The sequence below is a fragment of the Natator depressus genome, chromosome 1 (genome assembly GCF_965152275.1).
Source record: "Natator depressus isolate rNatDep1 chromosome 1, rNatDep2.hap1, whole genome shotgun sequence".
NCBI classification, from domain to species: domain Eukaryota; kingdom Metazoa; phylum Chordata; order Testudines; family Cheloniidae; genus Natator; species Natator depressus.
In genome coordinates, this window is record NC_134234.1 from 85,554,557 (window position 1) to 85,842,914 (window position 288,358).

General features: G+C 40.4%; 1 protein-coding gene and 2 long non-coding RNA genes across 3 annotated transcripts; 1 reads left to right on the forward strand and 2 right to left on the reverse strand.

The window, feature by feature from the left end:
• Positions 1-54,873: 54,873 nt before the first annotated feature.
• On the reverse strand, positions 54,874-149,786 carry LOC141993142 (uncharacterized). Its single transcript, XR_012640790.1, has 3 exons — positions 149,458-149,786; positions 65,989-66,112; positions 54,874-54,956 (listed from the first exon to the last, which is right to left on the reverse strand). It is a non-coding gene; the product is annotated as an uncharacterized LOC141993142 (long non-coding RNA).
• On the reverse strand, positions 144,665-148,381 carry SLITRK1 (SLIT and NTRK like family member 1). The gene has a single exon (XM_074962453.1). It carries the CDS (start codon positions 147,865-147,867, stop codon positions 145,789-145,791), a length of 2,079 nt encoding a protein of 692 aa, XP_074818554.1. The 5' UTR covers positions 147,868-148,381; the 3' UTR covers positions 144,665-145,788.
• On the forward strand, positions 149,290-191,014 carry LOC141993139 (uncharacterized). Its single transcript, XR_012640789.1, has 8 exons — positions 149,290-149,765; positions 153,116-153,270; positions 172,880-173,049; positions 179,431-179,562; positions 180,641-180,764; positions 183,865-183,933; positions 186,837-186,950; positions 190,857-191,014. It is a non-coding gene; the product is annotated as an uncharacterized LOC141993139 (long non-coding RNA).
• Positions 191,015-288,358: the final 97,344 nt, after the last annotated feature.

The window sequence follows — 288,358 nt, forward strand, 5'->3', positions numbered from 1 at the left end:
AAACTGATGTTGTTCATATTATGTTGTCAGCAGAGGTGAAAGTAAGCTGGTACAGGCTGGTACAGTGTACCAGTAAGATATTGGCTGTGGGTACGGGCCAGTACACAGCCGATATTAAAGCACTGCCGCGGCAGCGCTTTAAGCAACGTACAGGCAGGGCCGCTGACGGGGGGCAAAAGGGGCAGCTGCCCTGGGGTCCAGCGATTTAAAAGGGCCTGGGGCTCCCAGCAGTGGCCAGAGCCCCGGGCCCTTTAAATCGCCACCGGAGCCACGGGCGGCATGGGCCAGGCAGCTCTGAAGGGCTGGCTGGGGGAGTCTGGCCCCAGCCCCACCTCTTCCGCCTGAGGTCCCACCCCTTCCAGGGACCCAGAGCCCCCCCATCCTCCGGCACCTTGCCCAGGGTCCCGGCCATCCTGCATACCAGTAAGTCCTTTAAATTACTTTCACCCCTGGTTGTCAGTCAATATTATTTAAAATGAGAACACTTTAATTTCAGGTGTCCTTAGTTACTGATGCCATCTTTCTCTATTCCAAGTTCATGTTCACATATTCTGTGGAGATAAAAGGTTGTGGAGATGTCCACTTAAAAGCCTGAGCATTCTCCTGCTTAGCTGAAGCTTATCATTCCAGTCTGTTAATATTACAGTATGTAGGTGGAAACTTTGTAGTCCACAGACAGGAGGATGTCAAGATCTGAACATTCTCAAGTCTTGCATGTGTGCTCTGTGGTGAAGTTGAATGCTAAGCACATTGTTTCAATTCTCTGAGGTACTCTTCTCTATGCATTGCAAGATGTGAACTGTTTTGCTCGTTCAACTATTACTAAACTTCTCACCATGTCTGAGATCTATGGCAGTTCTGCTTTACTGAGGTGGTGCTTGTTATCATTTCAATACTTGCTCTCCCTCTTTCATATCAGTGTAGGGAATGTCTTTATTTCTAGTTTTTGATGTAACAGACAATGCTGATGCTGATGTTACTATTCTGTAACTAGCAGCAAAACATTTCTTGTGCCCTATAAGGTCAACTTAAGTTTATAATTATTAGCCTATAATTAAGGCCAGGAAAGAACATTAAATATTTATCATTAGCACATTAATAATGATGTAATCCTGGTTTATTCAAAATTACTTATGTTCATAGATTTATTGTAATTAGTGGATTCTTACTCCAAAAATTATCCAGTTGAATCATTGAATAGTATTTCTATCTGATACATTTGCTTACTTTACCAAACACCTTGGCCAAAACAAATTCTATTGTGTGTATGTGGTATATGTGTGTGTGTATATACTTCAGTTACCTTGTATTTAACATTACAAAATGAAATCTTGTTTTCCTTTTAATTTATGAGACCATACTTTCTGTCTTTTTTTGAGGGGCTTGCTTTTCTGATTTCAGGTATTCACCTCCAGAACTGATTGAGAAGTGTAATGTCTTAATATGGTATAACCCATCAGCATGAAATCATTCAAGTTATGCTTTTGAGTCACCACTTAGGTTTCTTTCTTTCTTTCTTTCTTTCTTTCTTTCTTTCTTTCTTTCTTTCTTTCTTTCTTTCTTCAAGGCCAAATTTTCAAAGAGCCATGAATGTGCGTGCTACAAATTGTTCATGCTTGTCTGATAACATGCAAGAACCCAACAATTGTATAGACAAGTCAGGTTTGGAATTACATACCTGGAAGTCAGGTATGAAATTACACCCAATTTCCATTTGTAAATACCTTTTTACATGGGCAGGCAGGTATTTCAATAATTAAGTAGCTGAGCCTCTGCTCCCTCTGAAGTCAATGATAAAACTTAAGTGAACTGACCCATTCAGTAGAACTAGATTTCTGTTCTTAATGACCAGCTTTGAGTTCCCACATGTGGTTTTTGTTTTGTTTGTGCACAAAAGGTCCCAATCTATTAGGTGCTGAACCACTTCAGTGATATGCTAACCATCCTCTACTTTACATGAAATGGGGAAGCTCAACATTCAACTACAGTGCAATGAGATTTAGGATTGGTCTCAGATTTACTATGTGCATGAATTGGAGTCACTTTGTAAATTTGTCACCAGTGGTCTAAAAATCAGCAATTTCTGCTCTTCCCTCATTTAGTTCCTAACTCTTAAGTTAAAAATTGCTGCATCATTCTATATGATCCTTCACAGAGTCTGTTAATTATTTCAAGATGATTACCTTAAAAAAAATCTGTCACTTCTCACTAGCTTTTAGGGACAGACAAATCACTTTTACGTGGCACAATTTTTTTTTATTCCCTATTTCTTTGGTTTGTGCTTTTATTTGTATTTGTGTAACCCCTTTGTAGTGCTCCCTTCCTCCTTTTTATGTCTTTATGTAGACAATTGATCATTCCTTTTGTGCACAAAGAATTGCTTTTGCCTTTTTTCGTCTTTATCAATCTGATATCTACATCCAGCTTTTCAAATTAAACTTTAGCCGGATGTCTACATGTTTCTGTGGAGTCTTCCAATATTTGTTGGAACTGCTCGTCCATTATCATTGTTGCTCTTTATGGCCTCTGTGTTTTCCTCTTTCTCTTTTACAGGAATAAAATTGCTGCTGAATTGTCCATTACATTTTCTCAGCTATTGAGCTTCCTTAAAAAGTCTCTACTTGCTTAAGGCACTATAAAAGAAGGAGCTGGTGGATGAGTTCAGCACTTCTTACACAACAAAAGGGAATAAAAATCTTTAAGCTACAGAAAAAAGTATCAAACAATACCACAACTTGACCTATTGGGACAATATATCCTCTCGAAGGATGGTTCTGAAAACAAATAGTGGGATATTCAGATACATTTTTTTCTCATGATAAATCCTATTGCTTTTATATTATTATATGGTGTGTGTGTGCGTATATGTATGTTTGTGTGTACATATGAAAGTGAGAGTTAGTGGGAGGGAATAAATAGAAAAATAATACTGAAGCACAGGAAATTTGTCATCACTTTACTTGTTCTCTGATGATCAGTGTTATCCAGGGAGAGATAATGGAGGAAATCTTGCATTCACTTGAAGCAGTAAATTGATCTGGTAGAAAATCTGTACACAACTGTAAAAGCAAAACACTAGGGAGAAAAAAAAAACAATGCTAGGGTCATTCTCACATAAGGCAAATACAGTATAGCCAAATATGTAGATGATTCAACTTTTAAAGGAAGAAGAAAAAAATCAAGCATCAGTTGGCACTTTTTCTGTGAGGGAAACCTATACTCAACATCTGGAGTATTGCATCCAGTTTCACCGCCCCCCCCCCCCCGGCGCGCGCGTCCTCCCCCACTACAGAAAGGGTGTGGACAAATTGGGCAGCGTCCAGCAGAGGGCAATGAAAATGATTAGGGTGCTGGGGCACATGAGTTATGAGGAGAAGCTGAGGGAACTGGGCTTATTTAGTCTGTAGAAGAGATGAGTGAGGGGGGATTTGATAGCAGCCTTCAACTACCTGAAGGAGGGTTCCAAAGAGGATGGAGCTCGGCTATTCTGAGTGGTGGCAGATGACAGAACAAGGAGCAATGGTCTCAAGTTGCAGTGGGGGAGGGCTAGGTTGGATATTAAGAAAAACAATTTCAGTAGAGGGTGGTGAAGCACTGGAATGGGTTACCTAGGGAGGTGGTGGAATCTCCATCCTTAGAGGTTTTTAAGGCCCGGCTTGACAAAGCCCTGGCTGGGATGATTTAGCTGGGGTTGGTCCTGCTTTGAGCAGGGGGTTGGAGTAGATGATTTCCTGAGGTCTCTTCCAACCCTAATCTTCTATGAGTCTATGAAACAGAGAAATCAAATGGTAAATAGAGGAAGGACACCATGGTCTGCTAATAGATATGAAAAACAGAAGACTATTTTTTATCAATTTTGTATGTTAGTCACAACTATTTAATGAAACTGAAAATATTTTTATCTTAACTGTAGTCTTGATAAAAAAAATATCCCCAATAACCTAGTATATGTTTTGCTAGTAACTAACAAAGGCCCAACTGACCTTTTTATTTCAATGTCTTGGGCCCTGGATGTTTTAGAAAGATAATCAACAAGAGGAATTCAACGCTATTTGGATTGGGACACAGAAAAAAAATATGAAAATAATTTGTACTTGTAGCATCTTTTTTCTGAGGATCTCAAAGTGCTTTTCATAGTGAAAATTAACATTTGCAAGGTACAGAAGAAGACTATAAAGTAGGTGCAAAATAATAGATGAGGCACAGAGTATTTAAGAGACTTGTGCAGTATCATATGCCAAGTCAGTAATACAACCAAGGATCCCAGTCTCTTGCTCTAATCTTGACTCTTCAGGGTTAAACTCCAGACTTTTCTCATGTATCAATATCATAAGGGCTAAGAAGTTAGTTGCTTTTATGCTTTTCTTCAAATCAGTTTTATTCCTCCACTATTTAAGTATGAACTGAATATTTTTTCACTTTCATTTCTCATAAGAGCAGGCTGAGAAAACACTTTGTAGCAGGATATGGGCTTTGTGACTACCAGATTGTTTATTTTATTATATTTGTCAGAAGTACAGTACTTTCTGTATGGATTCCTATTTAAATAGTTATTTGGAATATTAAATAGTATGTACCTGTTAAATACTCCAACAACTGGGGTTATGAGGTGATATTCTTTTCTCTCAATATATCATATTCATTTAGGAAGCTATGAAGAAGTTGAATTCTGTGGACCAAATTAATTAATGCTGATGCAGGGGAGGTAAAATTTATGCCACACTGAGTTTGTTGGGCCACTGAGTCCATGTGAGATTTAATTGCTAGGAAAAACATGTAATGTCACTCATCTTGAGGCTTTAGGTAGGGGACGGATGTTTCTACCCAGAGTTCTAAAGGAGTCTGACCTGTAGAGAAATCTCTGCAGAGCTATGAAAAAAATGGAAAGGGAATTCAATGAATAATTTTGGAATGTTGAAGTTGTTTCCATTTTAGCTGAGCTCAGAATGGAAAAATCTTTCAATTTTTTTCATGAAAACCTTTTTTTGTTGTTGTTTTTGAAATTCTCCCCTCGCCCCCTTTCTTTTTTTGACATTGAAGACAATAGCACGGATGTTGATTAGGGTCATCTCTCCATGCCTCAGTTCCTCCCCACACACAATTTATTTTTTTCCTTTCACTACTCTGTAACTTTTTCAAAGCTGAGTAAGGTTTGGAAACTAAGAGTGGAAAAAAGAAAACAAAAAAAAAAAAAAAAAAAGTGTGTGAGATGAAACAACCCCCAAACTTAGACATTCTTCATTCTTTTCCATTGAGGGGTAAAAAGGATACAAAGGGAAGAAAAAATTTAAAAAAACAAATTCAAAAATTTTAAAGTTTTAAAATCTTTAGTTTCTATGCAAAATTGAATTTTGAAAAACCAAAAGCAGGTCTACTGATTGCCTAATCAGTACATTTTCTAGCCACCTGTCCATTCCCACTTGCCAAACAGGGCCACTCCACTTATATTATAGATGGTCTCTTTCTTGATGGGCTTGGTGATGATGAGGACAAGGTGAGAAAGATTAAATATAGGAATTTTAGCAGCAAGAATGTCAGGAGAAATGGTGACAGAGGTAGAGACGAGGGAAGGAAAGAATATGGAGGCGAAAAGGGCATAACGATGAAAGTGAGCAGGGAAGTGGGAGGTATGGCAGCAAAGGAACTGGAAAGTGACAACAAGGTTTGGGAACTATTAGTGTGAAACCAGAGGTTAGCAGCAAATTTAGCAGAGTCCAAGGCGAGAGATGTCAAAGTGGTTAGTATAAATCCATATACAGAAAAAATCCTTTATATTGGGTGTCATATAACAAAATATGACTTTCCGTAACTCTAATAGCCATAGCTCAGTTTCATTAAAAGTGAAAGAGGAACATATTTTTAGCCCTAGGACTATCTGCAGAAAAAAATCTGAATGCAAATAATATTGACAAGTTCATATCCCTTAATATTGCTAAAGAAACAGAGCTTTCTCTCTGCTTTTCTCCTACAATTGCAGTAACAGACAATGAATTGTATATATTGACAGTTGGAGTTAAATTTGTTGAAAGGCAGAGGATTGAATGACGCAGAAGTTCTTAGTTATAAGATGACAGTCTTGTACACAATATTGATTTATTTTTGTAAGCTTAAATGTGGATGAGTTGTTCACTGAGACATCCTGAACAGGGGGATAATCCAGGGAAGTGTGTTTTGTTTTGATGCAGTTTCTTACTTCAAAAGCTTTGATGTTAGTCGAATATGTCCAAACCTTCTATAAACTCCTTTAGACATTATTCTGTAACTGCCTACTGAAGCATTGCCTGCATCTTCTTTGTAAGTATCTGGCACTGGTCATTTTCAGAGACAAGATATTGTACTAGACAGAAAACGTGATACTGGATCAGAAAAATAGTCTAATTTGGCTCTTTACCCTTTCTCCTTGTTTCTCTCTCTCTCTTTCTCTCTCTGACCAGAGCTCAGAAACCTCTGTAATTTTCATGAGAGAGACGGTACTGCTTCTCCATCACCATCATCACTTCAGAAATCCCCATAGCACCAAATTCAAAAATGGCCACTGAGAGTGGAGGATGCAGTATTGTGTTAGAAGCAGCAATAAAGGCAGCTTTAAGAAGGCTTGCAACAGAGTTCCCTACTTGAAAAAGGGCTGGGGGCGGGGAAGGGGTTGACAGCTGGGTGATTCTGTAGGGATACTTGGCTGGGATAATTTATTGTTATAGTTCACTCATCTGCAGTATTGTTTACTGGGAACCTGTGCACTTACCTACTGCAATCTAAATATTAAGTTATGGAGTCCTAAAATATTTTTTCTCCAGTATATTTCTTTCTATTGTGGCTAATTAGCTGGATTTCATATTCTTTTCCTCTGACCTTGATATTGTTTCACTTCCCACATAATCCTCCTTGGTGTTTGTCATAGTCAGAGACTGATCTCTTGATGTCTGTGATTTATTTTTGAAGTTTTTCAAGTCATTTACTGTTAACCTTGTGTATGTGTGTGTGTGTTTTCTCAAAGAGAGAGACAAACAACTTAATTCCTGACCATTTGCCTTTATACTGGGAACCAGATCAGTGTGGCTGATGTCTTTTTCAGTTGCCTGAAAACTGATTATTTTTTTCTGCGTTATTAGGACTTGGGAAAGATGATTCTAGAAAAACAAGTCCCTGACACTTAGAGCCACTGCTCACATCTTAAACTGATCTTAAACCTAAATCAAGCCCCAAACCTTTCTAAAGGTTCTGAAATATTTGGATATCTTTTATTTTTTCCCCAAGTCTTTCTATTTTAGAAGAGGAAGTGACAACATACTATATAAGAACATTTTTCTGGGTTTTTTGAGCAAGACATGAAACAGAATTGCTAGGAATTGCAATAAAGAGAGTCTGTTCTTGCAAACTTTATATTCCAGTTAGCCCTCCTTGTGCTCTGTGCTGCACCAGTGGTGCAAAGGAGAAAGAAAGTTGGCATAACTGGCTATCTGGGGATTCCCAGTTTGTCAGGTAAATCTTAGAGCCAGCATAACTGTCACCCTTTGCAAACACTGTGGTGGGAGCAAAGTGAAAAGAGGGTATGGACAGAACTATGTTCCAGAGGATGGGCTCTATCTAAGGTATTTATAGAGCCCCAGTTACTATAAAATCTAAGTTTCTCACAGTCTTTAATATATTTATCCATGCAACACATCCTGGAGGTAGGGAAGTGCTATTTTCCCCATTTTATAGATGGGGAACTGAGGCACAGAGAGCCCATATGACTTTCCCAAGGTCACAGAGGAAGTTGGTAGCAGGGCAGGAAATGAAATCCATGACATCCAAGTCCCAGTCTAGTACCTAAGCAGTGGATCATTCTTTCTATCTGTCCATTCATCCATCCATGCAAGAGATGGTTCCTTGAAGGCCTTTGCAACCAGAAGCAACTTAGAGCAGCCCTAGGGCTGTTCTAATTTTTGCCAGGGGCTGAACTATCCCTTGACACGCCTCAGGAATAGGAGCTGCAAAGTCGGGTCAAAGCCATTTTGCCCCCAACCTGCAATGGTACAAACATTTGTCTAGTTCATATAATCTTTGGGTAAACTTTTGGATATTTACTGGAACCACACCTGAACATTGCACTTCTTAGCCCTAATTTGTATATCATTGTGTGACAAATAGCCTGTGAAAACAGCAAAGCAAAAATGTTCCCAAATTACTGTACAAATTGGCTACCTGAACTACAAAAGCAGCTGCTGAACTCATATTTAATTTATTTAAGGAGAAAATAGATTGTAGACAAAGCTACAATGAGAAGATTGTATTTATTTTATTCCCTTTCCTTAAAAATAGATATGACTGTCATATTTCTGGCTCATGATTATAATTGTTCCAGTTCAAATCAATTTCTGTCCTTGCATTTCAGCACACTCTTTTCCTCTGATAACTGTACCCTTGGAAAAGGTACTCTCATGTTCTCTATATATTGTTAGAATCAGCTTTACTGAAACACCTATTTCTTCAGACAAAACCTTTAAAAACTATCACTGAAGAAAATTGTATTGCACAATTAGGTGCAGTGCACTGCATATGAACAGGCAAGCTAATTTTCTTCTTATTCTGTTGAGAATATGAAAAATAACAAGTGGATTCAATATTACAGTACTTACATTATCTGGAAGATGTGAAAATTAAAGCTGTATTTTTAAAAAGTGTAAAATGTTTTTTACTTGCTGTGATACAACTTTAAGGCTCTGCCCCGCCCTGCATCCCTTCCATACTCATTCATGAACACATACAAACTCTATGTGGTTCATGATGTTGCCTACAAAAATTAGGGCAGATCCACAACTTTTTAAATCAGCTTAATTCCATTGCTTTCAGTGACACTATTCCAGTTAACAGCAGCTGAAGGGCTGGCCTATATATTTTTGCAAACCCTGAAAGAATCTGAGTTCTGGGGAGGACAAGTTTAATCTATCTTAATGATAATAGGTAAGATTTTGAAAATAACTTCTGTCCCATTTTTAAAAGTGACTTAGTGGCATAAGTCCTAATAACTTCAATGAGATTTAGGCACCTATGGGCCAGATTTTCAAAGATATTTAGGTGCCTAAAGATGCAGTAACACATAAACTGCTTAGGTATATTTGAAAGTTGCAGTAGGAGCCTAACTCTGATTGATTTAAGAAAATCAATGGAAGTTAGCTACCTAACCTGCTAAGGTATTTTGAAAATCCCACTAAGCTAAGGTGCATCTTTAGGTACCTAAATACTTTTGAAAATCTGCTCCTCAGTCAGTTTTGCAAATGTTTCCCATGGTCAGCAAAGGAAGTTGAGCCATCTATTGGGTAGAGGGAGCTTAATCCATTCTTTGGCCCACCAGAGCCACTAACAATAGGGATAAGAAGTCTAGGCAAACTCTTTTCAGTGTAAGGTGCCTAGAGTTGGCTGAAGCACTATGAAAACAGATCCAATCAGAGCATCAGCTCATGCAAGGATGAGTTCAGGCTGATGAAACACATCCAATAAATGTGTCACTTGAAGAATATCATACAATATTATCAACAGTTTATGACACAGCTTGCCAAATCCTTTTGCCTTCCCCCGACAAACATCCTTACACTGTTACCGCTCTTCAATTTCCCATTTATTTCACTAGGAGGGTGGTGAAGCACTGGAATGGGTTACCTAGGGAGGTGGTGGAATCTCCATCCTTAGAGGTTTTTAAGGCCCGGCTTGACAAAGCCTTGGCTGGGATGATTTAGTTGGTGTTGTTCCTGCTTTGAGCAGGGGATTTGACTAGATGACCTCCTGAGGTCTCCTCCAACCCTGATATTCTATGATTCTATGTCCTAAAGCACAGATCCTCTGTCTCCTTCCAGTTACCCAAACCCTTCTTCTCTTCCACTGTCAAGTGTTCATTCCTAATGGTAAAACCCAGTGCCCCTTCAGTGACAAGCATCTTTGACTCACTTCCTATTTGCCCAAACCCTCCTGTGTTCTTTATTACTCCACTACCATGATACACGTTCCTGTCATGACCATCAACATTACCATAAAAATGGTTATTTGGGCCCAGATATTCAAAGGTAATTAGGTGCTTAACACCCACTGATTTCAAAATCAGTGATGGCAGTGGCCTTGGCCATTTGTCTTTGACGGTGTTGCTTGTCTTTGGTAAATTAATATTTCCACTGGCACATATTTCACATTATTATTGGTCAAAAATAGCTAAAATTTTTCATGGCATTTTTTTGTGTAAATTCTGAGAACATTTGACCAGCTTTAGTTCATATATTCCAAGCTTGGTTATCTGAACTTCAATTACCTGTTATCTAATAACTTGAAACTCCATGTTATCAAAAGATGGGTTGTGGCTCCTGCTGTCTTTTAACTATGCTGAAAATTCTTTCATTTATTCAAAATCTTGAATCATATTCAATATTCCAGTGACATCAAGATAATCAGGATTCTGTCATCTGTCACCATTCTTATACTTTACCCATTGCTATGATACCTGAACACTTATTTAATTTAATAATTTCAGAAAACTGTGTATACCTTATTGAAAAAAAGTACTAGAGTCTGATAGAATAATAATACTATAGACTGGGCAAGAGCTGTAGAATATTATAGGGTTGTTTATAAGAGAAATTATTGAAGTTTTTAATAACAAAACATCTTATGATTTTGCTTCTGTAATTCAACTCACTTACAAATAGGAATGTGTCAGAAAAGGAATAGATTGTACTGACATCATTCTGAAAACCCATACTATGCAAGTACAAATATTTAAATATTATGACAAATCAAAACAAGTGACTCACAACTTTTTAATTACTTTTTTTTTCTAAAGTGAATATAGTGCTACTGAGAAGTGCTTGATTGACAGCACAAAAAGTAAGTGCTCTGTTTTATCTACACACAGCAGGTGTATATATTTTCTGTATTGCCCCACATATATGACCCCAACTTGTCCTGTTGAGACCATCTTTAAAATCTAGAGGACAATGCAGCTTTCAGGCTCATACATCCTATGGTCTCTCTGCTGCACCGTCCCCCAAGGATGCCAAATATGATGCGGACACTTGCTCACCAGGAAATGGACTCAGATTACAAACCCATTTCACAGAGGCTAAAAAACAGTCGTTGCATGATAATAACTATTACTAGTAATCTGAAATAGATTTCCAACCAGTGTCCAGGGTCTAACTCCTCCCTAGTGGCTGTAGCTGGGTGGAAGCAGCTGCTAGTGACAGATTCTTTAAATTGGGATTGGATGGTAGAAGCAAGAAATTTTAGAATCTGATATGTGTAATGCTCCTAATCCTCCCCTTCACCCTGGACAACCTTAGGCAGGTGGTGAAAGAGCTTTAAAATTCCCACATACAAATCTTTTAAGGATATGATAACAAGCAACCTTTATTTCCAGATTTTGACACTGACAAATCTGTTGAGTTGTTGCATAGTAACTTATACATACTCAGTAAAGATAATGAAAAAAAAAAGTCAAGTCCTTTTCTTCATTGTGCTGGTGTAACTCTGTGATATGGAGTGGTCTCAATAAAACACATAGGAAAATTTGGCCCCAAGAGCTTTAATGTGGCCTCTGTGACATTATGAAGAACTTGAGGTTGCAAAGGTCATTGAATACTTTAAATAGCCCTTGGTATAAACTGGGGAAGGGAAGATAAAAGCTCTAGTCCTCTTGCAGCTTCCGTGCACCCACAATATAAGCTGCACCCAAGTGAGTCATCAAAATGAGATGCTGCTCAAACATTCAAATTAGGATGGTGAACATTTTCTGAGTTCCACTGGGCTTCCCCTTGATTGGGCTTCAATATGCCTATGGGCTCTAAAAGATTCTTTGGGCTTGGTGGCTCCTTGCTGATTAGGGAAGAAAAATAAGTGGTGGTATCTCTCAAATGCCACCCACTTGTGGCACTAAAATGAGACATCATGTGACCCTCCTTCTCCTTTCCTATACTAGGAAAAAATAGTTAACGAAGTTGACATCTAAATGATCATCATTGGACATCTGATTTAACCCCTTATTGATGTGAATGGGTCAGCCCATACCTCTCAGAGCTATTGTTCTAGGCTCTCTGCAGACTCCCACAGATATCTCTGTGGTTACACTAGATATTTTTTTAAAGTCCGTTGCCTAGTTAAGGCATCTTTCTAGGCCCTTTGAATCTCTGGAGCAGTGCAACATGTCGAGTGTAGAGAGCAGCATCTGGCTCTCTGTTTGCTAAAGAGCATCTAATGTCAATTAAAAAATAACCTGTTTCCTGATGAGTCTGGCGGAGAAGAAATGTTATTAGCAGATATAATTGTGCTAGCACCAAAAGGCCAGGTAGGTTGGAACCCTATTTTGCTAGGTGCTGCACAAATAGGTAGTCAATGACAGTCTATGCCCCCAACAAGTTTATAATATAAGGCTTTATCTGCACTATGATTTCCCTTGCTCGTGTACGCATACTCAGGCAATTATGTACTTGACGTAGCTAAGCTGTGCTCTCGCTGATGCTACCTGTGCTACCATGGCTACACTGCTATTTATACTCATAGCAGCTCAATGAGAGCTAGTGAGATTATGTGTACACAATCAAAGGAATCATTCCTCTAGCTCAGTGTTTCCCAAACTTGAGACGCCGCTGGTTCCAGGAAAGCCCCTGGTGGGCCGGGCTGGTTTGTTTACCTGCCGTGTTCTCAGGTTCGGCTGATCGCGGCTCCCACTGTCCGTGGTTCGCTGTGCCCGGCCAATGGGGGCTGCAGGAAGCGGCGCAGGCCAAGGGACATACTGGCCGCCACTTCCCGCAGCCCCCATTGGCCAGGCACAGCAAACTGTGGCCAGTGGGAGCCGTGATCGGCTGAACCTGCGAACGCAGCAGGTAAACAAATCGGCCGGGCCTGCCAGGGGCTTTCCCGGAACACGCAGCATCCCCAGTTTGGGAAACACTGCTCTTGCTCATAGTGTAGACAAAGTCTAAAAAGCAAGACATAACAGGTGGATGAGACAAACAGGCTGGGGTGTAAGATTTAAATGCAGACTTAGCATAGATTTTAACAGGTCCTATTTTAAAAGAAATTCATATTGAAGTTTTCAAGCAGCTTTTTTGTTTTGAGATGGAAAACAAGTTGTGAACTCTCACACACTAACCTTCACCAAGGAACAGATTCCTGTGTGTGTGTGTGTGTGTGTGTGTGTGTGTGAAGGAACAAGTCTGACAGCAATCATATATAGATATTTTTATAGAGATAAATTTCAATTTATTTTAAGAACCAGATAAAGGATGCATGGGAGAGGTGTAAGTGAATTGTTATTAGGCAATTTTTTTATGGGTTTGTTGTAACCTACAGTGGATCCTTAAACCATGTGTTATAATCTGTCTATTAATTCCAGAGGCATAGTCTGGGGTACCTACCCTAGTCTTGCCTCATGGTTTCTTCCCTTCTTTTGATACTTTTGTAGCCCACCTCAGCTGTGGTTACAGCAAAAGGCATTTAAAGGATATTGATGGCTAAAAGGGGACTTTGCAAAATAACCACAGTCCAGAGGTTGGTCACTTCTATCAGATTGGATCACATAGTTTCATGTTTGATTTGTTCAGAGACCCCTCACAGGAAGTACCCTGTGGTGGGGACAAACTAGAATTACAATTATAAATGCCAGGTGAATGAAGAAGGCTGGTATTCTTTCCAAACCAACAAGACACCACATGGACCTGACATCCATATATTCCCAGTATGGATATCTGAGGAAGGGGAGGTGAGGACCATTGCTGCGAGCCATCCCAGCATAACCAGTCTATCCTAAAGATGTTACTAGTAAAAGGTACCTTCGAGCTGCATCATTGCCTGGTCCTTCAGCTACAGTTACAGCTCTTTATACAACACAAGTCTGAAGACTACAAGTTCAAATGTCTTTTTATCTTAAGTATCTCTTAATTCTTTCCCTGCTTTTGTGTTTTGTTTTTGGAAACTGCAAGATGTCCCTGTTTATTATTATTTAATTTTAGGGTGTGAATGTGTGGTGAGTGCATGTGTGTGAGTAATGGTACCTGTAGAAGGCTACACGGGGAAGGTGCCAAAGAATTAATCCTGATGTGTAATTAACCTAAAAATTCTGTCTCATAAAAATCACTGAGGTGGTTTTTGTTCCTAGTTCTGGTAAAAATATCCAAAAGCTGCCAGCTGTAACCTACATATCAGAAGAGTGTCATTCAAGTCTGTGCAGGGAGGTGAGGAAACAAATCAGGCACTGTATGTAGTAGTGAAATCTAATGAGGGAGTTTCAGTTGTCCCTGATTATATGACTTAAAGGTGACAATATAATTTCTTGTTTACATTTAATATATTGGTATACATAGCTACGTAGGTCAGGGGTGTGAAAAATCCATACACCTGACTGACCAATGTAGCTAAGACAACCTAATGTCCAGTGTAGACACAGCTAGGCCAACAGAAGACTTTGTCAGTTAATGTAGCTACCATCATGTAGGGGTGGTATTCCTACCCCAATGGAAAATCCACTCCCATCAGTGTAGCCTGTGTCTACACTACGGGGTTATGTTGGCATAGCTACAGTGATATAACTATGTAAGAACAGTCTACAGAGTATAGACATATATCTGGGTATTCAAACAGCTAAATTGACTACACTTCTTTGGGAAAATCTTCACTGGAATTTATAACCAATGAAGAACGTCCTCTTTGGATTTCCTATTTTGGGATTTATAAAAAAAAGAATATGTATTAATTTGATTATTTGAATAATTAATGATTTAGTTCTAATCTGATTATATTAACTTTTTGGTGACTTTATTTTAATTTGAAATTAATTTGACAATTGTATTGCTTAATGCTTAGCTTAGTAGAGTTTGGAATAGTTTTAGTGATATGTTTTCTTAATTTTATTATTGATTGATTGTTAGCCTTAATGAAATTTATAAAATGTACATGAATCACATTTTTAATAAGCAGCCTGGGTCAGAACCATTGAGAATCTGAGTGGATCAGTTGTTCCACCTAGGAGCCTCCATAGATTCCTTTAAATGAAAACTTTGGTTCTCACAGTGGTGAGGCTTGGATTCGATGGGGTAACAAAAATAATATAATTTGACCAATTATTAGCCAATCAGGAAAAGTCATCACAATTTAACCTGAAAAAACTTTTTATTAATTAAGAAATCAATTGTTATTTTTATTTTAATCTTTATGTTAGAATTGGAGATGAAGGTGCTATGTTTGAGTTAGAAAATCTTCATGAAATTTGATATATTGATATTTTACTTGACTTTGAAGCTAAGAAAATGTTTTATTTTAAAGCCTTTGCTTTACTATAGGTACAGGAGGCAGGAAAAGAGCTGACCTTTCTAAAGAGTTGTTGTAGCCATGTTGGTCCCAGGATATTGGAGAGACAAGACAGGTGAGGTAAAATCTTTTATAGGACCAAATTCTGTTGGTGTAGCTTGAAAGCTTCTCTTTTTCTCCAACAAGTCCAAACAAGATATTATCTTACCCACCTTATCTCTTAAGTGAGGGCATTATTTAAAGTTCCTACCCTTCACAGTTCCAAGTTTGTGTAGGGGATAGGGCTCCTTAATGGTGATTTTTATAGAACAATATTGATTACACTTTGCATTTTCTTAAGTTTTTGTGATATTTACAATGGAAATATTGTTTGCTTCATGAACCATTTTCATGATACTCCCTTATGGAAAGAGCAAATCAATAAATTAACTAAAGTTGTAGCTGGTGACACAGCATGGCATTTCATATATTTAAAATTTTAAGGACTATATCCTCAGCTGATATAAACAGGATCTGTGCTTTTGTTTTCCTTCTTCTACCCACCACTAACCAGCATCCACCAGTAAAGGGCTAGATCATCAATGTGCAATCTAGCCCATAACAATGGACAGCACATTGCTGCCCCTTTAGTAGCCCAGAAGGGAGATGTAAACTGTGCAAGATCTATATACCTGCCACAGCATACACTCCCTGATGTGTCAGTATATCTTCATTGCCATGCATGTTGGGGAGTGGGGCAAAGGCAAGGCTCTGTCCACTCTCTACCCCTTTTCACGCCACCTGCACAAAGGCAGGACATAATGGCTCTGTGGAACCTACTCCCCCTCCACACCATGCACAGGAAGCTATGGTAAAAGACAGCAGTACCACACAGGTAAGGGCCTTGTCTCTACTCCTTTGAATCAGCTTGCAGGAGTGGTCATGATCTAGCCTATAGTAATCATGTGTCTGCATACTCTTCATTAATTTGCTAAGAACTTCTTAGGTTTATAAGACTTTATTAGTAGTATATAGTCTATTAAATGTATAAACTAATAACAAAAGTCAACGTTCTTAAGCCAATATTCTTTTACCCTTCCATATACTTGAACTCTTCCACATTTTTTTAAGGAGGACTGGACCCTCCCTAGTACTGCATAGCATAATCACGATTTTTTGGGGGGGAGGGGGGAGATTAATCTTAATTCAATGTCCTCTACTATTTTTATGTTTTGTCATTCCCTCCCCACACAAAACTCAAATATATTTTTTGTTACCTGAGAACTTAGCATTACTTCTGATTCTGAGTAGAACAATAATACTTGAGTCTTACAATTCTCCTTGTCCTGCAGGGTCTTTCCTGCCCTGACTGTGGTATTGGGGACTGTACCTTTAAGGACTGAGTTTCCCAAACAGAGAGTCTGGGAGAGGATCTGAAGCTCTTGTTATGAACAGCCAACTGGAACCAGATACAGAATAAACCAGATCTTTTGCACTGAAGATCACAAAGAAGAATTCAATTGAACAACATTTAGGGCATGGTTACACTTGCGAGTTAGAGCGCATTAAAGCAGCCCCGTGTGCTCTAACTTCTGGTGTGTCCACACTGGCAAGACACGTAGAGCTCCTGGACCCTGCAGCTAGAGCACTCCTGGTAATACACCTCAGCGAGTGGAATAACATTCTGTGCTCCCCAGCTGGAGTGCCGCGGCGCCAGAGTGGACAGCCTGGTCTGTTAGCGTGCTCTGATCGGCCTCCAGACGTGTCCCACAGTGCCTGTTCTAGCCACTCTGGTCATCACTTTGAACTCTACTGCCCTGTCCTCAGGTGACCAACCATGAGACCCGCTCTTTAAATTCTCAGAATTTTGAAAATCCCCTTCCTGTTTGCTTAGCCAGGCGAGGAGTATTCTCAGCTAATCTTTCCAGGTGACCATGCCTCCACGTGCCAGGTGATCCCCAGTATGGAGCAATGGTGAGGTGCTGGACCTCATCAATGTTTGGGGGAGGAAGCTGTCTGATTCCAGCTGCGCTCCAGCCATAGGAATTACAGTACCTTGGTGCAGATATCAAGGGACATGATGGAAAGGGGCCATGACCGGGATGCAGTGCAGTGCAGGGTTAGTGAAGGAGCTGTGGAATGCCTACCGCAAAGCCCACAAGGCAAACCGCCACTCCAGTGCTGCCCCCACGACCTGCCATTTCTACAAAGACCTGGATGCAATACTGGGGAGTAATCCCACCTCCATTCCGAGTATCACCATGGACATTTCAGAGCCCAGTTGTGCCCCCATGTCACCTCCAACCCACTTTCCCCAACATGCGGGTTCTTATCGTCACCAGCTTCCCCCAACACCTGTAGCTTCACCACCCAGCCCTGAAAACTACAACCCTTGCCCACTGCACTCAACCCCCATCACCATTCATTATAGCCATCCTGAAGTGCACTGTTCCCTCTAAGATGTACCTGTGTGCGCACGCACACAGATATTAAACCCCGCGCACACAGTGAAACACTGCGTGCACTCTGGCTTTGGCGCCGTTTTTTTTTTGTTTTGCACTTTGGTGGCAGCACAGAAGAAATTTTTTGTGCACACGGCCTGTTAAAAATGAGAGGGAACATTGCTGACGTGCAGCACTCATTGCACAGCACTCCAGACAGGAAGGCTGAGTATGATAACAGAATATAAGCAAATCTGTGTTTGTACTGTTCCTCACCCCACCCCCTTGCCCTTTCTGTTTCCCAAGCAGTTGTGTTTCTTTTCAATAAATGCATTTTCTTTTCAATAAATGGATTTTTTGGCTTTGAAAACATTCTTTATTATTGCATAAAGTAAAAGATACCTTAAGCCCAGGAAATAAACAGGCACTGCAACTCAGCGTAGCAAGCACAGATTCCTACTAACATTGGAACCACTGCACTTCACTCCTGTGCAGGGCACCAGACATTACTGGTGGCTTTCAGCCTCAAATTGCTCCCTCAAGGCATCCCTAATCCTTGCTGCCCTGCGCTGGGCCCCTCTAATAGCCCTGCTCTCTGGCTGTTCAAATTCAGCCTCCAGGAGTTGAACCTCCGAGTTCCATGCCTGAGTGCACCTTTCACCCTTCCCTTCACAAATGTTATGGAGGGTACAGCACGTGGATTTAACTGTGGGGATGGTGTCATCAGCCAGGTCCAGCTTCCCATACAGAGAGCACCAGCGTCCCTTTGAATGGCCAAAAGTACACTCCACAGTCATTCTGCACTGGTTCAGCCTGTTGTTGGACCCCTCCTTGCTGCTGTCAAGGCTCCCTGTATAGAGTTTCATGAGCCGCTGTATTAAAGGGTAAGAAGAGTCTCCAAGGATCACAATGGGCATTTCCACTTTCCCTATGGTGATCTTCTGGTCTGGGAAAAAAGTCCCGGCTTGCAGCTTCCTAAACAGGCCAGGGTTCCGAAAGATGCGTGCGTCATGCACCTTGCCTGGCCAGCCTGCGTTAATGTCAATGAAACACCCACGCTGATCCACAAGTGCCTGGAGAACCATAGAGAAATACCCCTTCCGATTAAAGTATGCGGAGACTAGGTGGGCTGGTGCCAGAATTGGCATGTGTGTCCCATCTATCACCCCTCCACAGTTAGGGAAACCCATTTGTGCAAAGCCAGCCACAATGTCACCCACGTTACCCAGAGTCATGGTTCTTCTGAGCAGGATGCAATTAATGGCCCTGCAAACTTGCATCATCACAATTCAAACAGTCGATTTTCCCACTCCAAACTGGTTAGTGACTGATTGGTAGCTGTCTGGAGTTGCCAGCTTCCAGATTGCAATAGCCACCTGCTTCTCCACCATCAGGGCAGCTCTCAATTTTGTGGCCTTGAGCCGCAGGGTGGGGGAGAGCTCATCACATAGTCCCATGAAAGTGGCTTTTCTCATCCAAAAGTTCTGCAGCCACTGCTCGTCATCCCAGACTTGCATGACAATGTGATCCCAGCACTCAGTGCTTGTTTCCCGAGCCCAGAAGCGGCGATCCATGGTGGTGAGCATGTCCATGAATGCCACACGCAATCTTGTGTCGTATGCATTACTCGAGTCGATATCATCTTCAGAATCCTCACTGTCAGTTTGGATCTTAAGGAGTAACTTGACTGCCAAATGTGACGTGCTGGCGAGACTCATCAGCTATTCTTCAGCTGTTCGGGCTCCATTCCCGCAGATCAAAAGGGAAGACAGAGCGCGCAGTACAAAAAATGTGGATGGAAGCACAGGGATTGCTGGGATATGAACCAATGCATGACAGGGAGTTGGGACAGGACCCAGAATGCCTCTCACCCCCCACCCCCTTCCCACAAGCCACTGTGCCAGAATGGGAAGAGGTGCTCTGTGGGACAGCTGCCCATAATGCACCGCTCCCAATGCTGCCACAAATGCCTCAAATGTGGCCTCGCCAGTGCACTTGCCGCTGTCAGTGTGGACAGACTGCAGCACTTTCCCTACTGCGCTCTCCGAAGGCTGGTTTAATTCAAAGCGCTCTACATCTGCAAGTTTAGCCATGCCCTAAGACTGTAACTTGTCAAAAATATATATGCTAAAGCATGCATGCACTTTTTGCATGCCTGTACATGCAACATTTACTGTATGTGCTGAAGTTGGGGTTACAATCATACCTATGTGGGCTGAGAGCTGTAACTTGCCTTTACTCACTGAGCAAGTTGGGAACATACAAAACAGCATGCACACTTCTAAAAATGTCCTCACCGTTCAAGAAAAATGGATCAACCTTCTTTCTAGAGATTGTTAAAAAATATCTTAAATGAAAAAAACCCTCTTCAAAAACCAAGCACAGCACTAATTAAGCACATTCATTTAAATTAAGCCTTTGCTTTACTTTAACTTAAATTTATGTGTCACGTTGTCATCTGCTCAGATAAGTCATTAGTTTTTGCCAGTGTTGATTTATGGTGCTTTTTTTAGACCTTATGTTCTTTGGGGGCTTCAAAAATATTTTAAAACACATGACATCTGATGAACTAGTCTAGAGAAAGCAAAAGGAGTACCAGTTCTGTCATTCATTTTTTTTTCAATGTTTTTGATTGCTAGCTTACTTAAGAGAAAAGGTTTTATTGTTGACCATTAATTTTTTGTAGACTTAAATATTATCTGACTTATTAAAATTCATTATTATCCTCTCATGTAGAGGCAGAATCTTTGGTTCAAACCTTCATCACATCAAGTATTTACTATTGTAAATGAGACCTTTTTTTTAATCAGCCCTTCCAAGACTTCAGGCAATACAAAAATTCAGTTGCTTGAAATTAGACTGACACAGGATTAAAATAGAGCAAGATTAAATCTCAGTGGTATGGTTTTGTCTGATCTCCATGACCACCTATCAAGTAGACATTAAACTTTTCCTACAAAAATGTAAAGCTCTCTGTGGACTGCAATCTCAATATTAAGGTGGCAAAACATGAGAAATATGTAACGCTGTCTGAATTTATTTTAGATAGTCAGCACACAGGAGTGTGTGACTGTTTATGATGATTGGTGCAGAAATACTGCTGTCTATTGTGCTACATTACCCATTGCTGAAGTTAATTATTTCACAAAGTTCTTGCTTATTGCCTCATTCAATCAATTTTTTTAAATTAAGCGTATGTTCATTTTTTCCCTGCATTTCTCAAAGTACTGTACCTGCATGAGTTCATGGCCACACAGGATTAAACAACAATTCTTCACCGTAGACAGCAATATTTAGCAAAGCACATGCTTATAAACAGTATTTAAATACTGTTTGATGGAAATTCTTGCTTTGTCTTGAACCATATAGGAAGATATATAAGACTCACAGAATATGGTTTAATTAGGCTGAAACTTTATTAACTTAAAACATAAGGGAAACTATCTAGCAATAACTTGTCCAGTGAAGGTCAATCTTTCTTCTGTAATCGGTACCACTGGGGTGGAGGCTGACAAGTCCCCCTCCAAGCATTTAACCTGGTCCCTGCACTATTGCTGGGAGCCATTGTCCCTCCCCTCAGACAAGGTGTGAGGGTTTGAGAGAAAGAAGGTTCTCTAATTAACAAACAGAGGAAAGAGAGGAAAGAGTCTGGTTCGTGTGTAAAACTGGCTGGTTTTCCAAGTTTAAACAAATATTTATTATAAAAGTCCTTAATTTTGGTGGGATTTGAAGAGCAAATTTAGAATAATCCCAAAGCAGATAGGTTTAAATACTACAATCAATCAATCAAATGCATCAGTGCGTTTATCCCCTTTCATCACAAATGTGGTGCTTGCCCCTTCTTTTATAGTACTATCCCCCCTTTAACAAGCATTTCCAGCTGGGAGCAAGCGACTGGCAGACTGTGTTTGGAAGGAAACTCCATGCTGTTTCTTTGCTAAGATGTAGTTTTTTGCCCTGCCCCCTTTCCTGCCAAATAATGGCCACTCAACAGGCAATGGTCCATGTCGAGGACTCGAACCCCAGAAGGCATGGTTCGTTGTCTGACCGGAGAGAGACAGGCAACACCATCAAGGTCCGAACACAAAGCTCTTTACTGAAGAGTGAACACAACAATAGGGAACAGCCCGTCTCCAAAGAGAACCAGCAGCCTCTAAGTAAAACTAATAGGTTTTTATAGACAGTTCCATCGCGTCACAGATTTATTCATAAAGCAGCCCACCCCTCCCCTATGTTAGTTAAAATCCTCTTTCTATATTATGCATGCACTTCTACCCCCTTATTGTAGATAAGTTTTAGCAAATCATAATGCTTCACTAACTTTCTTATCGGTATGGGTGTCAACCAGGAGAGGAGGAGTTAAGAACAGACATAACACAAAAACAAGGAGTGGAAAACAGCGCCTCCGTATCTCAACAAGACAGTTCCCAGAACATCTGGTACAAAAATGCAGGAATGCAGGCCTCCCCTTTTTTTCTTACTCCCTGCAATTTAAACAAGTATTCTTTTATTTTATTTATCTCATTCAGGGACTTTCCCAGCAACCTTTATTGGCCTGACTTTGGTTCGGTTGGCATAACTGTTTCATATTTAATTTTTCTCACCTAACAGTCCATAATCCTTGTTTACACCTGGCTGATGCATCTGTTTGCCCTTTGTGTCTGAGGAACTAGACTGGCCACTCCCCAAACTTATCTAGAAAACATACTTTTAATCACAATCTCAGTTTATGTTTATAACTTAACATATAATACTGCTACTTGTATTTTGCCATGATATTATTAATCAGCAAATTAGGAGTTTTTAAATGATACCTCATTTGTTGCAATAGTGTGTATAGTGTGAACATAGGGGTATATTCTGTCACTGCATGATGAAAACTTTTTTAGCCTTTACCACAGCTACTCAGATAGACTGCAGTACCAGTCCTTTTCTGGTCCATCATGCTTTGAGTGCAATAAGAAGCATTGCCATTCTATTCTTTGTGCCAGTTCCTTTACACAACCAAGGTGATCTGATGGGATAAAATGAAAGATGGATAAATCCAAGAGTCATCCTTAAAAAGAAAAAAGAGGCCATCACAACTTTCAATTGGGCAATCAGTAAAGAAGTCCAACAGATGAACAAACTAATCCCACAGACCATCAGTCTCTGAAGGTGGACCAGTCAAATCAATCCTTTGCCACATGAGAGAAAAGGCAAATTCTAACCTCCACCTAAGAAAGATAGAGCTACAAGCATAATAAGCCTGTAATCACTACCTCACTTCCTCATGCATACTTTTGGTCCTCCAGCACTTCTAGAACCCGGCATATTATTTGATATTGCGATAGGATTTTTCATCTTGCAGACTCTACACAGCTGGTGAAGTAGAATGCAGCTATGATATTATCAATGTCTCTCTGTTCCTATTGTCTGCATGAGTTAATAGAGATAAAAATGAGAATGGCCCTGCAAATATTGGAAGAATGTTGTGTCAAAAGAAAATAAGGATAAAGAGGACACAGTACGTGTGCAAGAGAAAGCTCTGAGGCTCTTATGATCCAGAGCATTTTCTGTGTGCTGCCCGCAGATCAGAAAGCTTTAGCCTCCCTGGTTTAAAATACAAATTAAACTTTCGCTTGAGTCTGTGCCCTTCCTAAGGTCACAGGTACTTTTTCATGGAATCTTGCACTGGAAACCATAGCTTGCAGATGAGTTAACTCTGAGGAAAACATTTACATGACTGAGTTAATCCATCAATAACACTGTCATTTTATGTGTCAACAACACTATATTTTTAACTATGAAATTAAATGAATGTAATTTATGCAGCTATATAAAACGATATAGCAGATTTATAGGAAGACATTCTGAAACTAATCAGAAAGAAATAAGAATACTGAGCTTGGGAGACGAGATAGAGGCAACTTGTTTGGGACATTCATAATTTTGAAGGGCATAATAGAAAAACTGATCACGTTTAATTCATGTCTACAGCACAGGGCAAAAGTCTTAATGAAATTAAAGGTAAGTAAATTTAGGAAAAAAGAAATAAAATACTAGAAATCAGAATGTTGTGCACTGTAAACTTTAATCTTTGAAATTCACTGTCACCAGAATTCAATAAATCTAACACTGTTGCTGGATTGTAAAGGGACTAGCTAATCCAAATCTGTTATGGGTTTGGGAATCTTCATTTGCTGAAACATTAGGTACTGCTCGCTGTCCAAAGCAAGAGGAAACACTAAGTGGACCTAAAGTCTGATTCCATATGACAAATATTGTGTTCCTATGTGTTGTAGTAGCCAGGCAAGGTACTAACAAACTTCAACAGGACTTGATTTTTTAAAGTGGAAACCTCTTTTCCAAGCTGCTGCTGCACCCTCTGTAGCTCTCCCTCAGCCTCTTCAACTTCTCCCCCCTCCTTCCTGTTTCCTGTCGTTTCAGACTCCCAACAGCCAGTGCTCCCAATACTAATAATTACAAGCAGCATCTAAACTCCACATTCCCTCCTCTCTTAAGAAACTCTCCCAATTACAATAAACATTGTCGTTCTAAGCACAGGAACAAATAGGAAACAAGACACTATACTCTTGACAGAATTATTACACTAAAAACACTGTAGATACTACATAACATAGTCTCTAGTCCAGACAGGTGGTCGTCTGGGTCTGACAGGCCGTCTCTCAAGCCCTGGTTTCAGTGCAATGTCTTGTTGTGTTGATACTATGGTGAAGTCATCCAATGCAGACTGGGTGTTGGCATAATCTCCTCTTGGTGCATAGGCAGGTGCAAGATAAGAAGCATTCCATACCCGCCCATCAGAAAGTCGATAGGTGCAAGGTCCCTTCTTCTCTATGATTTTAAGAAGAGCTGTGAATTTTTGGTCCCCTTTGATAAAATTCCAGGTTTCCGTATTCTAACAAAGGAACCACACTGAAACTTTGGTTCCTTAGCACCCCGCCGCTTGTCTGTGAAAGCCTTATACTTTGCTTGGTTCTGTTCAACTGTTTTTCTCACATCATCCTCGGTTGGGGCCTCAGGTCATGCCTTTAACAATCCAACAATGTTCAGTTTAATATTCATCTGTTTCCCATGCAGTAACTCTGCGGGTGATCTTTGCATTGTGGCATGTCGTGTAGCCCAGTATGCTTGCAAGAAATCAGTAGTGAAGGTTATCCACAATCGCCCTTCCAGTTTAGCCATTTGCAAACTCTCTTTCAAACTTCTGTTAAACCGTTCGATTTCCCCGTTGGCTTGAGGGTAGTATAGGGATGACCTTCTGTGTAAAATGTTCCTCTCTGCTTGAAAAGTTTCAAACTCCAGGGAAGTAAATTGACTACCATTATCTGAAACCAGTTCTTTGGGGTTACCTTCCCTGGTAAAAACTGAAGAGAGGAGCTTAATTACTGTAGCAGAAGAGATTTGCGATGTAAACACTACCTCACGCCATTTATTGAATCATAGAATCATAGAATCTCAGGGTTGGAAGGGACCTCAGGAGGTCATCTAGTCCAACCCCCTGCTCAAAGCAGGACCAATCCCCAATTAAATCATCCCAGCCAGGGCTTTGTCAAGCCTGACCTTAAAAACTTCTAAGGAAGGAGATTCTACCACCTCCCTAGGTAACGCATTCCAGTGTTTCACCACCCTCCTAGTGAAAAAGTTTTTCCTAATATCCAACCTAAACCTCCCCCACTGCAACTTGAGACCATTACTCCTTGTCCTGTCATCTTCTACCACTGAGAATAGTCTAGAGCCATCCTCTTTGGAACCACCTCTCAGGTAGTTGAAAGCAGCTATCAAATCCCCCCTCATTCTTCTCTTCTGCAGACTAAACAATCCCAGTTCCCTCAGCCTCTCCTCATAAGTCATGTGTTCCAGACCCCTAATCATTTTTGTTGCCCTTCGCTGGACTCTCTCCAATTTACCCACATCCTTCTTGTAGTGTGGGGCCCAAAACTGGACACAGTACTCCAGATGAGGCCTCACCAATGTCGAATAGAGGGGAACGATCACGTCCCTTGATCTGCTCGCTATGCCCCTACTTATACATCCCAAAATGCCATTGGCCTTCTTGGCAATAAGGGCACACTGCTGACTCATATCTAGCTTCTCGTCCACTGTAACCCCTAGGTCCTTTTCCGCAGAACTGCTGCCTAGCCATTCGGTCCCTAGTCTGTAGCTGTGCATTGGGTTCTTCCGTCCTAAGTGCAGGACCCTGCACTTGTCCTTATTGAACCTCATCAGGTTTCTTTTGGCCCAATCCTCCAATTTGTCTAGGTCCCTCTGTATCCTATCTCTGCCCTCCAACGTATCTACCACTCCTCCCAGTTTAGTATCATCCACAAATTTGCTGAGAGTGCAATCCACACCATCCTCCAGATCATTTATGAAGATATTGAACAAAACCGGCCCCAGGACCGACCCCTGGGGCACTCCACTTGACACCGGCTGCCAACTAGACATGGAGCCATTGATCACTACCCGTTGAGCCCGACAATCTAGCCAACTTTCTACCCACCTTATAGTACATTCATCCAGCCCATACTTCTTTAACTTGCTGACAAGAATACTGTGGGAGACAGTGTCAAAAGCTTTGCTAAAGTCAAGAAACAATACATCCACTGCTTTCCCTTCATCCACAGAATCAGTAATCTCATCATAGAAGGCGATTAGATTAGTCAGGCATGACCTTCCCTTGGTGAATCCATGCTGACTGTTCCTGATCACTTTACTCTCATCTAAGTGCTTCAGGATTGATTCCTTGAGGACCTGCTCCATGATTTTTCTGGGGACTGAGGTGAGGCTGACCGGCCTGTAGTTCCCAGGATCCTCCTTCTTCCTTTTTTTAAAGATTGGCACTACATTAGCCTTTTTCCAGTCATCTGGGACTTCCCCCGTTCGCCACGAGTTTTCAAAGATAATGGCCAATGGCTCTGCAATCACATCCGCCAATTCCTTTAGCACTCTCGGATGCAACTCGTCCGGCCCCATGGACTTGTGCACGTCCAGCTTTTCTAAATAGTCCCTAACCACCTCTTTCTCCACAGAGAAATAGTCTATTAAGGTGATGGCATAACGACAGTCAATTGGAGCAGTATCAAAGGGTCCTACTATGTCAATTGCCACTTTTTCCCATGCAGATTCAGGAAGAGGGACAGGCTGTAATGGGGGGTACATGTCACTGCTGTCTTATCATGCATTTGGCAAGTGACACAAGATTTTATGAGTGCTTCAGTTTGACAGTCCATCCCTGACCACCAATACAGATCCCGTAGTCATTGTTTGGTTCTGACAATTCCTTGATCAGTATCGTGTGCCAGGTGTATGAGTTTTGAGTGTAATTCTTCTGGCACAAGTAGCCAGTGTGTACCTCCTAGCACACAGCCTTCGAGCAAAGAACGTTCATCCCGAACTCTAAAATAAGGCAGCAAAACTGGGTCAAGGTTTTTGGGGTTACTAGGCCATCTCTTTGTCAGAAATTCCTGTAGTTTTTTGTTGAATTGGACACGCTGAACAAGCAGCTTGAAATTGTTCTCTTGTAACTGCAGTAAGAGTGCTTGTAATAAGCACAACTACTACCTCCTCATCCTTCGAGTGGACCATCTGGTGAAGGCAAAGGCAGGTGAGAAAGGCAATCAGCTACCACGTTTTCAGCTGTGCATGAGTGAAACTCCAGTTATTATTTTTAAAATGTTCTTATTTTATGTGTCCTTTAAGATCACTGTAAAATATTTTAGTATGACATTATTATGTAACGATGACATAGGCTAAATAAAAAACCCTGTAGCTTTTAATTGGGCCTGGTGACACATTCATTTATTGACGAGATTAATTTTTCCTAGTTGTTGAAACCTTAAGTGTTTTCTTTAAATTTAGCACATGAAATATATTTCTCCCTACCTAATATGTCAGCTTTTGAGTACCACATTTGCCATTTTAGGAAAGAGGAGAAGGAAAATGCCTTAAAAAGAATTTTCCTCATTTCAACTTTTCTCGAGGGCAAAGGGCCTTACTTACCTCTTTCACTCGTATTATCCATTAACAAGATGTACCTCTTGCTTTGCACTTTGTTTACCTCATAACTTTACCTCTTTGTTACACAGACACTTTTTTTTCCAGGGCTTCAGTTAGAAATAAAAAAAATTTTACTTGTACACTGAGCACATTTGATCTGCAAATCTTTGAGAGAAAGTAAATATGGGGCTCCACAATGTCTTTATACAATATAATTTTCAGAGTAAATCTGCAATTTAATTTTGAACTTTCTGCCTATTGGACATTAATGTGTTTTACAACTTCAGCATTCAGAGTTCATTTTCTTTTCATTATCTATATTGTGACAAAGTTCCTCCTCTGCCTTGGTGGGTCCTGCGCTTATGGGCGGATTTGCTCGCCTCAGAGATTCTCGGCCGCCCTCAGTTTGGCCACTTTTGCTAGTGGCTCAAACCTGCCGTTCACTCAGCTAACCTCATCACTTGCCAGCATGGGGAAAGGGAGGAGAACAATCCCTGCAGTCTCTGCTGACTCACCTAGTGGGTCGGGGGATAGGCCAGGGACCTTCCCCTCTGGTGGGACCCACAGTCCAGGTCACCTCCTCTTGTCTCAAATAGGGAGTTGAGGGGGAATGGGGGGAACCCGGGCCCACGCTCTACTCCGGGTTCCAGCCCAGGGCCCTGTGGATTGCAACTGTCTACAGTGTCTCTTGTCACAACTGCATGACAGCTACAACTTCCTGGGCTACTTCCCCATGGCCTCCTCCCAACACCTTCTTTACCCTCACCGCAGGATCTTCCTGCTGAAGCCTGATCACGCTTGTACTCCTCACTCCCTGCTCCTTACATGCCCTTCACTAACAGATGGGAGGTCCTTTTTAAACCAGGTGTCCTGATTAGTCTGTCTGCCATAATTGATTCTAGTATGTTCTTAATTGGCTCCAGGTGTCTTAATTAGCTTGCCTGTCTTAATTGGTTCTAGCAGGTTCTTGATTGCTCTAGGGCAGCCCCTGATCTGGTCACTCAGGGAACAGAAAACTGTTCATCCAGTGGCCAGTATATTTGCCTTCTACCAGCCTCCTGTACCCCACTGGTCTCGGTCTGTCACAATATGTATTTACAATCTTAAATTCCAGTTTAGAAGAATCCAGGGGTATTTTTAGCCTTGAAATACCTATGTAACTGTCTTTTTTTTTCTTTTCTTTTTTCAGATTTTACCAGCCAAGAATAGGCATATGGCTAATGATGCCCAAGTTCTGAGTCAGTGCTCAGAACACTTTGATTAATTTTATTCTGTAACCATATAAAAAACTAGTTGAATCCAAAGGGGGGGGGGAGAGAGAGAGAGAGAGAGAGATTCAATTATATTCAAGCTTTCTGCAGCTTGGACTGCAAAACAAAGGGAAAATAATGCTTCTGCAACCCGGCTGTGTCTGTAAATGGTGATGGTGTATGGTGATGGCTGTATTCGGCTACTCAGTTGTTTGTTACTGGGTAAGAGTAAAGAAGAAAACCTATGAAACTAAATTAATAAATACCTACTAAGAGATTAAAACTCCCAGTATAACTAATGGAGGACAAAGACCAGGAACAGGTTAGCCAGGGTGGGAACTACACGATTTGCTACACTGAGTATATGATACATTGCTACCTGCCTTTGGGTGTATGTATGCACCTGGTGCAACAGCTCTTAACCCTCAGAGGCCCAGTACAGCATCCTCAGGCCAGAGTTGCTGAACTAGAGGAGAGATGGGACAATTGAGAACTGGCTGCTCCAGTGCTCTGGTTGACGAGGTCAATCTCATGAGGGGAGAAAACCAAAATGCAGCAGAGGGATAAACTCCCATAGGATATGTCTATATTACAAAAGTACATCATGTTAGAATATAAGGTAAATACTTGGTGCAGGCAGAGATGTGTGGTGTTTAACATCATGTCAGCTGGTCATGGTTAAAATTAGGGCAGTGGACCTTAGAGCTAATCACAACAAGCTAACATGATGTTAAACACTGAAGTCCCTATCTATACTGAATGGAAAGTCCTGTTTTACGTCATGTTAATTAACACATTCTGCAATTTCTTGTTGTTTTCCAGTCTAGACATGGCCTCAGCTGGGATCTACCTTCCTACCGCTGATATACTAGGGGTAACTCCAGAAGCTGAGGTAATGATTGGGAGACAGACAGGCTGTGGTGGCAACAAATCTGATCATTAGAAACGTCAATAGCTAGATATGTCATCAGTGTGATAACTCTTGAGTGACTTGCCTCACAGGATCAAAAGTCGCAGATCTCATGAGACATCCACATAAACTTCATGTGGATTTCATCAAAAGCTTCAAATTTTATGCCCACACTTCAGAGAGCACTTCAGGGTCTCAGTTCCAGGATCAGAAGGTAATTAGAAGCAAAAATAAATAAATAAAAGTTTAAAAATGTTTGCTGAGATTTTGGGACACAATTTTGCAGCAAGGGAAAACTTCCAAGGCAAATTCATTTGATGTAGGATCATGGAATTCACAGCACCCTTCAATAAATTTCCAAGTGCATAATATATTTAAAGTGTCTCAAAGATGGGCAGCAAAAATGATTAGATACAAGTATGAAAAAATTTTGCATGAGGAGAGATTGAAAAGGTAAGTCTGTTACCTTTAAGAAGGACATAAATAAGACATGATAGAGGAACATCATGGACAGAGAGGGTACATGCTTATAAAATATTGAACGGGGAGAAGATGAGTTGAGCAGTCCTATATATGCATTCTCAGAATACAAGGCCCAGGGGATGCTTTTCCCATCATAGCCCAATTATACAGGAGAGAAATTGCCTTTTCATGGCTGGTCTAATAACATGTACAGTTATCTTAAATAGGATGAAATATATACAGAAAAGGTAAACCCAAATGTTTTGAGCCATAACTCAACCACTAGCTGACTATATTAGGAAGATTATTCCATCTGTCTCTGGTACTGACCATAGTCGAAGAAAAGATAGAGGCCAAATGGATTACCAATCAGATTGGTTGTGGAAATTCCTATGTTCCTATTTGAAAGGCCTTGGGTTTACATTTGATCTGCGATATGGCATATTCAACAACAGTGCCTCTCAGCACCTTATTTGGATGTTAGCTCAATACTAATGCAGATGGAGGAGTTCCTTCCAGTGTATCACAAACTCTTCTTCTTTCAACACTCTGGCATTTCCTGGTGGAGATCTAGCTTGGCAGGTCTCTCTTGCCTAGATGGTGAGATCTGAGAAGCATGCCTACCAAAGAGAAGAGTTTCATGAGAGAAGCTCCTTGCAAAATGCAATCCTTCACCCAATTCTCAAGATGCCAACACTTGACCCTGAAGATCTCTGCAACTACCATCCTGACTATAACCTTACATTCTTGGACAAAATAATGGAGAAAGTACTAATCATAAAGCTTCAGCAACATATGGCATTAGACAACATCTTGAAAGTGTGCATCTCTAGCTCAAGAAAAGTTTTGAGCCCACAAAGGAAAAAGTGCTAGAGACTCCCTGCAATCAGCTAAGGACTTCACTATGGATATTGATTTTACGGGGAAAGCACTCAGATACTGCAATGATGGGTGATATAAAAGCTAACAAAAATAGATAAATACAAGACCACAGACTAAAGTGGTGAAGTTTCAGTTTATTACCATGAAGACTAATTACACAGACCCTCTCTATAATTTTCTGGAGTATCTCTTTAAATCGTTAGATAACTAGAACCGTAAAAAATGTTTGCTGCCATTCATAGCATATTTAACAGTACTTCTGCTAGCTGCCTCATTTGTCAAAATATAATCATATTTCTATACAAATGTTTGTAGTTTTGAACATGGGCTTACATGAACACAGATAGTCACACACCATCAACTTGTCACTGACAGAGCAGGTAGTGCCATTTTCTGAACCTAAATTAGTGAACATCTAATTGAGTGAATGCATATAGTAATTTCAATGTGTCAGACGGTAGGGGGGAAGAGTGTGTTGTTGCCTTGCTTCACAATATGGTCGAAAGGTTTTGAAAGATTTCTGAAACTTTGCGGGAAAAAAACGACATTTCAGATAGATGTTGGATAATTGCATGAATCCATGCTGCACATCTATGTCAGGAGATGTGGCTGTTCTTTGGTTAAAAGAGTATTTTTGCTAAAATGGAGTTTGGAAAGCTGGGACTGTCTGTATTTAAGAAATGAACAAATGCTTTTTGAGATGACTGTATTGTGAATGTAAAACTGTCACAAAATTCTTCACTAGCAGATTGTTACTTGTTCCTATATTGTGTATGCCATATTGTGCCAATTACTATATATTTAGGTATTTATATAGCCCCCATCTCTATGGTATTTGAACACTTCCCATATATTTAAAAATAGAAATAGCAGTAAACATATTTCATCCTTCCCAGTTTATAGGAGAAATTGATGGATTTACAGGGGATATTTTTGTGAGTGAGTTTGTTTTTGTTGTGCATATGTGTGCACATGTGAACAGGGCTTTGGAGCGGAGCCTGGAGCTGGAGCGCAGAGCAGCTCCGAAGTAGTGGAGCTGCAGGTTTTTGCCTGGAGCTGGAGCGGAGCTGGAGCACAGCTCCAAAGCCCTGCATGTGAATGTGTCTATTATGGTTCTGTTTGAAGAAATTATTAAGAGATAGCTAAATAAAATGAAATAGTTATGAAAACATGTCATTCCATGGTCATTCTTGTGGGAGCAAGTTCCTTAGTTTAGGAATGGTTCTGTCTGCCTTTTCCAGTGTTCTTCCTCCTATCATGGACAGTTGCATTATTCGAAAGGAACATGACTGATATGTGAGGTTGAGGTCTCAAAGGAAAAGATGATCTCCAGTTAAGGAGTTTTTTGAATATCAGGACAAAGGGCTGGCATGATATTCTATGGTCTATGGAGAACCACTGCAGAAAATGTAGCATCTGAACTTCTTAAGCACTCAACTAGTTAGTTCACTCTTTTGTAGTATGCAAGATTCACAGATTCAAAGGCAGCCTTATATCTTTGTTCTCTCGTATGAATTGTTCTCCCATCTCCATATAGCTGCTTTGTCTTCTTATAAATATCTTGACGACAGCTTTAAATATTATAAATTGAGAACATTGAAAAGTTTCAAAATGCAGTCATTATAAGTAAAGAAAAAGAAGTATTTTAAAAGGCATTATCATTCCTAGGTTCACACAGTGGTTTTATATACCATCACAAAAACATTCAATGACAACTGAAAAATGGGAGCATTAATTCATTTTTACAGCCATTTCAATGGTTAAGATGCACTGGTTAAAATCAAATCGATAAATGGCCCTCAGATTAACACTTTTACCATTATGGTTGAATATTGACTTAAAACACAAGAATGGTGACTGACTCAAAGCTCTTAATTTGATTAAAATTTTCCAAAGTTGAGGTTTTCAATACTTGATCAAAAATTCAATGTTCAGTGGGGAAACACCCCTTCCCCTACTCCCAACAATTTTTAACAAGGAAAAAATATGGATTTTTTAACCAACTTTACTCTTAATGTTTTCCTTAAGACTGACTAAAATGTATACCATTATAACAATATGTTCTTTTAAAGAAATAACATGTTGATGCTAAATAGTCTCTGGAGTGAACTTAACTAGTTTGTTGAATACTGATCTGGTGGCTGGAATACTTGGACCCATTCTGTAGCACATTTCCACAAGTAAGGGTCTGATCATTTAAATAGGATTATATTGTAATGCATATGTGGAAGGGATAGAGTTAAACCATTATGTAATCTTAATGACAGCAGTGTCTCTTGCTCTAATACTTTAGCTATATTAGCAATCTGTTTTAATTACTGGAATGTTTTCAATAGGCTACAAAACCCTGCATACTGATCATGTCTAGACAGGTGTGGTCTGTTCCAAAACCCATTGAAGTCAATGAAAGTCTTTCCATTGACTGCAGTAGTCTTGGATCAAACCCATAACTATTTCTCTTCTCCTCACTCCCTACTTCTACGCATCATTTAAAAACAAATAACCAACTACATCACCACCACATATAACGAACAAAGCTATACCAATTCTTCAGCATGCTCATTTGTTTCTACGTGTATCCCCGTTCCCTACCCTTCATCTGTTTGTGTCTTTCAGATTGTAAAAACTCTTTGGAAGGGAATTGTCTTTTTTTCCCTATACTTGTACAGAACTTGGCACATTGGGGCCCCAGTATGCCATTACGATTTTCCAGTGTTATCATAAGATAAATATTTACTATAAATAATAATAGGTCAGTTAGATGAACATATGCACATTTCAGGAATATACACAGTAGGGAAAGATTTATATCGACCAGCTGTAGGATTTGTGTCTTTTTCTACTGTCTAATTTTTTGTAGAAATGAAGGAGCAGTACATGTACCATAAGCTTGTTCTATCAAGTATGATTTCAGACTTTAAGAAGTATCTTTTTTTTCTTTTTTGGTGTCATAATGTTTTAATCTGCCTAAAATATACTGATAACTTTTAGAAGCTGACTTTATTATGATGGTACTGATTGCTGAATATAAATGACTTGCCCGCTCTCCCTGTTCAAATACAAATAAGTAAACAACCAAAAAACAATGACCTCTAAAAGCCATTAAACTTCCTACATTTACACAATGGTTGTATATGCCATCACAAAAACATGGCCCTCAAAACTGATGTTTTAAAGATCTATATACATACTTTAGGTGCAGAGTAATTATATTAATTATAAAAACACAGTGCAACTATTATTTTATCACTTCTTACCAGTTATTGTCATGTACCTATTGAGCCACAAGTGCTCATTTTCCAGTTTTGAATTATCCTTGTAGCACTACACCTTTTTATGTAATATTCTGGGACTGATTTATCTATCACTTAAGCTTTTGGAGGAGGTAAAAGCGTATCATCATTTGTCTTCTTAAAAGCATTAGATTTATGTTTTCTATATTTTCTATTTCTCCTGGGTCTTTGTAGGTGGTGTTCCTGGATAAAGGCAATGAATTACCTGACAGAGGATTCACCTGCACTTTCAAACTTCCTCCTGGAGATAAAAGAATCACATGCTTCCAGTTTTTATGCCACTCATAACAGATGCTGGCAGGCAACCTTTGCAGACTGGCACCGGACACCAACTTTATATCAGAATGCACAAAGGAGCTAGTGAACCCTGGAAAAGATTTTTAGTGAACCAGAAAACCTCTAGTTCACTCCATTTATAGCTGACTCAAAGACTTACATATGGGGTTTTTATTCAACTTTTAAATGTGCCTACACGGTTGAGAGATTTTTAGGGAGTCAACACAAGGGAAAGGAGGGGTATGAGGGCAAATGTACAAAGAAAAAAAGAGTACTGGGAAATGATGTTCTGCAACATTAAGACAGTGAAAGCATAAAAGGGACTCATCTATTGATCTGTGGAAAGTAGTGATGGCTTTAGATTCCTAGCAGGTCTTTAGAACACCTTGACTAAAGGACAGATAACATTACAATACTCCTCATTGTTTTTGCTGATACAGACTACCATGGCTACCATTCTGATTACTATAAGTGTGGACTTCAAAAGAGGCCTTTCAGTCCATTAGTGCCAGTGGGAAATTCAGGAATTTTTGTGCATTAAACATTTTAAAATAATATATGTAGGGGAACAGAGTGTAGCATTTCCTAGGATACTGTACATAACTATGAGTTCCGAAAGCCTGATATATTCAACTTCCTTTCTTCAATATGCATTAGTTGACAACTTTGGGTTATACACACACACACACACACACACACACACACACACACACACACACACACACAAATGCTAAAATAATTATTAATGTTGCAGGAACAGCAAAATGCACCTCCTTGATGCAAAGGCCACCCTCAGATAAATATCCATATCCTTGTTCCAGAGGATAGGGTTGCTAGAGCTTGTCATAGCAAAGTTTGCCAATTAAAAAAAATTGTAAAGCAACATTTTTCCCTAGACTCATTATCAGAAACGGCTGAACCATGCTAGCTGAAATTTTCCAAAAACATTCAGCCATTTCAATTCAAATGGTTAAATTTTGGCAAAGTTATAAGCAACTCAAAACAGGGACTTATAATGAGAAGTGTTGGGAACTCAATAATTGGCAGGACTACCAACCCTGCTTATAATATGTCCCAAAACATCAGACAAGCCTTCCTGTGAAAAAGCAATACAGGAGGGTGAAATTGAATAGAATCTAACTCTCTAGGACAGAGGTGGGCAAACTATGGCCCGCGGGCCACATCCAGCCCACGGGACCGTCCTGCCGGCCCTTGAGCTCCTGGCCGGGGTGGCTAGCCCTCCCCTGCTGTCCCCACTCCCCCACAGCCTCAGCTCGCAGCGCCGCCAGCACTCTGGATGGTGGGGCTGTGAGCTCCTGCCAGGCAGCATGGCTGCAGGAGCCGCTGGCCTGCCCCAGTGCTCTAGACTGCACAGCAGCAGGGCAGGCTCTGGCCGGGCGGCGTGGCTGCCAGTCCTGGTGCTCTGAGTGGCATGGTAAGGAGGTGGGGAGTGGGAGGTTGGATAAGGGGGGCAGTCAGGGGACAGGGAGCAGGGGGCAGTTGGATAGGCCTGGGAGTCCTGGGGGGCCTGTTAGCGGGCTGTGGTGTGGATAGGGGTCGGGGCAATCAGGGGACAAGGAGCAGTCAGGGTTGGATAGGAGGTGGGGTCCTAGGGGGGGTTCGGGGCGGGGGGTCCCAGGAAGGGAGCGGTCAGGGGACAAGGAGCAGGGGAAGTTGGATGGGTTGGGAGTTCTGAGGGGGGCAAGTCAGGGGGTGGGAAGTGGGAGGGGCAGATAGAGGGTGGGGGCCAGGCTGTTTGGGGAGGCACAGCCTTCTCTGCCCAGTCCTCCATACAGTTTCGGAACTGCGATGTGGCCCTCAGGCAAAAAAGTTTGCCCATCCCTGCTCTAGGATAACATTCAACTGCCTTAAGACTGCCTTGAGACTAACATTTCTCTTTCTGCTGTCCCCTGCTTCATTCACTACATACCTTCCAGCTTCTGCACTAAAGGAAGCAGAGGTTCTATAGACAATAGAATCCTTTTGTTACACATCCCTGATTCATCCTCAGAGCACAAGTTATCCTGTGCACTGACTGAGGGACAGAGCTGCCCTCCCCTCCCAATCTCCAAGGTATGAAAAGTACCTAGACAGGTAGACTTCAGAATCTTAACATTTCTTTGTAGCCCTATATGACTCCTCAGTAGAAATAAATTATTTATCTTAGATTAACTTGGTTTGCTTTAATTTAAATGTATGTAGGTACATACCTAGTGTTGTGATTACCAGGCTAGCTGCACTTTTGTCACTTTTATGATGTCTCTGAGTGCACCCTTTCTAGTGTTAGTCCTCAGGCATTTACCTATCCCGAGTGGAATTTCACTCTTAGACAGGGCCTTGGGCTACAACAGGTCTTACCTGGTATATTTGACTGAGCTTGTGCACCTGTGGTTCTTCCCTTCAGGAATCTGTTACCAGTGATCAGATAGTCTTCTTAGAAGCAAAGCATTGTATATTTTGCAGTAGGAATAAATTTTTCAGAGAAAAAAAGGACTTTAAAACAACAGTCTACATGTATGTCTGTTTTATGTAGAGCCCTACCATCCTCTGATGGTGACTTTGGCAAGCCTACTTTCTTCAGACACCGCCAGCAGTCCTGTCTCTCATCTGGTTCCACCAGGACAACCGTTTTATGCCCTGATATGGTTCTTTTGTTTTTCTTCATTTCTGGACTTTGGGCCTTTTAGTAAAAAGCAGTCCTGTAAGCTCAGCCGGTGACAGAACCAGAGTCCTCAGACCCAATAGGTCTTAACAAATGGCCTTTAACAATTCTCAAGTGTTTGCTGAGGAGTGACTTATTACGACCTATATTTTTTTCCTTCCTGTTTTCCCAGACAGCCCACAGTTGAGTTAACACAATACATTCATACAGTAAACTTCCCAATAACCAGGCCAATGTACAGTACTCACAAATTATTACAGAGAAACTCCAAATCCATCACACACAGTACACTGCTTTAAAACAATCTGATGTTACACTAAGGCTCACTCAGCTGCTATAAATTATTAACTGAAAAAAGAGGCAGAGAGTTAAAAATCTTTCAAAATGATGAAATAACCCACCAATCAAGTGATGTACAACCACTTTGTTAATTTTGGGGGGTGTCCCACAAAATTTCCGCCTTTGCCTGCAATAAACCCCATGCACTAAGAGGGTGAGTATTTTCAGGGGAAAGTGGGCAGGGGGAAGGGGGGAGGTGGCACTGGAGATATTACTTTGCCCTCTAATTTAAACTAAAATGTTTTAGCGTAGCCATAATCAATGACTAATTCTTTCAATTATTCCTGATGTGAGTAACCATTGTTCATCTGAGGAGTCTCACTGGGAGCCAGTGCAACTGCTCAGTTGAGTGAGGACTATCTGCGTGAACAAGTGTTGCAGGATAAAAGGTTAAGAAAGGAGGCAAAAGAATTTGATAATTACATGTAACAAAAATTAGAATTGTACTGTAAATACACTATGTGCAGTGTAACTGTAGTTAAAGTACCTGCATCAAGAAATGTATTCCAAATAATATTAAGGGCATTTGTTGGAAATGTTTACCATTTGTTCCTAAAAAAGGGAAAAAATGTATAAAAGTGTTTTGAAAGTGTAACTTGAAAGTGTCCATCTGGCATCATTGGAAATGGGAATGGGAAGACTGAGATGTGGAAGATTTGGAGTTAACCTCTTTCTCCTGACTTTTATTTTACTAATACCTGAAAGTTGATGCATTCTGAAAGGCAAGGCAATTCTTTTTGCAAGTATGTTTATGAATTCCTTCAGTCCTACAGGAAGAATTATTTGACAGGAAGCTGGGGAATCTCCTTCAAAATATCATTGGAATTTTCAGAGGAGTCGTCCAAGAATCACATCCAGCATATTATATGGCCTCCCAGGGAAAGACACCAAACAAAATACATTGTGATGGGAGTAACACATCTACATAGCAAAGTGTAACTCCCCTTGCAAGATTGCGGGTAGTCAACATTAACTTGTGGTAAAATGCAGCAATGAAGGATGTGTTGTTAGCTAAAAATTGTTAATAATTCCTGTAGAAGTAACCAGTGGCAGCAGATTAAAAAAAAATACAAATTGTAACTTTTTTTATAAAACCCCTCTTATTTTCCCTATGGTAATTTAAAAACTCATAAAATTAAATGGTGGAAATGAGTCTGGGGGTGTATTGCTCGTGAGCATGTGGGGATACATATCACATCATACCATGGGAAATCAGTTGCATGTTATATTATATGCCATTTGAGTTTATGTCCCATATAATATCTCATAACATCGTAAAAGATCCTCTTAGGCTGTAAAACAGTTACTTGGAATATCTGTCAGACCTTTTCAGATATTTCTATATCCTATATCATCAAAACAAATTATGTGCCTCCATTGAGCCTATTAAATACACACATGCTTTCCATCCAAATACACTCGGTGAGTTTGTCCCTGACTTTCTCATGCCTGTCTAGCAAGAGTAGAAGTTATTGCTAGCTGCTCTTTTATATGGAATCAGCAATCTATTGTACAGAAGCTCTTTTTTTCTGCTGAAATGTATAAAAAAAGGCTTTGCTAACCATTCACCAGCACATGCAAAGCTCACATTTGTGTATCACAATCAGTGTACAAAGTACTGCTTAATCCTGAAAATAATAGCTAACTTTTTAGCAAAATTCAAGCTTTTCTCCTCCAAGTGATACTTCACCAATTTAGCAGGATCAAAACAAACTTCAATGCAAATAAAGCAGCAAAATATTTTTGTTCTCTGTTTAGGAAAAGAAGAGGCATATTGTCTAAGGGTTATTAAATATAATCCTTCCCATAATATTTGAATATTTATGTGACTGGATTTTTTTTCTGTAGAAAATTGTGAATTGGCTAATTAAAGATTAGTTAAAGATCATTTCAATTGCATTGCTTGATAAGAAAATTAAGACAAATGTATTGCCCAGCAGTCTCAAGACAACAAATATTGTAAATGTGGTGTAAAATGATAGAATGTAATAAACTCTGAACTCTTACATTTAATTAATCTTAATATTATTGAAATTAATATTCTGTAATCTCACTTTTGGGGAAAGTGCTAATTTTTAAACAAGCCATTGTGAAATCATCTGTATAATCAGACACATGATCATTTATTTTCCATGACCTCCATATTGTTATAACATCAACCTTTATGTCAGGAGACATTCACATAATGGGTTGGATTTAAAAAAAAAACAAAAATAGTGACCCAAATTGAAGCTCCTAAATCCATAATCATGTGCCTAAATACGTGACCTGATTATCAGAAATTCTCAGCACAAAGTAGCTCATATTGGCCTCAGTGATAGCTGCTCATTGCTCAGCATTTTTGAAGGACAGGCCATTTATTTATGGATTTAAAAGCCTAATTCTAGGTACTCATTTTTAAAAAAATCTTGGGCAACAGACACTTGAATATCATGTTTTGGTATTAACAGTCTCCTTTTTATTTTTATTTTTTTTACCTGAAATATCCACTAAAAAAGAAAACTGTTGGAAAGTAATTGATTTGGGATTCTCATGTTACCATGTTTCCTGTTCTTTCTTATTCTAGGTAATTTCATAATGTAACTGAAGGAGTTGAATTACGCTCATAACAATAAACAGTTGCCTAATTATGGACACAGTTCTGCAAGACATGTCAAAGAGAACTAAAGGTAATCAGCAGCTTGTAGAAAGTGCTCAGCACTTTGTAGGATCAGGCCTTAGTTATGTTGTATTAGAAAAGCAAAGAACAAATAGGAGCTGGAGCTAATTATAATTGCTCTGAACATTGGCATTTTTTAACCTTGAGGCTCACAAAGTCTAATTAGTCAGAAGTGTCCATACTTAAAATGGCATAATGCTCACATATTACTAAGCAAATTAAGTGATGAGCAAGTTGATTTAGTTGGGGATTGGTCCTGTTTTGAGCAGGGGGTTGGCCTAGATGACCTCCTGAGGTCCCTTCCAACCCTGATATTCTATGGTTCTATGATTCTATGTGCTGATATTTTTTAAAAAGCGTCAAAACTTCAGCTGGTGTAAATCAATGTAGCTTCACTGACCTCAGTGGAATTACATTAATTTGCAGAAGCTGAGGATCTGTCTCAAAATGTATATTCATCTGACAAATCAGAAAGAAGTGGTCATTTCATTCCCTCTGGAGCTACCCTGACATTCCATGACTGCTATTTCAACACTTTAGTTCATATATCATCACAAAGGGACATGGAATGAGCCTCTTTGTTGCTCAGAGCAAATTCACCTGCCATTGAGTTTAGTGTTTCTAGATTAGGTTTGGGATGAATTATAGAGGTTAGGACACAAGCCTTTAATTTGGGAGACCCAAGTTCAATTCCCTTTTCCATTCTAGACTTCTCGTGTGACCTTGGGAAAGTAATTCTGACCCAGATCCACAGATCAGTCCCATTTTAGGCTCCATTGTGATCCACAATACACCCATTCAGCTGTCACTTAACCTGTAAACACATAAACTCACTTGGCACCTAGTTTCTGTCTGTGGACATGTGCACAGCATCCTCACTCTAGGTGTCCAGATGCCTATGTCCTGCCTAATCCCCATTGAAATCCACAAACTAGGGGAAGATAGGCATCCGCCTGCCTATCTTGCCTGTGGGGCCCAATCCAGTAGGTATTCTTAGAGGCTGCCTACCTCCACAAAAAATGGCTGAAGGGGAATACATGTCCCACCCCATAACCTTTCGCCCAATGGCTGGGTTACTTACCTGGAATGTGGGAGGCCTCCCCAGTTCAATTCTCCCGTCTGCCTGATGAGAAGAAAGGATTTGAACAGGGCTTTGCTACTTCTCATGTGAGTGTTCTCATCACTGGTATGCTCTTATATAGGGCTCACTCAGTCTCTCCTACAGAAATCGTTCCACTTTAATTAAATAATTGAATGATTAAATATTAATTGGGTCAGCAAAAGAGTTAGAAGCACTTTATAGTCCACTGGTTCAGGCACTCCCCTGAGAGGTGGCAGATCCCTGTTCAAATTCCTTCTCAAGTAGAGGGGGAATTGAATCGGATTCTCCCACATTCTGAGTTCAAGATGCTAAAAGGGCACTTTCTCTTTTCCGCATCTCTCCTGCCCCTGACAATTTTGTGTGGAGTGAGACAGGTGCATAACTTGTTCTCACAAGAAGTGACTTAGGCACTTTAGCCATCAGACTCTGGGAGAGGGGATCACAGGAAGAGATACGCAGGCTCTGTGAGAGAGGCAGGGCTTAGAATTCACTTCACTCATTGGCATCTGCCACTGGCTAACTTAATTACCGTAGGTCCCTACCTAGTATGCTGGTCTCTATGGATCATATTCTAAGGTGCCTATCTCTCCATTCATTGTGTAGGGAGCCTAGGCACCTAACTCAGGCTTTGTGGATCACTTTGGTGTTCCAGTAATTTTCTAGGCACCTAAAAGTTAGACATTGGGATGCTTAGTGTCATAATGCCTAAGTCTCTGTGGATCTGTGCCTTAGACTCTGTATTCCTCAGTTTCAACCTGTAAAATGGTGATAAGAATACTTCCATATCTCATAGGAATCTTGTAAGGCTAAATACATTAAAGATTGTGAAACACTTTGAGATCTAATAATGGAAAGCTCCATGTAAGAGTTAGATATTATTTATTATAGAAACCTGCCCAGCCTTGGTTTCTAGTAGTAGCAGAAAGCCAATTCTATTGCTGAACATAGACCTCAGTGAGCAATTAAGTACTTTATTTTTTCTTTTTATATTAGTCTTGGTTTTACTGCCAATGATCTCTTTCTTCACATCACTTCAAGTCAGTACCTTTCTATTTTTTCCCCTAGAATAGTCATGTCTTAGTGTTTAAATGATAATCTGGTCTTTTTTTAAAATCTCCTTTACATCATTTTTTCTGTATTGCACTGAATGGGACTTTCCTAGGAAATTTCAGAAACTGTCTTGTCTTTTGAAATTAGAAGCATTTACTAATGTAGAAAATAATTTTGCTCTGTAGTTTCACCTTTCAGAAATTGTGCTCAGATTTTTTAGCTGGTGAACACAAAAATTGCAATCTCTGTTGGTACTCACTATTCAATCACTTCCACAGAGTTATTGTATCATAGAACGGTATTCCTTTTTCCTTCACTGATGGCTAACATCCAACTCAGCATTGCAGCAAACCAAAGCAAAACCTCCTCCAACCTTCCACCCCAGTTCTCCAGACTTAATAAAGTCAATATCTAATATCTTGCTCATCCGAGCTTTATTATGCATTTTACTCTGTTTTCCATTAAGGGATTTCTGTGTATGCAGAAATAGGACATGTCTTTTGATATATCTAGACAACTCTAATTATTTTCTCCTATACTGAAAATGTGCTACATAATATTCAAATATAGACCAAAATATGATGGATGGGAAAGGAGGAGCGACCCAAATCATAACAGAGACGGTCATATTTCTCAGAAAGTCACCCTCCAATGTATCCCTCTGGATACCAACTGTAATGTAAGTTAATGAAGCAATAGCAGTCTGTGGTATGTGTGTGTGAAGGTGGTGGTGGAAGGAAGGCTTCTCACAAAGTCTGTCAAGTATAGAGAAGTGAGTGGAAAAACAAAGAAAAACTATGAAACTAAAGCTGCCCCATGGTGCAGAGTCCTACTGAGAAAACACATGCAGCCGCAGGAGAAGGATTTTGAAGTTCAAATCACTTAACACACCTGATCAAGAATTGGCTCTGAGGAACTCTGAAAGGAATCCTTTCCATTCAGTTTGGATGCTCTTACACTGAGATTTAGGAATGGGTTTGAAGTTAGAAAGAAGGATGTGGAAACCACAGGAGTATAAAAAAATGTGGTCTTTAAATCCATAATAGTAGTGTAATAATTTAATAGCTGCTGAAACAATACCAGGGAAGGAACATAGTCTGGAGCTAATCTATGGGCTAGATAGACTCAGAGGTAGCCCTTGATGCAGAGACAAGCCACAGTTATGGAGGGCTAATTCAGGACATAAATTTGTCTACGTATAAACCAAATCAAGAACAGTGAAATGAGGATTATCACAGGAGGATTTCCCACATATAATCCAGATGTCCTATTTACATAAAGTTTGTACCAAACCTCTGCCTAGGAGATAGCCACCAGAGTAGCATCACAGTAGATAAGCTTCAGAAAATCCATATGACCTACAATCTAACTTTATTTTTAGGAGAAAAGCATGAAAAGGTGTGGAGAATAATGGAGAATGACAGGAACATGGATGTGGAGAGGTGATTTTTTGGAGACTGACATCACTTTTTCTTCCTTCATTTAATGCCTCCTTATATCTGTAACATGAGTTATTAATATGATTATTAGTAGAAAACCTGGACACTGTAGCTCATTTTCACTTATAATTTCCATTTTTACCTTAAAGTTGTGTGTCTAACACGAACTGTACTGTAATTTCCGCAAAAGCTAGGGTCAATATTGAAATAACTATGTACTTGACTCATGACACTTCTTTATGCCTGCATGTACTCTGCTAATATGAATTTGCACCTTGTGGAGGTCATAAGACACAGTGTCAATTTCTGATACTACTTTCTATGCACTGACTGCATAGGAGCAAGATAAATGATCTACTTTATTAGCACTCGTACCTTCATCTATCTGCCTCACAATCAAGGCCATTATCAGTTTAAGGGAATAGGAACATAGTTTGGTTTTGCTCCACAGGAAAGAACACCACACACAATAATCACATGAGGCCACAACTTTTGATTGCCAGCTAGGAGGGACCAGGGAATAGCATTTATATGAAGTTTAGCTAAACACCCTTCTGTGTGCATCATTTTGTTCTTTGGTGACCTTAGTGACCAGAGGGGGAGCAGACTTACCTTCAGTGACCTTCTTTTGACACTTTAAGAAGCCTGCATATATTTCACAGGCATTTAATGCAATGCCAGCATCTTTACAAGAAGCTGGAAAGGTTTGTGAATTCCTTAGGCCAAATTCAGAAGTGCATCTAGGTTGGTAGAATTAAATCTTCTTCTGAGTTTCCAAATGTGTGTGTTACAACAGCATAATTAAATCCTGGTTACTTTGAAGTCAATGGATTTCACCTCTAGACCTCCACTCAATGTTTGTACAGCTTACAGCTCCCCCCGCCCCCCATACACACACATCATGTCTGAATTTGGCCCCACATATTTCTTTTCTAAAATTTTTAAGTATTTTTCTCTCTGGCCATAAATATGATCAGATGTGAGGGAAACACCCTCTCACTAGGAAGCCAATTTTTGTTTTTGTTTTTTGTAATTTAGTTCATTTTTCCTTGTGTCTTAATATCATTATACAAATAAGATTTAAATAATATTTAAAGTTGTAATAACTCTGGAGTTTTAACACCATACCAAGAAAAGCTTTTCCTTCTTATGTACCCACACTCCACCATGATGCCTTGTGTCATGCTGCATCAAAAGTGAGTCACCAAAAATGCTGTGTTCAGATCATTTTGTAAATTAACCCATTCTGTGATGTAGCCCAGTCCTCTTCTCTGGGCGGACACCGGTCTCTTGTGAATGGACTCAACTGCTGGATCCCACATGCTCCTAAACCAGTTAGGACTAGGTCAAACTGGGTCACTGCTCTGAGCTAGGGGTCTCTGAGGTACAGTCCCAGGTGCAGATGTCATGTCTGTACCCATTCCTTGAGACATGGGGTTCTGCAGACCAGCCATCTTATCCTGGAACAAATGCCTCAGTCCTCCTGGGCTTCCAGTTGCTTGTACATGCTGTCTCAGATCTCCACCTCCCCATGAGCTCTCTCACCTTCAGGGAATACGTGGCAAGCAAGCACAGCAAAGGAATTTCTTAACCACAAAGTCACTTTTACTTTTGAAAGTGCTAGAGTTACAAATATTTGAAAAAACAACAAACATTCCTAACATAACTCCCCCTACATCTGATTTGACCCCTTCTGTGTGTCTGGTGTCCCATCAGTGTTTCAGGTAAGGCAGACCACTCCTGCCCTCTCTCTTTCTTCTGGTATCTGGCAGTGGATGCCTTCCCCTCCCCACAACATTTTCACAGAGAACATTCCCCCTTAAATATAGCTTCTAATTCATTTGGTCATGTGCCCAGGTTGAGGAACTCTAGTCCCTTCCACCAGACAGGCTTTGTGTAGACAGTTAATTTTTCTAGTGGATGGGCTGGTAGCTGAGAGACAATCAGAGTTCATGGCCCTTGGTAGCTCTCTCATTGAAAATCTTTTCCACGGTGTCTCACACTTCTTCTGAACAGGACAATGTCTGGAATCGACTGGCCTTGTCAATGCCAGGCTTGTTTTACCACACAAGAACACAATCTGGCAGTTATTACACAAAATGGAAGACACAAAACAAAAATGGAGTTCACAAACCAAGATGGAGTTCAGAATTTGATACAGACATATTCCCCCTCTGTCACAAAAACATAAAAACCTTGATAAATATCAGAAATAGGCCTACAAAGTGGAAAACATTATTTAAAAAAAAAAAGAAATAAAAAATAACAAGTCTGGGAGTCTAACAGAAAATTTATATTAAAAATACTCTAATTACCTCCATACACATAGTATTGCAGCTCTGAAATATTGTGTATGTTTTAAGGAAATAATTATTTTTTAATTTGTACTTTAGCACATGGTTGTAAAATATACTTTGGGCTATTAAAAGTCAAATAAAAATGTAATAAAACGCTCTTTTGTTTCTCCTTGATGTTTAAAAATCGTTTCTGGACAAGGTAAATGGTGGAGAGAGAATGAGTTTTACTGTTTTTTATCCATCTGTTGTGACATTATTAACAACATTATGATAGCACCTGTATGTCTTGCATAAGATTGAACTAGGCACTATTTAACACTTTGATATGTAATGCACTTTTAGTATATTCTAGGATAGTAACACTGTATTTACTTAGTTATTTATTTTTTGCTTTGTATTTGTGGGTAACGTCTGAGACATTTTGCTGTATCTGCATTTATTACAACACAAATGAGTAGATTTACTTCTTCTCATAATAGGGACTTGGACAGAAGTGGTGGGAAAGGAAGGTGTCATCTTCTTTGGTAAAAGATGAGAGAAAGGAGGGGCAAACACCAGAGAATGAATCTCTTGCAGACAGAAAGCTGTGGCCAGTTTCCTGGATTCAGCAGCTAACTATTTGCATTATTTCTTTTCAGCTTGCCAAAGCCAGATACCATTGAGATGGATTGGCATAATTCAATACACAACGTTAGGAATGAGGCTACGATCCCTATGGAGGAATTAATTAAAGCTATGGATCCAATGTGACTGTAGCACTTTGCAAGAGATTTATCTACATGTATAAATGGTTGCAAGTGGAGATAACGGGGGGGGGGGCAAGGAGGTGGAGCAGCAACTACAATGTTAGTAAAGTCTACCAACTTTGTAGCAGTCTAATTATTTTACATATTTGGTTTTCAGTAACATTTACTGTACCGTGTGTGTTATTTCTGAATTCTTAGAAATGCTGCTTACTGCATTTAAAACATCCTTTTTATTCATGCATTTGGTAAAATACAGCTGCACTCTTCTTCTTTTTCAGAAAAAAAATCATGGATAAGAAACTCCAAAAATACTTATATCAATAACAATGCCAGCTTCAACAGGGATTTTGAATGCATTGGCAACAAGCTTTTGTATCCCTTTGATGTTTCTGAAAAATGTAAATGATGGAGAGAGAATGAGTCTTCCACATTTTTTTCCTTCTGTTGTTATATTATCAATAAAATTATGAAAACATCAAGAGGCCTCAAACAAGATTGGACTAGGAGGCACTTAAGTAATGAACTTTCCATGTCTCATGGCAAAGTGCAATCCTGCAGGACTGTAGAGCAATAGAATACAGATTAATATTGCACCAGAATGTGTTTACAGAAACACTTGATTGTGGTTACAGCAATTCCAAAGTGGTGTGAACAGTGAAATTATGAACAACTATATGTGTTCTGCCATGACTCCAGATAATGATGAGGTCATTTGAAATAGTCTCTGAGTAGTAATATTATAATTCTGGAGAAATACTTACTAAACATAATACTGTACTTCATGAGTACTCTAGTTATCTGCTAGATAACTAGATAGTTATCTGCTGTTATCTGAAGAATAGATTAAAATTTATTACATTTTATAGTTTTAACCTCATTTTATGATATTCTGTTTTAAACATCTATTTAATGCATGCATTCTTAAAAAGAAGAAAGCATATCCAACTTCAGTCTAGGAGTCATTAAGAACATATCTTTATCTCTAAGTGAGGAAGATTATTCTCTCATATTTCTATTTCCAGTGGCATTGATGTGTTCCCTAAGTTAGTGCTTGTTTAGGAATATCATTCCGTCCTGCTTTTGTTGTTGTTGCTGAATAAAATGAGGTTAATCCCTTCTGATTACCAGTCCTGAGGTCATGCTGGCCAGGCAGTTGCAAGTGGAGCCCTCCAAACCAGTCATGTGATCAATATAACACATATTAAATGGATTAAAAACTGGTTAACTGATAGATCTCAAAACATAATTGTTAATAGGAAATTGTAATCCAATGGGAATGTCTCTAGTAGAGTCCTGCAAGAAATTGTTTTTGAATGTTATTCAATATTTTTATCAATGATCTGGAAGGAATGTACAATCATTTTTGGTAAAGTTTTCAAATGATGCAAAGATTGGGGGAGTGGTCAGTAATGATGAGGATAGGTTACTTACATAGAGAACTGGATTACTGGGTAATATGAGTGCATGCATACAACATTTGGATGGGTTAAAATACAGTTCAAATTATACTTTTCTCTATTAGTTATTATCTTTAATCAGGTTTTTTAAATACATAATAGGGATAGATTTAAGTATGTGCTTAAATCCTTTTCTGAACTGCAGCCTAAATACATCCCATCAATATTCAATCAGTGAGCCTCTGGACTGCTGAGTCCTGAAGGTATGATCCATTGCCATCAGTGGATGTCAGATCAGGCCCTTAAATGGCTTGATATGCATACAATCCCAGTAGACTCTGCTAGAGTTAAACTGTATACTCACACATTTGTATACTCACTTGTTGTCATAAATATAAAGGGAAGGGTAAACCCCTTTAAGATACACAGACAGAAATAGTTATTCTATTCAGCACAATTCTTTTCTCAGCCATTTAAAGAAATCATAATCTAACACGTACCTAGCTAGATTACTTACTAAAATTTCTAAGGCTTCATTCCTGGTCTATCCCCGGAAAAGACAAAATATAGACAGACACACATACCCCTTTGTTTCTCTCCCTCCTCCCAGGTTTTGAAAGTATCTTGTCTCCTCATTGGTCATTTTGGTCAGGTGCCAGTGAGGTTACCTTTAGCTTCTTAACCCTTTACAGGTGAGAGGAGATTTCCTCTGGCCAGGAGGGATTTTAAAGGGGTTTACCCTTCCCTTTATATTTATGACACTTGTATACTCACTTATATACTGTATACTGATGCTGGTTCTTTTTGGTATAATGTAATGATATGTTCTTTGGCCCCAAACTTACAAAGACTTAAATATCTGATTAGCTGTAAACTCATGAGTAGCTCTGTTCACTCAATGGGTCCATGTACATGTATGAAGTTTAAAACATGCATAAATGTTGACAGGATCGGGGCTATAGCTTGCAAAATAATAGTCACAGGGACTATGTGTTCCTGTAGACACTACTGGATTACAAATAGTTACTAATAAAGATAGTCTAAGGGTTTTTTCCCCTTTTATCCTAATTGAAAATGAAAATTTTATTAACAAATAATTTTGCTCCTAATTTTAGTATTGTCAAGGTTCCTTCCCCACTCTGAACTCTAGGGTACAGATGTGGGGACCTGCATGAAAGACCCCCTAAGCTTATTCTTACCAGCTTAGGTTAAAAACTTCCTCAAGGTACAAACCTATGCTGCCACCACCAAGCATGTTAAACAAAGAACAGGGAAAGAGCCCACTTGGAGACGTCTTCCCCCCCAAAATATCCCCCCAAGCCCTACACCCCCTTTCTTGGGGAAGGCTTGATAAAAATCCTCACCAATTTGTATAGGTGAACACAGACCCAAACCCTTGGATCTTAAGAACAATGAAAAAGCAATCAGGATCTTACAAGAAGAATTTTAATTAAAGAAAAAGTAAAAGAATCACCTCTGTAAAATCAGGATGGTAAATACCTTACAGGGTAATCAGATTCAAAACATAGAGAATCCCTCTAGGCAAAACCTTAAGTTACAAAAAGACACAAAAACAGGAATATGCATTCTATTCAGCACAACCTATTTTACCAGCCATTTAACAAAAGGAAATCTAACGCATTTCTAGCTAGATTGCTTACTAACTTTTTACAGGAGTTCTGAAGAGCATTCCTGACCTGGTCCCAGCAAAAGCATCACACAGACAGACAGACATTTTGTTACTCCCCCATCCCCCCACTCCAGCTTTGAAAGTAACTTGCCTCCTCATTGGTCATTTTGGTCAGGTGTCAGCGACGTTATCCTAGCTTCTTAACCCTTTACAAGTGAAAGGGTTTTGCCTCTGGCCAGGAGGGATTTTATAGTTCTGTATACAGAAAGGTGGTTACCCTTCCCTTTATATTTATGACAAGTATGCCACACTATCAAAATAGCATCTGTTACAGACACCTTTTTCTGAATGGCTCCTTAAGAATAATCCCAAATATCTGGGAAATGATGGGTGGTACTTGCTCTTTGTTTCACTACATTCAAGCAAGATACTTCATAACTCATTAAAAAAAGAATAAAACACAACACACACATCTCAGTGCATTGCACTGTAACTCACAAAGGAAATCAGAGAATATCTTTTTGGTGAAGGATGAATGAAGAGTTTACAAGGTGACTAGATCTCTGAGGAAAAATAATAAAAGACAGAGGTTAAATATCTAGAATACAGGGACCTGCAATTAAATATTTCAGATTCTGATTGAATAGCATTTGCTCCACATCTCTTGTAAGACAGGAGTTTCAACCAAAATTACTTTTTAGATTATACTGTACTCCTAGTAAATTAAACAAAATTAACTATATCCTGTCTTCTGAGTGCTGAAAGAACTGTATTGCATAGGCTTCTTCATTACATCTTTATTAGTCTTACCCTTATATTTCCAATATTTGATGATTGGTCAAGACCAGAATTTTTCAAATAACTGGATTCAATCTTCCACTCAAACCAGCTATATTACTTGTGGGTATTTCCCTTAACACTGATTTAATGAACTTCTGCAAAGATTAATGAAGTTGCTTGTTTCTTGCTGCCAAGTCATCACACAGTCATGGAATCAGGGGAATCCAAGCAAATCAAAAGAATGTTCATGTTAATGCTGTATACAAATTGTCACTTGCTACTTATTGTTACAAGAATCTATTTTACAGTTATATACATAAGAAATTTCCTTAATTGCAGCAGGCCCATTTTTTTTAAATAAAATACTCTTTCCATGTAGTATGTAATTGCCAATATTTGCCACTTAGCAGTGATTCATGTTTCATGAAAGGTGACAAAATGAATCACTAAGCAAGGCCCAACATTGCTTCCTTTCACAGACTCTCCTTATGAAATTATTTCTTCTTCTTACTTGATTGTGTGATATTTTGTCTGTGGCTGGACAACTATATCTGTTTTCACATTCTTTATTCCTATGATTGTTCTTGTTTTCCATTATCATTTTATGGGCACTCTTGAATTATTTGTTTTTTGTTGGCCTTTAGGTTAATAAGAAAATGTTAGGTAGTTAATGAATTTGGATGGGGGTTGCTTCATGACTGCATCATCCTATAGCCTCCTTAGTAAGGAAACTTTCCTACTTCCAATACAAACATTTTTGATTATTTTTAATTGCTTTTTAAAAAACTAGCAGTACTCTTTTTAAGAGACTTTCACTCTGTCTGCTACAGAGACTCATAACACTGACCCTAACCCTTCAATGTTTAGTGCATGGATGGACTGTTGCATCCATGTAGTTCTCCTGTTAAGCCAACAAATCTTCATGAAGACTCAGTAGACTGTAAATCTCTACTTATTGGAGGATCTGCACTATAATGACGTAAAGGTAATGATTAGGGCCTCTCTCTAAAAAGTGCATTAAATGATATTGTGTGTAACCAAGGGAAAAAACATTTAATATTTTGTTGTATATTATTTCCTGGTGCATTGTGTTAATTGGACTTTCCTATATATTACAGGCTTGATGCAGGGTCTTTATTATACAATTGTATAAAAGGGTATGTGCAAATCCTGCCAGCCCTTCAACAGTCATACTATCTGTCACCTGTACAAGAATGATGAGGTAAAATAAGAACTAACTACAATATATATTATTTTACAGTAACAGTGTAATAAAACCTTGCTCACAGGACTGTAAAGCAGAAAGTAGGAGATATCTAAAAACGGCAAAAGAAAAAAAAATAACAAAGATTAGGATTGATTGTGGTCATTCTGCCTTCCAACATATCTGTGGACCAGCTCGAACATTCCCTTTTACTTCCTGTGTTATATTCTTCCAACCATGTATTTTTTCATAACATTGTTGAATGATGGCTTTGTTATATTCATAGAGGGCCAGATTGCTCCCTCACTGTAAGGAAAACTCTGTGACACGCTGTCATAAATATAAAGGGAAGGGTAACCACCTTTCTGTATACAGAACTATAAAATCCCTCCTGGCCAGAGGAAAAAACCCTTTCACCTGTAAAGGGTTAAGAATCTAGGATAACCTCGCTGGCACCTTACCAAAATGACCAATAAGGAGACAAGTTACTTTCAAAGCTGTGGGGCAGGGGTGGGGGGACAAAGGGTCTGTCTGTCTGTGTGATGCTTTTGCCGGGACCAGGTCAGCAACTGGCCAGGTCAGCTCTTCAGAACTCCTGTAAAAAGTTAGTAAGCAATCTAGCTAGAAATGCATTAGATTTCCTTTTGTTAAATGGCTGGTAAAATAGGTTGTGCTGGATGAAATGTATATTCCTGTTTTTGTGTCTTTTTGTAACTTAAGGTTTTGCCTAGAGGGATTCTCTATGTTTTGAATCTGATTACCCTGTAAGGTATTTACCACCCTGATTTTACAGAGGTGATTCTTTTACTTTTTCTTTAATTAAAATTCTTCTTGTAAGATCCTGATTGCTTTTTCATTGTTCTTAAGATCCAAGGGTTTGGGTCTGTGTTCACCTATGCAAATTGGTCAAGGTTCCTTCCCCACTCTGAACTCTAGGGTACAGATGTGGGGACCTGCATGAAAGACCCCCTAAGCTTATTCTTACCAGCTTAGGTTAAAAACTTCCTCAAGATACAAACTTTGCCTTATCCTTGAATCCTATGCTGCCACCACCAAGCGTGTTAAACAAAGAACAGGGAAAGAGCCCACTTGGAGACGTCTTCCCCCCAAAATATCCCCCCAAGCCCTACACCCCATTTCCTGGGGAAACTTGATAAAAATCCTCACCAATTTGTATAGGTGAACACAGACCCAAACCCTTGGATCTTAAGAACAATGAAAAAGCAATCAGGATCTTACAAGAAGAATTTTAATTAAAGAAAAAGTAAAAGAATCTTTTGCCTCTGACCAGGAGGGATTTTATAGTTCCTGTATAGTTTTATAGTTCTGTATACAGAAAGGGGGTTACCCTTCCCTTTATATTTATGACACACTCCTTTGCAGAGTTTTCCCCAGATCTTCTGGCACAGTCAGCAGCTTTGCACTCCATCCTCTCTGGATCTCTTGAAATCTGCACATATTTTGAGGAATTTGCTTGAGACCCATCCTGGTGGAAGCCATTCAGGTGCCATGCCATATTTTATAAATTTTTGTCAGCATTCTGGGGCTTCCCTCCCCTTCTGGCTACAGCCCCAGGATCCCTCCTGAGAGACCTAGGCTACACAGGCACCAGCTTTCCTTGGCGTCGGTGGATGCTTGTGCCCTCCCACCCCCGGCCCTGCCCCAACTCCACCTCCTCCCTGCCCCTATTGGACCCCTTCCCAAATGCCCACCCCAACCCCACCTCTTCCCCAAGCATACCGCGTTCCTCATCTTTCCCCGTCCCTCCCAGTACTTGCCACGCGAAACAGCTGTTTCATGGCGCAAGAGATGGGAGGGAGGGGGAAGAAGCAGGATGTGGCGCGGCACTCAGGGGAGGGAGAGGAGGTGGATGTGGGCTGGGACAGGTCGGGGAACTGATGGTCGGTGCAGAGCACTCACCAATTTTTTCCCGTGGGTGCTCCAGCCCCAGAGCACCCATGGAGTCGACACCTATGCTAGGCTATATTAAATTATCCTTGACTTCCCAATGTGTTGGTAAGGGGTTCATGTAATAGGACCTGGTAGTGTCTGCTGAATATTCCCCAACATATACACATCCCAGACTCAGCCTGGAGCAATCCACATAGTACTGTGAGCTGGAAGATGATGATGTGAAGGTGAGCAACCCCTCTCTTTTCTGTGTTGAAATAGGAAGATCCATGCAATTCACAGCATATCTCTTCTGTGCGTGCATCCTCATAGTGTGACCTAACCCACGTAATTCAATATGTTTATTCTTCTTCAGCTCTGCAACAAAAACCCTGGTGGAATCAGGGGAGAGTTTTGAAATTCAAATGCTTCTGTTATTATTGTTGGTTTAATTTTATAGAATTGCTTTTGGTATGGAAAGCTGCAAAAATTAAATCAACTAAGAGACCTAGGGTCATTTTTTATTCAAATTTTAATCATATACCAGAAAAAATATTCTGCTTCTGATGTAACCATGTTACCAAGTAGGATACATGCAACATGCAGGAGTGGTTGCTTTAAATAGTTATTTTTATTGATAATATTATGCAAACACTTTTGAATAGGCCCCAATTCAATAAGGTAGTAAAGCACGTGGCTAATGTTAAGCATTTGCGCGGTCAAAGAGGTTACCCATGCACTTAAAGTTAGACATTTGCTTCATTACGTTGAGTTAGGGCCTTATTTTCTATTTCACTATTAGAAATTTTTAGAACAGTTTGGGACTGCACAGCTCATAAGATTGCTGCAGTGGTTGGACATAAAGCTGCTTATTTACTGCTTCATTCAGCATTCTGACGGTTTCTCTTCCAGTTCTTTTCCCAGATTAGATAGTAGTCATAGAATGAGCTGAGGAATAAGATGATCACAGTGGACTGGGACTCAGATGAGTGACTGAGGCTGTGGAAGATAGGGGAAAGTGTATAGATTTGTTGCATGTCTGATTTTATAGTAAATAAACTGTTTTCAAATGGTTACAGTCCAAGCTTTAAAAACTTCTATTCTAAAAGTAGGAATAATAAACTTGTATGTGTAAATAAATAAATAAATAAAAATAGGCACACCAGAGAAAACAGAATTCTGTAAATTCTGTAAAGCTGTCAACATAAGCCCAAAAGAAAAAACCCTTCAGGTACATAAAGATGCTAATACAGCCTTCAGAGATTTCTCTCATTTTGGATTCTGCCTAGTAAGAGCCTGTGGTCCACATGGCAAACACCCACACAATTAATAGGATATTCTGTTCCTCTACATGCACTAGAGATATGATCAGTCAGGAGAAAAAAGAGCCATATCTGCTCTCAAGGTAAAAATATAAAATTATGCATTGCCTATTGTAAACTCTGACAATGAAGTGTTGCTTAATTTTTACTGGTCACTATGTGAGTCTTTAAAAGGTAGGAAAAGACCAGTTTTGTAAACAGAGCACTGTATCCATGGCAATGTTCAATTACACTTTTAACTTATCTACTGTGATGGTACACAAAACTCATACTGGGCAACATAGAGTTAATGATTGACTGTGCGTTCAGGTGGTTCTGATCTGCTGCACCTGTGGGAAATGTCAGAATAGGAGGGAGAAAATAGAGGAACCCAGCTCAGTTGGTGTCAGACCAGCAACAAGAACAGATCTCCTGTCCTTAGCTCCTGGAGCAAGGCCTGGCTAAAGACACGGGCTCAGCTGACTGCTCCCTGATGACCTGTTGTGGATCCACTTATGATGGGACTATTCTTTTGACACTAGCCAGTTAGCCCAGTTGGGGCCTCCAATTTTACAGAAGCCCTTTAAGTATGATGCCCAATCCATGGGAAATTACATTTCTAACTACTTCATTTGTGTATATTGACAAACAAGAGTGGACTATCCGGGGTTCAGATGGAGGGCTGAAACCTGTTAAAATTGGACTGAAGCATCCAGACACCACGAAGCAGATGTGTGGGTGAGTCCTGGGGCCTGGCATGGGAACTCTGGTGCCAATATGGTGATGAATTCAGGCAACCTTCCCACCCTGGAGAAGGAGAGGACTGACTAACCCAGATGATCAAACACTCTTGATCGAAGGCTGTGGCACTCTGGACCTAAGGGACAGTGACAATATATATCTAGAGCATCTAATGAAGTAGATGACTGAGAACCAGCAGCATGAACAGGGAGCCCCGCAGCGTTTGCAACTCCTGCAGCAAATGGCTGCCCAATAGCAAGAGCTGGTTCAGGATTTAGGGGTGCAGTAGCAGAAACAGCAGCAAATGTTGGTCCAAAAGGTAATGGCCTTATTGCAGCCTCAAGGATCCCTCAGTGCTTCCCTCCTGGAGTTGTAGGCCCTGTCTGAGACATGTGACTATGCCAGTGAAACTCACAAAAATGACCCCCAAGGATGACCAGAGGCTTTCCTGGTAATGTTCAAGTGAGTGATGATGACAGCCCAATGGCCACCTGAGTAATGGACCATCCTATTACCACTTTACCTGACTGGACCAGCACAGGCTGTGTCCCCCTCATTGAAAGTTGTGGCTTCCCAAATCTTCCACAGACAAAAGTGACTACACTCAACTAGCTTGACATCATTGAGGTGACTTTCTGACAGAAGTTCCATGAAGAAAAATACCCCTGTCCATGAAGTGGCCCAGAAATTGATAGGCCTGTGTTGGAAGTGGTTTAACCTTGACATTGGGACTGGAGTTGGGGCAAATTAGCTCACTGTGGAGGAGCAGTTTGCCCTCATACCCCAGCTGGGGGTAGGAACTAGTTGCTCAAACACTGACCTGAGGCCAATGAGGCCCCTCTACTCAAAGGAGAACCTAGCCAGGAGAATCAGCGGTCTGAGAGCCTGGTGTTGGACTGGCCATTCTCCAAGGAGTAAGCATATCACAATACCCAGGACTGGCCTTCTTTGGTAAACCCCGGCACTCTAGACTGAAGCCCAGACAAGGGCCATTGGGACTGCAACAATCTCCTCTGCAGGGAATCCAGGGGTCAGAGAAGATGAACCTCAAAGAGAGGGGCTTCCTCAAACATTAGGCTCAGGGTCAAAACCCATCCAGCTAGCAGTGGGGGTTTTCTTTTCGTGTGGGTGCCCAGGTCACCTGTATCATGATTGTCCCTATATGATTATGGACAGGTGTGGTTGGTGGAAAGCCAAGCCCATGAGTGGACCCGAGCTAAACTAATTGTCCCTGTTTGGGTAAACTGGACATAGGTGACAGGCCTGGTGGATTCCAGGATTTGGCCAGACCCTGCTCCAGGACAACCACGTCCCAAACCCTCAGGCCCCCGACAGAGTCTATCTTTCTTCAATATATTTATGGGGTGGTAAAACAGTTTCCCACTGTATGCATGCAATTGACTGTAGGGGAAAACACAACCTTGTAGTGAGGATGGCCTACCCCCATTCTTTAGGGTGGGCTTGAGAGCATGTCTCAGGGGTACTGGGAGATGCTAAGACAGCCTCACAGCTCCCAGAGGAGTTAACTCAGGGAATCCTGGGAGAAGGGGTCTCAATACGTGGGATGTTGGCAGGTATAGGCAAGGAGCTGGACCTTGAAGTGTGGGTGTCTAGTCATGGGATGTTCCCTCAGAAGGTCCACCAAATGATAAAAAGATGAGTATAGGATAAGGATAGATTTTGTCAGACCCTTAAATATAGTGCAGCTGGGTATAAACATGTATTTTTTATAGTTGATTATGCCACCCAAATATGGAAGCAATCCCAACGGGAGCCCCCAGTGCAAGGTCTACGGCAATGGAACTGCTAAATGTCTTTGTCATAGTTGGGTTACCTAAGAAGACCCTCACTGATGAAGGCGCCAACCTTATGATTCAGCTGTTGAAGTAGGTATGTGATCTATTGGGGGAAAAAAAGACCCTGTGTATGTCTATCTATCTTCCACACATTGATTGTCTGAATAGTTCAACTAGAGCTTGGAAAACATGTTGAAAAAGTTTATTGCTATGGACTCCCACCATTAGGATCAGCTCCTCTTTTATTTGCTACTGGAGAGGTTCCCTTCCCCCCTCCGCCCCCTGCCCTCTGCCCATCCACTGGTTCTCTCTGTTCTAACTCTTGCTGCATGAGAGCTTGTTTGTTGCTCCTTAATCCCCTCAGCCAGAGCTGGGGCCCCAAACATCCTCTTCCTCTGACCATGATTCAATAAAGTCCAGTATAGATGCGGGTGAATGTTGGCCTGGAACAGATTGCCCAACTAAGACACCTTCTGAACACCTTCCCGATGGTGCTCTGGCCCAGACAAACACACCTTATTCAACATCATGTCCAAGGAGAGCAAAGAAAACACATCTGACAGAACCCTCTGCCACATCCCCAAAAATGTGGGTTGCTGTTATAAAAAGGACTTCTGCACCATGCTGGAGCAAGGAGTCATTGAAAATACAACAATGACTGGTGAATGTTATTGTATTTGTCCCTAAACCAGGTGGCACTACGTGGTTCTGTATACACTTTGGAAAAGTTAATTCTGTCTCCAAATTTGATGGCTACCCCATGCCCTGGGTGGACAAATTGCTAACCCAGCTGGATGAGGCCCACTCTATCACAATATTAGACCTAACCAAGCGATTTTGGCAGATTCAGCTTATGCCAGAATCATATGAGAAAACTGCTTCTGCCACCTTGTTGGGTCTTTGTGATATTAAGATTACCTCCTTTGGCCTCCATGGTGACCCAGTGATGCTCCAACAGCTCATGTACCTAGTCCTCCAGCCAATGGTACATATGCTGCAGCTTATTTAGACCAATGTGGTTATGTGTAACCAAGACTGGGAAACCCACCTTGAACAGGTCACCACCATCCTCCTGTCCCGATGGGAGGCTGGCCTAACTGCAAATCCAGTGAAATGTAAAGTCAGAAAAAGTTGAGACCTGGGCTATACTGAAGGAAAAGGCCAGGTCGGGCCTGACGTAGACAAAGTCTAAGCCTTGAAAGACCACCCAACCCCCAAAACAGCAACAACAACCCAGATCGAGAGGTTTTTAGGGCTCAACAGTTATTACAGCCAAACTCTGCCAATGTTATCTATGGTAGCTGCACCCCTCACAGACCTGATTAAGGACAGCAGTCCCAGGAAAGTTTGATGGTCTGAGGTCTGTGAAAGAGCTTTTCAGACACTCTGAAAGACCTCCTGTGTAAAGAGCCTGTCCTATTCAACCCAAACTTTTTGAAATAATTCATTTTGCAAACTGACATCTTGGAAGTGGGACTAGGGGCTGTGTTGTCCCAGAAAATATATTGAAAATAGTGGAAGTTAGGAGCCTAAAAATCTTTGAGGATCTGGGTCTAAATGGCGGGAAATGACCTCTCCCCATCAGTCATTACTTCATCATAAATTAATAATTTTATTATTCAAACATTTACCTTAGATCTCTGCAGTATGTGCTTAGTTACTGGGTCTAAATAATCTTAAAAACAATATCATCAGCATGCATGCATTACTTCCTGTTGCTGCTCCCACTGTAATCCTTTGTACCATACATCAATCAATCAATCCGATTAGCTGTGCCAAATTTTTCTAAGCAAGAAGAAATAAAAGGCGGAAATAAGGACAGAGCTGTCTGGTGCAGCTTTGCAGATCAAATGATTTTGAGATCATTCCATTCGTGATGAGTGCAGCCTTAGGCAATTTTTTTTAAAAAAGGTGTCCTTGAAGCTAAATTTTGCTCACGCTTTGAAGAAATATATTCCATTTGGCTTAATGTCCTTTTTTTCTGAAGCAAGTGAAATAGTTACTGATGAGCTACAGATCTTCAATTTGTTAGCAATGCTTATTCAATTAAAAGTTTAGATCTGGAATAATAATTTTACATGAAAATGCCTGCAGCCCAACAGCCAAAACTTCTGCTATGATCTTGAAATCATAGTTGATTAGCCATAATTGGCCTATAACTTTAGCAACAAAAGAGATCGTTCTCTGAATCATAGAGATACTAAACAATTTGCATAAAGATGGAAAAATGTTCATGAACCTAATGAATAATTTTAATAAAGCCAACTTAGTTTTTTCTAATATTGTAAATTTGTTGTGTTTTTATTTTCCATATTTTCCCCTCTGAATACAAAGTATTTTTTTCCCTTGTGTGAGTAATAAGAAGTCAATTATATCACAGAGCAGTAAAATGGGAAGTCTGAACCAAAGGCATGTAAATGGTGAATGTGTGTTTTAAACAATGTGATTTATCCATGTGCATGGCAGCATGAAGGTGAGCCAAATATAGCTAAGGTCTTCTGAGCAAAATGAGGCTCTTAAGGGTATGTCTACACTGCAATAAAAGCATGTGGGGCACCAAGTCGCAGAGCCCAGGTCAACTGACTTGGGCTCATGGGGCTTGCACTGTGGGGCTAAAAATTGCTTTGTAGACATTCAGGCTTGGGCTAGAGCCCTTGCTCTGATACCCACTCTCCTCACCCAAACATCTGCACTTCAATGTTTAGCCCTGCAGCACAAGCCCCATAAACCTGAGTCAGCTGAGTCCGGGCCATTACACGGGTCTTTTATTGCAATGTAGATGTATCCATAAGACCGGTACTGGGTCTAGAGCAGGATAATAAGTTCAGAAGAATGACTGACTTGTAGTGTAAACTCAAAAACCAAAATAAAATGTTCTCATCAAAACTGAACTGCAGAAAAACTTGGAAGGATGAGAATGACTGTAAATGAGTGCTCTATCCCGAGCTTCACTGCTCCCTATTCTATAGTTCAATCTATGTCACCACTCTTGAAAGCTTAGCCACAGAAGTTATTTCAGTTCTGTGTGGACCTGTATGTTGGAAACAGATATTGCCTGACCTATAAGACATATTTCTTTGCTTTTCCATTGAGTACATTTTGTACATTTTTGTCGGTTCCTGTTCCTGAAAGATTGACAGGGCTGGAGAATGAAATCCTCTGTTGTCCCCATACATGCATAACACATGCCGTTACAGTGAAATTTTTCCCACACTCCCTCAGCAATGTGCTGAAAGTCCAATGTGAAGAACTATAACTATCTGTAGCAGGCTAGCTTTGTCTGAATGCCTATTCATTACTCTGCTTCTTTGCTGAGCCTGTCAAGAAGAGCGTCATTTGTGTTGGTGGAATTATTTTGTGGATACTTTTTTACACGGAATTGGACTTAGACAAGCAATATGTAAGCCATCAAATGCTAATGTCTTTCAGCTGTAACTGACCTGAAATGGGTTTGAACCAGAGCCCTAAAGCTGAAACATACTATACTAATCCTGATTAATCATTTTCCCTTTCCTTTTCAACCTTAAAAATTGTGAGTACTTTTCGTCTGAACACCAAATAGCTTCTTTCTATGTAGAGTCTTGAAATCTCAGAGTTGAATTCCTGAACTGGGAATTTAGACTGTAATATTTGGGCCATCTGAACACTGATTAATAAGGGGCTTAAATTTAAACTGTGTGTGTGTGTGTGTGTGTGTGTGTGTGTGTGTGTGTGTGTGTGTGTGTGTGTGTGTGTGTGTGTGTAATCCCAAAAAAGCTGTGTATATAGCAGATGCACATTTTGGCTCAGATTCTTGGCAACTGCTAAGGAGAGCACTATACAGCTTAGGAGGTGAAGTGTAAAGGTGGCCTTTGTGTTCTGATCTGTACCAGGCCAGTCACCACCCAGCATAACTTAGAGCAGCATGAAGGTTGCAATGCTGCAAGTAGGAATTGCCAGGATAGAGAGAACTTGCTCATGCTCTCTTTGCCCGAACCACGCAGCAGGGATGAGGGGGAGGGATGTTGTTACACTAGCTCTATATACTACTGAGCTTACTATGCCCTCATACTTAGGTAAAGCTCTTACGACTGGCTCGGCTTGCTTTCGGGCCAGAATCCACCAGTCGTCCAAACCTAAGTGGCCACATTACACTCAACGATCTTGGCGGGAAGCGGTGTGGGCTGAGGAATGTGCCGGCCGCCCTTCCTGCAGCCCCCATTGGCCTGGAGCAGCGAACTGTAGCCAGTGGGAGCCACGATTGGCCGAACCTATGGACGCAGCAGGTAAACAAACTGGCCTGGCCCACCAGGGGCTTTCCCTGAACAAGTGGAGGCCCTAGTTTGAGACGCACCGCTGTACAGTAACTCAATGAAAAACTTATTTTATATATATGTAAAACCACTGCAGGACTACTTTCTCTCCCTGATTGTTATTCTTCTGCTATTAGAATAAATGTTATTGTTGTGGAAACAAAGCATTTGTTTCAGCAGTAGGCATTGACTGTACTATTGATCAAGAAAGCTATTACTAGACAAGTTCTTCTCAGTAGGGATTGCATTCCCATGCAATAGCAAAGCAAGAGTAAGTTGGCTGGTGATATTAAAACTGTGCTATCCTCCAGCTGAAAATGACTTCTGAGATGTACTCACAGCTGATTAACATCACTTCTGCCTCCCAGTTGTGGGTTGAAAATCTTTGGGGGTTTTCAGAAGAAGGGAGGAAAGGAGGTTTGGGATTCACCTATGGAAGAGTCCCATCTCACTTTGACTTAACCCACAATGTCTCTCACATTCATTGACTTCCCATATTAGCAATCTTTAGCCTTCCTCTAAAACATCAGCAAACAACCTAATTATAAATTGTTTTTTTGTGAAGCATGTGGAAGATGCCTGTAATATTTTATAAATACAATATGTACAGTTATGTGAGTACCAAGGGTTAGATTTCAACAAGAACTGTCTTGCAGGCAAGGAGACAATAAAGTACTATTCACCATACTTAATGGGACAATATAGGTGTGAGTCCCTTTGAAGTTGAACTCAGCAGAGGTAAATACCCTGGGCTTGGTCTAGGGGAGAAAAATGGACAAAAATGATATGCAACTATCTACAAATACTGGAGAAGCAATGGAAGGGAAGGAATTATTGACCTGGACATGCAGGGGAATGAAAGAGACACAGGGATGGATTTAACAGCAAAAGACATCAACTTTATTAACTTTAACAGGGGGTGGCCAGCCCTCCTTCACTAAATACCAGGCATTAATTTGGGTCCTATGCAGTGTTAAATGTCCTCCATGCCAAATAACCAGCATTCAGAGTTGGTTCTTCTCACCTATATCCTAAGATTCAGCGAGCGGGGAATGAGAGAAGACTTTAAGCATCCCTCAGTCTTCAAAGATTTACCCCTAGGTTAATAAGGACCCTGAGTAATCTCCTGAGATTCAGGTTTACCTTTGAGAGCTGGTCCCTTTGAGCCTGTCAGGCATACTAAATATTGACTAAAAGTTATGACAATATTACAAACTCACTTATAAATGTACAGCTTTTAATTTCCATCCTTTCCCCTTACTTACCTTAAGTCAGGACCCCCACTTGCTGCAAGGAAGGCAAAGAGTCCAGCGAACCCCTTCTGAATCATGCCCCATGGGAACAATTCCTTTCTGATCAGGGTGACCATACTTTCTGTTTTGGCCGGGACAGTCCTCTTTTTAGGTCCTGTCCTGGATATCCCAACTTTTTTTTGGCATTTGTTCCATTTGCTCTTGTCTGATCATTGGTTGGCAAGAGCAACCAGGAGCAATGTCCAGTTTTGCAAAAGAAAATGAAGTGTGCCCCCTAACGGGGCACAGAGGAACATTTGGGGGGCAGCAGTGATGCCAGCCCTGCCCACTTACATTCTGAGACATGTGTCCACCCTATTTCTAATTAAAAAAACTGATGATTGATCATCCCCACAGCATACAGTGTATATCTGCATTGTCAGGTGGGGGAGCAACTGCAGCAGAATGGCAGCTGCATGTCCTGAGGTCTTCATATAAAAGAAGAGGATCAGCATACAACACAATCAAGTCTCCCTTCTCCTCACAGCACAGCCAACGGTAATGGGAGAAGTGGAGAAATCTCTTTCCATCTCTTCCCCGAGGAACAGTCTTTGAGTGAGTTCTGAAGAAAAGGAAGCTAACTTGAGCCTGCCCCTTCCTTTCTCTCCCTCCTCTCAGGACCCACAGGGTTGTCTTTCCCTCTGCTGGTTTGATCAAAAATCCCTCACACTGAGTTGACAGGGTGGGGGTAGACATTTACGGTGTGAGAATACAGCATAATAGAGAGAAAGTGCTTTACATTAGAGATGGGGGAAAATAAGATATAAAAATTATAGGGCAGAGGGAGCCTGGGGATGAGTCAAGTTGACTTTCTTTAGGCAAAAGTTCTAATTCCTTCTCATTGACTCATTCCTGGCAGTATTGCCTGGATGTGGGCTTCAACATAATGAAATAACGTATATAGGATGGCCACTAAGATGCCATCACTGAAGTACTGAAGAAAAATTTATACAAAATACTTGAGGATCTCAGCAAAGAAATAAACCCCAAGCCTGCTTCAGACAGGTAATTGGACTGGAAACCAGGTTATTTCCAAGCCTATGATCTGTGGCCAAGGTTTTTTTAAAAAATGGGTGCGTAAAGCTAGGCTACCAGATTCATATTTAAGCACTTGAATAATAAATGACCTGATTTTCAAAATTACTGAGTGTGGCACTGGCAGACCAGATGCCAGTTCTTGCTAAGGCTTTAGGCTTCAGCCTAACCCTTACAAATTCATTGCTGGAAACCAATCTGTTTCACCTGTGGGTCAGTAAGATTAAGATGGGTACTGGACTTATACCAATGTGTTTAGTGTTTAAACTTTAAGAAATGTTTGCAGTGCCGAGTTTACAATGGCTCCAGTGGCTCGATGGAGCCGGGCCCATGCTCAGAGGGGGCCCTGAGCTTGCTCCGCTTGCACTGCACCCCAAGACCCCACTGGCTCCCCCTGCCCACCACTTGCTCCTCTCGGCCTGCCTGCCGGCTACCCGAGGGCATCTCTCCACCCCCTGATCCCACCCCCTCCTCCTCTCAGTCTCCTGGCCAGACCCCAGTGCACCTCCAGCTTTGGGCAGTCTCTGCTTCCCACCACCTGTGGAGCCCCACCTGTCTCCCTGGAGTTGAGCCGCTTGGGACTGGTGCAGAGGCCTGGCCAATCTCAGCCAGGTGTGTGTGTGGGGTTGAGGGTGGGAGGGGGGGAACAGTGTGAAGGGCTTGGCTGGGACCCTGCAGGCAAGTGCGTCTTGAGGGACCCCGGCTGGGGTAGGTCCCGGTCTGGCTGATCGCGCCACTCCGGAGGGGCCGGAGCGATTCCCAGCCCTGGGACCAGCCCTGGCTGCGCTGCTGGCTCAGCCCAGCAGACACAGTCGCCTCCCAGCAGGGCCAGTGAGTGCAGCTGGGAGGCAGGGCTTGGGAGAGTGGGTCTGTGGGGGGTATGCGGGGGGGTGCTGGGCTGTGAAGGGGTGGGAGGATCTATGTGTGTTGGGACACTAGGGAGTGGGGGTTCTTTGGGGGGTGCTGGGCAATTGTGGTGGGGCTGTGGGCAGGGGTGGTGTTTTGCACGGTGCTGCGCATTTGTGGGTGGGATGGGGGAGCGCTGGGCATAGTGGTTCCAAGGGGCCTCTGGCCATAGGGAGTCAGGGGGTGTTGGGCAGGGCGACTGTGTGGTGTGGCATGGGCCTTCCCCTGAGGGGAAGGGGAATGCCGGCAGCACAAGGCCGGGCAGGCCACAGTGCATCTGGCAACTTCTGGTTTGTAAATAGTGCCCTCGCACTGGGCGGAGCAGGGCTGCCCCTGTCATGCCATGCCCATTGCCTCTGGCTGGCCCCTGGCAATGCTGCATTGCCTCCATGGTGGCCCACAAATATGTTTGGCGCCGGGCCCACAAAAGTTTAATCCAGCCCTGACTGTTTGTAAATTGCTGCATGCATTAATCTCCCTTATCTTTATGGTAATATTTAATAAGGTAATATTTAAGTTTTTGCTTTGTAATTGTACAAAATGTTTGCTCTGAAACTGTGAACTTGTCAGGAGGGATCATCTCCTGCCCATCAAGAAGGGCTATCTAAACTAAATGGGCCATTGCGAAACATCAGAATACAAAGTTTTTGTTAATTGCCTCTTCATACCCATGCAGAGGATACTTGCAGATGGACTCTTCCCAAGAGCTTGAATTCTGGAAGAAGAAAATAAAAATAACTGACTGGAGAATTTTTCATCTGTATTGCTGTTTGGACTCTCACTGGGCCGGAGCTACAAAACAGAAGTGGAGATTCCAGGGTCAACCTGGGTTAGCCCTAAAAGCCATTCAAAGCTTATTACAACTCTGTCATCTTTTGAAACCATACAGCATAATTCATTTGTATATATATATATATATATATATATATATATATATATATATATATATATTTGCCTGCTTTCAACTTGTAATAACTCTCTCATTTATTTTATTAGTTAATAAATCTTTAGATAGTTTACTATAGGATTGTCTATAAGCGTTGTCTTTGGTGTGAGATCTAAGGTATATATTTAACTGCGGTAAGTGACTGGTCCGTTGGGACTGGGAGTATCCTGAATCTTTTATGATCTTTGGTGTATAAGAACCATCTGTCACTAATTCCAGCTTGACTTGGTGGCAAGTTAGACTGGAATGCTCAAGGGGACTGTCTCTGACTCCTTGGTAAGACTGTTATAGTGCTTTAGGAGTTCACAACTGTTACCTGATTGGTGAAATCTAATTATAGAACATACAACCAGTTTGGGGTCTCTGCCCTGCTTCTTGACAGTCTGCTCTGAGGTAGGCACTCACTGTCATGAACCACTGTAGACAGACTGACACTGAGAACCCACAGCTCTCATGGATTTCAAAGTGGATGGTTGAGTATTCAACCATTGAAAATAGGACCATTTATTTAGATGCCTAAATATGGTCTGAGGAGCCTAAATTTAGGCTTCTATTTTTAGCATTTTGCCATATTATTAATACATGGTTCATTTTCTACGCCTGTTCAGTTCTTAATTTCACTGTAGAGATTGTTAAGAGGTCAATGTACACATTAACTGAAAATAAATAAAAGCAAGTATTAAACTTTGAAGTTAGTGAAACCTGGCCTAGGTGTCCACTCAAGAAATTGACATAAATCAACTGCTCTTAATAAAGGAGGGACAGCCATGTTATCTACACATTTGTGGATATGTTGTAGTGGTTTCTTCAGACATGTGACTGCCTAGGAAGCATGCTAAGGGTCAATTCAGAGCTTGTGGAAGGAAGGGCAACATCATGGCCCATGAGACAAACAGGTATCGCAGCCTCTCTGCTAGCCAAGCTGCTGGAAGAACAGTCCCTCTGGGGTTAAGGAGACACCATGCCTGCAGGTTGTGGGGAGGATTCCATTCCACAGCTCCCATACATTTTGCTGCAGAAAAGTTGTTCTCTTGGGGGACAGAGGTGAATTTCATCCTCAGGGAAAACTACTGGCAACATAAGTCCAGCAAGACCTGTTACATGCTTTGGTATGCTGCATACCATGCCTTTATCATTGCTGTCAGTAACATATTAAAATGACAACCCTTTTAGAGCAATATATCTATTATTTTCTCCAAGTGCACAAATAATAATAATTTAAAAACTGCATAGAGTAATCATTCAGCACAATATCAATAACACTAAAATAATTCCCTGGACTGCAAATATTACAAGATGTCCCTTATTTAAGTCACCCTCTTAGGAAAAGCATGAGTGAATAGACAGGACTTGCAGTGTATTGTGAAAGGCAACAGCCTTAGGCTTTATTAGATCAAGGGGGGAAGCAAATCCCAGAATCAAGGACACTCCACTAATAAACAGCCTGTCTCTTGGGCCCAGACCTTCAAGTCTAGGGACAGTTATTTTAAATGTCCCAGCTGATTTCAACTGCCAGGTTGGAATATGAAGAGAGAGGTGATCTCTAAGATGAACAGGCCTCAAACCAGAAAGCCTTTTATAGCTCAAAACAATTATTTGTTGAATAAAGTATATGACAACATTTGATACTATTAATCAAATAAATTGTTCAAGCTGGCCCAACAATGTAAAAATGAATATTTGTTATCAATAATAGCAAAATTAACAAAATAGCATGGTCAAATATATTATCTGACCAGCTCTAATCCAATCAACATTGTGCATACACCTTTTTTCATATGTGTAAATCTGAGATGTTAAAACACCCATCTGTGTTAATTTATTCTAACTAATTTTCTGTTTTTCCTTTTTTACACTGTGGATAAGGGACTCATTTGCGTCCAACAAAAATAATGATAAATGTGATAAAACTAGGGATATATTTATGAAAAATTTAATGAACACATATTTATTTATTTAGTATGTGTATTGTGGTAGCACCCCAGTGAATACAATGCTTGAGCTGAATTTTGATGCTATATCATAATTAATCAAAAAACAGTTCAGGTTGCACAAAGGGGCTGAGTTTGGAGCTATCTGCCCAGATGACAGACCTCTCTCCTGGTTTAATACGGGTATGGCTGAATCCTATAGTATCTGTTTCCCCCACCAATGAAGGTAGCTTTTCTGGCATGAGAAGGTCTCTTGCAAAGGAAGAGACAGCAAAGGAAGGGTCAGAATGCAGCTGTATTCTGTCAATCTGCTACTGGGCATGTTGTCTCTTAGAAAAGCACAGACAGCTAATGAAAGAGAGTACTGCTCATAGGCAGCACTAACTTACATCTGGGCTGAAGCTAGATTAGATCTAGCTTGTAGAGGGAGTTCTAACCAGTTGCCAATGCCCTTTTTCCCATCCCTTTGTGCAAAGCAAATGTTGGCGCAGGAGAGATTCTGGGTCCAAATTTGTAATTTCTCCTTTAGTGAATAAATGGGTTATGCAACAACTTCCAGTTACCAGCCCAACAGTCTTTTTTCCATATATGTTGAATTGTCTTTCTTCCTCTGATAACATATTCCATTTGACTGTATATTTCAAGAGCTTTGCATGCACCATGTGAGATTTATATAGATGTGGAGCAACTTGAGATATAAAGCTCTGTTTGTCCTTTTTCTCATCTTCCTTGAAAATGAAAGGTAAACAATGTAGATTACAGCTAAAAAAATTAGAGCCAATCTTAAAACAAAACAACTGAACAATATTACTGTCTTCTTTACCATTCTAATATACAAGTAACACTGCAACAAAAAGTTCTATTTATGAACTTTTCTCCATTTTCATATCTGTCCTTATATTTGTAATAAATCTCTGATCTCATGATATTTCATTCAAGAGTCACCAATGTCTCTCATTTGTCAATCAACCACAATTTCAATTATTTTTAGTGAGAAATATAAATACAAGGAGCTAGAAAGTGCCATATGGAAAGAAGCTACATAATTCCTGAAAGACTTAAGATAATATTATACTGAAAAGATAATATAAACCTTTGATAGTAAAGAGCCCTTTCAGCACAATACTTCAGTATATTGTATTTCAAAACTTTTGTATGCACTATTACTTATTATGAATGTATTTGTATATCATTAGCTCCCACAATGTGCTAAGCATTCTCCAAAAATACAGGAAGACACAATCCTTTCCCAAAGAGGTTAAAATCTAAGTCCATGGGCCTGATTCTTGGTTTCCCTTCATCTTGTCTAGTTATGTTTACACCTGCATAAAGTAAGTACAATGTGAATGTAAAAATGCTATCATTTTGATTTGCACAAAATTACATATTGGACCAAATCCATGCTCAAGCATCATTTGTTATAGGCAGTGCTGCAGGTGACATCTATAGTTAAGGTCACCTAATATTTTCTGTTATTAGACCCTGTTTTCAGCTGGTTATCATTTTGCCAAACAGAAGTCATTTGGGTGGAGATTTTTCTACACTAGATATCTGTCTCAGGCTAATTTAAAAAAAAAATCAGCAAAAATGACTCAGCAGTTGCATAGAACAAGTTTAGGACAAAATAAATTGTTTTGTCCAGGGTAAGAATTTCTTACAAGAATTTCGCTGAGAAGCTCTAATGTTGCCTTTCTATGGGGCACAGACATGAAAGTTGGCATTGGGATAACCCTGTGTAAGGGATGTTTCTTTTGCTATCTCCATGAAAATCACCCAAATTTGGCCAAGTTATAAATCTCTTTAAAAGTTACAGTTCACACATGCTTAGGAGAAGATGGTTCGTGTTTGGCAGCAGTATCCTCTGAAGATTCTATCAGCACTGAGTATGCTGCATCACTTCACACTGACCAACCTGGATATGGACCATCGCCACTGAGGGACTGAGCATGCTCCATCTGGAGCTGAGTGGGACTTTCCTTGCAATCACTCCTTCCACCAGGAGCCAGTCTGGCCCCAGGCAACAGAAATGAGACCAGATAAAGACACTTCTGTGCTTTCAGTAACCCCTACAAATGGCCAGGCAACATGGAGAAGAAGGCTTGACTTGAATGCAGAAGGGTTAGGAAAAGGATAGGAATAGGATGGGAGTGACAGGAGAAAGGGGATGGGGCTAGGAGCCAAGAAGGGAGGAACAACAGCCAAAGTGAGCAAGTGAATTGCAAATGAAGGTACTGTGCTTTGAATATGTTTAGGGCTATAAAATGTTAAATACTGTGCAAACCCCAGACAGAGGAACCTCAAGTTGGGCACCCAAATTAGAGGGCACTTGAAAATTTAGCCTTAATCTCGGTATCTCAGATCCCCATCCATTAAATTGAGATAATAACTCCATTATACTTCACAGGGATGTTATGAAGATAAATTCATTGCTGTTTGTGAACCACTCAGATACTCTGGTGATGAGCCCCACAGAAAAGCTTATAAGTAAATTAATTATTCTGTATTTAGTGCAGGCTTTGAATGGTATATGGTAAATAAGGCCTGAGGCAACACACTGAATGTTAAAGATAAAAAGAAACACTGAACTCATTCAGTGAGCACCATCCCTCTTGTGCACTGTATGGGACAGAGGTTCTGTGGGAAAAAAATATATAATAGTGTAATTTAAGATTGTGTCATAATCCAAGGGGAGGCGGAGATGTCAGGTTGCATGGGCAGTCTAGTTCTGTTATTTTCTAACTTTGCTTGACTTGACTTTGCAGCCTTAATATATTTTCATTCTCCCCCCTCCCCCTGCTCCCCCGGCCCCATGTAATATTGCAGATCTTTTAGCAGTTTCACAAATGGTTGGGCTGTAGATCTGACAAAACTTTAAAAGGGACATACCATTACTGACGGCAGCTTTGTAACAGTTACACAGCCACACGGCACCCTTCCCTGAGGAGGGGTGGTCATGTCTGTTGCCCAGCTGAACACCTTGGTACTCAGGAATTTAGAGGTGATGATAGGGAGAATTCCTGCATCTGTCACAGCTCCAACAGGAAGGAATGCCTGGGACTTATACGGCCGCATAGCCATCTGGATTGCAGATTCAGCAGAGAGAAAGAGAGGGATTGATCTGTGTGTGTGTTGTTAAGGTAAGAAAATTACTTACTCTGGGCCCAATTCTAGCGAGTAGCATTTATGCTAGATAGTATCCATATTATCAGTGGGACTACTTGAGTAAGTCCTTAGTGTAAGCAAAGGTTGAAAAATATCAGGGACTCAGTGGCAACAATGTTCGCAATCTGATCACTGGGGTAATATCGTCCAGTTAAACAGAAATAAAAATGGATATATTCATTCAATTGTAAGCTCTTCAGAGCAAGAGGTGTGTCTTTTATGTGTTTATACTGCATTGAGCACAGTGGAGCCTCAGTTGTTCTTTGGGGCTTTTGAGAATAACTGCTACTGATTATATTGCTGGCATTTGATTATCTTCTGGGGCTTTGTTGAACTTACTGCTCAAAATGTAAAGCTGACCAGAACTCAGCTTAAAGAACAAAAGTGTCTTTATGCTTGGATGAGCCTTTTAAACTGTCTTTATCTAGTTCACATGGTTGTAATTATTTTGAGTTTTTTGAGAATTGCACCACATTTATACTGTGCTTACCAGTCAGGGAAACAATGATGCACTAATTAGCCCTTTGTCCCAGCGCTTTGTCGAACGCATTCCAAATGCAAGGTGAAGGGTGGCAGCATTACTGTGCTGACAAATAGCAGATTTTAACTCAAAAAGTTGATATGAGCTTCTCAGGATGCATTGTGGGGCAGCCCAAAGTTGAAGCAGTCAGTGAAAATGATGTGTTCAGGAATTTTAAAGGAAAAAATAGGAAGGAGAGGGGGGAATAACAGACTGCTCCTCCGTGAAAGAAGTGTTTTGTCCAGCCTGCTAAAATGAGCTAATTGTTGGTGTGTGGAGCTGGCACAAGTCCAGAGTTTTCAGACCTCACATTTTCTTAGCTTTTCTTTGTTTGATATACTTTACAGTATTTCTAACTGGTATAAAGATTTCTAACATCCTTCTTGTGTCGAAAAGGACAATAATGTTATTATTTTCGTTATGAAGTGAGAATAGTATTTTGTGACTCATTTTCAAAGAACAAGGGAAGGTTCCACATACTTCAGCACATGTGGTGATATAGTAGATGCTGGATTAGAATCAACAGACTTTTGGCCTGAATTTAAGAGATCTTTGGTCTCCTTGTGTTTTTAAAATTAAAATTTACATTCAGTGCTCCTCCCTTTTTTCCTGCTGAGACTTCTCTCTCTCACTTTCTCTCTCCTTCATAGTGAGTCACAATCATGCATACCCTGTTAGGACTATTGTAGATTCTTTCTTGCTTTCTTGTTATTATTTTTATTTTCATTTCAGTAGCACCCAGCACCCCAGTCAGGTAGAGGACCTAATTGACTAGCCACTTGTAAAACACTACTGAAAAAAAGTATTTATAAACATTTATTTTGACAAAAGCCCAAAATAAATTTCAGTGGTATTCATGACCCTTTTTATTAATTTTCCAGGGACATTCCTTGGAATAACTTTGTACATGAGGATTTGTGCAAAGCAAAAGTCTTCGGATTCTTCAAGCAAATATGATTTCATATGCTGGTTCATGTCATAAGTGTTCACAAAACCATCTTGGAATCCCTTTTAATTTTCCTCCTCCTGTTTATAAAAGTTTCTGTCATCCAGTTAGGCAGAAGAGACAACTGAAACTTTGTGATACACTAGGAAGAATAATGTATATGAAATATTGAAGATGTAATCAAAGTAAATAGTTCAAGGGCAACCCTGAGGCTGAAATATGTTCCCACAGAATATTTATTGAAATATTGTGAATAGCCATAACATTTGAAATAATCCAAAGCCTGTTCTGACTAATTCAGAAACAGAAAACGGCAAAACACACAGAGGTTAAGATTTGCAAAAGAGCTCAGCATTTGCCTAACTCCATTTTCATTTGAAGGCAATGGGTGTTTCAGTAGGAAACTTGAAAATCTCAAACTGAACAAGTTATTTGCTAAATACAATTCACTCAGCTGTATTTTTAACATTCAGGGATTTGATGAGTAATCAGTTACTGTCCAGATCAGTTACTGTCCAGTTGCTGTCCAAATCCCACTGAATAAAAAAAATCTTGTTCACTGAAACATGTGAATTGACAGAGTGTCTTAATACAGTTATAATGTGTATCTTCAAGTTTAAATGCCATTGCATTATGAGAGGGGATGTTTTAATAGTTCATTAATACATTCCTTGAGTGTGCATAAGTGTCTTCAAACACTGAAGCATGTATTCATAAACCTTATAATTTGTATAATCTTGAAAGAATTCTGTTACATCTTCAACTGTAAATTTAATTTGTTTTCTCAACAAATTTTTACAAATCTTAAGAAAGGGTGCTTTGTATACTATCCTGCTGGTGTGGAAAATCATTCCTACTATAAAGATAAGATAAAATAGTGAGGAAAAGTTATACAGTCAATCCTGTTCTCTACTAGTTTGAATGAAGTACATAACCCCCAGGACTCCTTTTACTTCTCATACCTCCGTTACTGTACATGCTACTTGACAGTCAATAGGTATTTTTCTCTTTCACTTTTTATTAGAAAACAGTTCATGTTTGTAGGTTTTGCAGTGGGGAAAAAAGTTGAAAGTGGCTGGTGAACAAATAGGGGCTGGTGATAGACCAACTAGGTACTGTACAAGTAAGATGGGACAGGAGCTGTGTCCCAAGAAGCCAAAAAGAAAGTGAGCTATTTTAACTTAAAAAAAAAATAGTAGAACAAGCTAGAATTAATTAATTATTATTATTATATGTTGGGCCATATTTTTTTGGTCCACTGACACATGCATTGGTATGTTGCAAGTCTACACATCTTCAATCATTAAGGCATGGCTCTGAATCCCTGTAGTTCTCTTATCATATCTTATTCTCATTAGGAAGGAGAGACCACATTTTGGCAAACTGAAATCTCACTTGAAGATTGAGCATTCTAGTTTACAACTGAACTTGAAACTGTTGAGTTTCATGTCCTGCTTTTGACAAGATTGTTGTATTTTTAAAATGTTTATTTTATTTCCCCAGTGGTCTTTAAACCTGTTTTCAAAGCCATTTAGTCAGGATATGTTTTTAAACATATTGTCTCTTGCAACAACAGTTTCAAAGGGGGAAAATGTTTCTTGAAACTCAAAAGATTTTTATTAAACCCCAAACCAAATAACTCCCCAAATGTTCTCAACGTTTCACAACTCCCCCCTTAACAGCACTTAATTCTGCTGTCCCATATTATATGCACTTCCTTTCATTTCAGAATATATATTGCATGCTATAGCTTCCAGGCCCGACTGAGGACTTACCAACTGAAGCCTGCTCTTTTGCCATTCACCTGCGCTAATGGAGGAAGAAACCATAGGGAACATCATCCCATACCTTCCCACACCATAGTTGTACCGGATTATAATTCAAAACCAAGAGAGCTCCAGGTTGGGGGACCAGCTACTACCCAGGCACAGTGGTGCCAAGGGACTTATTAGAAGCATGATCACAGCTTAGGGTATGCTCAGAACTTTGATACTCTGATGATGCAAGCAGTAGAACAACCTAACATTGATCAAACACATACTTCCCCCAGTCATCGCTGTACAGCCAGCACCAGGCAAAGCACTATGTTTCTCCTTTCCAAAGAAGCATTTCCATTCAACTGTCCTGAAAACTGTGCCAGCAAATACTTTTTTGCTGTATAACTGCATCTACATTCAAACTTTTGCAGGTACAAAAATGTCATAAAAAATCACCCCTGGCAAAATTTCTAGTGTAGACCTGGCATCATTATTTATTTTAAAAGCTAAGACAGGAGAACACTTGAGAAGCCTTTCTGCGTCCCTTTACCTGGCCATTTGCATCCCTCCATGACAATGTGTCCCACACTTTGAGAAACACTGCTAAAGTAAGTTTACATTCATAGAAGACAAATCTTTTTTTGTTGTTGAATTTCTTAAGCATATAATGGCCCACATTCTGATCCCCTTAGTCCCAATGCATGGAGTAGTACCATTGGGGTCTTTAGGAATACATGAGAGAAGTAAGTTGCTATTCAACTTAAATGAGGGTGGCAGAATCTGGCCCAATATGAAGCTGAGGGAGAATTATATGAATGTAGTATCCATGACAATCAACCCACGACAATACCTTTCTACGCTGCACACACTAGAACAGTTGGATAGAGCTGGGTGCAAAAAGGGGAAAAAATAACTAAACCCATTTTGATGTTTTTATATTGTGGAAAGATAAGACCAGCTCTATAACTGATCACAAATAGGAAATGTTTCATTAAAATTTCATTGGGAAGTTTTCCTGATTTTTATTTTAATTTAATTTTATTTTATTTTAAAGTTTTACTGAAATTTCTCAAAAACCTCAAAAAAAAAAAAGACCAACTCTATTTAATATGTTGCATTAGTAGCAGTTTTCCTGCATAAGGTTTAAGACATTAAAATAAATTAAAATTTTCAAAACAGAGGGATGGGTTACAATTGAATTAAATTACCAGCTAAAATCCAGATTAAACCACCCTCACTTGCCTTGAGTGACACCTTACTATTCTTTTGCAATGGGACTACTAGTGAAGGAAGGCACTACTCAAAGTAATGGCACTAGAACCTGGTTCTACAGGACAGAAAACAAAATAAATTTAAACCCCTTCAAAACAAATGGCAATCCCCTTATTTTCATTGGCTAGAAGTTATTCACACAAGTAATACCTCTGAATGGATGTGCTTATTTGAGAAAGTGCTCATTTTTTTAAGTTTTTGAGAAAGGGAGTTACAGTCTGGCCCTTAATGTATAATGTGCTATGACAGCCTATGAACCTGTTAGGCTTTTTACATACACTTTATAAAAAGGGGTTCTCATTCTCTGCTGCTACATAGTGCAATGATAATCACCTTCATTTCCTTCATAGTACTGTGGGGTGATTCTGTGCAATATCCTCTAAAGTGTAGCAAAATGAAATGTTGAATAATTATTTGTATAAAGATACAATATTTCATAACGGTACTGGGAATGTTTAAAACACTAGGGAAATGTATAGGGCTCAGAATGCTTTGTTTAATAATTGGAAAAAAGGAAGGGGAAGTTCTTATTTATTTATTTAGGGAAATGAATATGCATTTTGACAAAGAGATTTCATGCCTCATGTCTCATCACTATCTTTTCCTCTATAGAGAGTATTTATTTAATTATAAATGAACTACTTGAGCCAAAGGATTTATTAAAAACAAACAAACAAACAAACAAAAAACCCTAACACCAATTATTTGGGAGTGTTCTTTAACTATTTACAATGAGTTAAAACTGTAGGTAGTTCATCTAATTGATGAATACCTAACTGGGTCCTAGGAGACAATTAGGTCTACCTGAACCTCATGAGAGAACAATTAACTTCTAAAGAAGGCTGTAGAAGCAGAGGCCTGGCAAACCATCAGGTGTTTTAAAATGCAGGCTAATAAAGCACCTACATAATTATAAATAAAGAGAAGTCTTTGCAGAGGACTGAAATCAAAGTGTACACTAATTTAACATTGGCACTTTAAGGTTATATTAAACAGATGCAAGAGACATCTATGTGAATGCACCTTCGGCCTGTTAGAATCACAGACTCATAGAATATTAGGGTTGGAAAAAACCTCAGGAGTCATCTAGTCCAACCCCTGCTCAAACAGGACCAACTCCAACTAAATCATCCCAGCCAAGGCTTTGTCAAGCTGGGCCTTAAAAACCTTGAAGGATGGAGATTCCACCACCTCCCTAGGTAACCCATTCCAGTGCTTCAGCACCCTCCTAGTGAAATCATGTTTCCTAATATCCAACCTAGACCTCCCCCACTGCAACTTGAGACCATTGCTTCTTGTTCTGTCATCTGCCACCACTGAGAATAGCCTAGCTCCATCCCCTTTGGAACCCCCCCTTCAGGTAATTGAAGGCTACCAATAAATCCCCCCTCACTCTTCTCTTCTGCAGACTAAATAACCCCAGTTCCCTCAGCCTCTCCTCATAAGTCATGTGCCCCAGCCCCCTAATATTTTTTTTTGCCCTCTGCTGGACTCTCTCCAATTTGTCCACATCCCTTCTGTAGTGGAAGGACCAAAACTGGACACAATACTCCAGGTGTGGCCTCACCAGTGCCGAATAGAGGGGAATAATCACTTCCCTCGATCTGCTGGCAATGCTCAGACTCATACAGCCCAATATGCCATTGGCCTTCTTGACAACAAGGGCACACTGCTGACTCATATCCAACTTCTCATCCACTGTAATCCCCAGGTCCTTTTCGGTCCTTTTCTGCAGAACTGCTGCTTAGCCAGCCGATCCCAGCCTGTAGCAGTGCATGGAATTCTTCCTTCCTAAGTGCAGAACTCTTCACTTGTCCTTGTTGAACCTCATCAGATTTCTTTTGGCCCAATCCTCCAATTTTTCTAGGTCACTCTGGACACTATCCCTACCCTTCATCGTATCTACCTCTCCCCCCAGCTTAGTGTCATCTGCGAACTTGCTGACGGTGCAATTAATCCCATTATCCAGATCATTAATAAAGATGTTGAACAAAAGCGGCTCCAAGATTGACTCCTGGAGCACTCCACTTGATACCTGCTGCCAACTAGACATCGAGCCATTGATCACTACCCATTGAGTCTGATAATCTAGCCAGCTTTCTATCCACCTTATAGCCATTCATCCAATCCATACTTTTTTAACTTGCTAGCTAGAATACTGTGGGAGACCGTAGCAAAAGCTTTGCTAAAGTCAAGATATATTACATCCACCACTTTCCTCATAACCACAGAGCCAGTTATCTCATCATAGAAGACAATCAGTTTGGTCAGGCATGACTTGCCCTTGGTGAATCCATGTTGACTGTTCCTGATCGCCTTCCTCTCCTCCAAGTGCCCCTCGTCCTTCTACTGGGTGATGCCCAAGCCACCTGGTATCACTGCTCCCCCCCCATGTTATTCAAGGCTCCCTTGAAAACTCTGTTCTAGCTAAAAAGGGAGTGTGAATGTAAAAGCGTGTGATGATAGGTTGCAGTCTGGAGGAGGAACAGTGATGTTAGAATTGGCAGCACAACAATATCACGTATTACGTAGTAATATAGTTCAATATTTTCAAACTTGAGCACTGAAACTTGAACTATCAACATCTATATATAGGCACTACAATATAACCAGCCTCAATTTAGAAGTGCTGAGCCCTCACAGCTCCCATTGAAGCCAATGGTAATATAGGATCCTGTGAAAATGTGTATCACCCCTTGAAGCGTCAACTTGGAGTTCACAAACAGAACAGAGTTAAGGAGATTTCATGCTCTACCCTAGTGACCTATGTCAACAGGAAAAGGATATTTTGATGGCTGGTGGGCAGGCAGCAGGTGGGCTGACCTGACCAGACATAAATAGTTTGCTTGAACTTTTAGTTTGGAGATGTGACCCTGAGTCCTGAGGTAAGAGCCTTTGATCTATTGTCCCATGTCCTCCTTCCCTAGAGCGTCATTAAAGGATATATACTTCTTTTGATTAGTTTGTTTTGTCTTCTCATTGCCCTGATCTGTACAAGTGGGTTGGCTGATTGATAGTTGGGGGAAGGTAAAGTAGGACTCACTGACAGTACCATACTGGGCCAAAAAGGGGTCTCATGGGGTGGCCCATCCCTTTACAAATATTAACAACTTATGACCCCGATGTCTTCACTAGGTTTGTCTTTTTAGTAGCCATAAGACATATTTTATGCAGATGCTGACATTTACTCTGGGTAAGTAAGGTTAAGGTGATTTCTCCACAGTAGCCATATTGGGCTCTGGGGAAGAGAAAAGAACCATTTTTTCAGTGCAGTGACTAAACATATTACTCCTGACAACTGCACATACCAGTGAAGGCAGGGGAGGGGAAAGGAGGAGTGCACATGATGATACACTGGAGAAAAGAGATATGTACACATAACAGAATCAAGCTGTGAGCACTGGATTAGATTAAATCTCTCTTTTTCTTTTCCCCTTCTCCCCTACCTCCAATTAGGGGGAAAGGCTCATCTACTGCTGTGCTCCTCTCTCTGCATCTTTTTTCATGGCTCTTTGTTAGCTTCTCTCCAGGAAGCAGCATGAAACTGATATGAGAAGCCTCAGAGCAGCAACAATACCTCCTGGAAATTAAATAACAACAAAAAAGCTCAGAAAACTTTGTTTAATAGAATTCAATAAAGATACTGAAAAGTGCCTGCTGCAGGGATTTTTTTTTCCTCTTGGCCTCTTTTAGTTGATGGTGCTGCCAAAAATGGAATACCCTAAATATGATGTACAACCTCATTTATATTTTTACGCTGCAACTTTTTACTTTTTTCCCAATCTGACACAGCACTATTTCAGAATATATATAGATATATATGTACATCAGTTGCAAACTTGAGCACACTGATTCAGCAGTGCTACAGTACTAGACCTGTTATATAAGCCAACAGTGCTTGAGGTCTCATCTAGATGGATTGCAGAATGGAAGAGGTGGGTTCCATTGAGGTGCTCAATAGGGCTGTCAAGTCTGTTTGAAATGCTGCTGAAGGATGGAAAGGAACATGAGGTAGGCATGGAGTCTCCCAAGATTGGTGTCTTGGTGTCCCTAGCCTCTGTCAGAGGGTGGAGATGGATGGCAGGAGAGAGATCACTTGATCATTACCTGTAAGGTTCACTCCATCTGGGATACCTGGCATTGGCCACTGTCGGTAGACAGGATACTGGGCTGGATGGACCTTTGGTCTGACCCAGTATGGCCATTCTTATGTTCTTAAGATTCCCTGCACACAAATACTTTTCTTCAAATTGTTTTGAAACTTGCCTTATGAGACCACAGTCTGCCTGGCAAAAGGGACCCTTGAGCCCCTTTTAGTGGCAAAAGATGGGCTGTAGTTGTTTGTCCCTACCTCACAGCTGATGTGGTCTCCTATTACAGGGTCCTGGCAGGAGTTTAAAAGTGAGTCATCCTACCACAGTTCTAGCCTGACATTTTTTTCATATGAATGAGGCAAATCCCTCCATTCATCCTGTCCCCAGTGAAAATCCTGTTCATCTTGTTGATTTAATTCAAGTTTTTCTCCAAGGATAAAACGGACCAGACATGATCTGGTACAGAATGCCAGTCTTCACTTGTCTATACCATAACTAAAAATATTTATATGAAGGTTGCTACTGTGGAGGTACCACAAGTTAATTCAAGGGGGAAATGCCAGTTTTTGGAAGGAGAGGAAGATGGGAAACCACTGCTATGTAAGTGTAAACCCCTTCAATGTTCTGATGACGTTCCACTCTATTCTGCTGACTCCTGGATTTAATGAAGTCAATTAAAATTGATGCTCTACTACATGTACCTTGCTGTCAAAGCCAATGAGTTAAGGACCCACAACCCAGGACAGAACTTCAAAAGACCACAGCTTCTATTAAAGCATCTAAAGCAGAGGTGGCCAACCTGTGGCTCCGGGACCACATGCAGCTCTTCAGAAGTTAATATGAGTCTCCTTGTATAGGCACCGACTCCAGGGCTGGAGCTACAGGCACCAACTTTCCAATGTGCCGGGGGGTGCTCACTGCTCAACCCCTGGCTCTGCCACAGGCCCTGCCCCCACTCCACCCCTTCCCGACCCCTCCCCTGAGCCTGCCGTGCCCTTGCTCCTTCCCTCTCCCCCCCAGAGCCTCCTGCATTCCATGAAACAGCTGACCGGGAGGTGCGGGGAAGAAGTGGAAGGGGCTGATTGGTGGGGCTGCTGGTGGTTGGAAGATGCTGGGAGCGGGTGATGGGAACTGCTGGGGGGCTGCTGACATATTACTGTGGCTCTTTGGCAATGTACATTGGTAAATTCTGACTCTTTCTCAGGCTCAGATTGGCCACCCCGATCTAAACAGGATACCCAAAACTGAGTTGCCAATATGAACTTTATTTTATTTCATGTTTGTTGGTTTTCTGCTTGGACACAGCAGATAAAGTAGTTTCTGAGAAAACATTGATAGCCTGGCTTTATAGTCAACATTCACTTTTTGTGATGTGAACAAAGAAACGTGATATCAGACTAAAGAAACCTCCAAAATTATTCAAATTGTAATCCATAATCTGCAGCTAATACCCTACCTAACTACCCCCATTATGAAGACTACAAGGGTGAATTTATTTAATCATTTATACTGATATTGGTACATTTTCTAATCAAATTAAATAGCCAGAAGTAGGACTAATAAATCTTCCCCTATAAGTGTGTTCACTATGGTCCATGACCGGAACACACACACACATTAAAAAACAAAAATCTTCTCTATCTAGCCGCTTTATTCTTGGCTGTGCTGATCTGTTTTAAGCAATAAGAAAATAAAATCTCAAATACATAATGCAATTTCAGAAGTTGTTTATTCTGGGCAAACAATCAGAAATATTGTGTCTGACATTGTTGAAAGTCCCCATTGAAATATTAAGGCTAGAAAGGGACAAGGTGGGTGAGGCAATATCTTCTATTGTATCAACTTCTGTTGGTGAAAGGGACAAGCTTTTGAGCTTCACTGAGCTTTTCTTCAGGTTTCTGCAAACAATAATGCAAACATGGATAGAAAGGGCGGTTCTATTAATATGCACCATACACCACATAGAAAGGAAATATCCTTGATTACTGGAAACAGATACTATGTGATGTCTAGGTGGTCTATACAGTTGAATAATTGATAAAGAAAAAATCAATTTGCCTCATTAAAAATCAATAAAAAACATATTTTAAGCTACCTTTGTCAGTGCTGAGTAGTTTATTTACAACAATTGCAAATTTAATTTTTTTCTACTTGTGATTTTTTTTTCTTTTCATGAAAAATTTCTCTTTTTAATACCTGCTTGTGAGCTCACGAAGTCCACATTTGGATCGTGATATTTTTGTTTTGGCTTAATTTAAAATGCTTCACAACATATTTTGTGTCACGGCAGTTCTATAACCATCTGTCAATGCAGGGTATTTTGAGAGTATCTTAAGGTAGTAAAGGAGGTATGTGAAGGCGTAACAATCAAGAAAACACAGCAACATATATATATATATATATATATATATATATATAGACTCTATTCTCACTTAATAGATTTGCAAATATTCATTACTCCACTTTTCTATGTGTTCACTGCCTGTTCCTATGCCCACTGAAGTCAGTGGAAGTATTCCCATTGACTTCAGTGGACTTGGTAGCAGCCTCTGAGATAGATAATGTTGACTGTGTCCTACTGAAATAAAAGTGTACGTCCCTGCACTACAGTCTATCTGAACACTGGCTAAACTGATATCGTAGCATGGAATGCAAAGATGGACAGTCATATTCATCTGTAAAGGGTAACTCCACAGAGCCTAATGAAGATCAAAGACCTAAGTCAGTATTCAGCAATAAGCAGGCAAATACCTTCATTTCACTACTTGGCTTCATATAATAAAGTATAAGAGCTGCCTCAGGACAAGCTGTACTTAATGTTCCTTATACTGCCATTCTCAGTACTTAGAACAAAAGAGGCCTTATTTCTTCTTTTGTTAGCGCTGATGTTTTGGAATCCTTGGAAAGGGAACAATCATCTTCATATGGTTTGGTCAGGACAGTGAAATTCAAAGCCTAACAGAAGGAATTACTTGCACAGAAGTTAGTTAAATAGTGTGAGTTGCTAATTGCACTGAGCTCTTGTTGTGGAAATGCTGAACAATTGAAAGTTTAGAAAAGTATCCCTTATTCCATGAACGCTATGACATATTGGAACTCCAGTCAACACAAAATGAAGCTACTCAGATCATTTTCCTTCCTTTTGATCAGTTAACTCATCCCCTCTTTGAATCCCTTCACTGGTTCCTTCTTTTCCCACTGCATCAAGTTCTAGGTCCTTTTCCTTTTTTTTAAGACCTCTTCCTGACTCTGAGTGTAGAGGCCTTTTTTCTGACTGACACAGACTTAGGCCCCACACCTACAAAGGGACTACTTGCGTGATTCAAGTCATTTTCATGTGTAAACATTTGCAGTATCAGACTCTTAATGAGTGACCTAGCTCATGTCACTCATTGTCTCTGACTCTCAGTTTCCTCATCTGTAAATTGAGCACTTAATTGTCCAGTCTTCCTGTTATTTTAACTAATGATGAGCCACAGTGGAGTCATCCTTCCCATTGCCACTGGTAATGTTATAACTTAAATAGATGCTCTGATAAATAAAGGAACACATCACCTAAAGGTCAGGAAGAAACTCAATTTTATTGTATTTGTTGTTGTTCCTGCAGAGCAATAATAAATATAATAAATAATAAATATAAGATGGCTCTTGCCACCCCATATTTTTGATGGTATTTTATTAAGGGTTTCTATTTATTCTGTGTAAATCCATATGCAAAGTCAAAAATACATAGCATGTCAAAAGATGTCTTGCCTTCAAGTTTATCTAAATCTCACCTCCAAGCTTTGGCACTGTGTCCTTTAATATCTTTGGTTGGCTTAAAAACATCTCTGGCTGTTTCTTCTACTCATTTATATTATTTGCTTCACTGACCTGACTTGGCACTTTAGTCCATATTTACTTCTACTTCAGTAGATTAGTCTCTGTCTGAATTTCCTTCTTTTTTTGATTGTCCCATATATTTCTAGCAGTGCTTCAGTCTGAACAGTTTCTTATCTTACTTTATCAAAACTTCATAACTGTGAATGCCTCTATTTAAGTCATCCAAAGAGAATAAACTCAACATCGTTACCATTCCCTCATAATATTGCTGAAATATATTACTATTGGTTTATTTTGTATGCCATCCAATGTCCTTATAAAACGGTGACTAGAAGGAACTAAGTGTATTATTCTAAATAAGCGCTAAACATAACACGTATCTATAATAGTAGCAATAACCCTCTGCTTACCCATCCTTGTGGTCCTGTTTACCTTTTTAACTATAGCAGGGATCAGCAACCTTTGGCCCGCGGCCTGCCAGGGGAAGCCCCCTGGCGGGCTGGGCCAATTTGTTTACCAGCTGCGTCCGCAGATTCGGCTGATCACAGCTCCCACTGTCTGCGGTTTGCTGTTCCAGGCCAATGGGGGCTGCGGGAAACGGCGGCCAACACATCCCTCGGCCCACGCCCGGGCCATGTTCCAAAGGTTGTCGATCCCTGAACTATAGTATAAAGTGGATTAATGATTTCTATAATTTTTCTACAATAACTCGTATATGCATTTTCTGGCATAATATGCTGCATACCTGTTCCATTTAATGGACACACACACACACACACACACACTTACCCTTCTCCCCAGACTTAATTTGTCTGTATTAGACTGTATGCAGCACATATGGCACAATCATCCCAAAGTCCCAAATCTTGACTATGTCTGTCTCATTCCTCATCTTGATAGATCTTCCAGGTTCAGTTTGATTAATATATTCTATCATCTTTGTCTCTCCCCTTTCAAATTGGAAATTCCATCTGGTCAAGTGATTACACCAGAAGCTGGAAGGCTCTTTGGTTGAAAACAAGGGACTGACCCTCTGTCTCATTATACTACCTTGGGCAAAAATTACTGGATGTTGCTACATCCAGTCACAAAAACTGGGTACTGGAAAAAAGCAGGAATTCACAAAAAATAACTAATATCCTGGACCTTCCTTAGTTAAACGCTTACATTATACAGACAGCACTCTGAGTACATACATAATAAAGCACAAAAACAATTCCTAAATTATGCTACTTGGTAATCTTTCTAGCAAATTGATATCCCTTTGTAGAATGACACACTCTTTCCCATTACCTGTTTTCCACAGATTCCATTGTCTTGCCCCTCTGCATCTTGATGTCACCTAACCAATAATTCTTAAGGTTCCAAATGATTATTGTCTTTGAAAAAAATATAAGTGATACATCATCCATTTAATTTATTTCTCTTGCTTACATATATACTAATAACTTAGATCTTCAAAAATTCAGAACTTGTACACCCATGCTGGATCCCTATAAAAAAAAAAGTTTTTCTTCAAGATGTTCCTTCTCCAAGGAACCAGTTGTCCCCTCTGTGTCTGCATGTGAATGGAAGATAGACTAGGAGTTGGGTCATCATCCCTCTTTTCCCTCAGCACATTTCCCAAGATACCCTCAGCACACACTTAAAGGTATCATACACAGAAATGTTTGATTTTATATAATATATTACTACCAATTATTCTTTAAACTATTAATAAAACTCAAAGTTATTTTGTCTTCTTTGTTTTTGTTCTTGCTCAAACAATCTCATTCTTCATTTGACTTTCCTGTCTTTTCCTAAATTTTCTTTATGTCAGTTCCCTTTCACAAAGCTTTCAAAAACTACTCTTTCTATCTCTCTCAACCTTTTTCCTCATTGTCCTCTAGTCCTATCAGTCCATTCTCAGCTTCCATTGTCCCAATAGGCCATCCAGAATATGCCTGACCTCCCAATTCCCTCAACCCAACTCTTAATCTCCAAAATCAATAATTGGCCAACATTTCTTTCTCTTTACCCTGGCCTCCCACACAGAATCTCAGGTACTTGAATACATGTTCTACCTTCTCGGGTTTCTATTCATTTCCTCCCAGTCCCTCCTGAGCCCTCCTATTCAGCCTCCAGTGAAACTCCTCAGGCACTTGGTATACCCCAATCCTTCTTCTGGCCACCAATCAGCCTACCCTCCAGGCACTTCCTGCAGCAAATAATCTCTCCCTCTCCCATCTCCGCCAAGAAAATCAATCTTTCAATAATGCCATAATTCTCAATATTACCTGTCTCTGTGTGTGTCTCTGTGTGTCTCTGCACATGCTATGTCACATTGTTATATAAAATGCAATTATTTTAATCACTAGAGCCAATTTGCTCATGAGTGTCAATCAGATTTAATTTATGCAGTTTATCTCACTTCCTGTGGTTAGAGCCTAAAAGGTTAGACCACGGCATTAATCCTGAAGTCTGTAGAAGGTAATGGGAGGATTGTGTGCACACAGAATTCCTGGTCAGGACTATAGATTGTTCATAGGGCATAGTAGAAAACTTATTCTCGAGTAGCCCAACTTTGCATTTACTTCTCTTTGGGAAATCAACATGTGTAAAAAAGAGAATTTAGCACTAAAACCAGCAGTCTATATTTACTAATTTTATAAATCTGTCTTTTTTGTTTTCTGCATGGTTATGCCAACAATTAACCACAGAGATACACACAAATGTCCTTGCCTTCTTGCAAGCCTCTCAAAGCTGTAAAAAATATTTCCAAATTTACTGTCTCTAAGAGCCTGGAGCTCTCTTGAAACATCCAGGAATTGCCTGAACTCCTTTTATTATCTGTAGCTTCACTCTAAAATGCCTTTGCTTTGTCAGCCAAAATATTTTTATCATTTTTCTTTGCCAACTCAATATTATCCCAAAACAATCTTGCCACTCCTTTTCCTGATGTGTTTTGCCTCACTTCTGTAAAAACTCCATCCTTTATTTTAAATCCCTAAGCATTTTCCTGATACATCCATATTTCTGCAATTCCAATAATATCAAACAGTGCTTATACAACAGCTGAACAGAATAAAATTTGGGTTCAGCAATCTTATTATAGAAACTATTCTATGAACATTGGTACCAAATGTATTTAAGTGTTTCCTGCTTCACTTTTTCTTCCTGTCATTTCCTACAATGGTAACCAGAAGATATGGTACATGATCTGGGATCTAGACAAAGAGAGAAAAAAGAGAAAATTGGTTCAATATTGCAATGGCAAGGTTGCACTGGTGGCTTTTGTGATGCAATGTAATGAAATCCTTGCTCAGAGAATATAGTATCAAACACTTTTATTGAAAGAGCAAGAAAAGACCACATTTGCTAGACTTCTTGTATGTTGCTATTCTTCTTCTCTCTCTCTCTCTCTCTCTCTCTCTCTCTCTTTCTCTCTCTCACACACACACACAAATTGGTTGAGAGCAAACAGAAATATATAAATCTGAATTTTGGGAATCATTGTGTAACACCGACAGACCCCCATTACCTGCATCGAATCTGGGACCTCTAGAGCTTAGTGTATGAGCCTCTACTGCATGAGCTAAAAGCCACGTGGCCCTTAGCTAAGGTTGTAGCAGACTCATTAATCTCTAAGTGGTCTTGGTGCCACTGTAGGGGACAGAGCACCACACCCAGTAGTTTACAATTGCAGCCTGTGATACAATACAGTGAGATTGCTGCCCAGAAAACAAAAGCAGTGTTAAGACAGGAGACCTGTTAAAACATGGGGAGGGATGCACAGAAAGGGAAGCTTATCATTATATATCCCAAGCAATGAAAATCTTGATAGACTTCTTTTTAGACATGAACAGAACACATGTGTGCATACATACAGACATAGGTTGTTCTTCAAATCAACATTTGAAAACAGTTGCCATACTGTGAAATCTGAGAGATCAGTTTTCTTTTATAACAGCTGTAGGAAGTAACAGACTTATTTCAGATTCTACTGTATGTTAACTGTTTAATGGCTCCCAGTGTATTTTCTGAGAGAGAGAGAAAGAGAGAGAGAGAGAGAGAGAGTCAAAGGAAAACTTATCATTACATATCCTTAGAGAAAATCTCCATCCAAAGATTCTTCTATGCTGTTGTTATCCCTAGCTAGGGATTTCTGGTCAGTCTCCACTCCCATTGCATCACCCAAGCAGTACAAAGGGAGGGGACTGGAGCAGAGAATCGGCCCCTGTATGTTCTAACAAGCCAAAATATTCAAAATGCGTGGTTTAGCGTTAGCAGTAACAGCTTGCATCAAGCAAAGTACTGTCCACTGACTGCAACTCTAGCAAATGAAGATCCCTGTAATGGAATACTCTGCCCATACTCAATATTCTGAAAGGAACAACATATTAAGTCAGATTCTTTTTTTCCATCCACTTGCTAAAGAACTTAACATTCCTGAATAAAACATTCTTATTAAGGCCTTTCAACATGCTATTTCCCCTTTAGAACTGGAACATTAGTACTTCTGCCATACCATAAAATTCTAGCACTAGATTGGAAAAAGATTATTTGACTGGTAAAAAAATTAAATGTATATTGATATTCCAAGATAATCAGTATTCTTTGGTGTTGCTATTGTTTTCATAAGAATACATTTTTGGACACTGTGTATTAATCTGCATTCTGAAAGCTTAAAAAAAGTAAATTAATCACCTTTCCCATGTATTTATGAAAGTAACATCAAGCAACACTGAATTCCAGGGCTCATTTTCAGATTAACTTTTCCATGAATATCACCCCCAACATGTTTCATTTCAGACTTGCTCAAATGAAATGAACAGATTTAAAGCTAAATTGAAGCATTCCCATAGGCCCTAAAGCATAAAATGCTGCTTCCTTATGCTTGCTTGCTTACTGCATTTATGAGGTACAAATTAAAAGTACTGACTGCCAACGAATGCTCAGTACAGCATACCTTTGCATTTTTTGCATGCTGCCTCTTTGCATCAGATATTAAAAGTCAGACACAAAGTGCCTCTATTTTCTGAATTTAATTGCCTTGAAGTTTGTCCCTTCAGTATGCAGGACCTTTCTGGAATAATGGATCTTCTACAGGGTAGGCACTGTCAAATCTGTGGCCATGCCTGAATACACTTTGGTAATTTATTTCCTGCTTTCTTTGTGCTAATGTAATGAGCTACATCATAGCTGAGGTTCAGGAAGCTGTAGAAGCTGTCGTTTTTATCAGCACAGCATGTGCCAGTATTGAATGAGTAAATAATTTCTAAAGGTAAAAATTAAGAAAAAAAATCAAAGCTGTAACCGTATTGTTTGTTATACTCTATAACATGCAAATGAATAGGAAATCAGAAATATCTATACCAAGACCAGTATCTCCACTATCTGTTTTACAGATGGTTTGCAATCTTTGTTGAATTTAATTAGTTAGCAGAAACAAGGACTATAATAAAAAGTACATTTTATTAAAAAAAACTCTTAAAATAGGTTATGTTAGTCTTTTTCTTTTCTACTTTATGGAGATAAACAGGTGTTGCTTTACTGACATATTCTATTCTGAAGCCTCATATTGTATAGTACCACATCAGATTTTAAATACAACATATAACTGATCCCAGGAGCATATCACTGAGTTATTATTACCACTCTCTTTTTCTTCATCTTCTTTCCCAAAAATAAACTTAAATGAAATTCACACAATCCACTCATTAGTTTGAAACTCAAACATACTGTACACATATTTATGTTTAGTCTGATTAGTTTCTCCCCTTTAATTTTTAAAAAAATACTATTATTATCTGCAAGCATTAATAGCCTAAGTCTAGGGACTTATTTATCTCAAGTAAAACATGTGTTAGTTATTTAGAAAATAAGTACTTCTTGTAGGCAAGGCTTGTGTGCCAGGCAGGGGAGGCAGGAGTCTGCGCAGGGGCATTTTTAAGAGCTCATTTCCAGAGAGTGGAGCGGAACAGGAAAGCGAACCACTTGGAGATTTTTAGTACCTCTGGCTCCCTTAGGTGATCAATTCTTCCAGGCAATTTAGGAAAATGAAGTTTTCTACCTGTCCAACAGGTTTTATCAGTTAATGTTCATACCCTGTTTTGGGACTACTCTTCCACCATCAGGAACTCCAGCAATGCTTCACAATTAAAAGCAGTTAGAACGAGTGGGATGGCTTATGCTGCAGTTTCAGAGTTTGTCAGCTGTCACCTGAATGTTCAGTTGTATATTTTTTTCTTCATTATGCTAGTTAATTATGGAATGGAAGGTAGGAAAATATGTGGGGAGGACATTATACACCTAAAATGCATTTTGTGACATTATTATGTTTATAATTTGCATGTAATACTGAGTCCTTGTGGTACTCAGAAACTCAGAAGGAAATCTGCGGCCAAGACTGTAAACAGTGGGTGGCTGACGTTGGACTCCTAAGTCCTTATTTAGGCTTCAAAATATGTGCCCTGATTTTCAAAAGTATTCAGCAAACAAAAGTTCCCACTGAAGTCCCATTCTCCCACACCAGTCAAATTCTCGTTACCCATTTAAGGCAGGTTTAAGGTCAATATGTGCCACTCTGGCAATTCAAAGTGCCTTTGGCGGAGCTGTGGACTTGGCCCTGAATACTCACTGGATATATGATACTTAGAAACAATACATATATTTAAATTATTCATTAACATGCAAAATTTTGGCAATAGACATCACGGAGGAGGAAGAAAGAATTAGCTTGCTCTTTACAAGGTGCAATATACTTTATTTCTTCACACAGTGGGAGTGGAGGTCGAGGCACACAAGAGTTCTGGGATAGATAAACATGACTCAACTGATGGAATGGCAAACTATGGTTTGCATCAGACAGCTGATTTAAGATGGCTTCATTTTAAATTCTGTTCCAGGTTCACAGGGACTACACATGTATTTGTCATTGTGACAAAGCCCTTGTTGTGCAATGTGAATTTAAACTGTTCTGAGTGCACATAAAATCTTACTTTGAATTACCTCACTACAATCTGCTCAGGCTTATTATAACTTCCAGGAGTCAACAAATGTTTGTGTTCATATTCTCTGTGATTAGCACCATTATAAATTCCCAGGAGATACAGATCTTTTGCATAGTAGCATGTCACAATATGCAGAATTAACTCACCAGTCCCCCCGCAACACTGCCCCCCCCCCAGAAAAACAACAACAACATTAAGAACTACTGTCAGAAAAATCAGTAAAGGTTACAAGTGTCTCTGTAGCACTGTGGACTTACAACAGACTTCTTCAGAAAAGAACAGGAATATGGAACTGTACTGTGTTATGGCCCTGAGCTCCCTTAGCGATATAAAGGGAAACTCAAACATTAGAAGAGAGTTGGATTTTCTTTGGAAAGAAAATAGCTCTATTTATTGAACAGAGCAGAATCCTCGATTGTGAAAGCAAACCTGCTCATACCTAAAATACAGTGACATTTATGTGAAGAGGGGGAGAGAGAGAGAGAGAGATCTCCATTGAAATAAGTGAGATTGGTATAAGATACATGAGGATATGCTGAGTAATTTCTGTACTGAACATTAAAACTGCTTGAGAATCCCTGCTTAATTCTCCTAATATTTAACACAGAAATTAGTACAGAAGACATATTTTCTGAAAATTTCTCAAACTTCCCCTTGGATATGCATACCCACTCATTCTCAAACATATACTAGGTTTAATAAAATAAGGATCAAATTGTGGGCCTACTAAACCCTCCCTTGTTTTGGTCCTTAATAAATTTCAGATTCTTATTCAATTTGATTCTTCTCCCACTGAAGTAATTGAGAATGAATTTTTGCCATTAACTTTAATAGGAGTAGAATTAAGCTCCCAATATAATTTGAATAAGGAAGTTGTGTACAACCATATTTACTTTATTCATATTATGGTAGAACCCTTTAAGATTGGGGGGGGGGGGTTCCCACTGCCCCATGGAACAACTTCATTATGAACTAAGCCCTCATCCTATTGAACTCCCACTGCCATCAATGGGGCTGGGATTTCAGTCACTTTGTAGCTGTCGCTCCCGATGAAGCCCTGGGGAATTTTGGATGGATATGAACAGAAATATCAGGCTCCAGAATGCTACATTAATAATAATGATCAATAATAATTAGGGCAGCTGCAGACTTTGCTCTAGAACATACTTCAAAATCTTGACATTAAAAAAAATAAAATATTTTTTCTAGAAGTTACAGTTGCTGTGATAACTTTCCGAGTGTGAAGTGAGTGTAACCAGAACAGTTCAGACTTCTGCCTAAGTCTGAATTCAACCTGAAGCAGTTGTTAACTATGTCTTTATAAAATCTTCACAGCAGACTTTTGAAGAACGTAAGTAATTATTCTTTTTTTTTCTGCTTTACAGTTTGGAAAGCTAAGGCTTAGAGAGGTTAAGTGAATTGTCCAAGAGTGGAGAAAATGTCAGTGTCAGGGCCAAGAACAGAAATCAGAGGCAAGAACTACTTACTTCTGCTCTCAGGCCCCTAGAACAACCTGCTTTTTCATTTCTCTTTCAAAAGTATACAACAGTTTTGAATGTTATCTTTTAGGCTCTATTTAGGAAAGATCACTTATTTGGGGTCTGAAAATGTGCAAGCTAAGAACCTATTCGTTAAAAAAACTGACCTCAGTGGGAATTTTGTAGAATAAGGAAGGAAAGATCAAGCCCAACCATTCTAACACATATGAAGTGTCACGTAAATAGCTTAGCCTATATTGTATAGTACAATAAGAAAGGAATTGCAGCAGATAAGAACATTATCACAGGTATAATTTACAAGTTTCGTGTTGACTGGCAAATGTATTTACAGTGAGATTTTCAAAGGCACAACATGCAGTTAGATAACCAATTCCCATTGAACGTCAGTCACAACGGGGAACCTAGCTCTCCTTTGTGACTGTTTCAGAGTAACAGCCGTGTTGGTCTGTATTCGCAAAAAGAAAAGGAGGACTTGTGGCACCTTAGAGACTAACCAATTTATTTGAGCATAAGCTTTTGATGAAGTGAGCTGTAGCTCATGAAAGCTTATGCTCAAATAAATTTGTTAGTCTCTAAGGTGCCACAAGTACTCCTGTTCTTTTTGTGACTGTGAACATCTCCCCCTTACACAATTTATTACAGACTTTAAAAAAAAACCCATCACTATTTTAGCTGATCAAGTCTCAGTGACATCAGCGGAATGAATGAATGAATGAATGAATGAATGAATGAAAACCTCATGCATTAGTTTACAAAATGCACCTCTACAGTATATGTATTGAGCAGATTCAGAGAGTAAAAATAATCTTTTTTAAAAAGATGAAATAATGTAGTTTACCATACTCTATCACAATAAAGGGGAGGCAAAATAATGTAAAATACAAATATAGGATTACATGATATAAGGAAGGAGCATTACATAGCAATAAGAACTAATAATCCATCAGTAGATCATGAGACTTTGTAAAGTGTGTCATCAGCAGCTTCCCCTTCGCATCAGGTGGTGCTGCACGTAGAGTGAGTCTTTCCTGCAGCACCTAAGGATTCTGTGTAGCAAGATGTGGTGATGGGTGAAAGGGAAGCCAAATCGGGGGGCAGGGGGGCGGGAGAGGGAAATAGGCAGCTCTTTGGGTTTAAGTGATGAAATTTTCCAGCTATTGCTATTCTACATAAGAATAGCCATAGACTCAATGTACAGGGGCAAAGAGAGGAAAAACTATGGAGACAGAAGAGAGTAAAGAAGCTTTCACCCTTTTCTCAGCTATCTACCATTCCTCATTATACTCATCAAAAAAATGGGAGAAGCTTATTCAGTAGCAGAGAGAGACTCCCCTATCTGCACCCCTGGAATGAGTTGGGGAAGGCTACCAAGACTGAAGTGGTGGAGAATGTTAGATTGGGGTTAACCAAACCAAACATAATTATAAATGACTTAGCTCTACCTTTGGGAAAAAAAATACCCAGAAAGTTACCATTTGGATGAAAAAAATGAGAACATGCCTTTTTGTTCACCATAGTTAGAGACAAGTATGCACATCTCCTATGCCACACCAATGTCACCAAAAGCACAACCCCCATCCCCTGAAACGTGAGAAGGAATCTCCTAAAAATAACAATCTTCAGATGAATAATATACATTTTCTTTGATAACTGACTAAATCATATTTATACAATTAAAAAGTACACCAATGAAACATCTTTTCAGGTTGTGAATGTGCTTGCATGACAAAGGAAGACTTTTGTGAACAGTGTGATTGTGAAAGAAGAAGTTATGGAAGCAACTCACTGAAAAAGTTCCAAAAGAAAGAAATTATGTGTCAAACTAATATCATGCAACTGATGAAAACATGATGTGTAGAGGAGTAAAAACACTGTCAGAAGATATTTGTTCACAGTTTTAAAAGAATTGAATCAGCATGAATTTTTGACAAATCAATGTCACTGACATGGCTCAAATGGTGATATTTGTGAATCTGGTATTTGAAATCAGCATTGTAAATGAAGACATTTTGATAACACTATCGTTAAAGAAGGAAACAAGAGGAAGATAATTAAGTATGTTATTAAACGGAAAGTAACGATGGCAAAACTGGTTTCTATAACAACAGATGGAGCGCCAGCTATGTTTGGATCCAAGGCTTCATTGCTCATCATCAATAAGCACTCAGAACAAAAGTGACAGACTTGACAAATCTTAAGGGATTAGCAGTAAAAAATGTTAACTCCACTCAAGAGGCCTTCTGCATCAAAATCTATTTGATGAACTTGAGGCAGCCTGTGAAGATGTGATTCTGCACAATGAGATGAGGTAGCTGAGCAACAGTAGAGTTTCGAAAAGATGTTTTGATCTTTTATCAGAGATCAGAATATTATTGGGGTCAAGAAATGAAAAATATGATGAGCTTTCTAACAGGCGTGGTTGCTTGACTTTGCATTCCGATCAACTTTACTGAAAAAAAGATGAATGAACTGAGTCAAGAATTGAAGGGGAAAGAAAAGGATATTACACACATGGTAAGTGTGATGAATCATTGAAAGTGAAGTTGGGTTTGTGGATAATGCAGATGAAAAAGAAAATATCACAGTATCTCAGCTCTTTGGCAGTACAGTACTTTACATTACAGCATGAAAACAACACAGAGAAGTATAAAAAAAATAAAAATAAACTGACAAATATACAGAAGTTCTCCATGCAGATATGTATGCTGATCACTTTTAAAAAAATGAAAGACTTAGAGAAGTTGCGCCGCAGTGAAGTTTGTTTCACCCCTTTCAGGACAATTAATATCAAGAGCTGGCTGTCAAGGTGAATGAACTGTTATATTTGAATAGTGATGCATTAGAAAGGGAAATTGTCACTGGGCAAACTGATGTCATCTTGAAAGCTGGAAGGTTGAATTGTGGATATTAGTGGACAAAAAGTCTCTAGCATTGATACCCTGGAAGGGAAACCCTATACTGACCTGGTCAGAGGGCTTAGTTATGAAGGAGCACCCCGACTCCCAGAGAAAGAGAGAGACCCCAGGCAGAAGAATCAAGAGAAGGGGGCATTGGACCTCTGAAGAGCTAATCCCTAAGCAACCAGGAGGAGGTGCCTTAGTGGTAGGTGGGACCTGTGACAATATGACTGATTAAGATCTGAAGAAATGCATTAGGGTGGATGTTTCTGATTACACATTAAATGTTGAGAAACTGTCAAAACACCTACAGTGTCAAATATCACATTATATGGTAAGTAGCCAATGTAACACATAATTACTTACACCTAAGGGTTAAAATCCATAAAGGGGACTTAGGCTCAATGTTGCAACGGCAAACTGTCACCCACTGGAATCCAGAGTCCTGAGTTAGGCACTTGGGCTCCCTATTCAATGCAAGGGGACAGTTAGATATGTATGTATGGGATTGAAAGAAGCCAACAAGTTAATGAGGGAGCCACCTAAGCTAACTAGTATGAAATGCTGAGGAGAAGGGCTGGGTTTAAGCCCACCCCACAAAGGGATTTAGGTATGTAACTTCAGGCTGGAGGGAGGTGCCTATTTCTGCTTGGGATTCATAGCTGTTATCCCTCTCCCGGACTTAGCTATCAAGCCAAGTCAGCACTTTCTCTCTCTCCCTCTCTCTCTCTCTCTCTCTCTCTCAAAAATAAAAAAATAAGGAGGTGGCAGAGACCTTAAACCCAATAACCCATTGTTTAGAACACTTAGCTGGGTTGTGAAAGACCCAGGTTCAAACCCACACTTAAATATTAATTGGAGAAGGGTCTTGAACCTTTCTCAGGGATTTCTCAAAAGTCTGTGTTAACCAGTGGGCTACAGAGTCATTCTAACTTACTTTTGGGCCCATTAATTTTTATGTAGCTCACGCAAAATAGAACAGCTTCAACTTGAGAGAGACCCCATCTCATAATACCCTATAGCTCAGTGGTTAGGGCAAACAGCCCCTCTCCAAGTAGGTGGGATACTTATGTTCTAGTTAAAATCAGGTTTGCTGGGTATTTTACACTGTATCTCCCACATTGCCCTGAGTGCTTTAACCACTCAGGCTATTTTGTATACAGGGGGACACTGCTACCACCTCCTTGGCTGTATTTTGTTTTGATTAAGTGTGCTCTGAGAATGCATACTAGATTGGGCCCTGCAGAGGAACACAGAGTCTGATGAGGGTATGTCTACACTATGAAATTACTCTGATTTTACAGAAGTGGATTTTTGGGAACAGATTGTATAAAGTCTATTGCATGCATCCACACTAAGCACATTAATTCGGCGGTGTGCGTCCACAGTACTGTGGCAAGCGTAGAAATTACAAGCGGTGGATAGCTATCCCACAGTTCCCGCAGTCCCCACTGCCCATTGGAATTCTGGGCTGAGCTGCCAATGCCTGAGGGGGCCAAAAATTTGTTACGGGTGGTTATGGGTAAATGTCATCAGTCAACCCTCCCTCCATGAAAGCAACGGCAGACAATCATTTCACACCCTTTTCCCGGATTGCCAGAGCAGACGCCATAGCACGGCAAGCATGGAGTCCGTTCAGCTCACCGCAGCAGTTATGACCATTGTAAGAACCTCGCACATTATGGTGCAGTTTATGCAGAACCAGAACCTGAAAAATCAGGCGACGAGGTGATGGCAGCGCAGTGACGAGAGCGATGAGGACATGGACACAGATTTCTCTAAAACCGCAGTCCCTGGCAATTTGGAGATCATGGTGTTAATGGGGCAGGCTCATGCCAAGGAATGCTGATTCTGGGCCTGGGAAACAAGCACAGACTGGTGGAACCGCATAGTGTTGCATGTTTGCGATGATTCCCAGTGGCTCCAAAACTTTTGCATGCCTAAGGGCACTTTCATGGAACTTTGTGACTTGCTTTCCCCTGCCCTGAAGTGCAAGAATACCAAGATGAAAGCAGCCCTCACAGTTCACAAGCGAGTGGCAATAGCCCTGCAATGCCAGACAGCTACCGGTCAGTTGGGAATCAATTTGGAGTGGGCAAATCTACTGTGGGGGTTGCTGTGATGCAAGTAGCCAACACAATCATTGAGCTGCTGCTATCAAAGGTAGTGACTCTGGGAAATGTGCAGGTCATAGTAGCTGGTTTTGCTGCAATGGGATTCCCTAACTGTGGGGGGCCTATAGACAGGATTCATATCTCTATCTTGGGACCAGACCACCACGGCAGCCAGTACATAAACTGCAAGGGGTACTTTGCAATGGTGCTGCAAGCACTGGTGGATCACAAGGGATGTTTCACCAACATCAGTGTGGGATGGCCGTGAAAGGTTCATGACGCTCGCGTCTTCAGGAATTCTGGTCTGTTTAAATGGCTGCAGGAAAGGATTTACTTCCCAGACCAGAAAATAACTGTTGGGGATGTTGAAATGCCTATAGTTATCCTTGGGGACCCAGCCTACCCCTTAATTCCATGGCTCATGAAGCCGTACACAGGCACCCTGGACAGTAGTAAGAAGCTGTTCAACTATAGGCTGAGCAAGTGAAGAATGGTGGTAGTGTGTGCATTTGGACGTTTAAAGGTTGCTGGTGCAGTTTACTGACTCTCTCAGACCTCAGCGAAACCAATATTCCCATTGTTATTGCTGCTTGCTGTGCGCTCCACAATCTCTGTGAGAGTAAGGGGGAGATGTTTATGGTGGAGTGGGAGGTTGAGGCAAATCGCCTGGCAGCTGAATATGCACAGCTGACACCAGTGTGATTAGAAGAGCACAGCAGGAAGTGCTGCGCATCAGAGAAGCTTTGAAAACCAGTTTCATGACTGGCCAGGGTACCGTGTGACACTTCTGTTTGTTTCTCCTTGATGAAAACCCGTCCCCTTGGTTGACTCTAATTCCCTGTAAGCCACCCGCCCTTCCCTCTTCAATTACAGCTTGCTTGCAAAGGAAATAAAGTCACTATTGTTTAAAAACCATGTATTCTTTATTAATTGATTATAAAAATAGGGAGATAACTCACAAGGTAGCCCAGTTGGGGTGTGGGAGGAGAGTAGGAGTGAAGGAAAAGGCCACTTCAAAAGTTGTTGAATGACAGCCTTCTGTTGCTTGGGCTGTCCACTGGGGTGGAGTGATTGGGTGCCAGGAGCCTCCCCCAGCCTCCGCGTTCTTGGGCATCTGGGTGAGGAGGCTACGGAACTTGGGGAGGAGGGAGGGCAGTTAAACAGGGGCTACAGGAGCAGTCTGTGATCCTGCTGTCGTTCCTGAACCTCCACCAGATGCCAAAGCATGTCCGTTTGATCCCTCAGTAGCCCCAGTGTTGCATCCTGCCTCCTCTGATCTTCCTGCCACCACCTCTTATCTCGATCATCCCTCCTGTCCTCATGTTCATTGGCTGCTTTCCTGTACTGTGCTACTGTGTCTCTCCACACATTCTGCTGAGCTCTGTCAGTGTCGGACGACTGCATGAGCTCAGAGAACATTTCATTGCATGTGCATTTTTTCCGCCGCCTTATATGAGATAGCCTTTGGGATGGAGGAGGGAGGCTTGAAACATTTGCAGCTGTGGGAGGAAAAAAAGGGAGTGAAGTATTTAAAATGATGCATTTTACAGAACAATGGCTATACTCTTTCACGGTGAACAACACTATTCACATTACATAGCACATGTGATTTTGGTACAAGGTCGCATTTTGCATCTTATATTGAGTGCCTGCAGCTTTGATGTTAGAGATCACACACGCAGTGCCAGGCAACAGAATTCGGCTTGCAGGCGACCATGGTAAGCCATAGTCTTTCAGCTTCTGCAACCTTCATAACAGCAGCGCCTTCCTTTCCCATACCAAGCAAAACCCGTTGAGTTGGCCGTTTAGTGCTGCCATTTTTGTGTTAACGTGCAGCAGCAGAAACCAAACTAACCTCCACCCCCATCCAATTCTCTAAGATGATCACTTTACCCCTCCCAACACTGCATGGCTGGTATCAGGAAAGATCTCTGCTAGCCAAACATGAACAGTTCAGCGCCAATGCCCACCCCCCCACATGGCTAACTGTGGGGAGGATTTCTTTTCAGCCACAGGCAAACATCCCAGTAGGAACGGGCACCTCTGAATGTCCCCTTAATTAAATTCCTGTATTTCAACCAGGTTACCATGAACGATATCACTCTCCTGAGGATAACACAGAGAGATAAAGAACGGATGTTGCTTGAATGCCAGGAAACACCAGGACCATACACTGCCAGGTTTTGTCATGCAATGATACCAGATTACTTGCTACTAGCATGGCGTGGTAAAGTGTCCTATCATGGAGGACGGAATAAGGCTGCTATCCCCAGAAACCTTCTGCAAAGGCTTTTAGAGTACCTCCAGGAGAACATCATGGAGATGTCCCTGGAGGATTTCTGCTCCATCCCCAGACACGTTAGCAGACTTTTCCAGTAGCTGTACTGGCCACAAATGCATCCCAAGTCCTCAGGGAAAATTAATCATGAAAAATGCTTGCTTTTAAAACATGTATTATATTTTAAAAGGTACACTGACCAGAGGTTCCTTGGGAGGGTATTTCAGTCAGGGTGATAAAAAGATCCTGGCTGTCGGGGAGAACACTGTGCTGTGTGCTCTCCTCAAGCTTGTCCTCCTCCTCCTCATCTTCCCCGTCTGCAAAATCCTCAGGCACGGCAGAGAGTACCCCATCATCGGAGTCCATGGACAGGAGTGGGGTAGTGGTGGCGGCCCCCCCTAGAATTGCATGCAGCTCAGGGTAGAAGCAGCATGTCTGGGGCTCTGTCCCAGAGTGTCCATTTGATTCTTTGGTTTTCTGGTACGCTTGTCTGAGCTCCTTAAGTTTCACGCGGTACTGCGTTGTGTCCCTGCTGTCGCCTCTGTCCCTCATGGCCTCAGAGATTTTTTGAAATGTTGTGGCATTTTGTTTTTTGGAACATAGTTCTGATAGCACAGATTCGTCTCCCCATACAGCGATCGGTCTATGCTGGAGCTCTTTTTCGATTCTGGGACTGCATGGTCACCTGTACTGATGAGCTCGCCTGGCCAAATAGGAAATGAGATTCAAAAGTTCCCAGGGGCTTTTCATGTACACCTGGCTAGTGCATCCGAGTTCAGAGTGCTGTCCAGAGTGGTCCCAATGGTGCACTGTGGGATAGCTCCCGGAGGCCAATACTGTTGAATTGCGTCTACACTAACCTTAATTCGAAACGGCGATGTCGATTTCAGCGCTAATCCCCTCGTCAGGGAGTACAGAAATCGGTATTAAGGGCCCTTTATGTCGAAAAAATGGCTTCGTTGTGTGGAAGGGTGCAGGGTTAATTCAATTTAACGCTGCTAAATTCGACATAAACTCGTAGTGTAGACCAGGCCTGAGAATCCCCCCAGGGCTTAGCTACCGAGCAGCTCAGCAGCAACAGGACTTAGGTGTCTTTGTGCATGCCCACCAGCAGAAATAAAAGGGCCTAGGGGACTTTAGATGCTTACAAGGTTAAGTGGCAGGGGTTTTGTGGAGCTACATTTCAGACTTAAAGTGGTAGTTAGCTTCTTAAATCACTTTGTAGCTCTAACCCAAAGCCCTCATCCAACTTATTATGTTGCATAGTAGTATTTATCCTTTATGGTGGGTCAAAGCCAATTGTCAGTGAAATTCTAGTGGCTAAAGCAGAGAACTGGGAGTCAAAACAGCTTCTTTTATTCCCAGCTCTGTAGCTCTTTTTATGATCTTGGGCAAATTATTTAGGCCATTTTTATAAATCTGGATGCCTAAAATTTGACACCCAACTCCATATTTAAAGACCTAAACGTAGGGGTCTGAATTTTCAGAAATACTGAATATTGGAGTCAATGGAATTTGTGGTTGCTCCCCTATGTAAATCAGGCTCTAATTTATATGTCAATCTTTAAGCATCTAAGATTTAAAGTGTTTTGTCTATATAGAATCTTATCCTTCTTTCTTATGCATCCAACATTTCCCATGAATTCAGTGGGAATTTTGATTGCACAAGGAATGCAGGATGAGTCCCATACATTTTATTAAACAGAAATTTAAAAAAAAAAAAAAAAAACCTTAAAATTAGGTCAGAACTCACTTGTAAATATTTATTTAAACTAAATTCCCATTCCTCCCACTTTTCTTGCTGCTCTCAGAGGTTGCTTTAGTGTCATTCACCAATATTAGATCTAAATACAAGCTGCACAAAAATAGTGCTAAAATGCCCTGAAACTAGGGATTTATGCCAAAACTTCTATATCTGCATGAATAGTAAAAAAAAAAAAAAAGATTCATAATTAATGAGTCATGTTATCACACTACACTGAAGATGAAGGAAAGTAATGACTATTTACCATTTATTATAATTATCACTATTATTTATATAGCATCATCAATGAGTTCTATGTGGAACAAGTAAAGATACTCCAAAGAGCTTAAAATCTGATTGAGATGAGAACAACCAGAGGGAGACAAGAATTCATGGAGGGGCAAAAAGGAAGAGGACAGGAGAAGTGCCGCTAAGGCACTCTCTGTGAGGCCCCTTTGTAAGTTTCTCTGGAGCAAAGTTGATTCAAAGAAGCCCCAAAGTGTTGACTTTCCTAGCATACTGCATCTAAGCCTTAGATGATCTATTAGCTAGGGCTATGAGTACAGCTGTGATGATGGGACAGTCTATATGTTGCTGCTTTAAATTATAGGCATTAGGCTTATGTACATTAGGCTTATTTACTTTGCAGTGTTAGTGCTGTTGTACTGCTGTGTGGCTATTCCTCACGAACTGTGAATCGAGGATGAGATTTTTCAAAGGTGCCTATGGGAGTTAGGTTCCCAGCTCCCACAAAAATTCAATAGGCAACCTGTTCTCCAAGAGGCCTTGAAAATCACATACCCTTAGCTGTGAGGAAGAGGCAGGTGGTAGACTGGCAGATTTTTGCATTTAAATCTAAATGAATGAATAAATATTATGGTTGTCAATTAATCAGAGTTAACTGAAGTGATTAATGCAAAATAAATTTCCTAGATTAACTTTTACACCTACAAATTGTTACTATACCAAAGGATTTCTGTATGATTTTTAATTTTATATAGTTTAAAGGTCCCAAAGTAATGTTAATTAGAAGGCCAAACTGCTCAGCACATTCTGGGACAGAGAATCTGTTCTCAGAAGAGATAAGATTTTGCAAAAACAACTGTTCTTCGGAACAGCACACAGAGACTCCCACCCTTCTCGAGTTCTTTATCTTGCTAGTTATGTATGTTCCGTGGTAAGGGGGTTAAGCAGTTTCGTTACACCCGAAGAGTTGTTAAAGTCAGTAGAGATATATGTTGAAATAAAGGTCGAGAATGCATGTGAATAGATGGTGTGTGTCAATAGAAGATGAATGGTTAGGAGTGCCAGCCTAAGAGTTACCACTTCAGTATCGATTGGCCGAAGAATGCACTAAGTGGAGATAACCGGATGACCCCCGGAGGGCAGACTGGAATCCACCCAACAGCCTGAAGGATGGGAGAACCGAAGAACAAGATAACATCTGGCAGCACGGAGCCGTCAGGGATGTGCCATCTGCTGATTGATTCAGCAACAGCATGATAAAGCCACCTCCATAGACTGGCATAGGAACAAAACTCCTATAAAAACAGACCCAAAAGACTAAGAATTTTGAGTCTGGTTCTGCGACCACCCTCCAGGAGCATCGGATGCGCATCTGACAAAGACTCAGCTCCACCCTCATGCCCAGGTTACCTGGCCAGTAACTTGGCATGAGCAACCTCTAGGCTGGTAACTATAACAACTTTGCAGAACTTGTATGTGTATATGTATGTGTGTGGGAGTGAATGGGATGTAGTAAATATGACTGTTTACTTGCTTTGCCTCTTTTGGTATTTTGTGTGAGTGCATGGGATAGAATGTTTATGATTACTTGTTTACTGTGTCTCTTTTGTATTCACAATAAATGCGGCATTTTGTCTTATCCCCCTTTAAAAGATCCTGTTTAAAAGATCCATTCATATGCCCCGTCATGCTATGACTTGCAGGCATTAAAATTTTACATTGTTTTGTTTTTGAGTGCAGTTATGTAAAAAATAGTAATTCTACATTTGTAAATTGCACTTTCACGATAAAGAGATTGCACTACTGTACTTGTATGACAGGAATTGAAAAATACTATTTCTTTTATCTTTTTTACAGTGCAAATATTTGTAATCAAAAATAAAAATATAACATGAGCACTGCACACTTTGTATTCTGTGTTGTAATTGAAATCAATATATTTGAAAATGTAGAAAAACATCTAAAATATTTATAATAAATTTAAATTGGTATTCTATTATTTTCTAGCAGCGTGATTAAAACTGTGATTAATATTTTTTTTAAAATCTTGTGATTAATTGCAATTATTTTTAATCATTTGACAGCCTGAATAAATATAATAATAATGATGTTCATGTGGCCACTTGAGTATTATTACAGTGATGCCTAGATCATATTCCCCTTTGCCCTAGGCTTTTTAAAAACATGAGAAGAGACAATCTATACCCTCCCCACTAAATCTAACAGAATTATCCCCAAAACACAGATATCCAGTGACCAGCCTGAGGTCACAGGAAGCTGGGCAAAATAAGGTACATATACAGCATACATTATATGTTAACCACAAAACCAGCCTTCCTGCTTTGGAAGTTAATAAGCATGCTAAGGATAACAAATGAGCTTACAAATAGTAATAAAGCATCTCCAACGTATTGGAACCAGTTATATATTTGTAACATAACTGGTGGTTTATGTAGAGAGAAAGCCAAGCTTAATTAACCTGTGTTTGCAAACATCTCATTAATTTATTGTTAAGTTTCCTCCCATTCACATACTTACTCTTATTTTTAATAACTAATTTCATGCATTCTGACAGAGTAGCTGCTTTTAACATGTTTTCAAAATGACTTTCAGTTACAGCTCAAAACACTCCGCTATTGATTATTGTGCTAGTTCAAAGAAGGGATAAACACACACACACACACAATCCAAAATTCAAATTAAGAAAACAAAAACACACATTTAAAATCCAGTCAGAGTTTTGGGATATGCCCAAAATTTGACTAGTATTGACCTGAAAATGAATGTTTCATGGGATTCTATCTTTTTGTTCCATGTATAAGTCTTCCAAATTAGTTGTGTGCAGGAAACCTTGCACTGAAAGATTTGCTAATTTAAAAATCAGGAGGGTCAGAATGCACTTCATTATTAACACTTTTTTAAAAAAAAATTGAAAATCCCCCCACCCCTTTTTTTGTAAAGCCAAATCAGTGTTACTAATATTTTTAAAAAACCTTTTTCTTTTTCACACTTATTTTTTTCCTCTAGAGTTCTAGTACATAACATTCATTGCAAGACTGCTGATGGAGACCCACTATTCCCCCCAAACACATATAATAATGCAGCAGTTTAGGGACATATCCCAGAGAAGCCAAATTTGTCCCTTGTACAGCGTTCCAAGAGCACAACTCCAGCCAGCAAAGCCACTCCTGTGAAATCTTGGCAGGATAGAAGCTGTTTGCCTTCTCTAGAGTTCCAGTTCTGCTACCCACACTCACAATGATCCACACTTCCCCACACGAGTAGTCTCATTGATTTCAATAGAGTAAAAAAGCACATAGTGTGAATAAGAGGTACAGAAACGGATGCCTAAAGATTAGAGGCACTGGAGTGGAAATTGCCAAAATGACTGAGACAGAAAAAAATATAATGCACCACTTTCAGAATCCCTAATCTTTCTGTCAGTTTTTGCTTTAAAATGTAAACATTTAAAATCCAGGATGGATTTAAATATATATATTTTATAATCAGGTCTATGGTAGCGACTGGCTTCCTGTTGTCTGAACCAGACATTTTTTCCTACAAAGATGTCAACACTTTATTGCATGTTTGATTTAAGCAAAACAAAGTCCAGCTGAAGTCCAAATGTTCTGTGATCTCTCTTAAAAACAAACAAAAAAACTACCTGAGGGCCAAATCCTCCCCACTCTCTGCAACAAGTATCTGAGTTTGAGACAAGGGGGTTCTGCAGCAACAATTGAGAATGGGGAAGAAAGGAATCCCTGCACACATGCCCACGCTTCAGGGTGGAGACTGGGCAGCTGCCACTACAAGCCTGAGGCTGTCAAAGCAGCCCCTCTTCCTACAACCCCTCCCCATGGGCCAATGACCAGTGGATCAGTTTAGTAGGAGATCCCTTAGTCTCATCCCTGCTTCTCTCACAACTCATCCCTCCTTGGCTCCAAAACCCATTGCACAGGCCCTTGCACAAGACTGGGTTCAATGATTCTAAAAATTCTGCCCAAACCCACCCTGAGGTGAAACTGTAGCAACCAGTACGGTTTTATGCAGGGCTTTACGGGCAACCATGACTAGCAAAGCCATTTGATCCAATGGGATTACCTTTCATGCCTCTAACAGGGGAGGTATATACCATGTGAGAATGTTTTTTGTATTTCTTTGCGTTATATATTATAATATCTGTTATTAAATGGGGTCCAAAACACAGTAAGCTAATTTCATCCTGGTATAAATCCGCTGAGTTCAGTGCCTTTACACTGGTGCTGAATGTATAAATTGCAGTTGTCTGGTGATTAAATCCAAAAGCAGACTATATGTCTGAAAATACAGCACATCTTGCAAATATAAAAACAGATTCCTTTAAAAAATCAGCATAACAAAAGATTGAAGCCATAACATAGTGATAGTGATAGCTGATCCTGTGCACTAGATAAAAATATCGTATATCACATGCTTTTAGCCCACACAGAACCAAACTCTTCCTCGTTCATCATTTTGATATCTTCATAGGCTGCCTGAAGGATGTGTTGATAAGCCTTATTGATAATTGGTAAGGGTCACTCCTTGTCCATAAAGTTTTCTCTATAAAGGTGGCATTGGGAGGATCCACCCTGGCAGCAGGGAATGTCACAGTCTGCAGCCCTGATGACAACTACAACCAGGAGCTTAGCAGCTCTTCAGAAGTGAAGACTCTGTAATTCAGCAGGGAGAGTAACAATAAGTGAATGTCATAATGACAGGTTTCAGAGTAGCAGCCGTATTGGTCTGTATCTGTAAAAAGAAAAGGAGTATTTGCGGCACCTTAGAGACTAGCAAATTTATTTGAGCATAAGCTTTCACATCCGATGAAGTGAACTGTAGCTCATGAAAGCTTATGCTCAAATAAATTTGTTAGTCTCTAAGGTGCCACAAGTACTCCTGTTCTTTTTAATAAGTGAATGAGTAGCAGCACCAGCAGGGAGCAGCTGCGGTCAGCCAAGTCTGCCCCCCAGTGAATCCAAAAGACCTGATCCAAGAACACTGGATTTTAGTGGGTACCACCCACAACTTCCCCTAATCCGCACACAACCTTGCATCACAGACCTTTGGGGGTAGAGCAGTGGGGTCAGCACTCCTTCAGACCTTTTGGATGTTTTTTCTTCAGGACTATAGTGCCCTCAAACTTTTACTGTACTCGGATGATCCCAGTTTGTTTCTCAACAACCTTTAGACCTGATTTACAACGTTGATACTATGCCAAGGTCACTGTGATTAGGATCATTTATTGTCTAGCTTGTGTGATTTTGATTTTCCATGATAGCAACACTGTTGTCTAGCTATTGATGTCTACTATATTAAATACTGTAGCAATACTGTAACTATCCAAAACATCCATTTAAGTTTCAGAATGATAATGAAAGTAGACAGCTGCTTCTATAATCACTGAGATTTAAAACAAATGTCCTTCATAGGCTGCCTGAAGGATGTGTTGATAAGCTCATCTCCTGAGCGTTCAGGCCACATCCCCTCCTGGACCAGCTTCATTTTTTTTTCTGTTGTATGCTATTTAGGTTCCCAGATCATGCCCATCACCAAGGAATCTGACTAACTTGTGGAGATGAAAATAAGCACAGGCTGCTCTGACTGGCTTCAGGACCCCTGATGACAAAGAATTGTGGACAACTTACCTCACCTCAGCCCTTCTTGGTGGACTCTATCTGTGTGCTCTATCCATGCTGTTGGTGCCATGGTATGCAGCAAAGTGACAACTGGAGTGTCTTAAGGGGTTCCAGTTCTGTCCAGATCATGACAGCCATTTTTTTTAGAATTGAGGAGCAATTGTGTGCACAAAAACATGCCTATTTCTATGCAGTTATTGTAACTGTGCATGCAAATTGGCTATTTACAAGCACATTTGACGATTTCTATTCTAAGTTTCTCACACAAGACTTATGTTTTCCTATATGATTGTACAGTACTTAGCACAATTTATCAATAAATAATATTAGTTCTACTGTACATACGTAAGTGGCCATTTCCACTTGCAAATATCTAATCTGAGAGTGCTGGTTCAGCAAACACATATGTAAACACAAGCATGACATGGAATTATGCCTTCATATATGCATTTTCAAGCAGAGGTGTTTGTGGTTTTTAGTTTTGTTTTGTTTTTTAAGTGCCTCTGCATGTTTTATTTTTAGAAAAGGATGTTTATGTATGATCTTACTACCTGACCATCAAGAAATGTTTGCTCCTTATCTAGCAAAGAATCAAATTTCTTCTTTGGAGAAAGTCAGTGTTAAAAGTTCATATAACGTAAAATAAATGGTGTCATGTAATGAAGTTGATGCCCTTTGAATAACCTTATTTTTATTGATGTAGAGATTCAGATTTAATTTGTGAGGTTTTATTTTGAACAACTTTTGTGAACCTGATAAAAGGGGTAAAAAAAAGATAAGCAGATAGTGTTTAGTAACTGGAGCCTTGTCTCCAGATTGCAAATTTAATCTCAGCATTATAAAGTGAAATTTCTCTTCTTTACTTTTTATAGATGGTGAAACACATCTACATGACTGATTCATTTGACTGTGAACAAGAGATGCACCATTCTGTCTATGCTTCCCTTTTTCTAATCCTTAATTAGAGGTAAGATCTTTCTTTTTTGCTGTGAGGAGGCGAGGAAGGAGAGGAAAAGAGATCTTGTTTCCATTGTCAACTAGATCTTTCATTTTTATGAGCACTGATGTCAGGCTTCCCACACTTATGTTTCACCTACCTAGGATTTTGTTTATTTCTAACTGGGACGCAGTATGAACATGCCAGGGATATTGAATCCTCCCTGCTGTTTATTTCAGAAACCCTCCACAATGACAAGTGCTTCAATTGACCATCCTCTGCTGCAGCAACTGCATGAATAGTCTTTTTTTTTTTTCAAAAACCTTGCGGCAGAAAGTAAAAACAAAACAAAAAACTACATTTGAAGGAGCCAAATATATGGCTGACAGGGATGAATACTTTAAATCCTCTGCTGAGATCATGGTCCTGCTTGTTTTGTGTAAAGCATTTGGGGCTGTTTTTGATTTATTTCCTAGCCTCTCACATTTATGGTTGTGCATGTCACCTCTGAATCTTCTGTGCCATCATCATAAGGAATAAAGCAAATAAAAAAAATAATTAAAAATGTAAATCTATGGTGCTGCTGAAAGAGGCATCTTTCTCTTTCCACATGCAATTGTCTCTCCCAAGATGGTAGTTTTTATATTTTTATCTATCACATGCAGATCCTTTTATGAACATATTTACATACACTGTTTACTTTCTGGTTATGTTACTCCTGAATGGATACTGTTCTAATAAACTATAGATGAGGTGACTATGTCACCATTGCAGGCCATTCTGAAGAAGTTCCTGCGCCCACCTTCTTTCTGGAAACATCATGGATCTGGAGTGGAGCGGCAAACAGACCAATCTTACACTACACTGGTACCTCCTTGAGGCGCAAACCCCCTGAGCTCAAGCAGAGCAGATCCATGCTACCCCCTTATTCAGGCCAGTAGCTGAATGCCACATTTGATCCTAAGGTCTGGGATTCCGCTGGTTGGGGAATCCCAGATATGGAGAGGCCGCTCAGGAGGGAATCTTCTCTCGTTGCATGCACAGAGTACTGGTGCATGCTTGCCCTCACTTTGCTACCACCCATGGTGAATTTAGGGACGAGAGGGCTGAAGATTGACCAGCGGATCTGCAATAAACACATTTACTGGTCCCAAGCCACTGTGACACAGATACTTTACAGCTCCAGTGTAGCTTTGCTAGTACTTGATGAAGTAAGAAGGATTCTTGCCCTTCCCTGTCCCAGCAGGAAATCTTTGCAACAATTCAATTTATTAAAGCTTTGCACAGAGGGGAGGAGGGAGTATTTAGTCCTTAATGAATATCCCTTTTCCCCCCTCTACGGAAAATATGATATCTTCGGACAACATCACCTGCTAGTGGCAGCTGTGCAATCCTGTGTATCGTTCAGAAATGCAATTACACAGACTAGCAATTTGAATATTTGCATATGCCAGGCTTGTAAATGCTCTTAATTTAAAATGGTATCTGATGCCTCATATACCACCTACCCAGTGCAGACTGACTGGCCAGACAACTCTTTCTGGTTCTTTGTCAAGGGCTACATATTAATAGTCTCTTCCCACTTAATACTACTTCAGTTGTGATGAGCAGAAGCACTCAAGCTGGAACTCCATTGACTTAAAGGCTTCAGGAGGGCATTTGCTGGCAGGACCCCTCCACTTTAAAACTTGCTCCCATTCTGGGTCAGAAATTAGACCCAGTCTGTTGACCTTCAGGGCTTGCTGCAACATGGATTAGTTGGCTTGAGTTTCAGGGGAAAAGACAGATAGATAGGGGTGTTATTTTTGGAAGACTAATCTTTTGGTTGATTAATAAGGCTGTGCAAAGTCATTCAGTGAGCTCTGCTTTGAAGGATTTGTCAAAAGCAGCTAGAAAATCTGATTGGTGATTTTTTTTTCTTTGTCTTTCTCTATATAACTTGAAATAAATAAGTTATACTGAATGGCTACTGGAACTGAAGAAAGCAGATCAGGTTCCAGGAGGGACATGTATTGTGTGAGACTTGTAGCTCTTAGTGCCAGCTTAGCCTTATTTTACTTAGCAGTAACCCAAGGAATCTACAGGCCTGCATCCTGTAGTACATTGGCTTAAGTTAGTTGGCATAAGTGAGATAGGCCTATGACCTTTAGCATAGATAAAGTAACCCAACTAGATTTTGGGGAACTGGGAATAGCTTGCTTAAGAGAAAAGTTGGCATAAAATCAGACTAGGCAACCACAAGAATACTGAACTGATACTAAACTTGGATATTTTAGGATGGGATCATTGGCACATGTCTAACCACAAACTGGCTTCAGCAGTATGGTAATAAGTAAATAGGCTAGCCTATCAGGTAAAGGCTCCCCGATATTATGAGGGTGAGGAAGTTGGATATAGACAAAGAAGGCTAGGTGTTTGAATATATATAGTGATTCCCAGGCTTTATATAAGCAGGAACCCGCATGAAGAAGCTAGCTAGCCCTCCACCCTTCAATATTTTAGTGATATAATTAATCATCTATCTTCAGGCACTGGGGATCTGGACCATCAGACCCATTTGGCATGCCAGAGACAGGGCTGGTCCTTTGTCTTTTCACCAGATCTCTAATAAAGGGGTGTGAATATAAGTCTACGAGCATATGCTATATAACTTTAAGATTTCTCTAATACTTTATTATTGATATTTGCTTACGTGGTTTGGAGCTTTCTTGTCTCTGTTAATTATATTAATAAAAGTAGTTGAGGTTGGAGTTTGCTCTCCGTGTGAGTGCTCTTGCTATACACCCCAAGGTTCCGTACAAGATATTGAATTTGTCATTTTTGACTCTGTTGTGTCTGATTCTGGGGCAAGAACCTTAATACACTCCTCTAATTAGTTGAATGCCATTTAGCATTCATTATAGGATCAGGCCACAGAATAGAGGTTAAGGAATCATAGAATTGTAGGACTGGAAGGGTCCTCGAGAGGGCTTCTACTCCAGTTCCCTGTACTCAAGGCAGGACTAAGTATTATCTAAACCATCCCTCACAGGTGTTTGTCTAACCAGCTCTTAAAAATCTCCCATGACAGAGATTCCACAACCTCCCTAAGAAATTTATTGCTTAACCACCCTGACAATTAGGAAGTTTAATCCTAATCACCCTTGCAGCAATTTAAGCGCATTGCGTCTTCTCCTATTCTCAGAGGTTAAAGAGAACAATTTTTTGTCCTCTTCCTTCTAACAACCGTTAGGTACTTGAAAACAGATAGCATGCTCCCTCCCCACCCAGTCTTCTATTCTCCAGATTAAACAAACCCAATTTTTTCAATTTTCCCTCTGTTTTCTAGACCTTTAATCATTTTTGATGCTCTCCTCTGGACTCTCTCCAATTTCTCCACATCTTTCCTGAAATGTGGCACCCAGAACTGGATGCAATATTCCTAAACAGTGCAGAGTAGAGTGGAAGGATTACTTCTCATGTCTTGCTTACAACACTCCTGCTAATACATCCCAGAATGATGTTTGCTTTTTTTGCAACAGTGTTACACTGTTGATTCATATTTAGCTTATGATTCACTATGACCCCAAGATCCTTTTCTGCTGTACTCCTTCCTAGGCAGTCATTTCTCACTTTGCACAGGTGCAACTGATTGTTCCTTCCTAAGTGGAGTACTTTGCATTTCTCTTCATTGAATTTCATTCTGTTTACTTCAGACCATTTCTCTGGTTTGTCCACATCATTTTGAATTTTAACCTTATCCTCCAAAGCTCTTGCAAGCCATCCCAGTGGTTATATGACAGTGGTTCTCAACCAGGGGTCTGAGGCCCTTGGGGGCCACCAGCAGATTTCAGGGGGGCCACCAAACAGGGCCAGCATTAGAAACTCTGGGGCCAAGGGCACAAAGTCGAAGCCCTGCTGCATGGGTTTGAAGCCTGGACTGAAGCCTGGACCCAGGACTGAAGCCAAAGCCTGAGCAATGTAGCTTTGTGGGGAGACCCTGAGGCATGAGGCCCCAGGCAATTGAACTACTTGCAATCCCCTAATGCTGGCCCGGGCTTTTACATGCTGAAAACCAGTTATTGTGGCACAGCTGGGCCATGGAGTTTTTATAGCATACTGGGGTGGCCTCCGAAAGAAAAAGGTTGAGAACCCCTGTTATGTGACACTGATCAAATTCTTATTTGGATGGAAATCGCAGGGAAAAAGGAAATCTATAGGAGATGCCATGAATAACAAGTTAACATTAGTGGGCTTTCAGTTAACAAACTTCCTGCCAGAGGGGGATAGCTCCTAGATGGTATTTTGACCCCGATGCTGCTACAGCTACTCACTGTCTACATGAAGCCACATCCATTTCTATGCTACAATGCCATTCTGATTTGTACTTACTGAGCAGCCTTTAAAGGTAAGGGCAATTTTTTCTAACGTCTGTCTCTAAAGTTAGGTACCTAAGAAAACAGTGGCCTGAGTTTCTGAGCACCTGCAGCTCCCATTTAAGTTTCTGGGCACTGTGGACACTCATCACCTCTGCAAATTTCAGGCCACTTTTATGTCTGTGTCTGACTATAAATTTAGGGGGGAAATCAAGGGACTTTAGACTCCTAGATCATCTAGGTACTTTTGAAAATTTTATCCCTTTAAGTATTCAGGTTTGACATTTTTAGTACAAGTGACTGGAACAGTCAGTCAATGACAGAGCTGAGAATAGAGCCCAGGAATCCTGATTCCCAGTCCCAGGATCTAGTCTCCAGACAGCACAGCATCCCCAATACTGAAGACATAAATTTCAGGTGTTATGATGCTGTTCCAGAAGACACTTCTGGTGGCACTTAAAGGAACTGTTTTTTACTATTGAACCCCTTTGAGTGCATGAATATTATGGAGCAGAAGCAGTCTAGACATGACTAAATGGATTAGTAATCCTAAAGACAATGATCAGTAGATGCTTTTTTCTATCACTAAACAACATAAAGTGGTGCAAGTATCAACTTTAATAATCCTAAATATTTAAGAGGAGAGATAATCTTCCAAAGATTTTAAACCAAAAGGGATTAAAATGATGCTAACTGTGTTGGCACAAGTTACTTTCTTCTTAAATCTGTTTTATTTGTTAATGGAATTGTATTACAGTGAACTAATCAATCTAAATTTCTACTTTCTATAGATGGTCTCATAGCAGTGCTAGTTGCTTGAACGCTAATTGTGTGCAAGGGCTGAACCAGTGCCAGTTCTGGTCGCAGTCTCGTTAGCATATTAATAAGTCACAGCCTCGTGCAGGTGCCAGAATGCTGCAAAATATTTTGTGACTATTCGTTGCAGCAACAGAGGAAAAGACTCACTGACTCTAGGGGAAAAAAGAAGAAGCTAGTCTATGCTATAAAACAAACTACTTGATGCTATAAAATAGATTCAAAGGCTTTTGGACAATTATTTCACAAAGAAGTGATTCACTATTTTTCTCTCTGCAGTGTGGATACTGAAAATTCATATCAGGCCAGAATTAAATGGAATATTTTTTGCATCAGACAGAAAATCTCATTAGAAAACAGACTCTAGTTTTGGTAACCGAGACCAAGCAAAATTGTCTGATTACCAGATTAGACAAATACAGACCATGCTCCATGAAGGATATAGCAAATGAATAAGAATAGCATTAAGCTTCTCCTAACTGAGTCTGAACAAACCAGACCCTTACTAAGTCAAATAAACAAAAAATGAAAAGCACAGTCCAGGTATTCTGCTGCCCATACCAGTGGTGACACAATGAAGGGACTGTCTGGATCAATGTCTTCTTTACTGTACATCAGCTTTGGCCTTTTCACCAGCAAAATTTCATCTTACTGTAATGCAAAGACAATTGATTCCATTCAAATTATATTTTCAAAACTGTGCTAAAGTAAAATATGTTAAATGGCTCTCCTGGACTGTCACATTTATATATTCACGGCCCAGCTAATGGTGGAAGCAGCTGGGTTTTTGCAAATAAAATATCATTGATAAGAATAAGGAATTTTTAATTTAGTTAATTTAATCATTTCAGAAGTGATCTCACAGACAGTGTTGACTCATTTCATGCTATGTTACATATTAGATTAGACTGCATATTTTATTCCATCGTAATAGGTCTTGTTAAATCATCCATCCACCAGTGATAAATTAGTAGGCCCAAAGTGACACACAGATTTCAAACTAAGTGGCTGATCCACAATCAAAGCATCCACTTCCCACTTTATTGAGGTGAAGGAGCTATTCTAATTAAGCTGCTGCTTTGTAGAATCTGTGCCATCAGGATTTTTGTATGTGCATGAATTGTTTTTTTCTGTGATACAGTGACAGTTTTAACACCGGAAAGTGGAATGAGGAGCCCATCTCTTATTACAGTACACTACACATCTTCAAACAGAAGTACATTTCAAGTTTTAATGAAATGAATGTTCTCCTAATGCTGTGCTTAATTTGTAATGAAAGAGGTGCCGGGGCTCAAGCAATTTTTTTTTACTTTCATAACTGATGTGGCAAGCCCAGACATGCTGGGGCTGTGAACTGCCGAGCCTACAGGTGCTGAGGCTCAGCCCTAGCAAGCCCTGACACAAACTAAGCACTGTCTTCTGGGGAAATCCTAGTCCCTGCAAAAAACACTGAGGAAATGACATTTTGCATGGGGAAACCATGTGAAGGTTGGGAGTAGGGGAGCCATGTGGCAGATTAACCCACCAAATGGTGGTATATGAAACCAGCTTCTTGGGTGGCTTCAGTTCCTCTCAGCATAGCTAAATGATGACAAATTAAGGATTGCATTGTATAGAGAGCCATGTTTGCCAAGGAGAGCTCCTCCTGAAGCCGTCACGCCTCCTGATTATACTGGGGAGTACAGCCACTGTGTTGTCCCTTAGCAAGCTATATTATTCCTTTCTAGAGCTAACCAGCTCAAGCGGTTTCTGCAGACGATGAAGCGAAGGGGGAAAAGCATTGTTCTTCCCCTTCCTACATACCCCTACCCCATCTGGAGTCCCTTGTGTGCTGGGGGTGCTGGTAGAGACTAATCTCTGTGTTCAGGGAATATCGAGACTGTAGTTGTGGTATTTGGACAGTGTTAGAAAGGAGGAAAATCAAATCACACCTTCTTTCCCTTTGCACATCAATGAAAAGGCCAGCTACAGCTTGCTGCTATATGTCAGTAGTATCAAAGTAATGGCTCATTAATGTACCCCCGACCTTCATGATAAGGTGATAAGCTGTTTGAACTGAGGTGCTATCCATCTTCCACCTGATGGATCCAGCAAGGCTGCTAGTGTGGCATTGGAAGCTACTCTTCCCTGGATGCCTCATTTTCAGTGTGATAGCATGCTAATTGACTGAGCAATGTTAATTGGTTTTCTAGAATTTCATCAGGATAAATCTGACACTGTTTTCTTTTCACAACATCAAGGTACTCATCAGAAAAAAAGTCTCAAGCAAAGGAACCAGATTTGCTCTTGTAAATCTCATACATGAATCAAGCTGCTCATAGGTTTTGTAACATACAATTAAAGGGGTTCTTGTATTGTTCTCACCATAATAATGTAAGATTTTCAGCTATTCTCTCTGTCACGGGGCAAGTACATCCCGTCACCCTGGGGGTGGGTCAAGGGCATGGTAGCCCCGTAGTTAAATCAATATGGCTGTGCTCAGCCTGAGGGCTGCGTGGCCCAATGACCAGCACTGATAGGGCTCCCCTCGTTTGCAGGGAAGTGCTGCCTAATGGCCAAAGTCAGCAGGACTCCCCTTGGCAGCAGGGAAGTGCGGCCTAATGACCAAAGTCAGTGGGACTCCCCTTGGTGGCAGGGAAGTGTGGCCTAATGGCCAAAGTCAGCAGGACTCCCCTTGGTGGACGGGAAGTGCGGCCTAATGGCCAGAGTCAATGGAGGGGGTTTGGTGGGCTGCCACCCAAAGTGGGAGAGCAGCCGGACAGAGGGACATGAGCCCCCCCTGCTCCACCACGTCCCAGCCCAGGGCTCTGGTAGTGGCAAAGGGGTTTGCCACGAAGTCGGCGGGGAATCCGCCCACAACACACCGACTGCAGCAGGGACACTGGCTAGTCCCTCCCTGGGCTACTTCATAACTTGATTCCTGCAGTTGAAGTCAGGGTTTCCTCAGAGCCTCCAGGCCCCTTCAGTGCGTTCAATCTCCCTGAGGTGTCTGCAGGTACCTGGTGCCTGTCTGGGTCTCAGCATCCCCCGCTCTCGCAGCCTGGGCTGCCGGCTGCTCCGCAGCTAGAGCTGGAGAGGTGTGTCCTTCCTCCTCATCGGTCAGCCTAGACTGAGCTGAGTTGCTCCCTCTTGTGTTGCAGAAGTTGGAGTATGCCCAATAGGGGTGTGTGGGGGGGGGTGGCTTCTGCTGCCAAGGGTACTGGTTTAACCCCTTCATCTCTTGTGTGGGTCAAGTACACCCCATCACAGTCTCATGTTGACATCTCAAAGATGAAGAAGGTCTAGATAAAACAGATTTTAGAGAGCATGTTTTTCACCCTTTGGGATATAGAAGATTCAGAGAGGCCTTCCAGCATCCCGTTCCCTAAATTCACCCTGATATATAGTATGATATTTGATCTAGTGGTGAGATCTGTATGTTTTAGGGGAGAAGTTAAGGGTGTCTACTGTACAATAGTTTTCCCTTTCATTTCTTTGCTTTGAAAGTTTTGTATTGGGTTTTTGTGTGAGGCAACCTTAAATGATACACAGAAACATTATGTAGGGTATTTAGAAAGACAGAGCACTGAAAGCACCCAGTGAACTCAGGATGTCATATAGATGCTTGAGCTTTTGATGTCATATAGATGTTCTAGCTTTTCAGGTTTCATGTAAAACAAAATTATGTTTTACACTTCACTGTTGCAAAGAAAATCTTTAAAATTTGAAGTGGTTGTTTTATTATACACGGACACTGGATCCAATGTCCACACCTCTTCCATTTTCCTTTAGCTAATTGGTGACTTTCATGAAGATCCTGGTCTCCATGAAAGTAGTCATTTGCTTTCTCAAAAATGCTCTTCTTCAGGGGTTCTCAACCAGGGGTACGTGTACCCCCGGGGGTATACAGAGGTCTCCAGCTCATCTAAATACTTGCCTAGTTTTACAACAGGCTACATAAAAAGCACAGCAAAGTTAGTATAAGTTAAAATTTCCTACCATGAGTTGTTTATACTGCTCTATATACTATACACTGAAATATAAGTACAGTATTTATATTCCAATTGATTTATTTTATAATTATATGGGGGAAATGAGAAAGGAAGCCATTTTTCAGTAATAGTGGGCTGTGACACTTTTGTATTTTTTATGTCTGCTTTTGTAAGCAAATAGTCTTTAAGTGAGGTGAAACTTGGGGGTACGCAAGACAAATCAGACTCCTGAAAGGGGTACAGTAGTTTGGAAAGGTTGAGAGCCACTGTCCAACATCAACATGTCAGCAGTGACTTCTCCAACAGGGGAAATGAATGCGGTGGAGGGTGGAGGGGATGAGGGGAAAAGCAGGGAATTAATGAAAAACAGACTGAGCACTGCCAAAACAAACAGTGGCTCCCCCAGCCACACTTCTGTATGTCAAAGTAGATGTTTCTTTGTCAAAGATCATCTGGACATAAAACATGTGCATTGGCTACCCGTTATGCAAAAGTTTTCAAACCACTTCACCAATCAATAGTCTCCAACCCTAATCTCTCCCTCCTGTCCAGACCCCCTCATCAGAAGAACCCTTCCATCACCGTGAGCTATTTGTAGAATCCCATGAATACAAACAACCAGCACACTACAACAGAGACATTTTTATCTGCTAGCCTGTCCTGATGGGCACATTTTCGGGTATGACAACAGCAAAAATTGCCTTTACTTCTAAATATATACTTTTTAAAACTACCTATAATGTCAGATCTGCTCAAGAGTCGTCTTTCCGCCAGTGTATATGTAGATACACAATACTGTAAAAATTGTGAGTTTGACACAGAAAAAAATGTCAGCAAGAGACCAGTCTCAAATAATTCCTTTTAAAAATTGTGAAAACAAAAATTACACAGAAAATTCAAAAGGCATACAGACAAACTTGATGTGAAATTTAGTACAAAAACACCACTTCCACATAAAGGATACCAGAAATTGTTGCCCTGTTTAAAGCACATTTCGAAATGCAAATTGAATTATGGAATACTGACCAATGCTCCATGATATACTAATAATTATGTCCAATAAATGACATTTTATCTATTCTACTCATATAAGGCTATGTTATTGTTGGCTCTGCATGGGTGCCTTTCACTCCTTCCTTGTGCTGCTGTGAAGGGGCCAACCATACATACAGTATGGTCCTGCTTTGAGCAGGGGGTTGGACTAGATGACCTCCTGAGGTCCCTTCCAACCCTGATATTCTATGATTCTATGAGTTCTATGACCCCACAAGGCAAGGACTGCAGCCCACAACACTAGTGGCCACAAAGAGGGTAGGAGGAAACTGGGTGAGAGCAAAGCTATGGCCCCAACTCTCTTCATTAGCCAGATAGATATTACTAGTGCTATATTCAAAAGCCTTGATTTCAGTGCAGCTATTACAATTTACACTAGCTGAGTGTCTGCCCTTCAGTGTTGGACTAATTTCCCCTCATTAAGGTTCAATGATAAACTTTCACTGACTTCAATGGGAGCAGGGCTAGGCCGATGCTAAGTGCTTCTGAAAATGCCACCCTACACTGAGAAGTATTAAACATCTTTTTTTTAGCTGTTTACTTCCTAAAGTGCATTTGCATATTAATTAAATCCAAAAATAGAAGAGTGCAACTCTCTCCTCCTATTACCCACCTCAACTTCTCCTCATACAAAGGTATATTTGATCACAGCAAGTTCACAGTACGCTAGTGAAAGAGGGAAAGACCCAAACAAGCACATTACAGCAACTCATGCAAATTATGAAAAATGCAGAATATTGCAGAACTTGGCTACTTAAGGTAAAACTCGGAAATGCTTGCTAATGTGACTGGAACACAGGCAACAAGGCACAAGGTCTCGTTGACCTTAGCAGCACTACAGAAGTAACAGGATGAACATCTTTTTTGAAAAATGTCATCAATGCATTATGTATAAAACAGATATGTATTCCACTTCAATGGCAGTCATGCGTGTCTTTCTGTTCCTCTGCTGTTTTTCTCAACAAAGGCAGGGAAAGTCAGTATCCATATATTCTTGAGTTTTTCTATACAGCAATATATTTTACACAATATCCCATTGTAATTTTGATGAAGTACAGAATTGTGTCATATTGTTTTGAAGGGTCTGATTAGAGATGTCCTCAAACAAAAAATACTTGTACAAATTAATGTGTGCCTCTTTGTTAAATAAAAATACTTTAGCTACATTGCAGAACTGCATGGTTCAAGGGATTCACAAAGGGATACATTATGAGTCCGTTCATAATTACATCATTGTAGATTTCAATAATAATGTGGGACTAGAAGGTGGTTATGATACTTCCCTCTCTGGAATAGTTTGTTGTTTTAACTCTGACATATCCTGTAGAGGTTCTAGCTTTGTTATTGAATGATATGTAATTCTCTTTCTCATTCTCTCTCTATATATGCATACTTTAAAAAACCCTACTTAAAGCTTTTATTGTTGCTGCTGTTATGCCAAATGAAGGGGGAAATACCTCTATGGAAAAAAATAGACAATCTGTGGGAAAGCACACACAATGAAACATTCAATCCTTACCCTCAGAAGGGGTAGCTAAGCATAAGCATAAATTGGATTAATATCCCTTTAACACTGAAGATGCAATAGAATCATCTAATTTCTTTCTACATATACTAAAATTATTTGACTTTGCCACCACAGTTGGAAGTTCATTTTCTTATTCATCCTTATGTAAAAAAAAATCTCATTATTTTAACATATGTTCCCTCCACTTAAAACCCTAGTTCCGGTCTGTCCAACTATCTTAAGCTTAATTTGGTAATAACCTTAGCTAGTTTAAATATTTCAATTATGTCATCTCTTTCTTCTTCTCTCAAGACTAAATAATCCTAATTTAGTCTATTTTCCTCACATTATAAACTTCTTTAGTCAATGTATTAACATAGATACCCTTTGCTGTACTCTCTTCAACTCAGCAATATATTTCTGCAAATAAGGTGACTAAACACTACTCTAAATGTGGCTTAACCAGTGGTTTATAGAATGACAGCACAATGTCTTTGAATTAATAGAATAAAATTATCTTGATAAAAGGTGACACTGATGCCGTACAGTGGACATAGAATATAAATATTGGCTTTCTCAATACACACAGATAATGTTTCTTTTCTCCACTGGTTTTAAACTACCCAAGGTTGGTAGCTACCAAACGGTACTAACTGATGGTTTTTGTGATATGAATTCATAGTCTCAGTCCACAACTTAGTGAACCTATATTCAAGATGTGAAAGCTACCATCATAACTGGGATAAATTTGTTATTGTAGTAAGGAAGCCATAAAGAGAATGGACATAGAGCATGAACTACCCTTTTACTCCTGGTAGGTGGTTTCTTTATGTTAGGGTTGAAGAATGGTGCTGGTATATTGTGGGGGAAACTGCATGTTTTGGAGGGTTCAGGCTTTTTTTGTTCTAGCACATTTTATGAGCTCCAACTGGCAAATAAAAACCGATTCAGAAAACAAATATTGAACTGTCTTGGTGATCTTGTGAGATTATACTGTGTTCTCCGTACATGGTTAATACTGGTGGGAAAGGGAGTACTTCTAATAATCTGTAGCAACCCTCTCTGTCTCATGCTCACAATAACTTTCATGGATTCCCTAGGGGAGCCACATCCAGCTTTCCTTTACAATAGGGTGTCACCACAACAGGCCCTTAAAAGTAATGGGGGACAAGAAAGAAAGAAAGAAATGAACACATTCAGAAGGGTCTCCAACACTTTGTCCACTTGTGGTGTTTTGGAAGACTTTATGACTGCTAGCACTGGTCAAAATTTTTCACATTTCACAAGAATGATGAAATTTCAAATTTCACATTTTGAAAAGCATGGAGAAAAATTGAAAAACAAATTACTCCCATTTTTCCTTTTTTCAATTAGCTTTACTGACTATATTGTATGTTCATAACAAGAGAAAAAATAACATAGCTGATAGTATACCATGCTATAAAGTTCTTAAATGCCATGAATGCCTGATGCCCAGTTAGCATTTATCTGGGAAGATTAATGTAACATATCTTAATGGTACTCTACTCTATTAGGAGCACAGTGTATAAATTAATGTATGAAATTCTATGTCTATACGCAGGAGATCATTAGCTGTTCACAATGGTCCCTTCTAGCCTTAAAAACTATGAATTATGCCTACCCTGGTCATACTGTAAATAGATAAGATGGCTAAGAGATCTTTAGATTATGACACATTTGTCATTGCTGTTGTTGTTATTATTATTATCTAGTCAATCTAATAATTATGGGATAGTTTGAATTACCACTACCGAAGATGTGCCTGTTCTGTGGATATGCCGGGAGTTTTGATCTACAGAGCAGTCAATCTGTCACATTTGATGAGCACAAAGTTCACTTTAAAAAAAACCTCTTTGAAATGGGGTCTTGGTTGCAGAACAATCTCTGTTTGCTGTGAGTGATCTTCATATCTCCAGGCAGAGATGATTATGAAATAAAACCAAGGCATATAGATTTCCTTTTTGTGTATTTTTGGATTGTTCAACAAATCACTTTAAAAGAAAAAGCACAGGTTTTTTTCTGTACCACGTTGCATTAAACCAGTGAGCTATGTGAGTGTTAACTGTCATAGACCAAGGTGTTTATAAAATGTTTGTTTTAGTTCATTCTAGGTAGACAAAATTCCACACAGTTTGTGTCAATCACATTTTTACTTCATTGATAATTTTAATGTTACTGGCAACCATTGTCCCCAAATAAGGAGACAACAGCATCCTGTTAAATCATCTATTCATTCCTCCAGATGAGGTACAGTTTCAATTCAGGGGCTGTTTAATACCCACAGTTCTTTCTGGATTTTAAGCACATTCAGTCCACTGCAGTGCTGAATTAGTATGTCTTCAAGCAGCACATTTGTGATTAGCTGGCACTGCTTTTGGCATTGCTGATCTGGCATTGCAGAAGACAAGTGACTGGATGGAGGTTGTAGAAGAGGCCTGAATAAGAACTTGTAAAAACTAACATAGTGAAAGGAGGAAAGGAATGTATAGGATATGAGAAGAGATTAAGGAAAAAGACCTACCTGCACCTTTTAACAAACATATTTCCGTTCCAACATTTCCTCTTCTACCTCCAGACCTAATGGTGTAAAAATACTGGGTTGATTATGCCTACACTACGAGCGCTGCAACAGCATAGCCACAGAGCTTAAGCTATGCTGCTGCACCTCTGCGGTGTAAATGCTTCCTACATCAACGGAAGAGTTTTTTCAGTCACTGCTGGGAATCCACCTCCCTAAGTAGCGGTAAATAGGTCAACGGAAGAATTCTCCCATTGACCTAGATGTGTCTATACTTGGGGTTAGATTAGTTGAACTATAGCGCACAGGGGAGTGAATTTTTCACACCCGTGATCAATGTATGTAGGTCAATTTAAATTTTAAGCATAGATCAGACCTTATAAGACCCATGAAAATAAATGTATAGCAGAAATAAACATGCACCATAGAGATAAACATGAGGCCAAATTGTTTCATACTTGGTTGTCCAAAGTTACGCACCTAAATAAGTAGTCTGATTTTCAGAGGTAGTAATGTCAATGTAAACTGTCGCTGCTCAGCACCTCTGATAATCTGGTCATTTATTTAGGTGCCTAACTTTGGACAACCAAGTATGAAACAATCCAAAATATGGATTCATTCTGCCCAATTTTAGGCAGCTAAATCTGAAAAATGTGGACTATATAGAGATTAAGCCATGGATTAATACAATATAGGTTTCCTTGGGGTCGGGGTGATTCATTTACAAAATGTAAATTGGACCTGCCTGTTTTATCTTTTATGAATATCACAATCCATACTACATTAATCCAAAAAGATAGGTAACAAGATACTGTATGTTAATATACATTCAGTAAAACACAACAGAAAACTCAAATGTGCATAAACTGACTATCCCCAATATAAATCCTATCTGGAAATCATTCGCTATTAAGTTCAGTTCACACAAATATTGCTAATTTGTCAGATCTTGCCAAGAATGTCAGCAATCGAGCTTGGGGTTATGATGATGATAATGATGAATTAATTATTATTATTAGTAGTAGTAGTAGCAGTAATAGTATATCTATAGATACAAATCAGAAGTAAGGAATCCCTATATAAAGAAAATGGACTGTAAAATACATCAAGAATACAAGAAAAGGATGTCTCCTTGAAAAATATCAGAATATAAGGAGGAAGAAGATAACAAAGAAATAAAAAGGGACATGAAATTGAGAAATGGGAAAAAAGATGAATGAATAACTAGGAAGGTATGAGATACTGCTGTTGCAATATCAACAAAACTCAAAAAATCAGTTATGGTAATGAGGGTTACAATTAATTTCCAACCCCAACCACCAGGCATAGGAGGTGAATGTACTTCACATTAGGAATCAGCTTCTAAAGAAAATAATACTATACTTCAAATGTGAAAACAAATAAACACACACACACAACAACAAGAGGAAATATAGCATATGGTCTGAATTCTGCAACACCGTAAAGAGACGAGTGAAAGACATGGTAGCTACTAGGGGAACTTTCTCCTTTTGCTGTGCATGTAGAACTCCAACTAACACCAATGGGAAAAGAGGTTTGGACATCAATGGGAATTCCATGTGTGAATCAAGGGAAGGCTATGCCCTTTAAAGGAGGAAAGAAATTGAGCTGCAAAAACAGCAATAATCAAATCAACATGGACTAATAGCTGAAAGCCCTTTAGTCCAGAATGGAACGTCCATCACAATGAAATGAGCTGAGAATAAATAGGAAAGGCCTACAAATAGAGGGAAAAAATCCCCATACACCTAAAAACCAACCTGCACAGCACTCTGTTTTCAGACTTTGTCAAATGATTTGGTAAATATGTAAAGGATGCTGCTTATTGAATGTTCTTGAACAATCTTATTGACAATATGACAAACAAAGAAACCAAAACAAATATAGCATGATATTTTTAAAGCCAAATTATTCCCACCCCCATGCTGCCATATCTTTTTCCCCCGTCTAACATAGAATATATTTGAATGCAGGATACTTATATACCATAATTTACTGGAAAAATAGTTCTTTCTTCTAGATGTGACCCCAGATGTGCCAGAGTATTGCACTTAAGAATTAAACTGAGAAAAAAATTATCTGAAGCAAGAGTAAATCCACATAAGTGAATTCATTTAATTTTTACAGACTATAGAATAATCTTTTCTCATATCACACATATTATCATGTTATGTCACATGGGAGAACACAACCACAGATACAAAGTCTGAGAGTTTCAAAGCTGCCTAAGGCAGCCCAAATTCTCAAATAAATAGGTGAAATCCTGGCCCCATTGAAATCTATGGGATCCATTTCTGTTCATGTCCAGTATGCATCGAGAGGGAAATACTACCCAGGTAAAGTATGCCTGAGTGTCACATATATTCAGAGAGTCTGATAATATAATAGTAAACGTGATAGGCAAGATTGTTTGGAATACATGGATAGCCTTTGAACAACTGCCCTGTGTCTTGTATTTTGAAGATATTACCAAATTTTAAGAAAAAAAGGTCTTTCTATTCATCTCGTTTTAAACTTATTTTTTTTAGAGAAATGCAGGAAAATAGGATGAAAACTTGTTTGTTTTTTTTAAACATAATTTGGTCTCAAGACAGCTAATATTTGAGTGGAACTGTGATGTCAGATATACCTCAGCCAATCATCACAGAACTGATTCACGGATACACAGCATGTATTAGTACTGCATTGTTGTCATATTACATGCCTTACAGACAGCAATTGCTTTACACATCTTTTGTTTTCTATCCATTTGTAGACTTTGGTGTATTACAATATTTTTGTTCCCTTCACTTTTTCTTTCATTTGAAGAATGATATGTGGCTTGCAATTATCTAAGGTAAACTGAGTTGTTGGTTCCTCAGACAATATAAAGCAAGTTTGTTATAATGTGTCTCTCTATATATGCTTACAATATGGAAGTGGATATTATAGTACAAAATGAATAGACTACAATTACAATACAGTCTAATTTATTTTTCTTGTTTAAAATTCAATAATAGCTTTAAAAGTCTGTATCTAGTCATTTTATGCAAATATTTCTTCCCAGTAAATATCACTAAAATATTTATTTGTACTTTGCCTTATTCACATTTGTTTAGGGGGTTGTATTTTTTATAAAGATCATGTTCCAAAAACTGCACTGATTTACAGCAATAACTTTTGCTTTCTAGAGAGTATTTTGCTGGCTATTCAAATGACTAAAAAGTGTACCTGTTTAAAACAGTCACAATAAAAAAAATAAACAGTCAACAAAATGAGGCAGGAGTTAGTATAGATTATACAAGTAAATTTCTATGCTATTTCTAATTATGTGTAAATATAAAAATATCTTTAAAATTCACAGACCTGTGGAAGACAATATGCATGCATTTAACATCATTTTGATGAGACTGGGATACATTTTAGATAAACATAAAGATCATGTTCCAAAAACTGCACTGATTTACAGCAATAACTTTTGCTTTCTAGAGTGTATTTTGCTGGCTATTCAAATGACTAAAAAGTGTACCTGTTTAAAACAGTCACAATAAAAAAAAAACAAACAGTCAACAAAATGAGGCAGGAGTTAGTATAGATTATACAAGTAAATTTCTATGCTATTTCTAATTATGTGTAAATATAAAAATATCTTTAAAATTCACAGACCTGTGGAAGACAATATGCATGCATTTAACATCATTTTGATGAGACTGGGATACATTTTAGATAAACATACTGAAAATAGTAAGATAAAAGATCACACTATGTATTATCTGAGTGATTCAAAATATAATTTATTAACCAACAGTATTAATTAGGATAAATATATTCTTCTGTAGTACACATTATCCCTAACACGTATAGATTGCTTTTATATAATCTCATTATTCACTGTTTTTTCACTCAGCTTCAGGCTAAACTGAACTCTCTCTGATGCAAGGGCCTGATCCCTTGCTTACGGAACTCAATGGGAGACTTTGCAATGATTTCAATACACATTGTATAATACTATAAATGAATAAACTGATTTGATTATAGAGTCAATTAAATATGGTACATAATTTACTGTACATGTGTATAAAAGGCCTGATCTAATGATCTAATTAATGAAAAGACTCCCATTAACCAATATACTGTGGATCAAGTCCCATCATAACCATGTTACATCAGAAAGCTATCTAAAGTAAAATGCTCCTAATCTCAGGCTCCACATAACAGAAAAATCCATCCAGAGTGACGCTTTCACAATAAACTACTATTCATGAATTTTATTCAGAGCAGGTTGTCAGTGAATCTTGATGTTTGCTGCATTGAAAAGAGATACTCTCTTCATTGTTAGAAAAAGCCTGGTCTCCTCACAACATGGCATGTCTCATCACACAAGGATGAGATGCAAATATAACATGGTACTGAACATCAAAAGACATACATTCATAAAATCATGACAATTTGTTTTGTTTTACCTTGTGGTATTATTTTTCAAAAGCATGAGAAGGAGGAGCGGGCCAAGTGGGGAGAAAAGACACAGCATATCACACAAGGAGAGAAAATATAAGCCCATATTTCATCCACAATTCTTGCTATCCTTCCATTTGGGAATTCAAGGCAGAATTTTTAACCCTAACATTTTCAAAATAGTGCACCAATTTTTAGTTTCTTGACATTAAAGGCAATTAGTTAGCCAACACTCCATACATTTCTTTGAAAACATAACTGTTAACTATACTGAGATATGACGTGGATTTTTAATGAAATTTCCTTTATGCTTCACAGTGAAGATTGAAAAAAAAAACGTTAAGAGACATAAAAAGGAACTGTCTTTGAAGTCTCCAATATCCCATTTTCATAGAAATTAGACACAGGGGAGTGTATTTAAACATATACCCTCCACTCATGCCAATACAAGATATCAGATAACACCTTACACATGAGTCAATCACTAGATTTTATCTGCAGCATTTGAGCCTTATAAAGATGCTCTGGAGACCTGGCTCTGCAGCAGTCTGACAAATTTGCAGAGAAGTCAGTTTGCTGTGGAAGCATGTTAAAAACAAAATATTTATGCAATGGTAAGTTGCAGTGAGATGGCTTACACATTGGCTCCCCTCCTCCCATGGACTACAAAGCCAAATTCCTTTGGGAAACTTTTTTTCTATTCTCCCATTCATGGTCATTTTAAATACTCCAGTTATGATCTGGCAAGGCTACAGACAGGCAGATGTGCTCAATTGACTGTTTTTTTTGTCCTCATTGGGCTTCCTAATGTGAGAGCTTCAGTCCTTGAGAGCCACTCTCTCCTTTATGCTGTCATTTTCACTAGATAAATAAGTAGATACAGGTACTTACATACCATATATGTGGTGGTGGCATCCATGCAATACATTTAATTTATCATATACCTGCAATATCACTTAACTCAGCCTACTAATCCATTAGCATAAGCAGCTTCAAACTGCACACACTTTTTTTGTGGCATGCCAATATATATTTGTGTGCAGTCTTGTTGTAGCATTTTTTAGTCCCAGAATATTAGAGACACAAGGTGTGTGGGGTAATAACTTTTATTGGACCAACTTCTCTCTCACCAACGAAAGTTGGTTCAATAAAACATATTATATCACCCATCTTGTCTCATTGATATATATATATATATATATATATATATATATATATATATATATATATATATATATATATATATGTAGCATGCCTCAAAAATATGTCTTTCTTTCCACCCCAAATATGGAATTTTCCCATATAGTACTGAAATTTTCACTTGTCTGAGCCCTAGCATTAATATTTATCTCCTGTGAGTAATGCAGTCATCCCAAATTCAGTACTTTCCAGTGCCTTCAAATCACAGCACCCTATTCTCTATTCCTGCCCATTCCCCACCCTCACCCCCACAATGAAACAGAATTGCATACAACTAGAGCTTGTCAGGGAATACACAAAGATTCCGCTGTGAACAAAATAAGTGAATCACATTCTCAAGTAATACGGTAAGCAGAAGAAAAACTGATGATATGTCCAAAGCTTTCAAGCTTCAACTGATACATTTACTATAAGAGTATCAGCTTTGCAAGGCAATTGGTTGAGTGAAATTATACATCCATTCATGCTAATGTATTGGCAAATTAAATATATATTGGTAAACTATTTGAAAGAACTTCCAAGTCAAACCACTGCAGGAAAAAAAACAAACCTGTATGTCACTCGATAACTTTATAAATTGTAACAAATTATCATGGCACAACTGCAAGTAATGCAATTATTGGAGCAATGGCAATGACAGGCAAGTACAGCCAGGTAATTTGCAGAGTACAAACTGTACAATTAAATGCCATATGGACTGCTCTTTTTTCTGTAAGGAAGCAGTAGGTGCTAAGTATATGTGAGCCAAAAGGCCTGGTATCCTGAAGACAGAAGATAAAGTTATAATTTTTGTAACACTCACTGCTAGATAGTTTGAAGTCCTGTGCACAGCAATGGGAACAAAGCATATTACACTTATGCTACACACACACAATAACTGTAGTTATCAGTGGCAAGAGAGTTGCAAAGACTGTGTTTCTGCTACATGAAAAAATCAAAAATCTTTTTCACAAGAGTCTTGCAGTTTATCATATTATCTGAAGGCAAGATGCACTTGTAAGTCTATCTGGAACATTTTCTCTTGTATTTGAACAGGAAAAGAAACAGTATCCTTTAATAAAATAATATTAATAATAATAATAATAAATAAATAAATAATAATAATAATAAAAGCTTGTCTTCTAGAAAAATGGGATCAGAATGATAACCTGAGTGTTCTCCTCCCTGACAAGTTTTCCAAACAAAATGATGATATGTACTCATCATCAACTAAAGAAGTCATATTTGAATATTTAATGCAAACATTTAAATTTTACAGAGTGTGTTACAAATTACAGGAAAGACTTATTTGATTGGTCTGATACAGCCTGTGCATATGTTGATCTTCCCACAGAGCTCAGAGTCAATTTAATTAATTTGATGACAGCCTCAAAAACCAGGCTAACACACATATTTGGCATGAGAAGCTATCTCTAGCTAATAAAATCATGATCCATTTACAACCACATATCTTGGTCAACTGGGCGGGGGTTTTTTTGTTTGTTTGTTTTTGGTTTGTTTTTTGGTTTGTTTGGGTTTTTTTGGCAATAACAACCATTAAACCAAAGACTTGAAGCAGGGTATGCTGGGGTGCCCAAACTGGCTTGTGAGCCACATCTGGCTCTTTTACCATTAAAGTGTGGCTTGCAGAGCCTCCTACACCCCACCCCATTCATTCTCCACCTTCCAGACTCGGTGGCAGAGAGCTTGTGACCTCTGATCTGTTGCGGGGTGGTGGTCTTGGGGCTTCTGCCCAGCAGAAAGAGGAGCCTCCGGGCTTCAGCCCTGTGGGACAGAACTTCTGGGACTCAGGACTTCAGCAGGAGCAGGGCTGAAACCCCAAGCCTGGGCAGGCGCCTCCTGCAGGACTGAAGCCCGAGCAGGTATGCCCTGGCTCTCAAACTTCTGAAGATTGTCCTATGCAGGTTGGAGGGTCAGTAAGATTGGCCACTCCTGGGCTATGACCCAGAAAAAGCTCACGTGACCTCCAGTTCAGTTACCCCTGCTGGGATATGATCTTCAACATAAACAAGCACAGATTACTTATAAATCCAAGAACAATCTATGTTAGGCTTTTAAATAGGTATTTTAAATGTTTAAGGGCCAGACTGTGCCACAAATGACCATCTCTGGGTAGGGCGCAGTGCAGAGTTACCCCACCAGAAGAGAGAACAAAGTGACCAGGAGCTACTGCAGAGTTATGTACCTTGAGCTGCAGCATGTGCTCCCATCCATACTCATCTAACTCCACAGTGATTGCTCTGTGTAAGCGGGGGAATAGTCCTGCTATTGTGGGAAACTTTCCTGGCTTCTGCACTACCCCGGAGAAGTGGGCTAGCGAAAGGATCTGACTCCTCGCTCCCACTTCCTTTACCCAGTGGCCTCCCTGCCCTTGAGGACTCCCCTTCCACTCTCCTGTCTGGCAGAGTCCTCGTATCTCCAACAAGGCTGGGCCCAGGATTCCTGGGGGGCTCGACCCCCAACCCTGCTGTGGTCACTTAGGACAGGGGCTAGGGTGTCCCCACTCCGGGGTACTCTCTCTGCACTGGGCACTTCTCTGACCCACTGACCATTACATACAAGTTAAAGCAAATGCAAGTTATTTAATCAACAATTAATTTTAAAAAGAATAAGGGAAAATGGGAAAGGTTAAAGGAAACACATCAACCCGCTCTGTGGCAGGGAACATCACAAACAGTGTCTCTGGAATGTCTGGGCAGTTCACAGTCTGTTCCTTGTAAGTCCCAGGCCTTCTTCTCAGGCCCTGTCTTTGCTGCAGGGATGCTGTGGGTTGGACACTTGCTCTGGTGGTGGCCACACGCTCTCAGGCTCTAAGTGGTAGGACCCTTCTTCCCAGTGTCGCCCCGCCCTGTCGGGGTTACGATCCAAGACTGGCCTGTAGAGCCTCTTGGCTAAGGCGTCTCCCTGTGCTGGGCCCGCTGCCCAGGATCCCCCTCGGTCTCCCCAGCTGCTCACCGCACCCAGCTCCGGACTGCTCCAGCCCCAGCTCCACCACTCTGTCTCTGCTGCTGCTCTGCCTCCAGCTCCCTGGGCTGCTTCTTTGGCCCCTCTGCCTCTGGTTGCTACAGCTCTGCTCCCAGGACAGGGTCTGCTCTGCAGGCTGCTTCTGTAACTCTGCTCCCAGCACTGACCAGCTTCCTGGCCTGCTTTTCTGGCCCCTCTGGCTCTGGTTGCTGCAGCTCTGCTCCCAGGGCAAGTCTGCTCTCTCTGGGCTGCTCCTCTGGCTTTGGGGCTGCAGCTCTGCTCCCAGGACAGGGTCTGCTCTCTCTGGGCTCTGGCACAGCACAGCTCAGCTTGGGCCCCTGATTTCTCCTTAGCTCAGCCCCACTCTGTCTGTCTGACCCAGGCAAATCCAGCTCACACGGAGGACAGGACCTCCCTGGCCTCCTGACTCCCTGATTAGCCTGCTCGCCCTGTCATTCAGGCTGATCTGGAGCATTGGCCTCTCCCCATTTTTCCTGGGGACTGTCAGTCTCAGGGTCCTGATTCCCCATCGACCCTTCCCCTTTTAGTACTGGGAGCTAGCCACTAAAACACCCCGCTGAATGTTAGTAAGGGGGCAACAGTCCCCTTACATCTGGACAAGCACTCTGGGCTGCTGCAACTGTGGCTGGCCACTATGTGGGAAGTGCACAATTGAGAAATGTCCCTGGTGCCCTCCCACTTCCTGTGCACGATCCCACAGGTATGATTTGTCTTATTAATAGGTCACTGCACTATAAAGGTTGAAACATTGGAAGCCACTATCTCTGGGATCTCCTAATTGCTGGGACATGCTGATTTTGTTTGATCAACATCTGATTACAGGGTTGGGACAGGTCAGTATCAGTAAATGTCAATTTCAAAGTACACACACAAACCAAAAAAACCCAAAAACCCAAAATGTATTTTCAATTATAATAATCAAAATTTGCAGATAGACAAAGTAAGAAAAATGCCACTTACAAACTTATTGGAGTCAAAATCCATTGATTTTGACTTTTGAATTAGCGAATGGACTAGCAAATAAATAATAAAAATAGGTATCATGTATCTATATAAGGATCCTTACTTCATACATTTTGACTGTGTTCTAACATCTTACAAAGCTTTAATTTTGAATCTCCATGTCTACTGTCATTAAGTAATTATATGATCCCTCCCCAATTACACTGAACATTTAAATTGAGAAAAATAAAAATTTTAAAAATGCCTAAAACTCAAAACTTCATACATCTGTGAAAATTTAAAATCAATAAAAAATCTAAAAAAAAAAAACCCACTTAAAAAGTCCCATACTATTATCTGTTGAAATTATAAAAAAATAATAAAAAAATAGGGTTCCGACAAGCCTATATATGTAATATATAATAGTCCCTGATCTTGCAATGAGTTCCTGGGGGCCAGACTGTAGATAAGTAGTGAAAAATGATTTTATCTGACTGTTCAGGTGTGGCCTCAATGTACAGTGGGTCCCTGTGCTGAACATCCTTAAAGCACTTTTTAATCAATGAAGTTAAACATATGTTAAAATTCAATAACATCCACTATGTTCATTTTTTATTAATATAATAAAAAGGACTAGGTCACATTACAGTTTAATTGACAGCACAATTTATAATTTATGTTATAAAATGAAGCTATTTAATTAGCCGAATGCAGAAATCCAACTGAAAATATAATTTCCACTTTTGTTTAAACATCTGTAAATCAAAAGTAGACTTTTAAAAGTTGTTAAAAATTGTGCATTTGAGCTAGTCAACTAAAAATAGTGTGAACGATGCACCTAGTTCTGGAGCTGTCTTTCAAGCCTAAGAGATCGGGGGGCTTGAAAGCCCGAGCTCCAGCCTGAGCCGCAACATCCACACTGCTGTTTTAAACTTGCTAGCTTAAGCCCCATGTGCACGATCTTCAACCCCCTTAGCACAAGTCTGTCTACCCAGGCCTGGGGGCTCAATCCCAGCTGCAATGCAGACATACCCATGACATAATAGGTCTGTCCGGGTGGGAGGGTGTATGTGTGGATCACAACACATTCTAGTAATTCTGGGCTGATGGAACAACCCCTATAAGGCTGTTTCAGAATTTGGCCCTAAAAGTTCAAGCATGCTTTGGCTCAGAGTTTGAACTGAAAAGCAGGCCGACTCTTACTCTGACTGAACTAGTTTTTCCATTTCCTGAGAGAAGGATTTACTAGTCTGGTCTAAACCAGTTTGCCCATTTCCCAATAGTGTCTATCTCATACATATGCCTGTTTAACGCCAACAAACACACGTAGTTAAACTGGGCAGTGAAGGTGTTAAGATCTACCACACAGATAGACAATACACATGCAAACACACAAAACAATCATAAAATGTATTCAACTGAAATGCAGCAAACTCAGCTAATGAGTTAATAACATCTGGAAGTGAAAGCTACAAAAGTACTTTGATTGACCAGACCAAAACAATAGCACATATTTTTTTTTGTACAGAATTGACCTTTTGTTAAGAGAGACCTCAATTCTTCCAATAAAATACTACAACTTGAGAAACTAATAATTTAACTAATGATCCACTGTGGATATTAGAAAGCAGGTGATCAAAGTGGAAATTTATTCCTGCCTTCAGAGAAAAATATATCCTACTGCACATCTCATTCATGCAACACTGAAAGCTATAGGCCAAAATTTCCACATGTGTGTGCTTAAAGTTAAGCTCCTAAATTCAGGGCTTAGGCATCTATATAAATGGCCTGATTTTCAGAAGCATTAGGCACTTACAAATCAAGTCCCCTTGAATTCAATGGAAGTTGCAGGTGATAAGCACCTTTGAAAAAGTAGGATATTTATATGTATTACCTATATCTCATATGCATGTATATGTATTACCAGATTTTTGAGCCTAACTTTAGTCGTCTAGAATCTGAAAATGTTGGCCATAGTGTACAATGCGTATGTTTCTCAATTATTCCAGTCCTGTTGCAGTGAATACTTTAAGGATCAAATTAATCCTGTATATACCAGAACCTCTGTTTATTTATACTCCGATTTCTGTTCCAACATGTCAATTTCACTGTTTGTTCTGAACATGTTAGTATCATGATAAAATTTCCAAACATTTGAGCTCTAACCACCCTATCCTTGGTGTAGACCCCCAAACATTTAGTTTTCATTAATATAGTATTTCCATATTTGCAAAAATATATGCTTTGGTGGATTAACAAAGATTGACAGTGTTATATATTGCAAAACTTTGAGACTAAGGCCCCTGCTATGTGATCAGCTAAGAGAAGCATAATTGAAAGAAGATCCTTAAAACTGGTTCATAATTGAAATTACATTATTTTGAGATTTTCCATCAGGAAAGTATCCATGAATGGTTTACCTGCAAAGAAGAGTGTAATTCATGGGGAAAGAAATGTAAGAATAGAAGCACTGGAATCTTCCCAAGGGACAAGATCCAATCTAGGGTGAAATCCTGGCCCCAGCAAAGTAAATGGCGAAACTACTACTGACTTCATCAGGGCCAGGATTAGACCCCTGCTCTCTCCAGTGAGTTGTCCATATTAGAAGGAACTGACCTTGGATTTCTGATTCACATAGCCATTCTGTCAGCTCACTGACCAATAGCATATTCAACCTAAACTCAAAACAAATGTGCTAAATATTTAAAATATTTTAGAATAGAATCTACAAAAGTGACCTCTGCAATCATAAGAAAACGAAGATTAAAACTTTAAAAATTATATATGTATACTGCAAATTATTCCATCATGATGGGTAATTATTATTTTTGTTATTATGTGTCAATAAACAAATTCACAAGTTGTGGGGTGGTAAACAAAATGAATTAAATTAAGTTACACCAGTGTAATTCCAAAATGGAAGTGCAACTGAGAGCAGAATATTGAGAACCCGATCTGCATTCCTTGCATATCTAAAAGTCCCATTGAAAATAGTGGAAATTTTGAATATGAAAAGAATGCAGGATCTGGCTCTAAATTTATAGCATGGCATGTGACAGATGAAGCAAACAGCATATGAGTCCTGACTCTGGTTTCACAAAGGTTTTGCATTGGTATAACTTAGTAATTGTTGTGCCAGATCCTCAGACGACGACGCCAATTTACACCATCTGAAAATCTCACCCAAATTGATTTTAACAGAGTCACTGCTGATTTACATAATTGTAAATGAAAGCAGAATTGGGCTAAGATTTTTTGGTGAGCATAGTCATAAGTACAGCCACCCTTTTGCAAACACTGAGGTAGGTGGGTGCAAAACTAAAAACCTCATAATAAGCCTCAAGTTAAAGTGTGGCTTGGCTGCTCATATGCAAATAGGATTTAGAAGGGATAGTTTTATCCATACTTTGAGCAATTTACTAGGAATTAGATTTTTTTCTTAGAAATAAAGTTATTTATAATACCATTGCTTCACCTTTTCTCTGTTCTCTTGGTAGCATTTCTGAACAGCAATCTGAAAGTCTATATGTATATACTGTTCATTGGTGATTCTTTATCAGAAAGAATTAAAATAGTGAGATAGAGAAGTGAGACTGCTTTTACTTTTGGTTTGGACTGTGTATTTTCCCTTAAAGTTCAGACTTAAAGTGCAAATCAAAAATTCCCATTTTGCAAGTCATCGGTGAGGTTTCATATTACAACTAATGTTCATTTTCATAATTTCTACAGCAGTGGCACGACAAAAAATCTTCCTTCACATTTCATGAAGGCTTATATACATATTACAATTGATTTTCCATGTATCTATTTCACAGTAGTGGGAAATTGCTAAAAATATACCACTGCAGTTTAGAAAGTTCTACCAGGATCTATGCAATCATTTACAAATGGCTTGTTACACAAATTATATGATACAATTCAAGCTTGCAACTTCACTTTGATAGATGGAGAAGTCAGAGAAAAGTTAATGAATTGAAACTATTTTACCATTTTGTAGTGCAGTGCAATAAGAATTTTAATAAATCTACTGACTCTATGAAGCAAGATATTGCAATAATGAAAATAATATCCAGGAACAGTATTTGGTTTAAAGTATTATATTAACATGAAAAATAATTAAAATTTACTTATAGAATTAACTTAATATGTTTAATTTGTAAGGAATAAAATTCTATTAGTGATGAAATCTCCAGTTGTTTTTTGTTTGTTACACACAGACTGCCTAATGTACTGAAAAATCCAGTACGCAATTCCCTATTGTGCTTCATCAGTCTTAGACTTCAAAAATAAATAAATAAATATTCGGCTCTGTATTCCATAGCAGTTCAATGTAGCGTTTTTACAACTGATGGATGGTACAGACTGATATTCAAAAGAGACAAAAGCCAGACCACCACATTTATTTTATTTAAAACCACACTTGATGTTTCTGAAATTAAACAACATGAGCCAAATTCATCAATGGTAGAATTCTAATAGGCCAAATGTATTAGCCCATGCTAAAGATAAAAGACCAGATCCTCCGCTGGTGTAAATCAGCACAACTACTGATTTACTCCAGCAGATTTACTCCAGTAAAAGGTCTGACTGATACAGTACAACTTTTTAATGAGTTTTGACTCCTGTTTAACAATTCATGATTTAGTCAATCAAGGGTTCCACTACCTCTTTTCACAACTTCAAAAGTATGTTCAAGAGAAAAGTGTAGGCATCTCATTTTCTTATGACTAGATTTTGTGTAATAGGAGTTTTCTGCAGTAATTTTGGGAAGCATAATACTTTCATTATCAGCCATCATCACAATTTTCTTGGAATTGACAACATTTCTGTGAATCTGAATTCTTATTGAAGCCAGTGAAATTATTTTGATATTTTTCACATTTTTATGTGAATTATTAGTGACCCTAAAAGGTTAAAGTCCAGAATTAAAAGTTCTGAATACTGACATCTGTTCTTGGTCAACAGAACAGGTACAGCACTGATTGCAAAACTCCCCCACAGTAAACCTCAACCCTAATCTGGGGCCCAGTACAATTCCTCTTGGGCTAGATCCTCAGCTGGTGTTCAGCAGTGTAAATTAAGAGAGCTATACCAGTGAAAATATTCCAAGTGCCAGATTTTCAGAAAGCTCATCACCAACATGGTAGAATCTCCTTCCTTAGAGGTTTTTAAGGTCAGGCTTGACAAAGCCCTGGCTGGGATGATTTAACTGGGAATTGGTCCTGCTTCGAGCAGGGGGTTGGACTAGATGACCTTCTGGGGTCCCTTCCAACCCTGATATTCTATGATTCTATGAACATCTGCCACTATGATATATATATATGATTCAGTACAAAGCACTTTTGATAATTTGGCCATTAATGACTTGAAGGAGAATTGGATCAAGCCCTTGTAAAGGACCAGGTCACTCAAGAGTGAAAAGATGATTCATTCTCCAAATCCCTCACCTTTCTGTGGGTAATGCCAGTAGGTTTGCTGATTCACGTCGATTGTAGTGATATTAATTAGTGTGTGCTATATAGACTTTCGTTGACTAGGGATGGGACTCAGATCATCAACTCATTTCACAAACAGCCATCAGATAGTAATATCTTCCAACTATCTCTGATATGGGATGGATTTGACCTAATGTTCTAGAGATGAGACACTTTGGGCCAAGTCCTGTTTATCTTGCTCAGGTCGTCCCATTTATTTTGATGGGACTCGTGTGAGCAAGGTGGGAAGGATTTGACCCTATGCATTGATATCTATATTGATCCATCGATAGATAGATATGTATAAATCATTATCCATACCTAATATAAATAATCATGTGAGGCTACATTTATTAATGGTTATACAGTGCTTTGCATTTTTTTTGATGGAAGGCACTATATATTGAAGCCTTAATCTGATCTCATTTACACTGGTCTAAATCAAAGACAACTCCCCTGGTGCCAATGGAGGTACATCTCTGAAATACCAGTGTAAGTAATAACAGAAGAAGGTTCTATTTGGAATGCAAAGTATTATTATTATTTTATTTGAATATTAGCCTATTACCAATCTCATGAAACAACAAAATGTTAAGTTCCAAAATAATAGGCCTAGTAAAAAAGTGCTTTCTTTCCACACTAAGTACTTGCCCCTTCCCTCGCCAAAAAAAACCCCAAACAAAACAACTTAATAGACATCATCAAATTAGAACAAATATTATCATTGTGCATCTATTAAATATAGTCGACTGAAATCAGGTAGGACTTTTTATTATCTATGGCTTGGCAGAAATAGCACTTTGGCTGCCATCTAAAAATTTTCCTTTTCTTTTTATCAAATGTTGCATCTTGAGGATACTGTGTATTGTGTTTGACCTGGGATTTCTGTCATTGACTTCAGAGGGAGCTGGACTGGACTGTAAAATTGCTAAGACAATACACGGTCAGTCACATTATACCTATTAGCCAATACTGGCAGTAATATAATCAATTAAAACACACAATATTCCATTTGTATTTTAACTAAAGATGAATTAAACCAAAATACTGGATTAAAAACAAGCCTGCTCCTTGTAGAAGTTCAGATCCAGAGCTGAACTTTATAGCTTGTTCCCCTACCTATAAAGAGACAAACTAAAATCTTGGATCCAACCAATCCCAAAATATGTGCAAATTGATTATAGATATGAACTTTGTGATTCAGGTCCATCTGTACATCAAACATCTCCTTCGTGCCAATACCATAAAATTACTATTGTAAGTACAAAATTGAAGTTGAAAGTAATGGGACTTGCTCCCCTAAAACCATTACACTTTCAGGCCAAGATTCTGCCCACAGCTACATAGGCACAATTCCCACTGAAGCTAAAATATTAAATTCAGTTATAATTTAAGAAGTAATAAATTCTACTTAGGTTAAAGCTGTCTTTGGTCCAACAGGTGTTGTCAGCATTTACCTTTAATGTATCAGATAAGTGGAAGTTTCTGATTGGCCTACAGTTCTGTTATAACATTTCAATAATGCCCCCAAAATGCACGGTTCTGAGAGATTTCTTTCTTTTGATTTGTAAAATTATTTTGTACAGCTATGAGGCCCATTAATACATTTCTTATGAATTACTGCACTTTTCCACTCTTGCAGCCACTTGCTTTTCAACACTATTTACTAAAGCTCATCATTAATTTCTCAAACACCAGAAATGCATTCCTTGTTGTTCTGAAGTGCCCAGTTATATGAGAAAAAATCCGTGCCAGTGAGTCTCATTATTGCTCGGATGACCATTATTCAGATAACAATGTAAAATTGTCAGAAACCAGACAAGTCATAAATGTACAGTGCAGTTTTAAAACTGTACTTCCTGGATGACATGCCCTCTAATAAGCTAATTTCTTCCCTCAGTTACATCCATGGAGTTGCACAAGGAAGAATTTGGGTCAATGTCATGATACTATAGGATATGCAGCATGCAGCAGGTTAATATTAGTAATGTTAAAAATGCTTAATTCTGATCTCACTTGCATTGGTTTAAAAAGACTAAAACTCAGCTGACATCTTTGGAGATATTCCTGATTTACACCACTGTATATAACATCAGCATCAGTCACACAGTCAAAGGAAATAAAGCCATTGCAAATTTACATTGTCACAGGAGCAGTGTGCCCCAATAAGGATCCCAGCGTTGCCTTAATATTTATGTAGAAACAGAAGACTGTTTTCTTGTGTTCTGTTCCATTGAAGTTATCTCTTACTAATAATAGTATTCAATTACTGTCTAAACCAAAAATCCAATCAGTTGTCGGCTACCGCTGGGTCATGTCATATGACTCCTGTCTCAAAGAACCTGTCATCATCCACCTCATCACCTTATTGCATAAGAGGTGAGACTGCATCTAAATAAACATAGATTGAAAAAGGCAAATGACACAGAAAAAGGCAAATGCAATAGAAAAAAAATGTGGTAAATGTTTCTTTTCTACAGGACCTGTGTATTTGACCAGGCTGATAAACTATAGAAATTGGAAAAATACTGGAGCCTTAAACCTAAAGTAGCTTTATTTTATTGTACTTTATATTTTTCCTTCCTGGGCCTCCCTCCCCCATTTCTAGTATTGTTATTTATTACTTATTTTACAGTAATGCTCAGAGGCCCCAGATCAGAGATCAGAGCCCCACTGTGTCAGGCACTGTACATATACCCATACAGTTCCTCCCCCAAGAACTAACAATCTAAGAAGACAAGTTGGGAGGGGAAATAGAGAAATTAAGTGACTTTTACCAGTTCATCGCACAGGTCAGAAGCGGAGCAAGGACTAAAACTCAGAACTCCTGTATCCTACTCTAGGGCCCTACACATTGGACAATTACTTTCAGTATTACTTCAATAGTTCATCTACCTTAAATTGCCAGCTGTTTCCCACAATGCTACCCATGGCTGCACTGTTCAACTGTGACTGATCATCTTCACGATCTAAATCTGTATTGAAAAAAATAAAGAGTATTAACCCCCTCATTATTTGATTTTTTTTAAAAGTCAGAGTTTAAGAGCTGTCATGTTCTAGTGTGCACTCTATACCTGTGAAGGCTTTGCATGGAGGTAGAAATTTATTAAAAATCAAAGGTCCCACCACTGCATACGAACTGATTCAAGAAGAGCGAATCAACAGTGAGCCAAGTACTACAGGCTTTATCCAGGCACAGCTCCCACTAGGCCAAAGCCTGGGAGGTGCTGCTGAACAAAAGTAACCTCAATGGAAATCAATTTGAGTTGCGAGTGCTCAATAACAACTCACAGGATTTGTTCTCTGACTTTAATGGGACTGAGAAAGAATTGCACAATCAGGCCCATTAACAATTTATAAGGGGGGGAAAAATGGAGCCTAGCGCTCAAGTTATAGGCCAAAGACTGGAAGGTGCTGAGATCTATCAGTCCCACCGAATCCAATGGGAGTTGGCTGCACTCTGCCCCTTTCAAGAGGCTCAGCATATCATAGAATTGTGCTGTATATTTCTGCTCTTTTCTCCACCAGCAATTGCCAATTTGATCCAGCAAGTGCTCCATACATGGAACTCCCATTTGCTCTTCTGGGAATTCTGCACTGTGAACACTTGAAGGATCAGCTCCTATATTTTATATCAGAAGAATATATTCAAATCAATATGTGCAAACTTTCAATATCTTTGTCAGGTAGTTGAAGCCACTCAGTCCTATGCAATGTCAACTGGCAAGGTAATTAACCACAGAACAGCAATGCCAATGTATCCTATTCATAGTGGTGCTACTGAACTCACCACACAATTTTTCCCTGCAATAATGAAGTAATGTGATGGCAGTTCCTCAAGCTGTTGAACAATTGAGCTAAATACTAGCTTCTATTTTGAGTTAACAGTAAATTACCAATGAAAGCACTGTATCACTAGCTGAATGATCAGATAATGATCCCTAATTTGCTAGACTTAGTCATTTATAGATTATATTATATTATGTGTATTATATTACAACACCTCCACATTGGCTCACATTCTCTATTGGGTCAAGATCAACTTGGTACAGGAAAAAGTGGGGCTCATCAGAGAGGTGGCTTTGAACTGCACTGGCCCTGGAGCTAGCCCCAGCCCAGTTTAGAGTAGTTTAAAAGGATTATAGTGATGTTCAAGGGACCATATGCCAACTGGAGATTGCTGGAATGCGACACACCCCTAAAATGAGAGCTGCAGGGAAGCTGGTACAGGAGCCAGTGAGCCATTGCTACATCCCCTGGAAGCTTCCTTACACCAGGAGAATCAACAGCTGTGGAGATACTGGTGGCTTTCCACACCAATTGTGCAGCAGGAATGATACAAAGGGAATGGAGCTGGGGCAGAAAGTCTGGTCCATTACATTTATACAACTCTGTTTCAGCATGAATACAAGCAGTCTGCTAATCTCAATAATTTAAAACTATAGGGATGTGGATCATACTCGAATAAAAACAGACCCCAAACGAACGAAATACTAACTGAGGTAAATATTATAATTAAACCTCTACACCTTGCATTGTCATGGACCAAACCATAAAGAGATGTCTGCTTATCTAAGAGCTTTCAGAAGACATGATACAGAAAAAAACTGTTGTATATATGAAGTCTATCAAATCTTCTCTAGATACCTGGAATCTCACTAGACACTTGGAGTGGGGTTTTCAAAAGCACTCAACACTGGACTAACTTTGCTCCCATTGTAGATAATGAATGTTTTATCATTTACTTCAGTGGGGGCACAATTAGTCCTATGTTAAGCACTTTTAAAAATCCCATCCTTTAAGGTCAGTGGGAGTTTTACCCTACTATGGACTAGCAGCCTAGGCTTTTTCTCCTTTCTCACATAGGATCTGATTCAGCTCCTACGGAAGTTGAGCCGCTATTCCCCAAGCTTACAAGCTGCATATGAAACATTCCATTATCAAATTAATGGAACTAAAGTGACAAAATACCTTGTCACTACAGGTAAAAATTAACAAAGGAATATAAATACACGCATCTGTGCAGGGAAGTTCCAATAGCACAGACATACTAAAAAAATACATACCATCCATTCACTACATTACCATCTTGCTACTAGATAACTTCATTCATCTTTCTGCTAAATAAGCAAGAGAAAGGTTACCGTATATACAAATACACATTTCTATGGCAACAGATTAAGTTCTAGACTATTCTTAGCTTCATAGTAGACAGAAAATACTCTGTTTTAAGCTACAGGACTAAACACAAGATCTACGTCTTTCCTCTTTTTCCATCTGGTCCTGCTGAAATCTCTTTTCTTTTGATGAACTGAAGAGTGATTCAACTGGAAGAAATATACATCACATGCCACATATGACTTCTAGAGTTATACAGCTTTTCTAAAAGTTAGAAAACAAGAGTCTATGAAATAAATATAAACTAATGACATTGGTGGTTCCATTTGTATTATGTGTGTGTCTTATATAATAACTATTATCAAGGAAATTATACTTTATAAAAATGAATAAACATGTGATGAATTTTAATCATATATGTGAGCTATGTATAGTCATTTAATATACCTGTGCACCAGTTATTTTATATTATTATTTCTGTACATTTATACTTTTTTAAAAAGCACCCTGGAGGTCTTCATTATATATTGGTTAATAGCTAGTTCATTAAAAAAATCTACAATTCTTAAATTAGCACCAATACATTAATCTCAGGTTGGGGTTAAATGCATTACCCTTTCAAAATGTAAGGGCTTGAATGTCAATTGAACAATTTCTTTGCCTTTTAGATTTTCTGACTGAATCTCAAGTGAAATTATTTGGAAGGTAACAAGATACCACTGATTCTAGGACAACCCCACATTATGCAGAAAGGCCTGCTGCATCTTCTGTTAACTGAAGCTGATGGTGTTCTAAGGAGGCCTTAAGAACTCACATTTAAACACCTTTTAACTTTTTTAAATCATCCAGATGACTCTAGTGACTTTACTGCATCATTTTGTCTAACACCGCATGTTCTGGCAGAAGAATCACTATAGCAAAGGAGAAGTGATCAGAAATCGTGAAGGTCCCTGAAGTAATGGTTTGTATTACGAAAAAATATTTTATTACCAAAACTTTGTACAAACCAACTTCAATGAAACATCCAGATATTTTGTAGGAGGCTACTCATCTTTCCATAACCAGGATCCTGGGTCAAGAAGAACACTCTACCACTCTTTAGAGGTGCTAGAACAGCGGTTAGCCTTCTACCACGTTGTAAAATGGGTATCAGGCTATCCGTTGCACTGTGTGGATGTATACGTGTGTCTGTTTTCCCACCGCATATCCCAAAGGTGGACATTTTCTATAAAGCATACCGAATCAGTATTTGAAGTTTAGCTAGTACCTTATGGTGTTTTACTCTTTAAAAGGATTCTCTGCCTGGAGAAAGCCAGAAACAACGTGACTGATTTATTTCATATCTCCACTGGGACTCCAGCTTTGAGATGCAATTTGAGATGCTTCGAGCAGGGGGTTGGACTAGATGACCTTCTGGGGTCCCTTCCAACCCTGATATTCTATGATTCTATGATTCGTTTGCCGCGGCTTTCTACCTTTCCTTGTGTCATCTAGTTAAGGGACCCTGCCTGATATGAGGCCGGAATCAAAGGAGATCGGTTTGAAGTTGGACAGCATCACCTACATGTATTTAGTTCAAGTATTAATATATTAAAAGGTGCAGCCACTGGGGCTAAGGATGGGAAATTCCCTTCGCTAATTAGTTTCCCCATTCCCTGCAGATATTCCAGCCAAACCGCCAGCAGCAGACACGACTGCCAGTCACTGGGGCTGAGTATGGGTTTGAAATGCTGACCAGTGAAATCTGGACTTGGCTTAATGAAATCGATGTAGGGAGAGTCAATTAAATTTAATTTCTACTAACACTCCTAATATATCTGCAGTGTGTGCAGCAGCAGCGAGCGATGCTCGGTACTAGTAATAAAGGAATTCACTGACGCATTACAAAACAAAACAGAAAAGAAGTGCTGCGTGATCTTTTTATATAGAGGATAGTGAGGTGATGGGAAGAGAGAAAGCGAGGGCGAGCGAGAGATACTCAGCAGAATATTCCCCCCTAAACCAAATAACCCACTTGCAAAAACTGGTGCTGGAAAAATGGTAAGGACCCGGAGTTGAAAACATTTTCACTTTAATACTGAAAAAATATGCCATTATAAAATCCTCGAATAGAATTAGTAAGTTTCACTTGCTTCCTCAGTTCTGATTTCCTCAAGGTATAGTAAGATTTACAACAGCACAGAATTGTCTACCATTAAACTTTGCAGCCTGAGCACTAGAGTGACATTAATTGGTCATGCTTAACTGCCTCGGATTTTGTTTTTGTTTTTGTTTGAATGTTTACACGGTTACCATAATAGAAACCAAGGGTACTAACTTTTACATTCAGATGGAAAGGCATTGTTGGATATGTAGATTTAGAAAGAAAAAGCGATAACCGAATCAAAGAAAACTTCACCCAACAAAGTAAATCCCCTCCCCCAACTCAGAAAATGAACCAATGAGCATATCCATGCAAATATGTCTTAAATAAGATCTTTACATTTGTTTGTTTCCACAGTAAAAGTACGATCTCTATCTACTGCCTATCGATCACACAAAATATGGCGAAATGGCACTTTTTTATTATTATACTGTATTTTGTATATAGAAAGTTTGATACGATGGGACTTATCAGGTAAGAGGGATGGTGGTGTGAACTAGACGCTGTTTCCAGTTGTGTGCTGGAGGAGCGTCCTTGGGGTGCGTTGTATCCATGCGAGCCATGCAGCACTTTTTGTTTGTTTGTTTTAATCAGTCGTTTATTTACAAATACATTCATGCCTTCGTGCAACGTTTCACTCCTGCTTCGTTATCAAGGGGAGGAGGCCACCGACCAGATCCCTCCCGTCCCCCCCTCCCCGCATCCACACGGGGCTAATCCACAAAACAATGGTACCCCTGCAAGACTTTAACCAAGTTGATCCTTGCTTTCCATTGCAGACTAAGGCAATGCACAGTCAGATGCACGAAGCACCGCCTCAGTGTGGCTACCCTTAAAGGGTGCGTTGAAAAAAAAAAAAAAAAACCGGCCTTCGCTCACTGAAATACGCCACAGTTTTTGCTTTGTGTGTGTGTGTGTGTGTGTTATTTTCACAGAAGGTAGTTTAGGTTAAGAACCGTCCCTTATCTTTATTTAGCAGTGACGTTAGCAGACGAGACAGCAATGCTCAAATCATGGATTCTTTAACCACTGGGTTGCTCGCTGCGAAATTGAATTGGCTTCCTACTTTTTTTTTCCCCCTGTCCGACCCCAGCTCTTAGTCTGATAGAGAATGAGAGCCACAGTCATAAACTCTATGGGCTCCATCTGCATTGTAGGGTCCGTTGTGCCAGTAAGAAGAATCGCAGACTGTCTGTAAGGAATTGATTTCAGATGCAGATGAGTTGGCGTCCCTCCGCTTGGAGCGCTTTCTGTTCCTCAGGATGAACACGAGCATGCCAACTACTGTGAAGGCGGAGGTGACAAACACCAGCAGGAGTCCTGGGACCAGCACCGAAATGGAGACCCGGCTGGTCTCTAGGTAGGAGTTGGCGTGAGTCCCTGTCTCTGCCAACCCGGTGCTGTTTTTGTGATTGGAAGTGAAGGTGGGCGAGATTTTGAGCTGCGGGCAAATCACGTCGTTGGAGAGGGACTCGAAATCCTCCTTAAAGAAATCCTCTGGGGATTCACACCTCAGATCGCTCATGACCACCTTGGGGCGCAGCATCTCTGCCCACTGTTTGAAAGGCACAATCGGGCACGAACAGTCCCACGGGTTGCCATGCAGATCTATCTGGGTGATGGACGTGAGCTGGTCCAATACCCCCGCCACCGGGAGGTACATGAAATAGTTATTGTGTATACTCAGCTTGGAAAGCGAGACCCCAGCGAACACATCGACAGGGAGGGACCTCAGCAGGTTGTTGTTGAGGATTAGGACTCGGAGCTTGGGCATTGCATTGAAGGTGCCGGGCTGAATCAACTGGATCTCATTAAACTCCACATTCAGATACTCTAGGTTTTGCAGCCCGGTGAATTTCTCGCGGGACAGGGTGTCCAAGTAGTTGCTATCCATGTAGAGCCACCTGAGCTCGAAGAGATTCTTGAAGGTGTTGTTCTCCACAGTAGCGATATTGTTGTTCCCCAGATCCAATAGGTTAAGTTTCCGGTAATCCAGAAAGTGGGATTTCCTGATTGTATGTATTTTGTTGTCTCTCAGAAACAGCTCCTGCACATTGGACGGCTTGGGTTTCAAAGCTACCAAACTGCTCACATTTCTTTCGTTGCAATTAACCTTTAAACCCGAGCCAGGGATCTGATCGCAGCTACAAATCTCTGGACAGGGCATGCTAGTCGGTAGCTTGTTTTTCACGCTAATTGTCGAGCTTGCAGCAGTGGGTCGGGTCTTGATTTGCCAGTTGACTGGGATCTTTGTACCTCCGTTTGGAGCAGATCCGGGAGTGGCAGGATCTTCTTTGCCATGTATTTTAAAGGGGGTTGGAATGGGACCAGGATCACAGGTTTCCTCTTCGGCAGGGGGAGCAGCTAGACTAGAATCCACTCTGCTTTTCCTGCACAGCTCTTGCTCTGTGGTCTCATTCAAATCTTTGCCCTGCAACCTAGTAGGAGCTTCACAAATGACTTTGCCGATCAAAGCGTTTTTGGGTATGTTTTCCAGCCACTCCTTCAGGGATAGCAGATCACAAGTGCAGTCCCAGGGGTTATCTTCCAGCAGAATTTCAGCAATGCCTGGGATCTGCTCCAGGACCTCCTCATAAGGCAAGGTTTTAAGTCGGTTTCCCCGAAGGTCGAGGTGGGTGATCGGCACATACTGAAACACGTTGGCAGGTAAGGTGCTGATGAGATTGTCATTTAAAATCAGCACCTCCAGCTTGTTTAAATCCCTAAATGCTCCCGGGTCAATATCCCTTAATAAATTAAAATCTGCCTGGAGATATTCCAGATCGTCCAGCCCGAGGAAAGTCTGCTTCCTGAACGATTTTATCTTATTGTTGTTTATATGCAAACGTTTTACCAGCTGCAGCCCAAGAAAAGCCCCAGGAACAATTTCATGCAAACCGTTGTTTTCCATGTGCAAACTGACTGCATTGTAAAAGTTAGCAAACTCATTAGGGAAAAGTCGAGTCAGGGAATTTCCATGCAGGAATAAATGGTAAAACTGGGAAGTTGGGGCGCTGAAATGTTGCAGGCTGGTAAACCCCTTTTTCTCACAGTCTACGTGCAAATCCCCTTCTATCTCGTTGCAGGAACAGATCTTCTCTTTGCAAACGTCCCCTGTAACGTTTCCAGCAGCAAAACAAAGAGACGTCTCCAGCAACAGAATCCAAAGCAGCATTTTTAAACCGAACAATTCATCCCCGATCTCATCACAAAGTAACGGCAACCATCATCCTCACACCGAAACCAATTCCAGTTCATTCAAGAGAGGAGATGTCCGAACCACCACCAAAGGGAAAAAAACGTGGGGGGTAGGTAGACTGGGGTGGGGGGCGATTTCTTTTCTCCTGTATCCCTTTCTCTTCCCCCCACATACACTGCAACAGCCCAGTCACCAGTCAATAATTATATCCAGAAACTATCCAGGCACGTACTGCAAGGCACGCCACACACACACACGCAAAAAAAAAAAAAAAAAAAAAAAAGTAGAAAAAATCCCCGTCCTCAACCCCTCCTGAAACCTCCCGAAAAAGCTAAGTAGATCTCTGTTGGCCGGCTTCGCTAATTAGAACAGGAATAATGCTAGTAATTATAAGCAGCCACTGCATGTTAGAGAGAAGCAGGCAGGGAGTGCAGCGGTGGTAGAGAAGAGCTGCCTGTGTGCATGGCTTTGCTTCGGACTGACCTTGCTTTTCTGTTGCAAAGCCGGGCTCCTTGCTGCTGCTGCTGTCGTCGCCGCTGCTCGGTGCCCAGGAGTCCCCTTCTGGGTGCTGTCCAGTCCCCCTTGGTGCTGAAATCACGCCCCAGCCTAAGGACCGGATGCCGAACCAATGGCGCTGCAAAAATTCTGCAATCGCTGCGTTTTTTGGCTGTCCATTTCTCCTCTCCTCCGATCCCTTCTTCTCCTCGCCTCTCTCTCTGTCAGTCTCTCTCTCTCCCTCCTCTCTTTTCCCTCCTCGGTCTCTCTTCTTTCCGTTTTCTTCTTCTTCTTCTGTTTCTGAGTTACACACACACACACACACACACACACACGGAGGGAGAGTTGCTAAGAGGCTCTGCTCGTTCCAACCTGGTGCACTCTCAAAGATCTGACACCCTCTGCTGAGCTGCAGTGGCAAAAATCCATCTGCTGAGGGAATGCTGGAGAAAAAAAAATCAATCCACGTACAGGGCAAGCCTTAAAGATGTTGGCATTAAAGCTGTCGATCTATTTAGACACTTTCCCCTAAACTGATTATTTAATTTCTTTCTTTCTTCCTCCAGAGATGGAAAGTTTAACACCCCCCTTAGCCTCCCGACACACACACACACACACCTGCTCTAGCAACCGGGAAGAGCGCTTTTGTCCTATTTTGTGTCCCAATGGCTTGAATAAAATTAGTGTCAGGGTGTCAAGCGAATAGCAATTTGAGGTAATTATACTCCACGCCATTTTTAACCTTGATTTTAAATGCATCTCTTCCTCCCCTGCAGTCTATAGCGTTTCATGCTGGATTTGATGGTTTTATGGAGTTCCCTTTGGAATGTTGAACCCTGGATGATGGTGTTATATATTTGGTATTATTTAGATAGTCACAGAGAAGGGGCTGGGGGTGGGAGGGGGGAGTGATTTGCCGCACAGTAGATAATTCATCTACCTGTTTCTGGAGGGTATAGAATTTCTTTTAAGAAGGGGTTTGAAATCGACAGCACTGGATCTTATTTTTCTTCTTCCACGTCTTTTCGGGTTGCTATTTAAGTTCTCTGTGCAAATGTGATGCCTGCTTACCTTTTTGATTTCTGACAAAATAGATTACACAGCGGAAAATTTGTTGTCTGGCGACAAAAAAAAAAAAGTTTCAGCATCATTTGGACGGGGTTCAGATGCCTACAAGCAAATAACCAGTTGCATCTCGGGTGGTGCAAACATAAACCCTTGTTCCCAAACGCCTTGCAATAGCGTGCGGAGGAGGTTGTATGGGAGTACTACAGAGCCTGATTCGCTGGGTCCCTTCTGCGTCTGCAGGCAGTCCTGAGCTTGCACCTCTTCAGTCGGACAGATGCGCTGGCTCCATTCGTGAACTTTGCAATGTACCGGTAGGGCACAGAATGTAACATCTACTGAGGGTGGAAGGGGGGTTGGTGGGTTTAAGGTCTATTTATAGGAAAAGTCAGGAAGCCATCTGCACCCAGTCATCCTTACTGCATGCTAATTTGGTCCCAGGGTTTCCCGGTCTGCAATTTCCGACTAAATTAGACAACCTACCACCGATGATCTTATCAAATTAATTTAATTAGATAATAAACAAGTTGCAACAACTGCTGTGGCCATTTCGGATGTTATATATATATGAAAGGCTAAATATCCATATATATGGGTGGTTGAGCTAGAAGGGGAGGGAAGAACGGAGAGAGGAAGGAAAAGAAACTGACCAAAAATGAAGTCTGAACAATAAATAACAAGCGGGGCGGGGGAAATAAAATGCTACTGAGACAACAAGCATCAGAAGCAATATATTAGTAGCTTCATGGGGGGGAGGGGGGAGGGTGGAGAGAGGGAAAGGAGACTTGGCGCCACATTAAGGCTCATTAATTCATTTCTCATGGCAGTTGCTCTGACTTTGTCTCTCTGTGCATGTCAAGGGGAGGGGGGTAGTCAGATTGGAACTGGAACCCTTCTCCTGAGGGGAAAAAAAAACCCTGCAGCTTTGGAGAGGTGCAGAATGAGACGGAGGGAGGAGGGAGGAAAGCCTGTAGCAGACCCCTGGAACAGAGCAGAGAGAAAGGAGGTTTGGGGAGGGAAGCAGGGAAGGCTCCCAGTGTCATACCAGAAGGGCGACCCCATTACCATGAGTAATGACATGGGCAAGGGGTCGCTGACATTGAGGCGCATGGTGAATTCAGACTGGGATGTGGGCCAGGAGACTAAAGAGCATCTTCTTCACTTCTTTTTTAAAAAAAGCCTCTTTTGCAACTTCTCCTTGGTGTTGTTAAAATTGCTCAGGCACCGAAGAAATGCTCAAAATGCAACTAGAGGAGCTGAACATTAATAAGATAGTAAATAAATAAATATGGACCAATGGGAAGGAGGTGATAATGACCTGCTCTCAAGGCATGAAGGACAAAGTGCCAGTCTCTTCTCCCAGAGCTGCTCAGCAGTGAGCGTTAATGGCAGCTGTCAGGATCCTGTAACTGAAGGCGGAGGGCATTTGTGAACAGATATAAGATTATGGCAGCACTGAGACAGAAGTTCCATTGTGTTGCGAGCAGTATACACACACACTAACCCTGGGCCTGAAGAGGCAAGACAGACAAAAGGTGGGACAAAGCAAACAGACATATCCATTTAACAGATGGCACAGACAATGTGATTTGCCAGTTGTCACACAGGAAGTTGGTGGCAGAGGCAGGAAATGAAGCCATATTTCTTGAGTGCCTTAATGCCAAAGCTGTCCTTCTTCTCCCATATCTATTTTATTATTATTACAATTCTGCATTTACATATCTGGGCTGTTGTGTCATCATCTTTAATTATGTTAATTTAGCCTCAGTGGAAACATGCATACTGTAAAGAGGGCACAGCCCTATGTAAATTCCCACCAAAAGCTAGAATGTTCTTGGATACACCTGGTGCTGTGAGTGTGCAGCATGTGCTTACATTTTTATTCAAATTATTTTAATATATTAACATTTTAATAAGCAGTGGACTTACAGTAAAGATGGATTTTCAAAATCTTAAATCCTAGGTAACTGTGGCCCATTTCTGCATGTCATACTCATGTTAAGTAACACTGGTTTATACACATAGTAATAGGGCTATGCAGTATGAAAAAAGTGCAGAATCATGGCTTCAGTTTTAAATCAGCCCTACTCAGGTGTTGTATACACCAGGGTCGTAGTGGTAGGAGGAGTGGGTTGCATTGCTGTAGCTACACACGTATAGGTGTGCCAGTGCAACCTCCTAGTGTAGATGCACTTCACTTGTGTATAGAATGCACTGTACCAGTGCCACTAACCCTGGATAAATGACCCTGGTGGCAAAGCACTTTTTACACCAATAGTGGGGTTTTACTCTGAAGCAGCTATGTTGGTGTAGCTACAAGGCTGTCAAATAAAACCTTACAGCTTGTAGTGTGATAATATACCACAGAGGGGGTACAGGAGGCAAAGCCATGGCCCTGATGTCTATGTAGTAGCCATCATATCCAACCTGAGGGCTTCTCCTGTCAACATAGCTATTGCCTCTCAGGGAATTGGATTTCCTAGGCTGATGGGAGAAACTTTCCCATTGGCCTAGGTATAGAATCATAAAATCGTAGAACATTAGGGTTGGAAGAGACCAACCCTCTGCCCAAATCAGGACCAATCCCAACTAAATCAACTCAGCCAGGGCTTTGTCAAGCTGGACTTTAAAAAGCACCTAAGTATGGAGATTCCACCACCTCACTAGGTAACACATTCCAGTGGTTCACCACCCTCCTAGTGAAATAGTGTTTCCTAATATCCAACCAAGACCTCACTGCAACTTGAAACCATTTCTCCTTGTTCTGTCATCTGCCACCACTGAGAACAGCCTACGTTCATCCTCTTTGGAAATCCCCTTAGGTAGTTGAAGGCTGCTGTCAAATCCCCCCTCACTCCTCTCTTCTGCAGACTAAATCAGCCCAGTTCCCTCAGCCTCTCCTCATAAGTCATGTGCCCCAGTCCCCTAATCATTTTTGTTGTCCTCTGCTGGACTCTCTCCAATTTATCCACATCCTTTCTGTAGAGGGGGGCCCAAAATTGGACACATTACTCCAGATGTGGCCTCTGAGTGTCAAATAGAGGGGAATAATCACTTCCCTCAATCTGCTGGCAGTGCTCCTATTAATGCAGCCCAGTATGCCATTAGCCTTCTTGACAACAAGGGCACTCATATCCGGATTCTCATCTACTGTAATCTCCAAATCCTTTTCTGTAGAACTGCTGCTTCGCCAGTCGGTCCCCAGCCTGTAGCAGTGCATGAGATTCTTCCATCCTAAGTACAGGACTTTGCACTTTTCCTTGTTGAACCTCATCAGATTTCTTTTAGCTCAATCCTCCAATTTGTCTAGGTCACTCTGGACCCTGTCCCTACCCTCCAGCATATCTACCTCTCCCTCAGCTTAGTGTCATCTGCACACTTGCTGAGGGTGCAATCCATCCCAACATCCAGATCATTAATGAAGATGTTGATCAAAACCAGCCCCAGGACAGACCCCTGGGGCACACCAGCTGCCCTCTAGACACTGAGCTGTTAATCACTATCCGTTGAGCCCTACAATCTAGCCAGCTTTCTATCCACCTTATAGCTCATTCATCTAATCCATACTTTTTAAAATTCCTGGCAAGAATATTGTGGGAGACAGTATCAAAAGCTTTGCTAAAGTCTAGATATATCATGTCTACTGCTTTCCCCATATCCACAGAGCCAGTTATCTCATCATAGAAGGCAATCAGGCTGCTCAGGCATGACTTGCCCTTGGTGAATCCATGTTGACTGTTCCTGATCACCTTCCTGTCCTCCAAGTGCTTCAAAATGGATTCCTTGAGGACCTGCTCCATGATTTTTCAAGGGATTGAGGTGAGGCTGACTGGTTTGTAATTTTCTGGATTCTCTTTCTTCCCTTTTTTAAAGATGGGCACTATATTTGCCTTTTCCCAATCATTCAGAAACTCTCCCAATCGGCCATGACTTTTCAAAGATAATAGCCAATAGCTCTGCAATCACATCAGCCAACTCCCTCAGTACCCTCAGATGCATTTGATCTGGCCCAATGGACTTGTGCATGTCCAACTTTTCTAAATAGTCCTTAACCTGTTCTTTCACCACTGTGGGCTGCTCACCTCCACCCCATACTGTGTTGCCCAGTGCAGCAATCCGGGAGCTGACCTTGTCTGTGAAGACCACATTCTCTTTTTCCACATTCTCTGTCACTGTGTTGCCTCCCCCATTCAGTAAGGGTCCCACACTTTCCCTGACCTTCTTCTTGTTGCTAACATACCTGTAGAAACCCTTTTGTTACCCTTCACATCCCTTGCTAGCTGCAACTCGAGTTGTGCTTTGGCCTTCCTGATGACACCCCTGCATGCTCAAGCAAGATTTTTATACTCCTCCCTAGTCATCTGTCCAAGTTTCCACTTCGTGTAAGCTTCTTTTTTGTGTTTAAGCTCACCAAAGATTTCTCTGTTAAGCCAAGCTGGTCGCCTGCCATATTTGCTATTCTTTCTGCACATCAGGACAGTTTGTTCCTGCACCCTCAATAAGGCTTCTTTAAAATACAGCCAGCTCTCCTGGACTCCTTTCCCCATCATATTAGCCTCCCAGGGGATCCTGCCCATCAGTTCCCTAAAGGAGTCAAAGTCTGCTTTTCTGAACTCCCAGGAAGCATTTTCACTGAACTTTCACTGCAGCCTTTTAAGTGGAGACAGATCCTGAGGTGCATAACTCCAGGAGAAACAACGAGGAGTACTTTTGGCACCTTAGAGACTAACAAAGGTGCCACAAGTACTCCTCGTTGTTTTTTGCTGATAAAGACTAACACGGCTACCAGTCTGAAACTCCAGGAGAATGAATTCTGAGCAAAGGGAGGTGTCTTTCTCCCAGGGAAGTGGAGGGTCAAAGCCAAACTCTTCTCCTTGGGATTTCTTAGGCTAATTTAGGAGGTTCTCACTTAGCTTGCTGACTTCTGAGGATCTCTTTTTCATATGTCTAATTCGCTCCCTGAATTGTGTAGAGCAGTGGTTCCCAAACTTGTTCTGTCACTTGTGGAGGGAAAGCCCCTGGTGGGCCGGACCGGTTTGTTTACCTGCCGCGTCCGCAGGTTCAGCCAATCGCGGCTCCCAGTGGCTGCGGTTCGCTGCTCCAGGCCAATAGGAGCTGCTGGAAGCGGCGGCCAGTATGTCCCTCAGCCTGCGCCACTTCAAGCAACTCCCATTGTCCTGGAGCAGCGAACTGCAGCCACTGGGAGCCGTGATCGGCCGAACCTGTGGATGCGGCAGGTAAACAAACCGGCCCAGCCCACCAGGGGCTTTCCCTGCACAAGTGGCGGAACAAGTTTGGGAACCACTGGTGTAGAGACTGGGTCCTGACACCTATATCAGGGCTGTGAATTTCACTGGACAGCAGGGTGCTGAAGAGACAGGCATTGCAATGCCTACATCCCTTTGTGGATCTAGTCTCTGCTGCTTTGTGAATGCACATATTTTTAACGTGAGAAAACACCTGACATATTTTAGTCAAACAAAATTGTGAGTATTATTTGTTTTGCTAGCATCTCTTGGTCAGGTATCACAGGAGGAAGCTCTAGGTAACATTACCAAGTTTATAAGAAGTGGTAACATTTGCACTGTGTTTCAACCTCCACACAATATGTTGCCAGAATAAATTCTAACTGCATCATTTTTTGTCCTTGTGATGACAATGTTCACGATCCCGCAAGGCTCAAAGCCTGTGCAGCGTGATCGATATACAACACAGAACTGCACTGCTACTAATCTGACCTCTTCATAGTTTGATTGCCTTAACTATTCCACTCTTCCCCGACACATCTGAGGCTGCAGACAAAAAAAGTGGTGAAGCAGCCAGCAGGTCATAGCACAGAATACTTCGCTGGCCAAAGTAGTTCAGCAAAATACATTCACAGAACAGTTAGAATTCTGTTGCCATCTTCTTGTGATAAATCACATAATAAGGAAAGAAAGAGACATGAATCAGTTTACATGACAAAAAACTAGTAGGAACTCGAGAGATAATAAATATCCAATAGAATCTTAATAAAGAAGCTAGGGCCAAGTTGTCAATACCTTCCTTACTCACAATGATGAGCAGCTACTCACATAAGGAGTCCCACTGATTCTCATCAGCCAGAGTAAGGGGTCCACAATGTGGTCTTTAATCATTAATTATTTTGTTGTCCTCTTTGAATCCTAAACATTTGGTGTTTCAAACCATTGTATAGGCAATCTCTAAAAGACAAAAGCATGGGGAAGTCTGTGCTTTCATCCTGTTTAAGTCATTACATTTCAGTTATATCAGAGCTGGCTTTTTATTTCCCATAGGATAAAAAGAAAATCCAACAGGTGCACTCCCAGAAATTGTGGGAGGGTGGTTGTTTGCTTATTATCAGAGGGAGGAAGGCCCTGTACTAACACTGTTCACATTTCCATGCCAATGGAATCATTATTTTGGAGATGCAAAACTAAGAGAAGTATATCTGCTCTGAGAGGAAAGCTCAAGACCTTGCACCACTCCTCCTGAGACATGGTATTTAGTAATCAAGGATTCTATACACCAGTCATTTTCTTTCCAGAGGCCTAATGTAGTTATGAGGTGTGACATTAATGAATAGACTTGATTTCTCATTAATTCACATATTAATTCACTATAATTTAATTATTTTAACTGGGTTAAAATATATATTCTCTTTTCCCATGACTCACTTTCCAGACTTGAAAAAGCATACTGATTTCAGAGCCAGAGTATAAATCATTTGAAACACAACAGTATCTGTCACTTGTAAAACCTTTCAAAATACAATTCATCTGAGAAACTTCTATATAATTAGTCAAGCTGGGTGGAAATGGATTGTCAGTTTTGCATGAAATGCCACCATTTTGAATTATTTTCTGTTCTAAAACAGAAAGAAAAAACATGAACAAAAACCAACAACATTTTGCACAAAACAAAATCTTATTTTTTGTTTTGTTCTGAAGTCAACCTTTTTACATTGTTCCATTCCATTGTTTTAAAATGAAATTTAGTGAAAAATCAACATGCTTTCACGAGATATCCTGCTTTTGCCAAATTGGCATTTTTTTCCAATCCCCCAGCCCCCCACAAAAAAAGCTCCATTGGAAAATGTTCAACTATCTCTAATAAACACCACTTCTCTTTACATCTGAAACATAGTAGTGTTTGTGTTACTGGCCAGAGGAATGGACAGATGAGAAGATAGGATGTTGATCCTATCTTTCAGTTCACCATCTTATACTTCATGGAAATAAAAGATAAAGAGCCACTTGCCATGAATAACCCTCGTGCTACTCCAGCTCTACAAATTGATTTCATATGAGTTATTTTTTTGTGTAAAATTGGATGAATTTCATGGTGACTCAGGTCTTTGTTCTCCAAAGATTCCAGAATAATATAGCCAATACAGAAAATATAGTTTATTAACTAACAGGAGCTATACAGTGAGCCCGATTCAAATATCAGTTACAATTAGGGCTGTCGATTAATCACAGTTAACTCACACGATTAACTCAAAAAATTAATTGTGATTAATCACAGTTTTAATCACACTGTTAAACAATAGAATCCAAATTGATATTTATTAAATATTTTTGGATGTTTTTCTACATTTTCAAATATATTTACTTCAATTACAACACATAATACAATGTGTACAGTGCTCACTTTATATTATTTTTGATAACAAATATTTGCACTGTAAAAATGATAAACAAAAGAAATAGTATTTTTCAATTCACATCATACAAGTACTGTAGTGCAATCTCTTTACCCTGAAAGTGAAACTTACAAATGTAGATTTTTTGTTACATAGCTGCACTCAAAAAACAAAACAGTATAAAACTTTAGAGCCTACAAGTCCACTCAGTCCTACTTCTTATTCAGCCAACTGCTCAGTCAAACAAGTTTGTTTATATTTACGGGAGATAATGCTGCCCGCTTCTTATTTACAATATCACCTGAAAGTGAGAACAGGTTTTTGTATGGTACTTTTGTAGTTGGCATTGCAAGCTATTTACATGCCAGATATGCTAAACATTTGGATGCCCCTTCATGCTTCAGACACCATTCCAGAGGACATGTTTCCATGCTGATGATGCTTGTTAAAAAAAATGTGTTAATTAAATTTGTGACTGAACTCCTTGGGGGGAGAATTGTATGCTTCCTGCTATGTTTTGCCCACATTCAGCCATATATTTCATGTTATAGCAGTCTCGGATGATGACCCAGCACAAGTTCATTTTAAGAACATTTTCACTGAAGATTTGATAAAATGCAAAGAAGGTACCAATGTGAGATTTCTAAGGATAGATAGAACACTCAAACCAAGGTTTAAGAATCTGAAGTACTTTCCAAAATCTGAGGGACAAGGTGTGTTTTAAAAGAGGTGTGTTTTAAAAGAGGTGTGCTCTGATGCAGAAACCACAGAACCACCAAAAAAGAAAACCAGTCTTCTGTTGGTAGCAGCTGACTCAGATGATGAAAATGAACATGCATTGGTCCTCACTGTTTTGAATATTATCGAGCAGAACCCATCATCAATATGGATGCATGTTCTCTGGAATGGTGGTCGAAGCATGAAGGGACATATGAATCTTTAGCACATCTGTCACGTAAATATCTTGTGACACTGGCTACGACAGTGCCATGTGAACTACTGTTCTCACTTTCAGGTGACATTGTAAACAAGAAGTGGGCAGCATTATCTTCTGCAGATGTGAACAAACTTGTTTGTCTGAGCAATTGGCTGAACAAGTAGGACTGAGTGGACTTATAGGCTCTAAAGTTTTACATTGTTTTATTTTTGAATGCAAGTTTTTTGTATATAATTCTACATTTGTACGTTCAACTTTCATGATAAAGAGATTGCACTACAGTACTTGTAATGGGGGAATTGACAAATACTATTTTTTTTTGTTTTTTTACAGTGCAAATATTTCTAATAAAAATCAAATATAAAGTGAGCACTGTATATTTTGTATTCTGTGTTGTAATTGAAATCAATATATTTGAAAATGTAGAAAACATCCAAAAATATTTAAATCAATGGTATTCTGTTATTGTTTAACAGCACAATTAATCACACAATTAATCATGATTAATTTTTTTTAATTTCACGATTAATCACAATTATTTTACTCTCTTGACAGCCCGAGTTACAATAATGTAAATCTTGAGTAACTCCAGAGTAATTCTTTTGAAGCCAATTGAGTTACTCCAGATGTCCATTGAGTAAACTGAGCTCGGGAGCTGTCCCAATGGCTATGATGCCGGCATATGCTGTTCCCCTCCCCGCTATAGGCTGCAAGTAGCTTAATTACCTATTCCCACAAAACTCTTCTTCAGGTCTGGCCTGGTGTTCGATATGGTATTTGTGGAGGATCAAAATAGTACGGCTTCAAGTTCATTAAAGGACTGGAAACTAGTCCATTCACGCTATTCCTCCCCTTTTACAGTCTTAGCCATTGATATGTATTCATAGTATGTAATTTCAATATCTGACACAGGAAAGGTTTTCTTTATATAGTTTTGTGATAGGGTCTTCCACGGCCGGGCAGCCTAGTGCATCTGCAAGGCCAGAGGGAATGGCAGGCAGATCTTGGCCCTCCCTCTCCACAGGGTCCCAGCTCAGACCCTATGAAGTTCAGCCCCTAAACAGGAGAAATGGGTCTCTGACCTGATGGAGGGTCAAGACTGGGTTCCCTGGGCTACTTCCTACAAGTCTTTTTAGTTTGGCATGTGGCCCTAGGCCAGTAGCCCCACAGGTGGGGCTTATTTGCAGGCTTCCCTTGGCAGGGGAAGCCTTACTTGCCTCAAGTGGCTACTCTGCCTGGCAAGTCACTGATCTGTCCCTTCGGGCTGGCAGACAGAGAGTTCCTACCTCCTGGCCAGTCAGCCCCCAACTGAGCCAGGTTACCTTCTTTTCTCCCCTTCTCCAGACCTGGCATTGGCTGCAGGCATAGCAGGGCAGGGTTAGCTGAACCCAAAGGTTTTATTTAACCCCCGCTGTGCTGGATGGCAGTTTTTCTGCTCCCTCACAAGCCTATAGGTCAAATGCTTCCTTCCAAAGGCATTGGGGAGCCTGTGTTCATGGATTCTAAATGGGATGCTCATAAGGGTAGACTCCCTGAGCTCTGTGTTCACCACAATGCAAAGGGTTCCAGCTCTATAGGTTGGGAGAGGGTGTGGCATGGATACCTGGTCCAGCACTGCAGAACTAGCTTGTTTTTACCAGTTTTCTTAATTTTCCTCCCATAAAACCTGGGGTACAAAGCCTCACATGTTACTGAAGGCAAAGTCAGAAACTTGTGCAGGTTCCACGGAATGCCTGGCAATATGGCTTCTAGAGGAGTAATGCTGTCCAGGAAGCTAAGGAAGACCGGGCTCCAGGCAGCATTTTCGGAACAGAAATCCCTTGTTTCTAGTGGATTTCCCAAGATCCCAAGTGATTCAGAGTCAGAATTTCAGGTCTTTTCTATGAGGGGGAAAATCTTTTACCACACTGAATAACAAGGAAAGTCAGCAAACTGAAACTTATTCTGTCTCCTGTGCAGGAACAGCCAAGTAAGAGGGAACAGGCCTACATGAAATATATAAGTGTGCCGTATTACTGTCTCTTATTTTTCAGTATTGCAGATGGTTTTCACTTATATTCTCTTTTAGATCCTCAGCAGTATATCAGAAAGTGGGGCTGAAGAACACAGCGTACTGTGATGACAACACTCACAGAATGGTTTTTATTAATGATTAATATGTATATTAATCATTTATAGTCTGAACCTCTGATACAGGAAGCATACACTGTTCCCTGTGCTTCAGAGAGCATTAGTTTTCCATGCTTGAGAAACAATTTGCCTACTAACCACAAATGCTGGTTCAATTTGTGATGGAGGAATGTCCCTTTATCCTTTTTTGTGAATGGCTTACTCTAAAATGTGGAATGATGGTTTATGGTTATAATTTACCGTTACCCTATTGAAGTTATAGAAATTAACGTCTTTTGCAAGAAATCAAGCTTCTGTAAAGGATTAAAATGAGAAACTCTATCAAGAATGAATGCTACTTAAATTACCATACATAGAAAAGACTTGAATGACAAAAGTCATCTTCAGAGGAGGTTCTGTTTGCTGGGAGACTGCAACCACTAAATTTCAGGATAATAGTTTTTAGTATTAATTTATGAACATATTTAATAAATAATTAACAAAGGCATCTAAGTTAAATTAAAGACTGGATGAAACAATGGCTATGTTGGGAAGTCAGTATGAAGTAAAGTTCAAGGTCAACCCAAGCAAAGAACTTAACGATCAATTTGTTAACTGCTTGCTTAGAAATACATGGACACAAAGAAAAAGTACACAAGAGTGATTCCAGTCTCAAATGAATGATTATCCAGTCACTAAAGGTGGCAGGGTTCTTATGGGAAAAATAATATGTAATCATGTAATTATGGACTGTATCATAATGGGTACCAAGGGGCAGGGGGCAAATCAAGTTTGCACAGGCAACCTTAATGCTGGCGTTTTCCAACTTGCAACTGGTAGGAGCAAATGCAGGGAACATCTTACTCAGCCCCTGCATCCCAGGGACAAGGCATTCTCAGCATAGATGTCATCTTAAAGCTGCTAAACTCTAACTGGTCTGAGCATGTGTAAACTTGTATTCTCTGGAGAGTCATAACTTGGTATCATTTTCATAAGGCTGCTTAACGGCACATCCTTGACACCAGGGAAATGCCCCTGCAAAATTTCAAGCCTTTGCTCTAAAGCATGGAGGTGCGAGAGGTTTTCAACAAAAGTGTTGTTAAGACTTCTTTAATGCGTACACCACACATATTATTCCTTAATCTTATTCTGATAAACGGCTGAATCGTTTTCAGTGAAACTTCCTCCAAAAAAAAAATTTTCAGCCTCAGGCAGACACGTGACATAGAAAAATTCTACCTGGACAGTTTATGTTTGTCTAAGTTGTAAGCAACCAAAAACAGAGTATTATAATCAAGAGTGTTGGACGGTCTTAAATACAGAGCTGCTATCCCCACCTGTCAAAGAATGTGTAAAGTCTTCACATATAGACCAGTAAACTTCAAAATGGACTTTTCTGCAAAGAAATCTAGTTGCTGACTGACCCTTCAACAGTCAAAGGAGCACAGAGCTCTGCCAAGTCATCCAGAGGGGTTATATCACTCCAGAACAGGCTGCTGCAAACATGCATATGTTGTTTGCTTAAACTGTTGACATTCAAAAGTAGAAATGAGTAATTCAGAATATATTGTAATGCTGATAGTGTTCCTGCACTGTGGAAGTACTAACCACCATCTTAAAATACATACCTCTCTATAAGAAGAGGAATAGATCATTTCCCATTGTATATTCCATCCACTTCCTTTTACTAAAATGGATATTTTGAGGTACAGGTTTTCTCCAATTGACATGGAGCCTTGTTTAGGACATGATGAAGAAAAAAATTACTAGTGTCACTGAACTTGCTGTGGCGCTGATTCAGCAGATGATCTGATCCTGTAAGTGTTGGACACCCTTAGCTCCTAGGGGAGTCAATGAGAGTTGAGAAAAGTTAAAATGTCAGAGAAGCCGTTCCTGAAGTCTCAGTTTCCTCATTCATACAATGTGGAGAATACGTCATAAGAGTGACATGAAGCTTAATTTATTGGTGTTTGTAAAGTGCTTTGAGATCTTCAGATGAATGGTGCACGTTGTTAGATTATTATTAGATATATAAGAAAAATAAGGTAATACACCTTACTATTTATATATTGTTTTCAGACAGGATAAAAAAAAAAACATGCCCAACTATCCATTTTGGGGCAATATTCCCTTTGACAAATGAAAGTACTACAAATGGACCAAAGGCAGGTTTGCCTCAAAATGTTTATAGGTGCCTTTACTACTTTCTGCTTGTGACGAGATGTGCATACCCCACACTGGAAAAGAAGGGATTAACCCCACACTATGGGTGGAGGAAGTCCCACCCCTCTGGCCATGCTAGGCATGCTCCAACTGTTGCTTCGGTATAAAAGGGAGCTGTCCAGCTCAGTCTAGTTGCTTATGGCTGTCTGACTGAAGTAAGAATCCCAGGAAGCTACCTGTACCGAGGAGCCCAGAGACTCCTACGAGATATGGACTGAGGTTTCAGGAGACTAGGCAGGAAGTGGCCCAGGGAAGGGGCTAGCCATAACCCCCCAGGAAAGGTCAGCACTTTGCGGCAGGATCTCTGCTGACTCGGTGGCAAACACACTCACCACTGGCAGGGCCCTGGGCCGGGACCCGGTGGAGTAGGGAGGGCCTGGGTCCCCCTACCCCAGCTGCCACACCCCTGAGTGGCATCTTCTGGTGCTGGCCATTAGGTTGTACAGCCTTGCATGCAAGGGCAACCATATTGACTCTGACCATTAGGCCGCATAGTCCTGAACCCAAGGGTAGCCATATTAACTCTGGCCATTAGGCTACACCACCCGGAAACCAAGGGCAGTCATATTGACCCTGGCCATTAGGCAATAATGTACTGTCTTAAGTCCAAGGACAATCTGGTGGACTTTAACTGCAGGGCTGTCACACCCTTGATCCTTTCCATAGGGGGACAGGGTGGGCATACCCTGTGACACTGCTTTACAGTATTTATTGATCTGGGGTTGGATCCCAGGGGGCAGTGAGTTTCAACCACTCCCACTGAATCCAGTGGAAGTTGTGGATTCAGCACTTTGCAGCATAAGTCCATAAAGAGCAACTTGTCTCTTTCTAAGGTGAGGAAACTGTCTATATAAATGTTTTGAATACAGAATTCCATTAGTTTGACAATGTCAGATTTAGTTTAAAAATTAAATTTGAAAATAAAAGCCTGTGTGATTGTTAAAACAGTAGATTTCCATCTAAAATGCATTATAGATATTGGCCTTTATGAGTTTGTTTCATAAACTGTCAATTTGATATTTCTTTTTGAGTAGCTGGTCCTATATTTGAAGGGTTTCTATTGGCCTGGACTCCATTTTCCTTCCAGATGTCAGATGTAAAGATAATACATTCCAGCATTGCTTAGACATCCTGCCTACTCCTTTAATCTGAGGATAAACAAATTGAATCAAAGATGCAAAATATTCTAGCATAGCTCCTTGTCCTCTTCCAGCTTATGCCTTTAACATAATTGTATGCTAAAACAGCAATAATCTTTTTTTGTTTTTCTTTTTTCTTCTCCCTGTTAGATTATTCAGTCTAAATAATCATCGCTTCCACTCTGAAATTTGCTGCAAAACGTTGCTGCATTGTTCCATCACATTGCCTAGTAGATACTTCATTGTACTGGAGCATAACCAATGTAATCTCTTCCTCTGACTCCTTTTTTTGCCTGTTATATATGAGATTTTAAAAAAATCTTAAAGAACATATGGATTATTTGAGAAAAATATTGATTTCACCATTTAGAGAGACAGTCATGTTTGCATACCAGTCCTGCTATGTCATACTGTATTACTGGTCTATAAATGTGCTAATCAATGGCAAAGACAATATCTGAGTTACTAGTCGTTTCTAAATTGCAAGATCAAAGATCTCTGTTTTGTATCTTTCAATAGCACATGCCATTTCTGACAAGTGGATCACTACACTGCTCATTAACTTCTGAGGAATGAGATTCACATAGAGCTGGGCAATAGTATCTTTAGGTCAGGAATTATGCTTATTTGTTAAACAGAAGGGGAAGGTTGTATATCTCCAGTCCATACTAACTCTAACCTTCACACAGCTAGAAGTCAACTGCCTTCAGTGCCTGGGATAAATTAATCATATTTTTAAAACACTAAAGCTTGTGCAGAAGAAAGGTATTTTCAGCTGGTTTCTGAATACTTATGAACAGAGTGTTCTGTTGATTCATTTTGCAAACAATCATAAGAATATAATACAAAATTTTCCAAGTGTATTGTGCTTTCTCTCCAAGTAAAAGATTTATGAAAAATGTGAATTTCTAATGACTATAATGAAAGCTATTTTTATGAAGCATCTGAGGTAAAATCTGTGGGAAATGGCAGTATAAAATGCCTCGCTGTTAAAGCAGAGGGAGACTTTATATATATATATGAGGCCATATTCGAGCTTGCACAGAGCTTTCTGGGAGGAAAGCACTTCTCTCCTTATACAGTTGTGCCGTAGGATGCCAGAATGGGGTTGCCTGTGCTACCTGAGTACAATGTGCTGTAGAATAGTAAACCACCCCAAAAGGGGCATGGCCATGTCACCGTATCTGTCCCCCATCTCCCTGAAGACTGAATCTGAAGTTGGTGGGATTCTGTTCCCCATTCTACAGTGGCATACACTTCCCCAGCACTGCAAGAAGCCATCTGCCAGCCTGCCTCCCTTTGGGAACTGCTAATGATGTAGAATAACTTAGATTGCCGTGGCTTTAAAGGCCATAATCTTTCCCATTGTCTCTAGTCAATTCTAATCAAAACAGATAGTTATGAATCAGTAAACAAATGTCACAAAGGTTTATATAACACAAGAAATATACCAAATACTGTTCTCCCCAAATCTATTTTTTTTAAAATGAGGTTTAAAATTACATCTCAAATACAAAGTGTGCAGACTAGGTAATGTTCTGCAGTGCAGTGGAGTCATTGTAATTCTGGAGCTTACATGGTAGACAGCCACAGGACAGAATTCCAAATCCACTGCATACAGTGAAGCTCACTTCTCAGTACGTCTCAGCACAAGGGGTTGCTTTCCTAGTGACTCCCAACATTTCTGTCAAAGTCAAAATTTTCAGAAGTGTCCACTAATTTTGATGCCTCCATTTTTGGGTGCCCTTTTGGAGACACTCAAGAGGCATCTGAAGTTGGATACCTAAGAACTGAGACAGGGAACAAAAAGAAATTTAAAAAAAAATGGAGGACAATCTAATCTAATGTTAGTCCTTATCATTGCAGGGATAGCATTCTGAACACGCTGTTGTGCTGAGTCTGCAGGCAGAGAGAGTGAAACAAGAGAGTCTAGGATCAATGATAAGATCAGACCATAATAAAGCAACTACAGTTTTGCCACCCAGGGAGGCAGGACTGCGGATGAAGTCATCTGGTGACAGGACAGTGGGAATGCAACAGGGTAGATCCTCTCTAATTTATGGATCTACACACCTTAGATACCAACATGATAAGTATTGTACAAATAACAATAGGCAAGTAGATACACAAATGAATAATTTGTATCAACTGGAGCTAAGTCTTCATTGCCAATGGGGAACAAGGAAAGAAAAGGTGGGACTCCTACACACTGAGGATGGGGTGGAGATTAAAGATAATCTAGACATGGCCCAGTGCCGAAACAAATACTTTTCTTCAGTTTTTAATTAAGCTAATGAAGGGCTTAGGGGTAGTAGTGGGGTGGGTAATAGGAACAAGGATATGGAAATAGAAATTCCCACATCTGAAGTGAAAGTCAAACTCAAACACCTTAATGGGAAAAAATTGGGAGGCCCAGAAAATCTCCAGCTACGAATATTAAAGGAACTGGCACATAAAATTGCAAGCCCAATAGCAAGGATTTTTAATCTACCTGTAAACTCGGGGGTCATACCTATGGCTGGAGAATTGCTAATTTAGTTATATTTTTAAGAAACGGTGGGGGGGGGGAGTGATCTGGAAGCTACAGGCCTGTTAGTTTGACCTCAATTATATGCAAGGTCTTGGAACAAATTTTGAAAGAGAAAGTAGTTAAGGACATAGAGGTAAATGGTAATTGGGATAAAATACTACATGTTTTTACAATAGATAGATCATGCCAGACTGATCTCCTTCTTTGAGAAGATTTTTTTTTAGGCAAAGGAAATGCAGTAGATCTTTTTCACCTGGATTTCAGTAAGGAATATTATACATTTCCACATGGGAAATTATTAGGAGAAAATGGGGACTAATATGAGAATTGAAAGGTGAATAAGGAACTGGTTAAAGGAGCGACTACAGCGGGTCATACTGAAACGTGAACTGTCAGGTTGGAGGGAGGTTACTAATGAAATGCCTCCAGTAGGGTGTTGGGGCCAATCTTATTTAACATTTTTATTAATGACCTTGGCACAAAAAATGGGAGGGTAAGTAAGAAGCAGGTTTGAAGAAAAAATGGAAGGGTTTCCAGGGCTTTTATATTCTCTGCCAGGTGGAAGGACACCCCTTTGTTCTTACTGAGGAAAACCACAGCGGCAAGATGGAGCCTGGAGTCACATGGGCAAGTCACATGTCCATGCATGACTCAGTTCTTTTACAGGCCGATGCCATTGTTTACATGTTAGTTTGAACGGTCCCAGGAAAGCTCAGATGTGGATTGGCATCTCCCAAAATCCATTGTCAGTTAAGTGTTTCTTGACTGGGCACTTAATGTGCAAATTCCTTTCTCAAGAAGCTGATCAAATGCTTCACTAATGCAATTTAGAATCAAACACATTGAGATACAAGTACATAGCCAATATTCATAACTTCACCTATAAAAATGATACACACAGATAACATAATCATAACCATCAAATCATAACCTTTTTATAGACACCTCACATGACAACCTTTGTACAATATTTGCTGCAAATATATAACAGTGGTTGCAACAATGATCTATGTGGTCACAGTTCATGTCAATAACATCACAACCATTAAACAAGGGACTGTTGAGACCTCATCTGGAATACTGTGTGCAATTCTGGTCTCCCATGTTTAAGAAAGACAAATTCAAACTGGAATAGGTGCAGAGAAGGGAAACTAGGATAATCTGAGAAATGGAAACCCTACTTTATGAGCAGAGACTCAAAGAGCTTGGCTTGTTTAGCCTAAGTAAACAAAGGCTGATGGAATATCTGATTACTATCTATAAATACATGAGAGGGATAAATACCAGGGAGAGAGAGGAGTTATTTAAGTTAAGCACCAATGTGGACACAAGAATAAATGGCTATAAACTGGCCATCAACAAGGTTAGGCTTGAAATTAGATGAAGGTTTCTAACCATCAGGGGAGTGAAATTGAGGAACAGCCTTCTAAGAAGCAGTGGGGGCAAAAAACCATAAATGGCTTAAAGACTGAGCTTGATAAGTTTATGGAGGGTATGGTATGATGAGACTGCCTATAATGGCATGTAGCTGGCCTGTGACTACTAATATTAAATATCTCTAATAGCCGGTGATGCGGCACTAGATAGGGAGGGCTCTGAGAGAAATTTGTATCTGGGTGGTTGGGGGAAGGAAGAAGAGAAATGAAAATAACCTTAAGAAAACAGAAACCAGCGACGAGTCCTTGTGGCAACTTAGAGACTAACAAATTTATTTGGGCATAAGCTTTTGTGGACTAAAACCCACTTTGTCAGATGCATGGAGTGGAAAATACAGAGGCAGGTATAAATACACAGCACATGAAAAGTTGGGAGTTGCCTTACTAAGCGGGGGGGTGGGGGGGAGGTCAGTGCTAACGAGCCAATTCAGTTAAGGTTGAAGTGGCCTATTCTCAATAATTGACAAGAAAGGGTGAATACCAAGGGAGGAAAAATCACTTTTATAGTGCTAATGAGGCCAATGTAATCAAGCTGGCCCATTTCAAACCGTTGACAAGAAGATATGAGTATCAGCAGAGGAAAATTACTTTCTGTAGTGACCCATCCACTCCCAGTCTATATTCAGGCCTAATTTGATGGTGTCCAGTTTACATATTAATTCCAGTTCTGGAGTTTCTCTTTGGAGTTTGCTTTTGTTTATTTGTTAAGGAATTGCCACTTTTAAGTCTGTTATTGAGTGTCCAGGGAAATTGAAGTGTTCTCCTACTGGTTTTTGAATGTTATAATTCTTGATGTCTGATTTGTGTCCATTTATTCTTTTGCATAAAGACTGTCCCATTTGGCCAATGTACATGGCAGAGGGGCATTGCTGGCACATAATGGCATATATCACATTGGTAGATGTGCAGGTGAATGAGCCCCTGATGGCGTGGCTGATGTGGTTAGGGCCTATGATGCTGTCCCTTGAATAGATGTGCAGACAGACTTGGCAACGGGGTCTGTTGCAGGGATTGTTTCCTGGGTTAGTGTTAAGAAAACTAGTAATTAATAAATTAACAGGGTCATTAGATTATTCTAATTTCCAGGTTGTTTTAGCAATAGTTCCAATCGCAGTCATCCTCTGGAAGTTGTGACTAACATTCTAGCCACTTACCTCCTCCTCAGCTCCTCAGTTCCTCACTCACAGTTTGATGACTAGGGTTGATGGAGCTGAAGAATTCTGGCACATGACTATTCAGCCCCTATGTGAAGAGCTATGTGCACTGCTTTGAGTGCTCTAACACTTAACCCAACTTTAATGATTTCAGCATTGATTGTTGGACAAGAGGGCCCCCATTGGAGTCTCTCACATAGGCTGTGACTCTTTGCAATTTCAACCCTAGCCACCTCAGCACTCCCTTGAAACTACCTTCAGATTAGCACTGTCAGGCACCTCAAAACTATATGCTGTCTAAAAGCTGCTTCTAAACTGAGTTTTCTGAGAAGAATCAGTGGTATACAGAACCCTCTGTCCTTGCCATCAGAGAAACAATCATGGCAGAAACCTCAACTCCCCTTTAACACTGTGCAAGCTGCCATACCCTACTATGACTGAACATGGTGTTCATTAGGGTGACCCCTGGCCCCAACCATTTTTGCTGCAATTATCTTGCTCTTTCAGTTCCGAACAGGGACAGTAACATTTTATTACCCTCACATTCAAACTGTAACTGTATTTTAACCAAAATGCCCCAAATTGTCACTTAATTGAAAATGTAAATGGCCTGTAATTGTAAATTGTAAAATTTCCCATGGTTCACCAATAGATGCCAGCAGAGAGCTCCCTCTCCTATGGAACTCTTGTCCATCCATAGCTCTCAAGCAGCTCTTCTCCCTGTTGAGCAGCAGATGTCAATAGTGAGCTCCCTTCTCTCTAGGGCTTCAGGCCACAGGGCATCCACCAAAAAAAGGTGAGTTTCTTATTTCATTGTAAAACCCTAGTGGAGACAAGGCTCTGTAGTTCTTAACATGATGCAGCTAGGTGAGTTCAACCCCTTGGGACAGGGGAGGGATGACCTTGCCAAGTTAGATCACAGTGAAAATTACTGTCACTTCATCTCCACTAGGAATTTACAGCAAGAAAGGTTTCAGAGTAACAGCCGTGTTAGTCTGTATTCGCAAGAAGAAAAGGAGTACTTGTGGCACCTTAGAGACTAACCAATTTATTTGAGCATAAGCTTTCATGAGCTACAGCTCACTTCTTCGGATGCATACTGTGGAAAATGCTCTCTTCATCGGATGCATACTGTGGAAAATACAGAAGTATTTTGTACCTAAGGTATCTAAGGTGCCACAAGTACAGCAAGAAAGCTAATTCACCTAGAAATATCTAACACCTTTTCTGGCAGTGAAGACATAATCTTAGATTCAAAGGTTCCTTTCATGATTGCCATCCTCAGGGCAAGTAAAGAAAATTAATTAATTGATTCCCACTAATAATCAAATGGGCAGGACATATAACTAAGGAGCTATACTGCGATTTTCATTTAAACAAGAGCACATAATTGATTTAAACCAATGATGGGCAATCTGCAGCCCGCGGACCGCACGCAGCTCGTCAGGATAATCTGCTGGCAGGCTGCGAGACAGTGTTTACATTGACTGTCCGCAGGCATGGCCGCTCGCAGCTCCCAGTGGCTGTGGTTTGCCATTCCCGGCCAATGGGAGTTCCGGGAATCGGCAGCAAGTAAGTCCCTGTGGCCTGCACCGCTTTCCCGCAGCTCCCACTGGCTGGGAACGGCAAACTGCAGCCACTGGAAGCTGTAGGTGGTCATGCCTGACGATGGTCAATGTAAACAGTATTTGCTGGCCTGCCAGCGGATTACCCTGATAAGCTGTGTGCGGCCCATGGGCCGCAGGTTGCCTACTACTGATATGAACCCTAGCATACAAAATTCACCCCTTTGCATGAGTTCTTTTGTTTTGGTCTACAGCACACATGCTCTGTGTGGGAAAGATCCATATTAAAAAGATCATAGAATCATAGAATATCAGGGTTGGAAGGGACCTCAGGAGGTCATGTAGTCCAGCCCCCTGCTCAAAGCAGGACCAATCCCCAACTAAATCATCCCAGCCAGGGCTTTGTCAAGCCTGACCTTAAAAACCTCTAAGCAAGGAGATTCCACCACCTCCCTAGGTAACCCATTCCAGTGCTTCACCACCCTCCTAGTGATTTTTTTTTTCCTAATATCCAACCTAAACTTCCCCCACTGCAACTTGAGACCATTACTCCTTGTTCTGTCATCTGCTACCACTGAGAACAGTCTAGATCCAGCCTTTATGTGAACAAAGCAGTAACATAAACACAAATGGACTTTAGGCATTGTGACTTTCAGTGTTGCAACACCTAACAATGGGATCCACAAAGCCTGAGACTGGCACCTAGGATCCCTGCATAATGCATGAGAATGTGATCCACAAAAGCCAGCATACAGTGTAGAGAGCCACTTGGGCTAGCCTATGGGAGATGTTGTTGAGTGGGGAATTCCTCTCCTGGAGTTCAACACCCAAGTCCATGCTGCAGAGAGGTGGCTATCTCTGCTTGCAATCCACAAGTGGGAACCTGTCTCCTGGAGTCAAGTGGTTTAGCTGCATAAAGTGCTGTTTGCATGGTAGATTGAAGTGCCCACCTAACAGCACAAAACAGCCAGGAGTGGGGGCAGAGGGAAAGGAGGCTCTCTCTTACAAGCCTTGGCCTACTGGTTAAGGTACTCAGAAAGGATATGAGAGAGCTGCAGTTCAACTCCCCTATTCAAATCCCTTCCCTTCAGGCAGAGAGGGAACTTAAACCAGGGATCTCTCACATTCTAGGTGAATTCCTTAACCATTGGGCTAAAGGTTATAAGGAAGGGCCACCTCCTCCCTCCCACCCAGAATTTTATTTGGAGTTAGGTGTCTCTGAGCATATCCCCAGAGGCAAAATAGATAGCGAACACCCATCTTCTCCCAATTTCTGGATTTAAGTGGAGCTTAGGTGGGAGACAGGCACCTGGCTGCATAGAGTGAGGCAGCAGTGTGCATGCCCAGAGCCAGAAACTTCCCTAGGCAAAAAAATTACAAGCTGGGTGAATTTAAGTGCCTACAAGGTTAGTCTGCAGAGGAGCAAGGTTTTGTGTATTACAGTGGGATGCCTAAAAATAGAATTAGATGCGTAAATAACTTTGTGGATCCAGGCCAGAGAGTCAGATTAGAGTAGGGTATTGCCTACTAGTTTTCTCTGTGGTTAAATCAGTCTGTCTATGCACTGCTCATCTCCCCGTAAACCTGTGAGGACTGAGACTGAGTGAAACCTGATGAGTTGGAGGGAAGGATTCCTTTTTCTCCAATCCCCATTTTATCCTGAGTGCAAAACCCATTATTATGGGCTTTGTGCAGGTCTTTAGTCAAAAGAGAAGGGTGAACTGCTCCATTCATCTCAATGGGTTATTAATTTTGAAGCAAAATTATGACAATTTAAACCCAATGGACTGATTCATCAATACTCCAGCTTCATGTTGATGTAACTCCACTGAAATCAATGTAGATGGAGTAATGCAGTGGTAAATCAGGATTAAAATTGTTAGCAGTGGTTGAAGGGATAGAATAACAGATACAAAAGGGGAGTCTCATGCCATGGCCAGTTGTTGGGGGTTGGATTTCTCCACTCCCAAGCCCCCTATAGTTCCCTGCGTAAACCCTATCTATTAATTTTGTGCAGACGGTGGCAAAGTTTTCTCTGTTGGTATGACCAGATTAAAAATGTAAATTTAATTTGCCAGTTTATCTTATTTGAAATGTGATCTATCATTTAATTGAAGAAACCTCGTAAAGGAGAGTTTATTTAGTATCTGGAGGAGGCTATACTACATCATGTTCATCTGGATTAGGTAAGGAGAATGACAAAAAGACAAACTAACTACTCCCAAATGTCACAATAATCACAAATGGAGAAAACTGTACTATATAATATAATTCCATTGATTTCAGTGAGGGTGCAACAAGTGTATTTGAGGGCAGAATTTGGTTCTGAAAGCCATACAAAGAAACCCCATGTTTTATACTGTAGATTTGTGAATCCTGAAATTTATCCTCCATGTTAAATAAAAATTAAATTTGTATTTAATTAAAATAAAAAAGATTACAATTATGTGGTCTCTTTGCAAAATGAAAAATTACCTCAATAAGTGTCCACAGTTTTCTTTCTTAAAGTGCTGAGTATTTATAATAGAGAGTTTCTGGAAAAGTTGGAAAATAGCATAAAAATTATTAATTTAGGCCCATTACATTGCTTCCGATAATTGTCACTGTTACCTTTTATTGCTACCTTCTCTAATTAACTCTGTGGATTCTGAGGCGAATTTATGTTTTTCCCTTTATTGCCTGGATTACAGGGATTTTGACTGCGTTGGCTGAGCTGCTCCTTTTAGTTCATGTGGGTTACCCATTAGTGGCTTTTCACAGAAGACATTTTTGCAGTTGTAATCTAGAATACTTGAAAAGGAGGAAAACAAATTCATGAAAATGCTGTGTTATCAATTAAGAAGTGGTTGAAGGAGCTGAGGTAAGATGGAAAAATGTGTAATACTAGAAAATAATGCACCATTATATTTTACACATGGTATTGTTTCTTTTTTAATTAATACAAAGAAACACAAGGGGACTTTATCCTGCAGGCTGCTGAACACTACTAGTACTTGGGTTCTTTTTTTCAGCACTCAGGTTTTCTTTACACTGACAATTGGTGCAGATTACTGTTATTGGTACAACTGCACCAGTGTAGACAGACAAAAGTCCTATTTGCACTGGTGGAGCTCACCTTATTCCCAAGCATGGTCAAACTGAAGCGAATTGTGTCTTTTGCACTAGAGCAGATACCCTAATGTCTGTACCCAGGGTAAAGCTCCAGTGTGGACAAGGCTTCTGTGTTCAGTTAGCACCAGTTCAGAGTGGCTTGATCACAGGAGGTACTAAGCGCTCACAAGTCCCATTGATTTCAATACAGATTGAAGGTGCTCAGTACCTTGAAGTACCTCACGCCCCTCATGTGCAGTGCTCAGTAATGTGAGATACTCGTTTTGGCTGCCTTGACATGATACCTGGTTGAGGAGCAGGTAAAGAGTTTATAGCAGGGGCTGAGAAAAGGAGTAGATAAGGCATAGATACCTAAACGGAATGCAGTGAATGTAAGTGCTGTGTGCATGGACCATTTGCAGTATTTTCAGTCACTCTTCCTGCCAGCCAGGAGTAACAGCTTACTGCGGTGTGTTTAAGATTTGCACTCAGAAGAACGTGGGCATGGGGGCAGCCACTGGCAGAAATGTTCCTAAATGTCACACTATGTCACAGCCAGATGCTCAGGGCCCCATGATGTGTTGGTGCAGTGCTATTGCTGGCCCACAAGCACATAGTACCCATTTTCCTTGCCTTCTGCACTGTACTGGATTTTAGGTAACAACACACCAGGCTCAGTAGCACTGCTAATGCCTAAGTGGTGTTCTCCCACAGCCCCCGTTCATGTTCTCGGAAGATCCAACCCTAACAGCTGGATTCTGCCATCCTTACTCATGTTTCAGTAGGGATTTACTTCACTTGATCTGACCCCTATTTTTTATTAATTCGATCTTGTCCTAAGATATGCAAGGCTACTTTTCTATCTCCAGGAGAAGGACAATTGTGTAGCACTTCTGGTGAGCAAGTGGGAGCCGACTACTGCTAAATCCTGCACTGATGAACTTGGGGTTTGTCTGGAGCTAAGAGAGACCACCAATTCAGCATACGATACAACACAGTGCCTGAGCAGCAGCGACCTTGGGCCAGTGGATTACTCTGCTTAACAGCAGGAGTAAGGTCCTAATCCAACATCCACTGATGGAACGACTCCAGTTGACTCCAGTGGGTGCTGGATCATGGCCTACAGATACTTTCTCAGTAACTGGAACTGCTAGTTGCCACCAAAGTCTAAAGTTAAAACCAGGAGTTTAACTAGTTTGTAAAGCAAAAGGGAGTTCTCAGGGTCAATGTCAGCCATCTCTGGGATGCCTGCAAAGCCATCATCAGTATCTTGACCCCTCACTCCCTTTCATCTTTAAAAACAAACTCACCCAGAGTTCCACTCATCCTGATGTGGAACTCTACACATCAGATCGGGAGTTTTCTGCAGCTGCACGCTTGGCAACCTAATCCAATTCAACCCAGCGGAAGAGGCTTATTTGAAAGGGTTTAGGATTGTAGTTGTTGTGCAGTGTCCCTGCTTATCATTTGGTGACCTCTTTCCAGATGTAATAACTATAGGCAAAGACTAATATCTTCAAGAAGGCAAACACATCTGTATGTGTGCCATCCTGTCACTGTCACCCAGGGGTGTTGGAGCAATTTTTATAGTGGGGGTGCTGAGAGCCATTGAACCAAACTGTAAACCCAGTAGATACTGGAAACCAGTTCAAGCCAAGGGGTGCAGGAGTACACACAACCCCCCACCGCACCCCTATTTCCAGCACCTCTGTTGCCGCCAGCCGCAGGTCTGGATATGCACATAGCAAGAGTAAATATCTTAATGATTATAATTCTTGTCTCACTGTAGGTTAATCTTTGTTTAATACTCTCAACATACCAAATCATGTCTAAATTTAGCCCTTGATTCTGCAAATATTTGCACATGAGTAACTTTACTGATGAGAGCACTCAGATGTGCTTAAACTAGACACATGCCTAATTTTTGTAGGATAGGGGCCTTAGATTATAAATTCCTCAGGGCTCAGATCTGGCTCTTTTTGTTCTGTAAAATACCTACCATATTGTGAGTACTATAAAATAATAATTATAAATAATGACTGGTGCAAGTTTATAAATAATGACTGGTACAAGTTGTCACAGTGAAGGTCAACCTGTATTTCTCCAGAGTGATCCAGTAAGAGTATCCACTCTTAAGCACCCAGCTATTGCCTTTCTTGTGTAGAGACCTGTCTCACTTGCTTCTGACCAAGATATTTCCAGGCTGAATAGTTCCTTGACTTCACTGTGTTAATTCCAACAAAAGACAGGTTGTCTTAGAAGGCTTCTCTTGCCTTCTCTTCAGAGACCAGCAGAGTAATTGCTAACAGTTGTAAGGTCCCACACAGCATTTCCTATGCAAGTCTATTTTATTCTTAAAATAACAGCAGTTTAGAGAAAACACTAAAACAATAAAAAAAACCTACCTGCATTCTAATAAAGCTTACCAGAGATCACCCCAGCCTTAACACAGGCTCTGGCAGGAGCAGTCCTTCAAAACCCCACCCAAGGGATTTTCCTTATAGTTTCAAGTTCATCAGATCTTCAGCTCGGAAAAAGCATGCAGTCTTAGGGGGCATGAGTAGGCCCAGTCCTTCTAACCCTTCCTAAGGATTGTGGCTTTTTTTCGGACCAGGAGTCCTGCCCATTTGCTGGATCAGGAAGAAGGCCCTGAGCCAGTTTAAAACCAAGCTATTTATCAAAAAATCCTTTCTTTGGCTGTTGATTTCTGGAGAATCCAGTTTGAACTAGTATATAACAGCCTTTCCAGGAGGTGTCTTCAAAGGGCTTAATTCAATTAAAATCCTCCCTTACTAGAGGAAGTACATTGAATGCCACAATAACACATACACACAATTACATTTGTAATACAATGGACCCCACAAGTATTAATCCTAATTCAGTAAAATTTGTCTTAATTCCATCAATCTCATCCAGAATATTGCAGGATATTGTGAGTTTGTCACACAAACCACGTGCAGGAAAATTAGCTGAGAAGCCTTTCCACAGCCTTCCAAATCCCTCCCAGAACTGAATTTACAAATGTACATTTGCCTTTTGTTTTAGGACCTGCTGCAGCATAGGTTGAGGATTTACAACATACAGCATTTTTCCTGTGCATTATAGTAAGCCTTGAGAAATTTGAGAAGTACAGACTGGGCCCTGTGTTGCTAGGAAACATAAGAGCATACATGCTTATATCTATTTCTTGTGGATGGAAACCTAGTCCTATTCTCTTTTGATTTTGTAAAAATCAAAATGTCAGTTTACCACATTGGGGAAGATTTATGCATGATCCAGAACCAGGGTTTTCAAATTATTTAGTCTAAACATATTCTTTGCTGAAATTAGTAATTAACTATCTATCCTTCCATGTATATTGTACTTTTTTTCATATGAGCACCTTCTATCTCACATGTACAAATACTCCTAAATGTACACTAATGTAAATAGAAAAATGTTAAGGAAACAGTACACGTTTAAGGAGAAGTAATGTAAACTCATAGAATTCAGATTTAAGAATGAAAGTATCTTTCAGCACAGTCGTGTAATATTTGCAGGTAATGTTGTAATACATGCATTCATTCGCTGAAACAAAGGGGAAGGGCAGAGAGAGAAAGAAAGACATTTAGAATATCAGGGTTGGAAGGGACCTCAGGAGGTCATCTAGTCCAGATAATAATAATAATTTCTTATTATTAGCTAGGTACTGAAGTGTAAACTATGCAGTCCCATCAAAATTAAGATGGGGATTTTTGATTAAAAATAATTAGAAAGAGTGTAGGTAGAAAACAAGCAGAGCTTAATCAAACGAGGCAGAGGAGTGTTCAAATTACAGCAGATACTAATGAGCACCTAAATATAGATACCTTACAACCTGATGAAGCTGAAAAAAAGATGTGGAATTTATTTTAATAATAGTTCTCATCTACTTAGGCCATAACTGTGTTGTCATTTTCTTATGGTGACATAGAGTTTCATAGCTTTTAAGGCCAGAAGGGACAATTGTGGTCACCTTTCTGTACAATACAGGCCACATAACCTCACCCATTCATTTCTGCAACAAACCCAAAGTTCTCCTGGAACTAGCTTAGTTTATTTAGGAGTTCACTTGTAGAAAAAATTGAAATGGGAAACCACTATTCTTCCTCATGTTCAGTGTTATGGTTTGTGAATATTATCATTTCACACAGCGGTCACAAATCCCAGAACCAAGAAGAGAACAATTGAAGTGCTCCAGTCCAAACTGTTCTGCAAGGAAATTCTTGCACAGTGCAGACAAGAAAATAAATATCAACACACATGATTCTTAGGATACTAAGAAAGTCTCTTTTTTCTGTGTATCAGTGTCTTTTGTATCTTATTTGGTACCGTTCCTTACTAGAGCCCCAGTGGGTCATATCCAGTATTGACATATCAGTGCAGCACTAAGGATGTTGCACATAAAAGTTCCAGCTTTCATATAAGAGCAAGCCAAGCAAGCTTGTGTGAGCTATCCCTGAACATTTAGTGTGTTGCATTTTCCCACAAATTCACCATACCCATATTATCTAACAAAAAGGAAGAAATAGGCTATGAGAAACATATCTTTTACCTGTTCTATTCTATTATACTCTGTCAGGGGGAGGGAGGAGGAATCTAAGATAATCCAACACTAAGGTTGCAAGTTAAAAATCATAAAAGGTCAGAAAAAGTGAGACTTAAAATACCAACAGCAAGGTTAATTCCAGATGTTTATTCAATATATGGTATGATTCAGGAGGCAATATTTTTTCCTTGAAGCAAAATGACAAAATTTCATAAAGCCACATTATATTTTATGAATAAATTTAATGGTTGCCTTCACCCAAACAATGTCTTACAAAGGTCTAGTAACATTTCAGTGGCTGCCTGAATGATTTCCATTCCCATTTAGGCTGTTGTAGTCTTATTTTAACAATACTTCCCTGCCGCCATCCCCCATGGGGTTGGATGAAAAGAATTAATACTATTTCTTCTAAGTACCTGGGTATTTTTTATTTTTCTCCCACATTTATTAATGGTTTAATCCCCCTCAGACAGCAGAAAAAAGAAGTCTGTTTTGCAGACTTGCCCACTGACATCAACAGGGGGAGAAGAGGAAAAAAACCAGGATCAAAGTTAAATGGCCAACAGCTCTTCTCACAGGAAAGCAGCACTGTTTTCACTGGAAGAAATTGGTTGCCCATTCTTCTCAGTGCCTTTGTTTCATTCCTCCTTCCCACCATTGCTCTCCCTGGCCTGCAGGCTATGCCCATAAGGCACTAAAGAGCAGATCCCCTTCTGCCTCCTTGTACTCTCATTCCTATGGGCTGCACTGAAACATAATGTTACATCCAAGTAAGGGGCAGCACATTACTGGACTTCCCCATGAATATAGTTGCGGACACAGATTACTTCCCCCTTCTGCAGTGGCTCTGGCACACCAACCTATTCCCTCCCCATTTGCAGGTGACAGAAAGTAGCAGCCCAAAAGGGACCTCTCTTTCTCCAGCATAGGAAGGCAGAAGGGGACTGAGTCCTTACAGCTCATGAGGGAGGGAAAGATCTATCATTTATTGTATTCTTCTCAAGTCTTTTTCTGCTCATTGCTATAATCAGTTAAATGGTAGAATGTATGAATTTCATAATTTTCACTGGGATTTATGGTTTTTGTGGCAAACATTCATTTTCTAGTTTCCCTGAAATCTGTAATGCCCATAAAAATTATACCCTTCAATATGATGGGCTTCTTGAATCAGCTAATCTACAGTGTTTTAGCAGATCAATAGATAGTTCAATACTTGATATTAAGAAATCTTGTTTGTAAAATTATTGTGCAAGACTATCAAACTAGATCAGTGTCATATTTTACAAAGCACACAATAGTAATTCTACAGATCCAAAGTATTATTAATATTTATATTTTAATATCTTTTATAGCATCAGTTCTTTTTGGGATGGGGACAGTCCATTACTATAAATCTATGTAACATGTTTTATAATGGGGCTTGATCAGCCCCATTATATTGACCTCATCAAGGCTTCTAGGCACTACTGTCACAATACAATCAAACAATAATAGTAGATTTGGAAATCAAGTTGCCAACATTGATCTCTTTTCTAATCCTGTTACTATTGAGGTCATTTATAGTTTTTCCATTGACTTTAATAGGAACAAGACAGAGCACTTATGGATTGATCTTGGAAGTTTCTGAATGCCTAATCCCCGCTCTGAGTTCAATTGGAGTTGAAGGCACCCAGGACATTGCAAGAGGCATTCAGCACCTGCAGATCTGCACCCACAGTTTGTACAGAGTTCTCATATGTTTCTTAACTTTTCCTCCCAGTACCTACAAAATAGCAATGCAGTGCAAGTAATAACAATTAGGGATTGTCTACGCTGCCCTGCAGTTTGGACTACTGTGGTGTGAATAGCAATATGCACTAAAGTGCTGTGCTCTAGCTCCCCCAGGTGAACACTGTGGGTGCAAACTAAAAGGCTACTAATTCACGTTAACATAGTTCTCTTCAGACAGGATTACAGTAATGGAAACTAAGAACCTTTTAGTTAGCACCCTCAGTGTCCACACGGGGAGTTGCTTTGTAGCACTTTGGTGCACACTGCAATTCATACCCCCATTGTCCGAATTGAGGAGCAGTGTAGACAAGCCTGTAAGCTCTGAAGCAGTTTCAAACATAAAACTAACAAATGTATATAACAATAATTACAGCTTGGATTTCCTTTGCAAAACCCAAATATCATTTCTGTTCATAGCTCAGCATGAAACATAACATTATTTTGACACTTGACAAAAAACACATTAAAATAAACACTTTTCCCCTCAAGTGCATTTCGGAGTCTGGTATCACAGAGTAAGTGAGATGAACAAGAAACAAATATCAGTCACACAAACTCTAAACAAAAAACTCATAAACTCTAAACAAAAGTTAAAGGCTGTTTAGAGTGGCTGGGCACAAACTCCAAATATATCCTTCATATCAAGGGACATCAATCATTTTACTCCCACAGTAACTTACATCCTATGCAAATTTGGTGTCCCCTCTTATGGTGTGGAAAATGGTTCACATGAGAAATAAAGATTCATGAAACTGAGGTTGTTGAAAAACTTATTTACACTAAAGGAAACAATCTTGCAGCATTTTAAGTTTCCTGCATGACAAATATTTTGTGTCTCCCTCATTTTGGGTCTTGTGACAGTTCGAGAGTTATGTTTAGGATCACCAAATCATGTCCCTGTCAGAGCCAATTATATTCTATTCTGCTCAACAGAATTCACAGAATAGGTGTGAGTTAGGGTAAGATGGTAAGGGGAAGTCACTTCAGCAAACAAAAATTTAATATTTTAGATTTTGCATTTCAGTGTTATCCAGAGATCATGTCATATGGGATGAAGTGGCAAGCCTCATTGCTCCAGGACACTTTGTTCCCAGAGTATTGGATGGAGCGGAACCAGTAGATTGGGAAGGAGAAGTCTCCAAAGATTGGTATGCTTCAAGATCCTATCTCCAGCTCAGAGTAAGACACAGTCAATTGAAGGGGGAGAGGGGAAAAAAACAACACACCCAGAGTGAGAGCCAAGAGCTTGTGGAAAAGTCATCCAGCTACATAGGACAGGAACTGACCATTAGGAACTCTTTGATTTAGAAGGTCAACACAAGCATGCAAGCAGAAGGAGTGGTTCAGGACTGAGTTTGCTGAAGCTTGTGGTCAACAATAAATCCCAAACTTCTTCAGTTTCATCAGTCCCCATTAATGACACCCCTTTAGTTGTTTTAAATTATCCAGATTTATCATTTACAGTCTCTCTACCTTTTGCCTTTTTGAAGTTTTTTCCAAGAGTGCCAGCCAATCAGAACTATTTTTCAAGAACTTGACTTAATATTAGGCTTGGATTGCCAAAATCTCATTTAAAGAACTTTTGTGGGAGGCAGCAGAGCCTAATGAAATTGTTTTATTTCTTAGCTGCAAATCACATTGTATATAATATTTCCTGGTTGCTTCCCTCCCCTCCTCTTCCTTTGAGATTAGTAAAGTAGATGACCTCCAATTTGAACACCTATTTTTATCTGAATGTTTCAGGTTGAATCTCCTGCATTTTGACAATGAATGTGAGCCCAGTTCTAATTTAGGACACAAGGATGAACGAAGAGTTTCAGAGAACACAGACATCTATTTATATTAGAAAAATCTATCAGTGATAGATAAAATAGAGAAAATGCAGTTTATTCACATCTTTTCCGAGACCAAGAAAGTATATTTTCTGGTTATTTGTAATTTAATATACAAGTTTGCATAGAACGGCATCTTTCATATTAAAAGGGTGTATGTTGAATGTTTTGCTGCCCTCAGCAGGACACCACAGTGTATATAATTTTATATTTCATTTGGAAAAATCCTAGTTAAGTAGACTGAAAAAGGTCATACACCATGAAATAATATTGGCTATGCTAAATAACGCAGTGATGAATGTGTCAAGGCATAAATATGATTGCTATTTGTACACACTATTTTAACAACAAACAATAAAGGTAGAGGGCCAGTTAATTAGAAACCTATCCTATGTAAAGAATAAAATGCTGCCTGGAAACTTCATAAACAGAATGTTTTAAAATTTACTATTAACCTATTTATAATGCAAAACTGACTGTACTGCCTGACAAAATGATCTATCATTTGTCGTCTGGTTAAGTCAATACATATAGTAGCAGACTTGATTCATGCATATATTTCTCTCTGCAGTAAAGCTACACTGCAAGGCTCAGTGGTTTATATCCAATGAATAAGCCTCTGAACATTCTTTAAATACGGTGCGGCACCAACTTGTTAGCAAAAAAAAAAAAAAAAAAAACAGTTGGTGGCAGAAGCATATTTCTAATCAAAGCTGAGGAAAAAGTTCATAGGCAGTAACACACAATTCTCCAGAGAAGATAATTTCCTGCTAAAGTGCTGCAGCACTCCACTTCCCTGTAGCAACAAATTATATTCGACTTAGTCCTTCCAAATATTATTTGTAGCTCATTGTTAACCATGGACTTCTCTTCAAGCTCACATTCTTTATTGTCTCCAACAATTGCATGATCATTGATGGCTGTTTATATATCTATGGTGTGCGTGTATGTGTGTTTGTATTTATGGTGGGCACTTATTAGTTATTGTTCTACCTACTATTTAGGGGTATGCCATTTTTTATCAAAAAGACAACTACTATTGCAAATTGTCATTAGATGTAGATTTGTTTAAGAGACATGCTTTCACTGAGATTCAGATTCTCTTTGTAATGAAAGAATATAGATCTGTCTAACCTTTTCTTTTGTCTAAGCAATTGCTCATATTGTTTATCCAGAGTAGGGATAAAATCTTGGTAAAGACACTCCTTAGGTATCTGATCCAAACCTGAAGTAGTCTCTAGCTTTTTTTCTAGACAGATATATCAATCATTGGGCAACAGGAAACTCAACCAGGGAGCATATATAGGGAGGGGCAGAGTTATAAGGAGTTTGAAGGTTGTAACCAGTAGTTTCAGGTTGATCCATTAATGGATGAGGTACCAGTAGAAGAATTCATATAGGAGAGTGACATGATCATATTAATGGGAAAATCAGATGACTTTAACTGATGTATGGATTGGTAGGGGTCAATGTGTGTTTGGGATGTCACAGAGATGAGGATGTGGTAGTATTTGAGACAAGAACAAGAGATTTGGCTGTGCAGAGATACATACATAAATGGAGAGTGGTCTGAAATTAGTCACCCAACAATTGCTGAGAGACTGGACAAATTAAAAACAAACAAACCCTGCCTGTAAAAAGAATAGAAGTTTAAACAAAACTAGGCAGTGGAAGATGTCAAAATAACTAATGAAAGAGAGCAGGTAAAGGAATACATGGATAAATTAAACATACCTATAATTGAATATAGATGATGTGTACCTTAGCATTTTATGGGAATCAGCTAATGAGTGTACTGTGCCATTAGCAATTATTTTTGAAAATATAGCACTGATTTTCAAAACAAGACAGAAGAGTTTCAATTGTCACTCTCCCAGAACTAACATTTTGAGGGCAGGAGAGGTGGGGAGGAGGGATAGGGTGGGGAAAGAACTCCCTTATGAAGAGGGAAGCACACCCTTGTCTTAGGCAGTCAAGCACCTAAGCTTCACTTCCTGGCAACATGGTAGAAGAGCAAACAAGAGAACAGCTGAGCTATTCTCTTTCATGTCCTCTGCAATGCAGCAGGAGGTGAGCAGTGGAACTGCTGAGTAGCTTCAACTCTCATCTCACATCATTTTTTGGAGCTCCCGGGGAGGTGGTGGGAGGCAATTGGAGATGGAGCTCCCTACTGTCTCTCTTAGCAATGGGACTGATTCAAATACTTCTGTTTAAAAAAAAAAAAAAGCAGAATGCAGCTCAAGGAATACAGTTTCAAATTACAATCAAATACATATATTCTTTTTAACACGGTCACCTTCCAGGGCCACAAATGGTATCTGGGACCCAGGTTGGACTTCACTGCAGTAATCTGTTTAGAAATAAACACAAGAGCATTCTTACCTTTCTTTTCTTCACCTTCTCTACTTCTTTTCAGCGAGCCATCATAGGATTTGCATGTCTGCCTCTGGAGGATATTCTTCTAGCAATAGCATCTGGCTTTATGGTGAGCTCCTCAGGTGTCTGTACAGGTTTTCTTCAGTTGCCTCGGGCTCTCATGCCCACTGTCTAAGCTGCTTTGTATTGCTCGTCCCCAGTTCCCTGTTGCTTATTCTGAGTTCAATAAGTTGGAAATCACATCAACCACATAAATCCCTCTGGTGTCTGTTCAAATCCATCATACGACTTAGACTCTTGAAAAAAGTGAGGGTTTAACCAATTTTTATTGTAACTTTTAAAATTAAAATCACATAAATTCAACATTTCTTAAAGATGTTGGTGTATGAATACTAAGTCCTCTATCTACTTAGCTGGGTCAGCATGCTGTTAACAACACAGGCTTCCCAAAACTACCCATCACTATGGCTCAGTCTTGGCCTGGAGGAACAACTTCTAGAAGTGGGTTCATACTCCAACGGTAATACTAGATCATTCTAGTAATGATTAGGGGACTGGAACACATGACTTATGAGGAGAGGCTGAGGGAACTGGGGATGTTTAGTCTTCAGAAGAGAAGAATGAGGGGGGATTTGATAGCTGCTTTCAACTACCTGAAAGGGGGTTCCAAAGAGGATGGCTTTAGACTGTTCTCAGTGGTAGCAGATGACAGAACAAGGAGTAATGGTCTCAAGTTGCAGTGGGGGAGATTTAGGTTGGATATTAGGAAAAACTTTTTCATGACGAGGGTGGTGAAACACTGGAATGCGTTACCTAGGGAGGTGGTGGAATCTCCTTCCCTAGAAGTTTTTAAGGTCAGGCTTGACAAAGCCCTGGCTGGGATGATTTAGTCGGGAATCGGTCCTGCTTTGAGCAGGGGGTTGGACTAGATGACCTCCTGAGGTCCCTTCCAACCCTGATATTCTATGATTCTATGATTCTCCACACCCACACAATCTGTGGCCTCTTTTATGAAACTGCAACAAGGGTGACAATTGGCTACAATGGTTTTGTAACATTTGCAGCTGTCTACTAGGAACTGAACTACTAACATTTCAGATTGGCTACTAACCCATCAGATGACCCCATAGTCATCAGAATGAAACAATGTCTAGTTGCTACTGAACTGGTCCCTCTTCTAGCCAGAAATCTAGAAATGAAAGAAAAAAATATTTCCCCTGGTTATCTTTTTTATAATAAACATCCCTGAAGAAAGGACTTATAATGCTCCATGTTGTTCATGATTAAACTACTGAGCTTGTAAGTTCCTGTCATGTAATAAAATGAACGCATTTTCGAGCACACTACAAAAATTGTGTTTGAGTATAATGTTCTGAAAGATAAATGCACATGCAGGCACAATTTCCCCCCATTATATTATTATAACATTTGGTAGTAGTAGCAATTCAATACTTCTCCCACGATACGTTTGTGGGGATTATTTTTGTTTTGTTTTAAATTATATGAGTGTGTCTTAAGAGACTCGCGTGAGTATACACACAGATAATATTTTTCACAGCATGCTTGAATTTTCAGTAGGTAATTTCCCAAGATTATCTGAATATCTACAGGTAATCAGGTATGCTAATATTATGTTTGTGAATAAATTATGCTAATGTTGTTATGGTTAATAAGATTATGCTAATACAGTTGTGTGTGTGTGTGTGTGTGTACACATACCTATATATTAGCATGCTAATAACAGGTAAGACATATCCTTATGAATGGGCTTTTGACAGCCATCTATCATCTGGTAGATACTAAATTAATTATAAATGAAACAGTTGATCTCAGAGTACACCTGGTCAGACAATGCACTGTTACTGGAAGCAGCTTTCTTGACTCCTTCCAGAAGTAAAGTGAACAAGTATATGTAAAAGCCTAGGACAAAGAAGAACAAAGGGAGAAAAGCAGAGAATAAAATGTACTTATTTAGATTGTGCCTGGCTCCATACAGATGTACAAAAGGCACTTTGAACCACTCCTTCATCTTGTGCTCATTTACCAGGGACCAGGCATCAATCCAGTCCTTATTCTCACTCAGCTAAAGGACCTGCGGTCTCCAGTACTGCTGGCACAGCTTGTGGCCTCCAAAGCTGTGGAAGAGGAGTCAGGAGCAGTGGGCAGACAGAGGTGTGCAGAATTGACAGAGCATGAGAGGAGAACTTGCTGCACTCTTTCAAAGGTGCAGAGCAGCAGACACACTCTCTGAAGGATTTTGCTTCTCTCCTACTACAGGTTGAGACATAAAGCCGTACATAGGTTTTGTTTTTCATATGCAGGCATCTGAGAAAATTTGAACTATTTTGAAAGTTTTCCATTTTTAAGACTGTTGAATGCTGATATTGTAGTATGGCATAAACATTTTGTCTCGTAATTCCTGGCAAAGGATGAGAACCTAGTCATCTCAGACACATGGTGGACTGTCATTAATCTGTAATCTGTGGGTGTAAACTACACAGGAAGGACAGATAAGGTGATATCTAGATGTTGAAAAGTAGTAACTTAGACTGTAATGAGATACAATATTTGTGTAGAACCAGGGAGTAAAATCCTAAAAGTTTGGAATAGTCAACAGCGGCACTATACTTCAGGACAGTGATACTGAGTGTTCCACATTGAGAAATATTAAAGAGACCAAGAAACCTATTAAAACAGCAATAATGGGTACAAACTAGTAAATGGATGAATATCACATTATGACAAAATGTGGAGAAGCTGTGGTGAAAGTGTGGGATATGTCTGTATCAAATTATGAATTCCGTCTTGCATTATGTGTTGAATATGTCTAAATTTGCCCAAGGCAAGGATATTGAATTGCATTCCAGATGGCGCCCATGATCAGGAATGGTGCTTGATAGCTCATTGAAGGCCTGTCAGTGAGAAGCCATCAACATGGCAATCTGAAGCCTCAGTTTTAGTTGTCTTTCAACTGCTTGCCTACCCCCATGGAACAATGTTTTTTCTATGCAGGACCCTGTGCATGACTGGTGCAAGGGATTGGAAGATTGCAGGGGAGCAAAGGGAGAGAGACGCTACTTAAGTCCAGAGTGTGGCTCTGTGCAGAGGGGATGACCATAGCCACATGTAAGCAGGACATGCGGGGGCGCGGGGGCTGACATGTTGACAAACTTCAGACTCACACGAGAGGTGAGATCAGACAGAAGAGGAGGAACATCTCAGCACTTGTTATTGTCAAAGATCTGCAAATCACAAGTGCTTTAAGAAGTAAAATCTTGGTGATTAAGAAATCCCTTTTGTCAGCCTGTGTTCCTGGCTTTCCTGCCCCATTCTCTCAGAAGGGATTAAATCCCAGAGTGTCCATTGTCTTGGCAGAGCTCTGGGTGGGCAGGGGTGTATAAAAAACTGACCCAGAGGTCTCAGATGCTGATCTGAGGGTTAAGGGAAGTGGGATGAATGTATTACACACCCCAAGAAAGGTTATAGACAAGAAATCTGAGTCTTGGAGTGTGCCCTAAGAACCCAGAGCTAGAAACAATGAGTAGAGTCTACCCAGACACAGCTGGCTGGAAGCACACGTCCATTTGCAATAAGGCTAGTATTAGTAGAGAGGGGTACTAGATTAAGATATAACAAGAAAGGACCTAAAAGCAAATATTAAAAGATTAAAATATTTTAATCAACATGGAGATCATTTAAGCATATCATATGAGAGTCCAACTCATTTCCCATATGGTATATAGTCATCAGAGCTAACCTACACCAGAGGTAAAAGGGACCATATCCCATTACTAGTCTCTGCTGTCTAGATCCCTGTGGAGCTGATGTTGAAAAGTGCTTGTCTGTTAGGAATGGCCAGCTCTTATTAATAACTTCTTTACCAAAAAAAAAAATCACTGTAGTCTAAGACTTTCAGATCTTAACATTTTACTGTCTATGTACCTCTCTTAAAACCTCTTTTAAAAATAACTTTCTGTTTACTAATATTAAAACCCCCTTTCCTATAACTAAGGACTTCCATTACATTAAAAATGTAATCATTTGCACTTGGAATATTACAATTATCCAAAGGACACTCATACTTATTTTTCCCTTCTCACAAAATGTGACCCAATACTGCCAGGTGCTGAGTGCTTACAACTCTCAGTGCCTGATTGGGAGACCTGGGTGCTCAGTGCCACAAAGATGTAGGCCCTGAAGTTCCACCATGATACCTTTTTTGTATGATGTAAATGGTCAAATCAACAACTTTTTAAAGTTAAACCCCAAAAAGAAATTGAATATTTTGTGTGGGCCCTGAAAGGACATTATCTACTGCCTAGTTTTTTTATGTTGTCTGTAAATTATTTTGTCAGTTGCTAAAGTCAAGAGTCCAGTTTTTAGTATCAGCTTTTATCATTCCTTCCAGGAGTGCATTAAATGTGTTGTATTGTCAAAAGAACATTTTATCCGCATAAGGAACATAGTTGAAAAGTGGCCTTTGCTCTCACAGGTAAAGGTGTGGATCCCTCCTCTGACCACTATACATCACTCTAGCCACTCTAGTGGGGCTCAGATGCCACTCATTGTGCAGCACTGGACACTATCATTATCTCTCCTTTCATCTAAGCTCTGATCAACTGTGAAATATTAACAATGCCAAACTTTATACTATTATAATTATGTTTTGTTTTTGTCACCCTACTGAGATCCAGAGGGGCAGCTCACACCTCTCAAGTTACTCTTTTTGAGTTGTCTGCAGATTCAGGCAGAAATCACTGCATTGGTTTGGATCCACACATTTTATTTTTGTGTTTAGTTTTATATAAATATAAAATGTGGCACTTCTATCTAAAAGCAGTAATAAAATGGAACTGCCAACAGAACACACGGCTCCCCTCCCAGATCAGCCCCTATCAAAGCCTCCGCAAACAAATGCTCTTTGCAGCATGACTTAAAGATCAACAGAGCTGGGCTCTCCCTTACTGGGGCAGAGTCTTTTCCAGAGTCGAGAGCCCCCCCCCCACAGAATGCTTTAGAGCCAGTCCCCTCTCTTAAATCTAGAGGGATCCAGAGCAGCTCTGCCTATCCCAACTGTGACAGTACATTATTACTTTCTTGTGCATCCATTCGAGTAGTACATCTTCTGAAGGCCAAATTAGGCTCTTTACCTGTACAACCACAATGCCTTCCAATTCTGCCTTCAATGGCACAGGGGAAAGGCATAAATTGAAAGTCCACCAGCTATTTAGGGTTTTATAGATCAAAAAACCCTCACATTCAATTCAGAAACCAACAGGAAGCCTGTGCAGATCATGGAGCATTAGTGATATGTGCTGCCACTGAGAAGCACCAGATAATAAACAGGTTTATGTATTTTGCACCAGCTGAACTAACTGGATTGATTTAACATGTAACTCCACTGAGTTATCCTTGTCTTGAGGTGACAAAGGCATGTCTCATGGTAGCAAAGGCCAGATCCAAAAGAAAGTTACAATCTTCTAACCAGGCACAGTTGGTAAAAAATGTTCCTGAACGTGGCAGCAATATGATCATCCAATAGCCACTGGGGATTAAACATATCCCCACATTTTGAACATGAGTAACAAATTCCAGGTATACATCCTTAATTAAGGATGGAGAAATTATCCCTACCATCTCTCGCATTTTTCCCTTTCAACCTACGAACATCACCTGTCTCATATAGGCTGAGCTTCAGCTAGCTAGTTCTAACCCATATCCCACGCTTCCATTTTGATGACTGATTTTTTAAAAATATAGGTTTTTTTGGAAGAAGGAAAAAACAGAAGACAAGGACAAGAAAAAGTATTGGCTCTAGTGCTCGGTCTCTGTCATTTTGCAGCCATTTCTCAGTCATTTTGGGCACTAGTTCAATATAGTTTGTTTAATGCAGTCAGTGCTGTGTGAAAGAATGCAATCATCTATCAAAAATATAACAAATTTATTTAAAAGTCCCACTTATACATATCTGTTTTGTCACAGAAGAAAGGAGAACCGGATAGAGAGAGGGGAAAAAGTAACTTTGTAACTGAATGGAGAGACTATCACAGTTAAGTTTGGTGCATGAGCTAGAAAAAGGATTCCAGAATTTTAGAAATAAACATCAAAGGAAAGCTCCATCAGATATTGTGTCTTATGCTTTAGTATTTCTACTGCCCCAGAGTATTCCATGGGAAGCTAGCAGAGATGTTAGAACCTGCTATTCCTTCTGTCACTGTTATTGATGAATTACTATGCTGTACTAAAACTTGAGAGAACCATATTAGACCATGAAAGTATATCATTGAGGTAGAAAGAGAGGGTTTGACATTGAATTAAGGGTAAATCCTTTGTAGCAACTTCAGAACTATTTGATAAATACCTCAACCAAAGAAAGATCTCCAGCCAGATAACATTAAAGCAGATGCAATCATGAATAAAGGAAAATGTCTACATTAGGTATATTCTAGGAATAACTCTGTTCTACAAGTTTCAGAAGGGTAGCTGTGTTAGTCTGTATCAGCAAAACCAATGAGGAGTCCTTGTGGCACCTTAGAGACTAACAGATTTATTTGGGCATAAGCTTTCATGGGCTAAAACACACTTCATCAGATGCATGGAGTGAAAAAACACAGTAAGCAGAATATATATTACAGCACATGAAAAGATGGGAGGTCAGTGGGGGGGTCAGTGCTAATGAGCCAATTCAATTAAGGTGGAAGTGGCCTATTCTCAATAGCTGAAAAGAAAGGGTGAATACCAAGGGAGGGAAAATTACTTTTGTAGTTCTAACGAGGCCAATGCAATCAAGGTGGCCCATTTCCAATGGTTGACAAGAAAGTGTGAGTATCAGCAAAAGGCAAATTACTTTTTGCAATGACCCATCCACTCCCAGTCTATATTCAGGCCTAATTTGATGGTGTCCAGTTTGCAAATTAATTCCAATTTTGCAAACTGGACACCATCAAATTAGGCCTGAATAAAGACTCCTTGTTGTTTCTGTTCTACAAGTTCTTGTTACAGACGTTGTTATAATAACTATTTTGTTTTCAGTATGATTGCAAGAAGACTGTGAAAGATATGGGAGATGAGACATATAAAGACAGCAGAGAAGGTTTGAACCTCACCCCATAAGAAAACCTCATTTTAATGAAAACAAGCTGGTTTAACTGACAATTGATGCTTCACAAAGTGAACTGGGTGCTGCTATATTTACAAGATGGTGCTCTCCGGAACAATGACTCAAACTTGGGGGGAGGGGGTTTGGGAAGGGGGAGCTTAAATACAAAGGTACTATGGAACATTAGTGTGAAAACTTTCACTCGTGTGTCTAAGGTAGACAACTTGAAATAAAAACTCACTCTTAAAAGTAATCTGTATTTTATTCAAAGGTTTATGCTATTGCACTTTCAGATTATAAAGGTACCAACTAAATACAGTATAAGCCATTTCTTAGTTATGGCAGATGCACCATCTAGGTCATTTGCTGGAGCTGAGAGTAGGATGGACTGTGACTTAGGAGCACAAATGAATATGATTCTGCATTGCTAAGATTGTTAATATAAGAATCTTGTGAAAGTCCAGAACTATAATTCCACCAAAGGATATACTGCACAGATTGCTAGAGGCAAAAACATGGGTTTCCTTCCTACTTTATCATCACTGGTCTGTCCATGATGAGTTAATGATTGTTGATCTAAGTTTCAAAAGAAAAATAAATAGTGAGCCTATCCAGCATGAGGAATCATCTGTGCTTTCAAAGTAAAAGAGGTCAGTCAATACATTTTGCCATGGTCTTTGTGTTGCTTGCAAAGGATACAATGGTTGCTTAGGCTGCTTTGATCAACACATTTCACATAGTGAACATTTCAACATCATATCTGCAGCCTAAGAGGCTCCTAAAGGATTTCTCTGACTCTCCTTTTACATGATTCCATAACCTGATGTCCTTCTTGAACTCAGTAGAGTATTTCAAGATAGTCTGAGTATTTCTAACCAAAGACAAGAATCATTCCCATTGAAGTCTATGGGAGTTTTATTTATGATTAGTTTTATAGCAACCAAAGGTGTGTTTACTGTTTTACAGGAACATACAAAGATCATGGAAGCTATCCCCAAAAGCTTACATTTTAAATATCAAGTGATAGCGATAAAGAAAGGGGGAAATAAAAACAACAGGAGAATGAGGTTACAATAATAAGGTTACATGAATAGTTAGGCTTATTAAACGATCTTTTCCCCTCTCCCCTCACTACATTTCATAATATATTGCATGTACACTGTCAAGGTTCCTTCCCCACTCTGAACTATAGGGTACATATGTGGGGACTTGCATGAAAGACCCCCCTAAACTTATTCTTACCAGCTTAGGTTAAAAACTTCCCCAAGGTACAAACTTTGCCTTGTCTTTGAATAGTATGTGGCCACCACCAAGCGTTTTAAACAAAGAATAGGGAAAGAGCCCACTTGGAGACATCTTTCTCCAAAATATCCCCCCAAACCCTACATCCCCTTTCCTGGGGAAGGCTTGATAATAATATCCTCACAAACTGGTACCGGTGAACACAGACCCAAACCCTTGGATCTTACAAACAATGAAAAATCAATCAGGTTCTTAAAAGAAAAATTTTATTTAAAGAAAAGGTAAAAGAATCACCTCTAAAATCAGGATGGTATATACCTTACAGGGTAATCAGATTCAAAACATAGAGAATCCCTCTAGGCAAAACCTTAAGTTACAAAAAGACACAAAAACAGATACACATTCCCTCCAGCACAGTTTATTTTACAAGTCATTAAACAAAAGAAAATATAACACATTTTCTAGCTAGATTACTTACTAGCTTTACAGGAGTTGGAAGGCTTGCATTCCTGATCTGTTCCCGGCAAAAGCATCGCACAGACAGCCCAAACCCTTTGTCCCCTGCTCTCCAGATTTGAAAGAATCTTGTCCCCTCATTGGCCATTTTGGGTCAGGTGCCAGCAGGGTTACCTTAGCTTCTTAACCCTTTACAGGTGAAAGGATTTTGCCTCTGGCCAGGAGGGATTTTATAGCACTGTATACAGAAAGGTGGTTACCCTTTCCTTTATATTTATGACACACACAAAATCACTCTGTCTTCATTCCAGGCTGACCCAGCACACCTCCTTTGCAGGGCAAAGTGGTGTTGCAGGTGAATCCTTATTTGACTTTTCCCTGTCCCAGGGTATCAAGAAGACTAGTCAGATTATTAGATACTAAAGATCCCCCCTTTTGAAGGAGTTCATTTATTTACAGAAAAGCCAGCACAGAACATAAATCTTTCACACCTATATCTTAGCTTTGGGTTATCCAGTCCATTTGTCCCCCATCTGAATCCAGTTTTCATTATTATCCAGGCTGTTCCTCAGCATTTTCTTGGTTCTGATATCAGTCCCTGGTATTAACTCTCTTGCTTCTACCAAAGTAAGATCCTTCTCTGGAGTCAGGGACCCAGGGATCACTGTGACTCTCCCAGGGACAGCAGGTGATCTTTGCCAGGCCGGGCTTCCAGCCCATATCTTAGAGAGCCCCCTGGCTGAGACTAGACCCTCTTGAATGCCTGTTGACTGCAGCCCTCCAATTTTATGGGGGTCTCCAAAGAACTCACCATTTACTCTTCCTGCTCAACCCTTTGACTCAAGCCTCTCCAAAATGCTCTTCTTCACAGGAGCTTCCTGTCTCCCTTGGGAGTTCCCCCCTAACTGAGCTTGGGTAATCTTTATTAGGTCCAGGTGGCTAATCAGCCACATGGGACAGTCAATTACTTCCAGGTTGGGGGACTCCATAAGTCAGTCATGGGCAGACTGGGCCCTAACTGCCCTTAAAGGTCAATTGACTCTGACACACTCCATTTTAAATATCTAATTTCTTGCCATTTTCATCAAAAAATGTCCCCATCCATCCACTGGGCATTGTCCAAACTTCCTTATGAGAATTTGCCCTTTGCTTTAATTACTTTTCATTTGATCTTTAAATACATTATTAGTTTACTCACTTGTTGTATTGAATCTGTCTTTGTAAGTCATTACATTCTGATCCAGGAATCGGATCCAGAGCCTACTGAAGGATCAGGAAGTCTTTCCATGGGCTTTAGATCAAGACTCAAGGGTTTTTTGATAATTATTTGTAACAGACTGGTAAAAATACAAAACTTTTTGCAAAGCAATGAGGGCAGTGAGCATGTTACTTCAAATCCAAATTACCCAAGATCAATGATGTCACATTCATGATGTGGAAAATATACTCAAGAAAACAAAGAATAAACCGATCCTTATTTAGCTTTTTGTCTATAGAAATACATTAACAATAGACTAATCTGGAACACCCAACCATTTACTAGTCAGTAATCATCCAAAAGCATGATTGACAATTGCCACTAGATTTTAATTAAAGTGTGGTTCCATTCTCTATTGAAACTATATGAATCCCATGGCTTCCTGGCCAGTAGAACAACAATTGTGTTTTTTTGTTCTTTTTTAATATTTGGAGGTAAAGAGGGGTGGATAAAATGTTATTGGTATGTTGTTGTTTTTGGGTTGGTTTTTAATCTTTTCCCTCTCTATTTACCTTGGATCCTGTTTGACAGGAAGTAGGAACTAGTATTTTTATGTATGTTTTAGGTCTTCCAGAACTGGCAAAATTGCTCTCTCATCTAGTTGCAGAGGAGAGTTCAAGCTGAAAGAAATTTTATAAAAATGACAGTGCAATTTTAAATAAATATACCAAGATAGGATTACCTTCCAATTGCATCTTCCATCATGCACACGCTTTTGTAATACCGAAACACTAGAATAACTTGTGAAACCATGTCACAGAATTTTCCATTTACCTCCTGTTTCACCTTCAGCCCTATGCTATTTATTTTTAATAACGCAGACAGCACAAATTCTATTGTACCTAGAAATTAGTCATAACGCAAAGTTTATAAAAAACAATGATAATATTGTTTTTCTTTACAAATGTACTACACTGGTGGTCTGTTCATCTCTGCTTCTAGCCTGATGTGCCTGGGATTTTGTTGCAGTAATAAAAAAATAAATAAAAAAAAACCCAAACAAACAAACAAACAAACAAACAAAAACCTTGAATCTTTGACTGCTGTGGGATAGTAAGAACACAATGCCATTATCTTCTGGCATCTCCCTAGAAAAGTGTGTCTTTGCTGAATATATTCACCTTAATGCTGAATATAGAAACTAAAAATAATTTGAATATAAAACCTCTTAATTTCAAACAATTCAGCACTTTACATTAACTAATATTTTACAAATACAGAGCATTATCCAGTGCCCACTAAAGGCAATGGATATACTTGAACTGACTGCTTTATACTTTGGATCAGACACACAATATTGAAAGTCTAAATTCAATATAAGGCATAGTTGTGTTTATAAATATTTCTTTCAAGCAAAGCATCATGTGATAGCTTTGCATTAGAACTTTTTTAATTAAAAATATTCTTCAGGAAGCTCACCTAGAGAAGATTTTGCCTTTTAAAAGATATGCACTTAATCAAACCCAAACTGCAGATAACTATGAAATAATATGAAGGTTAGAATAATGAATGAACTTTCATACTGGACCATTCAAAATACATATCTGACGATGCCTGTTGGCCCAGCTGCCTTAAACTATTGTGAAGTCATAGCCTTTGTTGTATATTCGTATAAAACAGAACACAATCCAGATTTCTCATATGAATACTTCTGATGGGTATTGCCATAGAGAAGAAAAAAATTAAAGAATATTCACGTGTTTGCGCTTACCATTGTCACAATGTAATCATTAAACTATTGTGGTGACTAGAGTTCTGGAGGGAAGACTATACCCTTAGTTATTTCAACAGCTAGTTGGTAACGTTCTTTTATATCAGGGAGTTTTTCAGAAAGAAACGTTCTTCTGAATGGTTTGGGAACTATATTGACTAATGCTTCAATAACAGTGCCACACAGGTTTTGGTTAATGTGATAGAAACACTACGATTAACACTATACAATGTATTTAATTATGAATAAACCTGTCACACAACAGCAGGCAATTAGGTCTCCCTCAGATACCGGAATGTTTTATGTGTAGAAGAGCTCATCTAGGGATTGAAGTGGAAGAAAACAGAAATGGTACTTGCCAATGAAAAATAACTAGGTAGGTCCACATATTCATAGGCTGTTTCATGTGGCCTTTTTGCAGTAGTTAAGGGAGTCATCTGCTTTCATAATTACAATAGTAGAAGCTTCATAGGCTTCTTTTAGAATAGAAGGCCTACCCCCCATCCTTGCAGCCTCAGAGGTAGGAGCTTTGTTTGGCCCAGCAAGGAAAATACAACCCTTGACCCCTTTAAGGCTTTCACCCTCCTTTTTGCCATTCAGCCTCCTCATGAGTTTGTGAAGCAGCGGAGGGGATGGATTCTGTTGCTGATTGGCTGGACAGAAAGGTAAAGCATAATCCTGTTGGTGACCATAAACACAAGGGAAGACCCCCCCTCCCACTGCTTTCCTTTGCTCAGGGGCCCCATTTTACACTGGGAAGAAAAGCCCCCCCCACACCCCTTTTCACTCCCTTGGGATTAGAGTAGAGCTGAGTTTGGGAGCATGTTAGTCACCTTTTTGAGGCAGGAAGGAATTTTCCCCCTACCACCATATTGGCCTGGGCCAAGTTTGTGTGTGTGTGTGTGTGTGTGTGTGTGTGTGTTTGTGGCTGGGGGGTGGTGGTCACCTTTCTCTAAGCAGCCCTGGGAGCTGGTAGATAAATTAGGCTGTAAAATTCATTTTGTCATAACTTGGCAAGTGCCCAGGTTAGAGGTAGAGTGAGATAGAATGGGGTGGGGAAGGTACTTTTTTCTGATTTTTTGGTCAATATTTGATATTTCACCTAAATTTTTCATCAGCATCTTGAATTTGAAAAATTTTAATCTGTGGTCTATAAAATGTCTGCAGAGAATCTAAATTTAGGTGCCCAGTCACTAATTCTTCCAGGTTCTTCCTTCCCATAGCAAGTAGGGCTATCCCAGATATTTTGTTTTCTCTAACAGGGAGTTTTAGAAATACCACAGGAATGGTCAGTACTCACAGGCCATCTATGCCTAGGTTCCCGCTCTCAAAGCAAGAGGTTCCTTCTCTCATTCCATTTACTGACCTCTCTGGGACCAGCCTTCCCGTCTCCTCTGCTCTTTCTGCATGACTCCCGTGGAAGTTGTATTACCATTGGCTATCCGCTCTACACTGGTGGAATAAGTCCCTAACTGAGAGATACAGAAATAGAAAGGAAGTTAATGCTATCTTCCTTGTAAACATCCACTTGATGTCTGGTGTGAGAGGGGAGTTTCCTGGCATGACCTTCTCCCACGTCCTGAAAGCATTTAGAGTTTCTACAGTGGGAAGGAATTATGAGGACTCCAGGAAGATAATCGCCTGTCTGCCTCATTTTACTTTTAGTTGTTCCCTTCCATGTGTCAGAGCAGGGATCATAGCTCGTAAAATTCTTTGGCATGGATTTTTTGGGATGAAAGGAGCTATACAAAAATAAGTCATTCGCAATGCAACAGTGTGCAGAGAGAAAACATTGTTGCTGATAGTAAGCATAATGCACCATTCCCATGAGCTCTAGGAAGTTATGTTCACATCTTGTTAGTGTTCAATGAAAGGAAGAAAACTTATTTCATTTTCCTCCTCCTACAAGATGGGAGTAATTTGGAATGCATTGCAGATCACTGTATTTTATTCCTATCGCTGCTTTATGTGTTTTTTTCCTACCTTGCTAACTTTGGATACTCCTCATATTCTAGACACATGTACAGATTTCACTAGCTTGTCCCCTTCTGACCCTGATTAGCATCTCAATTTTGTGTTTTTTAATCTTTAATCAAGAAATCACAAATGGGAGCTAGTTAATGCTCAGAATTTATTTTAAATCTTGCTCTTTTTACTGTCTATTTGGCTTATTTGTTTCTCTTTGTATTAAATAAATAAATAATAGTAATTTGAAGCATTAAATGAGTTTCCTTCATATCACATATTTTTACTGAGTGGTTAATTAGGCCATGGTGAAATCCTATACCATGGACCCAATCCTATTCCCTCTGACTTCAGTAGGAACAGAATTAAGTCTCCTTTCTAGAGGGGAAAGGAGGAGTTCCAAGTACAGCTGGATAGGAAATGATTTTCCAGTCCCACAAATATTTTAGTGGGTTCAGAGTGTTTTCATGTCTCAAATCAGGCCAAAAAGACTAAATTTCAAATACACCTGTGAACCTAAAACAAAACTTTTTTTCATTTAGGATAAATCAAAAAGTTCCATTTTTATTCTGGCCTTTCTCTTTTTTAACCTACTTTCAGTGTAATTAGCCTACATTTTAAAATGAAAAGTCATTTTGAACTGCAAAGCCAGAACTTTTCATTTCAATAATGGCAAAATGAAACACTGACAACTTTGGAAAAAAAATCTGTACTTTTTTCAAGTTTGGAAATTTGTTGAAACCAAAAATATTTTACAAATGTTTGTTTTTTTCACAAATCACATTTTTCAATGAAAAAATGATTTGTTGAAAAATTTCTGACCAGCTCTAGTTTTGAGCAGTAACAACGACAGCAATAAAATTGTCTTATTTGCAAAATAATAGGATTTATCGTACATGATTTGGCTCTAGGTCCATCAATTCTGAACCCTGACATCCAAGAGTGGTCAATAACTGACACTTCAGGAGATCGTAAACCCTCCATCAAAAATCCCAGAAAAATACAAAAAAGAAGCTATTTGATATGATTACTTTAAACCTAAAGGACCAGATTCATAGATGACAAAACCAGAAGGGATCATTGTAGTAATGTAGTCTGACCTCCTGTATAACACAGGTCACAGAACTTCTCTTAAAATGAGCATATATTTTTAGAAAAAATATCCAGCCTTGATTTTAAAAAATGCCAGTGATGGAAAATCCACCATGACCCTGAGTAAATTGTTCCAATGGTTAATTAATCTCACTGTTAAGAAGTTATGTTTCATTTCCAATCTGAATCTGTTTAGCTTCAGCTTCCAGCCATTGGACTGTGTCACACTTTTGATCATGGATGGCCCTCATGCAGCCAAGCAGGAACATAAGGAGATGAAATAATTTTAGGAGAAAGAGTATGTGAAACTATACTAGGACAGCACTCCAGTACCATCTATTTTCGCTAGACAGGGTTAAACTTCAGTGGGAAGTGTCAAGTTATCACACATCCTGCTGGACACTACACAGTATAATACTTCCTATTGAGAGGACCCAGTTGCAATGATTGAGCCAGGGAATATAGCCAACTAGATCCTAGCAGTATCTATACAGTGTTTATAAGCTTTTGTTTGTTTGTTTTATTATTGTTATTAAAAACCAGGTTCTAGCACTCATGCTTGTGTTGAATAGCAAGGTCTACCTGTCCCACTGAAATAATGAGATTACTCAAAGAGGCAGTGTGATGCATAGGGCCCTACCAAATTCACAGTCCATTTTGGTCAATTTCATGGTCATAGGATTTAAATCTTAAATTTCATGGTGTTGTAATTGTAGGGGTCCTGACCCACAAAGGAATTGTGTGGGGGATGGGTGCGGCGGATGTGTTGCAAGTTTACTGTAGGGAGGTTGCAGTACAGGGCAGCAGGTTTAAAACAAATAAAAGGAAGTTCTTCTTCACACAGCACACAGTCAACCTGTGGAACTCCTTGCCTGAGGAGGTTGTGAAGGCTAGGACTATAACAGGGTTTAAAAGAGAACTGTATAAATTCATGGAGGCTAAGTCCATTAATGGCTATTAGCCAGGATGGGTAAGGAATGGTGTCCCTAGCCTCTGTTTGTCAGAGAGTGGAGATGGATGGCAGGCGAGAGATCACTTGATCATTACCTGTTAGGTTCACTCCCTCTGGGGCACCTGGCATTGGCCACTGTCAGTAGACAGGACACTGGGCTGGATGGATCTTTGGTCTGACCCAGTATGGCCGTTCTTATGTACTGCTATCCTTACTTCTGTGCTCTGGTGGTAGCAGTGCTGCTTTTAGAGCTGGGCAGCTGGAGGGGGCGGCTGCTGGCGGGGATCCCAGCTCTGAAGGAAGATCTGCTGCTAGCAGCAGCACAGAAGTCAGGGTGGCGATACCATATCATGCCACCCTTACTTCTGCAGTGCTGCCTGCAGAGCAGGATCCTCAGTCAGCAGCCGCCACTCTCTGGCTGCCCAGCTCTGCAGGCAGCAGCGTAGAAGTAAGGGTGGCGTGATATGGTACTGCCACCCTGACTTCTGTGCTGCTGCTGCTTGGGAGCTGCCTTCAGAGCTGGGCGCCCAGCCAACAGTCGCCGCTCTGCAGCCGCTCAGTTCTGAAGGCAGTGCAGAAGTAAGGGTGGCAATACCACAACCCCCCTAAAATAACCTTGTGACCCCTCCTGCAACTTTCTTTTGGGTCAGGACCCTCAGTTTGAGAAATGCTGGTTTCCTCTGTGAAATCTGTATAGTAGAGGGTAAAAGCACACAAAAGACCAGACTTCACGAGAGGAGACCAGATTTCATGGTCCGTGATGCTTTTTTCATGGCCATGAATATGGTAGGGCCCGAATAATTAATGTCATTCGACATGGATTTATGGAAAATAGATCTGGTCAAACTAACCTGATATCTTTTTTTGATGAGATTACAAATTTTGTTGATAAAAATAATAGTGTTGACATGATAGAAGTCTGAAAGGCATTTGACTTCGTACTGCATGACATTTTGATTAAAAACCTAGAACAGTATAAAATTAGCATGGCACATGTTAAATGGATTAAAAGCTGGCTAACTGATAGGTCTCAAAATTTAATTGTGAACAGAGAATCATCGCCATACATGTGTGTTTCTAGGAGGGTGCCACAGGAATCGGATCTTGGCCTTATGCTATGACATTTTTATTTCTGACCTGGAAAAAAGCATAAAATCGTCACTGATAAATTCTGCAGAGGACAAAAATTGGGGGAGTGGTAAATAGTGAAGTGTCATTGATACAGAGCAATCTGGATAGCTTTGTAAGCTGGGCACAAGCAAACAATGTGCAGTTTAACGTGGCTAAATGTAAATGTATACATCTAGGAACAAAGAATGGAGGCCACATTTAGAGATTGGGGGATTCTATCCTGTGAAGCAGTGACTCCAGAAAGGATGTGGGAGTCATGGTGCATAAGGTACTAATGCGGAGAGTGGACCAGATGATACATCTGAGGGAAGGGAGCAGAAGGAGACTCCGCTGATTGGAAGGCATGAGATGCACTGTCCTAGGGTTGGGGGTTCTATGACTACCGCTCCCAATAGAAGGAGGCGGGTGGTGGTGGTCGGGGACTCTTTCCTCAGGGGGACTGAGTTATCTATCTGCCACCCCGACTGGGAAAACCGAGAAGTCTGCTGCTTGCCAGGAGCTAAGATCGCAATGTGACGGAGAGACTGCCGAGACTTATCAAGCCCTTGTTAGCCGATGGCCAGGGATGTTTGGTGAGGTGCCAGCTATGCCCGTTTATACCATCCGTGACTTTAACCGCTAGGACGCACTGTCCCTTCGCGGCGGGCAGCCCGGGCTAGGCTGACGGATGCCCCAAGGTCCTAACCACCCGTGACTTTAACTGCTAGAGCTCAGAGCTCCTTCGCAGCGGGCAGTCAACACTGACTGACAGGTGCCCCAATGGCAGCACTAAGAGCCTCTCCACACCCGTGACTTTAACTGCTAGAGCTCAGAGCTCCTTCGCAGCGGGCAGTCAGGATTGACTGACAGGTGCCCCAAGAATTTGCCCCGTGGAGGCGGCACAACTCAACGCTAGGCTCTTAGTACTCTCACCTAATGGCCAGGCTTTATAGCCAAAACGGCTGAGGTTCTTTTAATTGTGTTGGCTGCTTTACAGTAAACCAGAGAAACAAGTCAGGCTTATGCATAAATGGTTACCAAAATTTATTAAACTAGATTCTAATCATGTGGTTACAAAATTGCTAGTGCCTACTTATTTAAATGTAGAGATGTTACACACACAAACAAGTTACAAAACTGAAGCTACAATCCCAAAGAAAGAAAACAAAGTATAGAGCTCTATTTCAAAATATGTGTACACTAAAGATAGGAGATCAGGTGTGGGTGCTTCTTACCCTCCTTGCATCTCTCGATTCCAGCGGTGCCAAGCCAGGATCGGTCACTCAATTCCGCGGAAAGACGAATAAGGGACAAGGCTCAGGGACCCTCTTAGCTGCAGAAGCCTTGGGAGGCTGTCACTTATCTGACCAGCAGATAGATAGTGAAAAGCACTCAAAAATCATGGTGCTGTAGGTCCCCTACTTATACCTCTGTACTCCTTTATTCTCTTTCTCCTTTCTTATGCCAAATTGGGGCTGGTCTGTCTGGGCGACGCCAGCTCTCGCAAGAGTAGTTTACACTTGCAAGGGAGAGAAACAATAAGTGTTGACTACTGGACATTCCTTTTATTAGGGTAAATATTTTCCCACCTAGGATGTTGGTGTGTGTGCATCATGCTATTTAGTAGGGGCTAAGAGCCATGTCTGTCACAGTGCCTCTGCCTGCTGTGAGCCCAATTGTTGTATACGTTCCCAGAGGCACATTGTCGCAGCACACCTGTGCTTCTCACAGCTTCAAAGGCTGTGCTGGAGTGCCCTGGTGTTTTGGCTCCCGTGTGTTTCCAGCAATGCTGGTCTGAGGGGGGGGGCTGGCTGTCTGGCTACAGCCCTCGGATCACTACCCCTTTCTGCTTCTTCACGTGGGCACCAATGATACTGCCAAGAATGACCTTGAGCGGATCATTGCAGACTACGTGGCTCTGGGAAGAAGGATAAAGGAGTTTGAGGCGCAAGTGGTGTTCTCGTCCATCCTCCCCGTGGAAGGAAGAGGCCTGGGTAGAGACCGTCGAATCGTGGAAGTCAACGAATGGCTACGCAGGTGGTGTCGGAGAGAAGGCTTTGGATTCTTTGACCATGGGATGGTGTTCCAAGAAGGAGGAGTGCTAGGCAGAGACGGGCTCCACCTAACGAAGAAAGGGAAGAGCATCTTCGCAAGCATGCTGGCTAACCTAGTGAGGAGGGCTTTAAACTAGGTTCACCGGGGGAAGGAGACCAAAGCCCTGAGGTAAGTGGGGAAGTGGGATACCGGGAGGAAGCACGAGCAGGAGCGCGTGAGAGGGGAGGGCTCCTGCCTCATACTGAGAAAGAGGGGCGATCAGCGGGTTATCTCAAGTGCCTATACACAAATGCACGAAGCCTAGGAAACAAGCAGGGAGAACTGGAAGTCCTGGCAAAGTCAAGGAATTATGATGTGATTGGAATAACAGAGACTTGGTGGGATAACTCACATGACTGGAGTACTGTCATGGATGGATATAAGCTGTGCAGGAAGGACAGGCAGGGCAGAAAAGGTGGGGGAGTTGCACTGTATGTAAGAGAGCAGTATGACTGCTCAGAGCTCACAGTATGAAACTGCAGAAAAACCTGAGAGTCTCTGGATTAAGTTTAGAAGTGTGAGCAACAAGGGTGATGTCGTGGTGGGAATCTACTATAGACCACCGGACCAGGGGGATGAGGTGGACGAGCTTTCTTCCGGCAACTCACAGAAGTTACTAGATCGCATGCCCTTGTTCTCACTGGAGACTTCAATCACCCTGATATCTGTTGGGAGAGCAATACAGCGGTGCACAGACAATCCAGGAAGTTTTTGGAAAATGTAGGGGACAATTTCCTGGTGCAAGTGCTGGAGGAACCAACTAGGGGCAGAGCTCTTCTTGACCTGCTGCTCACAAACCGGGAAGAATTAGTAGGGGAAGCAAAAGTGGATGGGAACCTGGGAGGCAGTGACCATGAGATGGTCAAGTTCAGGATCCTGACACAAGGAAGAAACGAAAGCAGCAGAATACGGACCCTGGACTTCAGAAAAGCAGACTTTGACTCCCTCAGGGAACTGATGGGCAAGATCCCCGGGAGAATAACATGAGGGGGAAAAAGAAAAGGAGTACTTGTGGCACCTTCTAAGGTGCCACAAGTACTCCTTTTCTTTTTGCGAATACAGACTAACACGGCTGTTACTCTGAAACCTGTCATGAGGGGGAAAGGAGTCCAGGAGAGCTGGCTGTATTTTAAAGAATCCTTATTGAGGTTACAGGGACAAACCATCCCGATGTGTAGAAAGAATAGTAAATATGGCAGGCGACCAGCTTGGCTTAACAGTGAAATCCTTGCTGATCTTAAATAGAAAAAAGAAGCTTAGAAGAAGTGGAAGATTGGACAAATGACCAGGGATGAGTATAAAAATATTGCTCGGGCATGCAGGAGTGAAATCAGGAAGGCCAAATCACACCTGGAGTTGCAGCTAGCAAAAGATGTTAAGGGGCCCACACTTTCCTTGACTTTCTTCTTGTTGCTAACATACCTGAAGAAACCCTTCTTGTTTCTTCAGGTATGTTAGCAAGAAGGGTTTCTTCAGGTATGTTAGCAACAAGAAGAAAGTCAAGGAAAGTGTGGGCCCCTTACTGAATGAGGGAGGCAACCTAGTGACAGAGGATGTGGGAAAAGCTAATGTACTCAATGCTTTTTTTGCCTCTGTCTTGACGAACAAGGTCAGCTCCCAGACTACTGCACTGGGGCAGCACAGCATGGGGAGGAGGTGACCAGCCCTCTGTGGAGAAAGAAGTGGTTCGGGACTATTTAGAAAAGCTGGACATGCATAAGTCCATGGTGCCAGATACATTGCATCCGAGAGTGTTAAAGGAGTTGGCGGATGTGATTGCAGAGCCATTGGCCATTATCTTTGAAGACTCATGGCAATCGGGGGAAGTCCCAGATGACTGGAAAAAGGCTAATGTAGTGCCCATCTTTAAAAAAGGGAAGAAGGAGGATCCTGGGAACTACAAGCCAGTCAGCCTCTCCTCAGTCCCTGGAAAAATCATGGAGCAGGTCCTCAAGGAATCAATTCTGAAGCACTTAGAGGAGAGGAAAGTTATCAGGAACAGTCAGCATGGATTCACCAAGGGCAAATCATGCCTGACTAATCTAATTGCCTTCTATGACGAGATAACTGGCTCTGTGGGTGAGGGGAAAGCAGTGGACCTGTTGTTCCTTGACTTTAGCAAAGCTTTTGACAATGTCTCCCGCAGTATTCTTGCCAGCAAGTTAAAGAAGTATGGGCTGGATGAATGGACTATAAGGTGGATAGAAAGCTGGCTAGATTGTCGGGCTCAACGGGTAGTGATCAATGGCTCCATGTCTAGTTGGCAGCCGGTATGAAGTGGAGTGCCCCAAGGGTCGGTCCTGGGGCCGGTTTTGTTCAATATCTTCATAAATGATCTGGAGGATGGTGTGGATTGCACCCTCAGCAAGTTTGCCAAGTTTGCAGATGACGCTAAACTGGGAGGAGAGGTAGATACGCTGGAGGGTAGGGATAGGATACAGAGGGCCCTAGACAAATTAGAGGATTGGGCCAAAAGAAATCTGATGAGGTTCAACAAGGACAAGTGCAGAGTCCTGCACTTAGGACGGAAGAATCCCATGCACCGCTACAGACTAGGGACCGAATGGCTCGGCAGCAGTTCTGCAGAAAAGGACCTAGGGGTTACAGTGGACGAGAAGCTGGATATCAGTCAACAGTGTGCCCTTGTTGCCAAGAAGGCCAATGGCATTTTGGGATGTATAAGTAGGGGCATTGCCAGCAGATCGAGGGACGTGATAGTTCCCCTCTATTCGACACTGGTGAGGCCTCATCTGGAGTACTGTGTCCAGTTTTGGGCCCCATACTACAAGAAGGATGTGGAAAAATTGGAAAGAGTCCAGCGGAGGGCAACAAAAATGATTAGGGGACTGGAACACATGACTTATGAGGAGAGGCTGAGGGAACTGGGGATATTTAGTCTACAGAAGGGAAGAATGAAGGGGATTTGATAGCTGCTTTCAACTACCTGAAAGGGGGTTCCAAAGAGGATGGCTCCAGACTGTTCTCAGTGGTAGCAGATGACAGAACAAGGAGTAATGGTCTCAAGTTGCAGTGGAGGAGATTTAGGTTGGATATTAGGAAAAACTTTTTCACTAGGAGGGTGGTGAAACACTGGAATGCGTTACCTAGGGAGGTGGTGGAATCTCCTTCCCTAGAAGTTTTTAAGGTCAGGCTTGACAAAGCCCTGGCTGGGATGATTTAGTCGGGAATCGGTCCTGCTTTGAGCAGGGGGTTGGACTAGATGACCTCCTGAGGTCCCTTCCAACCCTGATATTCTATGATTCTATGATTCTATGATTTCTCAGGTGTGATAAGGCCATTAAGCAATCCTTTGTATTGCAATGTTCCTTGATGGCCCATCTGATTTTGATAGTCCTTCTAGATAGTCCCTCTATGTGTTCATAAGTTCAGAACAAACATTTTCAGAGTGATAAAGGTACATATTTTCTTATAACATGGAAAACGGATGTGAGGTTGGTTGATCAGTTGCTAGCTCATGCCAGAGCCCAAGGGCAATTCACGTGTAGATTAGTATAGATCAAAGTGTTAAATGTATAAGAGTGTATGTGGTGTTTAAACTTTATGAAAACTAATGGGACATTATTTGCATTGTTTTCACTTTCTGGTATTCTGTTATAATGTAGTAGCAAAGATTACCTTGTATATTCCACTGTAACTAAATAATCTATCATACAAGAAAGAAGCCTTGTGGAACGCAAATGAAGAACTGTAACAGAAAAAAGCTAATTTCAAAGCAAGTGGCTATTGTGTCTGATGGTCAAAGACTCAAAATGCATTCCTCATTGTGGGCAGTGACCCTATCAACTTGTGTCCTGTGACAAGAAGCTGTAAGTATGGATTCAAGGAAATATCCTGTATCTTTGAACTGTTTGGTTTCTTACAGGGAAGTATACCAGATGCAATGCAGAGATTCCCCAGAGACAATCTAGGTACCCTGAAAATATTTTTGGAAAACTGGCAGTTTATTACATCACTGCCACCATTTGGAATTACAAACTCTAAGTCACCTGTGCATATATTTTACCTGCTTTAACCTCTCAGTAACTCTCATTTATTTTTCTTAGCTAATAAACGTTTAATTAGCTTACTATAGAATTGGCTACCAGTGTTGTCTTTGGTGTAAGATCTAGAGTATCAACTGATCTGGGGTAAGTGACTGGTCTCTTGGGACTGGAAGCAATTTAAATGTGATGTGATTTCCGGTGTAAATAACCATTTTCACAAAGTCCAGTTTGTCTGGATGGCTAGATAGCCTGGAGTGCCCAAGCGGACTGTCTGTGACTCCATGGTAGGACTGGCGTAGTAATCCAGGAGTTCACATTTGTCACTGGCATGGTACAATCTAATAATAGAACACACTGCCAGTTTGGGCTGTCTGCCCTATTTTCTGATAAGTCTGCTCTGAGGTAGGCACTCACAGTGGTGAGGCACTGCAGAAAGCATGACAACAGACATTAGAAGAGAGATGAACGCATGCAGCAACGTTCAAGAATCTCATAAGATCTAAACACTAAATACATTCTTATAAGATTAATACCTACTTGGAGCAAAACTAACATACGGGTGAACTGGTCTGAGGTATGAGGTTGTCAGTCTTTAGCTAACGCGTGCAGCCTGGGCAAGATCTGGCATGCCAGGGTCATGAATGTAGCATAAGTGTAAAACTTATTTTTATTTTGACCACTGCCCATCACTGTCTCAGTAGGAAGATGTTTGGTCAGACAAGAAGGGGGATAACCAACTGCAGAGAGCAAGAAGGGAGACTGAAGAACTCATGTCCAGACATGCTGGAGCCTAACCCCTCCTTGTATATCAAAGTGCATGTGGGAATGTGCCTGGGGGAGTGGCCAACATTGGCCAACCAATGGGGATTACGGGATCTGGTTGGCTCTCACAGCTCCCCTTCTACCAGTTTAAAGCCTTCCCTAGGGCCAGTGGAAATCTTGCTGCAGTCACTGCTCTGCCTTCCCTCCTTCCTTGTAATTGAGGTTTATTAAGTTTTGATTCCTTGATGCATTGCTTGATTGTGTGTTTTGGGATCAGGAATGAATTTTTTCCTGTTGGACTAAATTGTCAGGAATCCAGAGAGCTTTTTACCTTCCTTGCAGCTTTGTTCAGCCACACTTCAGTTTAAAAGTAAGGAGACCTGAATTCTTCACACACTGAGATCCCCCTGCATCCCTCTACCTCCTGCAGGGTGAGAGAATTCAGAAGTGAGCTGTGTTCTAGGTGTAGGCTGAAGAGGGTCTACCCTGAGTTATTGTTTATATGGTGGGAGCCCTGTAACCATGTGCTGGACCGATTAAATGTCTGGTCTATGGAGTGTGACAAATACTCTCTCCATTGTTAAGTTAATAAAGTTGTGGTCTGCTGTATAAATCCATCCCTGTGTCTCTGTCATTCATCTGCATGTACTGTGATGTACACTGTGTGGCATAAACAATGTCAGGAAGTGGCAAGGGAGGGTGAGGAAGAAATTGCAAACAAAACACAAGCTAGAAAAGATTTGACAAGAAGCACAACATTATTACCAAAGCAGCAACCTGTGCTGAATTAATTTCCTTAACTTTAAATACAGCTTTATCATTTTATGGGAAGAGGGAGGTGCCAGTTTGCAGGGTTGTTGGTTCCCCCGCCCCAGTCTGAACCTAGAGCGTCCAGCAGTGAAGATATATTTTCTGCTATGTAATAGGTCCTACTGAAGGAATGTTAAATTGGTTCACTGCTTTATAATAAAACAGTGGAGTTAGGCATTGAAAATGTGTTATCTAATTGAGACCAACAATTTCTAAACAGAGTAAACGAATGCTTTAAAATAATAGTAAATAAAAGTAGTCAGCATGCCTAATATATGGAAAAATATAGTTGCAGAAATTAGACTGATATTTCACATGAGGTAAAATAATGAATTCCCTGAACAAGCAATAAGGAAGAACTAGAACGGTAGTCTGAAGGGGAAAATGAACTCAGAATTGTGCTAAAGTATGGGTCCAATCATCAGCTAAAGTAAATCAGCATAGCTCTACTGAAATGAATTGAGTTACACCAATTTATAGAAGCTGGACTATGTACCATAAGGACTGGCAAAATGGTGTAAAATACCCTTTTTGTAAATAAGAATTGTGGCTTTTGATTCTATAGTGAACAAGTAGTTTGTGTTTCCGGACTCCACCAGCTTACATTTTGCAGTAGTGGTGGGGATAGTTTCTCCTCCACTGATGTCTCTTTCTGCTGTGTATATATAAATGACCCCAGAGTATATGAGCACCTCCTGCTTTTTTTTTTTTTCTCACAACACTCCTGAGAGGTAAACAAGTATTATTATTCCATTGTATAGTTGAAAAACTTGACCAACATCACACAGAAAGTCTCTGGTGTAACTGGGAAAGAAACCTAGGGCTTCAGAGTGCTAAGCCAGTGCTCTGACTGCTGGAGCACGTTTCCTGTCTAGAAGATATGCTGACTGAGATCTGGAGAGCTTCTGTGAGGCAGCTATTTCATATGTAAATTGTGACTGGACTGGACTAAATTATAAAGGGTGGGAATACCACTAAAATTAAAATGTGATTCTACTCTGAAAAGTGGTTGGCTAAAAATGTCATCATGGCTTCTGTATTCCCTCTGTCTCACTAATTTCCACATAGATTGTTTTCTCAGACATCAAGTTAAAAAAAAAAAAACTGGGTGAAATCTTGGCTGCATTGAAGTAAATGGCAAAACTCATATTGACTTCAGTGGGGCCAGCATTTCACCTATTCTTTCTAATGTCCAGCACAGCAAATTCAACCTGGGTTCTAACAGTCAAGGTAGGTTCCAGAGTAGCAGCCTTGTTAGTCTGTATTCGCAAAAAGAAAAGGAGTACTAGTGTCACCTTAAAGACTAACCAATTTATCTGATGAAGTGAGCTGTAGCTCACGAAAGCTTATGCTCAAATAAATTGGTTAGTCTCTAAGGTGCCACTAGTACTCCTTTTCTTTTAACAGTCAAGGTAGGTTCTTTTGATTTTGTGTATCATAACCAGTAACAGAAGCTTTTCAGGCCAAATTATTCTCTCGCATACTCATTTGCAACCCCATTACCTTCACTTATGCCCTCAATTACATCTTTGCAGTCCCAAACAGCTGTCACCTAAAGAATATTCTGAAAACAATAGGATTGCATGCATGTAACTGAAGACATAATTTGGCTAAAGGAACCTCTGTTAGTGGTTATGATGCATGAGATGGAAAGAACCCACTTTGACTGTCAAAGCCCAGGGTGAGTTCACAGAATTGACAGTAAGAGAAAACAGCCCTTTCTAGCAAACAGCACAAACTATATGGAAATTATCGAGACATGAGGAATATGGAACTCCACCATGCCATTTTTAATACAATGATTTTTCAGGGTAGAATCACACTTTAAGCTTGCACTACCATTCTACTACCCATTTTTCACTTCCTTTGTAATTTTCTCAAACATTCTTCCTTCTAGAAGAAAGTTTCCATGCTTGGCCTCTGTCTGACGGTAATGTTATTGTTGTTTGTTGAAGTTTGCAGCAAAAATAGTTCATCTGTTTTAGAGTGCAAGGGGACAAGGAAAATGATCCATTTTCCTCATTATTTAAAAACAAACAAACAAAAACACAATTTGTGATCTTTCCTTGAACAGGTCCAAGCTCCAAATTGCTAAAAGAGGGTAGAAAGTTCAAGACCCTGGTCCTGCAACATGACCCACTAATGAAGACCCCTGGGTGAGGGCAAAATTCCATGCACTGCAACTTCATGGTCTAAATTTTATATTTTTGGATAAATAACTCATAAAATCAAAGTAATGTTTGCATATATTTTGTAGAGGTTAATACATTATAAATACATGCGCATACACACAACCACACATACACACACACAAGTATAGGAACATAACACATGAAAACATTTCCATGTATGGCAGAATTAAAAGAAAGCATTTTAAATAAGAGAAGTAACAGATTTTTCTATGAGAGCATAGCTTGCAGCTTGTTGATTCAGCAGACCTCAATGTTACTCATAAAGAAAGACAACAGGTTCTGTTCAGTGGTGAAGACTCAGCCAGGTTTATTGTCAACAAAGCACAGTGCTAGTGCCCTGCATACCAAGCAAGAGGTTCACTAATGCATGTATGCCCATGACAGGATATCGGAACACTCATAATGTTGTCCCCTAGGCCAACACAAAGATACCCCTCCTGTGACTTCTCCTTTTATACATTGATACACAGAAGTTATGTATTACAGCCCAGAGGCCATTAGTTACCATGTTTGTACCGTGTACCTGCTAATTCAGACAAAATAGCCGCGTCCATTATCCTGTCATTCCCTCCTTATCTTTACAAAGGGTCTGTGTGTTCATGTACCATCCTATTAGGAATGTGCTTATATAGTTACTTGAGAAGTCTGTGTTCCTGTACTATCCCCTCAGGAATGTGTTTATTTGGTTAGCTGATACCTAGTGTTAATATTCTGACAAGGCATACTTTAGTTCACACCCTTACTTTGGTTCAAACTTTTAGCTATGCCTATGGCTCGAGCAAGGCCTACACTAGGGAACGTTATTGTGTGTCATCAGGGTGCACGTGAGCCAGTTAATGCGTGACATGCAGAGACAGTTAGGAACTGACCAGGGAGCTGCAGTACAAAGTATGCACTAAGTATGCACATATACAGTATGCACACTCGCTACCACTAGAAAATCTTAATTTTATTGTGAAGAATAAATTACAGCAGATTTAGCCAAACAATCACAGGTGAACTCATAATGAGAACTTAATATGTTCGTCTTAATGGGTCTCCTCTCTTTTCTGAAGGCCCAGACAAGGAAACCACAGGTTTATAAATGGCCAACCAGGGAAATGATTACTTGAATATTATTAGAGTAACACATTGTTTATCCTCTGTAAAGTGCACCTTAAGGTGCTCTAAAGAAACCAGCAAGCAATTTTACATTATAATGTCTCCTATGTCACAATAGCAATAAGAAAAAAGAAAATTAGTCACATTAACTAATCCCTTTTAGTGCATTGAGCAAACCCAGTTCTCACCGACACTATCTAGCTATGCTGGAAAAGGTTTGCTGGTGTAAATACACTGGGAAACCTGCCTAGTATAGATATTATTTATATCAACAAAGGAGTGCATTTGCCACTATACCTTATACTAGTTGACAAAAAAAAAAAAGATTTACTGACAAAAGGATTTTTTTTCTGATATAACTGTCTATGTGAGGGCTTTTGCTGGCATAGTAATTTCAGTTAGAAGTGTGGAAAAAAATCACAGGCCATAGTGTTTGACCAGGCTTTAGTCTTTCTTCAGAGATGCTGCCCTGAACAGGTTCTTGCACAGACTTTTTTTCTTTGATGGAGACCTTTCTTAATAGTAGCTAGGCAAGAGATTCCTGGCAGATATTGACAGGAGGCTAAATATGAAGTTGCAGGGATTTCTTAGCGCATCTGTTTTTTATTCATTTTCTTGAAAGTTGAAATTCCATTAATGCTGTCTATGGTAACTAAGAGTTACATGAATTCACTCATTCTTCATTTGCTTGGAACATCTGATATGCAAATGTTGGTTAGTAAAACTTTAAGATTGGATTTTGTCCAAGTTTACGATGTCTCTATTGACTTACTTACTATTGCAGTGTTCCATTTGATTGAGACAGATTTAAAATAAATTATTTAGGGCCAGATTCTGCCACACTTACTCACACTGACTAGTATCTGCCTTTGGGGGACAGGAGAGAGTTGCATCCAAGGTTGGCAGTACTGCCTACTGGCAATACTCCAGACTCAACCAGTGGTGAGAGTCAGTGGCTGAACTCTCTAGCAGCTTGAATCTGATGTAATGTTGCCCAACAGCGAGAGTCAGTGGCCACCTTGTTTAGCGGCTAGAGTCCGTGGCAACATTGCCCAATAGAGAAAGTGGTCACCTTGCCTAGAAGCTTGAGTCTATTGCAACTTCGCCCAAAGGTGAGAATCCCTGGCCACTTTGCCTGGGGACTAGAGTCAGTGGCAATGTTGCCTAATGTTGAGAATCTGTGGCTGCCTTGCGTAGCGGCTAGAGTCAGTGGCAAAGTCACCTAACAGTGCAAGTCTGTGGCTGCCTTGTTGAGTGGCCAGAGTCTGCGGCAACGTCACCCAATGGTAACAGTCCATGGCCACTTTGCCTGGCAGCTAGAGCCAGTGGCACTGTCATCCAATAGCAAGAGTCAGTAGCTGGGTGTAGGGAACGGTGAACGTGGCCACTGGGAGTTGCCGAACCTTTGTTGAACCTGCGGACACTCAGGTAAACAAAGCGTCTTGAGGCCCACCAGGTGCTTACCATGAACAAGCCACAAACCAAGTTTGGGAACCCCTGGTGTAGGGGAACCTGGGCCCATCCTGCTCCACCAGGTTCCAAAACAGGGCCCTTCTAAATAATAGTCCAGGAACGAACCTAGGGACGGGCACTCTTAGGTCTGTTCCCTGGGTCACTTCCTACCCCTGCTTCTGTTCCTCGGGTGTGTCTTGGCCACCTTCTTTCTCCCCACCTTCATGTATGCATTATGGTGCAGTGTTTCACTACATGATCACCTGCTATTTTTCCTGCAGGGCCACTGCTTCATTTAGTGCACCCAAAGAATGCACACAAAGACAGGATTAAGGTTGCATGGACAACCAAACAAATGTCATTTCCTAATTTTAAAGAGCTTGAGTACCCAAAAGAGGGGACAGCGGACAAGGCAGGAGCCTACAATGAGCCTACAAGGGGCCGTGGAGGGGGAACACAGGTGAATGTTGCCCTGAACTGTAACACCACTTATTATAGTTTGTAATCCACCTTTTGCCCTTGTGGGAAAATGTCAATATTATTTATGAAAGGATATAGGAATGGGTAGGGCAGAGACAATTATGACTACTGAATGTTTTTTCAGGAAAAAAATATAGATAGCTTTTTTACATTTCTAAGTTAAACCTGACAGAATCAAGACCAATGCTATGCATTGCTAGCTAAATTAGGAGGTACACAAAGGCTTTAAGTACCTTGACTAATAAATGTTAAACCTGTGTGTGTCATAAATATAAGGAAGGGTAACCACCTTTCTGTATACAGTGCTATAAAATCCCTCCTGGCCAGAGGCAACATCCTGTTACCTGTAAAGGGTTAAGAAACTCAGCTAACCTGACTGGCACCTGACCCAAAGGGGGACGAATAAGGGGACAAGATACTTTCAAATCTTGTGGGGGGAAAGGCTTTTGTTTGTGCTCTTTGTTTACGTGGTTGTTCTCTCTTGGGACTGAGAGAGGCCAGACAGAAATCCATCTTTTCCAACCCATCTGAATCCAAGTCTCCAATACTGCAACCAGTATAGGTAAGCCAGGCAAGGCGGATTAGTTTATCTTTTGTTTTATGTGAATTTTCCCTGTGTTAAGAGGGAGGTTTATTCCTGTCTTCTGTAACTTTAAGGTTTTGCCCAGAGGGGGATCCTCTGTGTTTTGAATCTGAATACCCTGTAAAGTATTTTCCATCCTGATTTTACAGAGATGATTTTTACCTTTCTTTTTTTTTTAATAAAATCCTTCTTTTAAGAACCTGACTGATTTTTCCATTGTTCCAAGATCCAGGGTTTTGGGTCTTTGATGATTTTGGAACCAATTGGTTAGGATATTATTCTCAAGCCTCCCCAGGACAGGGGGTGTGTAGGGCTTGGGGGGATATTTTGGGGGGAAGATGTCTCCAAGTGGTCTCTTTCCCTGTTCTTTGTTTAAAACGCTTGGTGGTGGCAGCATACTGTTCAAGGCCAAGGCAAAGTTTGTACCTTGGGGAAGTTTTTAGCCTAAGCTGGTAAGGATAAGCTTAGGGGGTCTTTCATGCGGGTCCCCACATCTGTACCCAGAGTTCAGAGTAGGGAAGGAACCTTGAAATGGTGGCAGAGTGGTGGGATCATTTTGAACCAGAGATCATTTTGAACCAAAAGCACAGACCTGAAGAGGGTTGTTTTTTTTTTTTTTTTTAAGGTGAGAGCAGTTAGAGGGTTTTCTGTCCATTTGCCTGGAGACAAAGGTGTTAATTTTTTTACAAAGGGATTTTTCTTTTTTTGAGCTGGAGTTTTCTCTACCTAAAGGCAGGGTAGTTAACCTCCTGCAGGGAAATTCACAAGTTTTTTTTTTTCCCCTAACTCTCGGGTATAGCTAGAGTTAAGCACAAGAAAACAGGAAAATGACTACCAGTGAAGCAGCTAATAAATTAGATCTGGCCAGATTCGAAACTGAAGAGAAACAAAAAGAGCATGACAGCCTTAAGGCGCTTGGAGATGGAGGCGGAAAAAGCCAGGGTGGAGGCAGAGGAAGCTGCCCACAAGAGAGCTGTGGAGGCTGAAAAAGCCAGGGTGGGAGTCAGAAAAAGCAAGGGTGGAGGCAGAGGAAGCTGTCCACAAGAGAACTATGGAGGAGAAAGAAAAAGAGAGGAAGCATGCACTGGAGATGGAGAAGGCAAGGGCTCAGCAGAATATACCAACCAACCCTAGCAATCCTTCTCCAGGTACCGCTTCCCATCCCAGAAAGTTCCGCATCTACAAGGCAGGCGATGATACCGAGGCCTTCTTAGAAAACTTCAAAAGGGCCTGCCCCAAATCACAGATAGGGTGAAACACTGGCTGTGATTTCTTCCTGGAGCTCTAGGAGAAAACAGAGTTAATAAGACACATGCATCTCTAAATATACTACCAAGTGTATAAAGACTAACAATGTTTTCCACATCTTAAGTACAATTTGGACCAGTTGATTCTGGGAAACTTTCATGGGAGAGTGCATCAGCCACTTTGTTAGAAGTTCCTGAAATGTGTTGTATGTCAAAATCAAAATCTGGGAGAGCTAAATTCCACCGAATAAGTTTTTTGTTATTTCCCTTGGCGGTATGAAGCCACTGTAGCGCAGCATGGTCGGTTTTCAGGTGGAAAATGTATGGGCTGTTCCAGAGCGTAGGCAATGGCGTAGCATTCCTTTTCACTGACTGACCAGTAGCTTTCCCTCTCAGACAGCTTCTTGCTGAGAAACACAACAGGATGGAACTCTTGATTCGGTCCTTCCTGCATTAAGACTGCTCCCACACCACGCTCGGACGCATCTATTGTTACTAGGAACGGTTTATCAAAGTCTGGGGGCCTTAGCACAGGGTCAGACATGAGTGTCACTTTTAGTTGGTTAAAGGCCTTCTGACACTCTTCAGTCCACTGAATGGCATTTGGCTGTTTCTTTTTTGGTTAGGTCTGTCAGTGGGGCGGCGATTTGGCTGTATTGCAGTACAAATCGCCTGTAATATCCGGCCAAGCCTAAGAAGGATTGGACCTGTTTCTTTGACTTTGGGACAGGCCACTTTTGGATAGCATCCACTTTAGCCTGTAGTGGGTTGATAGTTCCTTGACCCACCTGGTGTCCAAGGTAAGTCACTCTGGTTAGGGCTATTTGACACTTCTTAGCCTTAACAGTTAGTCCTGGCTCCCTTATGTGCTTGAAGACTTTTTGTAGATGTTCCAGGTGTTCTGCCCAGGAGTCTGAAAATATGGCCACATCGTCAAGGTAGGAGACTGCATATTCTCCCTATACCTCTAGGAGACCATCTACAAGTCTTTGGAAGGTGGCGGGTGCATTCCGCAGCCCAAAAGGGAGTACATTAAATTCATACAGCCCGACGTGTGGTGAAGGCTGACCTTTCCTTGGAGGATTCATCTAGCGGTACCTGCCAGTACCCCTTGGTTAAGTCCAAGGTAGAGATGAACTGGGCCCGTCCCAGTTTCTCTAATACTTCATCTTTGCGTGGCATTGGATAGTTGTCGGGGTGAGTTACAGCATTTAGCTTATGGTAGTCCATGCAAAAACGTATCTCCCCATCTGGTTTGGGAACTAGAACCACTGGAGATGCCCATGCACTGCCAGAGGGGCAGATTACCTCCATCTGTAGCATATCCTGGATCTCCTGTTCTATGTCAGTTTTAGCTTGAGGAGACACCGGTAAGGTTGGGCTCTAATTGGGTGAGCATTACTTGTGTCAATTGTGTGGTATGCCCGTTCAGTCAGTCCTGGGGTGGCTGAGAATGTCGGCGCGTAGCTAGTGCACAGCTCCTTGATCTGCTGTCACTGCATACACCCAAGGGTCATGGAGAGGTTCACCTCTTCCATGCCACCATCACTTTTCCGTTCATAGTAGACACCTTCAGGCCACTCAGCATCATCTCCTCCCTGGGCTGTAAACTGACAAACCTTTAATTCTCTGAAATAAAAGGGCTTTAGAGAATTAATATGGTACACCATGTAAACAAAGAGCAGGAAGGAACCCTGACAGTGTGCAAAGGCAATCATCATGGTATTACTAAAAGGAATGTGGAGACTATTTTTTAAACCAAGAAGCAATTAAAAGAAAATCATTTATGTTTTTAATAAGATTGAGAAGCTTAGTTTGGAATTAGGGTTAGAATGTGTCAGCATTAGATTTCTGAGCACTTTCAGCAGAAAGTAGCTAATACTGGTTTTTGGAAAGCATTACATGTAGTATTTTGTAATTCTACTTTAGACCTGCCAAAAGCTTGTCACTTTTTCCATTATTAAATTGCCAGTATAACATCAAATACATGTACACTGTCTGAAATGAACTGAGGTTTATTACCATACTCAGTTGTGCTTCTTTTGGTAGTGTTTCAGAATTTTTTTTATAATCCCCTTATTTTCAAGGGTTTATAATTCTGTTCAGATAGTAACAGTACGTCTGCATTTATGAACCATTTTACTTCTACCAAATTTGAGAAAAACATTTTTTTTTCATATTCAAATATTGGGTCATATCCTACAGAGAGTGACATTCTTGGCAGTGATAGGACTGCAAGATTTGGAAATTTAGAGGAAAAATATAGCATTTTTTTCCTGTTGTACTAAGGTTATTCAAAATCACCTCTGTTTATACATTGACAATACAATGCAATGACATTTTCACAAATTAAAAATAACTGTGGCAAATGACATCGTTATATTATGTACATAAATATATGCCAATGACATAATTATATTAATGGGAAATGTTGTAAGTACTATTTTTGATTTAATTATTGCAAAATTAACTTTTTGCGAAAGCACGTTAGAAAATAAACCAAGAAGCATCTCTGAAAAGCTTTATTAAAATAACTTTAGGGGATGTGTTTTGAACTTAATGTGTGAGGCTACAGTACTGCAATTCTGATTAGTACAAATGGCTTTAGTGCAGGTGAAACCCTACTAACAGAACAGATTATACACTACTATATTTGAGAGACTTGTACTAAGTTAGTCCACCGTACCATGTCAGCATTATACACTAGAAATTCACAAACTACAGTATGCATTTCCTTCATTGTATAGGTTTCTCTGATGGTATGTTTGTTTGACTATATTTTGTGTGAATGGAAAAGTACTTTAAAATGCTTTGATCTTATGCCCAAATTCTTAACAATTAATAGTATTTCTACATATTTTTGTTTCTTGACTTGTGTTTATGGATGTTCTATCAAACTGAGTGACTAAAACAAGAGGTAGGCAAAATTTTTGAGCCAAAACATGTTTTTGTTTGTTCTCACTAAAAAAATAAATGCAGATTTGCAAATTCATGTCTGTTTTGGTGAATTGCTTTGTTCATTTTCTTAAAAAAAATGTTTGGGCTAGATTCACAAAGCTAAGGAAGTGGTGGTGATGCTGCCCTTAAATCCACTAGCCAGGGCACTCACTTGGGAGGTGGCAGTTTCAGGTTGAAATATCCACTCTGGAATAGGGGCTTGAGCCCAGATCTCCCACATCCCAAATGAGTTTGCTGCTTGTGCTATAGAGCAGAGGTTCCGAAACTAGGGGCGCCGCTTGTTCAGGGAAAGTCCCTGGCGGGCTGGGCCGGTTTGTTTACCTTCCGCATCCACAGGTTTGGCTGATCACAGCTCCCACAGGCCGCGGTTCGCTGTTCTCAGCCAATGGGGGCTGCGGGAAGCGTCGGAGGCCGAGGGACATGCTGGCCGCCCTTCTCACAGCCCCATTGGCCTGGAGCGGCAAACCGCAGCCAGTGGGAACTGTGATCAGCCAAACCTGTGGATGCGGAAGGTAAACAGACCAGCCCAGCCCGCCAGGGGCTTTTCCTGAACAAGCGGCACCCCTAGTTTGGGAACCACTGCTATAGAGTAAGTCCTCCAGGAAGCGTAGACAAGCCACACTTCCTATATCCTTTAGATGCAGTCTTTGGTTTCCTGGGACTTGGTGCTGGGACAAAAACAAAACAACAATAAAACAAAAACAACAATAAAAGGGCATTTCTACACTGCACTTAAAAACCTGTGGCTGGTTTGAGCCAACTGACTCACGCTCACAGAGCTCAGGCTAAGGGGCTTTTTAGTTGTAGTGTCGATGTTCGGGCTCAGCCTGAAGCCCAGGCTCGAGGACCCTGCAATGTGGGAGGGTCCCACAGCTCAGGCTTCATCCTAAGGCTGAATGTCTACAGCACAATTAAACAGCCCCTCAGCCTGAGCCCCACAAGTCTCACTCCGCTGGCACGGGCCAGCTGTGGGAAGCCAATTGAAGTGGAGACATACCCAAAGACACCCAGGACAGGCCAGTTGCAGGCTACAACTACACAGAGTCAAAGCTTTGTTACTTCATTTCTATATATAGTTCCTGTTCATGATAATGAGTTTATCTTGAAATCAGTCTGCTCATCAGTAAGATGCTACCCTAATCACTATTCTATGGAGTATTCTGGGGTAGGTCTTTCTCAATCTCTCCTATTGAAGTTGTTCAACTTAATATAAACATATATTCATTGGAACTGGAACCTGGACTGGACTCCCAGGTGAGTGCCTTGGCCACCAGACTATGGATGCATTTTCTCTCTGGCCCAATATTTGTACAGTAGAAGGGAAGTACTGTAACACAGCATTTCCATATAAACATTTTAATGACTCCTTATATATTTCCATTTAGTTATGTAATTTTCAATTACCTTTCTCAAAAGGTATCTTGGTGGAATATATGTTGGTAAGGATTGCAGGTGAATCATAATATCAGTACATTTTGCAAACAGAAAGTTCATGCCTGGATGGGTATTTTGAAGTTATCAAGTTCAAGTACACAGAGAAAAAATATAAGATATAATAGGCAATATGCTTTTACAGAGGACTTTATTGTCCTTTCACATGAAAGAGATTTAGTGTTTGATACTATTGACAACTCCATATTTATGTCATGATGGCATCATCCTAATGCATGAGCTACCACGAACCCTGCTGTTATGTTTGCCTCATGTCTTTGGTTTGCTTACCTGGAGGCCTGAGTAAGGGGTAAATTACTCTTGGAGCGCCCTTTTCTTACATATACACTTTAAGAATAATATCTCCTAGTGTTTGCTGCTTATCATACCTTGCACAGTAGCCAGCAGCCAGACAGACCATGATGATCCCCTGGAGATGCGATGCATAAGCTGATATGTTTAGCTGGCTGTTCCTTCTATCACTTTAAGACCTATAGAGTCTTATGCCCTGCTGTTTGCATGGTGGGGAAGAAACTCTTATCACAGGGGGGAACAGGCTTTTTATATAATAGTTATAAAACTGATGGACTGATGGAGCACCCACCACTAGAGCAGCAACACAATTATATCCCAAATTAAAAAACATAAATTACATAGACTGTCCCCCCCCAAGAGGGTAACACGGAAGAACCACTGTTGGTGCTTCAAAGAATGTTAACAACAGTATTGTGCTTGTGTCAGGAATAAAAACAAAACACAAACTAAAAAAAGACAACCCTCTCCACCAACAAACAAACTTAGAATCTAACTAATATGGCTACAGAAAATCCCTATGTACTGCAGAATGTACATATCCATAGCAGAAGTGAGAGGGGTCTCTTAGAATTTAAAACAAATAAAGCTCATTCAGATGAGTTATTAGGGCATTTTCATCTTTTAACAAATAATTCTAGTGATTTTTTTCCATATTCAGAGAGAAGCAATATTTAATAAGTAGTGAAATGTGATATTATCTAAATTAGTGCTGTATTTTATAACCATTCTGGAAAATTTGCCTCCAACTAACCAATACAAAGTAGTTAAAATCTAATTTAGTCATTATCATTAGAAGGTTTGGCTTGAAACTTGAAAATGGAAAAAAAAATAATGCAAATACCATTTATTCTGTAAAAGGAACTCAACTCTAGGGTTAAGTCTGACCTCACTTAGCCCTGGTCTACACTATGAGTTTAGGTCAAATTTAGCAGCATTAGATCGATTTAACCCTGCACCTATCCACACGACAAAGCCATTTACTTTAACTTAAAGGGCTCTTAAAATCGATTTCTGTACTCCTCCCCCGACGAGGGGATCAGCGCTGAAATCGACCTTGCTGGGTCAAATTTGGGGTAGTGTGGTCGCAATTCGATGGTATTAGCCTCCGGGAGCTATCCCAGAGAGCTCCACTGTGACCTCTCTGGACAGTGCTCTCAACTCAGATGCACTGGCCAGGTAGACAGGAAAAGGCCCCCAAACTTTTGAATCTCATTTCCTGTTTGGCCAGTGTGGCAAGCTGCAGGTGAGTGCAGATCTCATCAGCAGAAGTGACCATGATGGAGTCTCAGAATTGCAAAAGAGCTCCAGCATGGACCAAACGGGAGGTATGGGATCTAATTACTGTATGGGGAAACAAATCCATGCTATCAGAACTCCGTTCCAAAAGACAAAACGCCCAAACATTTGAAAAAATCTCAGAGACTATAACAGGGACCCGCAGCATGCTGTATGAAACTTAAGGAGCTCAGGCAAGCCTATCAAAAAACCACAGAGGCAAACAGCCGCTCGGGGTCAAAGCCCAAGACATGCTGCTTCTATGATGAGCTGCAAGCCATTCTAGGGGGTGCGGCCACCACTACCGCACCCCTGTGCTTTGACTCCATCAAGGATTATCATGAAACAGGGATGCACATTTTGGGGACGAGAAGATGATGAGGAGCAGGAGGTTGAAGATAGTGCACAGCAAGCAAGCGGAGAAACCATTTTCTCCGACAGCCAGCAACTGTTTCTCACCCTGGAACTGGAGCCAGTACCCAAGGCAGGCTCCGAGACCCACCAGGCAGAGAAGAGACCTCTGGTGAATGTACCCTTGTAAATATAATACATGGTTTAAAAGCAAGTGCGCTTAATGATTAATTTGGGGCCAGTACAGCTACTGGAAAAGTCTGTTAACATGTCTGGGGATGGAGTGGAAATCTTCCAGGGACATCTCCATAAAGCTCTCCTGGATGTACTCCCAAATCCTTTGCAAAAGGTTTCGGGGGGGGGGGCAGCCTTATTCCATCCTCCATGGTAGGACACATTACCACGCCAGGCCAGTAGCACATAGTTTGGAGTCATTGCAGAACAAAGCATTGCAGCGTATGGTCCCAGAGCGTGCTGGCATTCAAACAACATCCGTTCTTTATCTCTCTGCATTACCCTCAGGAGAGTGATATCATTCATGGTCACCTGCTTGAAATAGGGTGGTTTTATTAAGGGGACATTCAGAGGTGGCCATTCCAGCTGGGCTGTTTGCCTGTGGCTGAACAGAAATCTTCCCCACTGTTAGCCATACGGTGGGGGGAGGGGTGAAGCAATCATCCCAGAGAATTGGGTGTGTGTGTGTGGAGTGGGGGGTTAGTTGGGTTTGTGCTGTACTTTAACCTGACAACCACAGCCCCTCCATTTAAATTGCCAACCCATTTTAAAGGGCCAACCCAATGGGTGCTTGGTATGGGAAATGTGGATGCTGCTGTTTGAAACCATTCCCACATGTTATGAAGGTTAAAGAAGCCAAAAGACTGTGGCCTACCATGCCTGCCTGCAAGCCGAATTCTGCTGCCCGGCCCTGCGTGAGTGATCTCTCACACCAAACCGGCAGACCCTCAATATAAGAGGCAAAATGTGGCATTGTGCCGAATGCACATGTGCTATGTAATGTTAACAGCAAGGTTCACCCTGAAAGAATCTACCCTAAAATGTGTCTTTTTAACGACTACTCTCCCATTTTTTTTTCTCCCGCAGCTCCAAATGTTTCAACACTCACACTATCATCTCCTTCCCAGAGGCTACCAAAGATTAGAAGGTGAAAAAAAACACATTTGTGATGAAATGTTCTCTGAGCTCATGCAGTCCTCCCACACTGAAAGAGAGCCCAGCAGAATGCATGGAGGCAGACAATGTTAGAGTCCAGGAAAGCACAATATGAACGCGAGGACAGGTGGCAGGTTGAAGATAATAAATGGCGGGTTGAAGATGATACGTGGCGTCAGCTTGCTGACAGAAGGCAGGAGTCAGTGCTGAGGCTACTGGAGGATCAAACTGATATGCTCCGGTTTATGGTTGAGGTGCAGGAAAGGAAGCATGAGCACAGACTGCCGCTACAGACCCTGTGTAACTGGCCACCCTCCTCCCCAAGTTCCATGGCCTCCTCACCCAGACACCCAAGAATGTGGTGGAGGGGCATCCGGGCACCCAACCACTCCACCCCAGAGGACTGCCCAACCAACAGAAAGCTGGCATTCAGTAATTTTTAAATTGCAGTGTGGCCTTGTCTTTCCCTCTTCCCCCACCTGTCCTGGGCTACCTTGGCATTTATCCCCCTATTTGTGTGATGAATTAATAAAGAATGCATGAATTTGAAGCAACAATGACTTTATTGCCTCTGCAAGTGGTGATCGAAGTATGGAGGGGAGGCTGCTTAGTTTACAGGGAAATAGAGTGAACCAAGGGGCGGGGATTTTCATCAAGGAGAAACAGACAGAACTTTCACACCGTAACCTGGTCAGTCATGAAATTGGTTTTCAAAGCTTCTCTGACGTGCACTGCACCCTCCTGTACTCCTCTAACCACCCTGGTGTCTGCCTGCACCTAATCAGTGGCCAGGTGATTTGCCTCAACCTTCCACCCCACCATAAAGGTCTCCCCCTTACTCTCACAGATATTGTGGAGTGCACAGCAAGCAGCAATAACAATGTGAATATTGGTTTTGCTGAGGTCTAACCGAGTCACTAAACTGTGCCAGTGCGCTTTTAAACGTCCAAATGCACACTCTACCACCATTCTGCACTTGCTCAGCCTGTAGTTGAACAGCTTCTGACTACTGTCCAGGCTGCTGTGTACGGCTTCATGAGCCATGGCATTAAGGGGTAGGCTGGGTCCCCAAGGATAACTACAGGCATTTCAAATCCCCAATGGTTATTTTCTGGTCTGGGAAGAAAGTCCCTTGCTGCAGCTGTTGAAACAGACCAGAGTTCCTGAAGATGCGAGCATCATGTACCTTTCCCAGCCATTGCACGTTGATGTTGGTGAAATGTCCCTTGTGATCCACCAGTGCTTGCAGCACCATTGAAAAGTACCGCTTGCGGTTTATGTACTGGCTGCTTTGGTGCTCCGGTGCCAAGATAGGGATATGGGTTCCGTCTATTGTCCCCCCCAGAGTTAGGGAAACCCATTGCAGCAAAGCCATCCACTATGACCTGCACATTTCCCAGAGTCACTAACTTTGGTAGCAGCAGCTCAGTGATTGCGTTGGATACTTGGATCACAGCAGCCCCCACAGTAGATTTGCCCACTCCAAATTGATTCCCGACTGATCGGTAGCTGTCTGGCATTGCAAGCTTCCACAGGGCTATTGCTGCTCGCTTGTGAACTGTGAGGGCTGCTCTCATCTTGGTATTCTGGCACTTCAGGGCAGGGGAAAGCAAGTCACAAAGTTCCATGAAAGTGCCCTTATGCATGCGAAAGTTTCGCAGTCATTGGGAATCGTCCCAGGCCTGCAACACTATGCGGTCCCACCAGTCTGTGCTTGTTTTCCGTGCCCAGAATCGGCGTTCCATGGCATGAACCTGCCCCATTAGCACCATGATGTCCACATTGCCAGGGCCCATACTTTGAAAGAAGTCTGCGTCCATGTCCTCATCAATCTTCTCACCATGCTGCCGTCGCCTACTCACCTGCTTTTGCAGGTTCTGGTTCTGCATATACTGCTGGTAATGCGCGTGGTGTTTAGAATCGTCATAACTGCTACGAAGATCTGAGTGGGCTCCATGCTTGCTGTGGTATGGGATCCGCAGGAGAGCAGAGTGGCAGCGGAAGCGGCGGGTGGATGACGATGCTGACAGCAGTATGGCACCCGCAGGGAAAAAGGCACGAAATGATTGTCAGCCATTGTTTTCACAGAGGGAGGAAGCAAAGGGTAGGCTGCCAGCAGATGGTGCAGTACGACAGCTAGCTGTCATCGTCTTCTGGGTGCTCCTGGCTGGGAGAGCAGCCTGAGGCAGAATGGCCCCCCAAGGATTGAACTCACAACCCTGGGTTTAGCAGGCCAATGTTCAAACCACTGAGCTATCCCTCTGCCAATATTCCAGGCAGCACTGAATCTCCATTAGACAAAACTTAAAGAAGAGAATGACCTGAGTCACTCCCATTTATGTCCAGGCGCCCCTGACAGACCTCACCAAGGTCTGCCAGGAGCACCCATGTCTGCCCAGGTGGCCCGACCGACCTCACTGAGGCCAGTCAAGAGCACCCAGGAGACGACGAGGACGGCTACCAGTCATAATGCACCATCTGCTGCCACAAGGCAATGAGCTGCTGTTGTGTAGCAATGCAGTCCTGCATCTGCCAGCACCCAGGAGACGTACAGTGACGGTGAGCTGAGCGGGCTCCATGCTTGACATGGTATGGCGTCTGCACGGGTAACCCAGGAAAAAAGGCACGAAACGATTGTCTGTCGTTGCTTTCACAGAGGGAGGGAGGGAGTGGGGGCCTGACGACATGTATCCAGAACCACCCGCGACAATGTTTTTTGCCCCATCAGGCATTGGGCTCTCAATCCAGAATTCCAATGGGCGGTGGAGACTGTGGGTTGCACAGTGCAGTGCTCCGGAAGTCGATGCTAGCCTCGGTACCATGGACACACTCTGCCGACTTAATGGTCTTAAGTGGGGACACACATAATCTACTGTATAAAATTGATTTCTAAAAAATCAACTTCTATAAATTCGACTTAATTTCATAATGTAGACATAGCCTTAAACACCAGACATCCCATAATTTCTAAATGAGAGCTGCCGGGTGCTGGGCATTTTTGAAAATCTAGCCATTTCACTTAGATACCTAAATGAAAACTGATGGATGCTAAGGTTGTTTGAAAACCTGGCTCTTCATTATTTATTTGCCAAGATGTACGGGAAAATTTTTGGCCTTACCTTTTATTTAGTTATTTTAAAATGCATTGCTCTCACTGAGCAATTTGTGAATATAGCTTCCTTGAAATTTAAGCTTTGGAAGGAAATTAGTTTATCACCATTGGAAACTTGGTTACAGCTGTGCAAATGCTTTAATGTTTATCAGGCACAAATTTATTTTTGAGATATCTTCTATCAGGTTCCCCTCATTTTATTTATTTATCTGTGTTTTGGCCAGTAGTGCTTCATTTCCATTACTAATAAATGTAACATCAAAAATAGCACACCTGGGTGCCAGAATAATTCTGTAAACCTGTCAGCAGGACTTAATGAACAGCTGTGTTCATCACCTCTGCAGCTTGTTCAAATTTTGCAGGCTAATATGCCAGAGGCACTCACATTTAATCACAAACAAGAGATCACCCCAAAGCAGTTCGGTGTTGCCTTTAGGCCCAGTCCTGCAGTTCTTTTCTATTCAGGAAAAATCTTGCATAGAATTTAACAGAATTACTATGGATTCACAGTGGTGTAACTGAGAGCAGAGTTTGGCTGCTTTCACTGTGTATATTGTTGAGGGATGTCTGCCTTTGAAGTCATTAATTAAGTCATTAATAAAATGCCAAATAACAAAGTAGGTCTTGTTCCACATTCAGTTCCTCGACGTACAGTAGAGTATAGAGCATGAACACTACAATCACTTAATAGTGTACTGCTTTCTAGGCAGTATTCCACCAAGTGTGGTGATGTCTAAAAGCTCCATGTTCCCCTCCATGTATGAGCATGGATGTCAGGGAGCCTGCATGAATAGAAAGTCAGAGCTCCACCCTGCAGTAGGCTCTACCCTTTCCCTGCCATTGTGAAAGCCGCTCCTTAGGGCCTCAGAAGGTTCTAACACCACAGAGCTGGACTGCTGAGACTGGGACACAGATTGGCTCCAGTGGATATTCCTCACCCCCTCCTCCCTCAACACACAAAAGGGGAAACAGGATATATTAACTTCTTGAGGCTGCATTAATTTCTCCTCTATTTTATTTTGGGGGTTTCCACTGGAGCTATGCTTAAAAAAAGACCATGGGGTGTGGGGGGGTTGAGCAGGGAGCCTTTGAGCTGAGGCAGAAACACAGGGGTGTCTGTGCTGTTCACTGGGCCTCCAGCAAGTTCAACAGGGTCTGGAGGCTGAAATCTTTTGATGTGAAGAGGGATTGGTGGGCAGGGTGTGTGGGCAGTCTACAATGCTCAAGTTTCAATGCAAGAATTCCTAGGAAACCCTGTAAGCTTAAACTTTTAGTTCCCCTGCCCTATGAAGTCTACAGGAGAATAGTCCTCTCAGTGTTAGATTCAGTTAACACATAGCTCCTGTGGGGGGATTAACTGGATCTATTTCTATCAAAATGAAAAACGAGAATAGAGACTGTAAAATACTTTATTTTTTAAAGAAAAAATAACTCTAATATTTCTTTAAGTAATGCAAGTGTTCTACAGTTAAAATAGGTTAGTTGGTAGGTGAAGAGTAATATGATGTATTATTAGCATAATGAATATTAAAGTTTAGATGAGAATGCCAGCAATACTTTCTAAGACACCAAAAAACAAAACAAAACCCCACAACAATAATCCCATCTGAGTGGAAAGGGAGAGTGTAATGAGTAGCGCGTACGCCTGTCTGTGTGAGTGAATCACTGCTGGCTGTGTTCAGTTGGGAATATAAGTGACAATGACAGGTAATTTTAATAACAAGCCTGTAATAGGCACTAGTAGATCATTGCAGCAATAATGCTGTCAGTTTGAAATAAGCCAGTTAGTGACACTAATGAATACACATATTTTCAATGCACTAGTTTCCACAGGGGGTGTCATTAATTAAAAATGGGGATAATACTCAACATGGACAAACTGAAATTATTATTTTGATTGTTAAAATGTATGATCCCAATGCTGCCAGTGTATAGTGATACCTTATTTCATGTTGAGTCATATTATCTCGATGAGACTACACACAGAGTTAGACTCTGAGCCTGCAAAGATTCCTGAATGAGCTTAACTTTAAGCACTGTGAGTAGTACCATTAACTATTTTAGGCTTGTTTTTACATCACCCTAGACCCTAAAAGTTTATAGCTCACTTTTACCTTCTTCTTTTTTTTTAAAGGTGCTGTTAAGAGGGTACATGCAGAATAGCAGTTCATTTGTCTGACAATGCAAAGGACAGGTGCCTGGGAAAGCACACCTCACAGCCTCTGAGGGAGCATTACAGTCTGTGTTTTGCATGTACTCCATAGAGCATTGGTTCTAAGGCCAGAAGAGACCATAGTGATTGTGATGCTCTGTACCTTGGGGGACACCCAGAACCCTCATGTTCATCCTTATAAAATGATTGTGTAGCATCCAATGCAAAGTTTGTCATGTCAGGTGTCTTTGAAAGGCTCATGGTGCACTGAGCATTGTTGTTATAGTGATGTTATAGTAATCATTGTTACAATAATGTCATAGTAATGTTACAGGTTGTAATTTCATGTATATAGTTATGAGGCTGAAAATGTGTCCTCATGGCTTTAAACAAGCCCAGGCAAAAACTCTCCAAGAGAAGAGGAGCAGTTCACACCTCATCAGGATATGTATGGGACAAACCTAGCCCAGCCTTACAGGAACAAAGGACACTGGACTAGGCAACAACAAAGGATCTGATGGACTCTCGAGTGAGTCCCCCACCCCCTTCCTTTGGTCAGTTTGGGACTGCGATGAGGTAATGCTCACCCGAGTCTGAAGCGGGGGGGGGGAGGGGGGAAGCCAAGAGAGAAGAAAGAACATGATAAAAGGGAGAGATGTTTGCCATGCTCTTTCTCTCTCTTCCACCTCCATCACCACGAAGCGACTGAAGCGCTGATCAAAGGGGAGAGACTGCCTGAAGGGCAACCAGCCAGCTTGTGGTGAGAAGCATTTAAGTTTGTAAGGGCACTGAAAGTGTTAAGATCAACTTAGAATGTGTTTTGCTTTTATTTCATTTTTATTTGCATTTATTTCATTCAAATCCGACTTGTTATGCTTTGACTTATAATCACTTGAAATCTATCTTTGTAGTTAATAAATCCGTTTGTTTATTCTACCTGAAGCAGAGCATTTGGTTTAAAGCATGTCAGAGACTCCCCTTGGGATAACAAGCATGGTGCATATCAATTTCTTTGTTAAATTGATGAACTCATATAAGCTTGTAGTGTCCTGCAGGCATAATTGGACACTGGAAGATGGAGGTTCCTAGGGTTGTATCTGGGACCGGAGATATTGGCAAGTGTCATTTGGTTGCACAATCCAAGGAGCAGCTTACATGCTAGAACCTGTGCGTGAACAGCCCAGGAGTGGGGGTTCTCACAGCAGAGCAGGGTAAGGCTGGCTCCCAGAGACAAAGATTGCAGTGACCTAGCAGATCACCAGTCCAGATAACACCATAGGGGAACATTACAGTGATCATCTAGTCTGACCTCCTACATAGCATAGGCCATATAACTTCCCCAAAATCATTCCTAAAGCGTATATTTTAGAAAACCTCTAATCTTGATGTAAATGTTGTCAGTATTGGATGCACCCTGTACACCAGCTGAAACAGCAGCACATAGTGGCTGTAGGGGAGATTATCAAAGACACAGATTTTAGGCACCCAATCCCCATTAGTATCTTCAGAAATCTGCCCCTTAATATGGATGGGTACTGTACAGTCATAAGTAACTTGGAGAGAGGAATGGATCTGATGGTACAGCAGTAGGAACATATAAGTAGCCAGCTACTCCAATGTATTTATAAACTCAGACTCCTATCCTGTTCTCAACAGCATTTTAGTTACATGTTAAGGGCATCACTGAATATATATTCATAATTACTTTCTCTGCCGCTGTGTGATACAAGCAAATACTTATTAGCTCTCTCTATGGAAGTTGAAACCTAAATACGTCAATGGGCAGCAATGACAGGTTTCCTACTGAGCTGAAACTTCTCTAGCTATGAGTCTGACCAGGACGTCTGTGGCAAAAAGAGATAAAAGAATGTTTGCTTTCCCTACATAGTGTCTAGCTACTTCAGAGTATAAGATCTATAATTAAGTGCATGAAGGAGAAGAAAAATACAACTTGGAGACTTAAAAGAAGCAAAAATGCTAATATAAATTAGTGTTTCCCACATTATCATAGTTTTACTTTCCTGTGGATTAGGTAATGGCTGTGGCCTTTGTTAATTTAAAACAAACTAGCAACGCTTTGGGAATATTGGAGTAACCGCTTCAATTAGCAAGGCTTGCAGAGTAGGTCTGACAGACATGAACCAAGTGGGGCAAAAAGGGATCTTGGTCTAATTCCCAGATTCAGTATTTCCTGCGTATGATGGCTGTCCATTGCCAGCCTGAGTGCAAATGCAATGAACTCAATGCAAAACCAATGAATACCAGGAGCAGCATTCAACACATTAGAGTTTAAACAGCATGTGGGCTAGGAACGGGTAATCTGTGTCAGTTCCTCCTTGGAAGAGTCCTTAGGCCCCGATTATGAACCCTTGTCCCATATTGGTGAAATCAGTGGGACTACTAGTGGGAGTAAATTCTTATCAGTGTAGGAAGGACAAGCTTGGGAACCCCTTCCTGAAAAAGCTTGTGGCAGAAGGAAGTCAGTTTCCCTCTGCAATCCTTTCCCGTGTCAAAGCTTCAGCTATACTTTCCCTGCAGAGATGATTTTTGAAAAGCAAACAATGTGGACAGGAAGGGTGTGCAAAAAAAAAAAAAGAGTCAGAAATGGAAGGGATTTGGGAAGAGGAAAATGAAAGAAGAAAAGTGTAAAGAGAGAGAAGGGGGGAAAAAGAAAGACACCAGGAACGAAGGGAATGAAAGACAGAAGACGGAGGATGGATTAGGATATGTGGGAGAGCTATGTCTTTAAAAAAAGAGGGTGGTCAGGGGAAATATTGAAATCAATTCGCCATCACAGTGCCTATCAGCAGCAGCATGGAACAATCTCCTTTCAGAATCTTCAATAAGTATGCAATTTTGCTTGTATGTGGGGAATAAAAGAGGCTTGTTCCCCCTATCCAGGCAGGTGGGTTTGTAAGTGTGGATTGCCTGGATCACAGAGCATCCTAGGAATCATACTGAAGGACTTTTGACAATTGTAATTGTGTCTCACTGTGCACTTATCTATTGCCACTAGAAGTATATTTACATTTTCAGAGGTATGAGAACGATTTCACAAAAAAGGTGAGAATAATTTGTCAGTGGCTTCCTTGTGACCTAGATAATCAGGACAAAGTCATTTGCTCTGTGATATATACAGATCCTTGACTACACCAGACAGACAGTATTTAAAAATGTCTTAGTAACATTTTCAGAGAGTGACAAGGGTAAGCAAATGACTTTCCTAGCTTAAAGATGACTTGCTAGATTGGAACAGAGCACAGACCACATAACTTCAGCAGACATACTGCACCAAAGGGACAGAAGTTTAACTGGATCTAATACATATCCAACACGGAAAACTTCATTAAGGTGATGTTAAGGTTGCAGGTATATATTAGTGCTTGGAGTGCATATTACCTTTCAAGAACATTTGAGTTACAATATACCTCAAAAAGTTTTTGTTTTGTTTTTTTAAAAAAAGCTCCCCAAAAGTTAGAAAAGCAACAAAGTGCTCTCCATATCTGACCTAACAGTACTTATCCCCAAAGGTAACCTGCACAACACTATCCAAAGACAGCTTGGGAACTTAAATTAATAACTCTGCTAGACACTGAAAATCATGGTCTCAATGAAGACACAGGTTTTATGGCTCACTACCACAATTTATAGCGTCCTAACCCTCCTTTGTTTTATGACTTGCAGGGGTGTTAATTGTCCACTTCATTTTAACATCTTAGCCCCTTAAGCATAACAATCTGTCCCATCTTGTATTTAGCTGTGACACTCTAGATACCTTTCTAGACCTGAAGAAGAGCTCTGTGTAAGCTCAAAAGCTTGTTTCTTCCACCAACAGAAGTTGGTTCAGTAAAAAATATTATCTCACCCAACCTGCTCTATGAAAACCGGTAAATGCAGAATTAAGGCTGCACTTCTCCAAGGTCTCCAAACTGTCTTAAATCTGCCACTGCAGAGATTGCAACCTATCATCTCCCCATGCCTTCCTGGGGTCTGCAGGAGGGGATAACCCCCTTGTAAGATTTATTTTAACAAAAAATAAAAATCTTCCTTAATCAACAAGTCTCCAAGTAATCAGGTTACACTGTGAGCTCTCTCCATGCAGGGATATGACTTAGAGGAAGATTTTTCACAGGTACAACTGACAGTTGTGTGCCTAAAACCAATTACAACTTGACGAGAGCTTTGACGAGAGCTGGCCACTTAACTGCCATCTGTGACTTTGAAAATTTCCTTCCCAGAGACTTTATTAATAAAACAAATAAATAAAGCAATTTTATGAATCCAGCAGTCTCCTGACATGCTACTCTAACCATGTCAGAGCTGGTGTTCCCTAAGGTATCCCAAAACTAAAGTGAGGGTATTGATGAAAATTATGGTCAAAAACACAAGATGTCTGGAAAGGAAATCATGTGAAGTCAACTTTCTATTTGTGCCTTTGATTGAAGGATTGTAGGAACTGTGAAACAGCTGTGTTTAGCAAGATACCTAGTTATTTTTTGGTTTGAGATACAGAATAACTACTGCTGGCTTTACTTTAGACTGACCGATTTAAATTTTTTTAGCAAAGGTACCTGGAGTCTTGAGTAGACACTTATATATTAGGCAGGTTATGAACAATTAGAAATCAAAATAAACACATTCAAAAAATAGATATGTTGCTTCCACTCTACACTGCCAAGCCTTTTGCTCTTCTACAATGACAGCAATACAGATAAACCACTGTTTAATAGGATGGGGAGAAGGTTGGCTTCTAAGGGCAATGATTGCTGTCAAAAGACAGCCATACTAAATATAATACATTACAGTATTAGCCTATTAGAAGTTGCAAAGTTTGAGAAGATTGCATTTGCAAGGATGACTAAGCCATACCAGTGTGATTATTTATGGCAATCGTTCACAAAACCATATACAGATTAAACTTAACACAGAAAGATTTGAAATATCTCAAGGATGTCTCAAGAAAAAAATATAGGGTACAGTTTCAGTTTCAAAGAACTGGCTACAAATGATAGTTGGGATTATCTGACTACCCTTCAACTTCGGCTGCTGAAGCAGTTTTGTGTTTTCTATTCCTTTTTAAGAAAAGGGGAGTGCAGGAATGGAAAGGAGCATGTGGAGAAGTCGGAATAACAGCATGATCATTTGATATTTAGTGCCAAATCAGTTTATGTAGTAGCAAAATGCATATAAATCCCTATATACCACATAAACTGCTTGTGATTGCATCCAATCAAACCCTAAGGAAACTCAGCTTAGTGCTCCATTGTCAGGATGTATGATGCTGCCCAGGCGGCGAAGAAATTATACAAATGAATCCCTTACCTTCCTTCTCCCTTCCCCCTATAAAACTGTGGCATTAGTATATATAGATATTTCTAATATTTTTCAGTTAAAATTGTTCCCCTCCTCTCAATTTCTGTACAAACTATTGGACAAAGGGTATGTCTACACTAAAATGTAAATCCAGGTTTCCAACTCAGGGTCAAGCCTAACCTGCCCTTCCATGTACACCCAAATCACACTAACCCATGGCTCAAACTCAGAGTCCCAGGACTACAAAGTGGGGAGGGTCCAAGCCTGAGTCAAACAAAGACTCAGGGTTCAAGTCTTATTACCTTGCAGTGGAGACACAGCCCTACTGGATTCATGCTCTGGGAATCTGCAAGAAGTATTCCACAGTCCAATAGGCACCGACTTCCCCTCTGTCCGGTGGGCGCTTGACCCCCCTGCCCCTGGCCGCACCCTGCCTCGCATTTTCCCACACCTGCACAACCCTCATCCCACCCCATTCCACCCCTTCCCCAAAGTTCCCACCCCACCCCATCTTTTCCCACCCCAGCCCCACCCCCTTCCCGCCTCCATTCAACCCCTTTCCCCCAAGTCCCCACCCCTGCCCTGCTTCTTTTCCACCTCCTCCCTGGGGCATGCCACATCCCTGCTCCTCCCGCTCCCTCCCAGAAAGTCCTAAGTGCAGCCAAATAGGAAGCACAAAATAACTTCTTAATTTTTTTCAGAGCAGCCTGTTATTGACATTTCAGAATTTGAATAATATGAACAGTTTGAATAGTTGGTGTTATTCCATAGTTAACATCTTTCATGCCAAAAAAATGCTAAGCATTACATTTTTTTCAAAGATCCCTTGTAAATTAATTGTAACTCATAAGTCAATTAAATTTATTGTACTGGTAAATCCCCAGAAAATTAATTCTGCACTCAAAGAGTAAGTCCTTTAAGTCTGAATAGGAAGCACTATGTAATTCATATATATCAAATAGGGTTAAGTCCCTGCTTTAAGTGTGAAACTTAGCTTAAGTTTGATGATGGATTTATAACAGTACCTCCATAATATAACCAACATATATTTCTTTCTGCTGTTTGACCCACTCTGCACATGACTGAAAATTAAAGAGAGTCAAATATTTATAACCTGGCAAAATAAATAAATAATGGGGAGGGGAATACAGTTCTACTTTATAAATATTTGAATAATTTTATCTAGATTTGGTCAAATGATTTGTTGCACATAAAAGTATTTGTGCATTTTTTCCTTTTCTGTTTGCTAATCGTTCTCCAGCCAATCCAAGTTTCTGTCAATGTTTTCCTTATGTTAGTAACAGTACAGTGACAGGGTACACTAGGATGAAATGTAGGCTACAATAGAGGTTCCTTTGAAATATAAAAAACACTTAGTTCAATTAGACCCTTATTCACATGCACAGTTTCTTGGGGCTTAAAAGTAAAACCATTGGTTGTTTTCAATGGTTTCTTACCCCATTCAGCAAGCCCATAAAAGATTTTAGGAACTTAGAAACACAATTGCTTTATATTTAGGAATGAGACAAAAATCTAGTTAAGTAATAATATTAAATTAATATGAAACACTCAATATATATGAGGTACGGCAGACTCCACAGTATCTGCTGTTACATATTGGTCAGCTTGCTGGTCCTTACCCTTAAATTACTCTGAGCAAAACCTACACTTAGCCTCATTGCAAACCCAGTTTGAACTCAGCACATCATATGGGGCCCAGGATCCTCTTAGCTTGAACTAGCTGTTTTCTGTAGTCTATTCTCAAGTTGCAGTGGAGGAGATTTAGGTTGGATATTAGGAAAAACTTTTTCACTATGAGGGTGGTGAAACACTGGAATGCATTACCTAGGGAGGTGGTGGAATCTCCTTCCCTAGAAGTTTTTAAGGTCAGGCTTGACAAAGCCCTGGCTGGGATGATTTAGTCGGGGATCGGTCCTGCTTTGAGCCGGGGGTTGGACTAGATGACCTCCTGAGGTCCCTTCCAACCCTGATATTCTATGATTCTATGATTCTGGTCAACTGATAGCAGCTCTGCCCAGGCCATCCCTACCATTGACACTACCTGACTACATTTTTCCTGGTCCACCTAACATATTGGAATTGATTGCCAAAGGGGTTTGAGACAAACGGTGTGAATCTCTATCACAGAGAAAAATAAGACCCACACATGGAATTCTTTATTCCCATCCTTATCCAACTTGGGTTCAACTAACCACTTTGAGCCCAGTGAGTATTAAATTATGGTGTCCAACTTTTTCCATAGTATATGTCTTTCATGAATTCATACACTCATATACTCCTCCACATATATTCAGTTTTATAACACACTCTCTCCATTCCAAAGAAAAGAACATAAAGAAACTCCAGCTAAATCAACAGTTTATCCTTAGCTTCAACATAGTCTCAAATATTGAAATTAAACATGCTCAGAGCTAGGAGCTCTTTCAGCTTTCCCTTTTCCCCCACTGTAGAAGCCACAGAGCTTCTTTATCTATAGGCTTCCTGTGGCTTTGTGATGGGGTGTATAAGCTTCACACTGGGGGGCTTAATAAGCAACTCTGGGCCCATAAGGCCCTGCCTAGCTGCACCAGATGGACATGCTTACAATGGCAGCAGAGCGAAAAAGGGACCAGCCCAAATCAGCCAGGATGGACAGAGTAAGGAAGTAGTCCTATTTTATTAGCTCCAGCAGAGAGGCTGCAGGAGATCCACACCGCCTGGACCAGACCCCACTGTTGAACCACAGAAGGCCCCATGGGGACCAGGAATGCTAAGTCTTGACTGACGGAAAAGAGACCCTGGAACACTGCAGGGAGACCCCCTCTTGCTGAAGCTATAAGCAGACTCTGCTGTGACTTTGGAGGAGATGGGGACATGGTAAGAAGTGATCCAAGGAGCAGGCTTGGGGACATCTGCCCTAGTCTGCATATCTGATCTGCCAATCACAGGGTCATGAATGGGAACATGGTAGAATAGGGAAGGTCCAGGTTCCCCTACTGTTGACCCTGCAGACTCTCAACACTGGCTGCAGACTGTTGCCATTATGTGATGCTACTAGGTGCAGACACAGAACCCCCAACAGACCTATATAAGTATTCACATTATACTTTGGACAAACACGTTTTTATCGACAAGTTGTTCACAAACTGTTCATTTTGACAGTTTACAATTGGTTGCCTGCAAAAGGTCATGTAAGTCACATGGTATTGTGTTTGCTCTCTGATTGGGTGATAGCCTTTTAAAATGGAAGAATGACAAATGATGAACAACAAACTTCCAGTACAAGTATTCATGAAATTAATCATTCACACTAAAATTTGTGTAATTTTTGGCATTAACAAAAATTTTCATAGATATCCAGCAGCAGTCCCAAGATTAATAAATAGTGAGTTATATAGCTACACAAATAGCATAGGGGAAAGTTGTCTATTTGATAAGAAATATATTCACAACTTCATTATTTAACCCATTATTTAATACATTTCATATGTGTCGGATCATGACCATAGTGGAATAAAAAGGAGAATAATAAGGAATAATGGTATGAAATTAGGAATGGGAAAAATTAGATTAAATATGAACAAAATATTGGTCAATTTGAAATGCACCATGATATGCAGAAGAAGTCATAGAAGACCCATTGCTTGGGAGTTAAAACTTTGACTGTCAAAGTGCATGAACTGTAAAGAACAATGCTATATTGACAATGAGCTGAACTGGATGATTGGATAGAATTGTAGATGAAAAAGAACTGTGCTTTCCCCTCCCAATATGCTTCCTATCTGCTACCCAAGATCCATAGACCTGGAAATCCTGGGCACCCCATCATCTCAGGCATTGGCACCCTGACAGCAGGATTGTCTGGCTATGTAGATTCCCTCCTCAGGCCATACGCTACCAGCACTCCTAGCTATCTTCAAGACACCACTGACTTCCTGAGGAAACTACAGTCCATTGGTGATCTTCCAGAAAACACCATCCTGGCCACTATGGATGTAGAAGCCCTCTACACCAACATTCCACACAAAGATGGACTACAAGCCGTCAGGAACAGTATTCCCTATAATATCACGGCAAATCTGGTGGCTGAACCTTGTGACTTTGTCCTCACCCATAACTATTTCACATTTGGGGACAATGTATACCTTCAAGTCAGTGGCACTGCTCTGGATACCCGCATGGCCCCACAATATGCCAACATTTTTATGGCTGACTTAGAACAACGCTTCCTCAGCTCTCGTCCCCTAATGCCCCTACTCTACTTGCAGTATATTGATGACATCTTCATCATCTGGACCCATGGAAAAGAAGCCCTTGAGGAACTCCACCATGATTTCAACAATTTCCATCCCACCATCAAGCTCAGCCTGGACCAGTCCACACAAGAGATCCACTTCCTGGACACTACTGTGCTAATAAGCGATGGTCACATAAACACCATCCTATACCGGAAACCTACTGTCCGCTATACTTACCTACATGCCTCCAGCTTTCATCCAGACCACACCACATGATCCATTGTCTACAGCCAAGCTCTTCGATACAACCACATTTGCTCCAACCCCTCAGACAGAGACAAGCACCTACAAGATCTCTATCAAGCATTCTTACAACTACAATACCCACCTGCTGAAGTGAAGAAACAGACTGACAGAGCCAGAAGAGGACCCAGAAGTCATCTACTACAGGACAGGCCCAACGAAAAAAGTAACAGAACGCCACTAGCCGTCACCTTCAGCCCCCAACTAAAACCTCTCCAGCGTATCATCAAGGATCTACAACCTATCCTGAAGGACGACTAATCGCTCTCACAAATCTTGGGAGACAGGCCAGTCCTTGCCTACAGACAGTCCCCCAACCTGAAGCAAATACTCAGCAGCAACCACACACCACACAACAGAACCACTAACCCAGGAACCTATCCTTGCAACAAAGCCCATTGCCAACTGTGTCCACATATCTATTCAGAGGCTCGTTCACCTGTACATCTACCAATATGACATATACCATCATGTGCCAGCAATGCCCCCCTGCCATGTGCATTGTCCAAACCAGACAGTCTCTTCATAAAAGAATAAATGGACACAAATCAGATGTCAAAAATTATAACATTCAAAAACCAGTTGGAGAACACTTCAATCTCCCTGGTGACTCAATTACAGACCTAAAAGTCGCAATATTACAACAAAAAAACTTCAAAAACAGACTCCAATGAGAGACTGCTGAATTGGAATTAATTTGCAAACTGGACACCATTAAATTAGGCTTGAATAAAGACTGGGAGTGGATGGGGCATTACACAAAGTAAAACTATTTCCCCAACCTTATTTCCCTCCCCTACTGTTACTCTCACCTTCTTGTCGACTGTTGGAAATGGGCCATCCTGATTATCACTACAATTTTTTTTTCTCCTGCTGATAATAGCTCACCTGAATTGATCACTCTCATTATAGTGTGTATGGCAACACCCATTTTTTCATGTTCTCTGTGTGCATATATATATCTTTTTACTGTATTTTCCACTGCATGCATGCAATGAAGTGGGTTTTAGCCCACAAAAGCTTATGCTCAAATAAATGTGTTAGTCTCTAAGGTGCCACAAGTACTTCTCGTTCTTTTTAAAAATATAGTAGCAGACAAATTTTCAGAAGTATCAGATACCAAACACATTCTTCCAGGCTCTCACAGCTCTAAAGTAGATTCCATTCTCATAGCATGGAAGATTGATATTCCTCAGCAAGTTATGTCAAGACAAGAGTCAGACTAATGTTTCATTTTTCCTTTATTTCCAAGTTGTCATTTGTGCAAATCTTAAACATCGTTTGAGAAGTTCTGAACAACTATTTAGTGAACTGTAAAAGAAGCTCTACAGGAAATTGTTTTATGGACTAAATCCACTTGAGAAGTAAGTAGTTTAAGGCCCCGTTTTCAAAGATGACTTGAAAGGAAGCAATTCTTCATCCAGTCTACTTTTCAGTCCCTGTCAAGCCCACTTTGCAACATGCAAGTGATGATCTCAGCCTATTTATATGCTGTCAGAAAAATTAGCCAGGAGCTCTAATCTTTCAGGAAATAGTAATTTTTTTGGATAAATTTCAGAAAATATTTTGTTAAAATAATTACAAAATATTTGTCAACATTTTCTTGTAGTTATGTGTTATCAGTCCTGACTTTTCAGTAGAGAACATGATAGAAATTTAGCTATCTATGCACTTTATTACTCCCATCAATGTATCTATGCACTATGTACACGATAGCATCAACTTGTCCAAAAGAACATCTATCATTTATGCCTTTTAGGAAGGTAGTTTTCATTTTTTTTTCCATGCTGTCCCAAAAGAGGAAGGGAGAGGAGGTGAAACTACTTAAGTATTTCTCTTTGATAAAAAGGGCATTCTCCTGTCTCTGATATATTTATCTCAAAGAAACTGTGATAAAACCACACAATTTCTTGTTCAAGCAAGACAGAATGGGTGCTTATAAGGGTCATTATTTAATATATCCATGTAGCATGTAACAAGGGATTAGAAGACTAACTGCAAAAAGACAAAAAGAAAAGGAGGACTTGTGGCACCTTAGAGACTAAAAGTCCTCCTTTTCTTTTTGTGGATACAGACTAACATGGCTGCTACTCTGAAACTCTGCAAAAAGACAGAAAGTTGTTGAAGACTAAGCGTGGAGCCTCTTGGTACGTCATAGAAAACAGGTTGACAGAACTGGAGCCACCACCAGAGACATAGAAAAATGTGATTTGATAAGTAGGAATAGAACAAGAAAAGGAGAAAACTTGACGTCTCAGCAAAGCTTTAGAGGTGGCCCATGTTAATTGTCATGTTCAGGATCTATACGATGCTGCTGCACCGACATGCAAAAAAACAATGGTTTGCTGTTACATCAGAGAAATAAGTTAGATTTATTAAAGGATTGAATGTAAATGCCTCAGGGAAACATAGAGAGACAAGATGGGGAAAAATGAAAGGTATTGTAAAAATAGGAGCAAAAGAAAAAATTATCAGAACAAAGGAGTGGTTAGGTGGTGGTGATAGAGGAAATGTATCATGACAACCTTACAATTAGAGCTGGTCACAACTCAGAGTTTCTGCTTCATGGGAAATTTTAACATTTTGAATTTAGTTTTTGTTCCAAATGGAACAAATAGATTTAAAAAAAAAAAATCCTGCAAAACAGAAATGCTGGGGGGAAAAGTTTGAGAGAAGTTTAGACATGTCTGAAGTGTTTCAAAATTAAGTTTCCTTTTCTATTTTTTATTTTTTTACATTATTTCATGACATCAGTAGCAATGGTGCATTATATGACACAACTTGACATAGTATGGCACAGTAAAATAATATGAGAATGTTATCACAGTAACAGGATACATTTTGATCTAAAAACAAGGTAAGAGGGAGATTACTAGTGGAGTTCCTCTGGATCAATCTTGGGAGCAATATTTTTATTAACAACCTTTGCACAAAGAGTACGAATATGCTAATGAAATATGGAAGGCATCATCAATACAGAGGAGGATTGGAATATTATACAAGAAGTTCTGGATAACCTTGAAAACTGGCATGGTAGAAGTGGGATGAAATTCAATAGTGCATGACCTTTCACTTTATACTTACAGTCTAACAATGAGAATTTCTGCTACAAGCTGGGGGCTCATCAGTTGGGAGAGACAAAGGAGGAGAGAGACCTGGGTATGTGAGTCGATCACAGGATGACTATGAGCCACCAATGTGATGTTGCTGTGAAAAAGGAAAATGTGTTCCTAGGATGTATTAGGTAAGAAATTTCCGCTAGAGTTTGAGAGGTGTTTATGCTAAAGATCAAGGCACTGATAAGACCTCATTTGGAATACTGTGTAAAATTTTGCTCACCCATATTCAAAAAAGATTAATTTAACCTGGAACAGGCCAGGAGAAGAGCTATTAGGATGAACAGAGAAATTGAGGGCCTATTTTATGAGAGGAGACTGGAAGAGCTTGGCATGTTTAGTCTAGCAAAAAGAAGATTCAGAGGGAATATGATTGATTTTTATAAATACATTACTGGGGTAAATACTAGAAAAGGTGAAGAGCTATTTAATCTAAAAAGACAATGTTGGCACAAGAACAAATAGTTATAAACTGGTCATGAACAAATTCAGGCTGGATATTAGAAGAAGGTTTCTAACCATCACAGGGGTGAGGTTCTTGAACAGCCTCCCAATAGAAGTTGTGGGGGCAAATAATTTATTTAATTTTCAGAGAAAGATGTGTAAATTTATGAGTACAATTGCATGACAGGGTTGCTTGTGGTGGCAGTGAGGGGGGTTCAGCAGTCTGGGGGCTCACTTCCAGTTTATGTCTTATATTCCTAAAAGCTCATGCTTCAGGGTTTCAGCTGGCCACCTGAGGGGGTCAGGAAGGGATTCACCACCAATGTATTAGATTGTTTAATCTCTTTCCTTTGAAGCATCAATGATGGACGTAGTTGAAGATGTGACATTGGTTGGAGAGGGCTAGGGCTCTGAGGTGGAATCAAGCTTTCTCTCTCAGGTGCTTAGCTAGAGGGTTCTTGCTCACATGCTCAAGGTCTAACTAAGCAATATGTGGGGTTGGGAAGGAATTTCCCCTAAGTCAGATTTTCAGTGAGCTGATGGGGGTTGGTGTTGCCTTCTTCTGCAGCATCTGGATGTGGGTCACTTGTCAATATTATCTGGGTATATCACAATCAATTCTGTGCCATTATGGGGGCCTTGGGCATGGTGCCTCTCCTACTCTTGTATTCTCTGTCTCTGGCACACAACAGTCTCGTCTCTTGTAGGCTATAATATTTGAATCTAATTTTAGTTGTTGGGTTTAGCTGGTGGTGTTGGTGGCCTTTGATATACAGGAGATCAGACAAGATGATCTGGTGTGCTTTCTGGCCTTAAACTCTATGACTTAATGTTTCTATCTGTTCTAAGTATCAGCTTCCCTGAATGTTTTGTTAAAATAAACAACAATATTTTTAAAAATAGTAACAGAATATTTCAACTCCTATATTATGGGTATAATATCATGTGGCATGTTATGCACTACTAATGATGTAAAAATAAATATAACATAAACATAGAAAAAGAGAAAATTTTGAAACAAATTTCATTCTGAAACCACATTTCAGTGTTTTCCTTTCATGGGAAATTATGTCAAAATCAATATGATTTTGCAAAACAAAATCAAATAATCAATATGTCATTTTCTGACAGAAAACTGTTTTGAATAAACATTTTCTGACCAGCTCTAGTTAGAATGAAAGAAGGAAATGAATTCCTCGTAACCAGTTGAGAAGAGTCTGGCAGCAACGGCACACTGAGTAGATAGGAAAGAATATTTATGGATAGCTTATGTCTTTTATGTTAGATTTTTGTTTTTGTTTTTAAAAACAAACAGGTCTCTTTTCTCAGAGAAATGAAACCTAAAACCAAAACATACTTCACTTAAAAACAAACAAAACCCAAGTAATTGTAGTCATTTGGAGGGGAAAAGGTAATTTTTTCAGCTTTCAGGTATGTTCTCAGTCTTTCAAAACTAGGCCCCTATAAGGTATCCCAGTTGAGCACTCAAAACTGTTGCACCCAGAATCATGCTCACTTTTGAAAATCTTGGCTATACGACATAAATCCTTTTTTGGCATATGGCAGGAGAGTAAAAGAGGATTTCTCATTATTATATGCACGGATGTGACTGTTTTAGAGCTGTGTTTTTAGTGTACTTCTCATAAATGGAATGTTTTACCATGCCTAGAGTTAGCTTTGGTGAACAAATCAAACTAGAGTGGAGAAACATCTCCTGATACCCATAAATGTTCTGTTGTGTTCAATATGTGATATCTCTTTATAGGGAGCTGTCTTCAGTAATGCAGTGGCAGCTCCCCTTTTGATGCACTAATATATTTAGAAATAGCACAGGAAATTGCCACACCACATAGGTAATGTACTCACAGCTTTCTCATCCTTCAGCAAGCAAGCCACTGGAAGAATCTGTAAGGGTATTGCCTCTTTTAAATTGCACACAATGAGCCAATTTTTTCCTGACTTGCTTTCCATTATATCAATAAGGTGAGAATAGAGCATTACTTATGGTAGGCTTTTTCCCATTGAAATGGATTTTTAGAAAAAGAGGGGACAGAAACATGAGTGAACTTCTCCATAGAATATAGAAAATCCCAAGCATCAAAATAATTTTTCATAAATGAATTTCTTTGGTTTATTCAACCAAACAAACAGAAAAAAGAAAATCCTTTGAAATAGACATTTAAGCAATTTTTTGGCAGAGGACATCGCTGAATTTGTCTTCACTCATCCTTGTCCTCTTGATGGAATGAACAAGGGAAAAAAGGAAACTGGGAGGGACAATACACTAGGCTTTTTCCTCTGGAAAAAACCTAGTGCAGTGCACAAGCTACAGTGAGTTGGATTGTGCTATTTTAATACCTGTTGAAAGTTTCTCTACATCACAGCAACATACTCTTGTTAATTGGAAAACTCAGTGTGACATAATAAATTGTCACATTTTAAAAGCAGCTGTAGGTGGTGGACTACTTCTGAACTAAGAACCAAGGTGTTAGCTCTAATCAACCATCAATACTCTCAGAGGTTGCTGGGAGTGAAAGAGATCTTGGGCCTCTCTAATAGAGGACCAACACAGAATAAAAATTCAACTCTTACTCCATGCCATATATAGATAAGTTAATTGAGCAGATTGGAAGAGCTAAATTTGAATAAGGGTTATTTTTTAGTTGTAAGAATCAAAAAAGCAAACTACATTTACCATACTTCAGTGCAGCTGGAGCTGTATCAATTCACCGTACTTCCATTCTGACTTAATGTGGCTCTAGCCACATTTCCATAATTAATGGACATTCTTCTAAATGGAATGCAGATGATATGGATATGCATATTTAGATGATGTAGTCATACATCGTTTCACTTGGAGTGAGCATCTAGAGAAGATACTCCAACAATTTGGATTAACTGTGAACACTGGAAAATGTGTGTGGGCCCCAAAAGTGATCAAAAATATGGAAGAAAGTCTTGTGTGTGGGCCCCCCAAAATGTTCATGGGCCCGAAAAGTGATCAAATACGGAAAGAAGGCTTGTGAAAACTCCAATAGAGACAATTCAAGCCAGTCTAAAGAGGCCAACCTCAAGAACTCAGTAAGATTCAATCCCCCCTCCCTCCAGGGATTATAGGATGGTGTAGAAGGTTTATTCCATACTTTTCCATGCTCACTGCATGTCTAACAAATCTAAAAAAATATAAACAAAAAAAGATGAACTGAACAAATGAATGCAAACAGGCCTTCTAGGCACTGAAAAAAACTATCTGTGAAGATCCAATACTTCAGAGTCCAGATTTTTTCAACAGAGTTTGTAGATAAAATTGATGGTTTGGGGGCCCGTCTGCGACTAGTTTTATTGTAAAGAAAAGAAGGGATAAAACACCTGGTGACATATGGGAGAAGGAAGTTGTTTCCATGAGAGAATAAATATCATAGAATCATAGAATCACAGAACTTGAAGGGACCTCGAGAGATCATCTAGTCCAGACCCCTGCACTCAAGGCAGGACTAAGTATTATCTTGACCATCCCGACAGGTGTTTGTCCAACCTGCTCTTAAAAATCCCCAGTGATGGATGTTCCACAACCTCCCTAGGCAATTTATTCCAGTGCTTAATCACTCTGACAGTTAGGAAGTTTTTCCTAATGTCCAACCTAAACTGTCCTTGCTGCAATTTAAGCCCATTGCTTTTTGTCCTATCCTCAGAGGTTAAGAAGAACTTTTTTTCTTCCTGTTCCTTGTAACAACCTTTTATGTACCTGAAAACTGTTATCATGTCCCCTCTCAGTCTTCTCTTCTCCAGGCTAAACAAACCCATTTTTTTCAATCTTCCCTCATAGGTCATGTTTTCTAGACCTTTAATCATTTTTGTTGCTCCTCTTTGGTCTTTTGTCCAATTTGTCCACATCTTTCCTGAAATGTGGTGCCCCGAACTGAACACAACACTCCAGTTGAGGCCTGATCAGCATGGAGTAAAGTGGAAGTATTACTTCTCATGTCTTGCTTACAGTACTCCTGCTAATACATCCCAGAATGATGTTTGATTTTTTTGCAACAGCATTTCACTGTTGACTCATATTTAGTTTGTGATCCACTATGACCCCCCAAATCTCTTTCCACAGTACTCCTTCCGAGGAAGTCATTTCCCATTTTGTATGTGTGCAACTGATTATTCCTTCATAGGTGGCGTACTTTGCATTTGTCCTTATTGAATTGCATTCTATTTACTTCAGACCATTTCTCCAGTTTGTCCAGATCATTTTGAATTTTAATCCTATCCTCCAAAGCACTTGCAACCCCTCCCAGCTTGGTATCATCCGCAAACTTTATAACTGCACTCTCTATGACATTATCTAAATCACTGATGAAGATATTGAACAGAACCAGACCCAGAATCGATCTGTGCGGGACCCCACTCATTGTGCCCTTCCATCATGACTGTGAAACACTGATAACTACTCTCTGGGAACAATTCTCCAACCAGTTATGAACTCATCTTGTAGTAGCTCCATCTAGGTTGTATTTCCCTAGTTTGTTCATGAGAAGGTTATGTGAGACAGTATCAAAAGCCTTACTAAAGTCAAGATATACCACATCTACCACTTCCCCCCATCCACAAGGCTTGTCACCTTGTCAAAGAAAGCTATCAGGTTGGTTTGTCACTATTTGTTTTTGACCAATCCATGTTATTATTCACCTTATTATCTTCTAGGTGTTTGCAAATTGATTGCTTAATTATTTGCTCCATTATCTTTCCAGGTATAGAAGTTAAGATGACTGGTCGGCAATTCCCCGGGTTGTCCTTATTTCCTTTTTATAGATGGGCACTATGTTTGCCCTTTTCCAGTCTAAAGGAATGTCTCCCATCTTCCATGACTTTTCAAAGATAATTGCTAATAGTTCAGATTTCTCCTCAGTCAGCTCCCTGAGTATTCTACAAGGCATTTCATCAGGCCCTGGTGATTTGAAGACATCTAACTTGTCTAAGAAATTTTTTATTTGTTCTTTCCCTATTTTAGATTCTGATCCTACCGCATTTTCACTGGCATTCTCTATGTTACACATCCAATTGCCACCAACCTTATTGATGAAAACCAAATCAAAGAAGTAATTAAGCACCTCTTCCATTTCCACATTTTCTGTTATTGTCTTTTCCCCCTCGTTGAGTAACAGCCTACTCTGTCCTTGGTCTGCCTCTTGCTTCTAATGTATTTGTAGAATATTTTCTTGTTTCCTTTTATGTCCCCTAGCTAGTTTCATCTTGTTTTGTGCCTTGGCTTTTCAAATTTTGTCCCTACATACTTGTGTTATTTGTTTATATTCATCCTTTGTAATTTGACAGAGTTTCCACTTTTCATAGGACTCTTTTTTGAGTTTTATATCATTGAAGATCTCCTGGTTAAACCAGGGTAGTCTTTTGCCATACTTCCTATCTTTCCTATGCAGTGGGATAGTTTGGTTTTATGCTACTAAATAAAAGGAATGTCTGTCTGTAAAATGAGAAGTGGAGAGCCTTAAGTACTAGCTGTATGGAATAACTTTTGTCATTGAAACTGACTATATAGATCTATAGAATATGAGCGATTATACTTCCACGATAACTAGGTTGTTCCTTGCACTGCAGTCATCTGACTTAACCGTTTTATCAGGGAGTAAAAGTTCATTGGCAGACAAATAAGCTCAGGCTAAAAAAAAGGGGGGGGGGGGAATGTGACAGAATGAACTTTCACATGACTGAACACTGCCCCACTCCCCAAATCCTCTGAGTAATGGCTGTAGATGGTGGATTACTCCTAAAAATTAGAACTAGGGTGTAGTGTGACTGGCTCTAATCACCCATCATTGCTTTCTGAGGCTGCTGGGAGTAGGAGAGGTCTAGGGCCTCTATAGATTGGATTGAGATCATTCTGGGGGGGAGTCTGAAGGAGAGGCAACACCAAAGAAGGGTATGCTGCTAAATGAATGTGAGGGGAAACAATTCCAGAGAGGGGAGCTCTAAAGACAGCACCAGATCAGCATCTGAGAAGAAGACACTTAGGAAAGAAAGTACTGGATTTGGGTCACAAGTTGGGGCTTGCCTGCTTGTAAATAATTTGGAGTTTCCAGAGAAAAAGGTCACTATGAATAGACTTTGGGCAGACAAAGCATGGAGAACATATTAGGAAATGGGTTTTAAAAGTAAATCGGTGTTAATGATACCAAAATACAGATGCCCCTTTTTAAAAACTGCTACATTCTTTGGCTTCATAATGGAGGGGTGGCTAGGATAAACATGAGTCATGCTGTGACCCTGTGCAACAGGTCTCTATCCCTGTAACTGGGAGCTGGGCCTAGTTCCACATGATCAAAGCCACTGATGCAGAGTGAGGGTTGGGCAGGGTAACTCTCCGTCTTCAACCCCACTCCACACCAAGCCGGGATTAGGGTTGCAGTACCAGGATGGAAGGTGTTGTTGAAGGTGGTTGTGCCCCGTCGGCATGGTAAGGTGGCAGCAGCAGCAGAGGAGGAGGAGTATGATGCTGGCGTATTGGGCTGGCCGCACACACACACACACACCCACACACTTGGAGCCTGCATCGGTCATAAGAAAAGCCCACATACAGTGGTGGGTCACCACACTAAAATGTTTCAGAAACACTGTAATAAAGTGTTGACTTTATTAGTATTGAACTTCACTACGTGAAAAAAAAACATTATGTTATAAATTAATGTTGCATAATTCAAGCAAATATTAACAACATGTTACATAACTGATGTATGACAGGTCAGCTGCCTTCCTTTGCAACATTGTACTTACCTTGCTATGTTGCAAATGCAGAGGATTCAGTCTACAGCTAAGTTGACAAGTGAACATGAAGCATAGGTGCAGAGAGGGCAATCCACACAATATCCCCAAATATCTGCTAGGAAATTGAAGGTTTATTATACTGTTCAACTTGCAACATCCTGGCAGATTAGAGTTGTATGGTAAGCTGTGATAGACATTGAGAGACAGCGTCCCACAAATGTAAATCAGAGACCTTGAAATCTAAAAATGTCAGAGAAAGAAAAGCACAAAAAACTGTGAGATATTTGAGGTGAAAACTGATGAAAAACTTCATACATGGCTAGAAATTTAATTACTGAGGCTTTCTGTGCAACAACTCTGCCACAAAAAACCCTTGACAACATAACACTAAAGGAGTATGCACAATGTAACCTGAAAAATGCTAAGGAGTACTTGTGGCACCTTAGAGACTAACAAATGTTGGATTCATACTAAGTTTGAGCCATCTATGGCAATTCTGCTTACCAAGAATATTTCAGAATCATGTAAACAAACAGAAGAAAAGTTGAAGACTTGTGATGGGAACAGCATTGTCACCAATGAGAACGCCATTGGCATGTTCAACATTTGGGTTGTTTTAAGTGACCCACAATATGAGCTGAAATTAAATATGTTTCTATTGGACAGTGTGATTTTGGACTCTGTGAACTTTAAGACTGTCAGTCTAGCAATGGGAATTATTGGATACATCTGAGGTTTCCTTTGACCAGATCACTGTTCACAAAACCACAAATGAATAAAGACCTGGGAGTGGTGCACGTAGCCATTGTTTCAGAAAGCTGTGCATGTGACATTGTTTCTCATTTGTTAAACTTGGTAGGTGATGTGTAGTGTGAAAAGTTTGAAAAAGTATATGCCCTGATAGTCACAGTAAAATGCATGCCTATCCTGCACTTGGAGGATAAAGTAAAGAGTCCGTGTATTCCACCCATTCCAGTTATAACACACTGGACAGCTGGTTTAATGATGCTTTGTTTCACCTATCCCATGCAGAGGACAACATTTTATTTTTCAAAGAAGAGAGGGGTCTCTCAAGCAGCTTGTGAGTTGTAAATATCAATTTGTGCCAGTCACCAGCAGTTCTTGAACATCTGAACATCTTGAAGAAGTGTGCAGCTCCTGTCATGCAATACTTTGATAAAATATGAAAATTCTGTGATATTGGTTACAAAATGTGAATGTGACATGTGTGACCACATAATCTGGGCAAAAAGCAGTGCAAATGAATGTGAGCATGCAATGAGCAGAGAAGCACTACTTAAGAGCACTGAAAAAATCGAAACCGAGTAACTGCTGCCAGATTTTGTCAGCCTGCAGCAGCATTTTTCAGTGCTTGAAGGTATTTGACCAAAATCAAGCGAGGTATTTCATCATACCTGAGAATGATCCATTTGAGACTTTTCCACTTTTTGAAGATAACAGAATCATGCAGGGTGAATATGTCAACACTGTCTATGAAATGCAATGTAAGAATGTTTACCAGTTTTGGAGAAATGAGGAAGCGAGTTTCCTAAAACTTGCTGACAGGTTTCAGTGGTAGCCGTGTTAGTCTGTATCAGCAAAAAAAAAAAAAAAAAAAGAAAAAAAGAGGATACCTTGTGGCATCTTAGAGACTAACAAATTTAGCCCCTAACTAAAACCTCCCCAGCGCATCATTAAGGATCTATAACTTATCCTGAAGGACGACCCCTCACTCTCACAGATCTTGGGAGACAGGCCAGTCCTCGCTTACAGACAGCCCCCAAACCTGAAGAAAATACTCACCAGCAACTACACACCACACAACAAAAACACCAAACCAGGGACCAAACCCTGCTACAAACCCTGGTGCCAACTCTGTCCACATATCTATTCAAGGGACACCATCATAGGACCTAACTACACCAGCTACACCATCCGGGACTCTTTCACCTGCACATCTACCAATGTGATATATGCCATCATGTGCCAGCAATGCCTCTCTGCCATGTACATTGGCCAAACTGGACAGTCTCTATGGAAAAGAATAAATGGACACAAATCTGACATCACGAATCATAACATTTAAAAACCAGTAGGAGAACACTTCAATCTCTCTGGTCACTCAATAACAGACCTCAAAGTGGCAATTCTTCAAAAAAAAAACCCCTTCAAAAACAGACTCCAAGTGAAGCTGCAGAACTGGAATTAATTTGCAAACTAGATACCATCAGATTAGGCCTGAATAAAGACTGGGAGTGGTTGGGTCATTACAAAACCTAAACTTAATTTCCCCAATACTAATTTCTCCCTACTGTTACTCACACCTTCTTGTCAACTGTCTGTAATGGGCCACTCTCTTACCACTTCAAAAGATACTTCTCCTCCCTCAGCATCCTGCTGTTAATTGATTTATCTCATTAGACTGACCTAACACTTGGTAAAGCAACCCACATCCTTTCATGTATTTATACCTGCTCCTGTATCTTTTACTTCATACATCTGATGAAGTGGGGTCTAGCCCAAGAAAGCTTATACCCAAATAAATTTGTTAGTCTCTAAGGTGCCACAAGGAGTCCTCATTTTTTGTTGGTTTTTTTTTTGCTAAAACTTGCTGTAATTGCTATCCAGTGCTTGACGTTGCCACTAAATAGAGTTGACAAAGAAAGATCATTTTCTGCATATATAAATGTACTTCAGGATGACCACTGCTCCATCAAAGCATCAAACCGTTCTATGTGTGAGGTCTTGTACTAGAATAAATGTTAAAATAAATAAATAAATGTTACCATATCAGATGCTTGTCATTTTCTCTGGCTCTATATGTAAAAATGAGTCACTACAATTTACTTCATTATTTGCTAAGATAAAAAAAAAATAGTTTACTTTTTCTTCTGTGTTTGTAGGAAGACTACTGGAGAGGAATTTAAGGGATTTAATATAGTATTTAAAGAGGTACGAATAGCTGAATTTTCAGACCCATGATTTTACACACTGCTTCCCCCTAAAAGAATGATTCTTACCATACTTACCATTGGAGCTCCATTTCTTTCATTAAAAATATGTCATGAAAAATCTGCAGTCCTACTCATACCTAGCTCATTCTTTCTCTTATTCAGGGACTTAGGAACTTTAGTTTAGGCACCTGTGTGTAAAAATGTTGACCCGTGTGCTTAATTTCTTTAAATTTTTATAACACTGTATGTTGCAATATAAGCCACCTTTATATGAAATTGAGAGCATACTAACTCTCATATACATGTATTATGGAGTGTCTGGAACCCTGTGATTCTCCACACTGTACAAATACATAACAAAGAAGGCAATCCATGCCCCAAAGAGCTTACAGTCTCTGGGTGTCAGACACAACAGATAGATAAGACAGACAAAGGAAGTCAGGGTGGGTGGTAGGTAAGAATCATAAAATCACAAAATATCAGGGTTGGAAGGGACCTCAGGAGGTCATCTAGTCCTCCAGAGATAAGGTAACAAGACGAGCAATGTTTAGTAGAAAAGATGTCACTGCTTGCTATTTACCTGACTAATGTCTTGTGTCTTACTATTTAAATATTTTCTGTAATATATAGGTAGAATTGCATTTACTTAAATACAGAGTGACTTTCTAAACCAAGTTTTTCATTAAAGAGAGAATATTTGGTCTGTTGATACAAGTGTAAATGTATGGACAACCACTCTGCAAAGTAGCTGATCAGTTAGGAAACTGAGTGAGTAATTGGCTCCTAAAGGCCAGTTTCTACAAAGCACCATTTTTTCTGTATCCGCAAGAAACATTTTTTTTATTTTTGCCAATAAAATATTAGTGTTGTAAGATATAGTTGTTTTATATTGTGTTATCATTGCAATATACTGAGGATTTTGCTTTTGATAGGCATTTTGAGAAAGTTTTTTTTTTTCAATTTAAATCACATTGTCAAATTCTACCCTAGATTATACTACAGCAACCCATTCAAGCTAATGGGATTACCTAGATGAAATAAAGGGCAGTATTTGACCCATATTTTTCATTTGACTAAATTGCTGATGTTGGGAAATTGAAATGGTCTGCATCCTAGATAAGAGACAGCACTAATTAATGTGCACTGCTATTAAATGAAAAGGGTCACTTGACATTTTTTGTCTGGGAGTTGGCTTGAGAATTTTGCTTGCACACAAAATATATGAAAATATCACAAAATATATTCCATCAATATTGGACCCAACCCAGAATGGTTTCTTATTGCCATGAATCTTCTGTTATGCACTACTTTAATTTTCACCACTCTGGAAAACAATAAAATTAGTGGGACAAGCCACAGAAGAGGTCTGACTGACGCATTTAGATCACTGAATGAAGAAGTGTTTCATACATGCTTAAAGAAACACAGTCCAAACTAGCTGTCACATCAGCACATTTATCCTCATGCTTTGTTCTAACAGCAGTAGTGTCTCTCTTTGCACACTGGCATTTAAAAAATCTTCCAGAAACAGATGTTTCAAAATAAATTGGTAGAAAAAACAATCATTGGGATAGGTAGGGGGGAATTGCTTGCTAACATGTTCTACGCCATTAACAACTTTTCAAAGTATGCTTGGCAATGGCTGCTTCACATATGGTCCAGTTCCAAAAAATACCTGACTCACACATTTTCCCTCTCAATTATAACTGAAAGTAGGTTGAGTGTAACTGTTCAGGGTAGTTAATTTCCTCCTCCGGATATCTGATCAGTCTAAGATCTTTAAGGTGTGTGTGATGGATGGGGGGTGGGGTTTGATTTGTTCTTTTTGTCATTTACTGTTCTTCCCCTTCCCTTCTTCAGGGCTGATAAACTGCAGCGAAGTGCTGCACAGCTGCTAAACACAGGACTTGAAAACAAATTGAGTTGTGAGATTAAACACCAGGAGACAATCTGAATTTTTCAAATTTGCATGGCAAATGTAAACAGCCCCAAGATCTCATCAGCACATCTTTGAGGGGTCCTGGTGCGGTGGCTTTTTGTTGTTGTTGCTGGGAAAGTCAATGTCTTCCCTACGAGAGAAACACAAAGCAAAACACTGGAACTGTAAAATAGCACAAATGTATGTTTGGCATTTAAGGATATGTTAGTACATATGTACATGCACAAGATCCACACATGCACTCTTGTATATGTTTGTGTGCATATGGTGTATGTGTATAGCCAAAGTTTTCAAACCTGGTTGCCCAAGATTAGGCTCCTAAGTTAATTAATATTTCATAAATTCATAAATTTTGTCAAGGTGTTGAGCATCTACAGTTCATGTTGGTTTCAAATGAGACTTGTGTCTGCTTTTCACTTCTCAAAATCAGGTCACTCACATTTCAGTCCCTAAATATTGGTTTGGGGCCTTACCTTAGGCATCTATGTTTTAAAATATTCTATAAATGTATAGACAATTATAGAAAAAGATGTAAATTGTTCGTCAGAGCTCCATTGACTTCAGTGGCACTCTGACAATTTACACAGCTGAAGATCGTCTCCATAATATTTATTCACTGTAAAAGATTTTTTAACATTTAAGTCAGTGGTTCCCAACCTTGTTCCTCTGCTTGTGCAGGGAAAGCTCCTGCAGGCTGGCCAGTTTGTTTACCTGCCACGTCCGCAGGTTCGGCCGATCGCTGCTCCCCGTGGCCGCGGTTCGCTGCTCCAGGCCAATGGGAGCTGCTGGAAGTGGTGGTCACTACGTCCCTCGGCCCGCGCCACTGATTTAAGCAAATGTTCTCTCATAAAAGCTTTCCTATAACACTTACTTGATAATAGATTTCATTTTCTCATCAATTCCTAAAACAATTAAAAAAAACCCACACATTTAGCTTGGATATCCTCACACCTTCTGAATTATCACTGGGTAGTGGCAGCCCTGGTCAATGTTTACTGAAGATCACAATATGTCCCAAGGCATTAGCTAATACTGTAAAAAGTATAAACCCAAGGAATTGAGGATACAGTTCAATAGCAAAAAGTATAAATTCAGCTTCTGATACCATTTTTTCTTAATATTTCACATGAAGACTGTAACTACTATAGCTATTATACTTCAATAACATTTGAATTCTTTAGGGTCATATACTTAGTCTATTTTTAAAAAAAAACTAGCTCAACATAGTAGATATTTATATATAAACTAAAAAAAAAAAAGATTAATGAGCCAATATGCTTTCATCTAAGAAGCATAATTAATCAGCTCCACTTACATTAATATTTAAGATATTTTAAACAGGAAACAATATGTTAAAGGATAATTAAAATGTTGCAACTCGCATGACAAGCCCTGGTTTATGTGTTACTATAAAATACGTTTTGAGTACTATGAGGGAAAAATGTGATTAGGGTCACAAATTTGTGATGTCCTTGTGTTTTGTGTATAACTTATGTTTTACAAGCATTAGATTTTTTTCATAATTGTAGTTTTGACTCATCCATCAGAGGAGCTCTCTAAGTCTAAGTAAATATGTAGACTCACTTCTAATTGCACTGTAACTTTTATACAGCATTTGTGAAGTATAAAGATTTCCTGAAGGCTTTAAATTTAGGAGCTGAATGTGTAATTACTTAATTTATTTAGACAGTAATAATACTGGAGATATTAAACCACATTTCCAAAGAAGCCTTAACACAGCCTTTATGTGTGTATGCATATATTTTGGCATACTAACATTTGTGCACATAATAGAGACAACTTAACACACACAATATTTTTACATACAAATTGATTGCAAGTGATTTTTGCAAATTCTATCATTTGTATGTGAATGAGAGCACACAAAAGCTGTGCGTGTGTAACCTTTCTTGGCTAATGCCTGTATTGTATAGGACAAATGACACAGTTTGCTCAGTTCTGTGATTTATGACAGAAAGGTTCCTGGATATCACACTGAAACATTCTGAAGAAAAAAAAAATCTTTTGTTGAATTTGCAGAAGGAAGAAAAGAATTTGCACAACTAGTTGTAGTCAATACATTTCCCTTACACAGGGAAAAACTTGAGACACCACACAGATATAACCAGTAAATCTATGAGGTTCCTAATAACTCAAACAATTCTAATTACTATAGACACCTACACTTTGCTAAAGAAAGTTCCCTTTTTATCATCAGCTATGTTGAATTCCTTACAAGTCTTATCATATGACATGTGTTTGTGTCTTTAGGCAACGGACTGCCCCATACTCAGTGCTGGAGAGACCAAAAAAGAAATTCATTGATTGAAAATGAATTTCTGCCCCCAGAGTACTATTGAGTCTGCCCTCAGCTTTGGATGACTGGATCGGGGCAATTTCAAGTAATTAGCTTGCACAAAGTTGCTTTTGCAGAAATGGAAGCTGAGCTCAGGCACACTTGAAATTTTGAGCAGCTTTTTATTTGTATCCCCACCCGTTCTACCCCTGGGAAAAAAGAAGACCTCTGCATGCCATAGATCACAGATCATCCACACGGGCATTGCTTAGGATACATGTGTTGTATATCTGCACACTTTCAGTGTTGTTTGGTATGCATGTGAGTGTGGGGCAGGGAGAAGGGGTTAAAATATAATTTTGATAGTCCAGCAAAACCAGTACTTGTGCACGGTCCTGCCTTTTGAAGGCAGGTTGCAGGGAAATTTCCTAGGTTTCCCTAGGACTCAGAAGCACCTGAAGGCAAGTAAGTATTCATAGTCTAGACAGGGATGCAGTGGTCCCTGAGGCAGTGCTCCTGCTGAAGGGGGAGAAGGAAGAAGAGGAAGCCCCTGGGAGAAAATCAGGGACTACTAGAGAAGCCGTGGCACCTTGCTGCTGCCACTAAGTGCGGGAACTGATGTCTCCTGAAGCTGTTCTTATATTCTGGACAATTTGGCCCCTGGCAGCCTCCAGGTTTGGGGAGAGAAAAGTGATGTAAAACTATTTATGCCTTCTCCTAAACCATGATGAGCACCACTCTGATGCATTAGGGGATCTTGTATTTTATTATGAATACAGTTACCAGCTTCCCAAAGACACAAAACCCAACAATGCTATAGTGATTAGTGCCATCTAGATAGATAAAGAATTCATTGCACTGAGTACGATATTGAAAAGTACCATAAAGCTTTAGCTCACAAGGTGCATTAAAGTCATATAGCTCCTGGAAAAATATCACTTGGTTGTGCTGTGGAGGAACTGCAGAGAGTACATCAACATCTTTCACTAACCTAACTTTCACTGTGGGGCAGAAGATGAGCGCTTGGAGATGAAAGAGCAATGGGTCTATCTAGGTGTAACCTTAGATCGTACACTGAGTTACCATGCCCACCTGAAGAAGACAGCAGCTAAAGTCAAGACATGCAACAATCTTCTTAGCAAACTGGCAGGTTCATCACGGGGTGCCCATACTCCAACTCTGCAGATGTAAGCTCTTGCCACCTCGTATTCGGTGGTGGAGTACTGCACAGCAGTTTGGAGTCGATCGTCGCACACCAAACTGGTGGATACGCAGTTACATGCTGCCATGCGTATTATCTCCGGCACCCTGTGTCTGACTCCACTCCCATGGCTCCCAGTTCTGAGCAATATTATTGCTCCTCCTCATATCAGAGGAGAGGTTGCCACCGACAAGTTACTGGAGAACGTATGCACCAACTCAAGCCTGCCGCTGTACAATGAACTTTTTAAACCACCAGCTGCACGTTTGCTGTCATGTGGCCCATGATGGTCTCATTCACCGCACCTGTGGTGTTAGGGCAGAAACACTCTGGTGAGAGGAATGGATATCTGTTATAATCCCCAACCGACCCCACAATTTGCCCACCTGGTTTTGACCTGCCCCGTCGCCAATGGGCCCTGTTGAACAGGTTCCGGACCGGGCTAGGTCTCTGTGCAGCCAACCAGCATCGCCGGAGCCTTCGTGACAGTCCTTTGTGCAGCTGCGGCACAACATAAACGATGACGCACACGGTCGATGACTGCCTGCTGACTAGGTTCAGCGGTGGCCTAGAAGAACTGCACCATGCCACTGAAGATGCCATCGCTTGGCTAGATGACTATGCACGCGCTAAATAACTAACCTCTACTAACACAAAATGTTAGTAAAAGGCTTTGGGAAGTCCCAGGAATCCCAGCAGACAATTTCAGCTTGAATCATCTACCACCTGACAGAAAGCACCTTCATTAGTGCCCTGAGCTGTCATTCTTTTATCCCATCTTTCATTACACATAGATCTGCTCAGCCAATCCTATTTTCCCCAGAGAACTGCAGACCTATATGAATATAAAAGTAGATGCTGTTGTAAAACAAACCAGAATTATTACTGTGCCCTTTAGTTCTTTTCTTACTGGCACAGCATGCTTTTTGCTTCGTCAGTGTGATACTACTGAGCTGTTACATGGCTGGCTGGAATGGAGCACAGCTCTGTTGCTCTAATGAACTGGCAAAGAGTAGGGGGTCCCATAGGAAAATTGGTTTTGATCCAGTGACAAAGAATATTTGTAAATAGTATTTTAATCAAATGAATGCACAGATGCAATTTCACCTTTTGCACCAAAGGGTGAAATACAAGTTTCTGGGAGGAATTTCCCCACGCCCTGCACCAGCCATTATATTGCAGCTGTGTCAGTGTACAGGGGGCTGCAGGGTGGATGTAGCAGAATAGCCATAAAGATGCTCCAGATTCCTCTGGGGAAAGCTCATACCAGCCCCCAGCCAGATCAGAATGCCAAGAGCACAAAAATAGTTTACAGACGCCTATGCATACCCTCAGACTTCACCTCCTGGAGTTGTAGCACATAATCTCTGACAACAGTACAAACCCTCTGCTCCTCTATGTTCTGCCCCCCAGAAAACTCTTGAAAATTTTGTTCCAGATTTTTATTCTCTTACTAACTTCGTGATTTGGGCTCAGTAACAAGTCAAATCTGAACCCCTTCCAACTCCACACTTTGGACGTTTGGATTCGAATTCAGTTTTTGTATGCACTTTGTAATTTAGGCCAATTCCAATTTTTGTACATTATGGGCCAGATCCTTAGTGTAAGTGGGCAAATGGAGTAATGCCCATTTATGCCATCTGTGAATCTGGACCTTTATTGTAATTATAGAAGCCTTTTACAACTTCTACCGGGCAGCCTGTCTTCTGTGATTGGACCTCTTTCTAATTCCATTGGGGCACTTGCACTCACTGGTAGCACTATTATTCTCTGCCAGTTCACTGCATTTCTCTTTTTCTCTGTTACCAATTCTCTTTTTCCCTATTTGTTTTATTCTTCTTATTATTTCACATTGTTAAACCATAAAGCACCCACTAAGATTTCATTTAAATAAAAGTTAACCATTTTGTTAAATATAAAGAATGGTTCAAGATGATTGAGAGAGTATGACAATTAACAGTATCTAGATGCATGATTTATAATTGTTTACACTTATGAGACCAACTGATCTTAACATATACCTGAGGTACATGAAATATGATTTTTAAAATTCTCTAGTATAACGTAACCCCAAGAACTGTCAGAGCTTGCTCAACGAAAGCATGGTAAGACATGCTCAAGGATGAAATCATTACACAAAAAAACCCATCTTTTGTTGGTTGTTACTATAGTACCCTTGGGAGGAACCTCTGAATTTGAAAGGATCCATTGGAAAGTGGTGCTCATTGAGTCTAATTTTTAGATATGCAAGGATCAGAACCAAGTCTCAATGAGATTCCCAAAGTGAAGGATGGTGTTATGGTAAAGCACTACCATGTAGTAGTAACAAAATAACCCAGAAATTCTATATTCATATTAGAACTGGTCAGGAAATGTTTTTTTGTCACCAGGAAAACTTTTTAACACACACAAGTTTTGATTTAGTTGAAAAAAGTTTCTTCAGAAGTTTTCAGGCTTCCCCTGAAAACCTAAACATTTCAAAAGTTCAATCAAGACCTGAACAATGCAATCAAAAATGGACATTTTCCTGCAGAAATCTCCATTTTGATGAAAGCCATTTTTCTCTTAAAAAAATAATTCAAATCAGCTGTATTTAATTGTGACCCTGACACTTCAGGGCTCATGACAAATCACGACATGGACTGCTAGGGGGAAAATCAACAGATGTCTATATCCAGGCAGGCATTACCTTCCTGGGGAAGTGGGAGCGAGGGTGTATGTCATTCAATCCATAGGCAGATCCTATATAGAAGTGTAAAAAAAAAAATACCCTGGGTGAAAAAGGGAACACAATAGTCCCACACGAAGCCTACCATCCCTCAGGAGGCTCTGGCATCTAGCAGTCTCGGATTGGGTCCTGGACCCAGACAGGCCTTTCTTCAGGGAGGTAACATGTGAGATCCCACTTGACCTTTTCTCATCTGATCTGGCTCTCTCCTTTTAACAGCTCCCTCCAAATGTGACAGGTCTTGCAGTTGAAGTGGTGTGGGGCTGACAGAGCCCACAGTAGCTCATTAACTGTTCCCTAGTCAGTGCTGGGTTTGTATACCCCAATCATACTGACACTGATTTCCCATATGACCAAATTACTTAAGGTACATCAACATTGCAATTTAAGGTGTAATTATAGTGGGGGTAGGCATACCCATGCTAGCTTTAATTAGAAAAAAAGGTTAAAAGTATCAGTGAAGACACAAAGCAGGCTAGCAACCCCGGTACAAGCCCATTAGGGACCCTGAGTAGGTCATAACAGGCTCCATGCTGCCACATCTTCACTGCTATTGTAACCCACATTAGCTAATTTAAAGAGTGAGTAGGATTACACATTAAATTGCAGTATAGTCTAAGTAATGTAGGCACCTTTGAAAATTATATCCTTAATAATCTCTGTGCTTCAGTTCCCCAACTGTCAAACTGACATACTTCCCTTTCTCCAACCCATTGTCATATCTATTTAGACTGTAAATAGGGCAAGGACTGTCTCTTATATGCATGCACAGTGGCTAGGACAAAGGCACCTTGATTGCGTTGATTACAGCTATGGTGTTACTGTAAAACAAAAATAATAAATTACCTTTATTTTATTTTAAGACGTCCTTAAACTTCCCCAGTAGCAGGATATTTGCTGGGCAGCATTTCCCCAGGAAGACAATTACCCTGAATGTTTCCACTTGACAGCATGGCTTGAAATGGAGAGCAAAGTCAGATCCATTCTTGGATAAACAAAATATATTCCTTAATGCAGTAGATGGTATCTTAGTACTTTAGAGGAAAGCACACACACACACACAAAATGCAAATAGATACAGACACAATGAAACTTAGGTATTAATTTATTTTCACAGGATAAGAAGATTAGTATACATGAACTAATGTTAATAGAGGGAAGGTTTAAACTGGGTACTAGAAATATATTTCTCATTTAAAAGGCTATTGGGAGATGAAATCAGCTATGAGAACCAGTTGAAACTATAAGAATCAAAAGGAGTACTTGTGGCACCCTAGAGACTAACAAATTTATTTGAGCATAAGCTTTCGTGAGCTACAGCTCACTTCATCGGATGCATGCAGTGGAAAATACAGTGGGGAGATTTATATACACAGAGAACATGAAACAGCCCGTTGCCAACTGTGTCTACATATCTATTCAGGGGACACCATCATAGGGCCTAATCACATCAGCCACACTATCAGAGGCTCATTCACCTGCACATCTATCAATGTGATATATGCCATCATGTGCCAGCAATGCCCCTCTGCCATGTACATTGGCCAAACTGGACAGTCTCTACGTAAAAGAATAAATGGACACAAATCAGACGTCAAGAATTATAACATTCAAAAACCAGTTGGAGAACACTTCAATCTCTTTGGTCACTCGATTACAGACCTAAAAGTGGCAATTCTTCAACAAAAAAACTTCAAAAACAGACTCCAACGAGAAACTGCTGAATTGGAATTAATTTGCAAACTGGATACAATTAACTTAGGCTTTGAATAAAGACTGGGAGTGGATGGGTCATTATACAAAGTAAAACTATTTCCCCATGTTTATTCCCCACACACACACACACTTATTTCCCTCCCCCCGCACACATTCTTGTCAACTGCTGGAAATGGCCCACCTTGATCATCACTAAAAAAGGTTTTCCCCCTCCCGCTCTCCTGCTGGTAATAGCTCATCTTACCTGATCACTCTTGTTACAGTGTGTATGGTAACACCCATTGTTTCATGTTCTCTGTGTATATAAATCTCCCAACTGTATTTTCCACTGCATGCATCCAATGAAGTAAACTGAAGCTCATGAAAGCTTATGTTCAAATGAATTGGTTAGTCTCTAAGGTGCCACAAGTACTCCTTTTCTTTTTGCAGATACAGACTAACACGGCTGCTACTCTGAAACCTATAAGAATCAAAGGATTTAAGGCTGCAACGTGTAAGTGCTTGGGGACTCAAAGCAGTGAGCAATATCAGCTAAAAGGTTGGTTAGGTCCTCTGCTTAATTGTGGGGACAAAACCAGTGGTAGCACCATTCTAATTTCCAAAGTTCATATATATACGGAGGTACTGTAGTTAGCCAAAAGGAGCATTATCTTACTGGATCATATGTAGCCACAACAAGACATAATGGAAATGGCTTTTAGGCATTAGTTATCCGCCAGGGTATTTATATTCAGCAGTTATCATTACAGCTTGATCAGAAATGTAAGCCTGCTGTTGGGTGAACAATTAGAAAGAGCACCACCAGCATGAGAGAGACAGGCTGTGCTGCAGAAATGCATTTCCTAGGTATGGCAGTTAACAAGCCATGGAGAACCTATTTGAAGAGGCCTCAAAAGAGAAATATTAGAAAGTGAGCGTGATTTATTTTCAGTATGACATAGAGAAATTACAGCTATAGAGAATGCAGCCAAGTAATCAAAATCAGGACCAGTAAGAATGTCTACTGGGATACAATAACATTACATTCAAGTAGCTGATCTTTCGTGTTCCATGTATTGATCCCCATGTGACTCTCCCTCTTTCCTTATGATCCAGTGCATACTTTACCTCACCCTTCCTTGTTCCTTGTCCTGACTCTATCCTGATACTCCGACGCTTGTAATAATTTTCTTCAAAAAACTCTGCTACAATCCCTCCTTCTGCAGCTTCTCTTCTTGGACTTTAGTTTGATTCCCCAGCCTTTCTTGCAGCCAATATATATCCCCACTCCTTTGCAGTCTCTGCTGGTGTCACTCTGCAAACAGATCTGATTCTTTACTCTTCTGATCACTTTTTCTAGCTTCCCCTTGGGTACAGCTTAAAGTAAAGTGCAAATATTGACCACACCCAGGTGACCACCTGGAAGTAGCGCAAGGGTGGCTGTTTAGACCAAGGGGACAGGGAGAGCAGGAAGTGTGGACTACCATGTACATCACCTCTAAGGGTGCTAGGCCCACTTACAAGATGACTGCCCTTGTCAGAAAGCTTATCATGCTTTCTGCATAAGATAGTATATTGTTCTGTTGTGGACCTCATGCATACCTAGCTTTCCATGAATTCTAGAAAGTTTGTCGAAGTCCCAATTTCTGATAGTGCTTGGCATACTATTCCATGCTATGTGCTTCCTCTACATTAACTTAGTGCAGGGTCTGATTCAGCATTACCCTCCATTGGTACAAACTGATGGTTGGTTCTGGTTTTACTCCTAAGAGTGGTTTGATGTGTTCCAGACGTTTGTCAAGTATTTTAAAAATCAATTGAATCTTTGTTTAGGTAATTGTTATAATAAGCATGTTTAAAATAGTGGGTAAGTCAAGGATGGATATGCAAATTAAATTGCCTTACTCTGGCAGCAGAAACTATACTTGCAATTGCAAACAAAATATTAGAGGCCACCTCCAACCTAGACATAAATCAAATTCTGTTTTGCAGCAGTAAGTGTTCAAATTGTTGTTTGTTTTACTACAAAACCTACACTGGCGTGATTGGCAAATTAAACCATGATTTGCCTTTCTGGCAAAATGAAGTGTCTTTGAATAGACTCTGTGATGTTCTGTCCCTTTAAGTGTTTGAGCTCTCTTCTCCCTCTCCAGTGAAAAACCTCTTGGTTTCAATTTTGCAGCCAGAACAATAAATGTTTCCAGGGCAGCTAGTTGTGCTTAAATGATCTCCTCTGTGTCCGAATCTCCTTCTCCGCTGTGTCTAGATATAACAGACTGCAGCTTATTCATCATCTTAAAAATCAAATCAAATTGTGTCCTGCAGCTGCTAAGTTTGTTAGGCTCTAAAATTTGCTACACAGCCTATTCTGGCTTGACTGGAAAATTAAACTGTTGCTTGCATTGCTTTTGAGCTACCTAACTGCAGCTGGAGCATCCAATTTCTGCTCTCTCCAATCACCAGAAACTGTTCTGAGCACTAAGAACAAACACGTTCAAACAGGCTCAATCTCAGGTATGCTCAGGAATGTACTTCTCCCTGGTCCCACTCCCTTCTTCTGAGGCATGAATTGTGTGACTGGCATCATCTTGGTGCATCCCTCTCCCATTTGTGAAAACCCCACTCTAGTACTCTGCTCCCATTTTCTTCGGTGACAGGTCATTTCTACTGCCCTGCTCACCCCCTCTTCCACCCCTGTGCTTATTGGCAGATCAGCTTTAATACTCTGTACAGCTCATCTCTCTTCAACCCTTCCCCCTCTAACTTACCACTCCATTTTATTGCTTTGGCAAGCCTCTTCTCCTACCTTGTGAGGCAGCTCAGTTCTCTGCTGTTCTCTGGTCACCCTCCTGTATGACTGGCAACTCAGTCCTGCTGCTGTGACTAACTCCAACTCCAGCTTCCCAAGTTGCCCCTGGCTAGCTAATAGGCAACTTGACACTTCTGCTCCCCAGATACCATTTTCACTTGCCTAGGCCTTCTGGGTGATGAGATTTTTTCTTAGTTTGTTTAAGGACTTTGCAAAAGGGACCTAAGAATTTAAATGATAAGTGTGTGGGAGAATATAGAGAACCATAAAGGATAGGAGACCATTCAACTTTTAAACACAGGAAAATTTTGCTAGAGGGAGGTACAAAACACCACATGGTATATGAAGTAGCAGCCTGAGTTAAGGGTCTGATTTTCAGAGGTTCTGAGCATTCACATCTCCAGGTGAGATCAATGGGAGCGGAGGGGTCTCCAAAAACAACAACAACAAACAGCAGGGCCATTTTTAGGATAGGAGACAATCACAGCAACAGTTCTTAATTTCCTTGAATGGAAGAACAAGACTCCTGATGGCTAGCCCTGACAGGAACACTAAGCTTTCTGAAAGGGAAAGAGGAAAGAAACAAATTCTGCACCATACTCTTCTCCCTAGCACACCACATCCACCCCTCACACCCTGCCTCTTCCCTGCTTAACTCTGTAGCAGGTCGTTCATGGTGCCCCCCACAGGGTAAAGGAGCAGCCACTGCGGCCCACATCAAAGACTGTGACTTCAATTATAACTGAGCCCTAAAGTGACTAGTCATAAAGAGTTACAGGAGTAATTCACATAAAATAGAAGGTGACCTACACCCCATGTGTATTGGAAAGTATAATGTAATACAAATATAGATAAGCCAATCACCCTTCTGTTTGTAGTCCTAGAATATCCAGCAACAGTAGGAGGCTATCCTCTAATGGTAGATATTTGATTTATGTCAGCCTGCACTTTAATTTCATCTGGAAAAGCTTCAAAATAAATGAATAAAGGCTTTCCATTTTATCTGAAAATTAATACATATTCCTTTGAGGTTTGGAGTTTAGCTGTCATTTTATCACTTCAGCATATCATTACATAAAGCAGAGCAAGACTGTAACATGCAGAAATGACAGAATTTTTGCTTGGGTCCACATTTCTCTGAGCTACTGTACACTTTTCTTAGCTTTGACAATGAAATGGTGACACCAACATTGTAATACAAAACCACAGGATGTATTATTATTACTGATATTCACATGATTTTTTTTTTCAAATGAAACCTACAGTATTCAAATTATTGGTCAGTAGACCTAGTTGAAAATGAGAAATTTTGCATACATTTGGTTTGTTAAAAAAGTCTTTTTTCTCCTCAAAAAAATGTGAATTTTTGAACAGTTCTGTTGCTCAGCCTAAAACTCTAGCTGCAAGCAATTGAGATTTAAGTAAACAAGAGAATTGCCTTTGTCCTGGAGATAGACATCTTGGTATTTATAGATTCATAGATTGAGGCCAGAGGCCTCATTAGATCTAGCCTGACCTCCTATATAACAAAGGCCAAAAAATTTCATCCAGTTACCACTGTATTGAGCCCAATAACTTGTGTTTGACTAAAGCATTCACACATATAGTAGTAACGAATCCAAATTTATCACCTGTATAATTTCACTGACTTTATACCATTGACATTAGTGGAATTACAGCAGGGATGAATCTGGCTAAATGCTGATCCCTAGGAATACACTCTTTGAAGTGCCTGACTGATTTATATAAAATTATCAAATCCTTTCATTTGAATAAGGGTAGAATACCCTGAAATTTTATTGTCTGTGGACTTTCACTGAAGAATCTCACAGCTCTTAATATATATCGGGGCCAAAACTCCAAATATGTGCATGTAAAGCACAGTAATTTGCTTTCCCAGCTCCAATAATACTAATTATTTATCCACAGGGCAACAGCTTAAATAGGAGACATTGAGGAATTCCCCACAACACAATATCCAGTAGCCCAATGGGTAAAGCACTCACCTAGAGGTGACAGATCCCTGCTCTACATTAGGCAGGGGGATTTGAACTGAGTGCCTCACACATCCCAGGAGAATATCCTAATCACTGGCCTAAAAGTTATAAGAGAAGTCTTCCTCCTCATCCCAACCACCTTGCCTCCCCTTACAATGGCATAAGGGACCTCATTCCAAAAAGGGTTTCCAGCTGTGACTCACAAGCTGAAATGGGTACCTCCCTGCAGCCTAGACTTCGGAGCCTATGCCTGTGAGAGGGATGGGGCTTGGCACATACCCCTGGGGTTGGTATCTCCTATTGGCTAGTTTAAGTGGCTCCCTGCCTAGTGTGCTGACTTTTGTGGATCACAGTTTAAGGCACCTATCTCCCCCCATTCATTGTGTAGGAGCTTAAGTTCCTAAAAGGCTCTATGATTTTCCCAGGCACCTAAAAGTTAAGCCTACATAAAACTGGTCTGATTTTCAGAGATGCTGAACACCCATAAATTTCACTGAATTCACTGTTCCATCTCAGATTAAATAAATTCAAGGAGACAACTGATTAGTCTCCAAGATGAGCTTTCATTCATGAAGGCTCAAGTGGCTACATTATTCTAAAAGACCATAATACCAGTTTCTATGATGGTCCTTTGCCTCACAGCCCTACAGATTGATCATTCTTCACTGACTTGGTGCATTTTTGGCATGTAGTGCTACTTGTTTTTGCTGTACCTGAGCTCCATCAAGCAACTTACATTATATGCATGTGGTCTGGGGGTTTACTGGGTATTATATGTCTTTACCCATAGCATTGTGGATATTCTCACTGTATAGCCCATAGCTAGATAGCTTAGAGAGATGGTACTCTCTGCTCCATCTTTAGGGAATAAAAGCGGGGAGGCCAGCTCTGGCCAGCTTCATTTACATCATCTATAACATTGTTTACCCATAGTTCCACTTACTGCATTTAGTTGCTTTAGTAGGAATTTGTCTATGTCCTGATTGTAGGAGTGAAAGTATTGTCCCTGTAACTGTATTCATGAAAGGGCACAGGAATTGTGCAGAATATGCCCTGACGTAAGTGGGCCACCTTGATCGCACAGTTATTTGACTTTGATTTGACAATGGGATTCCAGTTCAATGAGAATGTTAGAGGGCTCTGGCCTACAGATCAGGAGCCTTCTTTCAAAGAGAAGGGATTCTCTCCAAGGATCCTGTTTTTCTATGGGTTTCCAACCTGGAGATTCTGAATTCTGCATAGGGTGATTCTGCAGGACTAGACCTGAAAAAAAGACTCAGGGACAGATAGAACCTGGTTTTGTTAATATAACCTGGCTTTATGCAATTATGAATGCAAGGCACATTTCAGGATGGCTGGAAATGAGACAAACTAGTTCCAAGTACAATGCAGCCACTCGTTCCATTGCACTGACACTGGGTAGTACGTCTGATCCTCTCCCTGTGGCTACTAGGGAAGATATGTCTGCAATTGCTGTGAAGATGTCAAGCAGACAGCTCTCCAATGGTCAGGAGTATGTATTTAATTGTGTGATCCAGTGGTAAATACCACGGTTGTCGAGGCTTAATGTAGATTGTTTTGGTTATTTCTTTGTAGAGGAATGCCACAGCACTGAATTCCTATTGCTTTAGTCATGCATAATACTAGCCTCAATTATGTGTTTTCTCTTCAAGGATTCAGGACTGTGGGGTTTGCCACCAGTGAGCTTTGCACGTTTCTTGTTTGCAAGAAACCTAATTTTCAGCAGTGCTGCTCATTTAGAATCAAAAGAGGATTTGATGTCAGATAAACAGCAATTAGAGCATCTAAGTCTACATAAATCAGGATGATTTAGAAAAGATCTAAGCCTCTTCAGCTCAGCTATGGTGTTGCATATGTCTGAGGTATTAATTATACAAGCTTCTGGAAAAAAAATGTATGCAGTAGCTACTTAAGGTCATTGATACTAATTTTGTAAAAGCAGATACTGTATGTCCTGAGGTGTCCTCCAAGCACTTACACTATTTTTATGTAGTTTGGCAAGTATGTAACAGGAATATCATTTGCATATGCCTTTTACTAAATAAAAGGTAAGGAAAAATATGGTTTTCCTAATCGCTATTTTACTGATGTATCTCATTTGTTTCTAAGGCACTCTTAAAATAACAGAAAATTATAGATGCTTAATACAGCCAAAAATCATTAAAAGTCACTGTACATATCTGAGAGGGGGACACAAAAATCAATTGTCCATAGTCTTTTCTTTCTTGTGGTTAAGATACTGAACTGGCATTCAGGAGACTTCACAGCTCCAGCACAGATTTACTGTGTGATCTTCAGCAGGTCACTTAGGGCTTTGCTAAAGCCCACTGAAATCAATATACTCCCTTTGACTTGAATATTTTTTGGATCTGGACTTTATTTGCTGAGTGTTCTCCCTTGTGCGATGGGAAAAATAATTAGAGCTAGATGGAAAAAATCTGGTGAAACAATGTTTCATCTGAATTTGCAAATTAGTGAAATCAAAATGTTTTTCAGAGACTGTTCAATTTCACTGGAGTTCCAATGGATCCATGCCTGGTTTCTTGCCATCTCACCCATCCCATCCATGGCAGCACACCCGGTGTCATTGGGTCTGTGTCAGCTAGTCAGGCAAACCCCGCTGGGGCTGGGGGCCCAAAGTTCCTAGTACCTGTGGTTCCATCTCCTTTTGTGGCAACTGTTTAAGTTTTGAAATCCTCCATGAATCATCCTGCCCAGCTCTAATAAATATAATAATTCCTTATCTATCACCCTTTGTCTTCTTTGTTTAGATCATCTGGGCAGGAACTACAGTGTGTCTTACCATACATTTGTACTTTGTCTAGCACAGTCTTGGGGATTCTCTAGTAGTAATACAAAGCTTTGGTTTGTCAAATTGTTGGGCAGAATATTCATTAAAGCTTAAAAACAATTCAAATGAAACATTTTTCAACAAAAAGAATGTTTATTTGTCAAAAATGAAAGGTTTTGCCGAAATCTGTTTTTGATAATACTTCATTTAAAAAAATATAAAAGTCAGTGTTCCATTTGGTACTTTTTAGAATGGAATGTTTAGATTTTTCCATTTTGAAATTACTTTTTTCAGTGTATATTATTTAATAGCAGCATTAAAATGACTAAAGAAGAACCAAACATTTCAATTGACCTGAAACAAAAAAGGTTGGGATAATTTCTTTTCATAGGAAATTTGTTTTGTTCTGTTTCAGAAATGAAAAAAAAAATCAGAATTGTGGCATTTCCCATTAAATGGAAAATCCAGCTCCTGCCCATCTTCAGTGTTCAGTGTGAAATGAAAGTATTTGCTTTAATTAGTGGGCTTGCAATGATCACTTCTAATTTTACTTCACCAAATATTTCATATCAAGCTTTGACACATTTTATTGAATATTCAGTTGATATACAATGTTTTCTAGAATATTCTTGTTGAGAATAGGGGCATAGCTATGGAGGGGTGGGGAGTCACATGCGCCAATCATTTGTTTGTTGACACATCAATGACTAGTGACATGTAGACAAAAACTCCAAATTAGAGAGGTTATTAGAACTGCACGTTAGAATTTTGTATAGATCTAGATTTGTGGTATTTCATATAATTGGGACATTTTTCTTATTTGTCCCCTACTTAACTCCACATAGTAGGTCCCTGTCAACACACAGGTTGCCCTCAATCTCTCTCTCTCTCTCTCTCTCTCTCTCACACACACACACACACACTCCAGTCAAAAGAGAAAAACAAACTTTATGCTATCAAGTGTCCTACAAGGGGGCAGGTAGAGAGAAGAAAATATACAATTCAGCATTTCATACCAATAAAGTTTCCTTTTGATTTACTAACTTCCTGTATCCTTGATCTCACCTCCCTATTTAACCTACAATTCTGGATTAGGTTTTCCACTCAGTCTACATTGCTGAACTCCCTCTCTGACTATCATCTTCTTTCTTTCAGTGTTGCTTACCTGGCCCCTCTTCCTCGTCCTGTTTCCCACTTCTGTGTCTTAGTCATTTCACACCTTGATCACTGCTGACTTGCAGACGTGTGGTCTCATTCTTCTCAAGACAATTCAAAATGTTGCTACTCATGACATCATCTTGGTTCACTAGCCTAAGAGATCCACTCATACCTCTGCATCCCTCTGGTGTGTCCTCTTCCACCACAAACCCAGGCTATATGACTTTCAATTTACCATGGCTTAGCTTCACCCTGTGTATAAACATGTTGTTGATCTGTCAACCCCCACCTCTACTCTTCCAGTGATGCCATTGATCATCCATTAGTACATTTTTTCCTCAAGTGCCTTCAAAGCTTTTTCTCCAGGGCTGCCTCTCACACTCAGGAGGAGTTCCCAATAAAGTCAGTAAAGTTTATCCTCCTTCAGATCCCTTCTTAAAACTTCTCTTTGTTTTGATGCCTATGCCACCCTGGAAAATGGCTAGACCATGAACCATGGTGCAATTGCTGCTTATTTTACAAAACATAATCACTTCACTGATTAACTCCTCCCCCTGCCTCCTGCCCCATTTGTTTGTTGCATCCATCTGTTGTCTCTCATCATATGCTAAAAATTGTTAGGATTTTGGTATAGGGACTGTCTTTTTAATTTTAATTGTGTATGTACAGGGCTTAGCAAAATGGAGGCTTCATCTCTAGTTGGGGCTGTGGCATTATGTCCCCGTACCCTCATAAATATATTGTAATGGTATGACTATGGCATAACTAAGATGTATTTTATGCAAGGGGGGTCATATGAAATATCATTGGAAAGGTTATGATTTACTGAATATGATTATTCTATTTCTATGTATGTATCTTTTTGGTATCTGAAGATACAAATATTTTCTATGCATCCATTACAAATGTGTTTACACCTGGGGAACATCTACTAGGCAGAATGCAATCAGTCTAGATATCTCACTGGGAAGAGTCATTAGGGAGAACAATACGTCTTAGAAGATGCTAATTACTCCCTGAGAAGTCTTTCTGGGGATGCTATTAACAGCCTCTGAGTTATGGCTGAGTTATGGCTGCAGGGTCATTTGACCAAGTCACCTGGTAGTGGACTCCATGATAATACTAGTATTTTTCCATTGACCGGTGGTGGGTATCAAACTGGGAAACTTGCTTTTGTTTTGTCTGAAACCAGTGTGTGTGGAAATTCTAATTTGGAGCAGAAAGCTGTGTTTAGTCCCCTCCACACTGAGGGGGAAAATTTCATGAGCTCTACATGTCTGCTGGTGAAAGTGTGAGACCGGGAGAGTGTCTGCAGCTTGTCACAGCATTATAGGGTGAAAGGGAGCCCGGGCTGGTCGGCCAGGCAGACTCAGTGGTACCCCAGTCCCAGGGGCACCCCAAAAGGGGGGAACCCATCACAGCGGCCTCTAGTAATTAATCCCTGTAATCCCTCACCATCTGCATGTGTGTGTGAGTGGGCGTGTGCGTGTGTGAGAAGCAACTTCTATATCAGACAGACAATGAACAGAGTTAGTATTTGGGAAAATGAAACTGCCTGCCTAACCTGTGTGCTTGAGACCCAGATTACCAGGGTGGTCTGGGGCAGAGAAGACAAGAAGAAGTTACTGGGTATAGATGAACACAAAACATCTATCCCATCCAGGGAACATGTGCTATTTCAAAAAAAAAACTTTCCTGTCACAAAGAAGGCTGAAAAGTGAATTTCAATTTTCTGTGAACTGACAATCAAAAAAAAAAAAGTTTGGTTCAGGTGAACTGAAATGTTTTGTTTCCATGTTGTTCTTTTTTTTTATTGTTGTTGTTGACTATAATTAGCTTATATTTCTGAACCAAAGCAGTTTTCAACTGAAAAATAGATTTTTTTTCACTCTGAGAGTTAAAATGTCCCATTTAGAAAACTTCAATGTTTTTCCAATTTGTTTTCTAAATGACAAATTTGTCAAAATCAACTCTTCCCTGAAAACATCTTCATGTTTGACAAATTAGTATTTTCAAATTAAAAGATTTAACTGAAAAACCCTCGACCAGCTCTGTTACTGCACTAGGAGCCTGACTGACATACCAAGATAATCAGTCCTACTCCCAGAATATGATCACCCAGAAGTAGGCAGCCAGTCCAATGTTTGCAGGAAGGTAAGGAACTCAGTTGTTCCCTTGTTGTTCTCTAAGTATCAGAGGGGTAGCCGGGTTAGTCTGTATCCACAAAAACAACGAGGAGTCCGGTGACACCTTAAAGACTAACAGATTTATTTGGGCACGGTGTCACCGGACTCCTCGTGTTTTTTGTTTGTTTGTTTTAGTTGTTCTCTGAAAACTAGGAATGAAAAAAACAAATCCCAGTTTAACTGTTCAGAAAGAGAAGCCCAACAGACTTGAATCACACAGTTGCAAAAGCAATGCTCCTCACTCAAAGTGAAAAGTCACCAAAAGTCTGGTAACTTAGGCATCAGGTAGAAAAACAAGCCAGTCACTCCTCACAAGCCATTGCCAGCTGTAAGCTGGAAACAACAAAGAGAGAGAAGAGAGAAGAACCAGCCTGTCTTTGTCTGGACAAAGGAGAAATGAAAAAAGCAGGCCTCCCAGACTATCCATAGATGGGAGGGAAAAACCTGACTGCTAGTCTTTTCTGTTAGGCATCCTTTACATGATTAGTGAGGGGAAGGGCAATGTCTGAGCAACCCAGGGATCTACTCCACTGTAGAGGGTAACCTGTTGACCTCTCAGGGGGACATCACAACTGTGAGTACTGTCTATATGCTTTAGTTGGCTAGGAAAGGGCTCTAGCATGGGTGACACACAGAGGGATATATGGGGTCAAATCCCCCCCCCCCAATTTCTGCTGGCCTACCGGGGGTAGGGACTTTACTTTCTTACCTTTAGTGAGGTGGCGTTTTCTATTGGAGTTGGGGAAGCATTGGTTTATTTCTTTGTGATTTTCTTTCTCCACAATGAAAGACTTTGAAGAGTCACTGAAGGAGTAAATAAGCAGCTTGCTCCTGTCAACTGCAAAATTCTTGATACAAAGCATGCTCACTCCTCTTCCCTTCCCATCTCCTTGGTTTAAGTTATGCTCCTTATTGCCTGAAGGAAATACCCCATTTGTAAATAAAATGGGATTCTCTTCAGTGTGCGACACGAAGCAGTTAGACATGGAACCCAAGGCAGATTTTCAAATGAATCCTTACAGTTTCTTGACTGAAGAGAGACAGATTTGAAATTTAGGTCCTACTTTTAATTCATGCTGCCAAAATTAGGATTCTACACAATTGCTTTGCCAGTCAGTCTGAGCCTGTTTTATCGCCCTTCAGTGTCATACTATACTTCATCTTAGCAACAAATTAGGGAAGCAGATCTCTGAGAGAATGACTTCATATTCACTTTCAGAAAAAGCCACTTCTGTACATTTTCTGGTTCAAGAGAAATGGTTTTGTCAGAAATAACACCACTTGCTAAACTAAATATGAATACAAAATACACTGTGCTGTATAGTTGATTGCTGGTGAGTCAAGTACATAACCATAAGTTCTGCAAACACTGTTACTTTATCCTGTTAAAATAAATGGTTTTCTACCGCAATGTAATTTGTTGCTTGACCTGCTATTCCACCCGTCACTGGTGATGTAAAAGCACTGCCACAGGTCACTTTGAAGCACACGCATTGCTCTAAGTCCCTAGGCATCATGTAACTGAAATATCTTTTAAGTAGAAAATAATTAGGATAAAGATGGATACAAATATGCAAATGTTACAAAGTTATAAAAATATTTAGTTGCAGCTATTCTATTCTACATTCTAATGGAATACTATTATTCTATACTTGAGCTCTGGGCTGATTTAATGGAATGGTTATTATTTTTTGTGGGGGTTTTTTTTGTCTAAATGGAAAATGTTTGTGGGTTGTTGGGTTTTTTTTCAACTTTTAAAGATAATCTACCTTTTCTTTCCCAGATTATAAATATACTTTTTTCTTGCAAAGTAAAGAGATTCTGTATTTTTAAAGTTATGTTCTAAAGTTTACTAGAAATTAATAAGAGTGGGGAAAAGCTTATGCTCAACATGTTTGATAAAGACAGTTTGGTGCAAGAAAAGAAATGAAAAGAGTTGGGTGTTTGTGAAGAAAATTAGATCTAACTTGTTGACTAATGCAGAAAGAGAAAACTGAAAAAAAATGTGGCAAAATATGATGATTTATTAAAATTTAGAGCTGTATGATGTCTGTTACCAGGATTGTTCTGTACAATCTTATTTAAAAATAGAGTTTTACAAGAAATTTTGCACAGTGGCGAGCTCTTGGTAAATCTTCCATCTACAGGTGAATTACTCTTTGAGCGCCAAATTCCACCCCCCCCATACACACTCATGCTGAATAGTGTTTTATTCCATGAATAATAATTACAGAGAGGGCCTGATCCAAAGTCCATTGAAGTCAATCGAATGAGAACTCCTATTGACTTCAGTGGTCTTTGGAACAGGCCTAAAATAATTTACTAGTGATTCTGGGCAAAGGAGACAGATTTGGTTTCTGAGTGACAGTGTTAGGTAAGTGAATATGATCTTTCACAAAATGAAAGCATCACATATTGGCTTCTTGAAATTATATTCTAAGACTAAGAAATGGTAGGCAGAAATTATGTATTGTTTGGATTTCACAAGAAACAGGTATTTCCTCTAGAAATTATTTAATACAGCATATAAATTTTCCCCATTGATAAATCCACCTTTCCCTTACTGCAGTACAAATGCAATTGTAACAATTCATTCCAAATTAAAGATGTCTCAAATTATCCGCAAGTAGTTGATCTAGTCCATAGTCACCGGGGCTTTTCGACCCTCATGCAGAGGCTTTAGTTCTATTAACATCCTATATCAATGGTACCAGTTGCAAAATTCTGCCTGAATAGAATATATTTGTTTTGATGCATTATATATTTCATCCAATATATATTCCATCCAATAATATATTATATGAAATTCCATTCTATTCAGTCATGAAATATGACTTGCTAGTAGAAATGAGTAAATTTCAGTCATATATGGCAGGTCTTTTCTTTTTTTAACAAAACATCCTTTACTCTTAAGAATTAGTCTATTTGGCATTAGCTGCTGTCCAGAATGTGGATTCTGTGTTTCCTTTAAGTGCAAGGAAAAATGTCATTGCCTTCCCTGTATTGTATATTTTTTCCAGTGGCAAAGTAGATCTTTTCTTATGTACTGTGTGCACAGTTTGGCAACAGAAATTGCATACAACATTTAGTTGTGTGTTTTACTAAATTTACTAAACTAATCTGTTTAGTATAAGCAAGAAAACATTGATCCACTTTAAGTAATATTGTTCAAGTGGGAAAGACTTCGATTCGGACTAGCTACAGAGCTTAAATGAAGATGATAATGGGTCTCCTTGCTGTTTTTATAACCAAACAAATTCTCAGTCACAGTCTGTTCCCATTGTCATTCTGAAATCACATAAGAAGAATAATCACATGAATATATAATCACATATCACCAATTCAGTGATGTATACTACAGGGAACTTTGCCTAGTATGAGATCATAATGCTCACTAACACACTGAGCGGGTATGAAATATTACATGTATAATTTTAATTTAAACCAGGGAAGGCACAGAGGTACATCAGCTTAATAAGCCTTGAAAAAGAGAAATCAGGTTCAGATAAGTTATTAAAATGTTTATGGCTCTAGCGACATCCATAACTTTCTTGACTATACAACCTCAGTAGAGAACTGGAGAAAAGGTAGTGGAATCAACCTTTGCAAGATTTGTCTGCTACCCCAAAGCAGGTGGAGTCTAACAGCTGGAAGCAGGTTTACTTTTTTCAATGTTATTCACCAGGATGGTTGCACTAATTACTTGGGGATGTGGGTTAAAGTGAAGTGCAGTTTTCTTGACAATGGCATTTTCGGTAAAAAAGAAAGCAATCGTGCATTCTCATTCAACATGGTACCATGTAGGAATACGCTGCACTACATGCCAATTTTAAGGCAACTATATGGTTGAATGATTGGGACTGGGAGAGTTACAAGCATTATGATGAGAGTAATGCAGCTGGCAGGAGTGACCGATTCTCCTTCAACCTAAGGGATAGGTATAACAAAGGGTGCTGGCAGCTAGTCACCCATACAAACTGGGTTTCAGATTACATTCTCAGGAGAAACACAATATGTCACCTTGGAAATGCAATGGTAGGCAAGTACTGCACTCTCCAGCTGGCAGCCAGGAAATCTCTCAGCAAGCCAAAGTACCTTGCAGTATCAGAACAATAATCAAGCGCAATAACCGTATGATAGTAAAAAGGCAGCACAAGAGATGTACATAGTGGATTGAACAAAAGCTCATGACCCATGCCATATCACAATGTCAGAGGTACCACAGATGAAAAATTGCATGCTCTCCCATTGTTACTGAAATCCCTGATACATGGCCTGATGCTCTTTTCTCCTGTAATATAACATCCTGTAGTATGTCCACATGAAAACTGACACCATGGTACTCAGCAGCAACTAGTCACCTCTAAAGGAAGTGGATATGCCAGTGGATACCTCAGTCATTATACGGGAAGCTGAACTGGCTGCTCTGAAATCAGAATCCTATTGGGAGAGGACACATTTATGCCAGTCATGACACCAGCAGATATTCTGTATAGCAGCTTAGCAGATGCAGAAGAATCCGAATACTTTAATAGCAGGACCTGAGTACATGAGTACTTGGTTTGTATGATAGCCATAAGGCTCTCATAAGGCACACATCTTTTATATATATATATATATATATATATATATATATATATATATATATATATATATATATGCGCAATGGACAGAAGGGAGAATCTGACAGTAACAAGCTCCTCGTTGATTTTGTATCTAGGATATCTAATACTGACTATTGTTACCGTAATAGGGGAGTTGATGCTGTAGTAAGCATAATAGTGTAGTCTGAAAAACAAGTGGACAAAGCTGATTTAATATTCCAGATGCAATAGTGATTGCTGCCTGCCTCTCTCTCTCTTTCATCCACCCCCCTCCTCTCTTTCACCCACCACTTTGTCAACAGTTCTCTGAAAACATGGCTATCTATAGAACCTGTTCCAACTGGACAAAGTATATATAACAGGATATGTGATGTGTACATTATGCTGATCCTGCACAAGTGCTATTCAGAGTTGCTGGGCTCCACAAAATATAGAATTAAATACATTCAATTATCCACAGGTCCACTACCAGATCTGCATACAGAAGTCACATGTCAGCAGTCGGTCCAGCGTCAGCTTGACAATAATAAAAGCCTACACTCCCACAGCAGTTAATGGGCATTGGGCAAAAGGCCTTCTCCAGCAAGTGGAACAGTGGGTTCCACAGCATAGAGTGAAGAGTAAATTGTGACAGGTTGAGTCTCCTGACACCATAACTAGTAACGAGATCTGTATGTCAGTGAGCATCACCTGCCAGCAGCTATGTTGCTTGGCACTGCAACCTAAATTATACTGAGTGGCCAAGGGTGTCATTTACTTTGACTGACTATGCTCATTTGTTTTCATTCTGGGCATATCCTGAATCATGGATGCAGGAATGCTTCCAGAAAGCCAACCAGCAGACAGGATTGGATCTGGTACTTTTTATGCAAGATACTACCATACCAGTGATCTTGTGTGAAGGATATTAAATTTGGTGGTGAATTTTATGTGGATGGTCTCAGTGATTATTCCCTTGGAGACCTGATGTCACAGCTATGGTCAAGAACAACTGCTAGCCATCTGTGTCCCAGATTAAGTTTCAAGCTAGCTCTTAGCCAGAATAAACTGATATGTTAACACATCAGCCTTCTCACAATTACACAGCATGTGATGCCTGTAACTTTAGATGGTTTGTTGCTCGAACCCTTAAGTGGGGAGAGATTGAGGCTCAATAGTGTGAAGCAATGCAAAGGTATATCATGGGAGGTTAAAATGCAAGACATTGGAGATGACCACAAAAGGAGATAATAAGGACTGCAGAGTAGTTGTGAGTTGTTGGCTGGATGTCTAGCCAATGTTGCATGAAAATGGCTTTTCTACTTGCTTTGCAGAGACATATTAAAATCATCCCATCTCACTACACTGCTGAAGAGTCTGTTTATTTGTCCTACAAGCATCACAATATGCTTCAGTTGTAATATGTAATGTTTTGGTTAAAATGACACCTAATGGCTGGTTTTTATAATTGCAAGAGTACTTTCACAACAAATTGCATTCTGAAAACTTTTCTGAACATGTGTTTTAAAGATCAGATTTCCTGTTGTCTCTCTGGTGCACTTTACCATTACCAATACACATGTCCCTTTCCCTCTATTTTTTAAACACAAACACTTTGATACCTTTTGTATTTCTCTGGAGAAATAGCAACACATTTCTTTCAAGTAACCAACCACATTCAGTTGTATTTCTTCAGGGTCACCAGAACATATATGACTTGGGTCTACCAACAACAGTTAATAAGTGAGCAATTGCAGTCCGTGGTTCAAACCCTTAAACAGTCCTTTTGTGCAAGTTAAAATAAACCCTAGATCTCAGTCTTGGAGTACAGAAGTTTATGTTTTATGAAACTATGCACAATGGAACAGCTGAATGGTTTTGTTTACCCAGTTTACTCAGTGATGTGATAGAGGGGGCTTCCAATAACAATGCAGTTAACGTTGGAACACGACCTATTGAAAGGAATGTTGGAATATTTCCAAGTCTTTGATTTCACTCCCTTCTCTAGATATTGCTGAGTCATCCCTCTCTGAGCTGACTTGTTCCTGAAGCAGAAAAGTACTTTTGAAGAGCATCCCCACTTTCAAATGGACCAAATAGTGCCATATAGTAGCTATAATAAATAATAATAATAATAATAATAATTAATAAACAAACTCCAAAGTAGGAATCTGCTGGAGATTCCCTATTTCCATCTCCACTATACCATCAATATATTCAGTATATTTTTTAGGAGCAAACATCTTCATCCAAGTGCAGATTAGTACATTTTTTGCCAAGTGTGTTGCCTCATTTCTTGGTCAAAGTTATGAGAAAGCATTTTGCTTGTCTGCTCAATTATTTCTCTAAACCAGGGTTTCTCAAACTTCATTGCACTATGACCTCCTTCTGACAACAAAAATGACTACAGGATGGGGAACCGAAACCTGAATCCGCCGGAGTCGCACCGCCACAGGTGGTGGGGCCAAAGCCTGAGCCTCACGTTCCCGGGTGGGGAAGGGGTCAAAGCCCAAGCTGAAGGGCTTCAGCCCCAGCCAGGGGGCCTGTAACCTGAGCCCCACTGCCCAGAACTGTGGGGCCCAGGATTTGGCTCCAAGCCCCCTCAAGTCTAAGCCAGCCCTGGAGACCCCATTTCGGCGGCAGCTCCTCCGCTGTTGCAGCGGCGGCAATTCGGCGGCAACTGCTTGGGGTGGCAAAATTGGTAGAGCCACCCCTGATTTTGGGAGAGTCATAATGCAAAGGAAACGGTTATTTTATGATCTGTTCAGAGAGGGTATTCCATGTGTAAGGCCATGGGAGAAAGGACAGAGATGCTCTGGGAAAAGATGCCAGGTGTTTAGTGGAGGTTGGCAGCATTGGTGGTGGGAATCAAAAAGACAGAAGAGCAAAAAAAAAAAAAAAAAAAAGGCAGGGAAAGACAGAATTGTGAAGGGCCTGAAAAGTGAGCAGAAAAATCTTGAATGCAGGAGAGGTGTGGGAGCCCGTTCAAGAAGTCAGAGTCAGACTGGTGGACAAGGAAGGTGATCCTCCGGGCTGTGTTTTGTTTGGCTCTTTGTGGAGGTATTCAAGTTCAGAAAGTGCAGAGTAGGAGGTCGCTGTATTCTAAACAGGAGTTTAGGGTTCATGGCTTGAATGAGAGGTTATAAAAAATCATTTTGATCTAGCAAATGTTTGGAAAGAAGTTACAAGATTTTGATATGTTTCACTTCCCCATTACTGATTTAACACTTTAATTGTAAGAAAACTTTCCGTCAAGTCTTATTCACCAAAGAGAACTATGTAACCCAAACCCTTCTCAGAAAAAAATATTGGTAGTATCTGCCGGGGACATTATATGTGACTAACAGGGTCAGTACACACCTCTCACAAGTGCACCCTCTGGTTGGGTGTGTCTGTGGTCTTTAAACAAGTTCCAGCACTGTCATCGGGCTGTATCCCTAGGGCTTCCTCCCTGGAGGCCATTGTTTTGCCCTTTTAGTCTGTTTTGGCCCCAGTCTTCAGCTGGGCCTCCTGACAATTCAGTCCTCTTCTGGTGCTTTACTGATGTCCAGTTGTTGGCCCTTCCCCAGTGGCCTATGAGGGGGACCCAGGACCGTCCACTACTCCAAGCCCTTGCCTTCACTGATGTCTTACCCTTAGCTCAGGGATCTTCTAATCTCAGGCCCAGCAGCCAGCCAGGAGCTCTTCCTTGCTCTCCCAGTTCCTACTTGCACTGGGCTGCAGTTCCCTCATCCAGTCACACTATCCATGCTCCTCAAGCTCTAGCGAGGAATTGCCCTGACTCTGTAGCTCCTTTTTATAGGGCCTCCTGGGCCCTGATTGTCTGCTTCCCCTGCAGCCACTCTAGCCTGTTTGGAGGACTTCTCCACTGGTCCTTACCTGGGACAAGTGTGGCAGGACCCTGAGGCCTCCAGCACGGGGCCTCTGGGCCTAGTCCACCCCATCACAGTGACATCCTAGATTGTCTGGGTTGATTTGGCATACCCTGGTGCCAGAATTAGAGGAAAGCACTCTACTGACTATTCACACAACATATCTGTGCACAAATGGACTATAGCTAAGTCGGATATGTGATGACTTGCAACCTTCCTGGTGTAGCAGTGGTGAGCCATCCTTCTATAAGAAAAATTACAATCTTACAGAATGCTGCTTAGCTTGTACTGTTCCAATCTATATATCAGTGTGTAAATGTGAAAAGGGGTCAATATGTATGAATTTGCCAATGTGCCAGTCAGACTTTAAAGCTGAAATTGAACAAACTAGGTTTGCCAACTGGATAAATGTTATAGCCAATACAGAATGGAATCTAATAGGATAATCCCTTTTTTTATTGAGTCCAGGGAGCTTTAGCTTACTGGTTTTAATACTGGATTCTTTTCCGGTCAACTTTAATCTGAACAGTATTTCTCAAGATCAGGACATTTGGTTACTCTTAAACAACAAACAATGTATTAATTCACCCAGAACTATATTAGTATACAATTCACAATTCACCATTCAAGTGTACACACAACCAGTATTCTAGAGATGTAATGAACAAATCAATAAACTTTTCTGAGAAATTTTCCTTGACTAATGTTAAAGCTCAGCAAACACAAGGCAAATCACCAAGATTTCTTATTGCATTTACACATCATCATCAATTCTTTAGTGCTTAAAACATTTATCACACTTCCAGCATTTTTTCCAAAGAGGAAGGATGTACTTATCTTTAAGGCACTTTTGAGTGTTTGTTCCCTGCTATTTGAATGGACTGATCCAAAGTTTAGAATAGCAAAAGTGATTGTTTAAAGTAGTGATTCCAGCCTTTCTTGGGTCAATTTGCTTGGACTTAAAAAGGAGTTAAAATCTAAGATATTGTTACCTGAGGTCTCACTAGAGAGTGTAGACTCAGCAAGATAACTTACTGTTATTTACATTAAAAAATAGAATGGGAATACAATCTTTGAAACAAAATCTCACCACTTCTTCTTATCCTCTGAAGTCTGGGATGGAGGACAGTCCTTTCCACATGCTGGTTTGGTTGTTGGTCACATGTAGGATCTGCAGCTTCTTGTTGGGTTCAGTCATGTCTGGGATCCCACATAATGACCTCACTTTTATACACCCTGATTTCAGGGCTTGTTGCAGGAGGCAAACTGCTTGATTCAATTGGACATTTGTCAATTGAGAGCTCTTATTTCAGTGCTCCGATTTGTCTGATAACATCTGTATCCAGAAGATGCTGTTGTTGAAGAACAAATTTCTTCAATTCTTTTCTTATTGGAGACTTTTTATGTTTGATTCATTTCAAGGATTTTATTTCAATATTAGCCCACTTATTAATTGGATTTCCCCCATTTTATGCAGTTTCTTTTAATAAACCAGTTATACCCTGGTTTATGCCTTTCAAGAGTCCTCCCTTGTGACATACAATTCTAGAGTGCCACAACTATTTACAATGGAAACCAACAAAATCCCTTATAATCTTCCAACTGGATGGACATACTTCATACATATTTGACTGTACATTAGCATTTCATGTTAGTGTTTGCGACAGAACAAGATAAACTATCCACATACAGAAGGATATAATTCTGACTCACAACACAAGCAAACATGCAGCTTCTAATTTGGGATGAAAGATATATTGACAGGTGTCAAGGTTCCTTCCCCACTCTGAACTCTAGGGTACAGATGTGGGGACCTGCATGAAAACCTCCTAAGCTTACTTTCACCAGCTTAGGTTAAAACTTCCCCAAGGTACAAATTAATTTTACCCTTTGCCCTTGGAATTTCCACTGCCACCACCAAACTTTAACTGGGTTTACTGGGAAACGTAGTTTGGACACGTCTTTCCCCCCAAAATCCTCCCAACCCTTGCATCTCACTTCCTGGGGAAGGTTTGGTAAAAATCCTCACCAATTTGCATAGGTGACCACAGACCCAAACCCTTGGATCTTAGAACAATGAAAAAGCATTCAGTTTTCTTACAAGAAGACTTTTAATAGAAGTAAAGGAATCACCACTGTAAAATCAGGATGGTGGATACCTTACAGGGTAATTAGATTCAAAACATAGAGAATCCCTCTAGGCAAAATCTTAAGTTACAAAAAAGACACACAGACAGGGATAGTCATTCTATTCAGCACAGCTCTTTTCTCAGCCATTTAAAGAAATCATAATCTAACACATACCTAGCTAGATTACTCACTAAAAGTTCTAAGACTCCATTCCTGTTCTGTCCCTGGCAAAAGCAGCAGCAGACAGACACAGACCCTTTGTTTTTCTCCCTCCTCCCAGTTTTTGAAAGTATCTTGTCTCCTCATTGGTCATTTTGGTCAGGTGCCAGCGAGGTTACCTTTAGCTTCTTAACCCTTTACAGGTGAGAGGATTTTTCCTCTGGCCAGGAGGGATTTTAAAGGGGTTTACCCTTCCCTTTATATTTATGACAACAAGGCAAAACAGATTATCCATGGTATATTTGATTTACAAGGCAAAGAAATTATAGTTTGTAATTTGGGGTGAAAACATGTGGTTTGGATCTCTTTTGAGTAACAGTAAGAGTGCCCTACATGACCTTTAATTACATATCCAGTTATTTCTAGTTTGTTTAGTCACAGCTTCCCCACCCATCTCTTGATGCCCAAGGGCCATTTTGCATAGGAATACAGGGTGCTATCTTGTTAGGTGTTAGGATATAGATATTCAGGCCTGTCTGTAAAGGCCTATACGCTAAGAATTTAGGTGTATTCTCATCACTTAGCTAGTTCTAGAGGTATGAAAGAGAGAATCAAAATCACTGTCAGCCAGTGTAAGGTACTTTTCTTACTGAGACAGTCTGAGGCCCTGCTCTTAGGCTAAGGCCTTTGGCTAAGCAGCAGAGGCAGCCATAAGCTGGGAAGCGAATGGTCACATCCTCACATTCCAAACTAGTCACATTGAAATAAGGTGCTATTGGGCTGTGAGGAATACAGTCCTGTCCTGATAATGCCTATCACCTCCAGAGAAAGGGAAGTGCCTAGAAGATGTAAAAGGAAACTTAGTTTGATAGCATCCTGTCTAGCAAGAACTCACTTATCAATAGCTGGGATGTGAAATCCTCACTTCTGTATTGTTTTGTCATTATAGTTCCCACTATGCTATTGTTTATTTGCATGGTCTCTGTCTGGTTCTGTGATTGTTTCTGTCTGCTGTATAATTAATTTTGCTGGGTGTAAACTAATTAAGGTGGTGGGATATAATTGGTGACATAATCATGTTACAATATGTTAGGATTGGTTAGTTAAATTTCAGTAAAATGATTGGTTAAAGTATAGCTAAGCAGAACTCAAATTTTACTATATAGTCTGCAGTCAATCAGGGAGTGAGGGGACAAGTGGGGCGGAAATGAGAACAGGGAATGGGGGTGGGGAAATTGGAATCATGTTTAGCTAAAGGGGGAAATGTTTGGAGTTTTTAGCTAGGTTGGGATGGAGAAAGAAGTTTTATCCATATGCAAATAATGAGAGAATAATGCCTATAGGAGTGACAATACTCTCATTTAGCTGTCTTAGTTTCTTTTCTTGGGGAGTCAAACTCTCAACCTTGGCTAATCTGTGGGTTATTAGATAAAGTATCTCACATAAAATGAACCATTTCCTTAAAGTCTTTACTTCCTACTTTGGGGTAAACAGAGGTGGATAGCTTTTCTAATAGTTGAGGGCCAGGAGAAATTGAAAATCATTAATTACACAAGGCATATGTTTTCTATGCCCCTTACATGAATCGATGGAAAAAGTTGTCAAGAAGCTTCACCTTGATGGTGTAGGCACCTCTTGTTCTTGCCTTCTTAGTTTTCCTTTCCTTGGTTACATAGTGGTGCTGGCTAGTGAGTAGTTACTGCATTCTTGGGTATTCTTTTTTTTTTTAAAGATACACACTGCCAAATTGTGGCCTGGATAGCATGGCAGTATAGGATATAAGGGGGTGTATACAGGAAGGCCATTAGCGCTGGGATAGCACAACAAGCTTTTACTCTAGGCTCATGGACCTAATTATAACTTTGTCATAGGTACTGGCAATATTGCCCAGCTATATGTCATTAATTTTCTTAGTTATATCCTGTACTTAAAAATAAAACCTTTAAATATCTAGTTGTCTGTTAAAATCATTGTTATTCTTATCTTTCATCCTGCAGTCTCTCTAAGTTTTACACCCACTTATTTTCATTCTAAAGTAAATGTTAAGTCTCTGAACCCAAAACTGTCTCTTACTATTTAGTGGTATAACACCTAACACAATGGAGCCCTGATCATGAGTGAGTTTCTGGGCACTACCCTAATTCAGTAAATAAACCCTAATTAATAAGAACTATTCATATCTATTATCTCATGAAAGATTTCTCTTTAGACTTGGAACTATCCCTCACCTTTGGCCCAAACAAACATAGATTTGATTCACTTCAGAGTGTATTGCAAAATATATATACAGATATATCTATATAGGGCTTCTGCTGGGTTTTCTGGGTTTATTTTTAGTAATGGTTTGGTTTTATGTAGCTATCCAAAAATCTGGGTTTCTCAGGGCTCTCTTTGTACATACTGTAATGAGTAATCTCTTTGTAATGTTCCCTAGTGTGCTTTAGCATAGTACTGTTTCAAACAACTACTTTAAAGTACAATAGTGAACCTTTCGTGCATACCAGAAGGATCTACATGGACCAATTAATGGGAACACATTAGTATGAGTTAGAAATCACACCCTTGTACTTCACATTACTGCCCTGTGCAGACAAGGCCTAAGATACAAGTAGCCATTTCTAGTGTTTATTGGATAAACATTCTCTTTAAAATAATTGGTGGTGTTTTATTATGTCACATCTGTTAAAATTAAACATCAGAAGGCCTGTCTATATATTTTCCTAGGATTGGACTATAACCATTTTTAAATGTTTGTATTTTTACATATAGTGTATGTGCTCAGAATGCTGGACAGGCACTTTTATATACATTTAAGTAAGTACTTATTCTGAAGGTTGCAGTGCTCTGACCCATACTACTAATAATCAACCTGTGTGTTATCAGTGGATGATGAAGGAGTCTCTCTGCACTGTTATCATTTCCAGCTATTTAAGAATATATCAGCTGAGGAGTCAACAGACATTTTATTTTTGATTGGTTCAACTGCCAGGGCTATTTACTGGTGTTAGATACATATATTGTTTGACACGCTTTGGAAGATACTGGTGAATGTGGAACTGCACAGACCATCATTATTGTAGGATAATGTACCTTGCTTTCCTCAAGCCATATGGTGTCTCCTGTCACCGGTTAATAGTAGTGAGCACCCACTGGAGTTCATTGTGGTGTGGATATGTACACACTGTGCCCTCTGTCACATGCCTTTGTAAAACTGCTGACATTTTAGTGTGGAACTCAGCGTTGGGGCAGCATATGCTGATTTTCTTTATAACAAGCATTTTTGTACATACTCCTTAGGGGAGCAGAGGGCTATCCACAAGCCCTACAGCTCCACAGTAATAGTTAATCCCATTCAAGTGCCATCATGGTCCACTTCATCTGCTCAGCAGAACTCTAGGCATGCACAGACACAAACTAAATCATGCCAGCATCTCTCTTCTAAGCCACCTTTATTTTCTCTCCACAGAAATGAGCACTTGAAAACACGCAGGGAAACCCAAGCTGATCCACAGTCTTGTACTGAATATGTAACTCACTTTATTCTATGCAGTACAATAAAGTGTCACTGGAAGGGATAGTAGTACAAATCTGGAGTGTTTGGGCAATATGCAGCCACCATTCCTGAGTATTTCAGTAGCAAATTTAGCTCACTGGATAACTCAGTTTCCTCTAATACTAACACAGATTTCTCAAACAATCCTTTAAAGAATATTTTCACTCCAAAGACACGGTGTGCCTTCAAAGTCGGATAATAATGATTCATAAATTGCCTGCTTTGAAGCTTTGGTAAAAACACTTTGTAGCCTAGGGCTAATCTGGATACAAGCACTACACTGAAAGGCAGAGATGAGCAGACAAAATTAAAAAAAAAAAGAAAATCCAGCAGCTTTAAAGCTGTACCACTCATTCCTTTAAAGCCGCACCACTGCACCCAATTCACATTTTTTAAAGAGTTGGTAACCTTTGTCAGTCTCCAGGAACAATGCTGCTTCCCTAAGAGCTGATTCGGCACACAAGAATTAGCTAGAACAGCCCTGCACTACTCAAAGTTTTGAATATAAAATGTAAAGATGGGCTTGTATCAAATCCCTGGCTCTGAAGAGCTTCAAACTGCGTGAAGGCTGGAAGTCCAGATATAAACTTTGCATGTGCTCCTAGCTTTACAGTGGGCTAAACCAGCACATCTGACCTGAACACCCACAGAATTTGAGGTGTTAGAAATTCAGATTATTTATTCATTTTCAAATAACCTCATTGCCTAGCCATCTGATTCCTATATAACACTGCATATTCTGTGGCTGGAGTACATCTCTGATACAGAATATCATCAGAGCTTAAAAATGCCCATAAAATCAAGGGAAGGAGAGATCCACTTTAAAATGGTTATTCATAAAATAAAGAGTTGTAATTTTCATCTTCCCACTGCTAAAGTGTGCAGGGTGAGGGAGGAGAGACGTGTCATTAAGGCTCCCTCTGTGAAAGCTACTGTGAGATAACTATCCATCAGACCTCTGGCTCATTTAGTGCAGCATACGCTTTCTGGCAATAGCTATTATTGTTTGTATTATGGTAACACCAAGAAACCACAATCAATGACCAGACTGCATTGTGCTAGGCACTGTTCCAGCATGTATCTACCCCTGTCAGAAAGAGGTTACAGTAATGTCTAGAGACTTGAACTGAGATCATTATGCTAGGCACTATACAAAATACATCAGAGATGGTCCATGCATTAAGACAGAGGCAGAGGCAGGTTAAGCTCATCTTAATTAATTAGCATCTTAGTTTGTATGGCAACTTCCACCTTCTCTGTATGTGTATCTATATATCTATATATCTATATATTCTTACTATATGTTCCATTCTATGCATCCAGTGAAGTGGGCTGTAGCCCACGAAAGCTTATGCTCTAATAAATTTGTTAGTCTCTAAGGTGCCACAAGTACTCCTGTTCTTTTTGCGGATACAGACTAACACGGCTGCCACTCTGAAACCAGAGGTTAAGCAAGTTGCCCAAGGACATACAGCAGATTAGTGGCTACACTAGCAGTAGAATCCAGGTCTCCTGACTCCCAGTTCCGTTCCCTGCCCTTTAAGTCATTGAGCCTCCCTGTAGCTGATGCTTTATAGAAAAATGTTAAAAAAAAACAAAAAAAACCCCAACAACCCATAATGGATAATTATGTGCTAATATGCTGGAAGTAGCAAGCTTATGCTTTGAAGTATGTGATTCTCATCTTTTCCTCCTATCTAACTGCAGACATTCTTGTAAGTTTAGTAGGATGCAAAAAGGTCTAACAATATAGAAATCAAGAATGTATGAATTCCTTAAAATATGTTTCACTTCATAGTGGAGGGCATAGACTTTTTTTTTTTAAAGGTGACCCCTGCAACCCTGATCCAAAGTGTATGGGAGTCTTGCCATTGACTTCAATGAGGGTTGGACTAGTCCC

What these genes read in the sequence shown, in the direction of transcription:
- SLITRK1 (XM_074962453.1), bottom strand. Translation starts at nt 147,867, where the DNA reads ATGCTGCTTTGGATTCTGTTGCTGGAGACGTCTCTTTGTTTTGCTGCT.